The 253865-nt window shown below is 42.0% G+C and overlaps 9 protein-coding genes and 1 non-coding gene across 33 annotated transcripts; 4 read left to right on the top strand and 6 right to left on the bottom strand.

Moving 5' to 3' along the window:
- The first annotated feature begins 3536 nt into the window (after window positions 1–3536).
- On the top strand, window positions 3537–10531 carry LOC129173222 (transcriptional repressor scratch 1-like). Its single transcript, XM_054763936.1, has 2 exons — window positions 3537–4305; window positions 7533–10531. The coding sequence occupies exons 1-2, from the start codon at window positions 4182–4184 to the stop codon at window positions 8306–8308; spliced, it is 900 nt and encodes a 299-aa protein (XP_054619911.1). The 5' UTR covers window positions 3537–4181; the 3' UTR covers window positions 8309–10531.
- Window positions 10532–38473: 27942 nt separating this feature from the next.
- Window positions 38474–49005, bottom strand: zgc:63863 (uncharacterized protein LOC393372 homolog). 9 transcript variants are annotated; one of them, XM_054764226.1, is made up of 10 exons: window positions 48763–48907; window positions 48560–48637; window positions 48247–48377; window positions 48086–48166; window positions 47790–47976; window positions 47625–47726; window positions 46438–46579; window positions 46057–46241; window positions 45908–45953; window positions 38474–45525 (listed from the first exon to the last, which is right to left on the bottom strand). In XM_054764226.1, exons 4-10 carry the CDS (start codon window positions 48120–48122, stop codon window positions 45199–45201), a joined length of 1026 nt encoding a protein of 341 aa, XP_054620201.1. In that variant the 5' UTR covers window positions 48123–48166; window positions 48247–48377; window positions 48560–48637; window positions 48763–48907; the 3' UTR covers window positions 38474–45198. The 9 variants fall into 9 exon arrangements, with proteins under 9 accessions (XP_054620201.1, XP_054620192.1, XP_054620197.1 ...); XM_054764217.1 differs by having other exon boundaries at window positions 38478–45525; window positions 48560–48614; window positions 48763–49005; XM_054764219.1 differs by having other exon boundaries at window positions 38479–45445; window positions 45908–46002; window positions 48560–48614; window positions 48763–49005.
- Window positions 49006–49615: 610 nt separating this feature from the next.
- On the top strand, window positions 49616–57959 carry dgat1a (diacylglycerol O-acyltransferase 1a). Of its 2 annotated transcripts, XM_054764215.1 has the most exons (17): window positions 49617–50092; window positions 50488–50575; window positions 52087–52127; window positions 52210–52295; window positions 52497–52549; window positions 54165–54270; window positions 54357–54485; window positions 54552–54626; window positions 54705–54808; window positions 54872–54910; window positions 54980–55021; window positions 55086–55130; window positions 55486–55598; window positions 55674–55739; window positions 56751–56838; window positions 56905–56967; window positions 57058–57958. In XM_054764215.1, exons 1-17 carry the CDS (start codon window positions 49824–49826, stop codon window positions 57202–57204), a joined length of 1554 nt encoding a protein of 517 aa, XP_054620190.1. In that variant the 5' UTR covers window positions 49617–49823; the 3' UTR covers window positions 57205–57958. The 2 variants fall into 2 exon arrangements, with proteins under 2 accessions (XP_054620191.1, XP_054620190.1); XM_054764216.1 differs by lacking the exon at window positions 55086–55130 and having other exon boundaries at window positions 49616–50092; window positions 57058–57959.
- Window positions 57960–61857: 3898 nt separating this feature from the next.
- LOC129173633 (G-protein coupled receptor 20) lies at window positions 61858–63164 on the top strand. The gene is made up of 4 exons (XM_054764688.1): window positions 61858–62019; window positions 62091–62347; window positions 62409–62541; window positions 62616–63164. Exons 1-4 carry the CDS (start codon window positions 61858–61860, stop codon window positions 63162–63164), a joined length of 1101 nt encoding a protein of 366 aa, XP_054620663.1.
- A 3902-nt stretch (window positions 63165–67066) lies between these two features.
- On the bottom strand, window positions 67067–113105 carry LOC129173001 (solute carrier family 45 member 4). 3 transcript variants are annotated; one of them, XM_054763386.1, is made up of 16 exons: window positions 112959–113105; window positions 111092–111155; window positions 93242–94256; window positions 81645–81833; window positions 79815–79994; window positions 79551–79741; window positions 79290–79476; window positions 77896–78345; window positions 77489–77760; window positions 77258–77419; window positions 76572–76671; window positions 76408–76488; window positions 76196–76326; window positions 74948–75016; window positions 74702–74856; window positions 67067–73589 (listed from the first exon to the last, which is right to left on the bottom strand). In XM_054763386.1, exons 3-16 carry the CDS (start codon window positions 93537–93539, stop codon window positions 73430–73432), a joined length of 2625 nt encoding a protein of 874 aa, XP_054619361.1. In that variant the 5' UTR covers window positions 93540–94256; window positions 111092–111155; window positions 112959–113105; the 3' UTR covers window positions 67067–73429. The 3 variants fall into 3 exon arrangements, with proteins under 3 accessions (XP_054619361.1, XP_054619362.1, XP_054619363.1); XM_054763387.1 differs by lacking the exon at window positions 112959–113105 and adding an exon at window positions 112817–112875; XM_054763388.1 differs by lacking the exons at window positions 111092–111155; window positions 112959–113105 and adding an exon at window positions 109566–110441.
- Window positions 113106–114250: 1145 nt separating this feature from the next.
- Window positions 114251–135207, bottom strand: dennd3a (DENN/MADD domain containing 3a). 2 transcript variants are annotated; one of them, XM_054764578.1, is made up of 30 exons: window positions 135032–135207; window positions 132107–132195; window positions 130750–130905; window positions 130535–130670; window positions 130334–130449; window positions 130132–130262; window positions 128622–128733; window positions 128396–128515; window positions 128150–128248; window positions 127956–128075; window positions 126606–126721; window positions 126375–126530; window positions 125467–125563; window positions 125274–125377; window positions 124741–124946; window positions 124507–124666; window positions 124093–124249; window positions 123386–123608; window positions 122359–122438; window positions 122094–122273; window positions 121846–122016; window positions 121209–121338; window positions 121026–121133; window positions 118474–118571; window positions 117803–117957; window positions 116702–116768; window positions 116100–116172; window positions 115898–116016; window positions 115691–115828; window positions 114251–115148 (listed from the first exon to the last, which is right to left on the bottom strand). In XM_054764578.1, the coding sequence occupies exons 2-30, from the start codon at window positions 132185–132187 to the stop codon at window positions 114954–114956; spliced, it is 3804 nt and encodes a 1267-aa protein (XP_054620553.1). In that variant the 5' UTR covers window positions 132188–132195; window positions 135032–135207; the 3' UTR covers window positions 114251–114953. The 2 variants fall into 2 exon arrangements, 1 of the variants encoding a protein (XP_054620553.1); XR_008567248.1 differs by lacking the exons at window positions 114251–115148; window positions 115691–115828; window positions 118474–118571 and having other exon boundaries at window positions 115944–116016.
- A 1176-nt stretch (window positions 135208–136383) lies between these two features.
- Window positions 136384–175119, top strand: ptk2aa (protein tyrosine kinase 2aa). Of its 11 annotated transcripts, none has more exons than XM_054763372.1 (37): window positions 136384–136602; window positions 144681–146239; window positions 149200–149226; window positions 151537–151778; window positions 152393–152565; window positions 154679–154766; window positions 155009–155088; window positions 155188–155250; window positions 156638–156692; window positions 159596–159736; window positions 159852–159929; window positions 160005–160112; window positions 160324–160441; window positions 161270–161300; window positions 161690–161754; window positions 161955–162044; window positions 164156–164173; window positions 166247–166303; window positions 166555–166575; window positions 167289–167386; window positions 167704–167788; window positions 167860–167960; window positions 168671–168786; window positions 168872–168972; window positions 169333–169422; window positions 169513–169717; window positions 169784–169895; window positions 169972–170046; window positions 170852–170950; window positions 171024–171128; window positions 171929–171991; window positions 172067–172106; window positions 172190–172293; window positions 172980–173135; window positions 173229–173309; window positions 174521–174606; window positions 174692–175119. In XM_054763372.1, the coding sequence occupies exons 2-37, from the start codon at window positions 146221–146223 to the stop codon at window positions 174810–174812; spliced, it is 3312 nt and encodes a 1103-aa protein (XP_054619347.1). In that variant the 5' UTR covers window positions 136384–136602; window positions 144681–146220; the 3' UTR covers window positions 174813–175119. The 11 variants fall into 11 exon arrangements, with proteins under 11 accessions (XP_054619347.1, XP_054619348.1, XP_054619349.1 ...); XM_054763373.1 differs by having other exon boundaries at window positions 171932–171991; XM_054763374.1 differs by lacking the exon at window positions 166555–166575.
- A 621-nt stretch (window positions 175120–175740) lies between these two features.
- Window positions 175741–175813, bottom strand: trnav-cac (transfer RNA valine (anticodon CAC)). Its single transcript has one exon. It is a non-coding gene; the product is annotated as a tRNA-Val (tRNA).
- A 710-nt stretch (window positions 175814–176523) lies between these two features.
- rplp1 (ribosomal protein, large, P1) lies at window positions 176524–177701 on the bottom strand. The gene is made up of 4 exons (XM_054764117.1): window positions 177477–177701; window positions 176978–177052; window positions 176774–176894; window positions 176524–176686 (listed from the first exon to the last, which is right to left on the bottom strand). Exons 1-4 carry the CDS (start codon window positions 177546–177548, stop codon window positions 176604–176606), a joined length of 351 nt encoding a protein of 116 aa, XP_054620092.1. The 5' UTR covers window positions 177549–177701; the 3' UTR covers window positions 176524–176603.
- Window positions 177702–178459: 758 nt separating this feature from the next.
- Window positions 178460–184441, bottom strand: clptm1l (CLPTM1 like). 2 transcript variants are annotated; one of them, XM_054764622.1, is made up of 18 exons: window positions 184166–184441; window positions 183590–183816; window positions 183421–183515; window positions 183156–183345; window positions 182775–182962; window positions 182628–182706; window positions 182417–182534; window positions 182256–182350; window positions 182084–182168; window positions 181339–181442; window positions 181118–181183; window positions 179955–180005; window positions 179794–179876; window positions 179682–179716; window positions 179551–179606; window positions 179429–179473; window positions 178969–179084; window positions 178460–178905 (listed from the first exon to the last, which is right to left on the bottom strand). In XM_054764622.1, exons 2-18 carry the CDS (start codon window positions 183752–183754, stop codon window positions 178821–178823), a joined length of 1656 nt encoding a protein of 551 aa, XP_054620597.1. In that variant the 5' UTR covers window positions 183755–183816; window positions 184166–184441; the 3' UTR covers window positions 178460–178820. The 2 variants fall into 2 exon arrangements, with proteins under 2 accessions (XP_054620597.1, XP_054620598.1); XM_054764623.1 differs by having other exon boundaries at window positions 184315–184414.
- Between the last annotated feature and the right edge of the window lie 69424 nt (window positions 184442–253865).

Raw genomic sequence — 253865 nt, forward strand, 5'->3', positions numbered from 1 at the left:
AGTCGGCCTACCTGTTCATCCAATCAGATGTTGCAATAGTTGGTTATTAACACTTTGGAAAAGCATCATCCATATACGGTGAAGTCCGATTGTGTCACAACAGGGAAGGAACGTGATGAAATACCGACTTTGGTGTCATCAACTTCATGTTGGTATCAGGTGCTTTGTGTGGGGCCCGTCCTAATGAGCCACATGTGACCAGTTAAAGAAGGACCCATCTGATCTTCCCGTTCGCCTCATTACCAGCCAATACATATTAATGTCCAGGGTCACTTCTTATACATGCAACATCCATATTCATAGTGCACACGTGCAGGGTGGTATATGTAGCCTAATGACACAGACAAAAGATGGCGTTACGAGGGGCCCTTTCTTCTTCCTTTTCCTTTATGATGACTATCATGATGCACTGTTCCTACGTTACACTGCTTAAAACAGTGTGGACATGTTTTCTACTCTTCCTTCTTGGGGAATTTGATTTACTGTGAAGTGTACGGTTAACAGCAGTTTGCTTCTAGTCTCTTAAGTGGGAATTCCACCAAACTTTTTGGGAAAACGACGCCTCTAAAGTGGCACAAAACCTCTGTCCGCTGAGCCATTATCCAAGTATCAGCTGTGTGTTGTTCTTTTTCTTTGGCTTTTTAATGACGTTTCAGATGAAATGTCATTAAAAAGCCAAGTATCGGCCTCAATGGCTAACTTCTTTTTACACTTGTGACAACAAAGACTGTTCAGTGAAATGTGTAAATGTGCGCCTCTGTGACGTAAATCACTTCTGTATTACACCTTTGTCATTAAGGGTACGACTGATTGTTCTACTGTTTTGATGTCTTATATTCAGTGCTGAACTTATTTTTACACTTTTACAACAGTTACGAATGTTAAAATGCCCGTGCACTTATCACAGGTGTTAAGGTGGCCACAGTTTGACCCTGGAACTGACTATTTTTATTTGCATGAGTTCCTAAATTCAAGCTAAAACTGAGTGTTTTAATGTTTTTATGTCCTTGCATGGTTAACGACTTTTTACACTTGTGTGACAATTAAGATTAAGTAAGATAGATGGATACTTTATTCATCTCCAAGAGACAAATGCATTACACACACAAAACTTACACCAAATATTCAGATATTCACGGAAAGGACAAGCCGGCGTTTTCCGATCCCGTTTTCAAAAAATGCCGTTTCAGGGCACCCAGAAAGCCGTTTCCATGTGGATAAAAGGTTGAAACAATAACACACTTTGCAGTTTTGACCTGAAAACATTTCCATGTGGATATTTCCATGTGGAGTGTTTTATTGCTTTTATGTGGTGGTTAACTTCTTTTTCCACTTAAAACATTGCCTGCACAACAGTACAGGTGTTCTGATGGCCACAGTTTGACCCTGTTATTACTTTTTTTTTTTATCAGAAAAACTGTTTCAAAATCCGTCCAGTGTCCCAAAATGGACTGACTGAGGTTCAACTGTAGGCTGGACTATATTATTATTACTACATGCAATAGTTCTACTCAGGGATGTTTTTGTAACTATTTGTTAGGTTCAGCATACCGTCAGGTAGTAAATATGTTTATCAAGCCTCCATGACAATTCCAACAGTGCGGACTACCTCCGTCTCTCCTTCCTCAGACCACGCTTGACCTTGTCTTTTGTCCTCCGGAAGTATTCCCGCTGTTTATTTGTGTTTCTCCCTCCTCCCCCCTCGTTCCTCCATCCTGGTCTGCATCACTTGCTCACTTTGCTTTAAAATGGTAAGTCCTTCTATTTGAATTGGGTCTTATTTAAAAGCCTGTCATTTAAATGGGCCTTTAAAGAGAGCGGAATGAAAAGTCAACAAGGACCCTACCGCCTGTCTATTGTGTTTCCTGAGAGCTTTGACAGACACACACACACACACACGCACACACATACGTCTGTGATTTCAAGTCTATTATTATGCTAATAAGTCTCCAGTCTCCACATGTCCCCACAGCCTCTGCACTTTCACTCACACATCCACACACACAGTCAGACGGACGGACACAAAACACTGCTGAGCTCAGCAGTAAAGGCCAGCAGGAAAAAACTAACAAGGAGTGGACAATTTTTACCCTCCCAGAAACAAGCCTTTCCTGCCTGGCGTGTGATCGATCAGCACACAGAGAGAGACAACGGGCACAGCCAGAGGATATCATTCAATATCTCTTTCACTGTGTTGCTCGCCGTCAGGCTCTATTTTTGCAGTGTCAGATCTTTAAAACCTGAAAAGATTTCTGGTGCTGCAGCTGCTAATCTCAGTTTTCCGTCTCCCGTTGTCCTTAGGGGGACGTTCTGGGAGCGAACCTGCTGAAAAAACAGATGCTGAACGTGTGAGAGTGACCAAGAAATACAGCCATTAATCAGCAGCAGCGAGACGCGCTGGTGATTCAATACGCTGCAGCTGACCGTGCACGCACATTCACGCTTCTGCTATAAAAAGAACACAGCGGCAGACGCGCTGTACTGTCGTCCCTCAGATGCTCTCAAACATTTATCAATGAAGTGCAAGAAAGGAGGTTAACGCCAAGGACTTCACTTGAATAAAACTTACATAAAGCGCACACGTCACCGAATTACATCACACACCGTCATCCTGCCGCTCTGCATCAGCATGAATGGGGGTAGGGCTCTCAGTGTGTGTGTTTGTGTGTGTGTGTTGTCCAAGCTGCAGGGAGAAGTCAGTTTCAGTGGGTAAACATCTAAACAATTCATAGCTCCTCCATCTCTTGGACAAATGAACAGTGTGCACAACAATATCATTTCATTTCAACAATAGTTGCCCTCATCTTATTGAAATTGAGCTTGTCCTGCGTTGGTTGGATGGCTGTCGGTCTAAAAGACAGCCTACAATCACGCATTGTGTTTGAGTCACGAGATTATCTCATATTACTGCAATTGCTTATGATTTTCTGACTTTATTTGCCTTGAATAGCATGTATAAATCATACAATTGCATGACTTTGAATGAGAAATATGTTGGTCATATTGGCTGTTTTAAGTGACAGCATTACTCTTTACTTAGTCTTTAACATTAAAAATGATTCAAAAAACATGACAGAACAAAAGAAAATGTAAATTTTCATATTATTATTATATTGTTATGTTCAAAACATTTTCTCAGTGTTAAAAATATTTTTGATCAAAAAATTATTGTTTAAAAAAATAAAACCAAAAAAGTATAATTATCTTATTTTATTTGATATTTTATTTGCCTGCGATCAGCCTGACACTTATTAATTAAGACACACGAATTTAGTAGAATAATGTCCATATTGTGAGGTGAACAACTGGCCCGGTGATGATGACAGATCCCACTTTTGTGAGGCCCTATTCCTTTAACTGCCTTATAAATCAGCCAGCCAGCCAGCCAGCGCTTAAAACTAGCTCATGAAATCCCTCCACCAGGCTGATGCTCCTCTCTCTCTCTCTCTCTCTCTCTCACTCTCTCTCTCTCCTTCACTCTCTCCCTCTATATAAAGGCAACAGCTGGTCTTGTGCACCAGAGAGCCGCCGCAGCTTCGCGTGCGCCGACCAGAGAGGATATTCATCTGAGAAGGAGGAGGAGGAGGAGGAGCGTGACGCAGGAGGGTCGAGCGCTGTGTGGGTCTTCCAAAAAGCATCTTTTGTGGGGAGCACTCTTGTACTTATAAGGAGTTACCATGACAGATCGACACAAATCATCCTAAGGAGGTCTAGCGACCCACTTTCCACGTGTCGAGGGTCATTTGACACAAAAGAGACACTTTTTTTTAATCTAAGCTAAGTGGGAATGCGTCCAACTTTATGTGCTGAATGCTGTCTGGGCTGACTTTGTGGTGCTGAAAGGACAGCAACAGAACTGTGGCAAGAGGAGCTGACCGGTGCTGAAGGCAAGAGCCCGACATGAGGACAGAGAGTTTGGTGTTTCTTTGTTAAAAGGGAAGCGAGGATTTCACGAAACAAGACATTAACGCAGCCAGAAGCTTATTATTTTTAACCATCCACAGCTCTGCAGGACTTCCATCAGCGAAGCTGAACAACAACATAACAAACGCTGCCACTACTCCAGGAATGTTCCCTTTACCATTACGACTGTTTGCTGGGAGCTAAAACTTTTTCATTCACTTAAAGTGAGAGTACGAGTGTGCGTGTGTGTAAAGAGCAAGAGCAACCGCCGTACCAACATGCCTCGCTCTTTCTTGGTGAAGAAAGTCAAGCTGGATGACATTTCGGCTGCTGAGCTGGACAGCTCGTATTGTCACAGCCGAAGAGGAGAACTGAGCTTGCGATTCCATCATCACGATAAAGGTTAGTCGCCTCACCTACACCTACACAGAGACAGGTATATACAGACCTACGTAGACACACACACACAGGCACCATTTTATTAATCCCCCAGATACAAAGCATTAGTCATGACTGCTTCTGAAGGAAGATAGGGAGGGCAAGAAAGATTATAGGTCAAACTCTGGTGACTGAAAAATCCCAACATGCACTGCAAGCCTATTCCTAACTGCAGTGTGCATCTCAAACACACACAATTGCCTCATGCAGCTAACTTGTGGAGTAAAACTGAGCAGAAAACCACAAAACCAAACAACCTATTGTTCATTTCCAGTGAAAATTCAAGTCACACTAGCGCTCCGACATTCATGACTAAAAAACATGAATTAACTCATGTGTATGTACAAATACTGGATTAAATGTATAGTTAATAGTGTTGCCTGTTTGCATACATTCCTCTGATGCGGGCGTGGGCAAATTTCCGCCCCCTAGTGGCCATAAAATGACAGCCGCCAGCAAAAACGACTTGCAAATGGAGAAGTGCTGCTGCAGCATTACAATTCTTTTTTTATATTATAGCAAGGTCAAACACGACTAGAGGAGGAAGAAAAAAGGTCTCAGGTGCTCCCATGATAGAACGAGGAGGGAAACACTGAAGTTGAGCAGCAGCAGCATCAACATGGCAGGCATGTTGCGCAGGCCCAGACTGCTGCCCCATGTTATAAATATAACAAGAGTTTGACTGAAACAAGTGCCGCTTGTTGCACACACACACTGCTGTGTTTCTGTCAAGTCGGCATATTTCCAGGCAGCTTACACGGCTGAGTGCACGGCATCACGCACACACGCACACGCACACACACAGGAAGCACTTTGTGACCTACAAGTGTGCATTGTAGCTTGCTGCTTCACTCGCTCTCTGTCTCCCATATGTCATTTTGTCGTCTATGTAAAGAAATGTTGGAATTTCCATGTGCTACAGTCTGTACTGCAACTAAATACAAAAACTGTGCAATTGAGACTGTTGCTGTGAGAAATAAACAAGTTGACAGTTACACAGCATGACCACAACATTAAATTGGCAGGATTTGTTTTTTTCCATTGTTGAAACATTCCAGTGTGATAGTCATAACATTACGAGAAAAAATAAAATAAGTATTTTGAGAATAAATTTGTGAAACCGTACACAGTCACAACTATATATGTTTGTTTTGCTCTTCAACTCTTCAACCGCTGTGGACAAAGGGGTGAAAATGCATCACAACACGCACTCCTACTGTGTTGCCTGTGCTATTATTACTATTTCTGACAAATACAACACATGATGGCGCTGTTATTGAACCCAAAAGGTCAGATGGACTTGAAATTTCTCACTCTTTTAGAGAGCTTAGCCAAATCACCACGAAATTTGGTAGACACCTTCAAGGGACGGACAAGCACACGTATGTAAAATTTGAGCAGGATTGGCTGAAAAACGTGGCCGCCATCAAGCAAGTCTTACTTACTAAGCAATTAATCGTCCTATAAGTCATTGACCATTTATCTAAAGGTGATAACGCTTTTGAGCATATTTACTGTATATTACATGTGTCCTAGCATGTATTCCACAGCATTTTGACCACAGCCCATAGGGGGCGCCACAAAAGTCACTTCCAGTTTAGGACTCCATGAGGTGTCCGAATTGTTGCCTGTTTTGTAATCATTTTGATCAAATATGTCTTCCCTCTGTGTTAGTGCATGGCCCCATTAAACCTTCCTTTGTTGAATTGGCTTGGAGAAGCGACCTATTATGATTCCCGACCTACAAAGGGCAACTTAATACATTGGATTCATTTTTAATTACATGTGAAAAACGTTTTTCCACATGACTGTATATGCTTCCTTGCCCTATAAACAGCTAGACCTGAGGCTTCCACATAGCAGCACGACAACATGTAGCGGATACCAGTGCAATGTGTTATATGTTGTGTTGATTAATATCTGCTGGGACGACAGCGACCTCCCCCCCCCAAAATGTGTAGTGTCACAGCCAGTGAGCACACAGTCCCTCTTCTGCAGCGATGAGTCAAGCTTCCTGTTTGCTCAGAGCTAAAATGAACACTTGGTCATCGTTCCTCAATTTTACTCATGCTCTATAAAACAACACGCACACCCTCGCAGTCAAGAGTGCAATTATTGAATATTCAAGACGTTTGCCTCCATCTTCGCTCTCATTCTCTGATGTTTAATCCAAAGTGTTCAGCTAGTATCCCACCACCTTGACCTCCACATCACGCTCTCTCTTTCTGGCTGGCGTCCTCATTGCTTGTTATTGACTTAGCCCAGCTTTTCTCAGAAGTGACTGCTGAAATGATATTACCAGCACAAGTATCTCCTCCGCTGCCTCGCGTCTAAAACGCTCAGAGAGTGCTAATTGAAATGGAGAGCTATCGATCTGCATGGATCCTGCAGAGAAAGCTCACAGTCTTGCTGTGTGTGTGTGTGTGTGTGTGTGTGTGTGTGTGTGTGTCTTAGCCAAGTGTTTAGTGTGTGTGTCACTAAACCAAGTAAAACTATTCAGCACACAAGACAGGTCTACCGGAAGATAGTTCTCATATAATCCAATAAGATCCAATAGAAAAGATGCATGACAATAATAAACATATTGCATGAGTCAAAAGTGAACATTATTATCTGAAAGGCTGAATTTGTTGTGCCCCCTAAAGATTCTGGAGTTTCATCGCCCCCCCAAAAGTGTTCATAAATTATATACACAGGCAAAAATTAGGACACCTCATGAGTTGTGCTCAAAATGCTTTGGAGGACATGCTGTCATGCAGATATCCTCAATGTCTTAAAATGATCACACAAACGGTCAATGACTTACGGACAATGAGCTGCTAAGTAGGCCGTTTTGCTCGATGACGGCCATGTTTTTGAACCAACCTTGCTTAAATTGTACACACACGTGCCTGAAGGTGTGTACCAAATTTGGTGGTAATTTGGATAAAAACCAAAAGTAACCGTGCGCCTGTTTTGTAGAGTTGTGTGATAAATTTGGAGTCCATCGGATGTAAGAGGTTCAGGTTCAGGAGTAGAAGAGTGATTCTATACACACAAATACATAGCGTCATTTGGCCTAATGAATAAGTATATAAAGGCTACTTGCATGCGAATGCGGCATAATTATAAATAACTCCAAAGCTATCCGGTGTCTTATTTCCGATCAATGCTCGCTGTGGGTGAACTGACCACTTCCTGTGTCTTCTCAGGTTACGTGCGGGATTATCTGACCCCCTCCCCTTATGACGAGGTGGTGGTCAGCGACTCTTCCGCCATCTCCAAAGTGCCCTCCCCGAGTCACCCGTCCATCATCTACAGCCGCATCGACAACGCCTACAGCGGCATCCATGGCGACATCCACGGTGATTCCGACCAGCCGGACAGCCCCAGGTCAGAGGTGTCCTCGTCAGCCAGTGGCTACATCAACGGGGACGCCGCCGTCAGCGAGGGGTACACGGTAGACGCATTTTTCATAATGGACGGGCGGTCGAGGAGGAAGGGTGCCACCACCCCCAGGGGGGCCCCGCAGAGGCACTCGTGTAGCGAGTGTGGCAAGACCTACGCCACGTCATCCAACCTGAGCCGGCACAAGCAGACGCACCGCAGCATGGACAGCAAGATGGCCAAGAAGTGCCCCACGTGCGGCAAGGTCTACGTCTCCATGCCGGCCATGGCCATGCACCTGCTCACCCACGACCTCAAGCACAAGTGCGACGTGTGCGGCAAGGCCTTCAGCCGCCCGTGGCTGCTGCAGGGCCACATGCGCTCGCACACCGGCGAGAAGCCCTTCGGGTGCGCGCACTGCGGCAAGGCCTTCGCCGACCGCTCGAACCTCCGCGCTCACATGCAAACGCACTCGGCGTTCAAGCACTACAAGTGCAAGCGCTGCGACAAGACGTTTGCTCTCAAGAGCTACCTGAACAAGCACTACGAGTCGGCGTGCTTCAAGGGGGCTTTCTCCCCACTCAGCTCAGTGGGGGAGTGACTTTCATCCTTCCACTTGCTCCCTAATTCACCTCCTTGTCCCAACAGCGGTATGGCTGCGGAGAAAACCAGAACATTGCTTCCAAATGTGGACTCACTCACAACTTCCTGCTCTTCTGAAGCTGCAAAAGATAAATAAAGCACTGAACATCTAACTCATCATTTCCAAGACACCTCCATCTATTTATGGCCACATTCCTCCTCACAGGGGACACAAGCAAGCACAATTCCTCTCCTTGTCGCCTGACAACCCGTCTAAAAGCGCCACCTGCGTCTTCACTCATCATCGTGCAAAAGAGATTATATGGACTTTCAGACATTGTTCAGAATTTAAGGAGCGATTTCACCATCCGGGACTTGAACTCACTCGCAAAAACAGACGACGTAAAACTGCACTGCAGCAATTTGACAGGTGCCAGGAAGGCCACGACGACGTCTTGAAATGGCACGGGTGCTGCTTCTTGAGTTAAGGAGTCAAACAAAAACCACCAGGGTATTTTTTTGTTCCTATAAACAAATGACAACACAATTTTAGCTGCCAATGTAAGTCGAAGCTCCAAGACATTGAAAATGTCCTCCTCTGAAAGGTCAAACCTTTTAGGATAGTTGTAAAATAGCATCGCCACACAGCAGTCAATATCATGTCTATTTATTGCTATTTATTTGATTTATCTTATTTATTTGCACTTTATTTATTTTTGCCTTCTGTTTCAAATATGCCAAAGCATTTGACACTTTGACTTTTTGCTTCACTTCAAAGACAACTGCATGCAAAAAAGGGAACGCCCAGCAAAGGGAAACTATGCCAATTTTATCAATCTTTTGCAGATTAGTTGTTTTTTTTTCATATCCAATAGAGCAGGGGTGTTCAAAGTGTGGCCCAGGGGCGCTTTGAATAGTCTAAAAATCACATGAATGCATTATTAATGGGATATATGATTAGATATTACACTCGTTTGCTTTGTCACCTGTAACACAAAGCTAAAATGTGGATGTTTTGCTCAGATATCAGAGAATACAGTATATTGACCTACACTTAGCATCTTGAATGAACAAAATGCATCAAAGTGGCCCCGTGCATTCAATTTTTCTGTACGCTTGGACACCCCTGTGATAGAGCAATAATGAAATTCATATCTGCATTTGTTTATTCTTCCAAACACCACTATTGTGTGTATGTAGTGATGAGACATGAAATATCAGGGAGTTAGCAAACCATGGAGGCTATATTTATATTTGCTGGGATTCTTTGAGGCCTTCTCCATTGAGGTGAGTCCTTTCGGAAGTTACCATTTTAGGGATTTGGGTAGCTCGTCGACAGTTACGCATGAGTTTAGGCACAACTGCTTCAGACGGAGGGCTGCAGGTGTTCTTTTGTTTTGTTTTTTGTACATGGTTTTTATGCACTGCCTGCCTTGTATTATTCTTAAAGTATTGTAGAAAGTAGAAGGTACGACTGTACTGTAGGCCTCTGGTGCTGTAATATTGACAATGGCCCATGTTTGGGCTGTGACCTTTGCTGTATTGATACTTCAATCAACGGCATTGTTTGATTTACTGTATAGAACAACTTTTTAAGAATGCGTAACATCTGTTGCTGAAGGGGGTCCGGTCCCTAAGAGGAGTCAAAGGAGGTCAAGAGTTGCGTGTCAGAAGGCAAGAAAAGTCAACTTTCCCTCTGCGCATGCTGCGGCAAAGCCTTAGAAAGTCAAAAGAAAAGATGTTTGTTCAATCGTTCAGCACCAGAGAGCACCGACAAACACTTTAGACGACACACTACAAGCTACTGTAGCCTACTATAGCCACAAGCTAGTTTATCTATTCTTATATAAAAGCACTTCCTCTTAACGATTTCTTTTTCCTCTCCAAGTGAGTAAGTAGCACAATGAAAGAAGAGTTTAGATTCAGGTAGACGATGCCTTTGTTTGTAGAAATAATTCTTATAATAATCTGCTTTTTTTTCTATTGTGATGCATCCAGATGTGACATCATGAGAATAAAAATGATGAAGATGTTGAAGATGATGCTCTAAAAGGACGTTTTACGGTGTGAGCAAATCTCGCTCACCTCTTTTTTTTCCCCCCTTTTCTAGAGCAGATGATATTTTGCGGCAAGAGGCCTTGTAAATAAGCACTGAGTGGATTATTTCTACTATTGTACAGAGTGATGGGTGATGATGATGACTTTCAGGAGCTTCCCACTTTGTTTTTCTTCCTCTGGGGTGGGGGGAGGGGTTTATTGGGCCTCCAAATGTAAAGCACAAAAGCAACACTGGGCATTTTCTTTCACTTCCTTAATAATAAAAGATAGTTTCAACAGAAAATATGGTGGTCAAATATTATTTACGTATTATGGATCAACTGGTGGTTGGTGTTGGGGGTAACGTGTTACATCAACACCAGTGCCCCCCACAGGTTTGCAATCTATTTGTGGCAGTTCTTCTACATGACGTCATGGTCGAATTTGCATAATTGGTCCTGACTGGTGCATGCGATTTTAATGGCCGCTGTGCGCAGAAAGGATGAAAAGCAAAACAAATACGTTCCGAAACACAAATTCTAAATTATTTTCTGCCGCTCCTGAGACAAGTTATCATGTCGTACATGAATACATTCAGACATTTGATGTGCAGTCAAGTTTATCTATAAAAAATAGGGGTGTCCCGATACAACTTTTTCACTTCTGACCCGGTTCCGATATTGCAGCCTTGAATATCGGTACTTTATTGCTGTTTGATTATTGCTCCCTCGCTATATCGGGGTTTTGCAGAACTTCAATAGTAAATGATGGCTGTTTTATGCAAGACTATGGCCTATTATTGGTCAAAACGTATTGAAATATGATATGTATTATTCTGGTCACTAGGCGGCAGGAATGACACAAAACAATGATGAGACATTACCTTACATTGCATTACCTTAACACTGCATGCGGTCATCATGTCAGCCATGGCATGTCCCACATGACAAAGTGAAAAAAAGGTTCCTCTCCGATTGACAAATGAGTACGCCTACGCACATTTGTGCAACAGGGAGTTAACACAAAAACAACAAAATGGTCTTCCTAAACTCATTCAGTCCCAGCCTTGCTTCAAAAGACAACCCCTTCAGTCGCGGCCATTTTGACTGATCTTTCAAGGCACACAGAATATTGTGTTCTATGGCTACATAAACATGGTAGCTACCAAAAGAGAGATGAGACTCTTGTCTTTCATCAGGAAAAAAAGTTTGATTCTACCTTTTTCCTTTCACTTTGACACAAATATTCTTTGCTTTTGTGACAGCTCATACATCTAAACAACTATAACAACATAAAAAACACAAAGGGTTGATTTACATCCAAATAAATGTATTTACAAATATAACACAATGAACTATTCACAATTTCCACATTTGGAACTAAACTATGTGTGTGCATGTGTGAAATTTCCCTACAATGTGTAGCCTTCTGCCCGCTGCACTCCTCCACGCTCTCTCACTTCCTCCTTCCTGCCACGAATGTTTTTCATGAGCTCTGCTGAGTTCTTATCAAATGCAATTCTGCCACCTTGTGGCCGTTTTGACGGTTTAAAATTGGCTCTGAAATGAAATCCATGAGTGTGGAGTTGCGTCATCACCTCTTTTTGTCTCTTGCGTGAAAAAAAGAAAACATAAAAGATGTATAAATACGTAGGTTGGGATCGGGCGCTGGGGTTTATAAAAAGGTATAAGTATGTCTTTGGTATTGAACTTTGATGACAAATGGCAATGTGTGTGTTGATGCTAGAGTTTTTCGTAGCAGAGTTAGCTTAAGTCACGCAACCTCCTATGTACCGCACATTGGTCTTCCTTTCTTACGCTGTGGCAGCTCTTGCTCTTGATCTGTCGTAAAATAAAGCCACAAAAAGCCAAAGAAAAAGTAAAAGGTACCCCGAGTCAATCCTTCAATGTTTACTGAACTGAAGATCTGCAAGGTTTTCACCACGCTAGTGATGTTTTCCCTAACATTATGGTCACATTCTGGGTTGTACAACCTTAAGCAGCACTTTCCACTGTGATATGAAACACCGGTGTTATGTTTAATGGTAACATTACGTTAGCAAGATGCATCCATCATGTAGTATTTTCTCATTGGATTCTGGGGGGTGGTCTCATAACCTTAAACACCCACAGAATGCACAAAAGATCCAAAAGGAGCGCCTTATTTCCCAAAGATAAATGACTTTCTATTATAAGGTGATTTATTTGCAGACTTCCTGTTGCTACCAAAATATAGATTCCCCTAGATTTCCTTTGCTCCACTAATGATACAAATTCTAAAACTCACTGGAGCTGAAAGAAAGATTCCTATAGTGTGTGTGCGTGTGTGTGTGTTTGTGTTTGTGTGCAAACATCCACCTGATTCTCCGTGTTATTCTTGACATGGCATTACCTCATCCGGCCCCGAACAATTGCCTTTTATTCAGCATGGGACTAAGAATGAAGCACATACCTGCTCAATCACAACACCATGTAACTTTCACTGAGTCTTATTTGAAATCCCAATGAGGGAAAAAAGAACAATGAACGAGATGGGCTTCATGTGTATACTGTACATTAAGAAGTCAGGAGAAACAAAAAGACCATGAGAAGAAAAGCTACACAAGGACGATATTTTATTTATTGCCCGCAAGCATTTAAATATGCTAATTCCTGTTTCCCACGATGCTTGACCTTCAAGCCCGGAGCAAGCGATGGGTTTAAATTGTTCATACACTGTCCCTGTGCACTCTCACTTAAATCATTCATGCAGCACAAAGCACGAGAAAGTCAAACCTTTCACTGTGAACATCGTCAACTAATATTAGACTCTTATATTTATCTTGTAAGAGAATACCAAGCTAGCAGCTGCCAGCTTGTCCGGGAGAAAATGGATTTGATGCCCGACTACCCTTAATTCTTCATTCAACTGCTTTTTGTGCTTAACCACAGGCTCTAAACGTAATTACAGTGTGAGATAAGTCAACTTTTTGCAATGGTTTTCTTTAGTGAGGCTTTTAAGAATCCCAATCTAGATCAGTACAAAATTGTACCTAATTATTGTCACAGTCGAGCATGATATACTGAAGACATTCGGAAAATGTTCCTCTATACTGTAGACAAGAGGAGAATATTTTAGTTAATTAGCTGAATACTTGGAGTGAGAACTAAAATGACAAAAAAATTCTGTATATAACATCAATTTTTGACAAAATAAGTGACGAGAATAACGTCATAATATCATGAGAATAAAATTAGGACAAATATTATTAATATTACCAAAAATACTTGTAGTTTTATGGGAATAAAAATCAAACATTACATGGAAAAAGTCAAAATGGTACGATCATTACAGTATAGACCAAAGTCATCATGTTATGAGAATAAAGTCATAGTCTTAATGCTATCAGAATGCAATGGTAATGTTATGAGAAAATAAATCAGAACGTTACAAGAACAAAGTCGAAATGAGACTACAACGCTAATGTTATGAGAATAACGTTACGAAAATAAAGACAACATGATTAAAAGCAATAGTTTATGCAAATAAAATCGTAGGAAGAATGTTATGAGAGTACAGTTGTAATGTTACGAGAATAAAATGGTAATTTCATGAGAACGACGTTGTAACGTTATGAGAATGGAGTGAAAAATGTTATGATGAAAAAGTAATAATGTTATGAGAATAAAGCCAAGAGCCATAATGCCTTGAGAGTGCTGTCAATGTTATGACAAAGTAATCATAAGGTTATGAGAATAAACATTGGAACGTTATGAGAAAATTGTCGTTGATGAGAAAACGTAATGTTATGAGGATAAAGTCATAACGTTATGGGACTAAATCTGTAATGTTACGAGCATAAAGTTATAACGTTGTAAGAAAATAGCCGTCACGTCATGAGAATGAAGTCAATAGATTATGATAAAAAAGTAAGTTATGCGGATAAAGTCATAGCTGTCATAACGTTATGAGAAAATGGTGGGAACGTTATGACACAAAAGCTGTAACGTTATGAAAATTAAGTCATCATGTCATGAGAATAAAATCTAAATATTACAATAAAAAAGTAAAGATAAAGAATATACAGTAGTCGTGATGTTATGAGAAAACAGTCGTAAAGAACAAAATTGTAATATCATGCAACCAAAATTAGAACTTACCGAGGCAAAAATTGTAATGTTATGACAATTAGGTCATAATCAAAATAATCTGATAAAAAAGTAATGTTGTGAGAATAAAGTCATAATGATCATTTTATGAGAATATTGTAGTAATGTTGTGAGAAAACAGTCGTAAAGAATCAAATCTGAATATCATGAAGAAAAGGTGTAACGTTATGAGATTTAAAAGGTAATGTTATGGGTATAAAGTCGTAACATTATGAGAATAAATTCAAAATATAACACAAAAGTAATAATGTGGAAATAACATTGTACCGTTGTGAGAAAAGAGTCGTAATGTTGCTTCAATTCAATTCAACTTTATTTATATAGCGGCAAATCACAACCAAAATGATGAGGTAGTTCTATGATCACGCTCCTCATCAATGAGAAGAGCAGGCAAGGAAAAACTCTGACGAAGAAAGCTTCAAGAAAACGCAGGTTTATAAAAATACACAATACACAATTTACGACTGCGTTCGCGTAATATTTAGACTTTATTCTCGTCCTTCTCAATTATTTATTCTTGTAATTCTACGACTTCATTAGTATTAGATTAGATTTGGCAATACATCCAATCAATTCAAATTCCACTTGAATTGAAACACATAGTAAGTCATAAGGTTTATTTGACATTGAGCAACATGCCTGTGTGACAAAAAACAAAACCTTTTTACTAACAAAACAGATGAGGCGGTGCTGGTGTTGAGCAAAGACAGCGTTATCAAATTTGGCACCAGGTGATGAATTGTGTTTCCAACAATGGTTTAACGCATTGAGGCGGTGCAGCGTGCACACAAAAAGAGGAGGACGCACACTTAATGAGACAACGATGGAGGGAAGATGGTGGGAGTCAGGGAGGCAGCGAGGAGGAAAGAAGAGGAAACTCAAACCGAGCTCTAAATGGCTCCTTATCAGGAGGCTGAGGCAGCAAAATGAAATTATACACACACGCTAACACACACACACAGCTGCAGATCTTTTGCGGCACACAAGCTTGTTGACGTGCACGTGCGTTTGATGGCTGCAGACAAGTCGCATGCAAACAGGTACAAGCCCACCTGACACACGCAATAACAGGAGAGGCGTTGATATGCATTACACACACACACACACACACACACTTGTACACCCGCATATATAAAGGCACAATGTGATAGGTTTTTAAAAGGGGTGTTTCACACCTCATCGCATTTCAATTAGTAGGTAAGGCAGACACACGGCGCCGTAACTTGACAGTGTGTCTATTAGATTCATTTGGATTCTCGCCTCCTTTCCAACCACTTCCTTTCTTCATCTGATCTTTCTTTTTCCCTCTCTCGCTCTCGCTCTCGCTCTCTCTCTCTCCCTTTGCATCAATATGAGTGACAGCGGTTTGACCTCCTGGCTTGTCAGGGGAGGCGCTCGCACAGAGGGCCTGAATAGAAAAGACTTTTCCAAGAAAGGAGTCTCGAACAAGAAAAGATCCATGCTTTACACTCCTATTACCCAATATAGTAAACAGAATAAGGGCAAATAAGACATATAAGACAAAAATAAAACTCCTGCTCAAGCAATGTTACAGTTGTGAGGGGTCTTGTGTCTGTCTCACCGAACACCGAAACCTAGTGGCCAATGTAGAATACAGTACTAGGTTCACAGTTACAATGCTTCTTCTGCCTTGTATTTGTACTTTAGCTCATTCAGTTAGTTCATTTAGCCATTTTGATGCTTGAAAATGTTTAATTTAGGCCAATAATAAGCACAATTTGCTTAAATATGCATTGCATGCACAAAACAGTAATCATTTGCTGATCCAACGCAATATAGCGAGGGAGCGAGTGGTAAGTTTCTGGCTTCTTTGTCCTTCCTCACTCCGTTTGAAGCACTCAAGTTTAGAATAAGTACATCAGAGAGGTCTAGCGGTTAGCATGTTGGCCACACAGACACAGTCAGGAGATCGGGAAGATGTGGGTTCGTGGAGTTTGCATGTTGTCCCCGTGAGTGCGTGGGTTTCCTCCCACATTCCAAAAACATGCATGTTAGGTTAACTGGCGACTCTAAATTGTCCATAGGTATGAATGTGAGTGTTTGGCTATATGTGCCCTGCCATTGGCTGGTGACCAGTCCAGGGTGTACCCCGCTTCTCGCCCGAAGTCAGCTGGGATAGGCTCCAGCATACCCCCGCGACCCTAATGAGGATAAGCAGCATAGAAAATGTATGGATGGACATCGGAGAGGCTAACTAGTTAGCTCGTTATGCTAGCAGCGGCCGTCTATTATGTCTCTGCAGTGATCCCGTAGCCTGAGCAATGTGATGTAGAAGAAAAAATAATAGATTATGTAGATAGAGTTGTGTTTTATGTGATTATGTGACCACAAACACAAACACATTAAATAGTACAGGTTTAGGGACATATATTACTATCAATAATATACATACAAAACTACTGACTTTGCACCTACATTTATGCGTGTGTGTGCATGTGTGTGTGCCTGAATGTACAACAAGCATTTGACTAATACAAGCAGCACACACACACACACACACACACACACACACACATAGGAACTGTATATAAGAGAGGAGTCTTGGTGTGCACAAAGCACAGAGCTTTTAAAAAAATGATTAGCTAAAGTTGCCCAGCTGATGGTCGATGTTCTAAAAGCCCTGTGCAATACAACTTTAATAGCATTGGAAACACACACACACACACACACACACACACACAGAGACACACACACACACACACACACCTACACACACGCACACACAGACAGCCATCTTCCTTTGCCCTTATTTGCAATGTCTGGCTTGTGTGTCTCCTCTTTTGTCTCCTATACACGGGGCTGCTATGTGTCGCCCTGCAGAACTAATGGTGAGAAGCAGCCTGTAGCTCATAAAAGCACAACAAACAACACAAGCAGTTATTGTTGTGTCTGAGCAAGTGAATTACAGCTGCATTGCGTGCGTGTTTGATACAAGTTATACAAGTATGCAGCCTACATGCCGTATGGTGTCGCTTGTTAACATTAAGCCTATGTTAGATATGATCAGTATGTTGGACGTTGTTTTTTTATGTGTGTAGTGCCTGGGGCCTTGGTTGTGTAGTGGTGCAATAAAAGACACATTAGAGAAAGAGGAGAGATTACAGCAAAAAATAATAATAATATCAGCCATAAAGGTTATTTTTTCCCTCCATCATGGGAAGAAAACAATAAATATGTGTGTGTGTGGGCGTGAGAAGTCAACAGCGAAGGGGTTCACATGATTGTGTAAATCTACAGCTGAGTGCAATCTTAAAGAAGTGTTTTTATTCAGTATTATGGAGGTCGGGAGCAGTCGAAAGTGAAGAGAAGCTGCAGCGTGTTGTTTTGCAGCGGCAGTTGGGAAGGCTTCCATTTACAGCCAGTCAATCACCTGTCATTCTCCATCGCTTCACTGGCATCCACCCTCACCTTAACCCACCATGCCCTTCACCTTAAACTACCTCACATGTAACCGTCGACATGATGGCGACTCGCCCTCAAACAGGAGGCCAGTTGCTGTCATGTGACCAGATTTATGTGGATCCTCACCACATGAGTAATACCTGCTACATTTAATGAGACAGCTCCCACACTTTTCATTGACCTCTGCGTGTCTCCTCTTACCCATGCACCCTTGCTCTTGACTCATGATGAGGATAGATGACACAGTTTGACCCTGGAACAGATCATTTCTATTTCCATTACTTCCTATGGGAACGATTGAGGGTTGGGCCCACTTTGAGGGACCATAGAAAGTAGTTCCTTCATGTACGTGACTGCAAAAGACATTTGTGGCACCCTCTGTGGGTTGACATGAGGTACACCGGCACTATCTAATGAGATCCAATAGAAAAGCTGCATTACAATAATACGCACACTAATACACATGGTCAAGATGCTTTGGAAGACATGCTAGCTAGCATACAAGTAATACAGATATAGTCAACATAAGGGGGCATGTTTTGATGAATTTTCACCCTTTTGTGTGCAGGAATAGAAGAGTTAAGAGCTTAAAGAAATACATACGATTGAGAAAAATAAGGACATGCCAGCTAAAAACCGTGATTTGTGAGGCTGGATTAAGAGGGAGAAGAGATGGAGTGCGTGAGGGGACAACAACAGAGGACAGACTGAAGTCCTTCAAGCTCTTCTTCCTCCTGAATAATCACAGATTGGCCCAAATGTCGTTGGAGTGGAACATCGAGTCCTTGACGTGAGCCACAAAGTCACGGCAAACTCTGAGTGAATTCCCCCCCCCCCCCCCCCCCATTGAGAGATCGATGCTTCTCTGTTCCTCCACGGAACAAGCCAAAGCTGATTCCGTCCGGCAGCCGCCGATGTACAATTTCAGGGAAATAATACGAGAAGCATGATGGCGTTGGTCAGTATTGATTGGACTCTACTACTGTGTCTTTAGCTGAAACAAGCGCTCACTCTACTCTCTAATGGAAGCAGCAACATGATCTCATAGCCTCATGAGGAAGATGAGGTGACTTCAGTTTCACTATTGGTTTTCCACAACATACTTGCCACACAAATATGCTCATTTGTTATCATTTAAGTTGAACGTTATGACAACAAAGCACATAGTTATTATTGACATTATTGGCTTTGTCTTTGTATATTTAAAAATAATTGAAATTAAATAATTAAAGCACTTACTATACTATTGATAAGAAACTAAGTGTAATAACTACAACAAAAGCACTCAATAGCATAATACTTGCAATAGAACACTTTGGTTCCTGAAACACACCTCTTCAATAGACAATTTATTAGGGACCAGGGGCGGACGTACCATTAGGCAAACACAGGCAAATCTCGGGGCCCCCAAACGTCTCATTAAAAACTGATTATTGATTTTTTTTCTTTGCTTTAAAGTACATATTACTGTTCACGTGTTAATCTACCATGAAAGTTTCAACCACTCCTCCCTCCCTTCTCATGCAATGCACTATTCCATGCTGCTGCGCATGTGCAGATTGATTCAGGAAGACGGTAGTAAAACAAACTTGTTGCCGCGGTTTGGAGAAAAATTAAGCCGAGTTACCCCAGTGGGGCGGAGAAGAGGAGCAGGCAAGAGGAAAACAAACAGTTTTTATCAAAACTATCGAAGGTGTCAATTTGATTTCACAGCCACAACAAACGTGACAGCAGCAGCCCCGCTGTCACCGTGTCAGCCGTGGAGAATGGAGTAGCTCTAAAGATGAAGCTGAGAGTGACGCTTTTCATCACAAAGATGTTAGTATTAAGGCGGTCAACTATATTAAATGTTGCCTAACGTTCTTATCAATTACAGTAAAAGCACTGAGATGATTCACTTGTTAGGTAATAATAAACCCCCGGAGGATTTTAAGGACTTTAGCTGGCTCAGGAAATGAGACAATTTTCTCATATTCACACCTGGTAGTAAACATTCATGATAATGATAAACATTAATATTCAAAATCATTTAAAATCACAACAATAAATAAACAAAATAAAAAATACATTTTAAATAGAGTAAAGCTTTTGTCAGTGAAGTAAAGGGGTGTGGTGGGCCCCAATGACAGGGTTTGCCTTGGACCCCCAAATGACAAAATACGCCCATTACAGACACCTGCAATTTTGCCCCCTACAGATCTGAATAAGAAAACTGCAACCACATTAATAATACCTCTGAGCATTATTAGCTTCGTAGAGTGAGACATGTTGATACAGCCGAGGAGATCGTTCAGGTCCGTCTATTCGAGGACAAAGATTGTCAAAGACACGTTTCATCGCAGCACATCTTACGTCGCTGGATTCCGTGAGGGCAAACACAGCAGGTAGTCGCAGCTCTAATTAGCTAGGAAGTCTCTGGCGGAAGCGAGAAAAAAAGATGCCACAAAAAGGAATGTCTGCTCAGGACATTTTGTATGAGACAGAGAGAGACAATGTACGCGTATGCATTATGCTGCATTTGATTAAACACAACCGGAGTGTAATCAAGCTGATTTCCTTGAAAAATAAAAGATAAAGCACACTGACTGAGCTCATTGTGCTCCTTTTTTAATGGCTTATCTCCCGTGAAACATTTGGGAGAGGTGAAATGTTCAGACACATCGCGTCAACTGAATACTTAAGTAGTTTTTTTTATTGGCCAATAAAAATAAGAGTGCCAGAGAGACTATAAATAATGGTGGAAGGGCCTCACCACCAAATTGGTAAACTAGTTGATCTTGGATTGATCTTGGATACCATGGGAGTATAGAAGACAAAAAAAAAAACTTAGCTACATACGAGTTTGACCATATTCGAGTACAGGGCACATCTGCAAAATCCTGCACCAACGCCCTCTAGAAAACAACCTGTTGCACCACACTGAATTTGTGAGGGTTTGTTAGGATAACGGATGCCACGGGATGCCTATTCAGGCCCTTTCCCCAAAAAATTAAATTAACATTTGGACATTTTTAACTGTGATACAACTTGACTTCACCTACAGAGTAATTTTTGTGCAAAAAAGAAGTCAACCATTGTATGATAGCAACAGCAGCTCAACATTTCATGGGCAAAACTTTGATAATAAGTGACAGTGAATGTGACAATTTTGACATAAAAATTAGATAGCGGTGCAGGTCAGTGGTCAATCTTATTAGGATAAGTGTTGTAAAAAAAAAAAAAAGAGCCTGGAGTAGATCTTCTGATGCTTGTTGAGCTGGCATCCTGCAAGATTTGCATGCCGGCGGACTTTACAAAGGCATGTTTTGTGTATTTCGACGTTTTGAAGAAAACTACCTGTGAAAATGTACTGTGTATCTACACATCACCATTCTTGCTGATAATAGCTAACATTTCCGAGCATGTAAATACTTTAACAGTGTATCAGTGGGGGAACAATGTGGCCATAAATTGTACTCATTGTAATAAAATGGAAATCTCTCCCGCAGTAATATTTCCGAGTTGAAGCAAGCACGTCGCTGATGACTTTTTGCTGAACGCTGAGCATCCCTCACTCATGATGCTGACATTTTGACAGTGTGTTAATAAGATTTTAACATTCACGCAAGAGAGAGAGACAGCGACAGAGCGAAAGGAGGAGGAGAAGACACTGCAGCACCAAAGTGTGAGAAGAAGCGAGTTATGACTGTAGACTAATGAAGATATATGTTGCCAATAAACATCTGAGTGTGTGCACCATCAGGTATTCCTCATGTTGTGGGGACATGATGCGAGGGGACTTTGGAGCAGAACTTCACCGAATTGCTTCTAAAGTAGCTTGATGAATGCGAGCGGAACAAAAAGGGTTACACTTGTCAGATGCAATTTATTCCGACATTAGAGCGTGTACTGTGCGCTATTGTCCGTGTCGTCCCTTGGAGCCTACCTGCCATTACCGCGTCGCACTGCTTTTTAAGTGCGATTGCAAACAAGCGGGGGAATTGACGGTCATGACAAACAGGATGCCAGTCGAAAGATTTTTTATTTTTTATTTATCGCACTAAAAATATTTCTTGCTTGCGAACGCAGCCCAGTTAATCAGGAGACTGTCATAACATCTGAAAGTGGAATAAGAGCCTGGAGGATGGATATGCAGCAAGTAAACAATATTTATACTAGTGTGACTGTGTGAAATAAAGAGCTACCATAAATGCATTTTGGTCGGGGCGTTATCTGGAGAGATTCTGGTATTTCTCATTATAGCCATCCCTTGCTACATCGCGCCCTTACTCTATCGCAGTTTTTCAAATATTAATCAATTAATAACTGATCGCTGTTTCATGGTCAAATATGGCCAATTATTAGTTTAAAAAATGCAATATTTCAGTAAACTAATGTATTCATGGCCTAAATTAACAATTTTCAAGCGTAAAAATGAATGAAAATACAAATACAAGGCATTCAAAAGACGTGATATGAAGTGTAGTACAGTATCTGTGACTTGCTGCGTGCGATTTTAAGAAGTGGGGCCTGGGAAGTAAGGTGTGTGACGTCAGCTGGCTACAGTTGACCGTTAGCTGAGTGCTAGCAGCAGGTTAGCAGTGCAGAGAGTGGCCGACAGCAGCTCCTGTGTGAACGTTCACTGCATGTGTTCTCTGCTTTTTAATAAAGCCCTTGAAGTGCTTCATGAGTCTCTCCTTAACCATAAACAGCCGCAGTAGAGCAGTATCCTAGCTAGTTTCTAGGTGTCAGTAATGTTACATTGATGAGACAATAGCCACCAGGAAGTACGCTGTCAATGCTAACATGTGAGTCTCCCTTGTCTTATTCATGTATGATTATTTTCTATTATTATGTCTCCTCTTTTGGGTAATACACGTGTAAAGGTGACTATAGGGAGTTAGTTCATGTCTAGAGGGCTGTAATAGTGGTAAAATCCATATTAGAAGGTCATAAACAGGTTTTGTAATCTGTAACTAGGAAAATATTCCATTTATTAATATTGAATCCTACATCAGAGAAAGTGACTTATCGCGGTCTGGAACCAATTAACTGCCATAAACGAGGGGCAACTGTATATGAAACTTGCTTTTTTACTTGCAGATTGATGCTGGAATGCATGACAAAGTGGACCACATGGTCATTTATAAGCAAGTATACTGCACAACACAGCAGCAACAGAACCGATGTTGTAATAGTAGTATGGAGAAAACCGCTCCGCCTACATGAATAGCACATTCATTGTAAACAACAGTGCAGCAAGTGCAACACGCATGAGTTTCACAGCACCAGGTTTTTTAAAGCACATGCAGAGGTAGATAAAGCTGCTGGATGCTGAATGCAGATAATGTCAATAAAAACTACATCAGGAGGTTGCCTACAGCCACAGACATTAATGCCCATGCCAATGCAGACCATGCACTTTTTCTTCCTGCATTAAGTCCCTTACAATTGTACTGTTTATATTGCACACAAGCCCTAGAGAGCTGATGTAAGGAAGTGACGAACCTCAACTGTGTTGCTTTCCGTTTGCAATGCCTCCTAAAGACTCAGGTCTGTGTTGCTCTAATGCCACCTAAAAAATAAATAAAGGTGAGTGAATGGGGTAGGAAAAACAACACAGATCCATATTCATAATATTTCTATTCATTTGACATAGAACTCTACAAAAACTCTTGAGCCACTTTGAAGAATTTCTGTGTTCATTTTCAAGCTTTCCTTTGCATAATTACACACGTGCACGCGCACACACATCCTCATGCAAAATTAGAGTCTGAGGGCTTGTTTTTCATTAGCCTTGATCTGTGGGTGTTAAACAGGCTATGCAAATGTGCATCTTAACACACTCTCACACTGTTTATCTTCAGAAAAAACAAATAAGTCTATTTTTATTTTTTTATTGAGCCTTGTTGACCGGATATCGCTGTGTTGTCTGTGTTCAGTCTCCAACAAACAATGATATTGCAAACACGACCACAGACAATAATTACTTGGGAGGGCTAATTTCCCTTAAATCCAATTAAAAGCATGACAGAGCTGCACTTGTCTGAAAATTGCTCTACTTAAACCCTTCCAATTAATACTGCTTTTTCAAATGACACCTCGTGATTATAAGCAAGCCATGCGCACAAAGTTTTAACTTCGGAATTTACTTTTGCTTTACTTTTTCAACATACTCAAAGAGATCATCCACTGTGTTTTGGAGCGATGCGTCTTTAATTAGCAAAAAAAAAAAAAAAAAAAAAGCACTCTCATTATTCTCTCCTGAAGCATGGAGCTAAATAAAATCGAGCTGACTCATCATAAATCAAAGCCACCATCCTGGCCTCCAAAGGACAGCAGCAATAGGAACCTTAGAGACTTTTTTTTTTCTTCTTCCACCCTCCTTTGACCAGATCAATATCACCGTAATGAATTGTAATCAAACACACGCACACACACACACACACACAGGTGTTTTTCATGATTCTCACGCCATTTTGAAGTGTGGCAGCAGAATGGAGCTAATTGAACCACGCTGATAGCGCAGACGAGAAGAGAGCACTTTCAAAAGGTGATCTCTCCTGATTTGACTCTGCAAGGCTACAAGCAGACAGTTGGGAAGGCGGAGGTGCGTGTCGGCGGTGTGTACGCCGTGCAGGTGTGTGTTCTCACAGGTGTGTGTGTGTCAGGCGAGGCTCGAGGGGACGCAGCAGCGGCAGCTTCCCACTTTTCTTCCCCTTCCCTGAAAAATCAATTCAAGCTGCTGTACAGCTTCTCCCTCATCGTCGCGCCCTTTTTGCTTTCACCCTCTGGTCTTTCCTTTCTCGCTTTCATTTCATTTCATTTAAAAAGCATCACGTCTTCATTGATCTGCGGCATAATCAAACTGTTTATATTGATCATGCGTGTATCGGTTATGGCACTGATGCGGATAAAGTGCATTTAGGCTATATTGTCTTTCCGGACTTATTCGTTACATTCAAACCAGCATAACTGTAACGCCTCATTGATAGCCATTCACAATTGCAACCTGAGACAATTGTTATCATTTACAGCCGTCCTTCGCTATATCGCGGTTCCAATATCACTATATTGCTGTTTTTCCAAAAGTAATTAACAAATGATCGCTGTGTTCGTGGTTGACTATGTATGGCATATTATTAGTAAAAAAAGACAAGTTATAATATAACTTATTCCATATTATGTAGTATTCTTGTCCCTAGGCATCAGCAATTTTATGAGACATGACGTTAGATTACGTGACCTTTCACACTGCATGGAGACTGGCGCCAGCAGAGCCGAGCAGACACGCCAAGGCTGAGGCGGCGGACATGCCACGGCTGAGATCAAGTGGGGGAAAAAAACGCTCTCCTCTCACTCCGTGTGGAAGTGGTGAGTTCTTCTTTGTCCTTCTTCCCCACTCTGTTTGAAACACTTCCTTATGTTTACAATAAGTAAATTGGAGAGGCAAACTAATTCGCTCGGTAGCTTGCTATGCTAGCAGCAGCCGTCTGTTAGGTCCCTGCAGAGTTCTCCTAGCCTGCGCAATGTAACGTAAAAAAATAAGGGGAGTGTAGAGGTGACTATATGGGTGTTATTTCATGTCTAGAGGGCTCTAATAATGTTAACACCCATATTTACAAAGTCATACACAGGTTTTCTATGCTCTAACTTCAAAAATATTCCATTTATGAATATTGAATCCTACTTTGTGGAAATTCAGGTCTGGAACAATTTAATCGAGATAAATGAGGAACGTCTGTACTTAGTAAAATTATAGTAATGTAGACCACTGCTACCTTTGTACAGCAATTACCTGTACAGTTGTGAGGAGTAGTCAAAAAATGCTATGAAACTTTGTACAGGTGAGGCGCAGGTAACACTACAATAAGGTACACAAAATTACAATAGTCACCTAACCTACCTAACCCTAACCGTAACCACTATTCATTAGTTACTCATAGGTCCTCAGTAACTAGTCTAAATGTGTGTGCCTTAATTCCTCATTAACTACTCTACTCATTAGTTCCTCATTAACTATAGTCTAAAGCTATGTGCCTTAGTCATTAGTTCCTCATTAGTTCTTCATTAGTTCCTCAGTAACTACTGTATTTTTGTGTACCTTATTGTAAAGTGTGAGCGAGGCGCATAAACCAAGCAAGCAGCCGTGGAATTTTGGTGAGGATCTGGCTCAAGGTGCAAAAACAGGAAGATATTGGGATCAGTTAAAACAAACACCACCCACTTGTTCGCCATCCTCCGTGCAACAGGATGTACCCTGTGAACTAAAAGAGAGGACAACAAAACTGAAATATACGGCGCGCTAGAAATGTTTTTTTAAAATGTTTTTGTTAACTGCCATTAGGTTTTGGCGAGAATCCAGTTCTCAGATCAGATCAATCAGATATGTTGTTGTTATTGTGAAAGCATGACAGCAAACAAGGCAGCTTCTCCTTGTTCTCGGGCTCATTACTGACAACTACAGGACTAAAGGGGAACATTATTATGCTGCACATTTATGATTTGCTATCACGTATTTATAAATTAGTACTGACTTAGAGTGAATGAGATGTGTGTGGAAAAAACTGCCTATTGTCTGAGAGAAAAAAAAAGTAATGCACGCTGAATCACGAATATGCAGGAATCCCTCGTGACCTCATTTAAAGTGCTTGAAGAAAATGGGGAACAAAGTAAGGTAAAGAGCGACAGGACTCAAAGTAAACTTAGGCCTTCCCTTTAAAACCAATTTCCGGTGAAATGATTCTTGCGGCACGTCCCCCTTCCCCCGAGCGCGCCGACAAACGGTCCCCAGGCCGACGACGAGCTGAGTGTAACTGTGGCTTAACGGCCACAAAAGAGCTGACACCACGACACGCACTCAAAACGCAGCAGTATATTAGCGCCCCACAGGGGGAACCAAACTGCTTACAGGACACACTGCTAGGAGCCCTTAATGACCCGCTCTGTGTGTGTGTGTGTGTGTGTGTGTGTATAAATGGAGTACACACACGCACAAAAAAACAGTCTCATATCGGCATTCCCGTGGCTGTGTGTGTGTGTATGTGTGCGTGTGTGTGTGTTTGGAACTTCGTTCCGTGCAGGTGTTGCATGTGTCAGTGCTGATCAATAAAGCCATAGCTGTAATAAGCTTGCTTGGCTGTTTGTGACAGTATTGCCTAACGTCCCCGGAGAACTGATATGAGAAACTGTTGAGTAATTTACCTGGACAGCAGAATTCAGAAGGGTGTCATTACTCAACATCACACACTTGCAACCACACTGCAAAACACCTTTCTAGCGTGGGATAATTGGCTTAAAATGCACATGAGCATCAATAATGTTGACATTAGGGATGATTAAGCTGTGGCTCAGCAACATAACAATATTTCGAAGTGGGATTTTTTTTTGCCTAATTTTGCAACTTTTTTCCTTTTTCACAGCACAGTTCAGTTTATTTGGATTTAAATTTTGTGTTTCTAACTGTGAACATTGTTGAAAATCGTTTATGCTACATACTAGGGCTGGGCGATATGACCTCAAATCAATATCGCCCACCAAGAGTGGCCTCAATTGTTCGACTGTTGCGACCACCATTAGGCTCATGAATGCTAGAGGGGTCATGGATTCTGTGCACTGTTACAAGGCGATGTTAGACAAGCCTGGGACAATATTTGAAGAAGGTAGGACAATGACAGGGATAAAAGTAAGGAGATGTTTCTATGACATTTTGTATTTAGCCTTTTTATATGTCTTTCATTTGCTCTGTGTACAGTATGAGTGACTTGGGAGCTATTTTAAGTGTAATTTAGGTATACGTTCTGACTTACAGTAAAACGTCACAATCTAGGAACGGAACTCGTTCGTAACCCGAGGACCACCTGTACAGTATCATACAACAAGTGGAGGATGCCCTGTGGGATACACTGTGGTCATCTACGGTCATGCATTTTTAGTTTTGGCTCTTTCTGCTCCTTAAAGCAGATGTAAGGACGTGACTAACCTTAACTGTGCTGCTTTCACTGGTCCTAGAGCAGTTTCCCATGCCTCTTAAAGGCTCAGGTCTGTTGCTCCTTGAAAAACATTCCATTAAAAAAAATGCACTAATGAGCATAGAAGTTTTTCCAGAAATTGTACAATCAAATGATGAATATTGTAAACATATTTTCCCATCACTATAGCATTCAGGTTGTGGGATGCTCAATGGGCCGTAATGGAGAGGTAGAATATGTATGCATACAGACAAGCATGCATGTGATTATAAAGTGGTATAAAGACATTTGGACAGAAAAGATGAATGATGTAACGCTTTGAAACGACTCCTCTATTCTATCTCCTCTCCCCCGCCTGTGTTTATCATTGTCAGGTTAATCCCAGCCATGTTTGCGAGTGCAAGCAAGAGCGGAACAACAGCAGTTTATTAGAGGAAAACCATTTGGCGTCAGTCTGCATGTGCGCACACGGACACACTTGCACACACACAACACTCCGCTTTTATCTCTCATGGAAAATACATGATGTTAGCATTACTGCGGGCAGAGGAGAGGTCGAGGCTTTCATTTTGTGTGTGTGTGACAACATTGGACTGTGTGAGTGTCCCGACATCTACTTCAAATGAATTCAATTAGCTCGAATGTGCGGAGGGCGGGCTACACCGTGGAAAGGTCACCTGTCAGTCGTAGCGCTGAAATTGAGTCAGTCACCCATTCAGCACTTTTTAACTACAGGTTCAGTTCAACATTTACACAAACAACATGACAATACATGGCCGACATCAGTGCTATTCGACTAAATTGTCCCACGCATGCAATGCAATATGACAGGGGTGCTGTGCTGTTTTTAGGAATCTACTGCATTAACACTCAGCAAAGATCCTATCGGACACACAGAAAAGGTAAAGACGTGTGCTCATGTCTCACATAAGGATTGTAGTTTTTCTTTAATTTTTGATTGAGCAGCTAGTTGACTATTACAGTCGAAAGTAAGGCTATGATTAGTAACTGCTGATCTAAATTGAGCATGAATTTCTTAGCATTTGTGGTATAGTGTATGATGAGTATACCTAGTGTTGTGTTCAACGGGTTTATGTGCATGCAGGTCGTCTCTCCAGCTTCTATTGTTTGGAGAGTTTCCTGGATAGAGTTGTTGTGTCTCAACGATACTTTGATGTGTGTTTGTGTGTCTTTCTTTACTGTGCTGTTGTTCTTCTGAGATGATGCAACACTTGGTTTTATGGTCCAGTAAACTCGTCCTCGTCCGCCACAGCTTCTTTGTGATCTAATTAGATAGAGACTGGACACACCGTCCAAAGTGCCGTCAGCCCTATTTGTTACACAAGCATAAAATAAATAACCAGGCTCATTTGCCTAATAATCGGCATTTGCATTTTACCACAGGCAACATTATGTGATTGTGTCTGGTTCGTGCGTCGGCTCTTGTTAAAGTTTTTTTCCTCTCTTCCCTCGTCTCCTCATTACGGCTGCTTAAGTCTTTTCCTGTCGTGGAGTGCGGCAACAGCTGGAGTTACTACAAATATTGCCAGACGCCGGAGGAGCGCTCTTGTCAGGGCGTCTGCACCACTGTTCAGTGAGCATGCTTGAGCGTGAGGGTGGAGGCTTGTTAAGAGCATATGAGTGCAAGTGTGTGTTTGAGCGTTTATCGTGTGTGTGTGAGTGCTGACCCACTTTGTCCGCCATGCAGCAGCAGCAACAGAGCAGGATGTGCATTTTTTAATAGCAGCAGTCTCTTTTGCACTACATCCGTGTGTGTGTGTGTGTGTGTGTGTGAGAGCCACCAGTTGGCTCATCATCATAATCTGTATTTCAAATGCTGTGAGGCTATCGTTGTTTGGATTATTGAGGTAACGGCAACGCTGAAAACAAATAATGTACTGTAATCCTTTTTAGGGCAGAAGTCACTGATAATGTTGACTTTTGTCAGGTTCCCACATACATAGCAAAACATGCTTTGAAGCGCATCCTGTCATGTCACGATGTCCGTTACAGTCCGTTTGGGGCAGGTTCACGAATCTGCCGTTATTTCTACAAATCAATGTGTCCTGTTGAGCTAAAACACTATCAGTCTCCTTACAGGTTTTTTTTCAGAAAGCAGACTCAATTCTTGACAAATTAAAAGTAAAAAGTAGTCGGCCGTGGCAGCCCTCACCTCTCAAGTCTGCCATGATTAGTGATAGCAAACTCTCCTGTATGCTGCTGTTGTTGACAGAAGTAGCGTTCATTGATATGGGCTCTGTGAAATCAATACGCCCAGGAAGGAGGTTCGGGTATAATGCTTAAAATGACCAAAAGTATAGCATGTTATGATGAATGTTCCTGTTAATTCATGGTCACAGCATGCATATAAAACAATGAAATCTTGTTAGAATAGGTGAATTCTATTACATTGCTTATTAGCTGCCGGGTGCTCGCACTTTTTCAATATTTAGAACGCACAGAAAAGAGAAAGACGTGGATGACGGGAAAAAAATGGATGAAGCAAAAAAGTGCAGTTTTCCTTTAAGAATTGTGTGGAATTGATTGTTTATTGTGTCTCGAAAAAATGTAAGCAAAACAAAGTACAGTACTTGGCAGCAGCCAGAAGAGGCGCTGTTGCATGTCCTGTTTTTTTGTTGTTTAACTTAAAATATATACGAGTAAATCAATCTATGCAATCCAAAATTAATAGAGAAAATGATTAGATTAATAAATAACTTAATAAAAATATGTGTGGATCAATTAACATTAGTCAAATTTCCATGGTTAGCATGAATTTAACAATACTATGTGTTTGTATGAGGTTTTTCTACTATTTTGCACCAATCATGCAGCTAAATAAGGTATCAAACCCTATCAGACATTATGTATCCACAGTATCTCAATACACCGCTCTGAACAATACACCATCTAAAAAAAAACAACCTGAGACTAATGACATGCTTTGAAGCACTATTTGGACCTTTCCAGTGAAAGCAAAGTGATGAAACGCTTTGAAACTCAGTCGTTAGTCGGAGTTTTAATAACATCTATTCAGAGAATCCACATCTGTTACAAATGGAGGGGAAGCAAATTGTTCATATATGCTGTTTGGTAGTATCTCAAGTCGTTTTTATTGTGATGAGCACATAAAAGAGCATCAATGTCTGGGATGTGAGTAATGCGGGGAGTGCATATCGCTACATCAAGCTACACTGTAGTTTAAAAGGCACATCACTCTGATACAAGCGGCTTGCGTGGCTCGACAAAATCCAACTACTTTCATGTTTTTCTCTCCTGATCTGTTGCTTCATGTGTGAAGTCTCAAATTCCCCAATTAGAAGCCCCAGTCTTCCATCTTTCTGCCCCCGAGTCCTTCCGTCTTAATTCAGTGACTGGTTACATATTCTTTTGTGCCATTTTTGCTTCATTTCCTCTTTTGCTTCTCTTTCTATTCTGTCAAAAGACTCATTTTCCACACTTGTCCATCTGTCCTAGTCTGTCTTTACATTTCCGCTGTCACACTACAATGTCAGTCTGTCTGTCTTCACCTCCACTTGTCATCTGATCAGTGAAATGAATGGCTTTATTTCCATTGTATCGCCATGGCGATGAATTGCAGCATTAATCATCATATCGTCAGGGTGAAAGATCATGTCGTTAATCAGGATTTTTTTTTTCTGGGCAAAAAAAGGCATTATGTAAAAGAAAGCACACATTGGTGATTAGAAATTCACACGCACTCACACACACACACACGCCCGTGGTGGCACCCTGCTGAGTTGAAGCTTTGCCAGGCACTGCCGTTACTTCATCTTTTGGCTTAATCAAGCTGTCACTAGCACACACGGGAAGGGGTGTCTCTACAAGTATGTTTATATTTTACAAATACTACCACATTATCTTTTACAGCTACAGTGATGTGAAAAAAGTGTGCTCTATTACTCCTGAACTGCTGCACACAAAAGGCTGAACATTTGCCAAAACATGCACCCCCTACTGTGTTGCCTGTGCTATTATTATTCTGACACATACACCACGTGGGTGGCCCCCATCAGGACTGACTTGGAATTTCTCACACAGCTCTTCTAAACACCCCCTTGAACTGTAAAATTTGGGCGAGATTGGTTGAAAAACATGGCCGCTACAAAGCAAAACGCCTTACTTGGAAACTACGTGTCCGTAAGTCACTGACCATTTGTCTAATGATTTAACCTTATCTGTATTACTGTACATGTCAACTAGCATGCCTGCCAAAGTATTTTGACCACAACCCACAGGGGGCGCCATAAACGTCATTTACAAATACTGTGTAATAATAATGCATTGTAGCATTAAGAGTTACACAACAGTATGTTGACCTTATGCTTTGTATGCCTTCTCGGGTCGTTACTCACCTCTGTGGTAGGCACAGGACGGCAAAGGTCGCCTAAAACATGAAAATGCTGATTACATTCAACACAAACACACACAAGCACACGGATACTGAGATGAATTTCATCTGAGATCAGCGCTTCATTAGTGCAGCTCTAGTTGTTCAGATTGATTTAATTATCAAATCATCTATGCAGTGTGTTGCGTATGAGTGTGTGTGTGTTTGTCTGAGATTAGGCAGTGATCTTGGCTGACATTGATCAGCCTCGTCTAATTGGGAGCATCTAGCCGTGTAATTGATTCTGCAACACTTGGCCACATGAATTTAACAGCATCAACACTGATTCACGCCGATTACAGAAGAGAGCGACACCGGAGTCTAACTGGAGAAAGAAGCACGTTTAGACCAGACTAAACCAACATATCTGGAGGGAGCTGCTAAAACTGAGCTGAAGAAAGTCACCTAAACTCAAGTTGTCAGCATCTTACTTGCATTAAATATTCTGACTTTTCTGAGTCTTTGGGGTGTTATACCTCTGCGGCCGGAGATTCCATGAACAGCTGGCAGACGCTGACTGAAAAGTTTGAGATGAGAGTAATTGGGTCCTGTTGCATATGTTGAAGATGGCAGACAGGAATGTTTTTTTTTTTTTGACAGCACCCAAGACACTCAAGCTGGTAGGACCAACCTGGGAGACACATCATTAGGTACACCAACCCTGGATTAAGTGGGTTTTCTGATACAGTTCATTAGATTGCTGAAGAAAATGCTAGTGAACACAGTCATTATTATCTAAATAGGTGGCAACACAAGTGCCAGGCATGGTGTTGGTAGCATCATGGTGTGGGGCTGCACGAGTGTCGCCGGCCCTGGAGAGCTGTGGTTTCTTGAGGGGAAACATGAATTCCGGCATGTGCTTTGCCATTGTGAAGCAGAACATGATTCTGTTCCTTAGGAAAGTGGGTCTCACGGCAGTTACACTGCAGTCAAGAATGGTGTTGGTCGCATCATTGATAGTATGGCAATATGGACATGGGACACAATGAGCGGACAGACTACAATATTGATACAATAGTCTGTCCCAGAAAAATTTATGGTGGAGCTTGTGGTGAGATCAGCAGACAGCAAGTGACAAAGGTATTGGTTCACAGCGCACAACTTATACACACAAAACAAAATAGGTGTCTGACAACATTGTCTTGTGGCCAACAATTAATGGAACTTGTGTAAGGAAGTAGCTCCATGTCCAGTTGTCCCTCGTTTATAGCGGTTAATTGGTTCCAGACCCAACTGTGTTAAATGAATTTCCACAATATAGAATTGAGACAACTGAGGATCAAACCGCCCAATTTACCATTTCTGGACAACCTGCTCTACCTCCTGAGCCACTGCTGCCCAACTTAAGAAGCCAAAAACTTACCACTTCCACACGGAATGGGAGAATTTTTTTTTCCCTGAATCATGTGGGACATGCCATGCCTGACTTCATGACTCCATGCAGTGTTAAGGTGATGTAATGTAAGCTAATGTCTCAATGTGTCATTACTGCCGCCTAGTGACCAGAATACTACATAGCACTTGTATTTCAATGGTTTGACTAATAGGCCTTAGAGTACCACAAAACAGCAATTATTTATTCATTTCTGAACAACCATGATATAGTGAGGGAGGGATAATCGAACCACGATATCTGGTATATGTTATCAGACATCAGGTATGGGGCTGCATGAGTGCTGTGGTTCATTGAGGGAAACATCACATTAATGGTTGTAAATCAGTAAATCTATGCTTTCCAATCTTTACACTGACTACTAAGTTATATCTAAGTTTCATTTGCTTTGTATTGCCCCTTTAGAAGATGTAATTCATTTTTTATGTATTTGTTTCATGATTTAGCTCGTAGTAAAGCTATTGGTTTTGATATACTGTACGGAGTTACTATTATGCTCGTGCGTGGAAAGATCTAAAAAATTATAAAAATCTAACGCATTGTGTGCAGATAGGTAAATCTGCACAAAAATTACAAGATATTTTTGGGATTTCAAATGAGTTAAATAAAAACGAAGTATAATGGTAGAGTGAGCAGAGAGGATGCTGGAGGGAGGGAGGAATAAATCTTCCCTTTTCTTTAGCAGCCTGCCTGCCATCTTTTTGCACCTGATCAATTTGAATGACAAATTACCTGGACGCAAGATAACTGCACTGGCAGGTCAGCACACCACACAGAATATGGTGTTTGCGTGAGTGCCAAACTGTGTGTGTGTGTGTGTGTGTGTGTGCACGCTGGGGATTAGTCATGCTCTTCTGCCTCTGCAGCACTGCCTACTTCCTTTCTCAAACACACACACACACACACCTGCATCCATCTGGCCAGTCCCCTCTGATATCATAGGTGTGAAAAGGAGTGAGGGAATGAAGGAAAGGAGGAGACATCAGCGAGTGATGAAGAGGTGGATAAATGAGCGGGATGAGAAAGACAGCAAATGAAGAAGTGGGAGAGTAATATTAAACACTTGGGAGCTAACTGAGCAAATTCACCTGCCCACTCCTCCTATTTACCCCCACCCCCATCCGTTCCCTCTCTTGCCTCCTACTCTCCTAATTAGCTCGGAAGCCTCGCTTAGTTCATCTTCCTCTAGAACAGTCTCCCCACTATCGTCAAAAAAAAAAAAAAACAGGTTGACCTTAATGAACAGATGAAGAGAGGAAGGGAACAGCAGCATCAGGGGAGTCCGGGAAAGGTCTTGATCAGCGCTTTCTGGTCCAGGGTTTGTTTACTCAGGATTCCCCCAAGTCACCAATGTGTTTCTCACTTTTGAAGAAAAACACAATAGTTAATTTAAGCTAATATTTTGATGTCAGACAGGCAAGTGTCATTTGTTATTAAAATGTAATGGCCAAGATTTATTTTCAAACAATACAACTGCATGTACAAATCTGCCATGAACAAGTCAATAAAGTCAACTTTTCATTTTGAGTCCCGATACCACCTTTGGGTAACCATAGAACCCAAAAGGAAACTTAGTGCAACATAGGAAATAGTCATGCAAAAGACCAATACGATTATATAATAAATGTCAATAATACACTTAGCATGTTGGCCACACAGTCTGGACATCTGGAAGATTTGGGTTTGCATCTCCATTTGGGCATCTCTGTGTGGCGTTTGCATGTTCTCGCCGTGCGTACTCCGGTTTCCTCCCACATTCCAAAAACATGCATGTTAGGTTAACTGGTGACTGTGAGTGTGAATGGTTGTTTTTCTATATGTGCCCTGCGATTGCCTGGCGACCTGTCCAGGGTGTACCCCGCCTCTCGCCTAAAGTCAGATGGAATAGGCTCCAGCATACCCCCACGACCCTAATGACGATTAAGCGGCATAGAAAATTAATGAATTGAATGTCAATTATACACAATTTAAAACACACACACACAAAAAAAATCACAATTTAAATAAATGTTTACTTTATTTTCATTGTATTACCCGGTTAACTCCTCTTTATATCTGTATGGCAGTTAAGAATGTTAAAATGTGACTTACTACATGACAAGTACAGTCAATACAGTCGTCCCTCGTTTATCGCGGTTAACTGATTCCAGACCGGACTGCGATAAGTGAATAGGATTCAAGAACACTAAATACAATATTCTTGCAGTTAGAGCATAGAAAACCTGTTTATGGCTTTCTAAATATATAATATATTCTCTAATAAACCATTATTAGAGCCCTGTAGCCATGAAATAACACCCCTATAGTCACCTTTACACTCCTATTATTCTTTGTTTACAGCACATTGTGCAACTCTTATGCACTACTACGGGATCACTGCAGGGACACAAGAGACGATTTATTCTAAACTTAAGTGTATTCTAAACTTAAGTGTTTTAAACAATGTGGGGATGAAGGACAAGGACAAAGAAGCCGAAAACTTTCCACTTCCACACAAAATGGGAGTACATTCCATCATGTCATGTCGGACGTGCCATGGCTGTCTCCATGCAGTGTTAATGTAAGGTAATGTAATGTAATGCAAGGTAATGTCTGATCAATGTAACATTGCTGACGCCTAGTGTCCAGACCAATATATATGATTTGTCTGTCATTATTTTTTGACTAATAACAGGTCATAGTCAACCACAAACCAGCGGCCATTACTTTAGTTTGAAAAACCGTGATCAAGTGAGTGAGTGATGTTCGAACTGTAAAGTGGCGAGGGACAACTATAAAAGGTTTTAAGCGGAGAAAATCGGTTTTGAATCTAGAACTTGAAAGTCACCCAGCCAGACCGTGAGTCCTGGTGGCTTTTGGAATATTGCAGAATAAATGTTAATACTAACAATCATTTTTTAATTGTGTTTTTTGCAGTTTTTCTGTCGAGTCATTCCAAGAAGTGGCTGCATTTTCCAGTCTGAGTCTGCAGAATGACCTTGCAAAAAAAAAAAAAAAACTGTCTGCTGAGATAAGCTTGACTTTCTCACTCTCTCGTCCTGCTTAGGGTTTTCTTGCCCAGTACTATTTCTCACTCAATGTCTGCAGACTTCTAACTCGTCTGTCTTTGGGATAGCTTATATCTTTCTACATAACTTCTATAGCTGTGCATTTTCTTTAATATACCGGGGATGAGTAAAGCTAAACGCACGACCCTCAGCTGTAATTCTTCTGGTGTTTACTTGTGAATTTGTGCAGGGGCTGAAAAATTCATGACCTAACAGAGCTATTCAGGGCCGCCACACATTTATAGACTCACTACTCTTTGTCCAAGCAAAAACTGGACCGATTGGGATGAAAATGTTTCATCTGTGGCAAAATATGGCTTTTTCTTATGTGAATGAGTCAAGAAGGCTCGGGGGGTGTTTTTAAATCAGGCGTACACAAGTCAATAAGCAAGCTTCCATCGGTTGTGGATGATGGGAAACATGTCCGAAAGCCTGCCAGCGGCAGTCAAATTGACATGAAAAAACTAAGTTTTATATAATAAATCAGGGTTATTGTTGATGTTTGCACCCGGCTTGGAGTGGTGTTTTTAGATAAACAAGATTAACAAATGCAAATCCCTCCCTCAGCTGGTCCACTCCACAGCAGCTCAGTGTAGCATGAAAAGACAAAAAAACCTTTTTTTAAAATCTAAATACATTAAAATCCCCCTTTGTCTTGCCGCATGTACACAATCAATAGTCATTACGCTCCGTGGATTGATCCAGATTCTTCACAACAACACAAAATGAATGTGTGGCATTCAAGCAGCGGCAGTCAGGAAGGAATGGAGGTCATTTAAAAAAAAAATAGACACTCCCTGGTGTAACTCTTCTACTCCTGAACTGCTGCACACAAAGGCGTGACAATTTGTCAAAACACCCCTACTGTGTTGCCGGTGCTATTATTTTTCTGACAAATATTAATATTATTAAACCCCTTGAGTCAGATTGACTTGAAATTTCTTACGCAGCTCTACAAAATAGCTACTGCAACTTTAGGGTGGATCACTATGAAATTCGGTACACATCTTCAGAGGACTGACAAGCACACGTGTGTAAAATGTGAAAAAGACTGGTTGTCATCAAACAATACATCTTACTTAGGTTAACTAATTGTCCATAACTCACAGACCAGAATGATTATAAAACTTGACAATATCTATGATATGTATGCTAGTATGCACCTTAAGTATTTTAAACAACCTATAAGGGGTGCTACAAATCATGTCATCAAACATTTAGGAGACTGTATGCTTCCCTTATTTTTCCCTAATGTGTTTACAAGGCAAACAGTGTCACAGTGGACGCAACTATGAGGCAGAACTAAAGATACTTATTTACTCTGTGGTTTGATGCGGATGTGGGAGTGATTGGCGGGTCAAGGCAGATGAGAAATTAGTTAAAAAGTAGATGAAAGGAGGAAAAATATGGAAAATGCAGACATCAAAAGTCATAGCACCACAAACCTCGATCACCGACCGGCAAACCACAACCCTGCTGTGATGAATTTAATGCGGGTGGTTATTCTCCATCTATCACAAACTGCATGGAGACCTGTTTCTAACAATGTGGTTGCCACATTATTAAATGAAGCGGCTCTACGAGGAGATGCATCAAATCAAGTGTGTACATTCCTCCCAAGCACAAGCAGAGTTTTGTCGGTTTTCATTAACAAACGGCAGATATGCATTAAGATAGATGGCGGAAAAGCATCTTAAGCTGATAAGTCAATTCCAACTCGGGCGTGAGACTGAAAATTCCGAGTGATGTCACGTCAGGGATTGTGACAGCGTAATCAAGCGCTTATAGCGCAATTTACGGTCATGTGAGCTTTGCGTCACACAAGCACACAATCCTGTTAATGGAGACTGCTTTGCATTTTTTTCCCCGTTGTGACCATGGATCACAAGGCTGCCGGGTCCTCAAGTCTTGTCAGGAGAGACCGCGACTAAACCAAGACAGATATAACGTGGGAAATCTTTACGTTGTGAAGCAAACATTATTCGTTTTGCACTCTGGCTGAATGCGACTTATAAAGGCAGTGCTGATGAGCCAAGAGGCTTTGCTTGATCACCGGGTGCTTTGACCACCTTTAAACTCTTTGCCAGACGTTGTCTTTGATGAATTTCTACTTGTGCTGTCTCCCATGTCTGGCGGTGCTCCACTGTGGTCAGCCGCTTCATCTTAATGATGTGTGTTGCTCCTTTTTAAGAGTTTTTAAAAGAGCGAGTCTCTCATCTTCACGCCTTTGCCGTCTGTACAGATGGAACATGCTCACCTTTTTTCAGGGAGGAAACTGCATGCAAACGAAGGAGTTGGAAATCTGTGCAGTCCAAGGAAGTTGGGTGGTGCCTGGGGCCGGGGGTATACTTTCAGTTTGTATCCCTGTAGAGGAACGTAGATTCAAACGTACATCAAACACAAATACAAACCCCCTCCAGCTGTCTGGTCTATGGCTCAAACTATTAAATATATGAAGAGCAATACATTTTATTTACCACATTTTCTCATATGCAGGGAGCAACTGGCTACAATCAAACATAAGGTTCGGCTTTACAGATGTCACGGCTTGCATGCAAACGAAGGAGTTGGAAATCTGTGCAGTCCAAGGAAGTTGGGTGGTGCCTGGGGGCGGGGGTATACTTTCAGTTTGTATCCCTGTAGAGGAACGTAGATTCAAACGTACATCAAACACAAATACAAACCCCCTCCAGCTGTCTGGTCTATGGCTCAAACTATTAAATATATGAAGAGCAATACATTTTATTTACCACATTTTCTCATATGCAGGGAGCAACTGGCTACAATCAAACATAAGGTTCGGCTTTACAGATGTCACGGCTTGCGGTAAAGACGTCTTACAGGATATATCAGATGTCAAAGTAAAGGTTAGGAAGGACGACGTAGGGTTTTTGTCTGATGGAAAAAGTTAACATATCAAGCCCAGGTGAAATGTTTTTTTGACAATTTAGGAGGAAGTCATACAAGATTAAAACTGGGCTATTTTCCAGCAACATCAGTGTCATTGTTTCATTGCTAGCCTCTTGCACAGGCACAAAACCACTCTCCAAGCAAGCTGCTGCGACACCCTGCACAAATATGGCGGACATGCTGTGCAGAAAATGAAGCAGCCTGCCACAAACATGCTAGATTTTGTTAAACACTATTGGCGTGCAGTCCATGGGTTAACATGTGGGTAAATTGTTTTAATGGAATGGATGAACAATAAGAGCTTTTCAACCCAGAAATGTGCTACATGGATGATTTTTAGTGGCAAATCCTACCAATTTCTCCTGAGTACATGTTTCGTCAACGTGACAAACGTATAACACACCAGCAAGTCCATTCTGGTTGTAATTAAACTGCAACTGCGTGTCTGCACTGCTTCATTCTCCACACACACACACAATGACAGTTGCATTAGAATGAATGACAATCTCCCAGCCAATCACTTTGTGGCTTTATGGATCATTTGTCAGGCCGACCATTAGACTGCCAACTTCTTGACATTTACCAACAAATTCATATTTCTTACATACACACACACATACCCACGCACGCACACACACATGTGCTCGCAAACACATTCCAAGTATACCCAGGCAAGATACACATGGAACGCTTGTTGACATTTTGCAAACGCGCATTTTTCTGCAAGGTGTTTTTCCAAATGAAGGACACGAGCTGGAGCCCATGTGACTTAAGACAGATTGATGTGTCCCGGCTGTAAAAAAAAAAAAAAAAAAAAAACATCCAAAGATGTGCTTCTCCGCAGAAAGCTCAACACGGACGGATCCAATTGAAGCTTAAAAATGAACTCGCCATCTCAGGCTGGGCGCCATGGGTGTATTAGCGGACGGGGAGATGAGCGAAACACTGACAGCGAGTCAGTGAGAGATTAACAAGACGTCATCACAATGTCGCCGTGACACTTTTTAATATAGTCAGAGCGAGGAAACTTTTGCAGATGTGTGAAATCAGTCAGCAAAATAGTACATATGGAGGCTCTATTTTTGGACTCAACAGCATGTTCCATGTTTTTGTTTTGACATAAATGACACATCGATCAACTCCGGGAGTGTAAATTAGTAGTGTGTGGTGAGGAGGAGGGAAAAAACGTGCAAAATCCTCAGAGCTTGTCAAAAGTCAAGATTGTCTGTTTGGGAGCTGCTGAATTTTTGATGACAGTTGGAGCGACACGTCCAAATTCCTTTGGCGTCCATGGAAACAGAGGTGAGGTCCAGGGTGAGGGTTGGTATCGGTAGGACCCAGGGGGCCAAGAGTACAAGAGGTCACTCCCTCGTGTCCACGTTGCAGAGAAGGCTGCCACACGCTAAAAGCATGAGCAGTAAGTATAAAGGGTATGCGTAGGACAGCATGACCACGACCTTGCTTTCAGCCTAATGAGGCCCGGGGGTTATCAGAGATTCATAATATGACACTGCGCCGGACGCTGGCAAAGTTTAAATGAAAAGTTTCACACCTGCTGCACAGTGACTGTGGATGCCAAAGACTAATTGGAGGTGGGACTCGTGGATGTAAGAGTGCTTTGACATCTCTGTTGTCTCTAACACCAATTACGGGGATATTTCATTGGGAAGACTTAGTCAAACTAGTGTGCTTCCATGGAGAGTCACAAAAATTTTGTTGGATTTTGTTCCAATGTAGTGGAATTTCTCAAAGGAATTTAGTACAAGTCATAACATAGTGCAATTACTCACTATAAAAAAGGAATACTGTGCAATTCCCCCCAAAAAACACAAAGTGTAAAATTGGAGGGGATAACATTTTTGTTGTTTTTAAACAACTATATTATATTTGTTTGGGTCAAATATTACACAACTACACTGGAGTGTGGGGTTTGGGTGTTTGCCAGAAAACGGCAAATTGTGTCTGAACTTCATGTACATTTTGTGAGCAAATTCTCAAGCTGCAGATGAGAAGACAGGAAGGTTTCTGCTTGACGGAGACTCGCTGATCAAGTGCTGGCACGCGCATGCAGATGTTGAGCAGATGCAGAGCACAAGGCAGGCTAGCAAGCCGCAGAGTCGCATCAGCATGCAGGGGCGCGCTGCACACGTGTTGCCTTGCAAAGCACTTTGCGACATGTTCTCTGATCCATGACAGAGTGAAGGGCTGAGTGGGAGGGAAAGCAGAAAAAAAAATTGTGCAGACAATAAAAGCTTGGGTGAAGCCAGGCTTCCTTCAAGAGAGAGAAAAGTTGTAACGTGCTATGATTACGTTTCATCCAAAAGGCTATTGTACCCAGCGGTGGCACATGAGAGCATGAAAGATTATCAAGTGTGCCACACGAAATTATCCACTTTCATTATCCATTTTCACTTAATTGGTCCGAAAATGATTATCTTTGTCAATCTATCTATACAGTGATGAACAGTGGCAGGCTGTTCCACAGGATGACAGAAGTTACATAATTAACCTGTTGTCATTGATACAACAGAAAAAGCCATGACAGGTTTGGTGGTGTGCCGTGAAATTAGTTTCATGTCAAGTATGTGACTTGGCTCAATAAAGGAAACACCAATATTTTGAATGGAAATGACATTTGTGGCGCCCCCTTTTGGTTGTGCTCCAAATGCTTTGGAAGACATGCTAGCATACATTTAATACAGATATGCTTAAAGTTCTATAATCATGAGGCAAATGGCCAATGACTTACTAAGGCATTTTGCTTGGTGGGGGCCATGTTTTTACCGATCTTTCTCAAATTTTACACACGTGCTTGTCAGTCCCCTCGATGTGTGTAACAATTTTGTTGGCAATTCGGCTGAACACCTTTACTTTACAGTGAGTGCTTTTTAGAACCGTGGGGTGTCCTAATTTTTCAAATGACTGTACGCCGTTACACAACAGTGGAGTGGAGTCTAGGTGCTCCTATTGGCGGCATACGAGTTGCGTGAGTTTGTCATGAGAGACAAAAAAAAAAACATACATATGTAAACAGGCAGACCCCTGGAGCAGCTGTTGTTCCTGGCGAGCCCTGTGCCCAAAACACACACACACACACACACACACACACACACACAGCACCTCTACGTGAACTATGAAGTGCACACATGCAACGCAAACACATGCTTGCAGAATTTGTGAGGTAGCTAGAATCAAAGCTAGCATGTGAAATATCAGTGCTGTTTAGGGCGCCAACAAGTAGCCAGTGTGTGTTTGTTTTTGTGTGTGTGTGTGTGTGTGTGTGCGTGTGAGAGAGAACGTCCAGACACCTTGAGGCTGTGCGTTCACGTTGGGGCTACATCTGCTTTCGCCACCTCCTCTCTAGCTCATCTCCATGCAGGAGGGGGGTTGTGCTGTTGGGACGACCTCAGCTACCCCTTGGCCGCCGCAAACACATCCACCTGATGCCTATCTACTAACTTCCTGACATTTTGCCATCCCCCAAACCCCCCTCCAGCCTTGTAGTGCTTGTCGCCGTCAAGGGGGTTGACAGACAGATGCTCCAACCGCCCCCCCCACGCACCAACAACTGACCTAAATTCTCAGGGGGACGTCAGTTGAGTCTACAGAGACAACATCTGTACGATTGCACAAAAAGAGGAGGTTAATTTCGTATTTAATTGTGCACGACTACAGTCGGCCTTCTTTAAATTGCTCCAGCTGCTTTTTTTTGGATTAATCATCACTGACAGTTTGATATTTTAATTTATTTGCAATATAATCATTAAACAGATGTATGATAACAAATGCTGTTGACTATAATGGCTCATACCGCATCAACCTTCTTTGTTAGCAACAACCATAAATAGGATTTTACATATTAAAAACAGAATAGACCAGAATACAATTATTTTAATTGGTTTGATTCACTGTGTGTCAGATAAATAGTGCAGGTGTTTGTTGCAGATGTGTGTGAGGGAGAACGAGGAGTGCGTGCCAAGAGCAGGAATTTAAATCCTCATTAAGATCTGGCATCAGCACCACTTCTTAGTTTAAATCAGGTGTCTTGACAACATGTCCATCTCACATCTAAACTATACTTAAAAGCACTGTGATACATGTAAAGGCTTACTGAGTAGCAAAAAGAGTATTTTTGTAATTGAGAAAGCAGCTGTAGGGCAGACATAATTTACATTTCTGTGACATAAACTAAAAACAAACACCGTTTACATGAACGCCATGCGCATGTCCGTTAAGCTTGTTGACAATTTACTTACCACAGTGACCAAGACATTATTATGGCTCACTGCAACAAGATCCCTTCAATAGCCAGATTGTTGCAATTAAAATAAATACGAGAGCATCGAGGTACACAAAAAAGGTACACACATACACACACACAAACTGGCTAACTGATCACGGACCAGCAAACAGGCACTGATTTATCGACAGTCTAATTAAAAAGTGATGAACAATAAAAGTCTCAGTTCTACTGTGAGCCTCTTAACTAGCCAAGTAATAAGAGTGACAGATCCACTGGATTGTTAATTACTCAGCTCAGCAACCCTGCTCTGATTGCCTCAGGCAGCCCTGGAGACGTGCACGCTGAGGCCAAACTAACCTTTTAACCTTCTCGTTTTGTCCTCTGTCTTTTGTTTTGTTTTTGCTCCCCCTGTGTGTTTGTTTTGATGAGCTGCACTTAAAACACGGTGCAAGTTCACACATTTCACTGCGACTTTAAATCAACGCGGCTTGCAGCTGACACATGCTCGCCATTAGCCTGATGAGAGGGATAAGACGGGGCAGGGCTGCGCTGCACTGCAACTCCAGCAAAGTTGTGCTAACAGATGCAGCTGGGCTGCGAGCTCGTAAAAAGCAGATAAATATTTCACACATGCTGCAGATAGCGCCAACGTAATTCTTTGCCTTGTCTGTATTATTAATAATCCATTCTTAGGTTCTGAAATGCCACAATTATTTTCTAATAATGATTTCCGACAGGTAGAGGACTTGAAGTTTCTTTTTCTACACAAAAAAAATCAATTTCTTCCATTAAATTTGGTAAAAACAGTGAGTTCAACAAATGTTTCTGTGACATGTGAAGCAAAAGGATATTGAATAAATGGGTGCATGTCTGCATAACCCTGCACAGGTGTGCATTTTTCAGCTGAAAAACCTAACTACAGAGGGGCTGTCACACGCGTCCAAGAACTGAATGCTTGTGATTGCTATATGCTTGTACACACCTTGCTAACACCTGTGGAAATACACGGTGCCTACCTTTTCGTCATCTTCTGCTCTCCACCTCTGCCAACAACAGGAAGCTTGGAGCTCTTAAATAATTTCTCTTATCGCTTTGGCCAGCGGCATTTTTTGGCTTCCAGATACAGCTGCAGATATCACAAGTGCACCAGAACAACTAAACTAAAATATGTATTTTTAATACACGCACACGTGCATAACAACAGAAGCCTAAAGCTGAACAATGCCAACGGCAGTGTGACACTGTAACCTGGATGTAAAGCATCCCATGGGTCACGCTTTGTCCCACTGAGCTGCTACTTAAATTAACTTCCTTCCATTTTATTAACTTCCCTCTCAGATACTAGCTTCAAGTCCTAACACGAGAACGTGAGCCTGTGTGCCCTTTAAAGACCCTACGACAAACCCGACGCCGCATCAGAAGAGCTGCAGCAACATGTCGGGTCCCCAGTCCAAGGCGGTCTGAGCCACGGCGAGCACGGCTGCCCCCAGCGTCGCCGACAGCCCCCACACGGCCATCTTCACCATCTTGCTCCCCTTCCCCCAACGCTGGCCTCCGTCCCGGGACAAAGCCACTTCCAGGCCCGAGTGACGAGCTGCTACGAGCACAGAACAAGGGTGGGGAGGAGGAGGAAGGTTGGTAAATGACAATTGGGGTGGGTCGGTCGGATGGGGGCTTTAAGGTTGCAAGATGCATTTTGTGGGGGTGGAGGGAGGTGACAATTATCGAGGGGCCAAGGAATATTTGAAATGGGAAGGAGGAAAGATGACATTTTTTAGCCACTTGGGGACATTCATGAACAGATATCGTTACGTAAGGATGGGGGGGATGCTGCAAAATTTAGATTCCCAGACATTGAAGTACCTAGTGGGAATAATGCACCTTTTTGTTCTTTTATTTAAATTTGCACTTGATGGGAGGTGCTGCAGCTTTTGTTTACTTGTTATTGATTGGCCCAGGGGGGGTTTGTGTGTGAGCCAACAGCGTTTGTTCTAAAATTAAACTCCTGCTTATGCTCTCTGACAATAATTACTGAGACTTGTGTGGCTGTTTTTACCTCGTCTGGAGGACATGGTGAGGCGCTGGAGTACAGAGTCCGGTCTCTGGTGAAGCGTCGAGAGTTGAAACGTCTTGAAGGTACTCATGGACTGGCTGGAGAATAACACATAAAAGGCGGCCTCATGCAGGGGTTCAAACATTCCTCACCTTTTACGAGATCGCAGCTCCGCCCTCCTGGCCAGCAAGGAGGGAGGGAAGCGGTCGAACAGCTCCTGCGACTGGCCGATGATGAGCTCATAAGGGAGGTCCTGGGGGATGTGAGAGAGGAGGAGGTGCACCATGGCCATGTCACATTCAGTCTGCTTCACCTCCTTCTCCCTGTGCAACACAATCTGTTGAATCGGAGGAAGAAGAGGAGGAAGTTTCATCCCTGAAGCTGCTCACTGAGGTCAGACATGAATCACATTCAACATATTAGACATTAGAGTGAGTCAGTCAATGGAGGAAACATAAACTCCATTCTACATATCATTTAACAAACCGCTTTGCTTGTATTCCCACATGCACAAGTCACTTTGATGGGATTACCGTAGCAGCGAGGTAAATGGGCATCATGGGGTGAGAGGCCAAGAAGAAGTCGTAGAGCCTCAGCGTCTGTTTGAACTCTGAGAGGACATGTCCATACCAGGTGATGAGCCAGGACAGCGCAAAGATGGTCCCCACCTCCGCTCTTAAGAGAAAACACTAATTATTTGTGCCGTGGTTGTCTGCAAACACCTAGAGGAAAAACGGTGACACAAATGGTGGATTCCTGTCTAAACCAACAGTACACTGAACTTGTTTTACTGTGCAGCTTCCAGGTCAGCACTTGAACGCCCTCTAGCGGTGATCACGCACACTACGTTGATGGTTTTGGCTAGGACAGGGGTGCTGATATTTTTTCAGTCTATATTTCTAAATATGAGTATTTATCTACGTTGTACATGTATATCAGGGGTGCACACACTTTTTCAGCATGCAAGTTACAAGTAGGTATGCTCTCTTACTAGAAAACAGAGAACATACATATAAACTCTAACCGGTAAACATTGAAACTACGATACTAATGATTATCATTTCACATTCACAGTTTAAAAGTTTCCAGGTAAGTAGTTGATATCATACAATTGGTCACATTTCAATTCGATACGGCCATAAAGATTTAATTACAGATAATTCCTTAATTGTTGTGTATATAACCTGAGTAGTACAGGTATGTCAGGCAAAATAGCTACATAGCATTCATTCGGCATACAGTTTATGTATTACGTCCAGTTAGCATTTGCAATCAAACATTACAGATATACAAGAAATGAAAATTATTATATAAAAAGACAATACAGCCAAAGCCAAGGCAACATATTAAAAAGATTTCAGTGATGGGCACATTCTCCAATTCATCATGAAACAATAGTCGAACAGGCGGCAATGTAGAAAACACATCTCTATATTGGAGTTCAGGACATGAAGCAAAGCCATCAAACAATTCACTTTTTTTTTGTACATAACTAGCCGTTCCACATGAACAGATCAGATAACTTTTGTTATGGATACAGGCATCTTACCGCTGAGTTAGTTTATTCGTAATCACAATAATAAAGATGAAAGTTGAATCTACAAAGTGACATTTATACAATCGACCCACACTAGCGTCACGATCGACCGGTAGCTCGTAATCAACTTCATGGCCACCCCTGGTCTGGAAGTAGTGGGGGGTTTTTTACGAGAACTTGTACCTGATCATGAAGTCATGAAGCTCTTTGTCCACTTCTTCCAATAATGGCATCAGGTAATTTAAAATATGTTTGGTGCTGTCCATTGTAGGATCCATGAAATCCCTAGAAAGACATAGTAATGTAAGGATAAGTGTTAGAAAAAAACACACATAGTAAATCTCATACCTGAGGTGATATTTGGATAAGGTGTGCAGCATTGCGATAGTCATCCGCTCCCCGACGACCAGCAGCAGCGTGACGGCCATGTCGTGGTAGCCCTGGTAGTAGTTGAGCTGCGGGTTGCATCTTAAAACCTCCAGTATGATGCCAATGAGCTGTTCTTGCAGAACGGCTCTTTCTGAAGACAGCATACCTGAGAGATGAAACGAGACTGAAATCAAGATGTTATCTGACGTGGGTAGACATTTCTGGATCGGTCCAATGCTGATTTTTTTTCAGTGAAACATGACAGTAGACAAGACCTTTAGGGAAGCGTTTCATGGATCTCCTGACATCCATGACGACCTGGTTGTAGTCCTTATGGTTCTCCTGTCCATCTCTTCCTACAATGTATTGTTAAGAGAATTCTTGTATTATGCGGGACATTATTTTAAATCTGTCCCTAACTCAGTGAAGTACTAACCAGGCTTATATGGTAGTTCATATACATTGATGTTAAGTAGTTTGGGCCACACTTTTCTCCGCAATTCATCTGTGAGCAGTCCCCCTTTACTGGCAGCGGCCCTCCTAAGGGTCTCAATGTCCACCGGATCACTGTAAAAGGTTTGGAAAGGATACAGTACATTGCTCTTAAGCTGTAGCTAGATATACAAAACTGACAGGTATTTAGGTATGTTTTATAAAGTGGCTTTAACCTTTAACAAGTATAGCTGTATGCGTGTTTTTTGCTAGTTTACAAATGTTGCCTGATGAGCTAACCACATCATAATATTCACCTGCTCAAAGCCTGATGGATCTCAGCCAACTTCTGTTTCCTCCCACAGTTGACATCTGTGGAGGGAAAAGATCAGACACTGCCACGTAGGCAACACTAGCAAACATAAATTACACTTGAATGAGATAAAATGTAGTATTTAACACACAAGGGAATGCAATGGGTTCAATTTAAGCTGAGAAAACACAAAGCTTTGTGTTTTACCTTGCTTGCTAGCTAAACAGTTGGTTGACTTTCCTCTCTCGACAGGTCCATTTACCCCAACTCCTACGCTATTATGTTTCTTCCGTTTGAGCTTTTTCATTCCCTATTAAATATTCTTGTCACACGAAAATGTCTTCCGTTATTTCATGGACAATAAAGCGAATTAAACTTGTAAAATCTTTCATTACAACTAGTTCTAAGTCATTACCAGACAGCTGAGAACGATCATGGGTCAACTTAGCTAACGCCAAGCTACAATGCTACGCTACGATTGGTCAAAAAGTGAACATGACTAAAACGTCGAAGGTGATTGGCTGATAGACAGCGCAGGTCTCAAGCAAACTTGACAGTGACAGTTCTTTTAAGTCTCTTTCAGCGGCTATACAAGATCACAATTATTATAGTACTGACTGACACAAAACATTATTTGCTCACCTAAATTAAAAAAAATGTAAATTTGTAATTCCAGAGACGCTTCATTTACTGAATTATTCACCCACTTTCTATTTAAATTCGCTACTGACATCTAGTGGTGAAGTGAAAATTTACAACCACGTGAAATTGGAAAACAAAAAAATCAAGGCAATTTTAGTAAATTTTAAACGAATGTGCCTCTCTGAGTAATATCTCAGAATAGATATAATTAAAATTGGCGTCTTCAGATTTAACTTATGTAGCATTATATATTTACCTATTTGAACAATGGGGCGTCAGAGGTATTGATAAGGTGGTTAAGTGCAGTTTCCAATAACCGAATGATTCATTTTTTAACGACCATAACAACAAATCATGTTTTTAGTGACCAAGTGACGTAACAGAAAACGAAGGGAACGCCACCCGGAAGATTTCATGCTCTACTGTTTCGCGGGGGGATATCAGATGACATCTGGCAACCCGTCAGATCATAATTGCACCTTGAGCTTAGCAGCCGCGATGAAACGCCTCCTACAAGTTCCGGCAGGGACACGGCGCTTGTAACCGTGTCCCGCATGCCCTCCGGGTACACTGGGAAGCAAAGGACATGTCCAGCCGGTGAACACTGCCTGATCGAATCCGCTTGAATGAGCGACAGAGCCGAGATGAGAGGGCCCACAGCCCGCCAAAGACGGACGACTATTTCTGGGGGCGGTGGTGTGAAGCAGCAAGCCAACGGGGCCAAGTGGCACCATGCTGGTGTGGAGAAACCTCCTCCGTGTCCCACAAAAAAGAAAACGGACGAGGCGTCCAGGCATGTTAACAACGGGAAGGCGGACAAGGAGAAAGGACAGCAGCCCACTGACAACCAGAGGAAATCAAGAAGTCCATTGGACGAAATCAGTGAGGGACTCAGGTAACCTTTGAGGACACCTGTCACGATCGTACATTCCTGTTTACACTTACTCACACTAAGTTCGTTTCCTATACAGAGGACAGTTTTTTCAGATTATATAACTATTTTTAAAAATCTGTGTTTGTAATCTTGTAAATTAATAAAGTCTTTTTACAATACAATTTTACTTGAACGCAGCAGGGAAAATCACTTGCATTGAGAAAAAGTGCCGTACAAGCAAATATCTGAGAGGCAGATTTCTTACAAACATGCACACTTTCACTGTCACAAAATGTATTTACCCCCCCCCCCTTTTTTTAACATGTTTTGTCATGTTGAAGGCCATGTTTGACCCCAATGTTTTGCCATGCCCGTGACTCATGCACTACAATGGCACACGTCTGTTTTTCTTGTAGCTGTCATGTCCTACAGGAGTCTCTTCTGAGCTCAGCCAGTGGCTATAGTAACTACAGAGGAATCCTCAACTGGTGTGTTGTCATGCTGGTAAGTGCAACCCAAAATGTGAGGTCCACTGTGGCCTGTAGTACGGGAGTATTGATAATGTGCTTTTTTTTGTTGTATTAAAAAACATTTGACAGTATACTAGGTCCCCAACTTACGAACACCCGACTAGCGAACATTCGTGGATACGAACACAAGCCGACTGGTCTATATTTTATTTTATTTTGCCTTGTAGTCGCTCAATCAGTATTTATACTGCTACTGTACATGCTTGACCAGTAGAGGGCACTGTGCCACTGCTAATGGGACCAACAGAGGCAGCATTAGAGCTAATGGGACCAACAGAGGAAGAGTTACACGCTGGGGAGATAAAGCTAAATTATACAACCCGGACAGAGCGTGTGATTAAAGTTTATGAAGAGTTAATAGGCCTGCTTAATTCTACACCACCCACAGAACACTACCTCTTTTAGAGGAGTCTAACGACGACGACCATTTGTCCTTTTTTTCAATAACTCCTCCTCCAACTCCACCACGACGTATGCTCGGCCACTCCTCTTCAAAGGTAAATAACATTTATCATTACGTATTATTATATCACTTTTATTATTGTTTTTTTCATTAATTATCCTCTTTTAATATTACTACTGCATCCAAACTCATATTTACATACATACACATATACTGTATATGCATACACGTACATGTAGTACCTATATCATTGGTAATATTACCGTTTCCCCTACTTAAGAACAATTCGACATAAGAACGGTCGTCTGGAACCAATTGTGTTCGTAAGTTGGGGACCTAGTGTACTGTAGAGACACGGTGCATGGACGTGACAATTGTGCTCTCTTTATAGGCATGCATACCAGTCAACCTTGATCCCAAAATAAAACACCCTCGGCCCATAAATAGAATCAAGAGTGCATAAAGTAGTAATCTCACACACTTTCCACACAAGTATTTATTTTTTTTTACATATTTCTATTACTATTGCCATATAATAGGCCTTACGACATGACAAAAAAAGATGTTGGGAGTTATTTCCTTATTGATAGACAGTATAAAATGTGTTTACACAACCCATCTTCTGCGGTAGACACACCTACTTGGCACATACTGTCCACAGATACTATTCTGACTAGAAATGATTTTAAAAAGGGCAAGCAAAAATGCCCGGAATGAATGTTTTTGCTAATCATGGTGGATACCGCGCATTTATATTGTTGTTGCCCACTTGCTAAAGTTTAGTTAAGCATAGGTCACTTAATTTGCACTTAAGTTGCATCACAGCTGATTACTGGACAAGCCTGAAAAATGATCACACACACGCACATGCACACACCCCTGCCTCTTTATCTTAACTCTCAGACCTAATTCATCAGAAACCATAAAGGTTTATCTAAAATATGTTGTTGTCCCACCTACTCCTGGAGGAGCTTCATTACCAATGCTTGCGATGATGCCGCACCTTGACCGTTTTTATTGCGCAACATAACCATTAATATATTTTTTTTAGTATGAAAAGTAATCCTTGCCTCCTTTTTCAGGTGCTTAGTAATGCCCGCCTCTTCCTGGAGAACATTATAAAGTGAGTGTGCATTTTTATTTTACATTTATTTCAATGTACTGTACACCTGAGTTTAAATAGGTCACATTTAATGCTGGTGCAGGTACGGCATCCTTGTAGACCCAATCCAGGTGGTGTCTCTCTTCCTGAAGGACCCTTACAGCTGGCCTGCTGCTTGCCTCATCATTGGTATGACACATTATTGTTTTATTGTATTATATAGTGCTTGAATTTGACTTTGTTTGGCATAACCCCACTTATGTACTATCTATTCAAAGTCAAGAATAGACCTGGTTCAAGTCCAAACAACTATCTGTGTCAAGTAATAAACTCAAGGTATTCCTGTCAAAGTTCACATCTGTTGTTCCCTCTTTGTTCTTGTTGTTTCAGTGTCCAATGTGTTCATATTAGCAGCATTGTACATTGAGAGACGTCTAGCTGTGGTGAGCCCATCCAAATATTATATTATAGCAAAGTAGTAGCTTAAAAAGACTGCGTGTGTCTTATGGGGAAGTTGCATTACAGTAGTCTCGTTTATCCCGGTTAATTGGTTGCAGACCCGAGTGAATTTCTGCAAAGTAGGATTCCTTATTTATAAATGGAATATTTTCATAGTTATGTCATAGAAAACCTGTTTTACGACCTTCTAAATACATTATTTAACACTATTAGAGCCATCCAGACGTGAAATAATACCCATATATTCACCTTTATATTCACATTACCCAATATAGTAGATATAATCAGACAAAATAAGCCTTTAAGACAGTTTACTTGTAGGGGAGGTTACGATTATGATAAATAACTGTCAGTATTTCTGTCTAATAGTAAATATGTTGATAGTTGTTACATACCTGGTGGTATCTCTGGACTTGTGTGATTCCAATCATCCCAGTAGTTTCTTCCATTTTCTACTAAATGTACAATTTCTGTCTGCACAGCTAGTTCATTGAATACACAAAAGTCACAAAGGCGTTGGACGTGATATTTGTGTCGGGGTTATGAGATCAGTTACATCATCGCGTCGTATGAAAGAGTTGAAAGATGTGTATGAGCTTTGTTGGCTAACATTGCTGTCATGTGGCGTTTACATTTTAGCAGCATATTTTCAATTGAGTCTTAACATGTACAGTAAACGTCCACAAGCTCCAAGTACAGAAATGATCCACGGCCAAAAACACCATGAAACAAATTCAACGGGAAAATGCTGCATATGCCAAACGCCAGCCCCAAAAATAATTACATGAGAGTAATGATGCAAGTTCACGGAACATTTGCCAGTTGCAGCGTTTGTTTGATGGGCGTTGTTTTTGGTTTTGGATCCTTTGTCTTGTGTTTGGAATGTTTGGTTGTCGGACACTGTTGTTTTAAAAGATAGAAACACTGTGGAATCCACAGTACAGTATGTCTGTGTTCTACATTTACATCTACAACTAGGGTGGTGTGTCACAAGATCTCACAAGATTAAAATCTGACAAAATCTCGTCTCGTGGGCACTAGGATTGGGTCGATTAATAATTAATCACACAATAAATAACAATGAACTTGATAATTTTGCCGGCCTCAATATATCGCCATGCGAATGTGTGTCCATTTTCCTCGTCTCTCGCCTCCAAACAGGCTGGAAGACTTCCATGTGTTTGTTCCATAGAACAACAGCATGAACGGAGTGAGCACTTTTGTCAGTCATACAGTCTCTTTGTCTCAGTGGGTGGAGGCGGGGCTGCTAGCATACACACAGTGCAAAAGAGTGTAGCTTCATGAGGACCGATGCACGGTAACATAGTTGAATTTAAATTAGTAGATTGCAATATATTGTCTGACCTTTTTTTTTTTTTCATTGTACTTTTCTTAAAAGTAAAGTTAAAATCTCGTCTCGGAGACCCAATCTCGCGTATCATCTCGTCTCGTGACACCCCTAATCTACGGTGTAGTTGTATTGTTCTACTTGTGCCACAGCGCCCCTTGTGGCCACATGTGCACATTAACAACACTGATAGCAACACTACCACTGCAAATGTGTGACATTTTTGTTGCTGTGTTGTGTGTGTCCTGTAGGGAACCGTGTCCGAAACGACCGGATGGATTTTTCACATATTTAACTTGGCCTCGCTGTTGATTTTTCCCTCTGCAACTATTCTCACTGTAACCTCCGTTACCCCTGGTAGGTAGTTAGCTAGCGCATGCAATATATGCATGAAAAACAGATTTTTTTCCCAACTGATGCTTATATATATGTTTGTGCGTCAGTGGGTGGCATCCTGTCCTTGGGAATCTACACCGTGCTGTTCCTGAAGCTGTACTCCTACCAAGACACCAACAGGTGGTGCCGTGAGATCAGACAAGCCAAAGCCAAGAAGCTGACTCGCTCCTACTCCTGTTAGTGTTTTGTAAGCAAGTGCATGCGAGTAAAGTTTGACATTGAAAATGTTTTTGCATTTGCAGGTCCATCTGTGGCGCAGTCCAATGGCTCAGCAGTGCACACTCATGTCTCCTACCCAGGGAACCTCACCCACAGAGGTGCCAAGGCAACGCTCTTCCTTCATTGATAAGAGTTTTATTGATGGTGGAAAATTCCTGGATCTTCTTTTTCCTCAGACATGTACTACTTTGTGTTCGCCCCGACACTCTGCTACCAGCTCAACTTCCCCAGGTCGCCACGGATACGCAAGAGGTTCCTAGTAAGAAGGCTCTTTGAGATGGTGAGAGACAGAATTGATTTGATTCAAAACGTGCAGTTTTAAATGCGCTTCCTCTCCTCGTAGCTCTTCTTCATGCAGCTGCTAGTGGGGTTAATCCAGCAGGTAACGTAATCACAAACATAATATACACAATAATACCCGCCACTAATGCCATGTTCACGTGTCAAACAGTGGATGGTTCCGACCATACAGAACTCCATGAAGCCATTCCAGGTAGCGTAGACGCATGTCTGCCGTTTCATATTACAGCCATGCCAATTGTGTGTCTTTCTGACAGGAAATGGATTTTTCTAGAATGGTGGAACGTCTGCTCAAGCTGGCTGTGGGTGTCACCATGCGTTCAGGGACACGCCGGACATGACGACGCATCTAAACACTTATCTCCTCTGCGCCTTCATCTTTCTCCCCCTTTCCTTCTTGTCTCATCTCCTGCTTCGTCATCCTCATCATTTCTTTGCCTACTTTCTCTTCCTCCCTCCTCCACCGCCTCTTCTCCTCGTTCCTCTGTCTGCCTTTTTCCTTACTTCCCTCCTGCTCTCTCTTCTCTCTTCCTCCTCCTCAACTTTTCATATCTACTTTGTCTCCTCTTGGCTCCTTACCTACCTACTGCTTTTCCTGCCACCCTCCTCCCCTCATTTCCTTGCATTCTTCCTCTTCTCCCTTCCTCCTCCTCTCAGGTTCCCAACCATCTGATCTGGTTGATATTCTTCTACTGGTTTTTCCACTCGTCCATGAACTTTGTGGCTGAGCTGCTGCAGTTTGGGGACAGAGAGTTCTACAGGGACTGGTGGTGAGTTCAGGCGACAAACAGTAGATTGCATTTACTTACATGCAGTAACATGGTGCGTCGTCATCCTTGGTGCAGGAACTCTGAGACCGTCATTTACTTTTGGGCCAACTGGAACATCCCGGTTCACAAGTGGTGTCTGAGGTAAGCAGCCACAGCTGACTTGACTTGATCGCCAAGGACAGGCTTTTATTATTTTAGAATTATTCATCTCACAACAGGCACAATAATAAGTAAATAATAATAATCATCATCATCATCATCATAATAACACGAGTTATTGTTGTGGCCGTACTCCAGCTAAAACTCAACTCTGAATCTTCGATGTCACTTCCTGTCCACAACGTCCCAAATATAGTACATTTATTGAAACACACACGAGCTCGAGTCTTATTTATGTCTTAAATGGCGTATTTTCTCTGATTATATCTACGATGTTGGGTCGTAGGAGTGTAAAGGTGACTATAGGGGTGTTATTTCATGTCTAGAGCGCTCTAATAATGCTAATATTAACATATCTAATAAAATCACATTTAGAAAGTCAAACAGGTGTTCTATGCTCTATGAAAATATTCCGTTTGTTAATATTGAATACTACTTTGCGGACATTCACTTATCGCGGTCGGGCCGCAATAAATGAGGCATTACTGTATGGCAGGGGTGTCCATAGTGTGGCCCGGGGGCCATTTGCGGCCCGCAGCTTTTTTTTTTTTTTTTTTTTATTGGCCCACGGTACATTATAGAAATAAAATTAAACCAAAATAAAGCAGCAAAATGTAAAGAGAAGAAGCTGAAATGTTGATACTACTAACTAATAATGGTCTTTTTGTGGGGGTTTCTTAGCCTTTTTACCAAGTAAAAACCTACAAATATCAACATGGCCCCCCGAATCCTTTGATTTTCAGCATGCAGCTCTCGTTGGAAAAAGTTTGGACATCCTTGCTGTATAGTATATAATGACATGACACTTTCAGAGAAGCATGCATTTAACAATACAGTTCTGTATGTGTGAATCTAATGTTTTTATTTGTTGTATTTTTTAAATTCATGATAATATTAATGAATTATAATAGCACACTTCATTTAAAATAATTGAGTACCTTAAAAAAGTTGTACATAAGGGCAATGTATTGTTTATTATAATGTGTGTTGTAGACATTTCTATAAGCCCATGTTAAGGAGGGGCGTCAACAAGTTTCTGGCTCAAACTGCCGTCTTCCTGGTGTCCGCCTTCTTTCACGAGGTAAGCGTCACGTTAAAAGCCTTTTTATGTTGTGTGTGGATGATTAATGTCCGCTCTGCTCTTCAGTATTTAGTGAGCGTCCCTCTGAAGATGTTCCGCCTGTGGGCCTTCATGGGCATGATGGCTCAGGTAAACCCCTCACATCATGAAACACATTCTCTGCTTTTCTTGCGCACACCACATCTCACCTTCCTTTTCTTTTTTTGCGACCCCCGCCAGGTTCCCCTCGCTTGGTTCGTGGGTCGCTTCCTGAAGGGCATCTACGGCAACGCGGCCGTGTGGATGTCGCTCATCATCGGGCAGCCGGTGGCCGTGTTGATGTACGTGCACGACTACTACGTCATGCATCACGGCAACAGCACGTAGCCCTGCGGAGACATTTCAAAGACAAGTTGAAACGACTCGAACGGAGCCTTGCTCGGACCACGGTTGCTGAGAAGGCTGCAAAATGGCCAAAGATAAGAAAAATGGAGACTGAAGAAGACATCTAATCGGCAAATGAGCTTTTTCCTACCTTCACAACCACAAAACAATGCAATCATGCTATATTATGTGCGTGGTTATGACTTTATTTTGTGTATTTGTTTATGACTACTGCAATAACGTGCCAACCCAATGAACTGAACCCATTTTGCCATTGAATGCTTTTGCACTTTAAAGAGATGCATGCTCTTGAATGTTCTCTTTCGGTTGTGTTTTTGCCATCGAGATATGTCGAGTCTTCTTTTTGCTTCCAAATTGAGACCAACTCTCCTTTAATACCAAACATTTCAGGGAACGTCAGTGCGAAATAAAGCACCATTTGTCACTGAAGCTGTGCTGAAATTCCTTCGTAATTCGAGAAAAAGTGCCTGCTCTTAAAAACAGGCCAAATGCTTTTGATGAAATCATCTGTCCTGAGTAAATTTGGATGTTATCAGTGCACTAATGTAGCCAAATGTGAGTAAAGTTATTTTATAAGCTCTACTGTATATCTATTTGTAAAAAATCAATTTAAAAAAATGTAGCTTAAACTGCCTTTTAACATGTGTTTTAAATGTTTAATGAAGAAATAATGTACTACTCATGCAAATATGTGTGGTTTAATACATTTTATGAAAATTCCGATCTGTTTTTTGGGACTGATGTGCTTTTTTTTCCCCCCTCCCACCTTTGAAAAGGCCACATTTCAATCCAACAAGTGTCTTATTAACAGAAATGTTTCCTTTCCATAAACTAAAGTGGTTGAATAGTCTGCGCGGAATGAAATATGAAACACTTGAAAGGACGGTCCTGGTGTCTTGTGAGTGTAAAATCATACTGTAAGTAAGCGCTTCGTGGGCCTGTCGCTATGGAAACGTGTTTAGAATTCCTCCGCCTGTTTGGCTCTATTATTCCTCGCCGAGTGCTCTGTTTACACCAAGAGGTGGAACACTTGCAGAGGACGGGACCACCCCAGAAGAAACTTCAAATTAACTTGAAGAATTTGACACACCCGTACTGACTAATGTTTATTTTTTCAAACTTTTTTTTAGATTTTATACGCATGTTTTCATTCATTTGGCGTGAAACACACCAAATTATTATTATTTTTAAATTTACATCCATTAATTTTCTATGCTGCTTCAGGGTCACAGAAAAGCTGAAGCCTATCACACCTTAATGCAGGTAAATGGATGTGTTTTATTTGATTGTATTTTTATTGTATTTTCCATCCATTCCTTGTCTATGTTGCTTATGTTGTTTGGGGTCACGACAAAGCTGGAGCCTGTCCCAGCCCACTTCTGGTCAAAAGGCTGCATTTCCATTTTATTTTATTTTGTTTACATTGCAACTTATCCTGTCACCAGCTGGGGTCTGTCCCAGCTGACTGTGGGCTAAAGACTATACAGTCTTCCCTCGTTTATCGCGGTGAATTGGTTCCAGACCCGACAGCACTGAGTGGATTTCCACAAACTAGGATTCAAAGTTAATAAATGGAAATTTGTTGTAGTTACAGCATGGAAAACCTGTTTGTGACTTTTTAAATACAATCTTTACCGTTATCAGAGTCCTGTAGACTTGAAATAACGCCCCTATAGTCACCGTTACACTCCTATTATTCTTTGTTTACAACACATTGATCAACTGTAATGCGCAGGAGACGTGATCACTTCAAGGACACGAGACGGCCGTGGCCGCTAGCCTCCAATTTGTTAACTGTATTCTAAAAAATAAGAAAGGGTTTAAAACTGAGTGGGAAGGGCAAAGAAGCCAAAAACGTACCACTTCCACACTGAACGGGAGGAGAACTTTTCACTCTATCATGTCGGACACGCCATGGCTGAATCCATGCAGTGTGATGATAAGTTAATGTCATGTCTCAGTAATGGAACATTACTGACGCCTAGTGGCCAGAACACTACATATACCTTTGTCTTTCAATATTTTTTGACTAATAGTACGGCAGAGTCATGTCAACCAAGACACCCCCACAGCATCCAGGGCCTTAAGAGATTGGAGAGCCCACCGTGGAGTCCCCAGGCACTGCTTAATCACCGGAATATTCATAAATGGCGTCAACAGTGTACTGCTTGCCCCTCCCGAGACGGCGGATGGTGGTCCAAAGCTAGCTCAAGCTAAAGGCTATGTTTTTGCCAGCGTTTATGTGTTTGCGTTTGTGTTCCAAATGACTTGAAAAGTTGTGACCGGATTTGGATGAAATTTTCTGGAATTGTCGGAAATGGGATATGGAAGAACTGATTACATTTTGGGAGTGATCCAGACCACTGTCTGGATTCAGGAACTTTTTGAAAGGATTCTACAAAATATCAAAGACTGATCCAAAAAATGTAGGATTATTATTTTGGTGCGAATCACAATATGGGATGGGGGGGGACTATGGCGCTTGGCGGAGGCCTGCTCTCTCCGAGTGCTTCTCCAGTTTAATTTAATTGAACTTTTATATCCGGTATTTTCCATCCATCTAATTTATATTCCACTTATTATTATTACTATTATTATTATTATTATTATTATTATTATTGTTATTCCTCTATTTGGGGTCGCGGGGAAGCTAAGCTGGAATCTATCAAAGGCTTGGCTGTATTTGACCTTACCTTCCATTGCCTTAACTACAGCTTGGGAAGGGAAAAGGAGGGAGTGGGAGGTGTGTATGAATATTCCATCTTCACGAGAGCTCAGCAGTGTGACTGCATGCTTCACATCCCATCTGAGTAATCCTTCTCTGTCTTCTGTCAGGTAAGGTACACAAACTGATTTTTTTGCGTGTTTTCTGTACACTTTTGTATATTTTAAGACTAACTGTGCACTCCCTGGCCACCTTATTAGGTGCTGAGGGTTTGCACAATTCATTAAATGCAGAAATAGTAATGCTCAACATGTTAATATGTTTATTACTGTTGTTTGCCTCTCTCGTGCAACTAAATAAGGCAATGAACTGCAGTGCAGGACCAGGTTAGGTACTTTTATTAGTGATAACTTAGGCGAGAGGAAAGCAACTTGTCCTGCTCTTTTTGGCGACAGAAAAACCTTTGACTTTTATTGCCCTATTTATAGTCTGCGGCATTTCAAAGATGCCAAAATCTGAACACATTCGAGACAAAGCAAAGCTCCTACAAACAGGATGTGCCGCTCGGATCATATTTAAGTCATGTCAGCAGTGTGACGGATGGAGGTTCTTATTCCGAGTACTGTACGCGGTGTTTAAAGTAACACACAAGGTACTTGATGTTGTTTAAAGTGTCACATCCTTCCAGACAGCACGTGAAGATTGATGAGCGCCATGTTTATACTTCCCAGAATTCCTCACTCTGGATTATCTCCCGCTGGCACTGACCACCTTTCAAACAACAGAGGTCATTCTTCAGTCACGTACTTTTTGGCATCGTCACAATGATCATGTCGATGTATGAACGGGCGCTCGAGTTGTGCTGTTCTACCATGAACCACTGGGGGCGCTATTGGCACTAAATTGCCGTTTAAATCCAATGAATATTGATTATACAGTATAATTTTAATATAAAGGCAAAGATAAGGGAAGGTTGGTGATTTACATGCATATAAGTAATAAAATTTATAATAATAATAATAATAATAATAATAATAATAATAATAATAATAATAATAATAATAATAAATTGTGACTTATTTGAAAATTATTATTATGCATTATTATTGGTAGTAGTTATTTTAGTATTATTATTATTAGTTGTATTTCTTTCAGTATCATTTTTCTTTTTTCACTTATTTTAATTATTTTTGTAGGGTTTAGGACTATTCTTGCATTTTAAAAGGTACAAATTTTGGTTCCTTGCTCTACATCGTGCTGAAAATTATTTTTAATGCTTTCTTATTATCATCATACAGACATTTTGTGCCCCATTCTACCATTTCTATTAAAAATATCATGCAGAACCAACTTTAGGGGAACTAATTTTGGCCTTGCCCATTAAAGCACTAAAATTCAACTTTTCAGTACTTTTTTTTAGATTTGTGTGATTCTTTTGCGCGATTATCTTATAATTTCTTCATTATTCTTATATATTTTTAAGATTACATTTTTTGTGATTCTCTTATTATTTATTTTGTCATTATCATTATCATATCTATTTTTGGCTCAGAGAAGTGAGCTCCATTCTTAAAATGTACCAAATGCTCGATAAATTGTTTTTTTTAAGTGTTTACATTACATTTGTCACGCTATTATTTTATATATTTATCCATCCATTTTCTATACCGCTTCTTCCTCATTAGGGTCGCGGGATATATTTATTGCTATTATTATTATTATTATTATTATAGCACTGTATGGTTCCTTGCCTGATAAAGTGTTGAAATTGTCCAATACTGTATTTTTTAAAAACTTTTTTAACTTTTATTTTATCATTATAATAAAAAAAGATGATTTGTTATTTTATTTGTCCTTAGTATCATGTACTGTACATATTTGTACTGCAACAAGTGAACTCCATTGTAAAAGGTACTAAATATGGTTCCAAGCCTGCTAGCTAAAGTGTTTGCCTCATCAGTTTCCTCCCTATGGATCTCCTGCTTGATACCGCCGCCACCCCTCCCTCAGAGACCCTTGTGACCTCTGACCCTGCTAACTGCAGCGGGTGGGGGGGGCCCTACCTGCACAAGTTAGCTCACCTGGACGTGCAGCTGTACCACGACTTCTACGCCGTGTGGGTCTCCCTCATGGTGAGGCGATGTAAAAAAAAGGAGCAAAGAAAGACATTTGCATGTATTTGCATAACGATCTGACCTCACAGGCGTGCAACAGCGTGATGCTCGTGCTGGGCGTGGTCCTCAACAGCCTGGCTCTGTACGTCTTCTGCGGCCCCCACCACTCGCAGTCGGCGTCGGTGGTCTACACGGTGAATTTAGCCGTGGCCGACCTGCTGGTGGCGCTGTCGCTGCCCGCCCGCATCGCCCTGTACCACAGCGGCGGACGGTGCGAGGCCTGCGCTTACGTGCACGCCTTCAGCTACTTTGTCAACATGTACTGCAGCATCCTCTTCCTCACCAGGTGGGTGGTGCCTCGCTCCATCTCGCTCATCCATCCTCCTTCATGGTTGTCTTCATGGCAGCATCTGCATTGACCGCTACCTGGCTGTGGTGCACGCTTCAAGCACGCTGCATCCATGGAGGAGCACAGGTGCAGCCAGGTGTGTCAGTGTGGCGGTGTGGACGCTAGCGGTGGTGGTCACCTACTCTTTCCAGGTCAGCACACACACACACACACACACACACACACACACATCAATAAATTACAATAAATGTTAACCCTGTTATAGACAACTGCGCTAGAGTTGAGCACCTCCTGCGTCCTCCTTCCTGCCCTCTTGTACCTCACCATCCTGGAGTTCCTGCTCCCCTTGCTGGCCGTGGTGGGCTTCACCCTGCGTGTGGCCTGCTTCCTCTCATCCAGCGGGGGTTTGATGGCCCACCAGCACAGCAGAGCGAGAAGGGCGCGCGCTGTCAAGCTGCTGACCGCCGTCCTCCTCGTCTTCACCGTCTGCTTCACGCCCTTCCACGTCCGCCAGGTTCTGGTGTACTCCGGCGTCCACGTAGGAGCGGAGGGTCACCCCGGCACGGGTCACGTGCTGGCTTACCACGTCACCGTGACGCTGAGCAGCCTGAACAGCTGCCTGGATCCGGTGGTTTACTGCCTGGTGACGGACAGCTTCAAGAGGGTGTGGAGAACGCGCAGAAGAGGAGGGGAGGCGGGGCTTAACAAGAGCACCGGCACGGCTTTGGCGATGGCTCACAGGGTGGCCACGCTTACGCTGACCAGAGCGCCCACGTCCGCTGCCATCATGGAACAGAAACATGGACACAAGTGATGGAAGGAGAAGATCATCTGTCTGCTGGGAAGCGGCCTCCTGCTGTCTTTGACAAGCTTCTTCCACACCAAACTCATCCGAGCATGTGCAGTGCACTGAAGAATTCATTTAAAGCGGTCTGTCTCAAAATGCCATTCAAACAGAACAAGTTCATCCGCTAGGGGGCAGTGTTATACCTTGCATTACCTTTTACTATGTGGACAAAAGTTTGGGACAGCTGGCTTTTACACCTGCAGGTAGGGGGGCCACCAGGAATTCTAGGTCCCATTAACTAAATCACATTGTGCCCCTCCTTTTTATTTCTTACAAAATTTTTTTGGAATTATCCTCACTTTTCCCCCTATACGGCGCCCCTGCCTACAGGAAGCGCAAAATGAAAGACGTTCATGTTGAGTTGTTGTTTCATGGACTTGCTCTTCCACACCAAACTCATTAAGTCACGTGTCTCAATACTTTTGTCCACGTAGTAGTGTATGTTGTGTATTGGTCAGAAGTAGGAAGACATAATGGCGCATGTTCCAAGTTGATCCACTAGAGGGCAGTGGAGTGTATCTTGTGCTACCATATACTGTAAAGAGAAAAGTATCGGGACACCTGGCCATTGCATTTACAGGAAGTGAAAAACGGGAGAAAATACGTCGAGGCTTGTTCTTCCATCCCAAACTCATCCAAGTGTACCGCTTTGTGCACTAAGCGGTCTGTCTCAATACTTTTGCCCATACAGTCTGCATTCGAGTGGCGCTAATTCCCAGATGGTCCACGAGAGGGCAGTAGTGTATAAAGCAGGGGTCACCAACGTGGTAGCCCCCCACGACCACATGAGGTGCCCGCAAGCCTGCTTTTCATTCAGGTGTTCAGTTAATAATGAAAGAACAGTAGAAAGAAATGCATTCTGAAATACAAAATGTGAGTTGTGGACACCAGCATTTTGTTCATGTTCTGGTAAAACAAGCATATTCGCTTTGTGTGGGCTTAAAATAAGCTCTGAAAATAAATGTTACAAAAATGAGAAGCTCTTGACCATTTTCATTTTGTAAAAGTAGCTCTCACAAGGGAAAACATCGGTGACCCCTGGTATAAAGTACATGAGTCAACGCCACCACACACTTTAAAAGTATTGGGACAGCTGGCTATTACACTAAGGAAGTGAAAAATGGAAAATATGTTGGAGGGATTCTTCTTCCACACCGCACTGCGCACTGCTCTCAAGGAGGCTATAAACCACATGGAAGCCACCTCATGTACTGACCTTAAGGACGCTAAAGGCCCCAGGGAAGAAAATAGAGCATTATGCAATGATATCAACATTCTACAGGATGATATCAAGGCACTATTAAAGGATAATGCTGCCTTTCGCACCTACCTTGAGGAAGTAAAAGAAGCAAAGGAGAATATCAAGGAGCAAATTAAAAACTTCATTGACGAGATGGATCAGATGGCACGAATGAATGTTGTGGTCCTCACAGGGCTCCAAATCACACCCAAGTCAAGAGATGTTCCTTCAATAAAGCACCAGATTGCTAACTTCCTACACTCGAAGGAGGTGGATGTTGATGTCAACAGTATTGACACTTGCGTCCCACTCCACGGCAGGAACACCACCACACCTGTCATCATTAAGTTCACCAACAGGGAATTCAAAGCTGCACTGCTGAAACAGGGAAAGAAGCTAAGAGGCACCAACGTCTACATGAATGAGCATCTCACAAAACGCAATTCCGACATTGCCAAGAAAGCACGAGACCTGAGGAAGCAAGGAAAGATTCAAAACACTTGGAGCACTAACGGGAAAATCTACATCAAACTAAAAGGAAGTCCAGGAGTCGCAAGAGTGCTTGTTGTCCAAGATATCAGTGATCTGGATGCATATTAAACATTATATTACTATGATAATAAGCATAATGGAGGAAACACCCTACAAGACAGACCAATACAACGAGAAGGACTACATTCCATAGCAATAACCTTGACACAGTTAATAAAAGGAACTCTTGTATACAAACCCAGCGTCACTAGCAGGGCAACACTAAACACGATGTGGATATCAACAGGAGAGAAAGGACAGGATAAATAGAAAGGGAAAAGAAAAGGAGAAGGAGGAAAAAATGGAAAAAAACTTTTTTTTTTTAGCATTTGTGTACCTGTATACTGTATATGTAAATATGTGCATACTTGTGTAGGTGCAGATGTAGGTGTATATATATGTATGCACGTGTTTGTATGTACACACATGTATTAGCAATTGATGTGCTACGAAGAGGGGGTAGGATTAAATAAGCTCTGCTTCTTCCTACTCCTTTTCGGACATATGCGTGTTCGAAATAAGTTAAACCAACCAACACCAAACTCATCCAAACACACCTTTACAGACCTTATTTTCCGCACTGTGGAACAGACAAGGGTCTTGTTTCCACTAATAGGAAGCCTGGATTTGTCCAAAATGTCTTGGAATTAATATTATTTGTTTGATTTTAACATATATATTTTAAATTATTAACATATTATTTAATATTAATATAGTAATCACTTCAGTCAGTCGCAGTAATTTTGACTATATGTTCTATATTGGACTCAATGCGGAAATGCTATTCAGCATATAAGCGTGTTCCATGGTGATCCACCAGAGGGCAGTATTGTACTGCCCCCAGCTATTTGGACACTTAGAAGAAGTGCAGATAGGAACTTCCCTTAAGCTTCAAGTCAATTTAGAAGGGTTTTGACAGGATTTACGCATGTGTCTAAACGTATTATAGGATGCGACACCAAAAATATCAATGAATAAACTAGAACTCAGCCAGTACAACTTTCAAGTGTGAGTCATGAGAGGAAGGGCAGTCATTTACGTACGGTCGTACATACGTGAGTGTGCTGGTCTTCGGTTATTAGAGTTCACTGTAACTTCACACACTCAGCAGGCAGGTCACATGGTCACTTCCACACACACACGTACACATTAGTTTCAGGTTCCTTCTCTGGTGTGTTCTCCCAAAGCTTGACTGGCAATCATGAGGCTGCGACCCCTCTCTTGTCTGGTTTGCTCTTTTTTTTATCTTAAAGCCACACAAGTTTTTCTTCTAAATTGCACGTACAGCATAAATAGTTGGGGATAAAAAATGATAAAATATATAACTTGTGTGTTTTTTTAAATCATTTGTATCCAAAAGAAAGAATGTGATGATTAGATTTTTTTCCCCAATTTGACAAATGCATGCTTTATGTTGATAACAACATTAAAATTAAATAAAATAGAAAATAAAATAATTACACTCATATATGCTGAGTATTAGGGCCACATAAAAAAAATCTGAAATTTTGAGAATAAAGTCCTAATATTACGAGAATAGAGTCGTACATTTACGGGAATCAAGTTGTACATTTACGAGAAAAAAAGTCGTAATATTCCGAGAATAAAGTCTTAAATTTACGAGAAAAAAGTGGTACTATTACCAGAATAAAGTCGTAAATTTACAAGAAAATAACGATTAAATAAAGATTACATGTGATTGTGTCAGAGGGAAAATAGAGCACAGCCAGCTTTCTCTTGCCCAGCGACACAAGTTTTGACTTCATTCTCGTAAATGTACGACTTTACAGTACAAGTACAATAGTAAAAAAAATCCTGTTTTTTTAAATCACATAACTTGACCATAAAAATACTTTTGGGAAAAAAAAGACAAATATTGTTTAAAAAATCTAGCTGTTTGACAAAAATTCTCTAACTAAAAATCTCATTCAATTTTTCTCAATTATTGTTTTGCCATTTTTAGGGAATCTTTCCACCTTTTTTGCAACCCTTACTAAAGAAAATCCACATAAAGTGGCAGTTTTGGCTTTTGGAGTCATTTTGTGCATCTGCAAACGCCCTTTTTTAATGACTTCTCCCCCCCCAAAAAAAGAAAAGAAAACAAGACACAGCCGGTTTGTTTCTGAATCATTTTTCAAAGGTGCTTTCCGTACAGTGTTTCATCATCCGGAGTCATTCTGTGTACTGTACAGGTATGTAATGAAGGCTCAAGCATATTTACACAACATTAAGATATATATTTTCATATACTGTATGGATTATATACAGCCTTTATATAGAAAACAACACCACTAACAAAAATAATCATCTTTTTTTTCCATAGCAGCAAAAAAAGAGGAAACTAAAAGTATATTTACACCTGTTTTCAAATGACAAAAGGCATAATAAGGACGTAAAGAGTACACTTCCCATTCTTTAAGTAGTTCATCACCAAGTATATACTGCATATATGTAGATTGACTTAATTCATCGTCATGGTTATTATCGTTATGGTTACACAGCTGACCAGCGGCGGAGGCACACGGGCAACTGATGAGCAAACAAGGGTGCCTCTGCCAACATTCAAATCAAAGAAAAAGTCAAACATCCCAACAGAAAAGAAAGAATCAAGACTTGTATGTAAGTAATCCATCGCAAGGTGTAAACCTTTTTTTTTTTTTTTTAAATTAAACATTTGCTCACACAAACATCCACCCATAACAGAATTGATCCTGCAGAAAGCTACATAAAATAATAATAATAAATATCCACTGTTATTTTTTGTACATTTTCATGTGCAAGATTTGTGCAACGTCAGCCACCCGCGTCACCAACCCAGCATCCAAACATTCATTATGTTGGAATCCAAAGTAAATAAGAAACTCCCAGCATGCCGAGTGAGCGCGGCGGAACATTCCGACAGAAGGCGTGGAACTTTAGAGAATAAATACATGAAAAATAAAATAAAAATCCAAATCATCACACGGAGAAGGCTCTCAAGCTGGTGAAGGAGGAGTGTGTCATCATCCTGCACCTTTGGAAACGCAGCACACCTGCGCTCCGACTCGTAAAAAGTGCGTAACGGTTCTTCTTTTAAAAGATAAAGCTCGTCAAGAGCGTACTTGCACAAACTGAGCACGTCTTATTTGAAAAAAGAAACACGATGTTAACACGATAATATCAGGGAGTATCAGGGCCACGCTAAAAAGAAAAAACAATAATAGTAGAAATGCCAAAATAAACTTAAACTTCGAGAATAATGTTACATTTTAAGATCAGATACAGTCATAAATTTAAGGGAATAACATTAGAATACCAGGAAAAAAGTTTGAAGAGAAGAAAGTCGTAATATTAAAAGGTAAAGTTGTAATATTTTAGAAAAACTCACAATATTTCTATATATTTTTTTCCAGCTGTACTAGCATGAGAAGAGTCATCATTTTAAGAGAATAAAGTCGTAATATTACGAGAATAATGTGCCAATTTTAAGAGAATAAAGTGATTGTCATTTGAAGGTAACACGGTCACCTTTGGAAGGGAATAAAGGTCTAATATTAGAAATGAGCATTCAAAATAAACAAATCTTATGAGGAAAAAAGTCCACGTTTTCTTTAAGCAATTTTTGAACCAGACTAAAGTCGTAATATTACAAGAATAAAGTTGGCATGTGAGAAAGAATAAAGTCATCATTTTAAATGAATGACCTTGTAACACGATGATACATTCACAATTTGAAGATAATATTGTCATCATTTTAAGAGAATCCAAGTTATAATATCACAAAATGATCATTCAAAGCTGCAATAGTACAAGAAAAACAAATCCTACGTTATCATGATGTTAATTCCGCAATTTGGGGTTTTTTTTGTGTTTTTTTTTGTTTTTAAAAAGAGACTAAAGTTGTAATATCGCCAGAATAAAGTTGTAATATCGCCAGAATAAAGTCGGCATTTCAAGAGAAAGTCAAAAAACAAGTACATTTTAAAATACAGTGATGCTTTCAAGGGAATGAAATGAGGATATTGCAAGAATAATGTCGTAATATTGTGATCATTTTAAAAAAATAAGAGGAAAATGAACATATGACAAGAATAAAGTTGTCATATTACGACAGCAAAGCAACATCATACAACATTCCGGTCATAATATGAGGAAATTACAGTCATAATTTGACAAGATTAATCTGTAAGTAATAATATTTAGAGTTGAAAGTAACAAGATGAATGTCACAATAGAAGAACGCTTTGTCTCATCACAATAACGTCGGAGTATCACGAGAGTAATACTTCCAGTAACGAAGAAAAGCTGTAATTTTAGAATAATAACGTCATTCATTCATTTCGTCATTCATTTTAGGGAATTCAAGCCGGAATATTGCAAGAATAATGTAATGTAACAAGGGAAAAAAAATCGGAATATTACAAAAATATTGCTGTGATATGACAAGAAAAGAGCCAAAATTTTAGAATAAATCAAGTCACAATATAAATAATAAAGTAGTTTCATTTCAGGGCATACATTGTGAGAATAATGTAATGTTACAACAGGAAAAATGTCGAAATATTCCAACAATATTGTGGTAATATTACAAGAAAAAAAGCTGTAATTTTAGAAATAACATTCGAGAATTCTTATGAGAATAAAGGAGTTTCATTTTAGGGCATTAAAGTTGGATTATTGTGAGAATAATGTCAGTAATGTTCCAAAGAAAGAAAAAAGAAAAGAAAAAGAGGCATCATCTCAGGAGAATAATGTCGGAATATTACAGTCTGAATAATGTTGTAATATTACAAGAAAAAAAGGTGGACTTTTATGGGAATAAAGTCACAATATCATTTGAGATTTCTGTCATAATATTCAAAGAATAAATGCAAATATGCCTCGTTACCTTCCAGGACATTCAAGTCGGAATATTACGAGAATATTGTGGAAACGTCACAAGAAAAAAAGCTGTAATTCTGCAATAACATTGGAGGTCTCCGATGAGAATAATGTGGCTTCGTTTTAGGGGAATAAAGTTGGCATGTATCAACATTTCAGGAGAATATAGTTGTAATATTACAAGATGGAAGTTGTGACTTTACTGTCAGTAGTAATTAGAGAGTTTTCTTTTCAGTGTGGCCCAAATACTCACTTTTAGTGAGCAAGGATTACAAGAGCTGCAGTGATAACTTTGGTGTCATGCATGCATTCCGTATGCCACATGCACAACTACATCTACACACCATTACCTCCACCAAGGACGTTACTGTCTTTGGTGAATATCTGAAGCGCCCGAGCGGCTACGCAAGCGTCCATCAGACTTTTCTGTCTGGTTCTTGTTGCCAACATTTGTCACTTGAAGCGCCGCAGCAAGAGCAGATGTTTTTTTTATCTTTCTGCTTCTCAAGACCGGTACCGATAACTTTTTTATGTCTAATTTTTGAATTTAGATGTAAGTGTGGCTTGTGCACACACGGAGGTAAGACGGACCGGCCCAGGGTGGTGCACTGTATTCGGGCACACGCTCCGAGCAGCCGGTGTGGCGCTACGGAGGCGCTACGGAGGTCTCTGGCAAACCTTTTGCACTTTTCAAACGCGGCACTGCCATTTCAGGTGGCTGAGAAAGTCTTTTTGTGTGCTCGATGGGATTTATTTTACCCCCTCATTGCGGGGCATTTGGTACAACATCGGCCGCTAACGTCACAGGCAGGAGAAAAGAGGAGCGCTTGATCTCGCCTCATTGGATCGGTTATCTGAGCTATTTTTAACGTTCATCGGTCATAATTCCCTCACATCGGCCCGATAATTATCGTGCACCCCTAGTTTTTTTGTTTTTTTTCTGCTTTGCTGAGCGTAACTGCAGTCACGGAATTACATAAAGGGAACGCCACGGCGAGCGAACAAACACCCTGCCCCCAAACTACCTTTTGACATCAGTAATGAAGTCTTAAAACATTCACAAAGCAAATACTTCTAATGCACTCAAACAACGACCTCATCAAATGCTTTGAAAGTTCAAGTTTGTTTGTCCAGCATCGTCAACTGTGCAGACATTCGTTTAAAAAAAAAACAAAAAAAGGAAAAAAACTCCCCTGACTTTGCAGTTTCGTCTGCTTCCTCAGGGTTGTGAAAGCAGGAGCAACGCAGCACTAAAAATCACCTTGCATGCAACTTTCCTGAGTGCCTTTACAGCTGGATTTCCATTTGCGCTTCCAACAACAACAACAACGACAACAACAACAACAACAAAAGGCATTTCATTTGCTTGAAGTTCAACTGGGTTGTTTTAGGTTTTCCCTTAAGACGCTACTTTCTCTGCTTTTCAAGCACAAGACATCAGGACTGATCCCACCCGCAAGCGAATAAGCACTTCTCTCTTATTGACGGCTTTTGGCCCAGTTCAACAGAACCGCTAATCATCATAGGGCAAATCGGCCAAAACTCAAACATTGCGTGTCTTTCCCAAAAGCTTTCCTGACCACATAATCAGCGTAACGTGTCATGGTCGCAGTAAAAAGGCACGTACTGCTCATTTTTTCGTTGTTTGTGTGTGTTGCTCCCAATAAAAACGTGGAAATATGGTATCACCAGAAAAACAACTATTTTTTTGGGAGTTTGTTTTCCGATAAAAAGACATTTATGATCCACGGCAGGTGTGAAAAGCACGCATCTCCAAATGTTGTGTTCTTTTTATGTTTTGGGGTGTTTTTTCACGATAAAATTGCTTAATTGGATTTTTAAAAAGTGACGAGGGCCAATAAAAACAACAACCACAGGCCGTAAATGGGCCCTCGGGCCACACTTCAGACACCCCTGATGTAATTTCACCTTTTCTGGTGTTTTTTTCCCCCCCAATAAAAACATACATACACGATCATGCTACTGTCCCATGAAAAGTGTGCATTTCCAATTTAGCAAGTTTTCATAAAATAAAAACATTTTTAGGTGGATTGTGTTTTGGATAAAAAGGAGGAAAACCCCACAAAATTGAGCAATACTTTTTTTGTTGTTGGATAGCTAAAAAGAATGTTCCATTAAAAACACTCAATTCAAAAGTTTGGACACAGATCCTCATTCAATAACATGAGAAAGTGTCTCCAAACTTTCGATTGGTGCTGTATAATATACATGTTATGGGTGTCATGTTTTAAAAACAAGCCCGTATCTCTTTTTAAGCAGAAAACTACACCAAAATCTGCTTTTATATATGTACAGTTTACACTTTATCCATTTTTTGTTTTGTTTTAAAAAATTGGAAACATACACACAAAACATTGCATTTTTTCCTGATTAAAACGCAAAAAAAAAAATGGAAATGCAATTGATCCCCGCCTAGTCGCATTTTGTTTGAGTCCTTAATGGCGCTATCTGCAGGGAAAAAAGGCTGCTGCAGCTATGAATCCACCGGAGGGCGATGTCTCACACGTCCATTCGCTCAACATTATCCAGCAGGAAGATGCATTGACAAGACCTGTTTTGTAAGCACAATACCGAACACCGTATGCCTGGAATTGTTTCTTAATGTGTGCAAGGTGAATTTAAAATGTGTTTAACAACTATTAATACCTTCTTATGGGTGCATTCATGGTTTGCGTTAGTAGCGGGGATCTACTGTATCCTGTATGATGTTTTTTTGTTGTTGTTGTTTGTTTGTTTGTTTTTTTTACAGCAGGTATATTCTTTTTAGTGTGTTCCATCCGAGTTCCGGCGACAGACACCCTCCAAATAATCTCCAAAAGACTCATTAAGATTTTTTTTTCCAGCTAATGTGCAGTTATTCAGTAACAGCTTTTGTGCGATTAGCGTTCTGTAAAAGCTAACGAAAGAGAAGCGGAAAAGAGACGACGTCAAGAACAATGTCTCCTCCCTCGTCCGCTCCACTACCCATGCAGCATTTGTCTTATGATTGCACGTCAAGAGGTCATGCAAATCATCATTTGGGATAATAATAATAATAATAATGCCCTGTATAGTCTATATGTTATTTATATACAGTATGTGTGTCTATCTCTTATGGAATTCCACTTTTAAACAAACAAAGACATGGAATATCGGCAGCTCCATGCTCGTTCTCTTCTGTTCTCCTGGAATGACAAGATTTCCTTTGCAGTCCAATCATTTTGGGGCTCAATCTGTGTGTTTTTATGATGATTTCTTCCCCCACAAGCAGGCTTTGGGCTCTTTCTTTTCAAGTGTGAAAGTCTGGAGAGTCTTAAAGCTTCAAAGTGGCATTCAGCAGGCGTCCAAAGTGAGGAAGAACGATGTTTTTAAAACAGCTTTGAGGACGTAAGAGTTTGTCAGTAACGTTCGTGTGTGTGTGTGTGTGTGTGTGTGTGTGTCCCCCTGAGGTTTCCTGAGATCCAGACACCCCCCCCACTCCCCACCTTTTTTTTTTTTCCTGCAAAGTGACTCACGTCTGGACCGGGACGCAGAGGTGTGGATTTTAGGTGGCGGCCAATGAGGATGCAGCAAGATGATGATGATGATGATGGTTGGCCAATCACAGAACTGATTCATTCTCCGTGTGACAGGAAGTGGTGGTAGTGGTGGCCGTTCCAGACTTGTTGAGTTTTAAGAAGCTGGGTTTCTCCTTCAGTGGTGTTTTGCTGCTGGGGGTCGTCAAAGCCTGTTTCTCCGGTGCTTTGGTCGATCCCGCCTCCCTGTCAATCACAATGTTGCAATGTGATCATGCAAAAAACAAACAAACAAAACAAACATGTAAGTCCACATTTTTGGATTTTTGTTTTCCAGTTAAGAACACAATCATAGATTGGAAACTGCATGTCGTGTGTGAAAGGCATGTATCTCCAATTTTTGTGTTTTATTTTATTTTTTAAAATGTTATTATTTTTTATGTTTTGGGATGTTTGACTAAAAATGTTCATAGAGTAGGTAGTTTTTGTTCTGTTTGGCTGAAGATGTTTTGTTTTTTTCCTGATATAAACCTATATATAAACATACACACACACACACACACACACACATACAGTATATATATATACATATATATATATACATATACATATATGTATATATATATATACATATATGTATATATATATATACATATACATATATGTATATATATGTGTATATACTGTATATATATATATATATGTGTGTGTGTATATATATATGTGTGTATATATATACATATATATATATAATATATATACACACACACACACACACACACACACACACACACACACATACATACACATACACATATACATATACATATACACATATATGTATATAATGTATGTAACATTGTAACCAGATGTCAAGCACAAAAAGTATTTAGCTCCAAATTTTGTGTTTTATTTATTTTATTGACATTTTTTGGGGGGATGTTGTGTCCACTAAAAATGTACATATAGTAGTTTTTTTCTTTTCTTTTTAGGTTAAGATGTTTTGTAGAAAAGGCATGTATGTGCACATGTTTGGACTTTTTCTGTTATTGGGGAAAAAAAACAAACAATTTTGGCTTTTGCTTTTCAGGAAGAACACATCCGTATATTGGAAACTGCATGTCATGTGTGAAAAGCATGAACTGAGGCTATCTAATCTTGTTTTTTCCCATAAAAACGTACAGATATCAGAGTCCGAATGTAAAAAAAACAACTCCAAATCTCATGAAAACCACGACTGTCTAACAAAAAGCACGTCTCTTCCAATGTAGTGAAGTTTTGCCTTTTTATGCAAAAAAATCCAACAAGAATAAGCGTTTCTCCTCATCATTTTGCATATAAAAGGTGGAAGTCATTACCCGCTGTGTGGCAAGGGATACATGACCAAGAAGCAGGCGGTGAGGAATCCCAGCAGAGAGCCCCCGGAGGCCACGACGGGAATAACACGCACGCTGCCCACGGCTTCCACCACGGAACCCAAAGCTGAAGCCACCAGGATTTGACTGATGTACACCTGAGAGGATGACGTGAAAGCGCACCGTCAGTATTGCGGAATGTATAGCAAGCATATTCACTCTGGGTGTTTAAAAAGGAAGAAGACGCACTTGGCAGGACAAGATGGCGCAGTCGATGCCAAATCCTCTTCGGGAGTTGCCGGGACTGTGATGGATGTACTGCCAATGTAAAAAAGCCACACTATAACACAATAATATCATACAATACAATACAATACCACAATATAATATAAACACACACCTGTATACAGTATACACCTTTTTCAACAGGAGTCAAAACATTGCGTGAAAAAAGAAGAAAAAAATGTAAAAAAAAAAAATACTGTCACACTAAAAAAAACACTTAAACTAAATTACAACCAAGAAAATAAGAGTGATTAGTTATTAAAAATGGTAAAAAAAAAGGGGGTGGAGGTGGAATTTAAATGTAAAAAAGTGCAATATCGTGTAGAATAAATATAAACAATAATAATGAATGATACATAAATGATTTATAAAATACAATAAAACGCAACATAATATATTCATAATATAACAAAACTAGAGAACCACTCGGAGAATGCAGACCCCCGCCAAGTGCCGTGGTTACCCCCCATATTGTGATTCACGCCAAAATAATAAGCCTACATATTTTTTGGATCAGTCTTTGCAGTTTTGTAGAACCTATATTTTTCCCCCAAGTGCTCTGACCATTTTTGGTGGAGTTATACTGTATGCACAAATGCTTCTCGCAATGTTAAAGAATCCTTTAAAAAAACTCCTGGATGCAGACGGTCATCCGGATCACATCCAAAATGTAATCAATTCTTCCATATCCCATTTCCGACAATTCCTGAAAATTTCATCCAAATAGATAAACGCCGGCAAAAGCCTGACCTCCACGCTGCTGCGCTTGGCGGAGGTTTATGATAGCTTGCATATATGGATTACTGTCAGTTGGTTGCTGCTTCTCCTCATTAGGGTCGCGGGTATGCTGGAGCCTATCCCAGCTGACTCTGAGCGAGAGGCGGGGTACAACCTGGACTGGTCGCCAGCCAATGGCAGGGCACATATAGACAAACAACCAATCACACTCACGTTCACACCTATGGACAATTTAGAGTCGCCGATTAAGCTAACATGCATGTTTTTGGAATGTGGGAGAAAACCTGAGTACCCGGAGAAAATCCACGCACGGAGAGAACATGAAGACTCCACACAGACATGCCCGACGGAGATTCGAACCCAGGTCTTCCTGATCTCCTCACCGTGTGCCCAACATGCTAACCACTTATTACTAGTAGTGGTCCACACCATTTGTGCTGTACACGATACTTAAATAGTGCCATTTAATGTTACCTCTTTCATTTCATGGTATTGTCCCAGCAGGGCGTAGGGGCAGTAGGAAATGCTCATAGACATGATGCCCATGCTGCTGATCATCACCATGGCAACATAAACATTGGGGAATAAGGCCATGACGGCAGTTCCTATGAATGAGTGGGAAGCAGAAGGGATGAAGCGTCTTGGTTTTTATAGCTTAACTTCACATATTAGCGTGTTGTTCTTACCGATGGAGAATCCAAGCGTGCCCAGGATGTATATGACCTTGATGCTCAGGTCAAAGTTATCCAGGTACTTTTGCAGGAGAGCTGGATGGATTGAAATAACACAGAAGGTTCGAGTAAATGCAGAAGTGAAACGCCGCACACAGTTACAGTGTGCATGCCGTTACCTGAGCACGTAGCAGCAGTCATGGCGTAGATAACCAGCCCCCAACATCCCATCTGAACCCCTTGGTGGTAATGACCCAGAGCAGTGGAGTTAGCCGGAGCCTGTGAGAATTACAATTAAAGTCACAAAACACTTAGCCTCCGCTTCATTAAGTACACCCAGGAATGCGTAATGCAAGAGCTTCATTAAAAATTGAAATTTAACTTTGATGTTATTAATTACCAGTGCAGAGCTAAAATGCTAATTTAAATTTCATTTAAAAAAAAAAAAAGAAAGAAAAAAGAATATGTATGTAAAAATAAAAATCAACATGATTAAGTACACCTAATGATACCAAATATAAGTAATTACTATGATTAAAAATTCCTTTAATTGTAATAATAATAATCATAATAATAATAATAATAATAACAATAATGCTGTTTAATTAAATACAAATAAAAATGAAATGAAAACAATTTTAAAATTAATTTTAAATAACATTTAAATTTAAGTTACACTTACAATTACATTAAGTCACACAAATGATTATCTTCGTAAAAAAAAAATCTATGTAAAATAATAACAATAGAATACTACACAGGTACTAGCATTGATATAATGTTGATAAAATGGATAAACAATGCTTCCGTTTATCAATAATATCTTCTATAAATTGAGAGTGCGTGAAGCAGCGTTTGCCCTCACAGTAGGATCTCCATGGTAGATGACTTGTCCCATGAAGTCGGTGAAGAAGACGGCCTCGGCGATGATGGAGAACCATGTGAGCAGGTGACAGGCGCAGAGACGCAGGAGCTCCGGGGGCATCTTCAGCATGGAGAGCCACAGCAGACGCACGGTGGTCTCCACCTGACAAGCAGACGATTCAGTCGCCGTGGCAACAAGCCCATTGCAACAGGAGAATCTTGGCATCCTCACCTCGCCCTCCTCGCTCTCGGCGTCCCCGCTGGAGGAGTTGGTGTTGCTGCTGCGGTGCCGGTCGCGCTGGCGGTTCCTGCGCCTGTGCCGCTCCTCCACCTCGTACAGGTCGTTCATGCTGCGCGACGGCTTGATGAGGAAGGCGGCGTTGGCGCGCCGGCAGCGGTAGCGGCGGCTGCCCACTCGGCCGTAGTAGGAGAACGTGCAAGACGGCTGGCGGTAGAAGGTGTGGTGGTGGTGGGACGGCCGCACGGGGGCGCCGGTGCTGGCAGCTGCAACAAAAGACAAAAAAAAAATATCCATGAGATATTGCATGGATGTTGCTTCTTGAATGTATCACAGCATATCATAACAACAGCAATCAAAATGTGTCAAAGTACGTTTAGCATTAGCATGAGCACAACTACCTTTGACCATTCCGGCACGATGAGCTTGTCCTTTAGCACTCAGCCCGTCACCTCTGTCTGTGGTGTCGACACATGCCAGCAAGCGTCCATTCAGCGTGCGCTGCTCATTCAGCTGGTTGTTGAGCAACGCCTCCTGCCCCTCGTCGTTCTCCATCTCCTGCAAGAACGCCGACAGGCGACAAATCCTACCACCAGCGCTGCTGGCGGTGGTGGCGTTGTGTTTTTGGTGGTTGCCGTTTTGGGGACGGAGCAGGTCTTGGCTCCCTGTGCTGCTGCTGCGTCGCATGCCGTGATTGGCGCGTAGGAAGTGGACGGGCGCCGGGGGTGAGCCGTGATAGGGCGAGAGGCGGTCGGCGAAGATGGACGGCTCGATGTGGCACAGGAACAAGGCCTCGTGGTCCAGGTGGTCCAGGGTGGCGTCTGTCATGGCCAGGACGCTGTCGCTTTTACCTGCAGGGAGAGTTAAAAACAAGATGTCCCATTAGGGGACACAGATCCGGTAGTCGTTATTTTGGAAGCCTTGCTTTGGAGCAGTTGTGCTAGTTGTGTTAGTTCGAATTCTGTTTGCGTTCTTGGCAACTCTCCCTGTCCTTTCAACTTTTTAAGGTAATCCTTTGTTATCCAAATATGACAACTTCATTTTGTTTAAAAAATTACTTTTTTCGTTTTTCAAATCTTTGCTACTAAAATGACATTGTTTGTCATAACATTCTGACTTTATTCTCAACAAATTACAGCTATTTTTTTGGCATTTCTGTTGTTTTTTTATTATTATTTTCCAACTATTTCAACTTTCTTCGAGTAAATGTTCTTCTCATAATTACGACGTTATTCCCTTCATATTTTGACTATATTCTCGAAACATTTATTTAACATAACTTTTCCGCAACCTAATTTGATGACCACTTTAATCGTTGTTTTGTTTGCTTTTGAAAATATCCTGATTTTAAAAGAATTTTTAAAAATAACATTTTTTCTGTATTATTCATTATGCTACTAAAAACGATGTCATTTTCCCATCATAACATCACCATTATTCTCCTAAGATTACATCTTTTTCTTGTTAGACTGCAACTTTTTTCTCTTAATGTTTTTTTTTATTTTTCAATGTTTATTTATTATTGAAAAAAATTAAGAACAATTTTTCTATTTTGTTTTTTTTTAACTTTTCTTGTTAAGCTCTATTTTTAGAATGTGCCGTGGGCCAATTAAAAAACAACCCAGGGGGTATTTTTGGACACCACTGGGTATAGTGTACTTTACTTTGTGTCTTAGTCAAATTTTTGTTTGCCGACTCTTCCTGTCCTTCCTTTGTTGTGTGATGCAGCAGAGCCCTCTTTTCTTTTTTTATTTTTGGGGACAATCAAACATCCAATAACTCTGTCGAAACTCACTTCTAACAAGCTCCACCTCCAGGAAATCCATCTCCAAATCCCCGCGCTCGGACAGATCGTCTCTGTAGACGTTATAAAGGTCGAAGCTGTCCATCGTGTCGTCCTCTCCGATCATTTCCAGCTTAGGAGCCACAAATCCCGCCCTGCTATTGCCTGAAGGTTGAGGGTGGCTTGCATGGGGACTCTCCTACGAGGAAGGCCACACGTGTCACGTTGTGTCGGGTTCAAGTTGCACAAAAACCCTCACACAACAACAGGTACCTGGTCCAGCCTTTCATGTTGAGGTATGTACTGCTGCTCGTCAATGCTGAGCAGATGCAACACCACGGACACAGAGAAGAGGACGGCGGCGAAGAAGAACAAAATCTGCTCCTGAGACTTGAAGACGGCCCCCAGGAAGGTGTTAGTCCAATTGAGACCGCCCAGAGCGTAGCCTACCGCCCCACCGAGACCTGCCAAAACAAACGCAATGAAATATTCACAACACCTACACGGGTGCTGTCAACTGGCATCGGCTCTGCATACCCGCCGAGGCCGCATGGATGTTGAGCGCCATGTCCTGGTCCTCCGTGTCGGCCACATCTAGGAGGTACGCTCTTATTGGTCCTTCCGTCGCGTCGGCGCAGAAGTCCAGCACCACCACTCCCAGCACGGTGAGGACTATTCCTATTGGCTGTCTCCCCGGCACGTCCCCCAGAGACAGTCCTAACATAGGAGAGACAATCATGTTGACTTATTTTCTCTTCTCTTTTTTTATTTAATTTTCCAACTTTATTAGTTCAGTTTGTTTCTCATATTACAACTTAAAAAGACTATATAAATTATGCTACTAAAACAACTTTATTTTTCCTCATATCACCATGTTATTCACATAAAATTATGCATTTTTCTCCTTAGATTATAACTTTTTTTCTCTCAATATTTTGAATTAGTTCTTGTAAAATTACTGCTGATTTTTTCAGTTTTTGCTTTTGTGTTTTTGTTTTTTTTTTTTTTTTTTTATAGTTTTTTGGAACATACGTAGGGCCATTAAAAAAAAAAAAAAAAACAGCCGAAAATGGCCTCTGGGCCGCACTTTGGGCACCCCTTTGCTAGACAGTGTGTGTGATACACAGATAGTTTTTAATTATATTTATTTCATGCAATAGATGTTGTAAATATGATTAAAATACATTACAATGAATACATACATGAAACAATGTATATTTATGACATTGTATTTTAATGTAATAAAATGTTTTTCCAATGATCATATTCTGAAAGATTTAACAGTTTAAAAAAATACATCAGTAAATCAGTAATAGACAGTCAGGACAAGAACAAATACTTGAAATTAAATTTCATTCTTGATATTTTTAATCATGTTCAATTTCATGTTTATTTATAAACACATTTTGTAAAGGTTTAATACAACAACATACAGTAGTACTGACCACAATATTAGGTAATATTAAGATATAATTAGATGTAAGTACAGTACATTTAAAAAAGTGAGTGAATCAGTCAATCAATAAATACTGAAATGTAATATACCTGTTATTGACATGCTTGCGTTGATTAATAATAGTTTTTTCTTTTTATTTGACCATTAAAACAGGCTTTATTAACATTCTCCCATCATGTGTTCCTGCCATGATGTCTGAGGGTCTAAGAAAGGTTATTGTGTGTGTGTGTGTGTGTGTGTGTGTGTGTGTGAGTGTGCGAGAGAGAGACTAACACAGGATGACATGGCAAAGCTTTGTCATGCCGTTATGTGTGTTTGTGTGTGTGTCCTACAATGGAAGTGCCACTACTACCTAGCAGACAGGAAGTGGCGCGTGAGTGGTTGAGAGGGGGAAGCAAACAGGAAGTATTTTCTTGTGAACTGCCTGCTGCTGTGTTCCCATGTCAACACACGCACACTCTCACTCTCACACACACACATACACATACACACACACACTAAATGTGCCAGGGTCTCAGCAGGAGATATGAATGGGAAACGACAACGGAATAGACTACAATGTGTGCCTTGTTTTTTTTGTGTGTGTGTGTGTGTTATCATACTTTGTGCAAATAATAATGGCAACCGTGACTACACTGAACCTCAGCGGTCAATATTTGCGCACAGTCGGTCAAACTGTCAATCAATGGCTTCGACTTGTGTGCGTACAACTTTGAAATGACCTCTCGGTGATGCAATACTAAGCCCAGAGCATAACCTTGGCCCTTTGCATGAGGAAGCGACAGTGCGATGGCGAGTTCCCTCTGGGGGAAAGTCTATTACCACTGTGAGGGACAGAATGCATGCTGGGCAAAGCGACGGCTCGCATGCAGCCACTTTGTTAGGTACATAATATCCTTTACACAGTTTACCCATTTGTGATCCGTTCAGGAAGAGCGCCACTCCGATCAGCGTTCCGATGCACAGTGCCAGGATGAAGGGCCTCCGACGGCCCCAGCGCAGGGAGCAGCGGTCGCTGGCTGAGCCGATCAGCGGCGTGAACATGAGGCCCAGGACAGGACTGAGGAACCATGTCAGGCTGTTGTACTGCTCCGGAAGACCTGGACACACACGCGCACACATACACACACACACACACAAACACACACACACACACACGGTTAGTAGGGGACCACCACTAGAGGGTGTAAGATGTGTCATGTCAGGAGTTACAATCAGCACATATACTGTATGATTTATGTACATTGTAAATAAGGAGACAAAAAATGTCAGCAGTGTAAATCTTCATAAAAATATATTTCAACAACTATTTGCTGATTAGTAGTAGTAGTAGTAGTAGTAGTAGTAGTACTACTACTACTACTACTACTACTACTACTACTACTACTACTACTACTACACACTAAAAAAGGCCTTTGGACAAAATTTCAGCTTCACCAACACTGCTGTAAAAATACAATATATTCATATTTGTTTCCACTTTGAATAAGCCAAACTTTTCAACTCACCTATAAATGGGGGTGGGGGCAGGGGTTGTTAACCCTTTAAATAGGGGTGTCACAAGCTCTCGTGTCACAAGGTCTAACCCTGGACACTAAGCCTGGGACGATAATAAATAAATTAATCACACAATAAACGAAAATGAAGTGGATCATTTTGCCGGCCTCAATATATTGCCATGTGCACGCATGTCTGTTTTCCTCGTCTCTTGCTTCCAAACAGGCAGGGAGAGGTTCGCTCTGTGCATTGGTTTCAGCACCTTTGTTCAATAAAACAGGGGCATGAACAGAGTGAGCCCTGTAGTCAGTCATGCAGTCTCTTTGTGTCGATGGGTGGAGTTTGTTTTCATGTACAGTATTGATTGATTATTAATATATGAATAATCAATTATCGCAAGACAGTTTTTTTTCGGAGCGAGAAATCTTTTCATTTTTTAATCTTGTGAGATCTTGTGATACAATATCTTGTGACATCCCTCGTCGAAAGGCACCCTTGCAGTAAACTTTTGCTGCATGCTTTGAGTGGGAAAAAGTAGCGCCTACGGACGGACAAATATAAAAAAAACAAATTTGCCAGCAGTGCAAACTGAAATCTTAACATAATGGATTGCATTAGTTTATATTAAGACAAACATGTGATCCAAAAGCGCATTTTTAAAAAAGGTGGTTAATGGGAAATTTTGGGCCACAAGGAACAAATGCGCTGCTTTTTTTTCTCGGCCCCTTCATGCTAATTTACAGAACAGAGATAAATAACCTCTGGCAAATGCCACCTACATTCATTCAGCACAGCCAAAACGGCTGGAAAATCAAAACCAAAATTGTTTAGCATCTCTGAAGGGAAGCCTCTTCTGTGGTTATGCTGAATGCGCACAATCTTGCCTGCTTGTCTTTTGTTGGGGCGCTGGATGGATGGGTTAGCCAGCTTTAATACATGAGCAGTCGCTTGTGCGCACAATATTATGAAAGTATAGCAACAATAATGCAACACAAAGCCTTAAAGTGCAGTGGACTCACTCAATGTCAACATTCACGCTATTGCACAGAGGGTGTGTGTGTGTGTGTCTGTGTGTGCCGTGAGAACAACTGAGCGATCAAGTTCCTCAGGCTCTTTGGCTGACAAACACAACAGACGTAGAAGACTGCAATGACTCTTCAGTCAAGCTTAGACTTGAAAAATAACGAGGAGAATGTAACAACAGAAGGGCTCATGTAATAAAATTAGTAGCCAAAACATGCCCCTCTTAGTCAAAATGACGGCGTGTCAGGTGATATGATTACCCTCCAGTCCTATAGGTGGCAGTAAAAAGCACGACAAAGTTACTGCCCTTGGCGCCAATGCAAGTAGTCTTTAACAAGTCTGTGTGCATACAAAATTCAATCACAACATTATTGTGCACAGATTTTATTGTTTATTGCTTGATTTGATTTTTATGGATGTCCTTGTGTGTATCTTCTGCCGTTTAACCCTAGTCTTGCACATGTTAGTTATTTTTATACTGGTCTTGCACTTAAAAGTGTTTTTAAAAGTGCTATACATATGCTCTCTATATCGACGTGCACCCTCCTACTTCAGCAAAAGTTCTGATACTTTGTTGTAAAAGTCTGATCACCTCCTGGTGAGCCTGGGTATATAATCCTCCATCACGGCAGTCAAACTCATGCATTCATTCAGCAGAGTGTAAAAATATCTCACATTTGACTTGTTTGTACATATAGCTCTAGCCGGCAATGCCGTTGGCTTTTTTTCTGTGCAAGGAAATGACCAGCACCTTCACACCCTCACCCCTTCAGGATGCAGCGGTACTGTAAATGCCTCCCGTATGACATTTCTACCTATTTTATTGTCCGATTTGCAAGAATAATGATGTCACACTTACATTAAAGACATTACACAGGCTGTAGAAAGGCATGGTGTATAATAAATGTTTCTGCATATTATTGGCGACATGCTGACATGCGCAAACTTGCAGGTGCCATGAGTCTACTCGGTGTGCACTCAGACGGAAGGCAGGGCTTGTGCACTAAGCAGACAAGCCGCGCTCACAGTGGCCTCATCTTAAAAGGGTCACTGACATGATTGATCAACTTTGCGTAAATATGTTATATATTGTTTGTCGTTATATTCTACATTGTTAGTTTTTTGAAAGAGAACGGCAAATTCGCAAAAATTACATTTATAGTTCATGATGAACTCGTTGTCGCAGCAAAGCGTCATTTCCGGAAGTGACGTCAGCGGAGTAACACCTCTCAGCTCAAGCAGAGTAGACAAACGCTTCGCCATGTAGCGTGTCAACTTCTTTCGATATATATTCCATCAAAATAATAGTCATGCCAAAATATTGTGTTGCTGCTGGATGTTTACAGTATTTGAAATTTGCCTTTTTAAACAAAAGAAGAAGGTTTAAGACAAAAATTGATGACGCAAATGCAGAGAACGAGAGACAGATGGAAGCGCAGAAGTGTACATCCAGTTCTTTTTTTTTTTTTTGGTCATGGCTTTGTCATGTCAGTTTGTCATGGCTGCTGCTGTCAACTATTAATGTAATTTTTTGCAAATTTACTGTTCGCTTTAAAAAAACGAACAATTTTTCTGCCCTGTATTTTAGCAGGAAATGTACAAATTCAGCAATTTTTACTGAAGAAAATGTTAAAAACGATTGGAATCATACAGAAAATAGTTATTATTTAAGGTTATTATTCAGGGATTTAAAACAAAAAAAAGACATCTCTGCCTCACCTACCTGCCTCACCTGGCATCGGAATCCAGGCAAACAAGCCAAACATGAAATTAAAAGCAGTTTTCTGCAGATTGCTGACATTTTCGAGAGCTTTTTTTTGTGGCAGCAGCAGCAGCACAGGAATGCCCCGTCAGCACCGAGCTCTCACTTCAACGTACACTTAAAGACAGTCTTCCTGTTCTTGCGCCTGTGTCTACCTCTGAGCGGAAGAGTCATAAACAGGGCTTGAACCCTGCCACCTTGAGCACCAGGTCTTGGGAACCCCGTCGCCACCCAGACTCCATCATCACCCCGGCCCCTAAGCAAGGTAGCTTGCGTAGTGTTTCCTGTTGTGGGAAACTTTCTCTTGAACACACGCGCGCACACACACACACACACACACACACATCTACTGTAAGCCATCAATACCAAACCGGAGATTATTATTACAAAAGGCAGTATTTTGGATTCAGCTCTTCTTGTTTGACTTGTATACATGTACCTAATGATGTGATGTAAATCATCAGCAAACACACACACACACACACACACACACCCACACACACGCAAAGTAGCAAACAGTGTCCTTGTTCCCACAGCCAGAAATGCAGACAGCGTTCCCACACTTGTAGGTACATACACACACAAAAACCAAACAATACTGTGAGAATTTGCACGGCAGGAAGTTTTTTAGAAAGAGAAAAGGCCAGAGAACAGAGGAGGGGGGCTATGCGAAAGAATTGGGGGTCAAAGACAGGGGAGAAGAGGTGAAGGAGGTGGATTGGGGGAAAAAAAAAAAAAAAGGATGGAGATGGACAGAATGTTCCTGCTCCAAGATGTATGGTGGGAACCAAACAACCCTTGTGTTACTATTCATTAGATTTTGCAGGGGTTGCAATAAATGCGCAATTGTATGCGTCGCCACAGTCACCGTGTCATGTCAGGGACCCTAAGACATGTAGACATTTTGGTGCTCAAAGAGCCTTAATGTTGCTTCAGCACGAGGAAGCAAGACAAAAGTGAAGCACAACTTCCATCTTGCGACAGCAACAGTCAACTCCTTGTTGTCAGAAGACCCTGAACAAGGCTCACTGTATGTCGACACTCTCTCCTCAGGGGATGCCACACAATGAAATGCACCCCTGTGTGCGTGTGTGTGTGTGTGTGTGTTGTTCTAGAACTACAGTGGAGGTGCACAACAAGAGTTTGGATGATTTTGTACAATACCGGTCACTGTGTCACTAAGCCAAAAAAGTAGTTCTTCTGTGTTAGCTCCTACAATAACAATGTCGCTGTAGCTTGGTTAATATGCAGGTCAAGTTATGTAAATGAAACATTGTTGCCGTTTGTTTTTGTTTTTTTTTTTTAAGAGTTTTTTTCTTTTAGAGGGCTTTATAGGCGGAATAGGTGCATCCCATTACGTGCATTGTTAGTCAACCAGTTACCATGCACAGAAAAGGGAAAGACGTGTGTTCACATAAGGAGTGTGGATGATGGCAAAAATCCCCCAAAAAGTGGCGTTTTCCTTGAACAGGAACTTCATGCTAGTTTAGCCTATTGACTGAAGAAAAAAATGATCACATTTAGAACCTCCACATCTGCAGCACTGACTGCTTTCTTTTAAAGCGTGTAGCAAAGCCTGCTTTTCTTTCCTGTCCTTTCTCAGAATGGACCAGGCTGGCTGGTTTTTATTGATGATGTGGTTGGGGCACACAAATCACCAGTGTCTCCTTTAATGGTTAGTTTGCATTGATGTATTTTGTATTTAATACAGAGGAGCAATTCAAACTGCTGCGGACGTCCTGTTCTTGTCAGCCGTCACCGTTGGACTTTTTTTTATTTTTTTATTTTAATTAGCCGACAAATAAATAGTTCTCTCATGAATTGTGCCAAAAAGAATACCAGCAATCTTATTAGATTATTGCTTTTGCTTTTAAAAATAACACAAACTAAATTATTATGCTATTTGCGCTATTTCTAAATAAAGAAACCATATTGCTGGTTTCCCAAATGCAATAAAACGCCCAAAAACGAGTCTCTCTCTTTCAGCAAACGACACATTCTTTCCTTTAGTGCCACCTTCCCCTCATAAAAAAGGAAAAGAAAAAAGGCCATTCATATTCCGCCATGGCGTGAGAAAAGGGCATCATAAAAAGAGAGAGAGCAGCCTTGAGGATCAAGAGGGTGAGAGAAAGGATAGGATGGAAGAAGAGAAACCGAAAACAGCCTCAGGTGTGACAGATGGTGTTTGGAGAGGAGGGGTTATAATATTACTATCAATATTTTATTATTATGGATATGCTTTGGAGGGGTTGATGGCAATATTGAATGCCGCAGACTTTACAACAGGCAGATTGAGGGCATTAAAACACTTTGGCAGCCAACCTGCCGCTTCTGCTAGCCAGCACCTTTTGGCTAAAAGCTGAGAAGACAATTCGACGTCTTGTCAGCCGGCTTACATAAGAGCGCTGCAGTCAAGCGCTGCAGTCAAGCACCTGCAGTGAAGAACTCGACCCCGGGAGGACGGCACAGACAGCAAACATCCTGCAGTAAGACGACCGCACTTTAAAACAGTACCTCAGGAGAACTGGGCTGGCCCGCTGTGCTTGACCTATCACGCACAGGAAGTTCCCAACATCGAGCACCGCAGACATCAATAAAACCAATCAAAGGCAATCGATGTTACGCAACGGCTCGTGCAGTAGGCCAGTGAGTACTCATCCCCACCATGTTCAGGTGACTCATTTATATTTTACACTACCCATGATGCACCAGCCCAGCATCAGCCTGGTTATTCATGATTAAAAGCACCTACATGAATAATTCTTCCATTTGTTTATCTTGGCACACATGACTGTAAATGATGACATTTGTGGGTTGTGGTTAAACAAAGGACACTAGACTTGAACAGGACTGCCGATCGGCGGCAAATGAATGGAACAGACTGTGGTACGCCATGGAACAGAAAGTCCACCATGATGGTAAGCAAGAGAGGTGGGCGGGGCTAGGCGGACAACAATGTACAATGTAGCAAAATAAAGTTATACACTGTGAGCACACATTGATGGAATGGATGAATGTCATTTACTGAACACACTGAATTTAAATCGACAACATTTTTGTGACACATGCCTTCCTTTGTTTTTGGGGAACTTGAAAAATGACAAATCTGGTCTTTTGGACTGTCTGTTACAGTTATTCATGGCTGAGCAGTGCGCCGAGGACATGTTTAAAATGCAATGTTTCTGGATTCTGCTCACCATCATGGCGGCCAAACCAACACAGGGGATGATATGGAAGTGGATGCCGCATTGACAAGTGTCCTTGGTCAAAATGCTTTGGAACCCATGCTAGCATACATGCACCAAAGATATCCTCCCAGCGTTATAGTCATTTGACTTATGGACAACAATTGACGTTTTGCTGGATGGCGTCCGTGTTTTTTTTACCAGTGTTGCTCAAATTTTACACACGTGTGCTTAAGTTACAGTGGACATTTTGCAGAGCTGTTAGAGAAATTTCAAGTCAAGGCTGCTTAATAACAGCGCCACCATGTGGTGTGTTTTTCTGAAAAATAATAGCACAGGCAACAAAATGGGGCTGTGTGTTTTGACCAATTTTCACCCTTTTGTGTGCAGAGGTTGAGGAGTAGAAGCATTAGCTTACACAAACATACATACAAATTAGGACACAGACAGTCAACAATCAGGCAGAGCAGATGGTTTTGCATCCCCCCCCAAATCATACACACATACAAATAATTAAAAAAAAAAAACACGCTGAGGCCATTCATTACAGCTCCTCTGCATATAAAGCGTTCATGCGTGTGAAGGATGTGTACTTAACATTTGACTGGCGCACTGCAGCCTCAATTAGACTGCCTTTAATGAAAAAAAAACAAAAGAATACATTATGAGATGTCAAGAGCGGAGGCTGGGGAGAGGAGTAATCTGGACATATTTGTAGACAGAAAGTGTCGCAACAGCAGATGATTATTTTACCACACACACACACACACACACACACACAGTACAGTTTCGGCAGTACAGTCGCCCCTCACAATATCGCGGTTCAATTATCGCTCAGTCACTACGTCGTGAGTTTTCAAAAATGAATGAATGAATAAACGATGGCAGTTTCGCGGTATCGGCATGGATCCGCACATCGCTAAATAGGAGCAGAACGTTTGAATGAAGGGTTGCGTTCAAAGACGCCACGTAACTTAAGTTGAATTGACATATTTTGAGCGTGGATGTATTTTCTGGGATTTCTGAGCATCAAATGCAGCAAATTGAACTAAGAGTTATGTTCGTAAGAGAAGAAAGAATCCAATGTTTTTGTCTTTTTGTTTATTTAGACCACACATACACTCATAATAACGACCTTCGGAGTGTCCGTTAATGCAACTCGCTGTCATCAAGTGACAACGAGGAAGTGTCGTTCCCAGAGACGTGTTTGGAGTCCAAGATACACATACAGTATGGTGTTGGAATAGCGCTGCTGCTGATGCGTTCAGGTCAGAAGAGTAATAAAAGAGCGGCAGACTCTGTGGGGACGCTATTATGGCTCCGTCTGCCGTCATAAGAGAGGTGTGGCTTGATGTGATGCGCATGCGTTAATGACGCTAAAAATTGTAAGGTAATAAATGAAATAAAATTTGTTGCCACTGCTCATGTGCTATTTTTAAACAGTCCTATTCCTCTTTGTCCTTTGTAAACACCTGATAGCTCAGTTGGTGTTTGTTCTTTATGACTTCACCTCCCTGAGGTGGTGGAGTGGACGGGTAGGAATGCACTGGCGCATGCGCACACACACGCGCACAGTTGAGCATTCCTCACATATCCAACGGTAATAGTGACCGCATAGCTGTTTTGATCACACGGGCTGACATGTGCGTTCATATGAACAACACATAACGTGGCTTTGTCTCGAACACGTCTGTGCTGACTCAACGGATGAACGGAAACGCCACAAACAGCGCCCAGGACAGCGGAACTTTCTCCGTGACCCTTCTGGACCCGCATGCCGGCGTTTGCCGACCCCCTTATAAAAGTGTTTTGAAGAGTTTGAATAATTCTAAGAGTAATGCAAGTAAAGTTAGCACAGTGGTTATGTAAGTGCTATAAATAGGGACAGGCTTTAAATAAACCACCAGACTGGTGCGTGTCTGAGCGCCGCGTGCCAGCGGGGGTGCGAAAGACAAGATTGCGGCCAAAAAGCCTCCAAAGCCGTCACAGGGGGGACAATTCACATAGCCAGCAGCTATCATGTCTCACTCTCAGCCTCACTCCTCTTGCAGCATGCAAAGCAAGACAACATGATTGACTGAGTCAGATTATGGTGATTAGCGGACCGGGTGACATGAAGAAAGTCATTTATGTAACCCTGTGCTGCACCGTCTGCAAGGTCATTTTGATAGATTATCCCAGCTAACATGACAAGATCATCTGGCGGCTACCTGGCATGGAGGACAACAGGACAACTAGCTCCTCTACAGACAACACAGCATGCAATATAGGAAGATATCACCATCATTGTCCTAAAATGCCTCATTTTCTTCAACTGTTACAAGGCTGGTTGTGTTTTTGGCTGTTTGTACAAAAGCAGTGCAGTGTTTTAAACACAATCAACCCTCAGGATGGACAGCTAGGAAGCATCATAAATAAAAGGAGAAAGCCGAGGCTCCATTAACAGCCATGCTTTTTAAGCCGCGGTGCCTGAGTGGATGTAAGAACATTTCCCCTTCCAGTAATCCCCCTTAGTCAAATCCAAGACGGCCTGCAAAAGAGGTGTTGCGGCGCTGCCAGCTCCTGAACATTTTGGGAATGGCAGCTTGTCATTGGAACCTTGGCTTTTGTCATCAATTCCAAAAGGTCAGACGAAAACCACAAGGTACAACATTTTTCCCATATGAAATAAATTAGAGATGCACGATATCTTTTTTATAACTTGTAACTTTCTGCTTCTCAAAAACCAATATGGCACCGATAACCGAAGCACTCAAATTAGGATTTGACCAACTGGAGCTGTTGATTTGTCCTAATCAAATATCATAACATTACTACTATCAGGACAACCAAAGTATAGAGCGGAGGGAGCCACCTGCTGCTGCCCAGCAAAGTGCACTGTATTCAGACACTTTCTCAGAGCAGCTGGTGTGCCGCCACGGAGGTCAGGAGAACCGAAGTGGGAGGAGTCACCTGGCGTGGCCCAGCAAGGTGCACTGTATTCGGGCACACGCTCCGAGCAGCCGGTGTGACCCCACGGAGGTCTCTGGCAAACCTTTTGCCCTTTTCAAACGCCACATCGCTTGCCTTTTAGGTGGCCAATAAGGTTTTTTGCGTGCTCAATGTTTTTTTTTTTTACCACCCTCATTGCAGAGTAATTGCTGCAATAGCACGCAAAAATGTCTTCCTCGGAAAGTGAACATTTGTTTACATGTGAGGTCAGGGGAAGTTACGACGTCACAGGCAGGAGAAAAAAGAAGAAAAAAGAAGCTCTTGATTTGCTCACCTGCACAGTAATGGGTAATCCCGCCTCATTGAAGCATTTTTAAAAATTATCGATTATCAAAGCTATTTTCAATGTTATCGGATTTATCGGTATGACTTCATAATTCCATTTTATCGGCCCGATAATTACCGGTGCCATAATTATCGTGCACCCCTAATGTAAATGCAATCAATCCATTCCAGACACCTACAGGTATTTGCCTGGGACCCTTGGAATTGTCTAACGGCGGCCCTGGCAAATGGCACTCATCATAAATAAACTGAAAGATGTACAGGTAATCCATATAATCGGCATCAGCCACTCATGGATGATAGGTATTGGAATTGGCAGCATAAAACCCTGATCGGGGCATCCCTACTTCATAGTGTTCAAATTACATTCTTGTAGTCAATATTTAGTGTGTTATCTAGCACTTAACCCTCTTGGGCATGGAATTCGCCAGATGTTGCATGTTGTCATCTCGGAGGTATGGTTATCATGTTGGAAAACTGCCATGCGGTTCCAGTTTCCCAAGAGAGGGGGCTCATACATTCTTCACAATGTCACAGCACATGTTGGAATTCATGTTTCCCCCTCAATAAACCGCAGCACCCCAAAGGCCGGCGGCACTCGTGCAGCACCCGAGCATGACGCAGCTACCACCGCCATGCTTGACTTGCCTTGAAGACACAATTCATTGTTATTTAGACAGTAACGGCTGCATATCGACTCATTTTCAGTGGATCATAAATCTATACTGCTACGCAAGCCGTACACAGACTACTCAAAAGCGCAACATTTTCATAGAATTGCCTTGTGAGAAAATGCGTGCTTGAAATGTGAGGGCTGTACTCACTTTTGTCAGATACTGGGAACACTTTCTACAAGATTTTGGAGTGTGTCCATTCACGCAGAAGAGATCAGAACACTTTCTCTGCACATGACCTTGTAAGGTTTCTTAACTTTTGTCCGAGAGTTGTGTAAACATGGGCTTCACTCACATTGACACTCCATTACTGAACCATGAGAGCTAGGGTCACACACACACACACACACACACACACACACACACACACACACACACACACACAGGAAAGCTTACTAGGAGGGCGAGCTGTAGCACCTACACTTGATATTAACTGCACTTGAACTTGGAGGTTTTGGTTTTTTTTTTCCCCTCCCTTTGCTTCCCACCTTGTTTGTCTTGCAAGAACATCCTGTCAGCACATTAGCAACACTGTTACCACTGCTGGGTTTGTTGCATGGGCTCTTAAAGGAACAGTAGGGTTTGTTGGCTGCATTACGCAAAAACCCGCACAAAATAGGCACTTGCAGGTTTGAAGGTATGAAATCTCCAGCTCAGTTATGTAGATTGTGCCAAATTGCTTGTTGATTGAAGGAACTGAAGCAACACACATGTGACACATACATTCTCAAAGTTTTATCATCATTAGACATACAGTCAATGACCTATGGATAAGTAAGACTTTTTGCTTGATGGCAGCCATGTTTTTCACCAATCTCGCTCAAGTTTTATACGCACATGCTTGTGAGTCACCTAAAAGTGTGCACCAAATTTCGTGCTGGTTCGGCCAAACACCTTAAAGTTACAGTGGGTTCTTTGTCGAGTCATGTGAGAAATTTCAAGTCAATCCAAAATGTTGGGGTTTCATAACAGCATAGTTGTCAGAAAACTAATAGCACAGGCAACAAGTTGCAATTCAATTGGAGGCTAATTAACAATTAAAAATAAAAAAAACATGTTCTGACACTTGAGATGCAAGTCAGGTGACTCACCGATCTGCAGCAGCACAGGCGTCACCAGCGCCGTCTCCATGGCGTAGCAGAACTCCCGGCCAAACATGACGGCGCCATGCATCACCCATCTCTTCAGCGGGATGCCCTCGATGGATCCCTCGCTGGCAGACTCTTCCCCACCACCGCTCCCTCGCCCCGATCCATCCGTCTCGCCGCCTCCTCCCTTCTCCTCGTCCGACGTTGTGGAGTGTTTGGCCTCGGCGGCGCCGCCCAACAGAGATCCCACCTGCATGGCGTCTGTGCCCGTATTCTGGGGAGGCATGGCGGGGGGGGGCATGCAGACGAGCGCCCCTTCTGAGCCTTAAAACTGTCCTCGTTAGCTCACCGAAAATTGTTTACTTAATTAACTTAATTACAACTGATTTGGTTTGAGACCTAACAACTCCCAAATTGTAAAAAGGCTGTTTGTTTTATATGATCAAGCATTCTCTACTTAATGGAGTTAGCTACCCCCCCGCAAAAAAAATTATAACTCAACCTCTGCAGCATGAAATCCTAAATCCTCCTCACGCTTCGATGTTTTTCTCCCAAAGGAGGAAAAACAACAAAATCAGCTTTTCCAAGAATTGTCGAAAATCCCCCACTAATAAAAAGGAAGCAGCTGAATTTTCACAGGAAGATAGACATTCAAAAATCTTGTGCAATTTTCTGTGTTTGTGTATACGTGTGGATGAGTGTGTGCATGTGTGTGTGTATGTGTGTGTGTGTGTGTGTGTGTGTGTGTGGGCGTTTATGGCTTCTCGGTCATTGAGGTGTCCCCCTCTGTCTCCCTTACTTTTGTTTTTGTCTATTACAAGGGGTGAAAATCCATATAGAAGACCATTCGGTGAATTCCAGAGTCATTTTGTGTATGGAGGGGGGTTGTATGGAGCGGGCGGGGGCGAAGAAGAGGCCACAGTTGGAGGGGGAGGGGGAAAGGGAGGGAGGCGGGCGGGCGGCGGCTGAGGCGGTGGGCGGAGCTCCTCGTGAAATCCCCATCGATCGGCTGATGAATCTGAAGTCGGCCAGAAACCACGGAGGCGGGTGGCGTTGGGGGAGGGAAGAAGAAAAAGGTGTCAGTGAGTGACAGCAGTTTGAAATACAGCACGTACAACCGGCGTGTCACGTCACGGTTAGAAAGCGCAAGCAAACACGTTTAAATCAGCGCGGTGAAGTAGTTTGGCCTCGTCTGATGATAACGAGCGGCATGTTGAAGGCACAAGTTCTTGCCAGTAACACAGGCGCGTATTCTCTGCCCACTGTATGAAAAGAGGCCATTTACTCATTATTGTTGTCAGTCTGAAAGGGTGTAATCGCTGCGAGCACATGACCCTTCGCTCAGAGACGCTCGGACAGGCAAGGATGAAAGCCGCGTCCCAATGGCCTGGCCGCTCTGCAGCGGACGACAGAAATGAGGAGACGAGACAAGGGACGGCGTGTGCAAATCATTAAAAGATCGGACCACGTGGAGGTGGTTAGTATACATGTGGACAAAAGGCCTTAAAAACATTGTACGTTACCGTACGTAACACTGGATTCCCATGGACATGGCCTCAATACAAATGTTCAGGCAATTCATTCATAACAAATGGACAAAGTATCCTTTCAACCAAGAGGCAGGGCCGCGTGGGCTAACAGAAAAAAAATGTCAGGTCAGAAATATTTGTCACTGTCCCATTCTCGCACTTTCACCGGGTCCTCTCTCCTCGACTGCTCTCAGAGCTCTCGCATGTTGCCATTAACATTCATGAAGCGTTCATTAATATTTCACAAACACGCGCTGATCTGACCTCACAGATTGCAGTCGATTACATAACAGGTCTCTTTCTCCTGTGCGCTCCCGTCCATGCAGAGGATCTTGCAATAGGTCCTTAGAAACTGGAGAGCACTCCCATCATACTCGTATATAAAAAGAGCTTTCACTAGCGTTCGTGCAGTAGATTTCTAAAAACTGCAGCACACTCCTGTCAAATGCATTTTGTCCCAGTACATTCCTAAAAACAGCAGAGCACTGCTATCTGATATAGAGGATCTTTGACTAGCATTTTTGCAGTACATTGCTAAAAGCAGCATTCCTGTCATATAGAGGACCTTTGACTAGTGCTTTTGCTGTAGATCCTCTTGGGGATGAATAATCTATCTATCTATAACAGCAGAGCACCCCTGTTAACTAGCATTTTTGCAGTAGGGTTTGAAAAACAGCAGCACACTCCTGCAATATAGAGGATCTTTGACGTGTTTGCAGTACATTCCTAATGACAGCAGAGCATTCCAGTCATATAGAGAGCCTTTGACCGGCGCTTTTGCAGTTGGTCCTTAAAAACAACCGAGCACTCCTGTTCCATAGACAAATCTTCATTCTTAAAATTCTTAAAAACAGCAGAGCAGTCCCATCATAAATGCTAACAATTTTTTGCAGTATATCCATAAAAACAGCAGAGCGCCCCACTAACTAGCATAGCATCTTTGCAGTCGGTTCTGAAAAACAGCAAAGCACGCCTGTTGTGTAGCGGATCTTAGACTCACGTATTTGCAGTACATTCCTAAAAACAGCACAGCACTTCTATCATACATAGAGGATCTTTGACTACTGCATTTAAAGTAGGTCCTTAAAAACAGCAAGCACACCTGGTAACTCTTTTTTCCCAGTGCAAAAATAGCAGTGCACTCCTGTTCTTTAGACAATCTTAGTCTGGCGTTTTTGCAGTACAGGACATTCCTAAAAACAGGAAAGCACTCCTGTCATACAGTATAGGCTGGCATTTTGTTGCAGTAGATCCATAAAAACTGCACGGCATTACGGTCTTGGACTGGTATTGTATGTGTGTCTTATTAGATTGCTCAGGTGTACCTAATGACGTGCCCTGCAGTGGGTTTATCCAGCAAACATGGCAGAGAAGAAGGTAAACAAAACATGTCAGTGAGTAGGAGTGAAGCTGATGCTATCCTTAGCTGAATCTCAGCATCTCTGACTCTGTCCTCCATCTGGACATCTCGATCTTGCAAAACAGACAAGCACTGTGTTTCTTATCTGATTGTAGCGCTTGTCGTGTCGGTCAGTCCTACCTTTGTGTCAGTGTGAGTTTATGTGTAACATGAGCTCAGCTAATATGGAATTAGACCTCAGATTTTCTGGGCTAAAAGGAGGAGGGGCGACATTAACAATGAACCCTCTCACGTGTGACTACAAGGGGATGGATTACAGAGGAAAGGGTGTCTTAAATGAGGGCTGAGAGGTCGAGAAAAAAAAGGAAAAAAAAAGTAGAGGGCTTTAAAAGTTCAAGGCCAGGGACAAATAAGGATGGAGGGACATCTCCTGTGTCTCACAGGCACACACCAGCTTTCTCCATCTGCAAATAAACACACAGGACACTCAGGAGCCCCCTCACCCGTCGCTCTATTTTGGTGAGTGTTAACTCTTGTGCTGCTGAATAGATTACCTGCGACATCAGGTCGGATTCAGGACAAGCTGGCAAGTGCAGCCAAGGTCCAACAAACCTCACAAGTGTTCACTTCTCCACCGAGGAGGCTGGTTTTTGCCTTGTTGCTTATTAGCTAGCCGGATTACTCAGAAACTTCTTAAGCCATTTACACTTAATATTGCGTGGGGGAACGAATCCATTCCATTCAGGTGTGGATCTGGATTCATTTTGTTCACAATTGTCACCAATGCAGGAATCTTTAGAAATTGGTTAAAAGGTGCCCTATTATGCAAAAGTGGCTTTTAATGATGCAATATGGATCCCTAGATCAGGGGTCACCAACGTGGTGCCCGCGGGCACCAGGTAGCCCCCCACGACCACATGAGGTGCCCGCAAGCCTGCTTTTCATTCAGGTTTTCAGTTAATAATGAAAGAACAGTAGAAAGAAATGCATTCTGAAATACAAAATGTGAGTTGTGGACACCAGCATTTTGTTCATGTTCTGGTAAAACAAGCATATTCGCTTTGTTTGGGTTTAAAATAAGCTCTGAAAATAATTGTTATAAAAATGAGTGGCTCTTGGCCATTTTCATTTTGTAAAAGTAGCTCTCACAAGGAAAAATGTTGGTGACCTCTGCCCTAGATCCTGTTTATGAGCACCAAATGGGAGAAAAATCTCCCTCGCTCCTGACGTTGCGGCTTTTCCTGACGTCATTAAATAATGACCTGTTCCTCACAGACATGGTGGTGTGTTCCAGCATTAATCCAGCATTTCTCATCATGTACACCAGTGGTTCTCAACTGGTTTGGCTGCGGGGCCCACCATCACCCCTCAGTTTGGTGACCCCAAATTGCGGGAACTTTTCAACTCACACAACATGAGCTTCAGCGCTGGGACGCTGGGTCTTTATGGAGCGCATCTGCAGGTGGGTGTCGGCCGGCCAGCACGTTAAGTCTCCACTTGATGTCCTTCCTCTCCCAATCAAGCTTGACAGTCGCCCAGAAACATGGCATCCACCGCAGCAAGCGAATAGTGCAGACAAGAACGTGAGGTGCATTCACTGACATTAGGTCATTACAATATTTTAATTTTTTTTCCCCCAGGCAACTGCACTGCGACCCACTTTTGGGTCCTGACCCACCAGTTCGTAACCACTAATGTACACCATTGCGTGACCTCTGTTGTTGAAAAGTAGTAAAACGTGGAATATAAAATACAAACAGGAAAAAGTTGAGAAGAAAACTCTGGATATGCCATCCAGTCATCCATTTTCCATGTCACTTATCCTCACTCGGGTCACGGGGGTATGCTGGAGCCTATCCCAGCTGACTTAGGACAAGAGGCGGGTTAAACCCTGGACCGGTCGCCAGCCAATTGCAGATCTCTGGATATGCATGTACTGTTATTTTGGATCCGCACAAAAATATTCTGGATTCTTCCTCAGCTCATGAAAGTTTTGTGGCATTTCTTCCTGCTAACAATCGGCACAAAAAACAACCAATAGGACAAAAAGGCAAAAGGATGCGTCCATATAGCAGCAATAAAAGACTGTCCGCGATAGGTGCATCCTGTGTCTTTAGTGACTGCTGTCCTGAATCCCGGAAGAGGTATTCCTACTCTCAGCTCCTCTTGGAATCTATGCGGCAAATTCCTCCCTAATCCAGACTGAAGGTCAAGGCACAGCACAGTTTAAAATGAAACCCTATTGAAGCTACTTTGTGGCGATCTACCTGGACATTCATTGTCGTAAGCAGAGCCGCGAAGCACGTGATCATCTGTCGACGCATAACACAGCTCTGACCCAAATAAAGCTGCGTGTAGATTACAAGGCTGGAGACCTTGGATCAAGTTCACACACCCAGCCGGGGCTCGTGAACGTCTGATGCTGAGAGACAATGGGTAAACAAAGAGGCATCGCGAGCGTTTTAGTGTTCCCGAAGGCCACCGCTGACCACCATCTGCTGCTGACTGACAGTTTCTACTGCGTCTGTTGAGTCAGGTGGAGCACAAAAGTTAGATAAACAAGGGAAAACGATGAGATAATGTGGATTTATAAAACTTCCACTGGGGTGCTATAGGATGTCAGTGTCACATTTCGTGTAGTGATCACGGCTGAGGTGTCCTTTTGGTTCACACACTGTAACGACAACAGGCTGTCTGATGAAAAAGGGGTCAAGACACTCGGACTCTGTTACCAGTACAGTGTGTACCATACCACATTTTTGGCAACCTTACAACACCTTATAACACTCAGTGCAAAAGTGTGTTGCTGAGAAAACCAAACGGCATTGAACACAACTACAACAACAATAACAATACTGGAGGGAAACAAGGGTCCACTCTATTGACATCTCATGATGGTGGCTAAGCACAGAAACTTTATTCAAGGGGAAATTGAGGGCAGCAATAAATTCGACATATTGGACCATTTCTAGAAAGTTCTGTTGGTCAAGAGGCTGCAAAACAACAAAACAATAAAAAGGAGGTGCTTTTCTCAAGAGGTGAATGAGGGCAGTAAGAACTCCGACCATTTCTACAAGGTTCTGTTGATCAAGAGCCCTAAAATACATCTCCACTACTTATTTTGTTTCAACTGATGCTAACAAAACAAAAAAGGAGGCGCTTTACTCAAAAGGAGACTGCGAGCAGCAAGGAATCGGACTGTATTGGACCATTTCTAGAAGGTTATGTTGGTCAAGAGGCCTAAAATACATCTCTATTATTGTTTTAACTGATGCTAACAAAACAAAACAAAAAAAGATGCACTTGATTCAAAAGGAAATCGGACCAAAATGCAGCAAAGTATCCTCAAATGTAGTAGGGACAGTATCGACAGTAGCCTGCATTGTTCCTCTATGTTACAATTTATCGCACTGCGATGATGTCATGTGTACAATTTACGTAACTATCGCCATTCCGGTGGTGGAACCACAACCAAGTTCTGGGGCCGTAAGAGTTCCAAACCGTACCCTTGGCTTGGCCTAAAAGCAGCTGTAGACAGACACTTGTTACCGGGCAAACTGTGTCACACAGACTAAATGTCAATGACATATTTATTACCCTTCGAGTCCTCGTAAGACATCGTGACTCGAGTGCAGAGTGTGTTCGGTCCATACCATCGAGTCCTTAGGATACTTTGAGAACTGAGAGACCAATAAACGCCACAGCTGGCTTTGCCTTGTTGCCCTGCATGCAAAACAACAACATTCCCTTCCCGCTTCTTGGTACTCTCATGGAAAAACATCTACAGTATATTCCCAGCAGTGGGAAGCAGATGGATGGCAGAGAGAAAGAGAGAGGAGGGTGAGATAAGTGAGAGTGATGCATTTGGGTGCAGTGCGTCTGCAGTGCAGTAAGTGGAGAGAGGAGGCACATGCGTTTCAACGTGCGCTCGCGTCAATGACAAATCCCGTACTCGTATAACAGGCGGATTATCACTACACTGCCAGTTAAGAAATATGACATAATGTACCTGCTGTTCATACATCCACTCACAAACCATTACATTGCGAAGAGGACGGGGACACACACACACACACACACACACACATTTAAATATAAACATGCTGATTTAGCATCACCAGCAGCCAAAAACTAGTCTAGGTTTGGTGACTATTGTGAGAATTTAGCTGTAAGCAAGGGTACACTCCCCACCTGAAACTTTTTGATTCGTATTATTTTTCCTATTGTCCTTAAATATATTGCAGTTAAAATAAAATACAATAAAAATTAAATAAAAAAATTAAGTAAAATAAAATAGTAACATTAATATTGCGGTGGAAATAATAAAATCCCCCCCAAATTTCCTAAAAATCCATATTTTTAAAATCATTTAAATACATGTTTGCCAAAACAATGGAGAAAAACAAAGTTGCGATGCATCTGTCAACTATTAAACTACACATGTTTTTTTTAAACACATTTTATTAATTGTTAGTCATTTTTTATGCAATTTTATTGCACCTTAAAGACCATACTTGTGCAATAACCATACAGACATTTTGAATAAAATAACATTCATTTAAAAAATGTGTACTCTTCTACTCCTGAATCGATGCACACAAAAGGGTAAACATTTGTCAAAACATACTCCCCTACAGTGTCCCCTGTGCTATCATTTTTCTGACAAACTGACTCACAAATCAAATTGACTAGAAATTTCTCACACAGCTCTACTAAACACCCACTGTAACTTTAGGATGTTTAGCCGCATCACCACAATATTTGGTACACACCTTTAGACGGACAAGCACATGTATGTGAAATTTGAGGAAGATTGGTTTAAAAACATGGCTGTTATCAAGCAAAATGTGTGCTGGTTATTTTTGATAATCTTGTGTTGTGCTGAAACTAAATGCTTACGGAAGCTAGTGGTGGCTAATGACCTGGATTCTTCTAACTTTAGGCAATTGAGTCAGTGTTACCACCATTTTAATCAATTAGTCATGGCACATCAATTTCAAGAAAATTGCTAGTTTAAGTTGCTTGAAACCACATAGAAACAGTGGAGTTCCTAGTGAACCTCATCATGAATTAGTTAGCAGCAGTTTTCTTGAGCCGGGTGCAAATCTGGCTAGCCGGTGAAAGACGTGTGTAAAAGATTAATTCCTTCACTTGTCAAGCAGCGCCCCAGGCCAACGCCTGCCTGAAGGACCTTATGAATCATGCATATGTGGAAGAAGGACTTCAGAGTGCTCAGAAAAAAGGTCTGACCCTGCATAAGGTTGTATTCATCAGGCACTGAGGCCATTTTTGGTCATTAGGATTCAGCCCTATTGGGAGCAATGCACTACAAAACTAATTCAAGCACATTTATGGCGCTCCCTGCGGGTTGTGGTCAAAATGCTTTGGGAGACATGCTATTTACACATGTACGAAGGAGCATTAGGCCCACATTGAAAAATAATAATTTGAGAATAAAGTTGCAAATTGCAGAGAATAAAAAGTCATACATTTATGAGAATAAAAGTCGTGAATTTCTGAGAAAAAAAGTTGGAAATTTACAAGAGTAAAGTCGTAAATTTTACGAGACAAAAAGTGGTACTATTACGAGAATAAAGTTGTAAATTTACGAGAAAGTTGTAACATGAAGTGTCATACGTGTCAGAGAGGAAAAGGAGCATAGATCTTCAGGAAGGAAGGAAACTTTCCTCCTGCTTCAGACAAGCTTTTATTTTAACGTGGCAGCAAAACAGAGCTGTTGAGCATTCCTTACCTGCCTTACCCCGCCCCCTCCACATGCCTAAAGCCAACGGTCACGTAAGTCACCCCTTTTCATAGCTGTCTCAGGCAATGCCTGTAATAAAGTTACGAGTTTTTTTCCTCGTACATTTGCGACTTTATTCTCATAATTTTATTACTTTATTCTTGAAATCTCAGATTATTTTAATACTACGTCGTAACAGGCATTGACTGTGACAGCTATGAAAAGGGGGGACTTTTGTGACCTTTGGCCTTGGGCAAAGGTGATATTACAACTTGTAAATTCTCTCGTAAATTTATGACTTTATTTTCGAAATCTCAGATTTTTTTTTCCCCAATGTGGCCCTTATACTCTGTCGTACACATGTAATACAGATATCCTCAATGTTTCATCATCTTTACATAAACTGTCAGTGACTTAATGAGAATTGCAGCGGTGGCTAAGCCAGCCCGTTCCCCTGCAAATTCATTTAGTTTGGTGGCAGCCATATTTTTTTAAACAATATTGCACCAACTTTTGTGTTTGTTTAAAAAAAACATTATGTATTTTGTGGTTAGCATTTTCCTCAAAGATGATGACTATGATGATTTAAAAAAAAAAAAAAAGAAAAAAAAGTTGTGACAAACTGATTTTGAAAAGTGGTTGACAGCCATTTTGGCCTAATTTGATGGCAGAGTCACGTTACTGGCTGGTTACCTTCCTACCCACAAAAACCACACACCCACATAAGAGTACCTAAAGCTCGTCTTTGCCTTGGTCTGACTGCACTCCCACACGCGACCGTGGTGTACAAGGTACCCAACTTTTAACCCCGCCCACGTGTTTGGTAATGGAATATTCCACTGAGGAGCTAGTGCTCTCACTCACACACACACACACGCACGCACACGTACACGCACACGCACACGCACACACAGAGGCAAGCTCCCGTCCTGTCTGTCCTCTAACTGGTCTACAAGTGAAATGCTTCTGAAATGAAAGTAGTAAAACTTTTCCAAATGTGGGCAAGAGCTATTAGAAGCTAATTGGCTATAGTTTAAGATGCATGAATAAGTTGTTGACAATAATTGGCAAAGAGGCATTGCTTGAAACCAGTTGTTTGTCCAAGGTTTTACAGTTTCATCAAAAGAATTTAAAAAACGGCTTTGTGCTCATTTGCTACTGTTTTGAAGGAAACGTGCTCAATTTGACAAAAGTGGGTGTCTATTTGACAAAACACCGCATGGCGACTTGTGCAATTCTCAAAATCAAATAACTGGCAAAGATGCCTGTGCCACTACTTCCAGTAGTATTTGTGGAGGAGGTCACCTTTCATCCTAAAAGTTGTAAAGTAGGAGATCTGGACAAGAGCTGTGTGCTACTAGTCTTCGTTGGTGGCTCAACATGAAAAGAAAATCCATGCCTTTTGCAGTTCCCATGCTTGGTGAGAGCCAACATAGCAGCAATTGTTATTTCTCTATGGTTCCTCCGGTTGCCAAAGAAATATCAAGAAAGAAAAAAAATGGACTGTTGATTATCCAAATATCCTATCTGCTCTGCATCCTGTACCAGGATCTACATGCTCCAGATCCACCGGAATACTTCTTGCTTTACGCAGAGAATAATGAGCAAGATCATGATGAGTATGCATCTGGTGCTGATGCATCAACATCAGGTGATCCAGACTCCATGCCAGAATATTCCTTTCCTGAACCACACCTTATGAACTGAATGATCTGGTAAAGGACTTGAAACTGCCTAAAAGCAAAACAGAACTATTGGGTTCTCGACTAGAGCGGTTGTACCTCTTGGAGAGTGACATTAGGATCTGTATATTTCAAAATCACCAAAAGGATCTGGCTCAGTTTTTCCTAGTGGAAGTGGATTTGGTGTACTGCCCAGATGTCAATGGCAAAAGCTGTCAATATCACCAGGATCCCAATGCATGGAGGCTTTTTATTGATTCCTACAAAACTAGTCGAAAAGTTGTTCTTCTGTTGGACACGCGGCCCATATAAAGGAAACACAAAGTGGCTTTTGAACTGCAAAGAGTATGAGCGGTACCAATGGCTTTGAAGGTGGTTGCATTGCTGCTCTGCCTGCAGGCTGGACACACAAATGACTGCTGTTTTCTCTGTGAATGTGATAGCCACAAAGAGTGGCCACTACGGCCGTCGTATGAGCCAGGAAAGAAAAATGTCCAGCATCCACCACTTGGCGATGCCCAGAAAGTCTTGCTACCACCATTACATACCAAGGACTCTATGAAAGCCATAATAGACAAGACAAAAGTATCTCCAGAAGTGAAACTAGGTTCAAGGATGGTGTCTTCACTGGTCCACAGATCCGAGAACTTCTCAGAGATGATACTTGTGTGGCTATTATGCGTGGATTACAGGCACTGAAGCCATTTCTGAACAGAGGTGAAGTCTGCGACACCACCTTTCTCCCAAATACAATGCTGTCCTTTCACCGCTTCCTAAAAGATTCAATCATTTAGCCTGTAACAAATAAACAAGGCATAACCACATTGGTTTCAGGTGGGTCCATGACCATAATTACATCTGAATGGAATGCTTACGAAGGTGATACCACCCAAACAACCATGGTTGGCAGGCAGAGGCCCCACTCCATTGTAACCCAACGGCCGACATGCCTCCTCCTTTAGAGGATAAATACACTGGATCTCGCACCAAGTTCTCAGACTAGAGCTGTCCTATCTAGTTATTCTGACTCGTGTTTGTCCCACCTAGTCTTTCAGCATGAACTGATGAATCCTGCTAGGATGAGAGGCGAAATGTCTAAGACAACCTGAACAGTCCATTTGCGATGGATTCAATGCCCTGAGAATACAATGACTTGGATGAATGAGAATACTCACAGGCACATTCCAGCCAGTGACGACAGACTTTAAGGAACATAAAGGCTGAGAACTATGAGCACCTGGTAGCACATATTCTGGAATGTTAGACTGCTGTGCTGTAATATGCCACTGAAGATACATTTTCTACATCCCCATCTGGAATTCTTTCCACTAAACTACACAGCAGTAATTAATGACCGTGGGCAACGGTTCCATCACAACATTGCAGTTATGGGGAAATACTAGCAGGGAAAATGGAATCCCTCCATGCTTGCTGATTACTGTTGGGGCCTGAAAGGAGAGACACAAGTGAGTGTAGACAGAGAGTGAAGTTGGAACATTCGCACTGGTTTTTGGTACAATCTCAGATCTGAGAAGGTCTCAGAAATGATACCTTTCATTCCCTTCTGTGTGGAAAGGAAAAGGTTGGCCAATCATTTCAAGCACTGGCAACAGAATTTCTAAGGAACAGATAGGCTGGGAAGTATGAGTATAAAGTACCATGTATGATAAGTTTTCTCAAATGTTCGAAAATCAGAGAAAAATGGATTCCCTCCATGCTTGCTGACTACTACTGGCACCTGAGTGCAGACAGGGAGTGATGTTATTGGTGTTAGAATACAATCTTCACAAACCACACATGCAGTACTGAATACGAGTCCATCTTAGAAAACCAAACCAAAAAAAATTCACGTGGTTTCTTATCATGTTTATGCTTTAACACCTTCCATTTTGAAGCAGAAAGTTTCCAGAAATCTACAGCATAGACCTGTGTAATGAGGACAGTTCTGGCCATAACACACAAGCTTTACTGTCAATGTCAAGTGTGGCGCCATAAAGTGGTCATGCATGGAATTCTCTCCGGTTTGTTTTCAACAAAGAGCAGTTTTTAGCCCAGCACGCAACCCTCCGCCTGAATGTGCACATGCTGGGTGCAGATAAGGGCTCCAGGAACAGCGCCCTACTGTTAAGACCTGAAAACAGGTTTGTTTGACAAACAGCAGAATCATAGAACAAGAAGACATCTCTCTGAAATGCAATGAAAATCACATGCATTTCCTTCCTATGGGGACGATCGGCAAAAGCGGGTGCTAGAAGAATAAGAAGCAAAACTGCCAAAGAATATAACGACATCGCTGTGTTATAATAACACACTTTGTCACGACAAAAACTTTTTTGTTATGAAAAATAAATACTTCACTTCATTTCTTATTTCAAAGCAAGTTACCCATCAATTTGTTAGTAAATATATAATAATCAAATGTATGGGCAATTGCGTAATAATGCAAGGTTATATTCATTTACAAGTGGCCCTCTGAGGGCAGGCATGACTGCAATGTGGCTCTCAATGAAAACGAGTTTGACACACTTGTTATAAAGTATTGGTAACAGTGTTAATGGCGCGTGAAGTCCTGCAGGGCCAGAGACGAACATAAAAATAGAAGAAGATGACAGAAAATTAACCAAAAAGGGTAAAAGATATAGAAAGGAGGGATGGGCATTTTGATAAATTTTGACTATGGCAAAAATTGCCAATTGACCAATACATTGGCACATTGTGTGTGTGTATATATATATATATATATATATATATATATATATATATATATATATATATATATATAACACACACACACACACACACACACACACACACACAGGGTGTCCCAAAAAAAAAAACAACAACAAAAAAAAAATGTATACACTTGCGGCAACATTCGGTCATACCACGTATTTGAGAAGACTTCGAAGACGAGGAGTTTTATTTTCAGCAAGATGAAGCACGCCCACACCACTATTGTGATGTTAAATCCTTCCTTGATGAGATCTTGCCAAACAGGTGGATGGACGGAGGGGCTTTGTTAAATACACTCTGCGTTCACCAGACTTCACACTGCTAGACTTTTTTTTAATGGGGATACCTAAACACCAAAGTCTACACTATGAGAGCTGCAACAGTCGCTGCACTGAGAGCAGCCATTGGACGTGAACGCACGCAAAAACTGAGAGAATTGTTTCGTGACGTGTGCAATTTCATTGCTTCGCGTTGTCAGCAGTGGCTGGACCACAACGGAGGGCAGTTTGAGAACAGTCAGTGACAAAACAATAGAATGAAGTTTGTAAATTGTTTTACACTTGGAAAATTGAACTAATTATGATAAACACCTAGTTTTACAATTATTGAAAGTGTATAGGAAAGCATAAAACAGGCTTAAAAGGTGACAGTAGGTGTTACTTCCTGTCTACAGGGCTCTAATAATGTTAAAAAAAAATTGTATTTTGAAAGTCCTAAACAGGGTTTCTATGTTCTAACTACATAAATATTCCATTTACTAACATTGAAACTTATATCACGGTCAGATGCGGAACCAATTACCCGCTGTAAACGAGGGACGACTATTATTTTTTTTTAATTTTTTGTCTATATATTTTTATTTGATATCCATTTTAAGTTGAGACTGAATCAACCTCTCTTGTTTATGTATTTAAAAAAATGATCCATTGTTGATATTCTAATTGTATTTCAAAGTAGTTGACCTTGAATCAACAAGCGCCTCTGCTGGTTGCAGCCAAGTACTGCACTCCATTTTGCCTCCATTGCTTTGGGAGGCCACTATTCAACTCATCAATTCCACACAAGTGACCCAATTTTTACCAATTAATATGCCTCTCCCTCGCTGACAATCGCACTTATTCAACAAAATGTGCACAATGGCCACTTTGAAGGATTGGACCAGTGCGGAAAGATGATTCACTCACTCCATCAAAAAAAGAAAACAAAAAACAGGACATCTTGACAGAGTATCCCGCCACTGCAAAGCACGCAACCACTTGAGATGGCTTGTGGCGTGGGGTGAACCCAAACAAGAGTTCAAAGTGCAAAGTAAAAGCACAAAGCAGCCCACTGATGATGAGCGTTGGCATTCGGCTCCAGGGCAAAAACACCCAAAAGACTCTTGAGCACAAAGTTCAAATGCGTTAAAAACTGACCGTCTACGTGTTGAACACAAACACCGGGTCGGAATGTACCTCAGTTTGTACAAAAAAAATCCAAAACAAACCACTATCTCGATCGGTGTTTCCATAGTTTAAACCGGTTCTCGGTGAGAACTGCATTGTGTTCTTGTGCCAGTTTCTATAAATAAAGATTTGTGGCCCAGGACAATCGAGGTGACAACCACTTGTTGGCTACAATGGAACTATACCAACCGCACCCTGTGGACATTTCACTTGGGGTTGTCCCCACCAGTCTTAGCGGTCTTTGTTGGCACAATGACGCAAAAAGTTTCATGTTTGTTGCATAATCTACAAACAAAAACATTTTTACCAAAAGAGGCGTGTGCTCTCCGTCTCGACACGACTGGCGAGGTTCACGCCATCATTTCCCACACCCTCTGATTGCAGGTGTGTTTCTTTTCTAGTATTAACATTTCATTTTCTCCTTTCATGCAAGTTAAGGATTTTTTTTAAATGTGACTTACAACATTGCCTTTATAGTTTTAAAAAAATGTAATGGCATATTTAATTGCACTTATTCATGGCCTAAATTTAGCATAAAAATGGCTAAATTAACTAAAACACAAATATAAGGCAGAAGAAGGATTCTAATTGTGAATGTAGCATTCTACATTGACCACTAGGTGTCAGTAATTGTTCAGTGAGACAAGCACCAGACGTAATCGACGTAACAGGCATTTTTATTGCAGGTTGAAATTATCTTCAGTCATAATAATAATAATAATAACTCAATCTATTGTTGGGGCCATAGCTCACGAGAAGCTAAAAATCAACTCTGTACCTTCAACGTCACTTCCTGTCCTCCATACATTTGTTCGCCCGCCACTAAAGGTCCTCAAGGGCAGGGGTTATCAAATGGTCTCAACCTGGGACACACGTTTTCCAGGGGTCATTAAGTCGCCACCTACTTTAATTTTATTTATAAGTCATTTTTATTTGTATTCATGATTTCTCTGCACTTTTTATTTTGATTACTTTTTATGATTTTTTTTTCAACTTTAGTAATTTTTTTTATTAATTGCTAATAATTTGATTTATTTGCGTTATTTTTTTTTACACTTTTAAGTCATGTTTAATTGCGATTGTGATACTGTTTTTAAGTAATTTTTATTTGCATATTTTATGTTAAAAGCCATATTTAGAAGATTGTCTGCCATAACAAAAATACTCCATTTATTAATGTTGAATCCTACTTCGCGGAAATTCACTTTGTGGCGGTCGGGCCTGGAGCCAATTTACCGCCATAAACGGGCGACTGTAAACACTAAATATTGGTGAGCATATTTATACACTCATATGACACTTGAAAAGTTCAAATGATGTTTTATGATGGAGCCAGTTTCACTCTGCAGCAGATGAACTGAATTGACATGAATTCCGATGGGAGCAGCTGCTTGTTATGAGCAAATCCGAAACTTTATAGGCTACACAGTACTGTACCAAAAGGTGAACAGTGGAGTCCATAAATGCAGTCATTCTTTACCCAAAATGTTCAATGAATATCAATGTGTGTGTGTGTGTGTGTGTGTGTGTGTGTGTGTGTGTGTGTGTGTGTGTGTGTTTCCTCCAAGCCGTCAGTAACTGACTTTGCTAAAAATACGCCACTAGAAAAGTTCGCATTTCCCATTATCTCTGCAAACATCTCAAGCAATGGCCTACAGACCTACACACACACACACAGACACACACACACACACACTCTGCCCCAACACCAAACTGTAACATCTTTAATTTTTCCCCCACCCTTCTTCCATACAAGCGCTTACAGAGAAAGGATGCTACGGATGTTACAGCCCCACAAATTAAGCAGTGTTCTACTTGTTAAGAGAACGGCTGACCTTGACTTGGATCACATCTTAATTTGTCTGCTCGGTCCAAAAATGAATAATAAAAAACAATTTAAAAAAAATAAACATGTCACGTCAGCTGCTCAGTCCTGTTTTACACCAGCAAGGTTCACACCACTGCATTTATAGCTGCTATGTGTGTGTGTGTGTGTGTGTGTGTGTGTGTGTGATGTGACGAAGATAAGGAGGACTATAGATGGTGCTGATGTAAGTGAGATGACACACTCTGACATTAGATGAACACGCACCCTCTTTCTTTTCTTTACACCCTCACGTTTGTGTACAACAACTTCCCACTGGTAGAAAATGGGTTACCTTGACAAAGGATACACAGTGTGTGTTGTGCGTGAGTGCGTGTTGAGAAAAACTATGCAGATGCTTAAACCGTCGACAGACTACTATCAAAATACATGCTTACTTTTCAGGCAATAATCACAAAAACGACATCCAGGGCTATTCAAAGGGCTATTTCTAAACGACACGAGCACTCTGTCCTGTTTTTAAGGACTTGCTGCAAAAATAGGAGTCAAACATCTTCTGTGCAACAGGACTGCTGTGCTAGTTTTCAGGTCTCACTGCAGAAACGCAAGTCAAAGATCCTCTATATGAGACGACCGCTCTGCTGAACGACTCTAGTCAAAGATCCTCTATGTCAGGGGTTCTCAACTGGTCTCAACCTGGGACCCACATTTTCCAACGGTCATTTCATCTCAAGCCACTTTTATTTAAGTAATTGAAATGTATTATTATTATTAATTTTTTTTTACTTTTATTTAGTTATTTTTTATTATTTGTTTATTTATTTCATTTATTTATACTTTTATTTAAGTCAAACAAGCAAATGTTCTTTAAAAAATAGTCAATGTCATTTGACTCGTTGTCTGCGACCCACCCAGAATGGATCCGCGACCAACTTTTGGGTCCCGACCCACCAGCTGAGGACCACTGCTATGTATGACAGGAGCCCTCTGCTGTTGTCAAAGACAAATTGCAAAATACACAAATACACGACAGACACCGCTGGAAAAACACTGGTCAAAGATCCTCTATATGCTCTGCACAGTGTAACACTATGTTTGCATAGCCATTGTGTTCTCACGTGATCATCTTGAGACGACAGCTAGTGCCAGGATGCATCACTGTGGTTGTCCGTCAGTGTCTGTGTGTGTGTGTGTGTGTGTGTGTGTGTGTGTGTGCGTGCGTGTCTTTGTGCCGACTCAGCACCAGTTGACAGTCAGCAAATTTGTCATCAAGAGGAAGTTGATTGCTCCAGTCTGCACGGCGAAACACGGAACCCAACAGAGAGAATTGCATTCCAGAGTTGCCGTAGTGTGAATGCTATCAAACAGATTTGGGTAGTTTCATCAGCCACAAAGGGGCCTTATTTCTTTTTACCAACACAAACCTCATTTAGCAAAGCTATTTTGCGGTTGGCAAGCAACTTGAATGAACTCTTTATGGTTTTCTGTTAGGGTTTGGGCACACATCACAGGAGTGTCGCTTATGTGCTCACTCACCAAAACAGCTCCGAAAGCTTCATCAATGTCGGCGAGACGTTTGGTCCAGGCTGCAGTCCTGTACCTACACACACACACACACACACACACACACACACACACACACACACACACACACACACACACAAACAGGCGTTAAGACTCCAAGGAATTAATCCTGCCTAGACAAAGCTTATTATGCAGTACATTCAATCAGTCTAATGCAGCACACAAACATCAATCAACAGTTGCCAGCACACACACACAAACAATAGCGTCTTATCGCTGTGAAAATGCTCAAAGGGGATCATTCTTGGAAAAGAAAAACATAGCATCACATCATCAAGGCCCCTTTTTAGAAAAAAAAAAAGGGCCAGGTCCCAAAATGGTTGCTGGCAAAAATCCCCCCAAAATGGCATCTGCAAAGCAAAATGTGCGTGCGTCCCGAATTCCGGTTAAATCAGACTCTACGCTCGTGGACGCTAAGATTCACAACTCTCTGGGGTTGTCCCTCGGTATATCACAGTTCAAATATCGCTACATCACTCTATCGCGGTTTTTCAAAAATTCATTCATTGATAAATGATCGCTGATTTGTGGTTGACTATGTCCCATTATATGTAGCTTTCTGGCCGCTAGGCGTCAGCAATGACATATTTCATTCAGGCTGCATGTAGTCAGCCATGGCATGTCCGACATGATGGAGTAAAAAGTTCTTCTATCCAGTGTGGAAGTGGCAAGGTTTTGGCTTCTTTCTTTGGTCTTTCTTCCCCACTCCTCTTTGAAACTCTTTAAATTTAAAATAAATAAATTAGAGGTTAATGTGTTACCTCGCTAGCATGCTATGCAGCTGTGGCCGTCTCCTGTGTTCCTGTGGTGACCCCGTAGCCTACGCATTAGCAATGTGGTGCAAACAAAGAATAATAGGAGTGTAAAGGTGACTTATTTCATGAGATGACAAGAGATGACTGTATAAGGATTTGGAAAATTGAGAAGAAACAAAGCAATTCCAAGAAGGACCTTGTTTTAAAAAAAAAAAAAAAAACGTACACTTCTTACCCTTAGGTCCCAAAATAGTCCCACTAAAACAATTAACTGTTTCTTTCCCCACTTTCATCCATCTAGTATCATTTATTGATTGATGTTTTGTTTTTAATGTCCTCTTTGTACACACATTTTCAAAGTTAAAAAAAAACAAAAAACTTAGCCTTGGATCCCAAAATAGTCCCTGTAAGCATGCAGTATATACCTGTACACATGCAACTTATAACACAACAACATTGATACTGCTAACAACATTGGTACTTATGCATTATTATTTTTGGAGGAAAAACTTACACTTTTCACCCTTAGGTCCCAAAATAGCCCAAAATGTAACATATTAGCCTTAAAACTGACCAATATATGAGATGCAAAACAAGCGAGCAGACTCAAAACGTTTAGGTCCAAAGGTGGTGGAGGGTTAAAAAAAAAACTTTGATAATTCATGTGATGAATCCATCAATGAACGAAAGAAACGAAGGCAAAGTGGCATAGAGGAAATGAGGCTTATTGCACAGCTAATCCCCTCTGCATTGAGGGCGCAGCCTGCAGTGCAAACATCGCGCAAAAAATAAAGAGCAAAACAACACAGTAAAGATAAAAATACCAGCATAATTAATCAGCTTCAACCCCTCCTCTATTTTTGTTTTTGTCACAGGCCTGCACAAACTACTGTAAATACGACCTCCCTCCCTCCTCCCTTACCGCCTCTCTGCACCAGCAACCTGAGATGCTGGCTGAGTGCAGTCCGCCGGTTCGAGCCTCAACAGCGGCTACAGAAAGCCACATAACAACCGCCCCGGGTCCCTTGGTCGTCAAAGCTGCTACAGCCGGACAGTGGGCTCACCTCGCCGGTCAGTTCGGTATCGTCGTCCGCTGAGCCACTCGGACTGGAGGAGGGGACTGTCGCCGCTTTCGTCGAACAGTCAAGCCGCCGTGACTGCAACTGAAGCCAAGCTTTTAAATACGCCTTTTAAGTCCCGTCGGAAGAAGAGACTCCGCAGTCAGTTCCGCCGACGTCACTCCTCATTTGCATAAACGGGGCGGGGACTTGGCGTGGCTCACGAAGCAAGCAGAGAGATCTTCAATTGAGGGTTTTAACCTTCATCTGATAAAAATGTTGACATATATTTATTTAAAAATTAAAATTCACAATTTCCTGTCACATTTTTTTTCTATAAAACATGTAAGGCACTAAAGACACTTTTACCACTATGGTTTGCTTACTGAATAATCAAAGGATTTAGGGGGACTTTTTAAATTTTGTTTAAAAAGACCAATTCACTATGGTAAGAAGCTAAAAAGTTATATATTTTTCAAATAACAAGGTTTGTGTTACTAGCATCAATATTAATTATTTTTCCTTACATTATGGTTTTTTGCTTATTATTCCCCATTTTTGCTTTTTTTTAGGGATTGTATTTTTAGAATGTACCGTTAATAACATTTTAATAACATTTTAGACTTGTCATCTGTGTTTCTTAAAATGGCAATGCCACACAAAGACCACAATTGTTCTTAATGACAAAAAAAGTCCTACTAAAAATGCCATTTTCGATACCACGGTTATCTTAAAACAAATTCAGCCTTGGACTTTCCAGGCTGACCACCAGATAGCGCCACTTATCCTCATTCAAAGCAGGCAGCAAAAGCAAGGGTGCCTTTCTGATAAGTGTTGGAATGGCATACATAAAAAATATATGTATATGTCCATTCAGAATGAATGAATACATGTCTTATTTTTCATAATAAAAAACATGTCACAATGTAAACATACTGGCCTTGTGTTATGTGAAGTAATGTGAATGAAAGCAACATTTCCCCAAGAAGTGTTGTATGTACACTTCAAATGGATTCCATGACATTCAGAGCGCTTTCTCGAATGCTGTCATCATCGCCACCGATTTGATTTATTCTCCCAACAACGAGGGGTGCTGTAAGGTTGTTCAAAAACATTGCCACTGTGTGTCCAGTGTCCACACTTAAACCTAATGCTCTGTGGATTAAAAGTAAACTGATTTTAAGAGTGGAAAACACTTTCCTCCCTCTGCAAAGTGGGAGGGTTAACAGAAGATGAGGGTTTTTATATAACAAAACAAAGGTAAAGTCTGTATTTTATTCAAAGACACTTTTTAAAAAAATAATGTAATTCATACAGCCACTTAAACACACTGAACAGCGCCCTCCGGTGGCCTGTGGTAGAAAGACTGCACCAAAAAGACAGAACAATGTTTTAAAAAGCATTTACTGTGCACATTGTGCCTTTGCTGTTAAAAATCTCAACAGCCGTGTGCAGTTTCAACAATAGTGTCATACTCATGTAATTACAAAAATACAATGCATACAGAGCAAATGCCCGTGGATCTACAGTACACGGATTAAATAGGGAGCGACATATAAATACGAATAAGGAATTTCTGGCCTTTGTTGCAAAAAATTCAGGCTTCTGGTTTCCTTCATATGTGTAATTGATTAATAAAACACATAAAAACAGGTGAAAACATTCTTGGAAAGCGGAGGCCGTGTGTGAAAGCATTTGGCACGGGTTCAAGTGGGATTTTTTTTTAAATATCTGTAAACAAAACTTTTGAGGGTATAATAATGTTTAATTCAATCATCTTCATTGAGGGTGGCTAAATGATATAATCACAGCTTGTTTGGGTTTTTTTCCAGGTGAATTCAAAGCCTCCACACATAACACACACATTTATTCTGACACTATAAGGGTAGAAGGCTAAGATACATCACTTTCCTGGGTCAGTCTTCCTTTTTTCCTATTGCAAGTGAACGTGCCGCAAGAGGCCGCAGATGTAAACAACAATGGCTGCCACGCTTTGCGCTCCTACTCCACCTTCCAGATGGCCACCTTCCCGTCGTGCTTGGCGGCGCCGCTGAGCACGTAGCGGTCCTCCGCCGAGCACAGCGTGGTCACCTTGTCGGCGTGGCCGTGGAGCTCCTTCAACACCTGGCGCCGGTCCACGTCCAGGATGTAGATCTTCCCTTTGGTAGAGGTGCGGCCGACCGCGCCGACCCACACCTTCAAAGAAATGTGTATTAAAAGTGGCCATATTCTGAGTATTATCATGCATGATCGCTGTTTCGTGGTAGACTGGACTATTATTAGTCAAAATATATTGAAATATAAGTGATATGTAGTATTCTGGACACTATGCGGCAGTAGTGACACAAAACATGGAGACATTACCTTAACACGGCATGAAGTCACAGAGTCAGCCACGGCATGTCCGACATGATTGAGTGAAAACAAATTCTCCACCCATTCCGTGTGGAAGTGGTACGTTTTGGGATTCTTAAGTTAAGTTTGACATTAACCGGTTAGCCCGCTAGCTAGCGGCCGCCTCGAGCCCCTGCAGCATAAGAGTTGTGTGGTGTCAACTTTGAATAATAGGAGTGTAAAGGTGGCTTTAGCGGTGTTATTTCATCACCCAGTGGCGGCAGCACTCGTGTGCACCCTGACACTGACTACTCTATAGTATATTGTATATATATTTATTGCATTGTCCCGTGACGTGTTGCTCAATGTACTGTATGCATTTGCATATAAGTACCGTAAAATACCTGTTTTTTCACTTTAATCATGCAGTGACATCCGTTGCAGTCCTGTAACGCCACACGGTGGTAGGGGGTGGATGTGTCCTTCATGTGCCAAATACACACATCTCCCGAATCTACACACACGCTCCACAGCTCCTCCCTCTGTCATAGAAACAAAATAATCATCACACACCGTAGACTGTAAATGTATCGAGTGTGTGTGATTGGTACCTCGGGTAACAGTAGCACAGAGCTGAACGTTGCCGTGGAGCCTTTGTGTTGCTCGGGCAGGTTCAGACGATGTTTAAGAGAACCGTTCCTCCACACCTCCATGACGCTGTCCCTGGAGCCTGGAAAGAAAGCCAGACTGAAAGATATAACAGGAAGTCTGATGGAGTATTTTCACAGTTTAAAGTCCAAATGAGACACCTACAGCACCACAGCGTCGCACTGCAGCTGTAGACCGACTGCAGGCGGTCGCAAGAGAGACGAAAATTCTTCTTAACCTGAGAAATTGACATAGAAGTTACAGTCAGTAATAAAAATGATATGCTGTAAATGCTCCAATTAACAATTCCATTCTAAAAACCACTGTGGCTGCATTGGCATTAACAGCGGCGGCTGTAGGCAACCTCCCGATGTAGTTGTTTATTCAACCCGCAAGATGGCGGTGGCTGCATTTCAAGTATTATGCATGTTACACTCGCTGTACTGTTGCTTACAATGAGCGACATTAATGCTGGCTGAGCACTTTGCTCCTTGCCACTATTACAGCATTGGTTCTGTTGCTGCTGTATTGTGTAATATACTTGCTCAGAAATGAGCATGTGGTCAAGGAGAACAATGTTTTTCCTTTACACTTTCTCATGCACTCCAAATCATTACTAAAGCTAAAAAAAGAACATGATATATAAAGAGTTTTCTCCCCAATTATCACTTGCTTCCTTATTTATTCCTCACTGATGCAAATTAAAAACATTTAAACATGCAAAAAAAACAAACAACCAAGTTCGTAAAATGTGCCCCAATACTCACCTGCAGTGTTGTGACGTCCCACACCATGATGGTTCCCTCTGCGCTGCAAGAGTACGCCACCTTCTGGCTAAAATGATACATTACACCTTGAGGTCGCCTCATGATTTTGTGCTGAAAATGCATTTGATTACGGCTACACTTGTACAGTCGTCCCTCGTTTATTGCGGTAATTGGTTCCAGACCCGAATGCCATGAATGAATTTCCTCCGTAGGATTCAATATTAATAAATAGAATATTTCGTAGTTAGAACATAGCAAACCTGTTTGACATTCTAAATACTGTTTTTTTTTACACTATAGCCCTGTAGACATGAAATAACACCCCTATAGTCACCTTTACACTTGTATTACTCAATATAGTAGACATAATAATAGAAAATAAGCCATCTTAGACATAAATAAGATACTGTAGACTCACACATTAGCAAGGACAGAGAACTTCCTGAGGTGGCTATTGTCTCATCAATGTAACGTTACTGACACCTAGTGACCAGTGTGGATTACTACTATACTGCTGCTGTTTGTCGTTAAGCAGAGACTCACGATGCACTTCAGTTGCTTTATGAACAAGCCACTCGACCACTCTCCCGCCCCCGCTAACCTGCTGCTAGCACTCAACTCGACTAGCTCGCTGACGTCACACACGCCACCTCTCAGGCCCCGCCTCTTAAAGGCGCACACAACAAGTCACAGATGCTGTATTACTCTTCATGTCTTTTGAGTGCCGTATATTTGTATTTTTGTTCATTTAGCCATTTTTATGCTTGAAAATGCTTAATTTAGGCCAAGAATATGTACAATTTGACTGACAATAGGCCATATTCAACCATTTATGAATACATTTTTGAAAAAACGCAATAGAGTGAGGGAGCAATGGTTGAACCTTGATGTAGTGAAGGACGACTGTAAATGTGCTAAAATATATACATCTGTATGCACTTATAAAAGCAAGTTGAATCTGGATCTGATCTAGATGGGAAGCTGTCTATTAAAACACACAACCGAGATCACAATTTCATTTAACAAGCTCCTGCGTGATACTGCCGCAACAGGAACTTGCACAAGTTGCCACAGATTTTTGCAGTCATCTTCTTTAGTTACCTGTACTTGTCGGTGTCGAGAGCCAGCCCGGTGACCTCCGACCTGTGCTCCGTCAGCTGCCTGTTGCAGACCATGGCCACCATGCTGATGATGTAGATGACGGAATCTTCGGAGCCCATCCACACTTGGTCTTTGTCCACTGCCAGCATGCAGTTCTGGACCAACAGAATGATGGGTATTAATATTAACACAAACATAGTGGGTGATGAATAATGTTATTTCAGGCTTAAAAGGAATAAAAAGTGTCATTGTGCACTATCCACGTGTCTCCGCTAGGTGGCAGAAGCGTTCCATTACGGTACCATAACAAGCTCAAGCACCATTCAATATTACAGAAAGCATACAAAGAAAACACTTAAGTGTTTGTTAGTGGCAGGCAAATATTTACAGTGCCTGCGTGGGAAACCGACGCAGAGCTAACATACTTCATGTGACCGAGATCTGCATGTTTGGGAGCAAAGGTCAGCGAGACGGCGCTGTGTGGAAGGAACGCACACAGTGGACACTCCCCAGGAGGAACCTGAACATAAAACGCATTCTGTTTGACAGGCCCAAGTGGTAAATGCGAGGATAACTCTTTTATGCGTGTCCGATGTCAGTGGCATGCGTGTGCTTGTGCATGTGTTCTACTGCCAGCAGCGCATGCCAGGTGTTTTTATGCATTATTTTACCAGCCGTGCGTTCCCCACTTGACAAGTGTGCGTCAGAGACCAGCTGGAGGCATCGAACACCATCACCTTGCCACCGCTCACAGACACCCACAACTGACCTGAAACACATTTCGGCATAAACACTTGTTTATGACGGAACACTAACTAAAAAGTCATAATCCAAAGAAGCTTTCAGTTTCACGGACCAACGCGAAAAACCTAACGACTTTTGAATGATGCAATGGAAACACTTGCCTCAGCCTGACCCCACCCCCCGTCAGCCAACGGTCATATTTCCTGCAACGTTTATTAAAAAATAATAATAATAAAATAAAAAACTAAGTGAGAAGCGGGGTGGGGGAGAGGCATGAGCAACATAGAAAGCATGAAAAGGCGGCTGACAGCAGACGTGGGAGCGAACTGGACGAGCGCCAGGAAACCATTTGAATGACCTACATTCAACAGGGCCGGCGCGAGAGGCGAGAGGGGAGGCCGGCAGCGAGCGTCTGAATGGACAGATTTGTTCTCACTCACAGAAATACAAAATACATGTCAACGGATCGGCCTTGCTACCAGCCGGCCGACTTAAGTGGCACCAGATGTCCGCTGGAGAACATCCTCCGTCGCGTTTCACCACACATAACCTTTCCTCCTTCATTATGAGGGCCTCATGACGTCATCTACGGAGCAATACACTATTGCTGCATGTGTTTTTATTACAGGCTTCCATCACTCTTTTAAAGTCTCTCACCAAAGTGAGCACACCCCTCACAATTCAGCAACCATTTTCATTACAGCATATCATTGCAGGGGACAACACTATAAAGGTAAACTTGGATATATATTATAGATTTAACATCCACTGAAAATGACTCAACGCACAAGATAAGGAATTGCCTACAGTTAAGCATGGTGGTGGCAGCGTCATGGTGCATGAGTGCCGCGGGAGCTGTGGTTCATCGCGGGGGAACATGAATTCCAACATGTGCTGTGACGTCCTGAAACAGAACTCTTGTTTGCCGACATGATAAGGAGCCCAAACACACCTCCAAGTGTGAGGTGTCTAACACCCACCTGCTCCACCAATGATGCCATCATGGAGAAGTGAAACCCGTGCAGTTCTGGTGAATTCTATGCCCAGGAGGATGAAGGCAGCGCTAGATAACACACTAAATATTCACACCAAGGAGGCAATTTGGATATGTTCCCTGTGAGGTGTACTCGCTTTATAGACAATACTTGACTTGTGTTGATAGTAATCTACACATATACTGCAGTACAAGCTGTACACTTACAAGTCAAAAGCAGTGATTCTCAAGTGGTGGGTGGGGGATCCATCCACAGCTAGTCAAATAAAAGTCATTACAGTATGTAATATACAACTGATGTTTGACTTTGTATTTTTTTTTATAGAATTGAGCAGTACTTTTGGTCATTTTCCTCCTTAGTATACAGTATATGCACTCATTGCACAGTTATAAGTGAAATATCTGCTTTTGTGGTGTTAGCCGGAGGATCCGATTGGCTATCCATCAAGTTACAGGATCATCCTGGGCCCAAGTGAAGGGAGTTAAAGGAGCCGAGTGCAGTCCAATAACCACCAAACGGCATCTGTGAGAGAAGGCTTTTATGAACAAAAAAAGGTCTTCTAAGGCCTCGACTACTTCACCGACACAAAATTGCCTGTTTGGAATTTGCACGAGTACCAGACTTGGGACATTGAAATGTGGAAGAAAACTTCCAACATTAGTGGCACGACGAGATCCCACCTGAGATGTTTTCCACACGACACAGTGGAGGGGGCGCCATCGTGATCCTTCAATGGAACAATGGAGCTTCAGATTGTGCAGGGGCGTCAAACGGCAGCTGGCTATGTGGAGATGTTTCCTGACTGAATGCCCTCGTCTGTGTGGTAATGACTGGCTTTTTCTACAGGACAACGCTGCACTTCACAAAGGACTTCTTCCAGAGGAATAGGCTCACTCTTTTGGACCATCCTGTGTGTTCCCCTGATCTAAATCCAATTGAGAACATTTGGGGATGGATGGCAAGGTAAGTTTACAAAAATAGACATCACTACCAGACAGTGGATGCACTCCATAAAGCCTCCATCTTCACCACCTGCAGCAACATTCCCAGGAGCATCCTGGAAACACCGGCATCAAGCATGCCCAAACCTATTTTTGAGTTGATTAACAAGAATGGTGCTGATCCATATTACGGAGTCCTTTCTTGAACATTGTATTTCTACTTTAGGGGTCTTTTGTCACTTGAATGCTTGTTTGCATTAAATTGCTTTCTCAAAAATATTTCTGTCTCACTCCCACTTTGAAGCTCTACTTAGAACCTCCTTAAAATACAACAGTGCAAAATGTCAGTTCTTGCAATTTTTCAACTGGTCTTAAAAAAAAAAAAAAAAAGAGGAAGTTCTGATGGGAATCTTTAAGACGGAGTCCTCACAGTGACACACTCAGTGGGGGAGGGAGTGGAGATGCGCCATGTGATGACAAAGGTCGACCACATCCTTGCTGTAATAGCTTGGGTGCAACTCCTCAGGAGTTTCATTGTTGTACCTGGTGTGTAGAGGAGAACGTCCACGGCTCTGGGCGCGGCCAGCTCCAGGGAAGGGTTGATTTTGTGCTTGAGCGTCTCGGCGGTCGTCCTGGGAACCATCATGGGTACTGAAGACGCACAAACAAGCATATTAGGAATACGCACAACCTGCAATACATTTTTAATTCAACACTTTTTTTTACCTTCCATCTTGATGCGGTCAAAGTGAGCCAGCTTGGAGGCGGCGTAAATGGCCTTGCTGCTCTGAAGGCTGCCCACCACTGCGTCCATCAACAAGGCGTTGGTGAGGGCTTGCTGCATGTACTGGGGGTCCTGGAAACAAAGGCCCAGTCAAGGCTTTTGTCGCAAAAGGTCAAATATTTATGAGGTATTTCCGGCATCATTGCGTCACAGTGACACAACAACGTTCCACCAAACCTTGCAGAGCTGGTGGCGATCTGGATAAAGGTGCTGCTTTATTTGTTTCTATTTTATTTTTTTACCGATGACCAATCCAATCCAGCTGCATTGACACAACTGTCGCTTTAAAATGTGCATTACCGCCACCCACAGGACTGGAGTGGATCTAATTTGCTACAAAATGAGTATGATTGTTTTAATTGCATCCAGTACCCATTTGGAGACAAGTTTGGAGACACTTTCTTATGATACTGACTGAGAAAGTGTCTCCAAACTTTTGAGAATAAAAGAAAACGAGTATGCCTGTATATCAACTGTTTGACAGAGGAAACAGACGGGAAGCGAGGACCAGCGAACAGGAAAGCCTGAGTCTGTGACTGTTATGATTACAGCAGCAAGGCTTCGCACTAAGATCGTTACCTTGTGCTGGTCGGCCATGTTGCATCCTGCCCACATCTCCTTGACCATCAGGTTCCACAGTTCGGTCTCCGTCTTCAAATTAGCCTCAAAGGCCTCCTTCCTGCCCCGGACGCGCAGCTTCAAGCTGGGGATTCGCAGGAGCAGGAAAGGAGCCGAGGAGACTTTCACCTCCTTTAGAAAAAGTCAACACAGTAAACACGTCCTTTCAATACACACCCGGTAATCTGGTGATTTATTGACTGGTCTACCTCTAAATCTCTGTACTGCGCCACCTCCACGTATCCCGGCCGCCCGTCGGTCAGCAGGAAGAGCCGCCGCTGGGTCATGGCGATCTTCCCCACGCCGCGGCTTGTCTTGACCGAGGAGGACAGCTTGAAGATGCATTCGCTGGCTTCGATGTGCTCCAACACTGACGCAGGTAAGCACACCTGAAGAGAGAGAAAACAACAAAACACACAAAATATCTATCTGCACAACAGAGGTTATTTAACGTTAGGTAACATTGGTACACACCTCCTGTGCTTCAGCCTCTGTTTCCTTCCAGATGGTGTAAAAAACTCGAAACAAGTCTGGTCCAACTTGCTTCTGATGGCCTGGAACAAACACATTTCCCTAATCATCAGGAAGTGAGACAATGACAGTCCTCTAAAACAAGCCACCAACAATTATATTGTGTCCAAATAAACAGGATGGAAATGATAACACTGCTCCAATTAACACCTCTATGTAATAAACCACAGTGTGGTTTATTACATATCTGTAATTACATATCTATTACATATCTATATGTATTACATAGATATCTGGCGCGGTCTAATTTGCGCCAGATCAAAAAGCATTTGCTCCTGATAGCTCCTGATAGTAGTTTTTCTCCTTAAACTTATTGAAGATGGAAACAGCTGCTTTGGAATTATCATGAGTGACCAGCATCCTGCAGCTTTAATCTACCTCTCTATGCAACTCATCTGCACGAGTCGTCTATGTTTTCTTGAAAAAGTACGTAAAATATAGCCTATGGCAGGGCTGCAGCCAAGAATTCTGGGCCCCATGCAAAAAAAAAATCCATGTGATTGTTATCGTCCCATTTCACTCTATGGGTGAACGGAGTCTTTATAATTTAGGGTATATTTTTTGGCTGAGTCATTCCATCTTCAGGTGGAACTAGACAAATATTTTCACCCCCCGACTCTTTCTGTGCTTATCTCTTATTCGTGCCTCCTTGCTAATCAGTCACAGGAATGCTGTCAGGTCACAGCACCACCAGTAGATATCGCGGTTCTTTTTTTTTTAATGAACAAACTTGTGTAATATAAAAGAAATCAAGAAAATGATTCCCTGAAATAGGCCCCTTGGTAAATAGATGACCATTTTCCTCGAATGTGATCACACTGGCATCCATAGGACCTGCATGAAGACTATTTTTCTTCAAGATCGTGGGCAAATAATTAACCTGAGGTGGAAATGTTTGCTAAAATGAGTGTGCACTGAGGCTGAAAAAGGCCTTGGAGTCCGGCGAAAACAAAATACTCAACGCACTTACCAACAGTGAGTGCGTCAAAAAGCCTTTGAATGGTTCCCTGGTCTTTTACCATCCCCGACTCCTGCACACATTTCACAAACTCGTCCAGCTGCATGTACTTTTTCGGCAGCTGGAAGCGTTTTATGGCGCCTTCCTCGTGCCCGCTGCCATGCCGCTCCAGCTCACGCTCTTGGTCCCGCTTGAGACGGCTGATGAGGCGCTTCACTTCTGGCCGTCTGTCCGCCTGAAATGAGCAATGAACATTTGATTACCTCTTCTCAAGGAACAACACTGTAGAAAGTAAACTTGGGTACACTTTATGGTAGTCTCTGTGTCACCTTTACCCTTCACTGAAAAAGACTCAACACGGACATTGCTGTCTATAAAGTGATGTCCAAATTGTGTCCTTGGTGTAACTCTTTAGTTATCGAGCACTGCCCTAATCCTCTTGGGCTTGGAATTCACCAGAGCGGCACAAGAATCCTCTTCCACTCCTCCACAATGACATCACCGGTGGATGTTAGACATCTTTCACTCCCTACGTGCCAGCAGCACTCGTGCACCATGGCACCACCGCCAACACTTACAGTATCTTCACTTTTGTATCCAGCTATTTAGACAATAATGTTTGTGTTTTGGATCGTTATCACTTGATTGCAAATCTATACTGACATGCAAGCTGCACACAGGCTACTCTACAGTGATTATTAGCATCCACGCGCAATGACCTGCACACGTTCAACTTCGGGAAGGGAGTCCACCAGAGACTTGACCATCTGCAAAGGAAAGATGTCCGAGTCGGTCTTGTAAAGACTCTGGAAGTCCTCCAAAGCGTCCAGGCGTCTGTTTGACACCGTGTTGACCAAACCGCGCAGGTAGTGATACCTGGACAGAGAGCATGTGTCAGTCATGTGTTTGTCTATATCCATGCATCCATCCATCCTCTATGCCTCTTATCCTCACTAGGGCTGCGGGTATGCTGGAGCCTATCCCAGCTGACTTCGGGCAAAAGGCGGGGTACACCCTGGACTGGTGGCTAGCCAATGGCAGGGCACATATAGACAAACAACCATTCACACTCACATTCACACCTGTGGACAATTTAGAGTAGCTTTTCTATATCACTCATTTGAATTCAGTACCTGGCCAGGAGAGCAGCTTCATCAGGAGGTGTGGCACTGATAGCCCTGCCGAGGCTCGCCACCATCTCCGAATAATAGTTCTGGACGTAATGATACGCCAAAGGAGGGGGGAACTCTGGGAGGCGGAAAACCTTCACTGCTTTCTGAGGAAACTTTAGCCCTAAAATGAAGGGGGAAAATAAAAAGTTCCAAAATTGGCTTGAAGTGATTATCAAACTGCTGCAGTCCACTCACCGATGTCAGGGGTCATCTTCCTGAGAGAGGCCGGCCTCACGGGGCTGATGGTGGCCATGGTTTCGTGGACCGAATGGTCCAGGTTGGGCATGCTGGCTCCCAGGCGCTTGCTCAGCCTGTTGTCTGGGCTGGTGTAGCTGCTGTAGCCGTTCCTGGATAGCTCAGACATGGGGGGACGCCGAGGCGAATCCGTCACCGCTCGGTTCCTGCAGGAACAGGACGTTTTTTTGCTATTACAAACATGACACTCCGGCATTTTAGCTTAATAAATGCTGCATACAGACACTCGTTTACATGTCATGCTGCTACATTTGTCCATAACCTTTTATTTTCCACAGCGTAAAGAGAGGAAGTAGGCTGACTCCTGCTCAAAAGTGACCACCCCGCTCTCCATTTAAATAAAATATGAAGCTAAATTCAGATTTTCCACAAAGATCCTGCTTCAAGCGGCTGTTTGAGAAGCTCTGATCACCCTACATACGCGCAAACAGCGTGTAATTTTTTGTCACACGGCGATGACATCACAGCATTACCTGTGTGCGAGGCTACGCATGTTCTGCTCCATGCGACTGAAGCCATCCTGTTTCCTGTTGAGCCTGTCTCGCAGGAATGAGTGGAATATGTGAGTTTCTAAAACCTTGAGGGCAGAGAAAAAGAAAAAAAAAGATGGGACAGATGAGGAGGAGAAGGGCATACACACGATCACTTGGTGTTTTATTTGGGCACCTTTGTGTAAAAGAGCTGGTCTGATGGCTCCCTGCTTCTCAAAAACTCCTCGCTGTTAAAAACTCTGTGCTCGTGGTTTAGAAAGTCCTGGACACCTCTAAGAGAAGACATTTGAATTTTTGTTATATATTATGAATTATTATTGTTATCTTTTTTACCTATACCTAAACCGTCAATTTTTATATTTTTATATGCATATTTGTGCAAACAGTTCCAAAAGCACAACATAGACGTACGTATGTGGAAATTAATAAATAACCCATGTAAGCGCATCTGAAATTTGACATTTGCTGAAAAATGCGCCTAAAACCTGGATGTGATCTGGATGCCACTTGATCTCTGACGATGCGTACACATGCGCACACATTTTTCAACACATTTTTTTTGTGCAGTTCGGAACGGAGAAAGATTTTTTTTAACATTGTGTTATTAGTCTTACATTTAATTACATTATTTTTATAGTTTTATTACACAGAAATATAAATTAAATATATACGTAAAATACATGAACTAAAACACAAATAAATAAAAAATATATAAAATATTTATAAATATGTAAATAAATAACATAACATTATTTGAAAAATTATTAAAATAATATATTATTTACTGTATATATAGAGTTAACACTTTTAATGACATTGGTATAAAAAAGTAAAGCTGGGATAAATTTAAAAATATACAGCGTATATAAAATACATAAATATACAAAATATTTATGAATCCATAAATAAATAACAAAGGAATAAACAATATAATTTAAATATTATTGTATATCTATTACTTTTTAATCAATGCGTGGAGGTAATAATAACACTTCCAACAAATGATGCACATGTAAATCCACCCCATCACGGTGGTGGTAAAAAGTATTAATTGTGTTTCCCGCTAGTCCCCCGTATACGTGCCTGAAGATGTTGACCACCAGCTCCAGGCAGATGTTTTGGATCTGCTTGTTGAGCCGTCGCTGCCAGTCTCGCCGCTGACATCGCAGGACGTTGGCGTCCGTGCCGGATCCGAGGTGGCACAGCTCCAAGTCGTAGTGGAACTGGAGCGACTCGGCTCTGACCAGCCGCAAACACGCATTTTAAAAATCACACTCAAGCGGTAACAGGACAGATATAAGAACGCTGTGTTACCTAGAAATAAAACACTCAGCCGCCATCATCGGAATCGTGGGTAGGTCGATGATTTCGGCCCAGGATGACTGAATGAGGCCGTCGTCAATATTGACCAGGATGAGATCCTCTGTCTCCTGCATTTAAAGAGTTACACACCACACCTCAGGCTGGAGAATTGGTCTAAAACAGGAGGGCCGTGCTGTTTTTAGGAGTCTACAGCAAAAACTCCAGTCAAGGATCCTCTATGTCAGTGGAGCACTTTGCTATTTTTTAGGATCTACTGCAAAAACGCTTGTCAAAGTTCCTCAAGATGAACGAGTGCTGCTATTTTTAAAAGGACCTACTCCAAAAGCACTAATCAAAGATCTTCTATATGAAGGAGCACGGTGCTTTTTAAGGATGTACTACAAAATGCTAGTGTGAGACCTTCTACATGGCGGGAATGTTTCGCTGTTTTTTGGAATCTACTGCAAAAAATCTTGTCAAAGACCCTCTTTATGCACAGACACTGCTGTTTTTAAGGCTCTACTGCTGAAATGCTAGTCAAACATCCTCTCCATGTGACAGGGGTATTTTGCTGTTTTTGGGAATCCACTGTAAAAATAGTAACCAAACATCTTCTATACGAAGGAGCACTGCTGTTTTTCAGGAGCTACAACAAAAATGCAAGTGAAAATCTTCTATATGGCAGGAGTGTTGTGCTGTTATTTGGAATCTACTGCTACAACACTCATAAGAGATCCTCTTTATGACTGGACACTGCTGTTTTTTGGAATCAACTGCAAAAATAGTAACCAAAGATCTTCTATATGATGGAGTGCTGCTGCTTTTAAGGATCTACTATAAAAATGATGTGACAAAAATAGTAATCAAAGATCTTCTGTATAAAGAAATGCTAGTGTTTTTAAGGACCTACTACAAAAATGGAAGTTTAATACCTTCTTTATGGCATGAGAGCTTTGCTGTTTTTTGGAATCTACTGCAAAAACACCAGTCGTACAGTGTATCCTCTTTAGGACCGGACACAGCTGTTTTTAGAAATTTATTGCTAAAATGAGAGTCAAAGAGCCTCTATATAACAGGACTGCTTTGCTGTTTTCAGGAATCAGTTGCAAAAATAGTAGTCAAAGGTCTATGAAGGAGCACTGCTGTTTTTAAGGATCTAGAACAAAAACGCAAGTGCAATATCTTCTATATGGCAGGAGTGTTGCGCCGTTATTTGGAATCTACTGCAAAAACACTCATCAGAGATCCTCTTTATGACCGGACACTGCTGTTTTTAAGGATCTACTTCTGAAATACTGGTCAAAGATCCTCTATTTGATAAGAGTGCTTTGCTGTTTTTAGCAATCAAGTGCATGTACTCACTGCAGCCACCTCCTCAAAATGACTAATGTGGCAGCCCATCAGGAAGGCGGTGGGCGCCATAAGGAAGTCCAGCATTCCCCGGGCCAGCACGGGGACGTAGGGCTGCTGCCAAGCGAGAGGCTGGAGAGGACAGGAAAAGACGGTCCGCAGAGATAGGAGGAAGAGTGGCAAGAAAGCTGCTCGGCTGTACCGACCTGCAGATAGAGCCGGAGGCACTCTGCAACCAGGGTGAGTCTGGCCCAGTCACACGAGAAGAGGACCAACCGCTGTTCTTGGAGGAGGCAGGACAAGATCTAAAAGAAGGGAGACAGCGGTGTTTAAACGGCACGACATCATAAGTCCTACGTAAACAAACAGTATGGACTTTTTACACAGGCCTTGCGCAATTTTTTGAGTCAATGAGTCAAACATCCGGGAGTGTAAACCCAGCTTTGTGTTACCTGCAGGAGTGCTGCATGAGAGAAACACAGGAAAGGCAGGTGCAAGTTGATGTCAATAATGGGACTGTCCTGGTCCTCTCTGGATGGAAGGACCACCTGCAGGGGACGCAGGCTGAAAGACTGACACACACACACACACACACACACACACACACACACACACACACGATTGAGTTTGACTGAGAAGATTATAACACCACCATGATGTTATTACAAGCGTTCTGACCACGTGGAGCTGTCCAGAAGGAGGTATAGGAACCAGCGACAACTTGGCGGAAAACTCCTTCATCGTCTCCTCAAAGTCAGCGTGTCTCGCAGGCCGCAACTGGACGAGCAGACTGAAATGAGCAAGATTAAAAAAGAAAAAAAAAGACACAAACAAGCGTGTCAAAAGATGATATTTGTAGCAGTGCTTTGCAACTGGCAGCCTGTTTTTGCAGCAGATCCATAAAAACAGCAACAAAAAAAACCGATGTCATATAGAAGATCTTTGACCAGCATTTTAGCAGTAGCTGCTTAAACACAGCAGGGCTCCTTCACATAGAAGATCTTTGACTACTACTTTTGCAGGTGATTCTTAAAAACAGCAAAATTAGTCCTGTCATGTAGAGAATCTGTGACTAGCATTTTAGCAGTAGGTCCTTAAAAACAGCAGTGTCAAGTCACTAAGAGGATCTGTGGCTAGAGTTTTTGCAATAAATTCCAAAAAAACAGCAAAACCCTCTTGTCATATAGAAGGTACATGTATTAGACTGGCATGTTGTAGTAAATTCCTAAAAACAGCAGTGCTTCTTTATATAGAAGTTCTTTGGTTACTATTTCTGAAGTTAATTCCTAAAAACAGCAAAACAGTAGTGTCATATAGAGGATCTGTGACTAGCATTTTAGCAGTAGCTGCTTAAAAACAGCAGTGCTCCTTCATATAGGAGATCTTTGACTCGTACTTTTGCAGTTGATTCTTAAAAACAGCAAAGCAGCCCTGTCATGTACTGTAGAGCAGTAAAATAAGCTCTGAAAATAAATGTTACAAAAATGAGTAGCTCTTGGCCATTTTCATTTTGTAAAAGTAGCTCTCACAAGGAAAAACGTTGGTGACCCCTGCTGTAGAGGATCTGCGACTTGAATCGCATTTTAGCAGTAGATCCTTCAAATCAGCAGTGTCCGGTCATAAAGAGGATTTTTGATTTGTGTTTTTGCAGTTGACTCCTAAAAACAACACTCCTGTCATACAGAAAATATTGCACATTTTTGTAGTAGAATCTTAAAAACAGCAGTGCTCCTTCATATAGGAGATCTTTGACGACTACTTTTGCAGTTGATTCTTGCAACCAATAAAGCAGTCCTGCCATATAGACAATCTTTGACTTACATTTGAGCAGCAGCTCCTTAAAAACAGCGGTGTCTGGTCATAATGTAGCTCTATGGCTAGCATTTTTTTGTAGTAGATTCCAAAAAAAAATTAGCTAAACATTCCTGCCATGTAGGAGATCTTACACCTGCATTCTTGTAGTGCGCCCTTAAAAAGCGCTGCACTCCTTCATATAGAAGATCTTTGACTAGTGCTTTTGAAGTAGGTCCTTAAAAAAAAAAGCAGCTCTTCTTCATATAGAGGATGTTTGATGAGCATTTTTGCAATAGATTCCTAAAAATAGCAAATCCCTCCTGCTTTATATAGGATCTTTAACTAATGCATTTGTAGTAGGCCCATAAAAAATAAATACGGTATTTAGTATTACCACGACAAGCAGTCCCTCAAGGCGTTGTAGTAAGGGAACTTGGAGATGACGCACACAGCAAAGGGTGTAAAAAGACGGGACTTGGATGGATTCCACCGATGTCCATTCTGGTTGGCGCCATCCTGACAGGACTGACAATGAACACATTGCATTAACAAGTAAAAAAAACAACACAATCCATCTCGGAATATGCAGTATCTACCTGTACAGATCTGTGGTACTGCGCTACAACGCCGTGAGTGCGGTTTCCAAAGAGGTCGGTAAAAACCAGAAAGTGATAAGCATCTTCTCTCTGCTCGCTGGCCAACTGGAGACCACCTGATCGAAACAAATCCACCACAAGCAGACGTCCATCACAACATGACATGCGGGTAGTAATATAGCCACATAAAATTCAGATTACCAGGAAAGCAGAGTTGTGGCAAAGCGATGAGGTCCAGATCCTTCGGGACGCTGATGTCCTCTGTTGCCGAGGTCCCCTCCGAATGATTGGCGGCGTCCCCGTTATGTGCAGGGTCTGGGGCGCGATCTCGCCTCTTCTACAAGACCAAACAAGCTTTCAAAATCTACGAAAAAGCGTCTTAATCATAATAATATGGACACGATAAATAAACATACCTTCTTGATGAAGCTCCTCCTCCTCTGTACACGGCTAAACGCCGGGCCGATGGCCTGACTAGAACTGGTCTCCTTGGAGACAAAAGGCGGGATGTGGACCTGCAGTACTTCTGCGTCCAGCAGGGGCAGTTCCACACATTTTTTTTGCTGATGAAACTGGTCAAAAAAGAGACAAAGAATTAGAAGAATTAGAAGTCATAATATTATGAGACACAAAACAACAAATAAATTTGTCATTTTTGGAAAATTTGATTGGGAGAAAAGTTATATTAATATGGGAATGGAGTCATAATATTGCAAAAAGAACATTTACAAAGATTAAAGAATAAAAAAGCAGAAACAATGGGGGGGGGGGAAGCCAAGACAAAAGTTGATACTAACAATATGCTTTTTCAGCTGAGGTGGACTTTTTTCTTGAAATGTATGTATTCTGCGCATATCTACTTACACAATTTCTAAGTGGCCCTTGCATCCTTTCATTTTTCAGTATGTGGCCCTTGCTGAAAAAAGTCTGGACACCCCTAGGCTAACTCAATGACCATCTGGCAAAACGCAACCCTGACATCGCCAAAAAAGCATGCGACTTCAGAATGCGGGAGAAAATTCAAGGAGCGCCAACGACAAAGCGTACATCAAGCTAAACGGAGGACCAGAGGAAGCCAAAGTACTTGTTATCAAAGACATCAAGGAACTGGACAACTACTGAGGATGACATCATCTCCACTACAAGGAAAATAAAAAATACAACTCACAAAGACTTGAAGCAGTTTAAACAATCAACAGTAACAACTCTACAATAATAATAATAATAATAATAAGAATAATAACTAGAGATCTCCCGATTGGCTGCCAATACGCTGTATTTTGGAGATTGGAAAAAAATCGGCTTCCGCCACGAGATCAGGCCAATCCGGTTGCCGTATAACATTTGTAACTCTGGGCCACACTCCAACATGGTAGGTGTGGTAATGACTCCCATCATCCGCAAGAAGAAGAAAACGCAACACCACCACGCAGACATGTCCGCGGTGTACCGCGGTGACGTTAGTTTCATGTTGGACGTTGGATAATCGGCCCCGTAGCCACAGCGGTAGTTCCCCCCTCACTGTGCCTGGACTGCTGTGTCATGGTGCGGGGAGCTTGTACTGGAAGTGCCGCTCTAACCGCTGGTTGTTTATACTGGGGACCGTCAATAAATTACTAAAACAAAACATTGTAAGTGCCAACATGTAAACTATATGGTGTGAATGAATCAGTACTGTAATATACATGGAGAAGGGGTAGGATGTACCCAAATGTAACCATCTCATGCATGTCTGAAACAAACCATACCATGCCAATGCAAATCCGTTAGTACCTGGTATACATCTCGGAGCTTATCAGTGGAGGCTCCAACCACCACGCATGCCTCCAACAGCCCAGACGGTAGTTCTGCCATTGCACACTCTGAAAACAAAACAATGTGCAGTGAGACAGCGCAACATTTACCGCATCCCAGCATGGACCTTAATGGACCACCCCGGATGGTTCGTGTGATGACACAACGTGACTCACTTGTAAAGTTTCCAGAATTGCGTGGATATGGACAACAAAGAATCGGGGGGAATGTGGGGTGTAAGTTTGCAGCAGCCAACCAATTAAAAGCCAACATGGTCACCACATGATGGTGACACATACACGCTTTGCCTGCCTTTGTGAAACTTCCTGCTCATGAACTCCAAGACGCAGCATATTTTTAGACGAGTTTGGAAGTGCTATGGTTGACTAGCATTTTAGAAACAGCAGCGTTCCGATCATAGATAGGACCTTTGACTAACATTTCTGCACTAAAGCCTTAAAAACAACAGCATTCCTGTCATATAGACGATCTTTGACTCGCATTTTTTGCAGCAGAGCCTGAAAAACAGCAGGGTTCCTGTTCTCTGACTGGCATTTTTTCACTAAAGCCCTCAAAGCAGCCAAGTGTTCCTGTCATAATGAGGATCTTTGACTTGCATTTTTGCAGTAAAGCCTTAAAAACAACTTCATCTCATAAGTATGATATTTGAGTAACATTTGTGCAGTAGAGCCTTAAAAACAGCACAGTGTTCCTGCCATATAGAGGATCTTTGACTTGCATTTTTGTAGTAAAGCCGTAAAAACAACAATGTTCATGTCACATATACAATATTTGACGAGCATTTGTGCAGTAGAGCCCTAAAAACAGCACAATGTTCCTGTCATATAGAGGATCTTAGACTCGCATGTTTGCAGTAGCGTCTCAAAAACAGCAGTGTTCCTTATATACAGGTAGGATCTTTGACTCACATTTTTGCAATGGATTGCTAAAAACAGTAGGCCAAGTGTTCCTGTCATATATAGGACCTGTGACCTCCCTTTTTGCAGTGGAGCCTTAAAACAGGGTCTCTGACTGGCATTTTTGCATTAAATCCCTAAAAACAGCAAAGTGTTCCTGTCATATGGAGGCCATTTGCCTACCATTTGTGCAGTAAATGCTAAAAAAATCCTGAATTCGACCAAAATGTGTCGCACACAATTTTAAAGTTGGAACTAATGAAAGACCACAGCTCAACACACATTAAAAGGACTCTCTCTGGTTGTGTGTGTTGTTTTTTCTTTGACTTTCTGGGGCCTTTTTGCAACAAATACTTAAAAAAAGATGACCCCCGCTGTTAGTGACATCATGTAAGATGTCAGCGTACCTCACGGGATCTCAGTTCAGCAAGCTTCCGCGGGAGTGTTTTGTGTTTTCTTGGCTTTTTGTTTGTATTGCAAGAGAAGGCGCAGCCGTAACAACGTTTAAAGCACCAAGACTCCAGTTGAATACATTTGTCCAGGGTAGAGCAGGAAAGTGTTCTGTTGTTTTCACAGCGGTTAACTTCTTTTCACACTTGCACCCCCATTGGCCTTTGTGATGAAAGTTACGACTTAGCATTTTATGGTCTTTGCAACAGTGGTTAACTTATTTTTACACTTGTATGACAGTTAGGCGCACAAAAATCATACTTTAAAAGCTGTCTGTAAAGTTAATATGCTTTTAATGGCCACAGCTTGACCCTGGAATTTTTGTCCCCATTATTTCCTATTAGGTGCCAGGCAGGAGGCCTTGAGGAAGACCAAAGAGGGGGTTTATGGATGTAGTGAAAGAGGACATGAAGGTAGTTGGTGTGAGAGAAGAGTATGCAGAAGACAGGGTTAGATGGAGGCAATTGATTGGCTGTGGCGACCCCTGAAGGGAAAAGCCGAAAGGAAAAGAAGAAGATTATTTCCTCTGAGGTCCATTCTTTGGAAATACAAACAGAGTGATTCACTGTATCATCTATGACTACTACGCACTGAAGACAGCAAGGCGGGTCCATTTCAGCCAAACATCTGACTTGAATTAGTTGCAGACAGAAGCAAAAGACATTTTAGTGCACACAACCGTCATTTTCACTGCTTTGGTTTCTTCTCCTGTCATTTTACTCAACTCAAACCCTCTACTTTGCCATATTTTCTTCCACTTCCTCCAGTGTTTTGCCATGTCTATCTACTCTGTTCTGCTTTATCCGTCTCCTAACCTTCACATACTCCTTTTCTTCAGGCCATTCCGGCCTCCGACTGACTGTGTCATGGAAACACACTTCAATCACAGGTTTCCCCCTTAAACACAGAACCCCACCCCACCAGATTTGTAAAACTAACAAGATCAAAACACACACCCTTAACAACATGCAGATGTGACACTGAAAGAAAAAGCAATGGAAGATGTTATGTGGGTTTCTATTTCATTAATGCACACATTTGATTACCCCCCCTCCCTCCCAAGGAAAACAACAATAACTGTGCAGGATACCTTTAAACCTCAGTTAAACCAATAACAAACGCTTATTGGGCTTTAAAACTTTAACAAACGGGTTTGTCTTCATATCTTTCAGTCGAGCAGTCAGGGTTTTATAGAACTTGAGATAACACTTTTGCACAGTCTGGAGAGAAGCACATGGATAAGTGAAACTATTTACATTGTTACTTCAACAAGCAAGTATTTTGTATCATAAACATTAAGCCCAAGTAACCAGCGGAAACCTTCAACGTTCACTTTCTGCAAGAGAACCAATTTTGTTAGTTTCAAACACTCGGAAAAATGCCTTACTAACTCATACAAGTTTCGCCTTAACATTAGCGAACTTAGGACTGAAAGTGTATGATTTACCGTGTTCCCCTTTGTTTTTATGCACAGAGACAGAAAAATCAATGATCCTGGCTGAGTGGCGTTTGCTGCATGACAACCAATAAGACTCACCTGAAATTAGTCAAACATCTCCACTGATTGCTGCTAATTCCACTCACGACGACGAGTGAGAAAGACCTTCGGCCATTCAGAAGTCCACACGACTTGGACGACAACCCAAATTTGGAACCGAATAAAAAATGCAGAGTGCGACGCAAAAACTGTCAACAGTTACAGGTTTGCCCGCTCGAATGTCAAACCAACCGCTGTTGTCGCATTGGCAGCTAGTTTTCCGGTTACACTTTCAACATAAGAGAGACTCCCAGGCCTCGTTACCGGAAGTGCCAAGAATAGTGCAATGGCGCTACCTGCTGTACATTCACAGCATTACTAATAAAATAATGCATTTAAAAATACAATAAACTGAATTTTCACACAAGAGCCTTTGGTTTATCTATTTAGCTACCATTACCATACATGTATATTTATGTATGTAATTTATTCTTGCACAGATGTTTACTCTTGAGACACGTCAGCGCATGCATTATAATACAAATATAAATTTTAATTCTCAGAAAAAACCCTATTGGAAGCAATGCGGTCACATTGTTGTCGTCAGCCGTGATCGTATAGTGGTTAGTACTCTGGGTTGTGGCCGCAGCAACCCCGGTTCGAATCCGGGTCACGGCAGTTGTGTTTTATATTTGGATATTTCCTAATTACAATATAATATATTGTTTAGTAAGTTGGAGTCATAGCAGTAGAATATAAGCGGAAAGTACATAAAGTAGTACGGTCCATTAACAAAATAAAAAAAGTCAGAGTACAACTAGATAGAGCCCGCGTACCAGCACGAAAGAGTGATCATGCAACGTCATATTGTGACCACAAGGTGTCACTTTTAAACTTGCATTCAAGAAGGGTGTCAACAATCATGTTGCAATGTCAATCAAGCTTATATCACAAGAAAAGTAAACATTTACAAGGCTGGACTTGTAAAACAATGATTTAGTAATACCAGTATTGTTCTTCTTAACTACTATAAGCACGTATTATTCATTGATAAAAACAGTAAAAAAAATTTTTTAATCCAAATCTGCATCAAAACTTATTGAATTCCTCCTTGACCTTAGCGCCACACCTCTACAAGAGGTTGTGGAAATCGGTTAGGTAGTTTTTTCGCCACAACACAACATAAAGAAACAAAAAGCAGTCGAAAATGAATCCGTGCTGGCTGAGTAAATGAATCGTAGACGTTATTTTTAAAAGATCCCAGAGGTATCCCTTTTATTATCCTATTCATTCATAAAGTGGGCGTGTCTTCTTGAACCCGAGGCTAGGATTCAGGCGCGTGCCAGTGCCTTGTTTGTGCACGCGCCCAGGAGTGTGCGCGTGTGTGTGTGTGTGTCTCCCAGCGGCGGCCATGTTGGAATGTTGGATGTGGACGAGGCGAAGAGGGGAAGCAGGAACAGGCGACTCCGGAGCGAGCGAGAGGGGGGAGAAGACTGAGGAGGCGAGATTGGAGCGATAATACGCCGCCAGCAACTATCATTACTCCGGGATAGCGGATCTTCGAGCTAGTTCTTCCAGTTTTAAAGCCAACAGAAGGTTCAACATAGAACGTCCACGGGAACCAGTCAGCGGTAAGTTGACTTTTTAAGAGGGGGGGATTACTTCAGGAGCTAAAAGGAAATGATGCGTTCATTGCTTTGGTAATATCAACACATTGGCATGATTTGTTGTTACTTTTTTACTGCCTTTCGCTGTTAAACATGAGTTGAAATAGCTTCTAATAGCAACCAAGCAGGGAGGGTGTAAAATAAAGTAAGTCACAAGTCACATGGAGTGAATTTGGAGTAACGTTACCTCCACAGTGGACAACTCGAGTGGATTAACCCACTTTTTGCTTGTAAATCTCCCTCCCAGGTGCTTATTTGTTCAACAGGGCACTGTTTTTCCAAAGCTGGAACTGATTAGAAGTCTTTTTCATCTGACAGAAAACACCTCTGCCTCTATTTGGTCCAGTTATGAAGTGTTTTAGCTTACCTGATGCCCGTAAGGCAGGGATATTCAACTCGCGGCCCATGGGCCAAATCTGACGGACTGGCCTGCAAGCTAAGTTCAAAACATGGGAGCAGTAGGTCTTCAAAAACAGCAGAACACTCATGATATGGACTTCAATTTTTCCAGCAGATTCCTAAAAACAGCAGGGTGCTCCAGACTAATGTGTTTGCATTAGGTTTTTAAAAATGACAGAGCGCTCCTGTCGTATAGCGATGCCTAGCTTTTTTTGTAGTAGGTCATTAAACAGCAAAGCACTCATGTTATATACAGGTATAGAGGATCTTTGACTTACATTTTTGCAGCAGATTCATTAAAACAGCAGGGCGCTCTAATCTAATAGGGTATCTTTGGCATGCTTTTTACATTAGGTGCTTTAAAATGTCAGAGTGGTTCTGTCATTTTGAGGATCTTTTTCAGTAGGTCCTTAAAAACAGCAGACCACTCCTTTTTATATGGAGAATTTAGGAGTATTTTTTGTAATCGGTCCTTTAAAACAGCAGAGTGCTCCTGCAGTATAAAGGATCTGTAAAGTACTTCTTTTCCCTCAAAATAGTGTTGATATTGTCCTACCTGTGACATATGAATGTTTACATCAGGCATAATATAACCCCTAGCTATTAAAAAAAAACTATAAAAATGTAAAAATGAACCGTGGTATGTATTGTGTAAATGTAAATTGACCATCAGTGTTCTGTGGTAGTGCTGCGGGTCGCTGCGTGTATGATTTGCTTCTACTTCACATTCCAGATGCAAGAAAATGCTAATGAACTGCAGCATCCACTAGCGAGTCCCACTGCGCCCTAACAAGAGCGCAGGACTTAGTGTGCAGTCCTCATGTTTGTATCATTTCTACACTGGTGCTGCTGAAGAAGGGCAATGTCATTGAAACATGAGTGGATGTAGTGCTTAGGTCAGGCGTGGTGGTGAATTTTGAACAGTGTAGTCCAATTTGGACATGGTCATGACCACTCAGGTGATGCGCACATGCTTCCTCATATAAGCGGATTTGTAACGCTGCCTTGTTATGTGTTGTTTGCCTGTACGACCCTGCTTTTGTGTGTCACAGGACCAGAGTGAGTGCAGGCTAAGCAAAAACACAATCCATTCCAATATGACGCAGTCATATGCAAGTGTAAAAATAAGTTAACTGCTGTTAATGGTAAACATAAAAACAGTAAAACACGTACATGCCTGGAACGAGAAATCACGCTCTTATAAACATTCAAGTGTAAAAAGAAGCTAGCCGCTGTTGACTTGGTCTGCCACGGCCAGCTGGGTTTGCTTCTTCATGTGGTTGGTTACAGCAGGCTAATACAGGCGTGGCGATGGCGTGTGTGCGTAAATTGCAGAGCAGTGCTTTTATTTATAGAAACACTTGTCCATTCCTGCAGAAAAAAGTCTCAGCTTCAGTTCCTCCCATTTTTTAAATTATTTCTTTAAACTAGCGAAGCGGCTTTCTACCTCTGTTGGACGTGGAAAGCGAGTAAGCGAGAGAAAGGGTGACAAAGGCGGCAGTCTAGTGCCAGTCGACTGCTGCATGACTCCGCTATGATAGCAATCAGTGTGTCAGGAGGAATGCTGAGCTTCTGAATAAGTTTACAAGCGCTGGAATTCTAGCCTGGGCGTTTATTTATCTAAACCGCAAAGAGGATGGGGCGTTAATTGGGAGCAGGCGATAATTGGAGAGAGGTTATTTGGAAACCGTTGTACTTGAAAACTGATTTGATGCACATGAGAAAGTGGAAAAGAAAAAAACATGGCTCTCTTTGACCACATGGTCATTTATGAACAATCAGTATCATACAGTACAGCAGCAACAGAACCAATGTTGTCATTGTGGAAAGGAGCAACAGTGCAGAGAGTGTAACACGCATGAGGAGCAACATTTCCAAGCAAGGGTCTCCAAACGTTTTCCACCAAGGGCCACATACTGAAAAATCTAAAGTTGCAAGGGCCACTTTGATATAGATATGTTCATAAGTTATATATAATTTAAGAATAATAATAATCATTTTCCAACAATTTCAACTTCCTACAACTTTTTTTTGTAATATCGTGACTTTATTCTCATAATATTGACTTTATTCCCATAATATTATAACTTTTCCCCAACTTAATTTCAAACACAAAAGTGTTTTGTTTTGATATATTACTTAAAAAAAAAACATACTTTTCTTTAAAATTTAAATTTAGTGCTACTAAAATGACGTTGTTTTTGCTCACAATATTACAATGTTATTCTCGTAAATTTGAGACTTTGTTAGAGTACGACTTTTCTTGTTATATTTTGACTTTATTCATGTACAATTACTGCAGATTTTTACATTTTTAGCTTTTAAAGAATTTGTCTTAACTGAAATTTTAAGAATGTGGCCAATAATTTAAACAGCTGCGTGCCGGAAATGGCCTCGAGGCTGCACATTGGACACCCCTGGTTTAAAGTGCATGCAGAGGTAGATCAAGCTGCTACTTGAAATACAGTTACCGCTGACTACAGCAACAGCTGTGCTTTTTTTTTTTAAATTGGAAAATTCAGTCAAATTTAGGGTGCAGTAGGGCAGTGACCCACCAGATCCAGCAGATAGAGCTGTGGTGGGAAAAAAAGAAGGCACACAGTGAGTATATTAAATATACATGCCGTTTTCATTATTTTACAATTAATTTTTTTATGCTTATGGGCCAGTAAAGGGGTTTTGCGTGTTGCATCTGATTTTATGGAGATGAAAAATTGTCACTGCGCACACCCTCTGCTTTCCTTTTGATATACTGTACATGCAGGAAGCAAAGCCCACGTTTAATGGCCATATAGTAAACACGCCGTGTCCTCTGGGAATGTCTTCTTCCTCTCTGCACTCTTCTTCCTCTGTGTCGCAATCACATGTATTTTTTTCAGCTCACTATTTCGGTACTTGTGTGGATTACACCCGTTTGCAGGGTAGACTACAGTCTGCTTTACAATGGCAGGAAATGACATCATCATGACTAATGACCTCGTCCCTCCTTGGGGGCTCGCAGATAGCCGGACATTTGCACGAACACAGTACGCATCCCTCATTGCCACAAAACCCAACTTGAAACATCACCGTACCCTTAAACCAGGGGGATCCAAACTTTTTCCACCGAGGGCTGCATACTGAAAAATCACGTTTTAAATTTCATAAGGAAATGCCATACCATGTAGAGAGTCAAGCCTTGGTTTTTGTACAACCAACTTTTGTATGATTTGGTTTCCGTTGGAAAATTTTGCCTCACTTTTTGTGCACTGTCTCGGTTTTGGTACAATCTTGCATGTAACAAACAAGTCACATGTGCCCAAGCAAAGAACACGATGTGTTGCCGACTCACTGCTGGTGCATTATTTACAGAGTGCAAAACAACCGCTAAATAACCTGACATGGGGCCAAAGAAAGTACCGGTAGTAAGTGAGAAACACCATTGAATTCGATCTCACCTTGTTGTCTGCATGTATAAGTAGAATTATTCTCTATAAAATATATATATTTGAGAGAATAATTGTGTGTTGTGTGCATTGTTAATGTCTGTTGACGGTTAAGACGAGCTGGGTGCAAGAGTAAACGTGCCTCTCGTCTTTTTTCACTCCGACCTTGCACGACATCTGCGGTCATTGTAAAACGCTTGTTTACATTAAAGCGGTCAAACACAACAGGGTGAAAACACACTCTTCCAGCCAGAGTTGCACATGCACACACACAGCCGCGCTAGCACGCTCTGCTCAATGAAGCTAACCCAGCTAGCTTCCATTCACGTTTTTTCCGTCAACTTTTGCCAGTGTTTCAGGTCGCCATTTCTAGGGAAATACTTCCACACACGAGCATTCCTTCTCCTCACGATGACAGCGTTTCATTCACATTATGTCACATTCCGCGAGATTCCGGGTTTAACAGTAAGTTCCGATTTTATTGGCCAATTCCGTCCGCGATTCCATCCGCAGGGCCCTATTTAAAGAAAAATGTGTTCTGTGTTGCAGGTGACTATGCATGTGATTATTAGTGTGATTAGGATTTCAACTTTTTCTCATTACATTATGGCTTTTTGCTCTATTTTTCAACTTCACTTGTCGTTTTTTAAAATGTTCTTGTCCAATGGAGTTTCTAGAATGTGCCGCGGACCAACAAAAATGGGCCGCAATTGACCCTCAAGCTGCGCTTAGGACACCCCTGCCTTATGCCGTTTTGCTTTTTTCAACTTTGCTGTTGTTTTTTTTTTCATCTGTCTTCTTTAATTCTATTTTTAAAGTGTGCCACGGGCCAATAAAAAAAGCTGCAGGCTGCAAAAGGCTCCCGGGGCGCACTTTGGACACCCCCGTCTTAAACCAAGCCTTCTTGACCCCCACCAGAAGACAACTTGGAGACTACAGGAATTGGTCCTCTGAATGCACACACACACATACACATACACACACACACACACACACACACACACACACACTGTACACACACACACACATACACACACGCACACAGTTAGAGAGAGCAGCCGTCTTGAAGGTCAGTGGGTGCTGCATGTCAGTTGGAAGAAGAAAACCCCAAGCAGTATAATAGGACATAGAAATCTTGACTGCAGTCTGGCTCTTTTTAGATTTTTTGAGACATTTTTGCTGAATTGCAAAAACAGGGAACGTCACATATTGTAAAGCAGTTGCCCCCTCGCGCCCTCTGTCTGTGTCTCTTATTACATGAGTCAGAGACAAAAAAGAAAGGCATCATTGTCATAAAGTGAAAGGAAAAACAGAAACAGAGGGGAGATGATCCGTGCAAATTCCCTATACAGTATGTATATATATATATATATATATATATATATATATCTGGCTTTTTATGGAGTTGGACTGTTTTTTGACAGGATGTTAGCTCTATTGTTCAATAAATAGATGAGGTTAGGCCCCCCCCGGTGTTGTTAGCCTTTGTCCGCCTGCCTACAAAGGCTAAAATCTCAGGATACGTCTCAGACATGCAGGGATAAACGGATATTTCATAAGTTAAATCCAAAGTTGGAGCTGGAGGGAGGATGACAAACCGAGTTGTGCATCAGTGTCTGCTTGGCCAATCACATGACCTCATCTCTGCTCCTCAACACACACAAACACACACTCATGACATAGAACGTCCTCACAGTTATGACATCACACACACTCGCACGTTTCGACACTGGAAAGGTCAGGCTTGGGTAAAATACCGCTTGGTGTGTCTGTGCGGGCGTGTGTGTGTGTGTGTCTGTGTCTGGTTGTGTGATGAGTCACCCGCAAACGCTGTCCTTTTAAACAAAGCTTCATTCAGCACTCATTCGTCTAGCTGGTTTTAACCCGTTTTTATGGCTTTTTTTTTTTTTACACGCCATACACAAGGCAGGAAATGGGGCCCTTTGAGACCCAGATTGAAAGTGCAGTGCCACTAGAGGGCGATGGTACTACATGAGAGAGGGTGTGCTGCAGACCTCATGGTAATCTACAGTAATGCTATTGCCATGTGCCCTTGTATAAAACACAGAAAAGCAATAATAGCAAATGTGCACAAAACGTCCATTATTTTAGTCATGCTCAGCGCCAAAAATCCAGTCCTAATTGTATGAGAATTGTGGATCGTTCCTTTTAACATTAATCCAAAATAACAGAACAACGACAACAACACACAGGGAATTTGTCACATTAGCACACATGGAAAGCATATTTGAAGGAGCTGCTGTCGTAGTTTTGGTTGAATTTTGCTTTCTTGTTTTTAGCCCCAATCAGAAAGCTTGTTGACGTCATTTGTCTCTTCATGTACGCACTGGCTGACTTTGAAGTCAGAGTACCCTGATTTTATGTTATCACAGTATATCCCCAGCTATTTGTAGGATTTATGTTCCAAGACCCCCCGCGAATGGTGAAAAAAACGTGAATAATGGACACACCCATAAAAACCCTATAAATCAGGGGTGCCCGTTAAATCGATCACGAAGGGTAGTTTGGGTCGATCGCATAAATGTCACTTTAGATGTCATGTGACATCAGTCAGCTGACATTAAGCTCCCCTCCTGATTCGCTCGTGCTCCCCCGCGGCTAACATCAAGTGGTGAACTGATGTTTCAAGCTACATACGGAGATGCAGCTTTCATCCCTATTATTCTGATTACGGCTATAATAACTGAGAGGTAAGATGCTTATATCTTAAACAAAAGTTATGTGTTCACTTGTAGCGGCTGGTTATGTAGAAAAAATGTTTGATGGCTTTGCTTCACGTCATGAACTCCACTATAAAAACATGTTTTCTACACCTCCGCCTGTTAAACTATTATTTCATAATGAATTGGAAAATGGGCCCATTGCTGAAACCTTTTTAGTATGTTGCCTTGATTTTGGCTGCATCGACTTTTGCATAATCATTTTCATTTTCCTCTCAACAAACACATTTTAAATTAAGTTTTAAGCAATTACTGGCAAACAGTATACAGTATCGCAGAGGTGTAGACTCGAGTCACAGTTTTGATGACTTTGGATCGACTTGACAATCTCATCAAAGATTTACAAATTGACTGAGGACCTGACTCAGACTTCAGTCTGATGACTTGAAAATACTTGAGAGTTTCAGTGAACATGTTGAGTAAAACTGCGATTGGCTGGCAACCAGTCCAGGTGTACCCCGCCAGTCGCCCAAAGTCAGCTGGGATAGGCTCCAGCATGCCCCCGCAACCCTAATGAGGACAAGCGGCATAGAAAATGGATGGATGGATGTTGAGTAAAATGTGTCCCCATTCAAACTATTCAACTAACGTGATCGTTATTATGTCATTTCCAGCAAGACAACACGTTTTTCCACACAATCTGTGTCAATGAATGAACAAACCACATGGGTGTGGATTCCATTTCTGTGCACTGACTAAATCCTGGTTGCTATGTCAGCACTCTTTTTCTTCTCTGACTAAGTCTTGTAAGACTAGTCTTATTTTATTTAACAAATAAGCCAATTCAAAATGCATTCTTTGTGTTTGTCAACTTCAATAGATAGTTGCATAGTTAAAATGGAATTTTATTTGGTGAACACTAAACAGTGCTTATGACTTGTAAGGACTGGAAAATTTCAAGCTTCAGTCATTACCATGAAAAAAAAGAAGAATTATTCACAATGTAACGCAGAGTAAATAAGTCCATGAAAAGGCGGGGATCTACTGAATTAAATAAAAGAAACCACATCATTTAATTTGACAGTTATTTACAAAAGTTGTGTTCTTTTTTTTATTGCATCTAAATGTTATTTGCCTTTGTCTTATAGGATGGGTGTGTGTGTGTGTGTGTGTGTGTGTGTGTGTGTGTGTGTGTGTGTGTGTGTGTGTGTGTGAGACGTCTTGGCCTAGTAATCCAATGGCCCATTAATCTGCTTTGCTCTTGAGCAACTCTGGTCTGGTATGTCAGGCTGTTTGCTTGATGTGTGTGTTTAAGAGCTTGAGATTCTGTCCACAAATAACCTGCTAACATGCTGTATATGTCGTCTTATTAGATTGCTGCCATTCTGTTGTTAAATTCTCAATGTGACATTGTGCCACATTTTCTTAATTGAAAAAAAAACAATATACATATAATATACTGTACATCATTTCTAAATGTTATCAATATTGTGATAAAACTAGGCGCTGTGGTCGCTGTCTCTTCTGTCTGTTTTAGATGGGCGGTGAAGTGAACAGCCTGAGCGACAGCCTGTTTCAGTCGGACTGTACTGAGCGTGTCACATTATGACTAATGGAGTAGCCCCCTCGGGGTGGTGTTTGTGTCGGAGAGGCGGAAGGGCTTGAAGGCAACAACACAAGCAGGAACACACACACACACACACACACACACACACACTCATGAGCCTGTTTTTGCAAGGATTTTGTAGTATTTTGGAAAGTAACGTGCTATAAAAAGTAACAATGTAAACATTTGTTGGTTGGTTAGGCAGTTAGCAGCATTATGCAAAACCTTTATAGCGTAAATGCTGTATTTATAGCCAGGGCGTTTATTCATCTAAACTACTAAGAGGATGGGGCGTTATCATTCTATATATAACAACTTAAACTGCTGCTGGAACTGCTGCTAATTAGAAACACTGTTTATTTATTTAGATTTTGTAGACCACGCACCCAGCAACTCTAGGAGACTCAGCGTTCATTAGCAACATTTTGGTGAACAGCTGGAAATTGGTACGGATTTGAGAATTTTATTTTAGCCGTAGCGCCAAGTGTGGCAATGACCCTCCAGGTGCAGCAGATAGAGCTGTGGTGGGGAAAAGATGCCGCCAATTGTTAATTGTAAGTAACAGTACGGCAACGGTAACACACATGAGGGTTACACCAACAGCTGAGTAGCAACATTTTAAAGCGAATGAAGTGGTAGATACAGCTGCTTGTGATACTTCAAATGCTGCTACTGCCATCTTGTGGAGTTAAACAAATACACCAGGAGGTTTCCCACAGCCACAGATGTGAATGCTAATGCAGTTATTTGCTTTTACAGTATATACATTTTATTAGCGACTGGAACTTCTTCGTCAGCAGGTCACCTACAGCCATACCCAATGTTTTTCTGAGCTAGCGCTAATTAGAGACCCCAAAGGGTTATTAGCATTTACACACCACGCACACATAGGAGACGCACACATTAAAAAGATGCAAATTGATAGACGCAAATCCGGAAATGCCGAGTGAAGAGGTTATTTTACCTTATAGTCAAGTCTTTTATGGTCAAGTGGGGCAGTGACCCATCAGATAAAAAAAGAAAAAGCTCACGGTGAGTGGCAGCTGGCACCTGCTTTATATTGCACATTACCACCACCTGCAGGACTTGATTGGAACGGTATGGGTCATATTCATGTTCTCGACTCAGTGTGACTTGTACATCTGGCTGCCACCCCCACCCCCCAGCCCTCTTCTGGTAGACAAAGATTCTCCTTCCCCCTCCTCCGTCCTCCATTCATCTATCCATCCATCCCTCCCTCCCTCTCTCTCGCTCTATCTCTCTCTCTCTCTCTCGCTCTCTCTCTCACTCGCTCTTGCTCATCTCCCTCCCCCTTAGGACGCACTCTATCCTTCCCACTCATGCCACACTCTGTGAGTGTCGTGGTGGGGATTAGGAAGGGGAAGGCCGCGTTGTAAGAGTGACCACAGAAGCCCGGGATTTGGGCTTTCCCAATTTAGCGCTCTTCTTTTTGCACTATTCTGGACTTTAAATGGAAGGATTGTACCATGGTAAGGAGGGACTGCTTTTGAATGCATGTGTTTGTGTTGGATGTTTATTATCAAGGTTGTCACAGTAAGGACAGTCGTGGTGCGCTTGTGCCACTTTGTTGACACTTTTAAGGATTGACACAAGCATGCAGTTTTGATGAAGGTGTGTGTGTGTGTGTGTGTGTGTGTGTGTGAAAATGTACGGTGTTTGTGCGTGCATGTAGGAGGTTTGAAGTGTGTGTGGGAAGTTGCATGTGGGAGAGTGGATATGGATGTTAAATTAGAGGGTTGCGTGGTGCATTCTTAGAGAGTATTTTGTTTTGTGTGTAGGCATGATGTATTTCTGTTTGAGGCCGCGTTTTGGGCATCTGCAGATATGACTATATTGTATCTGTAAGTGTGTAAGTAACTCTTCTGCTCCTGAACCGCTGCACATAAAAAGGGTGACAGTGTGTTAAAACATGCACCCCCACTGAGTTTCCTGTGCTGTTATTTTTCAGATAAATCTAGGGCCCTATGATTTCCGCGTTAACAGAATCGCTGACGGAATTGTGGAATTGGCCAATAAAAACTGTTAAACGTGGAATCTCACGGAAATTGATGTGAATGAAATACACATTATTCAGATTATCCATTCCTGCTTTGAGCGTATCTTAACTGGCAACAGACATTCTTTATTTACTATGACAGCAGTGCACACCCTATACTGGTAAAATAAGTGTAAAAAAACAGACTTAAAAAAAATTTAAACGGAATTTGGAGAAAAAATAAAACAAATTTCATAGGGCCCTATAAATTAATATACCCCATAAACCGGATCGACTTGAAATTTCTCACACATCTCTACAATGCACTGTAACTTTTTGCCATGCAGTTGCTTGAATTTGACATAAATCACATAAATCTGTTTATTTACCATCCAAAAAGGTCCTTTCGTCCTAAATGGATGCTGAATAAAACATAGTATGTCTGCCCTGTGTGCAGCTACCACGTTATCGCTGCACCTTCACACCTCCCCACACTTGAGTGAGCGTGTGTGTGTGTGCGTGTGTGTGTTTGCTCGCTTCTGCAGATAAACGCCAATGAGCACTCATGCGTCAACATGACCTTATTATGTTTCATGCATGCAGGATTTATGCATCATCAGCGTGTTTAATGTAACGGTCCATTCAAGTTTATCCAAACATGGAGCCTACATAGATCAATTTACCTACGTCTTGTAAGTCACAGCTGAACTTTTGCATACAAAGGAGTGATTTCCACGCTTCCCTGCTGTGTTTTTGACTGGCAGGTGTGCCGGTTGCCTCGGGCACGGTGTTGTTGCATACTAGACGGCATGCTCCAGTAACACGTCTTTGTCCGCAGGGTCATGGAGGAGTGACATACTCCTCCTGAGGCTCGCCATCATGGCAGTGAGGCAGACTGCTTGCATCAAATTACGTTAAACTTCCAGGAGGTTTAGTGGCAAGTGCGTTTTGTGGGCTTGTGTTTGCAGCTTTGAGGCGCTTCACTTTCACTGACCTCTTTTGTGAAGCTGTCAATGCAGCATCAGTAGGGCAGATGGTGGTCTTAGGAGTCTATCTAGATGTCATTAAAGTCACATGAGCACATGGACGAGTCCAGATGAGTTATCAGGGTCTTTTTAAGCCACTACAGCCACACTATTTCACTTTCCCTCAGTAAAATGTTTGATTTCCACAAGGCGAGGGGGAAAAAAAGCAAAATTATGAGGCAAAAATTGTAATTTGCAAGAAGAACGTAGAAAGAAATGTCCGAAATGTGATGGTCAAAATTCCTTTTTCTTTTTACTTTATTGCAGTTATGGTAAGACTTTTTTCACTTAAAATAACACCTTTATGCTCATAATATTACTGCTTTCCGCTTGTAATATTACCTCCTTATTCTGGTAATTTTGTTGTATTTGACAGTATTCTTGTATATTACAACTTTTTTCTAATCTCGAATTTCTCAAGTCTTTCTAATAGTACGTTTGTATTTTATTCTTTAAATATAATTCCCCCCCCTCATAAAATTCTGCCATTTTCCACATAATATTACCACTTTATTCATGTAATTTTCTATTTTTATTCTCATAAAATTACGACTTTATTCTTGCTGTATTTTCTTTTGACACAGACATGACTAGAAGTGTTGTGAAATGTGCATTATTGGAAAAATTTATCATAAAAGTGCGGAGCTAGACATCCGCTAAATTGGTATCGGGGATTGTCTGCCCTTCGTGCCTCCACTACCCCCCCCAACACACACACACACACACACACACACGCACGCACACACACACTCTGGTTTCATATTACAGTAGTGTTTGTCGATAAACTATATGACCCAGGTTGCCACTTCCTCTTTGTGGTTTATTTGCATGACATCATCCTCGTTGACGACCTCTTGTGTTGCTGTGTGTGCATGCTTGGGCAGCAATATTGTGTACTGTAGACCTGGGTGTCTAAAGCACTTATCCTCTTGACCTGGATCACCGACACTCCAAATGGCACCCAAAAGGCTTCTCCTGACTTCCTGTGGCATGCATTTTATTAGGTATTTATTGTAAAGTACTGTACCTCTCAGTATATAAAGTGTAGGAGTCTGGTGAGGGTTTTTTATAGACCCCTATTAAAACAAGTCCTATAATCATTCTGCTTGTTTGTCTTTATCTGCAGTACTACATGCAGCATACGTTTATCAAGGAGCAAACTGCTATTTGGTGTTGCTCTAACTTTTAAATGAGCTCTTTCAACCATTTATCTGATGACCTATTGATTTTTCTCAATCAATATCCCGTTGTTGTTTCTCACCATTGCATTGACTTATTCCAAAAAAATCCAATCCAGTCATCAATAATTTGAACACCAGGGGCTCCTGCAAGTAATCCCCTCGTGTAATCTTTGACCACAAACCTAATACGATGACGGCTTTATGCACTTTAACAAGCTTATTAACTCCCCCTTCTGTTTGTCTTTCAGATATCTCCAGGATTGCCTACTACACAGGTGAGTCCCTTTTCATGTTGTAATCATTATCATACAGTTGCTTGTCCACCAGAAGCCCTCCTCACAGGGAACAGAGGTGTTACTCGGATCAGTGCACCGTGAACCCCTCCAAAAAATAATTAGAAAACATTTATTCATTATTCAAGTTCAGAAACAAACTGAATAAAGCAGTGGAGCATATTATTTATGTGGGCTGGCATCAAGTTGATCCATCTGTGCACTTATACCATATTCATCTGTGCTGCCAAGATGATGTATACAACAAATAGAATTGCAGCATGAGGCCATGTTTAAAAGTTGCTATTATAGTATATATATTTTTTTAATTTTCAAATGAGCCTCATAGGTCCATCCACCTATATTCTATACCGCTTGCTCTCACTGCTGGGCATGCTGGAGCCTATCCCAGCTGGTCACCAGCCAGTCGCAGGGCCTCATAGGTTGTATGGCATATATTAGAATATTTGAATGCCAAAATTTAGCCTTGATGCTACAATTGGTGTGTCTGTAGCTGTTTTTTTTCCACGCCTTGTTACCACAGAGTGTCTCTCTCCTAGAAGCGCCAATTTTGTACTTTATCCACTTTTTACATATACACTGTAATTCTGCACTTGTCCAGTGTAATAGATGTCATATATCCCACACAAAAACGTAACATTAAGAGTGGGACAGGTGGACACCAACACTAGCATAGGTATATGTGAGCAGTGCTAACCTTGCAGTAGCATTTTAAAAACAACGTCATGCTGTGTTAGCCTATTTGCTGAAGAGAAGCACAATTATCAAACTTACAGCTTCCACGTCTGTAGCTGACTGACAGATAGTTAGCACAGCCTGTGAATATTCTCATTCATCCAAGTCATTGTATTCTCAGGGCAGTGACTTGATTGTGGGACAAACACTTGTCAGACTAGATAGGACAGCTGTAGTCGAAGAACTTGGTGCAAGATCCAGTGCATTTATCCTCGAAAAGAGGAGGCATGTCCAGACAGGAATGGTTTCGCTCTTTAGTGGTGTCAACAAGTGATATTTTTCTGATGTTTGATGCTCATTCAGAGGCTCTAGGGACATGTTACTGTTAGAACTTTCTTAAAAAGTCCATTTTGTATAACCAAAACACTAATATGAAAAATGTCCAGTAAAATATGAGAGACTGTTTGTGAGAGAAGCACTTAAACATATCATGAATTGGACTTGGAGCAACAGCAAATTTAATGAGTGACCAAAAGGTCTGACGTCACCACACATGGACAAAGGTGGGAGTGGCTTTTCATTGAACACCAGAGTTTAGCAGTGATTAGCATATTCTTAGTTTGAAGCTCCTCCTTCTTCTCTCTTGCTCCCCATTCAACTTTCATTCGCGCTGCGTTTGCCGTCCTCTTCCTCTCATTCTTCCTGAAACAATGTCCGCCTTCCCTCGTGTCCCTGCATCTCTCTGCCTCTCTTCCCCTCTGCTGCTTTTGTCTCTCTCTTTTATCGCACGCCCCTGTTGCTAAACAAGAAGACAACTCTCTACCGGTTGATCACTAATTATCTGTCTTTTTGGCTTGGACCGCCACTGCCTCTGCGCCTCCACTGGCTTGGAAGAGTTTCAGGGGGGACAAGAAGTCCAAATCCTCTGCTGAGGGACGGTCACGATATACTTCCAAGGCAACTGTGTTACTATGGAGCGCAGGCATGGGCCAGGAAAGACCCGATAGCTAACAAACAGCGTGTTGTCGTCAGAGAGAGGCCGCCGGGGAGCAAAAGGGAAAGTGGACGGAAGAAAAGGAGAACTTTCTAAATCACTGTGACTGTGGGTATCTCTGCAAAAGGACTGGAAAGGATGGGATCAAGTAGCATTGTCAGCCAAACTTTTTACGGATGTTCTGCTGCTGGACGCTGCACGGTGAGGTTGGAACTTTGGTTTTTGTAACCCCTGCACGGGAGCAGGTGCAGCGAGGGCGTTGTGCACGTCATGCGTGGTTGTGAGGCCGGCAGCTGCCTGTCGGTGTTCAGCACTGACGGAGGCAGGCGGAGACGGACATGTGTTTCCATGGCGACGAGCAGCTGTAGCCCCTTCCCCATATGTTGGGGCCGAGGTACGCATGGAAGCTCCCTGATAAGAACAAACAGGAGTTGTGTTAACACCCAATACTGCGTACTCATGGCGAGAGGATGCACTTGAGTTTAATTCCAGGAAGTGTGTCACTGTCAGGGCTTTACACAGGAAGAATATCCACCTGAGGTCCATTGTTTTGATTCTGTTGGAGAATGGATGAGGCTTGAGAGTGTTTTTTTGATGCCAACTTTTTTTCCTCGTCCTCCCAGAATATGACAGACACCTAGCAGCGGCGGTATCAGCAGGGAAAACCATGGCCACGCCCTACATGGACCCCAACCTTAACCACTCCCTCCTGGGTGGCGCCCCAAGGCTCAGCACGGGGGGGTCAGATCGGACCATGGCCGGCTCCGTGGACAGGGTCCTGAAAGTCTTCCATCACTTCGAGACCAACACGGAGCTCAGCAGCTGGTCCTCTAACATTCGATATGGGGATGCCACCGATGTCCGGGTATGATACTTTCCTGTACCTGTTGCTGTGTGGGATGATACAAATGTTAGCATAGCTAGCATAGCAATGTGTGGTACAGTCCTGACATTAGTCACATTTTCATTTTAACAACAATGTCATACTCTGTTCATGTTAAATAATCAAACTTACATCTCCCATGTCTGTAGATGACTGAAAGAGCTCTAGGCTTTATTTTAAGATGTGCTGCGAAGCCTGATTTCTTTGATTGCCGTATACACAGCGCAGACTTGTGTCTCTCTCCTTGCCAGTCAAATGCAGAGAATTAAATACATCTCCTCCATTGTTGTTATTCATTTGTGTGTCTCATTCCAACCAATTAATGGGAAGTGTTCTTCAGGATCCACTTTTGTGATGCATAAACTACCAAGTGCCCCTCAAACATTAGTGGAATCCCTTCATATCTGGGTCAAACCCACCCCCCAAGAGTTTGACATGGCAAAACACATGCTCCTGTGAGCATACTCTACATGTGATGTCTGGCAACATGTTTGGGTGTGAACGTCATCTTAAATTTACTGCTTGCGTGGAGTGATGCCCTATACAAGACTCCATAATCCAGCTGTCGTAAATGTCTAATATCACCACATCTGCAGGGAATCATCCAGAAGATCCTGGACATCCACAAAGTGCGCTGGACGTCCTGCTTCGGCCTGCGTCTCAGCAGCAGCGGCCAAACCAGAGACCAAGTCTACTGGCTTCACCCAGACCTGGGCGTGTCTCACGTCCGCGAAAAATACGAACAGACGCGTCCCGGCGAGGAGTGGAGGTGAGAGTCCATGAGACCTTTTGTGTGGTTGTTAATGTGCAAGATGCTTTTAATAGATAATGCATCTTAAAGATTCATCTGTGTGGATGAGGAAAAGATGTCATGCCATTTATATTTTAAACCAAGTAGAGAGAGAAAGAAGCAATAGTCTTCTTCAAGTGACAACATGAGAAAATATAACATGATTAATAGTTCTCTTAAATAAACCAGTTAATTTTGTTACATTTTGGTAGGATTTGTGTTTAAATGTGGCAGTAAATAGGGAACTACCCTTGCAAAATAAGATGTGAGCTTACAGTTGGGCTTGCACAAAGTCACAGCTAGCATCCTTTACCCAGCGTGCTGTAGCGAATGCAAAACCAGCAGTAGTGATTTACTGCTTCATGAAAAAATCCAGCGGGGCCCGTCTGCCGTGCGCTTAATAAGCAGCGCACCGTGGATCACTTTTATTGTGGCGACCTTGCCGTTAATGCCATTTTACGTTTAGGACCTTTTGCACTGCGGACGTGAAAAAAAAAAAAAGAAGAGGAAGCAGATGTCACTTTTTGTGTGACTTAAGTCACGAGATCTTTTTTTTGCTTCAAGGGTGTTGTAACTGCTGTAAATATATGATGTGATATTAGATATAAAATAATGCATTAGTGGGGGTTATGATCCAAGACATTGCGTCTTGTCAAAGCATCTTCCTGCAGGAAAATGTTGAGTGAATTGACTGGTGACAATGTCCCATTGTCGTTCAAACTCTGTACAGTAGATGACGTTGTAACTCTTTTTTTTACAGAAGCATACTTTCACAAAAGGTGTTTGCTTTTGAAAAGTAGTATACTTTGTTTGTTGCCTCAATGTTGGTGTAAGCTATTTATTATGACACCCTTATTTTCTTAACACAGCTTTACAGGATATAGCCCAACGTGCTCTTATTTTGAAGGCGTGTGTTATGTGAGTTGAGAAGGTCCCTTGACTGTTGCTAACGGAGACCTACTGTGCAAATGATAAACCTGCTTAGCCATAGCCGTAGCTAGCATCCTGAAACCCACGTTTACATTGGCCTGAGACAAATGTAATTTATTGTTGGACTTCCCTGATTCTGATTGCTTAGAGGAAGTCCGACGTAGCGTGTCAAAGACGAGGTACCCTGTTATTTCGACACCATGAATGTGTGGACATGAAGCGCCCTCATTTGCGTGATAGCATTGTGTTGCAAATGTTGCACTGAGCCGACTGCTCTTTTTTTATGAAGTTAAGCCAAACATTTTAGCCGCTTCTTCTTCACTGGTGCTCGCCGGCTTCTTCTTCGTTGGTGGTCACGTCTTTTTCTTCCAGTCGGAAACGTGGACATCAAAACTAAGAATCGAAATAAAAACGATCCCAGGAGAATCGTAATGTTAGTCCCGGTTCCCATCGATGCTCGAGACTTGATGCACAACCCTATTCCTTCCTGGGCACATTGATTTCACATAGCATCATAGAAAGGAGCACTACACCTAGCGTTAACTTTTCACACTGAAAAACACATATGTAGCGTTACCTTTCGGTAGTGGCCTGAGGCATCGTGAGCGCGAGTGAGTCTTTGTGGTGAAGCTAGTCACTAGCTGGCTAGTACCGGTGTGGTGTGGGGAGGTGTCACTACGCCAGTAATGTAGTTGTTCAGCGGAACAATCTTCACAACAATGTTAATAACATTGGTTAATATGCAGATAACATTATGTAAATGGAGCATTGTTGGCGGTTTTTGGATGTTTTTTCAGAAGGCTTTATTAGCGGAATATATGCGGCCCATTACGTGCATTCTTAGCCACCTCTTTCTATCTGTTTTTATATAGAACGCACACAAAAGAGAAAGACGTGTGTTCATGTCTGCCATCAGGATTGTGGATGATGAAGCGGTTTCCCTTTAATGTACTCGCAGGCGGCTCCGTCTTGTGACATTAAACAAACACACAAAAAACAAACGACCCAAGAAAGTTGTTTCAATGTGTTTTGATTTTCATGTTTTTCGCTTACTTTTTGACCACAGCGTCTATGAATATGACTTGCACACGCATATTTCTTAAAAATGTGGCCCCCAGAAGTTGAATAGGCATGTTTTAAACATTGGTTCTCTTGTATACAGGTATGAACTGAGGATCCGGTATCTGCCAAAAGGCTTTGTGCAGCAGTTTACAGAAGACAAACCTACACTCAATTACTTCTACCACCAGGTACACACACAAGCACAGAAGCGCACACACACACACACACACACACACACACACACACACACACACACTTCATCTCTCAACACTGAGACATATGGCACTGATTGCCGACTGTGTTTTGCCTGGGAGTCATCTAGGTCAGCGGGCCTGTTTGTGTGTCTGAGATTGTTGCTGGGAGATGTAAATAATTCATTCTCTTTAAATAACAACATATGCTTGTGTTTATTTGCATACATCACATTAAGGTGAAAAATGACTACATGACACAGATTGGGGATCAGTTGGAACAAGATGTCGCCCTCAAACTGGGCTGTCTAGAGATCAGGTGAGACACCGAGCAGGTTATGATAACATGTAATTAATACTAATAATAATGTTGACTTGGATGAATGAGTAACTGACTGTGCTCTGCTGTGATTTCCAGGCGGTTCTTCAAAGAGATGCGAGGCAACGCCCTGGACAAGAAGTCCAACTATGAACTACTGGAGTGAGTACTCGTTTTCTAGTTGGAATATGTTTCAGAAATTCTTCTATCATTGCTCAGTGATGCAGTTTTATACATTCAGTGTTTGTTCAATATGTCAATTACTTGATGTAAGTTTGCTCCGCTGGCTGTTGAATGGCCAGCGCTAACGAACGGGGCTCCTTAACGAGGGTTGGCTCCCATTCTAATGAGCTGCACCATTTCGCTGGAGTCTTTCTTTCAGCCCATTAGCCTAACGAGCTCTCCAGTCAACTGAAAAGATATGTCCAGTCGTTATGTCGCCCACTTCCTATCGCCCGTTTTGTCCCGGCTGTCTGTTTTCCCCCGTCCTTTTATTTTTGTTGTCTTTGTGGTTTTGTCTCAGTCTGTCCCTCACGGGGGCTGCTGCAAGGGTCTGACAGTTGGCCATTAGTGTTTTGTTTTAGAAAATTCTAATTTCGGCTGTAAATTTCCAAGGCTCACTTTCAGATTTTCACCCTGTTGCCCAACAATTTGCCTTCTGCATAGCATCTTCACCAGATTCTATTACCTTTAGCTACTAGACTATATCATGTATTGCCCTAACATCAACAAATATGTGAACTAATAGGGGTGTCACAAGATCTTGCTAAGATTAAAACGTGGCGGTTTCTCGTTCAGAACAAAAATGTCTCGTGGGCACAAGACCTGGGATAAATAAATTAACGAATTAATCACACAATAAATGAAATAAATGAAAATGAATTTGATAATCAATATATTGTCATGTGCATGCTTTTTCATCTCATCTTCATCTCATCTCTTGCCTCCAAACGGGCAGGAAGAGGGTTCACTCTGTTCGTTGTTTTCAGCACCTTGGCGCGTTTGTTCCATAGAACAATGGCATGAGTGGAGTGAGCCCTTTTGTCAGTCACACAGTCTCTTTTTCTTGGTGGTTGGAGACGGGGGGGGGGGGGGCCGCTAGCACACACAACGAGTGCAGAAGAATGTAACGTATTAGAAGTAGTAGATTGCGATAGATTGTCATATTTCTGGAACCAATTAACTGCGATAAACGAGGGATGACTGATGACTTTAAATTGAGGCCAGAGTATAAGTTTAATTTTATACTCTGGCCTCATCTCGTTCTTGTAGACCCAACCTCATATATTGGCTCGTCTCGTGAACTGAGTGTCTCGGGACAACCCATAAAGTAATTGGGTCCTAAACCACAGCGTGGAAACCTGAGCTGAACATCGCTACTATTTGATTCTCATCCCCAGTAATGCAACCAAGCTTTGTTAGTCATTTCCAAGCTGAAGAAAAAACTAATTGATGGTCAGTTAAAGACATAACATTCCTGCCAGTATTTACAACATTTTAAACATTCTACTCCCAATGTTGTCCTATTCATATCTCGGTCTCTCTCCAGGAAGGATGTTGGTTTAAGGCGTTTTTTCCCCAAAGACTTGCTGGATTCAGTCAAGGTGAGGAAGATACACTACCTACAGTATTACTGCATTGGCTTTTCCTGTACCAAATGAAATGTCATTTTATAGGATACTTCAATCATTTTGACACATTGGGCTGGTCGTAATAAGCAGAGTCTGTGCTAAATTTATGGCACGCGTTCATAGGGAGGGTGTGTGTGTGTGTGTGTGTGTGTGTGTGTGTGTGTGTGTGTGTGTGTGTGTGTGTGTGTGTGTGTGTGTGTGTGTGTGTGTGTGTGATCCCAAAAAGGTCCTGATGTCAGCAGGCGGGGAGACAGATGCTCTGCAGAGGGGAGCAGAACCGCTCGTGTGCGACCCCCGGGGTCATGTTAAAGCCCGCATTTCCCTTTCCAACAATGAGGTGGGAAGGGGGGAGGTGCGCGCCTCCTTTTCTTGGGTCCACCCCCTTCTGCCTATCAAACCCAGCTGCCCACCTCCCCACTTCACAAACATGGCAACATAAAGCGCTGCCTTTGAGGCCACCCCCCAACACACACACACACGCAGTCAAACATCCATAAATTGTGTGATCGGACTTGAATGCAGATGTCTGTGTCCCATTTACATCCTTTTCGTGGACAATGAGGGCAAGTGTGGACTTTCATATACTACACAGCTGTTTATCGGATGAAATATACAATAGAGCATTAAAAAATAATCCTTATCTGCACTCACTGAATTGTGCCAATTAGTGTGTGCACATATATTATTGCAAATTACAATCATATACATTTGAGCAAATCTGCTGCTGTTGTGTGTTAGAGTACAGCTGAATGGGAGTCATTTAATGGGATTATTCCCTCTCAATAGACTCCACTTGACACACACTTGCACACACACACACACACACACACACACACACACACAGAGAAAAGAACATATGGCGAAGGTAGTAAAGAGTAACTTATGACCGGTCAAAGCCTTCTAAAGAACAGAGTCTGTTGATTCATGCTGACAGGTCGGGCCAGCAGGTTTGGTAAAAGTGTTTGTTTGTGGATTTGGAGAAGTTTTATCACAATTTTGTGCCTTCAGGGGGCGCTAGTGTAGCTCCGAATGTCCCTCTGCTGGTATAGACAGATGTGGTGTTGTCGTGGTAACGGTCAGCAGCACTGTGATGGCAAGCGCGATAGCTACTTCCTCTCAGGAAGGGTGGACACTTGACAGTGACACTTGTGTGAGTGTTGAAGGCGGGGGGAAACGCAGGAATTGTTGGAAGTGAAATATGTATACTCCCGATCAAAATTTTAAGACCAGTTGAAAAATTGCAAGAATTTACATTTTGCACTGTTTAATTTTAAGGAGGTTCTAAGTTGAGCTTAAAAATACAAAAAGAAGTAATGGCAGTGAGACGAAAAATGGTAAGAAATGTATTGCTGACAGCACACCACTGCTGCTGAGGATGGATGCAGTAAGACATCATTTGAAACTTCTTCAAAGATCCCGACAGTTATGGAACACAACACCTGACACAAAAGTCAGGTGGTAGACACAAAAAAATGTCACTGGCCCTGAGCCGGGGAATCCGATTGGATGTCCGTCAAGATAAAGGACCCTCCTCGGCCCAAATGAAGGTTGTTACTGGTGCCGATAATCCAATAACCATCAGACGGCATCTGCGAGAGAAGGTTTTTAAGAAGAAAAAATTCAATGCCACAAAATTGCCCGTTTGGAATTTGCACGAGAGCACCAAACGTGGGACTTTGAAATGTGGAAGAAAGTTTTTCCTTCAGTGTAACAATGGAGCTTCGAGTTGTGCAGGGGCGTCAAACAGCAGCTATGTGGAAAAGTTGAAGTCAGCATCCCTCATGAGTGAAGGCCCTCGTCTGTGTGGTAATGACTTCTTCTGGACCATCCTGCATGTTCCCCTGATCTAAACCCAACTGAGAACATTTGGGGACGGATGGCAAGTGAAGTTGACAAAAATGGGTATCGGTTCCAGACAGTGGATGCCCTCCATGAAGCCATCTTCACCACCTGGAGCAACATTCCCACTAGCGTCCTGGAAACCCTGGCATCAAGAATGCACAAACCCATTTTTCCAAGTGATTAACAAGAATGGCACAGCTACTCATTACCGAGTTCTTTTTTCAACATTTTATTTCTATTTGTTTGGATGTTGTTTTTTTGTGGTCTAAACTTTTGATCAACAGCCTATTTCACTTTAATGCTTGTTTCCAGTAAATTGCTTACTCACAACCTTTTTTTGCCTGAGTCCAATTTTTCTTTAGCTTTTTGACACTTTAATCAGAACCTCCTTAAGATCCAACAGTGCAAAATGTAAATTCTTGCAATTTTTCAACTGCTCTTAAAATTTTGATCAGGAGAGTGTGGTGCTTATGGACACACATTTCTGTCAGAACATCATTAAAAAGCCAATTATTCTTAATAAGATGATAATACCGCTACAACCATGTCTGTTAGAGCCTGGCAGAATTGTTTAACAGGGCATAAAATGCATGTTTCCCCCCTAGTGGCCTTGGATGGCTGTACTTTGGGAGCTTGTTTTGATATTTATTTAATGCTCCCTTGCAGTCAACTACATGTTCTCTTAAACCTGCTTTGAACCAAACTCAACCTCCAGACTAAATCTCTTTTAGTCTTAATCTATATATGGTGAGCTATTTATAGTTTTGGGGGGGTGGCTACGCCTTTACTGTACTACTACCACATGATGTATGCATGCTTATGTGTGTATTCGGATTACTCTCTGATGCGCAATGGATTAGTAAGGTTGCTCATCAAATGTGTTAGGTTGTGTCAGAAGATTATGTACAGCCTATATGTCATGGTTTATGCATTAAGAGATGACATGTAAAGTTCCTGGACAGATTTTCTACCCATCTGTCATAAAACACACCAACAGGGTGAAAGTATAATGGGTCTCTGGTCAATTCCTTCAGGCTAAGACTCTTCGTAAGCTCATCCAGCAGACCTTCAAGCAAGTGGCCAACCTCAACGACGAGCAGTGCATCCTGAAATTCTTGGAGATCCTCGCTCCCATCTACCGCTATGACAAGGAGTGCTTCAAATGTGCGCTCGGGGTGAGTAGTATCCGCTGAAGGCTTGTGTAAGGTTGACCCCTTGTGGCGGCACTGATTCTTGCATGCATTCAGCTTCCATTTATGCATTTTTTTTCCTTTCTGATTCATCATGCAGTCCAGCTGGGTGATTCAGGTGGAGCTGGCAATCGGGCCAGAGGAGGGGATCAGCTACCTGACAGACAAAGGATCAGCAGTGAGTCCAAGTCCTCACTGCCTGGATTCACACATATACAGTACTGGGTAGTCATATCTATTTTGTTGCTTGCAGCCCACCCATCTGGCTAACTTCACCCAAGTTCAGTCCATCCAGTACTCAGCCATGGAGGAGAAGGACAGGAAGGGAATGCTGCAAGTCAACGTGGCGGGAGCTGCTGAGGTACATACATGGTCAAAGTCACCATCTTGAGCTGCATCTCCCATGATGCACAGCTCAGCTTGTACCTTGTTACCTAATAGCTTTCCTTGGACAGCAACGGTTATTCACGCTGTATGACACTGGTCTCTTTAATGGAGATGCGCTTACACAAACAATAGCACGCCATATATGATATGATTTCTTTGGAGATAATGACCATTTTTGTATGCAGCCTCTCACCGTCACGACAGCCTCCCTGACCATGGCCGAGAACCTGGCCGACTTGATTGATGGCTACTGTCGACTGGTCTCCATGGAAACCCACTCTTTCATCGTCAGAGTGCAGAAAGGTAAGGACGTGCAATCCGCTGCTGACTGTTCAGAACAAAACTCTACACTCTATAAAATAAGATTCCTTGCACAAAAGAGCATTATGACACATCACTGCCGTCACAGAACATACTGTATTTATTGATGCACACATTTGATGAGTTCTTCATTGTCACTTTTATTATTGTATAGTTATAGTTTTGCACCGCATTGTAGATATGCATTGCATCATACCGAGAGACATTTATAACATCATGTAACTGTTTAAGGATTTTCTCCAAGATAAAATGATCAAAGTATTTCTATTTTGCACAGATGTTGGAGTCTTCTATGCATATAAAGGCTGTAAAGTCCATATTGAATAAAAGCTCCCAGCATATACGTGTGTAGCATATATCCAATGGTGCCCCGTAGGTCAAATCCACTTTAGTTCAAAACTTGTGCAAAATACATTTGACTAGCATCTCCTGTCATTAAGAAGATCTTTGACGAGAGTTATCACAATAGGTCCTTAAAAGCTGCAGCCGGCTCCATTCATATACTGCAGAGGATCTTTGACCAGCGTATTTGCAGCAGGCCCTTCAAAAACATCAAATCTCTTAAGTCATGTAGAAGATCTTTCACTAGAGTTTTTACGACAGCATTTTTGCTGTAGTTGCTTAAAAACAGCAGAGTGCTGTAGTTCCGTAGAGGATCTGTGACCAGCGTTTTTGCAGTGGGTCCTTTAAAAAAATCATTCATTCACTGTTTATGCCGCTTGTCCTCACGAGGGTCGCGGGCCTTAGAAAACAGCTTTCCGTAAATAAGTTCATGTTGACATGTTGTGTAATGTGTTTGTCATCCTCCAGAGGGCGAGAGAGCGCTGCCTTCCATTCCAAAGTAAGTACCGTTCTCTCTTGTACTTAAGTTGTGTTCAGTTTCAATAGCGTGTCCAAATCAGTGTCAATCACTTCATTGGTTACTTCAGGGCTTCCATTGTGTCTTCCCCTGCTTCACCACCTTGTCTTTTTGCTCATTTTCACCTCAAATCTGTCTTTACCTCTCTCTCCCTCTCTCTCTCTCTTCCTCTACCTTCCCCCCATGTCTGGTCAAATAAGGAGATAAGTTTGGCAGCCAAATATTTTCCACTTGTGTGAGTCTCCTCCTCTTTGCCTCGGCCTCTCACTCTTCCACCCTTTGCTCGGCCACGACAGAAGGAGGCAGAGATGATTGATGCACTTTTATAGGTGGTAATAATGTGGTGTTAATGCATTTGTTTATATTTGTAGAGTGTCTAATAATGACAAGAAGTTGGAGGCGGTGAAGAGCGGAGTGAGAACTATTTCCATCTCAGGTAGGTCAGAAACTCCCTCTGGTCTGGTTAACCCATTTCCTCCAACATCTGTTTTTTCTCTCATTGTTCCTGTCTGTCCGTGTTTGTTGACTTCCTCCTCTTCACCCTCCTTCACTTTCCTCCTCTCTCCAAATCACGCCGTACAACACCCATCTACCCACCCACCGCACGTCCTCTTTGTGCCCTCTGATTGGCTGAAGACCCGGTGCCATCATCGACTCTTCCCAAGCCAGCCAAGGCGCGGCGTTTTCTCCTCCCCTTTGTCTTCTGTTCAGAATCGCCACCCAATGGTATTAATTGGCTCTGTTGTTGATGGGCAGCTTGTGATGTAGCATAAAAGGCCGAAATGTGCACCATAAACCTGAACATCATTCACCTAACAAAGGGTTGCTTTGGTGCTAAAACAGTACTGGAGTCAGTTTGGGCAATTTTAATGGCAATGTTTCATCACAACCTACCTGCTAAAAAAATCCCTCTTCTCCTCTCTCCTCCGTTAGTTAATATTTTTATTGCTGCACTAATATAACTGCCCTAATATTGTACTAACAACATGCTGACTTCAGCACGTACCTTACTTTGTTTTAAAAGGACAGCCTAAATCGCAACTCTGTCGTGTCCGCCCCATTCACATGCACACAGTTATTATTATTATTAATACAATATTTTTGGTGGAAGCGACAGCCGCAAGCTCAGAGTAGTAAGTCATCAATCTGGACGCAGCTTGGAATGCTGTTGACATTTTCCCAACGTTCTCAGCTGGTGGCTTCCAATTTGACACGCAGACATTGCACATATTCAAGCATTGCTCTTCTCAAGCAATTAGGAGGCAAGAATTTTGCTGGCTGTTGAAGATATTTCAAACCTCTTCGGCCGCGCAATTGCAGCAATGCTATTCAATCAGCGCCCCATGGGCCAAATCCGGCTCTTAAATCACATCGGCCTGCATGTTCATCTCAAAACTTTGGAGAGAGGTTTTTGCAGTTGATTCCTAACAGCATAAAAAAGCCATCCAGTTATTGAAGGTCTTTGACCAGTTTTTGCAGTTGCAGAGCCTTCCCGATTTGCAGCAGATTTCTAAACGCAGCCAAAAAAAAACTTTTGTCACACTGAAGATCTTTGACTAGCATTTATACAGCTGATCCTTAAAAACAGCAAATCTTTCCTGTCATGTCTGGAGGTCCTTAAAAACAGGAAGGACACTTTTTGCAGTACAAAACAACGCAACTTCAACACAGCAGAGCACTCCTGTCTCATACAGGCTCTATAATTATTAGATGCTTAAAAACATAACATTCTTGTCATATTTTGGATCTTTGCTTAGCACTTTTGCTGCACATTCCTAAAAACAGCAGAAAATTGCTGACCTGTCATATACAGTATAGTGTGATTTTTTACTTTTGCAGCAGGTCCTTAAAAACAGAATAACTTTTCAAGATGGGATCTTTGACTTGCATTTTTCCAGATGATTCTTAAAAACAGCAAAGCCCTGTTTCGCACGACAAAACAAAATATCTTTACATCAGCAGAGCACTCCTGTCTCATACAGGATCTTTAGCTAGTATTTCGAAATTGCTGTCCTGTCCTATGAAAAATTAAAAATATAAAATAGAATTTTTTTCCTCAAAAAAAAATAGCAGGCCGTTCCTGTTACAATGTATTACTAAAAACATTCAAGCCCTTCTGTTGTATAGAGGATCTTTGACTAGCTTTTCTGCAGTCGCTCCTTAAAAACAGCAGAGTGCTTTTGCCATATAGGATTTTTTTACTTCTGTTTTTTGCAGTAGATTCCTAAAAACAGCAGAGGACTCCTGTTATATAGAAGATCTTGGACAAGCGTTTTTGCTGTAAATCCTCAAAAACAGCAGAACGCTCCTGTCATACAGAAGATCTTTATCCAGCATTTGCATCGTGTTTCTTTAGAAGTTGATGACTTTATTTTATTTGTGAGGATTTGATCAAGTAAACCTGGTAAGATTTGCATTGACAGTAGACACGAAATAAGAATAATAGTGAAGGGGAAAAAAGGTCCTTTGTGTGTACTTCACAAGAGAATGTGGAGGATCCTACCCCGCTCTCTGTTGAAAGTCCACCACTGGAATTTGTGCTCTCACCTCAAGCTGCATCCACCGCTTGCTCAGAGAAATATTTACAACTGGCCGCAGACTGCACACTGGAAGCCACAGTGGCGTCTAAACACTCTTTTTGCACGCTGTCACCATCCCAAGTTAACTCATTAATCGACTTAACTAACTGCTTGCTTAAGCGTTTTTTCTTTGGCTTTGCAGGTTGTGGTGCAGCGGCGGCCATGTTGTCGTAACCTCTGCTCTCTCTCTCTCTTCCTCTTTTTTTCTCTTTCTTAATCTGCTTTCCTGTCTCTTGCATGCTCCCCTGGACCTCGCAGAAGATCTTAGCGGGGATGGTAACGTTATCAGTCTTTCTTCTTTCATGTTGCCCTAGCTGAGTGCACCCTTCTGGGGGATTATGCATGCATTCCTCCTCCTTTTAATGACAACAACAACGACACTGTGTCTTGTGTCTTTTCAATTCATTTATGCAGCTTAATGTTGTTTCTCATGTTGCAAGTGGTATTTCTCTTTAAGGGAATTTCTCCAAATGCTTCTCTCTCTCTCTCTCTCTCTCTCTCTCTCCCTCCACACACACACACACACACACACACACACACAAACAGTGTACACACACAGACACACAATCATGCACACGTGGCCTGACTGTCATATATTCATGCACAAAGTCATGCAGGCAGAGGTTTGCTGGTTTTAAGCGATGCATTCCATGGCTATAATGGGCAAACTAGAACACATACACACACACACACACTCACTCACACTTAGCCTCCACTTAAGGGAGGCCGGAGTTTGAAAATCTGAAGGTTGTTTTGTTATTTCTACAACTATTGTAACCTCTACTAGTAGGCTAATTTACAAATATGTTTGACTACAGTGGAAAATGCATGTGGAGGCACCAAAAATTGTGCAGTTAAAAATTTGAATACCTCCAAAAGAAGCTTTAACATCGAAACTGTAGTCACAAACTACCGTAAGTCTTCAACTACTGAAATGATTTCAATGGTTTCTGAAGCGAGAGACTGCGCTTCCTAGTGATATACGGGTCATTACGGTAATCATCGGGACACCATCGTCTAGCCTGTGTGACGGAGAGGGTCTGAGAAGCAAGTTTTTCCAGGCAAAGTTCTGCAAAAAGTGATATTTGATATTTTATGGGTTTTTTTTGCCGTTTTGTTTGTGTAAGGGACTGCACTTTCTAGTGACATACAGCAAGCATGGGGACACCAGCCTCAGCCTGTGTGAGGGTCTCAGAAGCAAGCGCTTTTTGGCAAAGTTGTGCCGAATAGTGCTATTTTATGTGTGTTTTTACCATTTGTTTTTGTTTTTCGCGGTGTTTGTTGCTTGATTGCAAAACATGTGGAGCAAACAAGGAGGGATGTTCACCTGCTGTTGATGTTGATGTTGTCAGTGTTTTATAGTTCAAACTGTAAATCCTGCATCCTTCATTTGTGTACATTCTGGGTGTTAAGTTCTGTTGTTTAGGGTGGTCTCGTATACCGTATATCATTTTTAGCATGTACTAATGCAAATCAACCTCACATGTTTAAAGTGCTCCTGCAAAAAGGGCGCCCAGGCACAAACAGCAGATTGCGTAACACTTTTGCAGCTAAAAGTACATAGCACGACCCCACCTCCCCCCCGTGAGATTTTTTTAACCCAATGTGGCACACGAGTCAAAATGTGAGAATTCCATTAATTCACTTTATAGTATTATTATATGGGACACATTGCTTTAGACTATTTAATTGATGTTTTGTTCGCCGCTAAGTGACCCAGTGGCACGTTCCTGTTAACATTTCTTTAGTTAATCAGCCCCCATGCTGCTTTTGGATACGAGATTCCTGATGAACTGTTGTCCAGTGTTCCCACAGCGCCTGGTGAATCCTGTGCAAAGTTGCGCTGGACAGCAGATGTTCTGCGCGTGTTGCTAGCAGCTGCCCTCATGCGCCCTGATTTTATTTTAAACACCGCCATCTGGTTAGGAGAGATTCCGTCCATCCTTCCCGCCCTCTTTTTTTTTTTTTCTTCACTCCCTCCTCCTCTTCTGTCTGTCTTCAACTTGCAAACATCTCTTTGCGTCCCCTGCCTTTTTCTTTTATTCATCTTCTTTTGAACTCTTTCCACCCTCCTTATCCCCCCCATCCCTAATTTCATCTCCTCCATCGCACCGCAACCCAGCTGCTCTCAAACAGGCGGGCGGACACACCGAGCCAAGCGTGTGTGTGTGTGTGTGTGTGTGTGAGTGAGTGAGTGAGAGAGAGAGAGAGAGAGAGAAAGAGAGAGCTGCATGGGTGTCGCTTTGGGCAGGAGTTCTCAAAACAGTGAGACTTTTTACAGTTAGCCGTTGTCCTTGCTGCTTTATTTCTTTTGACGACAAAGTACTTATTTTCGTCCTCACCTTGCAGAGACCGATGACTACGCCGAGATAGTTGACGAAGAGGACACGTACACCATGCCCTCCAGTAAGTCCGTTATAAGTGCATGGCTATCACTGTGCAGCTTAAAACACACTCCCACTGTAAGCTAATCTACTTCTCTGTCAGTGTCTGGATAAATGTCTTTCCTGTCTTCTTTCTGCGACATGTTTTCCAACACTGACCTTGTGTATGCATGCATGTTCATCCCTCCATGGGGATGGACGTGCGCTTTCACGCTTTTCACCTCCCTGTCTTCCTCTTCTTTTTCTTCCCCCTCCTGCCCATCACCAACGCAGTGACCTATGGAATAGTGGAAGGTAAAAACCACAATGAAAACAAGCTTATAATGCTGTTCCTATGGATTTTTCTTTGCCAGACAGAAAGCCAAAAAGCAAATGGATCTCCTTGATGAGTATTTTTATTTTAGCGTTGCTTTGTAGGCAGTATGCACAATCATTAGGCGAGTTGTGGGTTGAATTTTATTACTGAGGAAACGCAGGGCTCTCTGTCAATCCAACATGTTAATAAACCTCAGGAATCACCGAGTCAATATTTAAGAAAGTAAATGTGAGATTTTGGGGTAAACTTGCTCAAATATTATGCAACTACATGAAAAATAAACATTTTCCCATCCCACTTGTTTATTTTCATGTATTACCACATCACATCAGCAGATATGCTGATGTTTAAGCTTAGAGTTGGGAAATGTGCACAAAATGTTGAGATGGTGTGGCTAATAGTTGTCTGGCCAAGAAAAATTTGTTAATACATTTTTTTTTTGTTTTCGACTGGTGCTGGTGTTGTGGGTTTATTTTATTTTATATTGATTTTTCAAATTTGTATAATTTTTCATTGAAATTATTTTTTGTTACGTGTAATGATTTATCATACACATATGGGCTAATACTATGGTATTTTTATATATATACATATATACACTTTGCACATATATAATTGGTAGGTGGTTAGAAAACATAGTGGATGAAATGCTCCTTTTCACCATTCTCATTATTTAATTTGTCATTTTAAGCGCGGGACTACGAGATCCAGAGGGAGAGGATCGAGTTGGGTCGCTGCATAGGAGAGGGCCAGTTTGGAGATGTCCACCAAGGAGTCTACAACATCCCGGTAGGTACCAGACATACACTTACACTGCCGCTGTTAACTGATGAGTCTATGTGCTGTAGGCAGACTCCTGATGCAGCAGCTGGATCTACCTCTGCATGCGCTGTCAATCGTTGCTACTCAGCTGCTGGTGTGAAACCCATGCACTGTTGTTTACAATGAACTCATCAGCCGCTATTAATGCTGGCTGTGTTGTGCGATATAGTTGTTCAGAAACGAGCACGTGGGCAAAGAGCGCTACCTTTTCCTTTCTCCTTTCTCCTGCACTCCAAATCATTCCCAGTGAGTTTGATTGGTGGAATGCCACTCTCGTTGTACAGGACAAGCCGTCCCTCGCCGTCGCCATCAAGACGTGTAAAAACTGCACTTCAGACAGCGTCAGAGAAAAGTTCTTGCAAGAAGCATGTAAGGTCGCACGAACCTGTTTTGGTAACCTCTCATTTCTGAAGCACTGCATCTCTACATGTTTCCCGCAGTGACCATGCGCCAGTTTGACCACCCTCACATTGTCAAATTGATCGGCGTGATAACAGAGAACCCGGTGTGGATCATCATGGAGTTGTGTACGCTCGGAGAGGTGTGTCCAAAGCTACAGTCGTCCCTCGCCATATAGCGTTTTTTACAAAAGTTATGATGTAATAGATGATTGGTGTTTCGTGATTGACTTTGACCTATTAGTCAAAAAATATTGAAAGATAAGGTATATGTAGCATTGTGGTCACTCAGCATCAGTAATGTTATGAGACATGACGTTAAGATGACATGACCATTCACACTGCATGGAGACTGGCTACTGAGCCAGCAGCCTAACCGACATGCCATGGCTGACGACGAAGGAAGTTCATTCTGTGTGGAAGTGGTAAATTTTTGGCTTCTTTGTCCTCCTTCCCCACTCCATTTGAAACACTTTCTTAAGTTTAGACAAAGATTGGAGAGGCTAACTAGCTAGCTTACTAGTGTGCTATGCTAGCCTCTTATGTCCCTTCAGTGATCCCGTAGCCTGCGCAGTGTGATGTAAACAAAGAGTAATAGGAGTATAAAAGTGACTATAGGGGTGTTATTTCATGTCTAGGGGGCTTTAATCATGTTAAAACCCGTATTTAGAAAGTCATAAACAGTTTTTCTATGCTCGAACTACAAAAATATTCGGTTTATTAATATTGAATCCTACTTCACGGAAATTCACCTATCTCTGGTACCAATTAACCGCGATAAACGAGGGATGACTGCATATCTATTTAGATGAGCTGATGTCTGATGCATTGATGGCCTTCTCTCCCCAAACAGCTGCGCTCCTTCCTTCAGGTGAGGAAGTACAGTCTGGACTTGGCCACTCTCATCCTGTTTGCCTACCAGCTCAGCACCGCACTGGCGTATCTGGAGAGCAAACGCTTTGTGCATCGGTAAACTTATGGTGACCTTTCTGCATGGTGCTACAGTATACAGTCTGCTAGCCTCAGGCCCAGCATCATCCTCTGTCTCTTTTAGGGACATAGCGGCACGCAACGTGTTGGTGTCTTCGGTGGACTGCGTGATGTTAGGGGACTTTGGTCTGTCGCGCTACATGGAGGACAGCTCTTACTACAAAGGTGATGAGAAATATTCAAGTTTTGAGTGTTTTTAAAAGATCCCACAATAGAATATTCTGCAGTGTTTTGTCCAAAATGTAGCCTTGATGCTAGAATTCAAGCCCTGCTGCCGTGTTGGCCGTTTGACTGCCTCTTTTCTCAAAAGTGGAGCAAACAAGTGAGGGAGATGATAGGTTTCTCTCACGGTTGCTCATAAACAGGCTTTAGACACATTCTGCTGTTAGGACATCATTCAAAAGTCAGGTTTGCATAATAGGGGACCTTTGAATGCCACCTTGCGTTAGTCTGACTTTACTGCCACCTGTTGGTGACATAAGATTCAGCGGGTAGTTTCAATGCACTTCCTGTGTGTCTCTAAAGCCTCTAAAGGTAAGCTTCCTATCAAGTGGATGGCTCCCGAGTCCATCAACTTCAGAAGGTTCACCTCCGCCAGCGACGTCTGGATGTTTGGTGAGCCAGTCTCTCGTTTGTGTCGATCCGCGTCGTCGCGTGAGGCCGACCGCTGACGTCAGTCCTTGTCGTCTCCTCCTCCTCCTGAAGGCGTGTGCATGTGGGAGATCCTGATGTACGGCATCAAGCCCTTCCAAGGGGTGAAGAACAACGACGTAATCGGCAGGATCGAGAACGGCGAGCGCTTGGCCATGCCCCCGCAGTGCCCCCCCACCCTTTACAGCCTCATGACCAAATGTTGGTCCTACGACCCCAGCAAACGGCCGCGGTTCACAGAACTCAAAACACAACTCAGGTAATCCTTTTGACACATAAAACCACTCTGAAAACATCCATATGACTCGTAGTTCTGGTCCTGCAGCGCCATACTGGAGGAGGAGAAGCTTCAGCAGGAGGAGAGGCTGCGGATGGAGATGAGAAGACAAGTCACAGTGTCTTGGGACTCCGGAGGTTCTGATGAGGCGCCGCCCAAAGTGAGACTTAACTTCCTTTACTTCTGTTTGTTATGGAATTCAACCGATTTTGTGTTTTATTTGTGCTTGTTTGCAGCCTAGTCGGCCAGGTTACCCCAGCCCTCGCTCCAGTGAGGGCTTCTTCTCCAGCCCGCAACACAACCACTTCCCGGTATGTACACATAATATAACGCACCAGATGACATATTTTTGACTCAACTGCAGAGACTGCTTTACTAGAGGAGAGGCCTTTTATTTAGAAGTAAATATGTCATTATTCATTAATAAAACAATATTATTCTAATCAAATGTGTATTACAGAGAATATTATATGTAATAAACAGTGCTGAGCAAATTTATTTGAGACATTTTTTTTGGTTTAAATAACAAATGAACTGAAATAACTCAATAGTCCCTTTTTTCTTATTACAACTAAAAATCTCTATATTTTGCATGGTGTGTCATATCAACATTTTTTTCTGTTCAGGGATTTGTCGCCTTCATCAAGGAATAATGATGCCTTTTTACGATTTTTTTTGTCAGAAAACAGTAGATATTAAAAGTCATGAATAACAACAATAATTATATTTTAACATGAAAAATGAGGTTTTTATTTGAAGGGAATATTTGTATTTATTATACAATAAAAACATGTCAAATATTGGTTCATGATTGCACATCGTCAGTGTTTAAAGCTAAAATGTCCAAAATAGGCCAACGGGGCTGCTGTACTTGTGAGTGATTGCCTTCAGGGTAAATCAGGTTGGATGTTTCCACCCTTAAATCCTCCAGGATGACCTCACATCGCACGCCAGTTGTCTGTCAAACACGCTCTTCTGCCCTTGTACGGAGCGTGACATTGTACAGTATCTACGCCACGCATCTCACTGTTTTGTCAGTAAAAGCGTTTCTCCTAAATGATGCGATGTTGTTTCAGCGTTATTTCACATCTCTTGCTCCCAACTGTCCACCTCCAGCCAACAGCCCACGGCGGCGTGGGAGGCGGCTTCCCTGCCGGTGATTCCTGGAACCAGCACAGGCCCGAACACACAGCACTGTGGAGCCCCAACGTGGAGGTACGGTACACAGTACAGGATGGAAAATGAAACAAAAGCGGCTACGTTCAAAGACATGCGTTTTTTCTTGCAGGACACGGGATGTGTGGGCCAGGCGCTCATGGAGGAGAGGCTGATGATGCAGCAGCAGCAGATGGAGGACGACCAGCGATGGTTGGAGCAGGAGGAAAGCTTCATGGTAACACCTGTGGCGCCCCCTATGGGTGGTGGCTTTGGAAGACATGCTAGCATACAGTACATGTAATCCCGACATCCTCAATGTTTTATGATCATAGCAACCACATGTAATTGTCATTTGTCTATGTAAGTAAGATGTTGTGCTTGATGGTGGCCATGTTTTTCAACCAATCTTGCTCGAATTTGACACACATGTGCTTGCCAGCCCCCGAAACGTGTGTACCAAATTTCGTGTAGCTTCAACTAAACAGTGGGGGTTTTGTGGGGATGTGTGAGGAATGTCAAGGCTTGGTGGGTTTGATAATGGCGCCACCATGTGGTGGATTTATCAGGAAAGACAGCAGCACAGGCAACACAGTAGGTGTGCACGTTGTGACAAATTCTCACCCTGTTGCGTGTGTCGGTTCAGGAGTAGAAGAGCACCTGCGGACGTAAACGAGTTTTGTCAGCTAGTTTGTGATGGGCGGAGCCCGCAGCCAGTTGGATTTGTCCGTTTGGGAGACAGGAAGTGGGGATTGGCAGGAGGCGTGGATGGAAAGAATGAGAGGATGCTAAATGAGGCGTTCTGTCTCCTTGGAGCTGGAAAATAAAGCCTCCTTTTTAGATCCCTTTTCTGTCGCCTGCTTCCTTTCTTGCGGGAATACTTCTTCAAACGGCGTCTTTCTCCCAAAATGCAACTCTTCAAGGCGTGCTTCACCAAGACGGTAGAAAGAGGATATTATAGAGTTTAAATCCACATGCAGCCCGGGTGCATATTGTTTATTAGCTGCCATTTCTCATTAAAGTGTTGTTTTGCTGCAGAAGGCCGAGTCCAGAAACAGCCGAGGAAGCATCGACAGAGAGGACGGCACGCTCCAAGCGCCGGTCAGTGCTTTAGACGCTTTGTTTTCCACCTTCCTTACGTCCGTTGGCGTGATGAGTTGTTTGTGTGTCTTACAGGGTGGAAGTCAGCACATCTACCAGCCTGTGGGGAAACCAGGTGACTGCTCCAGCTCCTCACATCCTCTGCGTGCTCGCCTTCCACATCATTACTCACTGTTTTTAACCTTCTGTCTCTTTAAGAACACGTGGCGCCGCCTAAGAAGCCGCCCCGCCCCGGAGCGCCTGGCCACCTCGGCAACCTGGCCGGCCTCTGCCCCGTGGACAGCTACAATGAAGGCGTGAAGGTACATACTATACAGTACGTCCTGCTAGCAGCCTTTCCATAGCGCTTTGTCACGCTAATGGCTAACATGCTGTCCCTTGCTCTCTTCCCTCCCACCCTCTGCATCCCCACAATAGCCGTGGAGGGTAAGATGACCTGTGCGTCCTGTTGTAGAGATCTAGTTAGCTACGTCGCCGCTAAGTTTGGTTTAGACACCCGCTATAGTAGCCACACAACAGTTAAAGGTCCCCTATTATGTAACAGTGTCTGTATGAGCGCCATGCGTGATAAACGCCTATCATCTCCTTCATTTAGTTGCTCTGCTTTTGAAGTTTTGAAGGGTTTCCCTGACGTCATGAAGCGAGATGAGCCCGCTCCCTTCGCAGAAGACAGCTTTATTTAACAACAACAAAAAAGAAGGCTTTGCTACACATCTTAAAATAAAGCCTCGTGCTGTGTTCCCAAGTAGTAAATTCCAGTGTCAACACACTTCCAATCCAGTAGAAATTGTTGCAAAATACGATAATGGGGGACCTTTAAGAACACTTATCTACTGTCACAGTAGAAAGCAACTGAAGTATCTATCTAGCTGGCTAGCTAGCAATCTACAGTCTCTATCTAGCGCTCTGCTGCCATCCAGTGTACAGTCCGTGTAACTGCAGCCACAGACTATTTTATTAACGCTAATGTCTCTCTCCCTGCGTCCAGTTACAGCCCCAGGAGATCAGCCCGCCCCCCACAGCCAACCTGGACCGCTCCAACGACAAAGTCTACGAGAACGTGACGGCCCTGGTCAAGTCTGTCATCGAGATGTCCAACAGGATCCAGCCCGCAGCCCCCGAGGAGTACGTCCCCATGGTCAAGGTAAGGGAGGGGGCAGTTGTCATTGACAGACAGCATGGTGCATGTCCGTTAAAGACCTACACTGAACAACGGTGTGTGTGTGTGTGTTTGCAGGAAGTGGGTCTGGCGCTGAGGACGCTGCTGGCCACGGTGGATGAGACCATTCCTGTGCTGCCTGCTAGCACCCACAGAGAGGTGAAGTCTACATGAACGTGGTTACACCTGATTACAGACATGCAGCTGACTATCTACACATCAATTAAATATCAGCATTTTAAAACCTCAAACCACTTAAATGGGGGGAAAACAATAAGATGTCACTAATGTGTCACTAATAACACTCATACCGTGGAAAATGTATTCATAAATTCTTCGGAAGTCATGTTTTCATTGTGTTGTGATGTGTTAATCATCCAATGATTAATTACGTTATTTTAAACTTAAAAACGTATTTAATCACTTGAATATTAAATTCTATTTTTTTTTTTTTTTGTAGAAAAATATTTCATGGCTTTAACACTATATATTTTTTTATTTTTATTTCCTGAAATCCAATGTAACAAAAAAAAAAATATATATATATATATTTATAATGAGTATTTAGAAACATTTTTCATATGATTTTAATTGTTTTAAATATATATTATTCTATATATTTGATGTGTTTATTAATATTTGTATGCATAGTTCTATTTTACTTTAAAATGTATTTAATATTTTGTATCTATAATTCTACTTTTGATGTAGAAAAATACTTTATTTGTAGTTACTAATGTATTTGAAGGTACTTGTATGCATTTAATGTTTGTCCATTTATATTTTTTATTGAGGAAAAATATTTGTGTATTTTAAAAATGTCTCCCGTAATTTAAGCAATCATTTTAAAAATGTGACATATATACTGTATATGATGTATTACATTCATATTTGTTTGTATGATTAGATATTTTTTTATGAAAAACATTTTGTGTATAATAATATACGTAATTCATGTGGAAAACTATTTGTATTTACTGTGTGTATTGAAGGATGAATATCTACATATGTGGAGACTTTCATAAAGCTTCTGCCTTGTGTATGCACTATTTGTTCAAACTAGGATGTCACTTTGACAAAGCTCGTTTAAAAATATCTTTAATTTCAAATATACATAGATGTCAAAGTGAAAATAGGTTGTTTTGAAACACATCAACATAAATCTAAACTATCAATGTTTCATATAGTTTGTAAATGTCTGAATATAAATCATGTTCTTATTTTTATTCTATGAAATAAGTGTTAATATAATTAACGCCAGATTGACAAACTTAACACAGAATATCCCAATGAACATGTAGAGGGACTAATATCTCAGTCTAATCAGATCATCTCATAAATTGGGAATAAAAGTTGATTCCTTTTTCCAGATCGAGATGGCCCAGAAGCTGCTGAATTCCGACCTGGCGGAGCTGATCGCCAAGATGAAGCTAGCTCAGCAGTACGTCATGACCAGGTATAAAAGCACCCTGGCGCACCGTGGCGCTCTTTTCCTTCACGTTGGCTTCATCCGTGCTGACATGTCGCTTCTCCTCCCTCAGCTTGCAGAAGGACTACAAGAAGCAGATGCTGATGGCGGCGCACGCCCTCGCCGTCGATGCCAAGAACCTGCTGGACGTCATCGACCAGTCACGGCTCAAGACCATCACGAGGCCGCATTAGCCGCCGGACGGAAGCGGGGAAAGGGTCACCGATGGTGAAACGATGGCCAGCGGACAATCAGATGCCATCGCAACACCTTTTTGTAAAAAAGACAAAAAACTCTTTCCTCGCATGTCCTTTCATTTTTTTGGATTTATTTAACACGTGATGGCTCGTTTGAAGGACTTACCACGTGACGAACTGGAAACCTGAGACAATGGAGGAGGATCATGAAGATATTTTCTTTTTTTTTCATATATATATATATATTAATATTTGCAGCCTTGACTCTTCATAGGATGTTTTTTTTTTTTTAAATCTCACTTTACACTTCTCATTCTTTCTTTTCTCAGGCTTTAAATGAGACACTTGGGAATTTTTAAAAACACTTTTTAATGGAAAAAGACTATAAGACACGCCACAGGCCACTTTTTAAGTTAACCTGGTAAATATACAAGTAGAATCTATATTTTTAAAACCTTTCCCAGGCGTTTGGAGACAGATGAAGGAGGTATAAGGATAACAACAAACAGAAAGCCATAAATACTAGCTTTTCACAATCGTATTGCTTGTTTTTTTATAATATTGTTTTTCCACAATGTTCAATCCACAAAGCACATTGGCAACTTGTGAAAAGTCCACCGATTTCAAAGTACAATCCAATACTGTGAATAGTACAAGATTTATTTATTGGCTGAATGGATGTTTGAACCTGACAAATTCACTTTATTTCACAAGGTTGTTCTTCCATTCCACTGTTCTGTTGTTTACCTCTGCCTGGAGGTGAGAAATTCTCTCAGGAAAGAGTCACATGTACAGTTGCAAATAAAAACACACTGTTATCATTAAAAATAAGGTGTTATCCTGGCCCAAAAAGTTACATGTTTGCATTTAATGTATTTAAGTTAACCAAAATGTATATGCTTGATTATTTCACAAAATGAAATTGTGTTTCCGCCCGGTTTCGAACCGGGGACCTTTCGCGTGTGAGGCGAACGTGATAACCACTACACTACGGAAACAGCCATGGTAGTCTGTATATATTCAATTTATATAAATTAAGTCATGATATACACTCGATGGCTAAAATCTGAGAAAATTATTTGTTAGTATTTGTAGTATTATTTGAAGTATATCAACTTTTTTTTTTTTTATACAAAATGCTTCAGAAGTACAAAATGCAGTCCTCGTAACAGCGGCACTATGCTGCTATGTTGTGGCCACGGTTAGTACTACAAGGGATGACTAAACAGCGGTGCAAGCCCATTGATTGCTACTGTATGTTGTGGCCGAAGTCAGTACTACAACGTAAGACTAAACAGAGCCACAACGGTTTTGACTGACATGTTGTGGCCAAAATCAGTACTACAATGCATGACTAAACAGCGCCACTGTCCCACTGGCTCCTACGTTGTGGCCGAGGCCGGTATAAAAAGCAGAGTGCGACACTTGGCATTTTCTGCTGAAGTCATTTTTGGTCATATACACCAACAGTAGTAATTTGAGTTTAATGATACTAACATGTATATACACACACACAGTTAAATAGCAACAGTAGCACACATTTACCCATTAATACCGGACAGTTATCATTATCAGTTATGTTATATACTTTAAACGGTGTTCTAACACGTATTCACTTTGCGATACCTTCATTCACACTTACAGGATTCAAATATCACTTGTCCTTAACTGAATGACTACTAAACGTTATCGCTCTGCACTTGTGTTTTTATTATAGGGAAAAGAAAGCGCAAGCAGGCAAGGTAACTTTTTTTTATCCTTTTATTGTGTTTTTAGAAAAACAACCAATTAATCAAAGAGACCGAAGCCCATGTCGTCATCGGACTCCTCAGACTCTTCCTTCTTCTCTTCTTTCTTCTCCTCGGCCTTGGCTGCAGGGTCAAAGACAATGGGCGGAATGGTTACATAAAATACAAAAGTGAAAACTATTTTCCTTGCAACTAAATTTGTCCATCCACCTGGGGCATCTCCTCCAGCTGCCGCGGCAGCAGCACCTCCAGCAGCGGGGGCTCCAGCTGGGGCTCCACCTCCAGCGCCGACGTTGCAGATGAGGCTGCCGATGTCGATGCTGGACAGAGCCTAGAAAACATCAGCATATGTTAATTTTGTATTTTTTGGTTGTACGCCATGACAGTTGTGTTGTCCATCTGGTGTTTACTCACTTTGGCAAACAGACTGGGCCAGAAAGGCTCCACTGTCACTCCTGCAGCCTTGATCAGGGCGTTGAGTTTGTCCTCCTGTCGGTGCATAATGGTCAATTTATACATTTAGGAATACTAATAAAGGGCATAACTCGCATTGGAAAGTTGCTCTCACATGGTGCACAGCAGTACTAAATGTTTCGACGTATTCGTGTGTGAGAGGAACACATTTGAGCTGGCTGCAAAAGGTGAGTGATTATAAGGTGGTTACTTCTAAGATAGTTACAATACAAGTGGTCTTACTGTGCAACAATCATGCTAGAGGTTAGCCTAGCCTAGCATTTGGAACTTGAATGGCAGCTTCAACCGCTGTTATGAACGATTTCATAATACAAAACGTAATTTTTTGTCCTTCTGATTAAAATGTTGTGATAGCATTTCGCAACTCATTTACGGTACGTTTTCCTTATTGTTGAACTCTCATAGTAGCTAACGGGTTGGCATCGAGCGGGACACTTACGGTGACAGTGACTTCATCGTCGTGGAGGATGAGAGCGGAGTAAATACAGGCGAGTTCCGACACGGAGGCCATCGTGGATGTTTGTTTTGACGTTTACGGCGTCGGATGCCTAAATTCGAGGGTGCTAGTCGCCGGATTGCGGGCCTTAGCTTCGGGTGAAGAACCGAGCACCTTAGGCACGTAGACTTCCTGTAGTTGAAAAGGGACGGGCGGGGGCGGGCGCTTGAGCTTTATAGTATACGTCAGCCGCGTGGACGTGACGTCACGACGCACAGACGGAACGGACGCGACGTCGCCCACTTAGGGGGCTCGTGTACATGCTTTTTCTCTGATCTTTATTTGAACGAATTTAGTGACAACAGATCAAAACAGTACGACCAAAATATTGAGGTTTTTTTTATATAGAAAAAATACAAAATATTTAACGAAAATGATTGACGATTTTTGTCCATTAATTTATTAAATTGTAAAAATATAATCTTAAATAATTCTACCGAACCATTTCATGAACTTTCATCATTATTGGATAACCACAGTGTGTGATGTACAGTACATAATAATGATAATGTATCCTGAAGTTATTAAGTTCTTATTTTTCATGTTTTCTTCAATGTGCAAGTGAAACCTGATGTTCCTTAATGCAACTTTAAGCATGCTCTCAATAAATTAAACTATTGCAATTACATTATTTAACGTAATTATCATGTAATTATAATGGCGCTTGTATTTATTTAATATATTTATTTAATGGCATTTAAATGACAAAATAACTTATTTGGTCCATTAATGCCCTTTCATGTAATGTAAAAGCACCATGGAATGCATTATATATTAAATAAATCTGCATTTCGAGTATATCTATTTAATTTTGGCACAATACACCCTTCCTAACAAAATACATGTGTAGAATGTTGAATTGTTTTTATCATTTTGGTTTTAGAGAGTGATGCGACAGCCAATAAGAGACGCTTCCAAACCAGTTTACATATTCAGTCAGTTTTATTCCAGCTCGTATCATCAAAAAATCACAGTCAAGTAAAATCATTCAAAAAAAAAAAAAAAAAGTATACCGGAAGAGAAAACCTGCACATAGTTTATTTTATTTTAAAACCAAACAAGTCATTTAAGAAGACTGGAAGATAATCTATTACGTGACAGTTAATACTTCACTTCCTGTGAGTGTGCCTGTTAAAAACATCAGAGCGTAGGTAAGTAAAATCCCTCTCCTGTTTGGCACTGATGCGTTTTCTTGGCTGTGATATGTTAAAAAAAAATACTTGTGCAACATTGAATTAGGTGGCAGAAATGACAAAATTTCAGATCAGTACATACAAAAGTTCCTATTTAGTCCTTGTGAGTTTTCCTTCTGGGTTTGTCGTCGTACGAAACGCCATATTCGTTAACTCTCGTCTTGTCCACTGGGTAGAGCCTGTGGAGGGAGAGATGTTTAAATGCGGTTCGTGTGTGTTATATAGTGTGTTATAGTGTGTACCATCGCTGGTAGAGGTAAATGAGAAACACAACGTCGTCTCTGAAACAGGCCAGTCTGTGAGACGTGGGCATGGTGATGATGAAGGCAAACACGTCATCGATGAAGGTGTTGAATGCCTGGGAAAACACAAACGGCGCTCTAAGAGAATATTCTGACTTTTTTTTAAAAAACGTGGTATAATTATTGTGAGAAATATTTGCAATATATAAACTTTTTTTTACACTTTTTTTCAGAGGTACAAAATGCATTCCTCGTAAACAGCGGCAGTTGGCTGCCATGTTGTGGCCAAAGTCAGTACTACAAGCATGACTAAACAGCGCCGCTGTGGCCAAAGTCAGTACTACAAGTACTACCCAATTTCATAAATATATGGTACCTAACTAATTTAATTTAATTTCATTTCAATAAGGTGGGCAGGTTGTCTCTTTAAAAGCTCTCCGTTAACAAACGTGTGTTTCACCTTGTACATAAAGGCTTTCCAGGGCAGATGGGCCACCGATTTCAGCTGTCGAACAAGAAGAAAATGTGAACGACGAAAAAAACGATTAATTTCCCAAAGAATCCTAAAAACACACGGCAGACCTTGTAGTTGACAAACAGTTGTGGCAGCATGAAGAGGAAGCCAAAGGCGTAGACACCTGCAGCATAATGCATAGGCATTACATCATATATGGAAAGCAATAATGACATTTATGGTTAAAAGGAGGTCTTACCGTTCACTAAGCTGTTGATAAGCCACGAGTACCAACTACAACAGCCACACAAGCAAAGTCAACGCGGATCACGTGATTGGTCAGCCTTGTGTGTGTGTGTGAGTGAACGCACCTCTTGTATCGTAGGAATATGAGCGCGTACAAGGCCCCCCCGAAGCACAGCGGGTAAAGAAGGTACGACAGGTACTTCATAGCCTACCAGAAGGGACACACATGACTGAATGATGAGGCACAGCTTGGTCAAACTGAAAGTAGTACACAACGCTTTCCTACCAGAGTGTCATACTCTTCTGTTCTTCTCTCCGACTCGTCGAGTTTGCCAAACTGTAAAGAAAAAACAGTATAAGAACATTATTGATATATTGTATTGACCCCAGTATATTATTTTTCCCCTAGCGTCGGAAAGACAGGTCGTCTTATATTCTGGGTCGGGAGATTCACACCCGCAGGCGGCGCCAAATGACTTCTTGTCAAGTGGGTCACAGCTTTTCTTCCTGCCGCAAAACAGTATTCCCCCCCCCCACACCCATCGGAAAAAGTTTGGAAAAGACGAGTCGTCTTATATTCGAGCCTACAAAAGTATACATTTAAACCAGCAGTTGGCGCCAAATGACTTTTTCCTAATGGAGTCAGAGGTTTTCTTCCTGTACTGTGTTTTAAGTTTCCCTTTGAAAAAAAAAGTCTGAAAAAGATGGATCGCCTTATATTCGGGGTCTCGAGATTTATACATGCAAACCAGAAGGTGGTGCCAAAAGGCTTCTCCCAAGTCTTCCTGTGGCAAAACTGTATTTTGTTTCCCCCTTCAAAAACAAAAAAAAGTCTGAAAAAGATGGGTCGCCGTATATTTGGGGTCCAGAGATTCATAAATGAAAACCAGACGGTGGTGCCAAAAGACTTCATCCCAAGTCTCCCTGTGGCAAAACTGTATGCTTTTTCCCTTCCAAAATAAAGTCAGAAAAAGGTGGTTCGTCTTATATTCGAGGTCTAGCGATTTATACATGCAAACCAGAAGGTGGTGCCAAAAGACTTCTTCCCAAGTCTTCATGTGGCAAAATTATGTTTTTTTCAGCCTTCAAAAAAGAAAAAAAAGGCTGAAAAAGATGGGTCGTCTTATATTTGGGGTCTAGAGATTCATAAATGAAAACCAAAAGACTTCTTCCCAAGTCTCCCTGAAGCAAAACTATTTTTTTGTTCACCTTCACCTTTTTGTTCACCTATAAATGAAAACCGGACGTTGGTGCCAAAAGACTTCTTCCCAAGTCTCCCTGTGGCAAAACAGATCGACACCAGCAGGTGGCGCCAAACGACTTCTCCCCCCCTGTGAGTCAGAGCTTTTCTTCTCGTCACATTTTTCCACAAATCATCATACTGATATATTCAGCGTTGTCTTACACTATGGTACTTTACTCACAACGTTATGCACGCGCCAAACCTACCAGGAATGCTGGTTTTCCTCCTTTCCAGAACACCTGAATCTTCAAGGCCTTTTTCACTTTCCACACCTGCAACCACGGTCCATTATTCCAAACATCCAACAGTAACATTCTACAGTAGCTCTTTAAGTAGGACACAGCATTACTGAAGAAAAAAAATCAATCACGGTAAAGAGCAGCCGTGCATTGCATGCAGAGAGCCTGGGTGACAAATGTGCGCTCACCTCAATGACGGCGCCGACGCCGGCGGGGATGAGGACCAGCAGGCTGGTTTGCTCGTCAAACAAGTAGAGGAAGATGACGATGGTGCTGAAGCAACGCCACAGCACTTGAAAAAAGACATTAGAATATATAATTAATAATAATAAGAGTGCATTGTTTATAATAACAACAACAACAATAGATTGCATTTTTTGCCAGGTTCTTAAATGCTCAACAAGATGTGAAAAAAATAAGAGTTCGGTATAATTAATACAAATAATAAATGCATGTGTAATGTAAACACTATGTACATAATCCAGTAGTCTCTTTTAGACACATTTTAAGTCTGTCAAACATGAAAATGTATGCATTTGTCAATAATAGTACATTGTTAGATTTTTGTGTTTTTCCTCCTTACACAATATTGAATTGCATTAGGTCTTTTTGGCATCCATTATTTTTTTTTATTTTATTGGAATTTTTTGTGCTTTTCCCAAAAACGCCTTTCTTCCGGTTTTTGTTTGGCTCTCAAGCTTGCACGCTGACAGTGCCACCTGCTGTTTCGGCTTCTTCCTGCCCCTTTTGGAGGCAAGAGACAAGGAAAACAGACACGCACGCACATGGCAATATATGGAGGCCGGCAAAATTCTGGAGTTCATTTTCATATATTGTGCTAATTAATTATTAAGACTTTTTTTTTTTGGAACGAGAAATCTTGTGACATTTCAATCTCGTGAGATCTTGCGACACCCCGACACAAACACCTACCTGCTTTGCTTGACATTCCCACCATGCTTTTCTTCTGTTTCCAGAAGCTGATGTCGTTCTTGAAGGCCAGGAAGTCGAAAAGAAGCTACAGACATAAAAAAAAAAAAAAAGGACACTCACTTTAGCTTTTACTTAATTTCATCCGGAGCATGCATCTTGCAGCCACACTCACGTGGAAGGCGGCCACAAAGAAGGTCAAAGCCAGAAAGTACAGGTTGGTGTCCGTGAAGATCCCTTTAATCTCGTCGGCGTCCTTCTCCGTGAAGCCTGTCGGCCGAGGAAAAGCGTGAGACAAGCGGCATGTACGTGCTCCGAAGAGAGAGCACGACATACCAAACTGCTGCAGGGAGTAGACGGCGTCCTGCATGTGGATCCAGAATCGGAGTCGTCCCAGGGAGATGGCATCATAGGTGATGGTCAGAGGGAGCTCCATGGTGGTTTTATTTATTTCCTACACACACACAAACGGAAATCCCTAATATAAAATACTCAAGACAATTTCAAGGTGTCATGTGCATGCCAAAGCAGCAGGTGGTGCTCTTACCAGGAGGTCCTTGACGCGGTTGCTGAGCTCGTCAACAAACAGCAGAGGTAGATACACCATCTTCTTGCCATTTTGAAACCTGAAACCAACATGCTCAATCTCATCTTAGTCACATTTGATTGATTGATTGTTTTTTTTTGTTTTTACACTCGGAGGTATCGGTGCACGTCACTCGGTAGAGATTCCCTGTCGAACACAAAGTGGTCGCCCACGATGTTGAGCGTCAAACGAGAGCGCCAGTGGGAGACGGGCTGATCTGACATGGAGGCTCCTCCCCCTCCTGCTGTAGGACCACTCTCGCGTGGTTTCGTCTGCTGGGTCTCTTCAGCTGTATGCTGCGCGATTTCAACGAAAAACAGTACAAATCCAGAATTTCAGCCATTTAGGACAGCAACAAGATATTCTGCATGCTTTCACAATAGCCTACAAAATTGCCTAAACGACAAAAAAAAAGATATTTTTGTGAATTTCCCTCACGCGTTTACATTTAACCGCGTCATATTTGCACTACAATGACCTGATGCCTACCTGTGTTTGGTCCTCTCTGGATATGAGGGAGATTTCTGGTGGTTTGGGCACCATGTAGGTGGTGAGCTGGGCCACCAGGTGCACCTGACGCGGATCCTGCCACGGAGTGACGCCAGCCTGATGGACAAACACGAGCGCGTACAGCGTCCCGTTGTTGCGTGTCTTCTTGGGCAGAGAGACGTTTACTATCCTGAAGGGTGCAGTTTACGTTTAATGTTATGCTAGTACGTGATGTATTTTAGGTGTCTTCAGCTGTCCTGCAGACCTCTCAAACTTGTCTTGGACATCAAAAATCTCCTCCTTGTGGATGAGGGTGTGCCCGCCGTCTGCGTTGGGCCGAGGGGCAGCGTAGATGCTCATCTGGCAAACACACACACATAAATAATGATAGCACACACGTCCTTCAATCGCAGATAACGTTACACGTTCCTTACCTCAAGTTTGGGCATTCCCGACAGGTAAGGCGTGATGCAGTTGGCGCCGTTAGGGGGGTTGCAGGGTTTGGTGTACACGATGCCGTACATCACCCAGCAGGTGTGTAGCACGTAGACCACAAACACGCCCACCACCAGGGTGGTGAAGGACGATTTCAGGAACATGGTGCTGCTCCGAATTTGTCGTCGTCGTGTTGCTCGGCTAGCAGGAGGGCGGGGCCATGTGTCTGAGGCGGAGTTAGCTCGATGGTTAACATGCATGTCAATAACAATAGTTAAAACGTTTGGTGAACCTGTTCATCTGGTTTAGCAAAAAAAAAAAAAGTGGTTTGGATGCAGATTGTCAACAACAAGCTTCCAACTAGTGTATTTGAAGTTTTATCTGTGATTTGGACTAAACAGCACAGTATTCAATCGCTGGATGTTACGTAATAGATAAACAAACACGGATCACAACATTAGGTGCAGTTTAAACATGTCACGACTAGAGTGTCCTATGCATACTACGTATATGTTTATAGGCATGTCTGGTGGAATGTTTTAGATACATACATGTCGATAAGTAAGCAAACTAACCGGTTTCGAAAGTGGCAGGCGGTCAGTGACCAGACACTCGCAGCTCTTGAATGAGCAAGCGACCGGTTCAATCACCGCGATGACATCGTCTCTTTCTTTAAATCCCGCCGCAGCGCGTCGGCTGGGGACATAACTGAGACACGAATTACCTACTGCTCCCGTTGCTCCATTCCGGGAAGACAAGCCTGTCCTGTACGGAAAGAAATCGATAGTAAAATGAAAGCGTGAGGTGGATTTACGCTACTTCCGGTATGCGCTTCCTGGTTTGGCTCTTTGGTCTGCTGCTGCTAACGCGAGAAATGTCGAGATTACAAGTGGCGCTAACGTTACAGCAGGTGTTTAGCTATCTTAAAAGCTTCGGTGTTGCAATGGAAGGTAGGCAATTCTACGTTTTAAATCTTTAAATGTATATATGCCAACATATTACGTATTATGTTATACATATACTTGTTAATGCACACGGTGTGTAATTCATTTAATTACGTCGCCCCTTTTTTCATTTAATTGGATTCATTGTATTGTTGTAGTACTCCGTGTGTCGGTTTGGGAATAATTTTACGTTTTTTTGGTTGTCCGCTGAAGTTTATTGGAACGTCAAAATGCCACGACCCGGAATCGAACCGGAGTTGCTGCGGCCACAACGCAGAGTAATAACCACTATACGATCACGGCTTGTTATTTATGAAGTGGAACACTAGTGTCTGTGATGGGGCGTTACGTCATCACCAAGCGACAAATGACAGTCGGCCAATGCCAACTTGACCCAAATATACAATAAAGCGTCATTGAATTTGAGACAAATACTATTAAATGTACTATTACAATATTAAACATACATAATTCAATATAGTTACATAACATTAGGTACACGAGGGATTCTCAACGTGTGTGCTGAGTACCACACGGAGTCCATCTAGTGGTACGCAGAACACCAGACTGTTTAACAAAGCTATAACAAGTTGAGCAAGAAACAGCTCTCGGTGTGATAAAGTGCAGTGTTTGTGCAGACCTTAGCAGCATGCCTGAGAGCAAGGTTGTGAAGAATGAGGTTGACCGCAACACCAGCAGGTAAGGTTGACCTTGCTTCCACAACGATTCGCAGCTACGCAGGTTATCATGTCTTCTTGTCAGCCAACAAGACCGTGTGGGAGGTTCCCCCCACCTACCTGACCAGAAAAGCGCTGTGGAAGCAAGATGAGTTTACTTTATGCTGATCACAGCCACAATTTGTATGGTATCAGGGCTTGGCTGTTGTGCTGTAGCCCTAATTTTTTGTCATTTTGTCGGGTCGACAGAGTTCACGTGCAGATTCTCGCTGTCATTTTTGATACTTTCACCAGCACATTTCCAAGCCTGCTTCAGATCCCCAAAGTAAAAAGCCGTACTCGGTGTGCAACTGAGCCTTTGGGCGGAACAGAATGTCAAGAACAGTGCAAGATTGTAAAAAATGCAAAGAAGAATGGCACCATTTCAAAGATGGGAGCAAAGAGAAGGGCAGAATTCTCCCCGATGCATTCACAGCCCGTCGACTTGTCAGAAGTGATTAAAAGGCTTCAGCCGTTCCCGTCCCGGTGATGTACTTCCTGCCTCCCCCCTCGGGATACCTGAGTCAAATACATTAACCAAATTGCTGAATTTCCGCTCCCCCGTGAGACAGAAAGCAGGTGGAGGTCCTCGGGCAGATTCTCCGTCCTACTTTGAGGCAAAAGGTGACCAGACTTTTGCTGTCAGGCTCACTCGTCTCGGAAAAGTCATGATGGTGGAATCTTAAGACGCCTTCATTTCACATCATACTCATCAAACATCTCGCTTAATGGCCCGTTTGATGAGGTGCGCTCACGGCATTTTAGGGAATATTAATCGCTACGCCACTGCTAACTACTGTTCTTCAACATAGTAATAAAGTCTACTAAAATAGTTCTGTATTACATATGCCGTTTATGCATGGATCAAAGAATTTTCAGACTAATGCAACACCTTTTCTGTTTCCTTTGTAAGCAAACTATTCTACTCCTGAATCGCCACACAAAAAAGGGTGAAAATTTGTCAAAACAGCACTCAGACTGTGGTGCCTGTGCTATTACAAATACACCACATGGCGGAGCCTTCCCGGTATATTCCGCTATCATGCTAGGTGTTAGCATACTCGCATTTTTAGCTATTTTCATGGGTAGACACATATACACACCTACCACTATCATGGTAGTTGTTAGCATGATAATGTTAGCATTGCCAGCATGTTAACATTAGCATGGTAGCATTTTTAGCCATTTTCATAGGTAGGCACTTTATATATAAAGACTTACCACTAACATCCTACATGTTAGCATGCTAACATTAGCATAGTAGCATTTTTAACCATTTTCATAGCTCAACACTTATAAACACTTACCACTATTATGCTAAGTGTTAGCATGCTAAAGTTAACATTGCTAGCATGCTAACATGAGCAATATAAATATATAGATAAAATAAATGTTGGACTAATATTTATGGTGTAAATCACAATATGGGGGGAACTATGGTGCTTGACCAAGTCTTTTCTAGTTTCCCATTTTTTTTTTTTTTTTAATGTTCCAAATATTTCAACTTTCTGCTTAAATAATCTTTGTAAAAATTTTTTTTGTAAAATTATGAGTTTATTCCTATAATATTTTGATCTTTGATCTTCATATCTGCTATACCTGTCTATATCTATTTGAGAAAATAAGAGAATTTATTTTCACCACCTGCAGGTGGCGCAGTAGCTCCATCGCTCCGCCTCCCCCTGGGCAACCAGACACTTTCGATCCCGCCATTGACCATTCCGAGGCAGCAGTCTTTCTCTTTCTCTGGTCTTACACATTGCTCTGCGATGATCCATAATCACCCCGCCGTGTGTCTCCATTAACATCTATCACTCGTGGAGGAGTTTTGCACTCAGGGTCGGCGGGGGTGAGAAATCGACGTTGAGTCGTTTCCAAATGACCTCCCACACAGAGGAAAAAAAATGTCTCCCCATGTGCACATTTGCAAGCATTGGGATATATGGAACAGACGTTTTGGACTTCCGGGCTAGAAGAGTGAAAAGGGCCAAAATATTAGCAATATTAGCAGTGCAGTTGTATGGTAGCAAGAGAAGAAGAAGAAGTTTTGCCATTAAATGCCTGTGGAGTCAAACACTCACGAGCTGCTCCACCTTTGATTAAAGCTTCGCCATTCGAGCATAACTGCAGCAGGACCGGCAAAAAAGTGGAAATTCTCTCCAGAGTGAAGGGCTGCATGCGCACAACGGTAGACTTTCATGTGGAAATTCATCACATTCTACTGCCTCCATATGATGTGATGTTCCACTCCAGTCCTGCAGGTGGCAGTAATGTGCTTCATGAAGTGGGTGCCAACCTCCACACGCAGCACAACTTCATAATATAATGATTGCTGTTTTTTGCTTGAATGCCGCCTTTTATTAGTAAAAAAAAAAGCATATTTAGCCAAATTGTGGCCTAACTCAAGCATTTTCAAGCATAAAAATGGCTAAATGAACTAAAATACAAATAAAAGGCAGAAGAAGCATTGAAATTGTGAATGTAGTACTCTCCATTAGCCACTAGGTGTCATTGTTCGGCGAGGCAGGCACTAGACTCGTCATTAAGGTTCCCTAGGGAACACATTTACTGTGACGCTGCTCGGACAGTATAAATAAGACATAATATAGACTCGCACACGTTAGCATTGGGAGTCCCTTGTTGTTCCTTTTTGACTTCCGGTTTTGTAGTAGTACTTCCTGCGGTGGCTATTGTCTCATCTTGTAACATAATGTAACATTACTGACACCTAGTGACCAGTGTAGAATACTACGTATTCACAGCATCTTCCAACGCGTTCTGTGAATGCCTGATATTTATATTTTAGTTTATTTTGCTATTTTCATGCTTGGAAATGCTTGATTGAAGCCAAAAATCTGTCAAATGTGCTTAAATAAGCCTATTTTTGAGTAATAATAGGCCATATGCAAGCACAAAACAGCGTATTTAGTTACCGAATGGTGCGGGATAGCTATAACTATATAGCATTAGAAAAAAAAATCAAATCAGCACATAAATGAATGAATGAATTGAAAACCAAAATGTTCAATTGAATATTTCCAAAATGTTTTCGTTTGTAATCATTTACTGCAAGTTTCTGGACTTTTGGACTCATTTTGGGACTATTTACCTTCCATGTCCTCCCGAGCTGCCTGTCGTGTATTTTCAATCTCCTTGCTTTACCTTCATTCTCATTCCAGACTTCCCTCCCCTGCTGTCGTATCTGTCACTCTCCTCATCTGCCTTCTCACCATTACTTGTCTCTATGCCCCCCGCCCCCCAGTGTCTTGTTTCCCAATGATTAAACAATGCCTCCACCCTCCCGAGCTCACACTATTCTTCCTAATGTCTCCCGTCTGTCCCTCTTTGCCCCGCTCCCCCGCCCGTCTATCGGAATCTTTAACCTCTCGCCATCCGTCTCGTCGGGGCCGTCATTATTTCTCCCACTCACCGTCCTTCTTCTCTCCGCGGCCTCCCTCGCCGCATCGCCCGGTGATTGAGTGAGTTGAGAAGTTAGTCGGGTGCCCTCCCGCCGTCCTCCAAGGTTACACACACACTTGACCTTCCCGTGCACGTCCGTTCATCGGCTTCTGGGGGCCTTTCTGAACTTTTATTATCGGGGATTTTGTTTGTGTCCCGCTGCGCAGGTGTCTATATGCCAGGCACTTCAACAAGGAAATGACTCATTTCAAACTGGCAGGGACAATTTGCTTGCGAGCGAAGGTCACCGCTTGACGAAATGTCAATCATCCATCTTTCTAAAGGGGGAGGAGGACAGAGACAAGATGGACATTGTCTCATTTGTCTTGACAAAACGCACGCACACATGCAAAGTCACCTTAAAGGCACGCTGCTGCAAGCATCATCCACACGAAGTTAGTGATGCTGTCAATCACTGCCGTTTCCAATTAGCATTATCGACTCATCCTCAGTCATACTTTATGACACCGCACCTTGTTGAAAAGGGTCGCTAAAGTTATGCAAAGGTCACTTTTTCACGATGTGCCGCTAGAGCCTGTTTATGAGCACCAAACGTGAGTCAAATTTCACTTTTGAGAGACGACGCACGCAAACCCTTGCTTTTGAAAAACCTCCTTCCTCGGGCTTCACTACATATCTAAAAAATATGAATCTCTGCCAAATAGCTATACATCAGTTAGTCCCTCTCAAAGATAATACATCAATAATAATACAACTACATTTTAGGTTAATTTCCTGTATACTCATAATAAAAAAACAAACTTAAATTTTAAACAGTGCCAAACAAAATGATTGTGTGTGGACATACACATAAAATATATGATATGCCCATTAGCTCCACAAAGCTTTTCATTCTCAATATTTTCTTGTTTTTTTGAGTGTCTTACAAAGAAAATGGGATTACATGTCGACGTGAAACATATAAAGTAAATTCCATGCACATTAGCTCCACAAAGCTTTGTGTAAATATTTTGTAATTATTGTCAGCATTTAATTATTTTCTATACTTTCATAATTCTCATACATAAAAATAATAAAATATGATATAATATACTGCATGCTCATTCTTTTAAATCATCCACATTATCTTGTTTTTTGAGCATTTGGCTGAAAAATCATGATTGAATGCTGACATGAAAATATAAAGTACATTTTATGCCCATTACCTCCACAAAGATTTGTCTTAATGCTTTTTATCAGTATTCTAATTATTAATTATTTTATACATATATTTTTATTTTTTATTATAAATAATAATAATAATAATAAAACAAATTATGATACTTTTTAAAATAAGCATGTACGTGTTTTTGTGAGTGTTTTACTAACAAAATGTGATTGCATGTTAACATGAAAATCGAAATATAAAGTAGATTTTATGCCCATTACCTCCACAAAGCTTTGTGTACATTTTTTGGCGTATTTCTGCAGACTAATGAGCCAACAAACGGCGATCAATACGCACCTTCCTGCCTCGTGCTTTGCACTTTGCGCACAAGCATACTGTGTGTGTGCGCGTGTGTGTCTCCCGCGGCTGTGTCCTGATAGACCACTACTGGCTGTTGTGGAGATGAAAGGGATGCTGGGAAGTCATCTCACGCTATGAATTCTGGGCAAGTGGCGTGTGATGCGAGCACATCCTCATCACTGGCTGAAAGGAGGCTTTCATCCCTTATCCGTTGGCCTCCATCAACATCCCGTCTTTTTGTCCGCTTGCCCCGAGTTTTCTTTCTCCCCACCCCCGTGGTCTTTTTCATGCCTTTGTTGCCCCGCTTCTTCTTGACTTTAATTTTTTTATACCATTTGGATGCATATTTGCCGCTCGCCACTTCTTTCTGCTGGTCCTCTCACCTGATTTCCACTCAGCTCCTCTTACCTCTTCTCTGGTTTTCATTCCCTACTTTGACTTTTCTTTCTTTTTCTGTAATTTTCTTCTCCCCCTCACGCCCCACCCCACCCTTCCTCTTCCCTCAACTCGTCTCTTCATCCTTCTTTTTTCCTTTGCTCTGAACATGAAATGATCAAAGTGCACATTCTGGCCATGACAGTTCAATTTTGCCAGGGCTCACCATGACCGTGCACACACACACACACACACACACACACACACACACACACACACATGCACATGCACATACAAAAAATATTTGTATTATATGTGTTTTTTAATTTTCTGTGTTTATTTATTTATATTTGATGTGCATATCTGCTCCAAAGTGTGTGTGTTTTTTTTGTGTGTGGATAGAGCTTCTTCACTCCAAATGCCCTCCCAAAAACACTACAAATATGGCGGATGTGCTGCACTAAAAACACTAATTGTGGCCACACTTTGCTGCGTGGAAATGCACAAAAAAATCTATTATTATAAAAAAGATATTGAGTGCCAAAAGTTTGGTGCTGCTGTATGTCACTGATAGGCGGCTGCCTCGAGGGCGCTGACTTATGAACCTACTGCAAGCATTGTATCCCACCCTCTTCTTGCTTTGAGCACGCAAACTACGCCCTACGTAACACACACGTGCATTAATTATGTTTGTTGTCAGCTAATTATAGCTATTTGACAAAGTTTAGCTACTAACGTTTGCTATCATTAAACGTATAATTAAATGTTCAGTGAGTGACCAGCCATCGTATTCGGGCTTGACGACAATTTAAGCCAATTTTTAAGCCAGTTTAATTTGTAATTGTAAAAAATATAGTCACTTTTTGTTCAGTCTGTTATCTTAAACCGCTATTTGTAACATATGCCATCAGGTGACAGTGTTCTTTATTTGGAATCTTGCATACAGTACATTTCCGATGTAAACCAAGCATGCAAATATGCCCCCTAGTGGCTACAAACAACACGATACCGCGTCTCATTGCTTTTCTCAAAGTCAGAAGTGGATGCCAGACTATATATTTTGGTATGAAATCCTACACTTTATGCATCCCGGAGACTTTCTAAATGCATGCAGTGTCCTTCCAATAGACATCAAGCTGTTAGAATTAGTATGCGTGCCCATTCATTCATACTGCAGCACTTTTAAACTCAGCATGTGTGCTTTCTTTAAAAGATGCAGGCTGTGTTTGTCTTTTCCTCTTCTGTTCTCTCCTTCATGAGTTTGCGCTGTCTATTCCCCCATCCACCCATCCTGATGAGACGTGTTAACCTGAAATAAAAGTGAAACAAGTTAATCTGTCCTTATTCTTCTCTTTTTCCTCCCTTTCCTGCCTCTTTCATGAACAAGACTTATCTTTAGCAGTAATTACAGCACACATACTGTAGATAGACGTCATGCACACATTGATCATTTATTTATAAGTGCTGCAGTGCCACAGTTCCATCAGCAAGGGGCACTGTGGTGTTGAGAGGGCAAAGAGTGTTGACATGCATACAAGGTGCGTTTGTGTTACCATGACACAGGTGATGACGTCTTGATGGAACATTTTTTAAAGTCCGTCACAACCCGCTATAGAAAATGTCACTCTGCTTTTAAATTGTGTCGTTTTGTTTGGAGCCTGGTCTCCCATGCTGACTTATTGGCTCACCTAGGTGTGTGTGTGTGATGTTAAAGTCAGACAATAACACAACCTATAGCTTTTAAATGAGCTGGATGTGACGCTAATTTAGGCAGGATTCACACTGTTTTACCGGTGTGTGTGTGTGTGTGTGTGTGTGTGTGTGTGTGTGTGTGTGTGTGTGTGTGTGTGTGTGTGATGTAATCCCTCTAAAGCAAACGTGGCCCCGCCGCTGACAGAGTGTGATTGATGCCGCCTCTGCCTCCATGCGGTGCTCGACATTGACAGAGTGACTGACAGCGAGCTTGACAAAGTGACAAAAGCTCCAAGTCCAGCGTTCATCATTGCCCCGTTTCGTACCGGGGCGGGCGGGGGATAAAGTTTGACAACCCCTCCAAATACCAATGAGACATGTTGTTGTCGTCTTCTTGGACCAACTGGAGGCCAAATGCAGGATTAAAAGACATATGTTAAGACTCAATTGTCTTTGTTTACAAAAGCATATGTTTAAAAAAACAACAGAGGTTGGGTTCATTGAATTCCTTGAAGCCTGAATTGTCTTCACTGTTTACGAAAACGTGCGTTAGGTTCATTGAGTACTCTTGTCTTCATTGCTGAACGTTTCAAAAAACGTATTTGGTTCATTGACAACTTAAGTGTTTTCCATGTTTACCAAAAACGTACGTCGGGTACTTTGATGACTCCAAATTGTCTTTGAGGTTTACAAAATCACATTAACGCACACTACCGTCCATGACACACACACACTCACATAGCACAATCAGAGTTCAACAACACTTACATATGACTGATGGTAAAATACACATGCAACAGATGCATTGTTCTCACTCACACAAGCTTAACTTTCACAAAAACCTAGCCTTTACTTTCGAGAGGGGTGCGGTAACTGCTATATAGACTCTGTGTACATTCCTTTGGGGCTATTTATCACTTTTCCTTGTGGATTCTAGAGTCCAGCGCTGTAACCAAATATACTGCTCTTATTCTTAAACAGTTTGAAAACTGCAAGAAAGGCTAAAGAGAAGCGATAACTTACTGTAAAATACGTAAGGTACTTTGACGACTCATATTTGTTTTAAATGTGTAAATAAATGTGTGAGAGGTTTATTAAGGGCTGAATTGTCATCAGTGTTTACGAAAATGCAGACCTGAAAAAAAGGCTGAAAGGGACCCATCAGAAAAGTGGCGTTTCTTGCCATTTTTGGGGCCCCCCGGGACCTCTGATGAATGTTTGGTCAGTTTCCCCTACCTCCCGGACCATAAAAGTGTAGTTTAAGCAAGTTGAAAAAGTGCGATTTTGCACTCGGGTTCCACCCTCGCAGGGGTGTGACCACTTCCCTCCATGTATCAGTGCTGTGGCTACGTGTCTGCTTCTAACAGGTTCCAGCTCATGTCAGTCTAGGGCAGTGCTTCTCAACTACTGGGGCAGGCCCCCCTGGGGGTGCGCGTTGAACTGTTGGAGAGCGTGAGAGGCAGGGAGGACTTTCAATGTTAGTGCAGACCTGCCAACATGTATGAATTTGTGGTACCCAGCATGCAGTTTGACTCTTGAATACGCTTGTATGCTTCACTGCTCTCCATTTTGTTGCATTTTGCTGGTTTTGAGTTTCGAATTCAGTCTGTACAGTATAGATAAATAAATACATATCATCAGTTTCTCAATAGTATTTCAAATCGGGAGGGTGCAAAAACATTTCGGTTCCCCAGTGGGGGCATGACAGAAAATAATTGAGAGGCACTGGTCTAGGGTGTGTGTGTGTGTGTGTGTGTGTGTGTGTGTGTGTGTGTGTGTGTGTGTGTGTGTGTGTCTAAGTGAAGCAAGCTGCAGCCGGCAGTTAAGGTCGTCATGCAACCTGTCTGTATAAAGTTCAAACAATAGTGCTTCTATTGTTTATCTCTACAATGCTTCTATGGTTTAATACTAACCATCTCTAACAAGAGTCTGGGCGAGGCTTGGCGGCATCAAGTATTGAGGGTGATGCCGGCTCCCAGAATGCTTTGTGGTGCTTGTTTTGTAAAAAGTTGCTGAATGTACATGTTTAGAGTTAGCATAGTTGTTGTTTATTGCTCTGCATAGTAGTAGTTTACTTACCCGTTACATGTTCAACGTTGAAAAACACCCGTAATTCACTGTCGTCCAGTCAACAGACAGCAGTGTGTCTACCCCCTTTTAGGTACGAAGTAACCAAAGGTAATTTAGCACCCTTGGCAAACATGGCTAACAATGAAGCACATCCATGCCCCAATACTACATTTATTTGTATTTAACACCATTACAGCACATTAAAGTCATGTGAGAGCTATGAGAGCCGCACTTTTGTTCCATATGTAATCCATTTATTTCTGGATTTACATGCCAGGGTGCAATAATACTCAGCCCTGAAGTGCAGTTCACATGCACACACATACACACACACACACTCTGTGCAGTGATGTGCACTCAAGCCAGGAGTGTATTATTGTCACCTCAGGCCCCCTAACAGCATTTATGTGGTTTGCACCCACCCACACATAGACAAACACACACACACACACACATAGGCTAACAGGTGTGTATGTGTGAGATATGTGCGGTGGTGTGCAATTGCAGGTGTGTGCCGGCTGATAAAGTTTATCTGCTCAGGGTGCTGCAAAAGGCAAAGGAAAAGTGTTAAGTGCCCCTCCCAGGGGTGCCACAAAGGCCCATGCCTGTCAACACTGGGATTTGAAAATTTTCCGGCAAAGGCCACATGCCGGCCACGGTACACCTGTATAAGCTCTTTCCGAAGATTACAATGCTCCGTAGAAGTACACTGCGTCATACAGAGAAATGTTCCTAATATTTTGGTTCTGGCTACATACACATGCACATTTCGATTCTGCGGTGATGCTGACGTGTGTGTCTTTTCAGGCAGCAGGAGAGCTGTGAATCTTCCTAAAAGGCCCGCATGAAGGAATGCGTACCAGCATCCCCGCACACAAAGCGAGAGGGTCGACTGATGAATGCGCTCACAGCCAGGCTTCCAAGCATCCGCATAACATTTAAATACACTTGTGAGCAGCAGCTGAATGATCACCATCACATACTGTATGTCATGTGACATCATCCACTAGATGGCACTGTTGACGTATGCACACGAGATACACAGAAGTTGGCAACAAATGTTGTTGAGGAGCGTTTTCCATCACATCCTTTCTGCTGCCTTCACACACTTACATTAGCCGTCTGTTCACCCACTGTAATGCGCTCCTCCTATTAGAAAACCAGACGCACCGTGATGCGCACATCTACACCGGGGGTTGGAGGGTGAAAGCCATGGGGGTAAAGTCCCTGTGATGATGCGCAAGCAGGCATTTAGAGGCTGTGGTGTGATTCCATTATTAATCATATAATGCTGCAGGACACTCACAAGCTGTCTGTAGATGCTCTTGTAAAGTCACTCCACTTGATTTTTTTTGTGTGTGCTGCGCTGAAGGGTACTTCAGAAGAGAGGATTACTTCTCGCTGTTGTGGTCATTTTAATGAGGCCAGCATTAGCATGAGTATAAACAATTCTGCCTTTACAAAGATAACAGTACTCATGTTTGGTTGATACAGAGAGGTATTCATTTAACATGTTTATTATAACAATACTGCGTCATACTGAGGGTTGTTTCTAATCGTTTGGTTGCCTCTTTTCTTAAAGGTCCCCTCTGACTTTTCAGTGGTGTTCTAACAGTAAAATGTGTTCCTAGACCCGATTTATGAGCACCAAAGGGGAGAAAAATCTATCATCTCACTTTGAAGTTGCAGATTTTCAGCGGCAAAACCTCCCACCTCTTGGACATGATACCGCCTCTCACCCGCCCCTAGCTAGATGAGCCCGCCCCGTCCGTGTATACATCCACTACTTTGTAAAACAGCAGGCTTTGCTACACATATTTAAAAAACCTATCCGTTAATCACCTTAAAACATGGAAGATGTACGTTTGAGCCGCTACAATAAACAAATCAATCACAAATGAAAATGAAGTGGATAATTTTGCCGGCCTCAATATATTGGCCATGTGCATGTGTATCTGTTTTCCTTGTCTCTCACCTCCAAACGGGCAGGAAAACGGTTCACTCTGCATTGGAGTGAGACCACTTGCCAGTCGCACAGTCGCTTTGTCGATGTGGTGGGGGAGGCGGGGCCGCTAGCATGCGCACAGCAAAAGAATGGACCCTCGCGAGGAGCAATGCAAAGTAACGTAGCACATATTAGAAGGAAAAAAGATGATTGCAAAGCCACAGCTCCCGTGTGGGAATGAACAAGGGCATTAACAGGAACGAGACAGTAGGCCAAATTAGTTTGAAAGTAGTAGCAACATAAAAGGCAACAAAACAAACTTGTCCACCTCAAACATATCCACCTTCCCATCTGTCAAGAAACACACCGACAGTCAATACAGTCAACACTCACTGGGACGTTTGATCGGCAAAGTAAATACCAACGGAACAGCGCTGCATTTCAAAGAATGGTAGACAGTACAGGTTGCCTGTGAGAAAATACATGTCACAAACGGCACTTCCACAACTTTGCAGCGTAAAAGATGACATTTTATGATGTATTATTATTATTATGTATTATCATAACATGAGTGGTTTATTCCTGCGATTGGCTGGCGACCAGTCCAGGGTGGACCCCGCCTCTCGCCCGAAGTCAGCTGGGATAGGCTCCAGCATACCCCCGCAACCCTAATTAGGATAAGCGGCATAGAAAATGGATGGATGGATGGATGGATGGATGGATAGTAGTTCATTTGGTCTGGAAAAAATGTTGACAATAATATCCCAGAAATTGGAAAGAAAAGTACTTTTTAAGTAATCATCCATATTTTTTGATGCGATTTGGCAAACGTAGGTTTTTGTCTTTAACAACTGACTGTTTGGAGAACTACGGCCAGAGTAGAGACTTTCAAAAACTGCGACTTCAGTTTAAAAATACAATGTCATGTTCTAAACCTCATTTAACAACAGAACATGAAGTTACTGACTTCAGGGTGTTGGTGTCACTTCGTGCTGCGCTAGACGCGCATGCATGCGCCTTACAACACAATAAAAAAAGCATTCATGATGTTCTGTGGGCTTTGTTTACGTGAGCACTGATTTTAAAGATAATGTACAGGTCATGGTACATCTAATACGCCAATATATTGATGAACGTCGCCGTTATAATGCACAACCAAGTCAATTGTGGTTGCTTTTTCAGGCTTCTGATTGGACAAAGCGCGTATGACAGCTGGTGAATGTTTTTATGTGGGCAACATTTTTTTCAAACTCCACTCGTGTGGAAAAGTGGGGGAAATTTAAGGTTTTGAAAATATCGTGTGGCACCGTCCTTTTGTAGTAATAAAAAAAATATTCATTTTGAGACCAATTAATTGGAATTGGATCATTTGAAAATGACACAAGGGATAATGTCTTTCTGTACGCTAATGTGCAATGGCACAGTTGTTGGTACTGATACATACAGCGCCTTAAACAACTGAAGGATGCCCAATGGGATACATTGTGGTTTAACAAAGTGTTTATGATGTGGTTATGCAGTGCATCATACCGTGAGATGCTTCTAATGTCTTACCCCTCAAAAATACCCCTCAATACACCTTTTTCAGGACTACTATTATTACATTTCTGAAAGTAGACAGCTGTCATCAGATGGTGCCGTCGACTCATAGTGATCAAGAGTCAAGAGAAAAGAGCCATGTCGATACAAAAGACAGCCTCTCCTGTGCAGACAACCATCAACATAATTCATGGTGAAAAGAAGCATGTTTGCCGCACATTTTCCTGGCCCTGTGGGCTCCCTGCGGTCGAGCCAATAACGAGTGTCCCTCGTCACAAGTCAAAGTGGACGCGGGCGTAAATGTTGTTGTGGCGCCACAAAACCCCAAGGAGAGTCGCTTTGGGAACGGACGGCTGGCAGGGCTGGTGTGGTGTCGTGTATGAATGTGTGTGTGTGTGTGTGTGTGTGTGTGTGTGTGCGTGTGCATACGACGTCAAAACACTGGCGGTATGCATCCTGCTGTCTCCTGAATGTGTGGCGCAGGATCAGAAAAACCTGCGGTTACGCTGGAGGGCGTGTTGCATGCTGAGTAAGATACTCAAAAAAACAACATATCCCTTTGCTGACTCATGGAGTCAAATATAAACAACCAGTGACAACCGCTTTGATAAATGATTAATCCATGAAGCACAGATGCCAGCCTTAAAACTTGCTACCTTTAGCTTTGTTTAGTCACGATGTTGTGCAAAATTGCAAAATGTGCATTTTTAATAATTCTGTAGAATTATATGAGCCTGTTTATATGCACCAAATGTGAGAAAAAGCTATCATAACCCTCGTCCACCTGCTGGTATTCTCATTCATTTAGGTCATTGCATTCTCAGGGCATTGAAGCTATTGTAACTGGACTCTTAGAAGACGTTCTAGTCTAGAGCTGTTCTGCGTAGTCCTATTAGAGCTGTCCTATCTAGTCATTGAGCATCAAATTGGAGTCAAAACGTCTTCTAACGTTTTGTAGTTCCGCGTTTTCATGATGTTACAAAGGAAAAAACACCTTTCCTAAGCTTCACTACACATCTTAAAATTAAGTTCTGTTGACTATCCATCAGTCGGCTGCAGACGTGGTACCTGTAAGTTTGATTATTTTGCTTATTTCGGCCAATAGGCTAAGCTAGCTTGAAGTTGGTGTTGAAGTGTGAGTATAATGTTAGCACTGTAACGCTCATAGCTACGCTCGTGTTGCTAACGTTTGTGTCCTGTGTTCCTTTGATGGTTGATCTGTATTAGCTGCTTTTCTGTCCCATGTCTTTATCTTGGTCGTCTTTGAGTTGTCCCCGTTTTCCCTACCTCTCTAATTTTCTTTTAGCTTGACTTTGCCTTTAGCCTTCGTTTGACGCATGATAAATAAAGAGTTCTTGCTGCAATTCATGACAGAGAGACGCCTATACATCAACGAAATTTCAAGTGTGACCTCTGCCCATCTCTTTCAGTGAGCCACCGCATCAATTTTGCGTTTTTTTGGGGTGCATCTGACAGTTAAAACGCCAAGACGCTTGCTGCCAAGAAACTCAAAATTGCTGCAAGTCACCAGAGCAGCGCAAGCAAATCATAAATTCATGAAGAGTCACAAAGCACTTTAAAAGAAGTTGGGCGGAAAAAGTTGTTGATCTTGGCATATATTTGCAGCGGTCGGTGAGGACTTTCTGACTGACCGCTCACTCCGGTCAGACGCGACGAGGTGGCTGCGGAAGTTTGGATGCCGATGCCGAAGCGGTGACGGCGCAAGCATCACATCTGATTTGCCAGATGGTTGCCTCGTGGCGGCGGTGTCCAATATGGCTGACGCTCACGGTGCTGCCAACTGCTGAGTATCCTCTAATCCTGTTTAAAGGGAGGACATGAATCCTCCAGACTAAAATTTCCTTTAGTGTTAAGTAGCAACCATTTTTTCCTTGTATCTTATGCTGTACCGACATCTGAGCATGATGCTAGAAAATACCTTTTCCACGCAAACACTTCTGATATTATTTTTTAAGGCCTAAAACCCCGGCGCTAAGATCCTTGACATTTTCTTTTGCCCTCTGGTCAAGCACCAAGGATAAAGACTCATTCACAAGGTAAAAAAAATGACATTGTGGGTTCCACAGTGCCAATTTTTCAATGAATGTCATAAAAAACCATTTGGGAGCTATTGGAAAAGGGAAGCCACAGTATGCCTCAGTAGCATAGAAAGTTAGCCACTTGTTAGCATGCTATCTGGACTTTGCTCACTCGGTCACTTGTCAGGATTTAGTGGTATTTGTTTGTGTGAGAAAATCTCACACAGCACAATGCGCTCTACAAAACAACCAACTGTAACTTTTAGGGTGTTTAGCCGAATTTTGACCACAACCCATAAGGGGTGCCAAGAATGTCATTTACAGTCATTTGAAAAAATGTACAGTCGTTCCTTGTTTATCGCGGCTAATTGGTTCCAGACCCGACCGTGATAAGTGAATTTCCACGAGGTGCGATTTAGTATTAGTAAATGCAACATTTTCATAGCAGGAGCATAGAAAACCCGTTTCTGACTTTGTAGATATGATTGTTACCATTATTAAAGCCATGTAGACATGAAAGAACACCCCTATAGTCACCGTTACACTCACATTATTCTTTGTTTGCACACATTGCTCAACTGTAGTGCGCAGGCTACGGGATCACTGCGTCATGTCTCATCAATGTAACATTACTGACACCTAGTGACCAGAATACTACATATAACTTGTCTTTCAATCTTTTTTGGCTAATAAGTCCATAGATAACCAAGAAACAGCGGCCATTTAATCATTCATTAATTTTTGAAAAAATGCGATAGAGTGAGGGAACGATGTTCAAACGGCGATGTAGCGAGAGACGACTGTAATTGCATTCTTTTAGCTGAAATTCTGCAGTTGGGAGACTTTTCAGCTCTTCAAAGTCACCGTCCAAGAAATGTGACCGTTTTCCTTCCAGGCCTTTGTATTATAGTCGAGTACAAAAGCTTACTTAATGGGGCCAATGCCTAGAGAGGGAACATTTATCATAGCGTCTGCACATTGGGGAGCAGGTCCAATGCAAGCACCTGCACAGAGATCGAAACCTGCACGTGTAAGGGAAAAAAAGAAACATTTAAAGACTCCTGTGTTTTCCATCAAGGGAGGCAAACACAGCTACAGTATATGAATTCCTAGCTGTATCTTTTTGACCCTAGAAAAGGTCAGATTCCTGAGAGTGCAGTCTTTTTACCTTCTTGGTATGAGTTGTTTTTTGTGTCATCTAGAGAAAACAGTGCTTGCGGTCGAGCCATGCATGCCTGTGCGTCTTAAACAAGGGCAGGAGCAAATTCCGACGATGGGTATAATTTGACTGAGGAGGTAAAAGGCTGCCGACGCCTCTCAAATTCAGATTGCGGTGTTGGTAGTAAATCCGTAAACGTCATCATCTGGTAATTCGAGCCGTTCTTTTCTTTTTTGAGGATTGGAATGAGCTGTAGAGGCAGCGACATGTCACATTTTACACGGTACACTGTTGCCCGTCAGAACGACAAGCTATTGGTCCCGCTTAGACACATGGCGACGACCACTAGAAGTTGATCATGGAAATTAGGGCGATGACTGTGTACAAGTTTGTGGCGCCTCCTATGGGTTGTGCTGAAAATGGGTTGGAACACATGCTATCTTACATTAAATACAGATCTTTTCAAAGTTGTATAAGCATTACACCGGACCAAAAATGGCCCCCGGACCGCCCCGTGGACAGTGCAGTAGATGACTTCTGGGCAATTTGTCGCGAGGCAAGTAAGACATTCTGCTTGATGGCAGCCATGTTTTTCAACCAATCTTGCTCAATTGTTAAACACATCTGCTTGTCAGTCCCCTAAAGGTGTGTACCAAATTTCATGGTGATTTGACTAAACACCCTAAATTTACAGTGAGTGTTTTGTAGAACAGCACACGGAGTTGTGTGAGAGATTTGAAGTCAGTCTCACTTATGGGCTTCAATAACAGCGGCACCATGTGGTTTATTTCTCACACAAGTAATAGAACAGGCAACACAGTGGAGGTGCGTGTTTTGACAAATTTTCAACCTTTTGTGTGCAGCGGTTCAGGAGGAGCAGACTTGGCTTACACAAGCAAATGCATACAGTCATGTGAACAAATTAGAAGTGTCAAGAAGAAACAACATCGGGTAAAAATTAAAAGCTACTTGTTATTTTTTTGTCAAAGCAAAGGCAGTTTTTGTCTGCAAAGATCTTTGGTGACATGGGTAATATTCATCCAAGGAGCCTCTTCTGATCTTATATTATAGAATAACATTCATGTACCGTATGAAAGCCTATAGGATCACACGACCTTCGACTCATCAAAAGAATCCCCGGATAATATGAAGCCCGCTCTTTGATCCTTCCGCTGCCGTGGTTGCCGAGCCTTCACCGTCCCTCGCCTCGCTAGATTGTCTGGTGTCCCTGCAGAGACGCTTCAATTCATTTCCATATACTGCGCACATCAAACGCAGCCTTGGACAAAAGCAGAAGTCCATCACAGTGGATGGCAGCGGGAGCGCTCAGGTTGCTTCCAAGCTCATCAAGATGCTTAATTGGTGCTAATGTGTCACTGATGCTTGGGAATGAACCTTTTACTTTTGTGACGTGTAGCAAGGGAGCTTCCTCGAGACGCATTTATATCCAAGACCAAATTAGACTTTTTCAAGCTCAGTTTCCAGTTCAGTTCAGCTCACTATGGAATGGTAAATATCTCCATCACTGCATCCATAACGGACAATAATGGAGGGTTGTTTCTTCTTGACATCTTAGTTTTAGGAAAATATGCGTTTAGTCTTCTTCTTGTAGCTCCACTCACTTTTAGTACCGTGCACCCATTGTAAAGAAAATGTACAAGATTCCACCTGGACCTGACGTGGACTGCTTGGTGACAAGGAGTAACTGACCCAAATATAAGTCACTATTGTTTCCCCTGTCAGAGCTTTTCTTCCTGTCACGAGCACACTCCAGTGACTTGAAGACCAAAGACCCGCTGAATGAGACCCGCTCGATGTTTAATTAAGGACATCCTTTGATGGTCATCCGCTCGATAGGAATCTTCCATGGCTACTTGGCCGCCTCCCAGAGAGCAGGTCACCTTCGAGGTTGTTATTCAAGAGAAAACTCGTTGAGGTGTCACAGGAAGTCCATTTTCCACTCCAGGTAGTGCAGCTGATTGGAATTTCGGACTTACCTGACACCAATTAGCAATCGGCGCACAGCCCGTTTGGCCCGTCAATCACTCGGGAGAGCTCGCGGCAGGTCGGGGTCAGGTGCCGGAGCTGGATTCCGTTCCCCCTTGGGAAAGCGCCATCTTCTATCCATGCACAAACCTCTCATCAAGGTCACCCCGCTGGCTCACTTCCTGCACTCTTTTAAATTCCTGACTAAGTAGGGTCATCTCGGATGCGCGTGTCATCCTGCGACTCATTGGTTTCCGCAAAACAAGGAAACTGACTCATGCGGAACAACATGTATTTGTATTCATTTCAAAGGTTTGATTCATAAAAAGCTTGTTCATTAAAGAGCTGTCAGCCTCGTCTTAACATCCTCGGAATTTTAACAGCAACTTTATTCATTTTTTTTTAGCTTGTGGATTTCCACTCAAACCTCAACCCAACACCGAGTAAAATTCCATGTCGAGTCTGGTTGGCACTTACACGTTTTGTTTTTTTTAAAAGTACTGGCATGACAAGGAGATCCTACCTGAGATGTTTTCCACACAGCGTTGTGCAGGGGCGTCAAACGGCATCTGGCTATGTGGAGATGTTGCAGCGGGCATCCCTCATGATTGAACCCCCCCTGTCTGTGTGGTAATGACTTGCTTTTTCTACAGGACAACGCTGCAGTTCACAAGGACTTCTTCCAGAAGAACAACCTCACTCTTTTGGACCATCCTGCATGTTCCCCTGATGCAAATCCAATTGAGAACATTTGCAGATGGATGGCAAGGAAAATTTACAAAAACTGACATCACTTCCAGACAGTGGATGTCCTCCGTGAAGCCATCTTCACCACCGGGAGCAACATTCCCACGAGCCTCCTAAAAACTCGAGCATGCCCAAACCCACTTTTCAGGTGATTAACAGGAATGGCGCAGCTACTCGTTTCTGACATTAACATTTTATTTTTATTTTAGGGGAGTTTTGGGCGTATAGTCTTAAACTTTTGATCAGCTGATGAACAACCCATTTCACTTGAATGACTCTTTACAATAAATTGCTCATCCCCATTTGTTCTTTTTTGCTTTCGGAACTCTGCTGAGAACCTCCTTATGATCCAACAGTGCAAAAATGTGTATTCTTGCAATTTTTCAGCTGGTCTTAAAATTTTGATCAGGAGTGTATAAGACAGTATTTTCCCCCGAGAAAAAAAATGGACTGAGACGGATTGTTTTGCATATGCGGGTTCTCGAGGTTTTCTTCATGCAAACCAACAGGCGGTGAATGACTTTTCCCTGAGGGTTCAGAGCTTTTTTTCCTGTCACTCACATAAATACACACACACGGGTGAAGAGATAATTATACATTGCTTTTTTATGCATGTCCACTCAACACCCCCTCACCTGCTTCCCCCTACCTTACCTCCTTTTTCCTCATCTCGTATCGCCATCCTTTTCCTCCTTCATGGTCTTGGCAGCGCCTCCCGCTTGCCCACCTTGTCCAGCTAGCAGGTCGCTATGTGTGTGCGTGTGTGTGTGTGAGCAGTCTAGACGTGGTTTCCTCTGCAGTGTTTGTCTTTCTCCTCAGGCCAGCTGATCTATTCAGCCAGGAATGTTCCTGCCTTCCTTCGGTGCACGTTCTGTGATGCTGTTTCTTATCTACGCGTGACTTTTTAAAGCTTTTTACCGCCACCTTTCTATGTGGACCTTTTTTCCCTTCCTCTGCTTGCACTCAGTGGGAATTGAATGTGCAATTTATCTTTCTTTTAAATGATCTCAAATGCATCTTTTTCCACATTTTTCCTTTTACACCTCCTTCCTAAGTTCTCTCCTCCTGTCAAGCTCCTGCCGAGTCATCATTCACTGGATGTCTGCTGGCAAAGGAGCAGCAGCACACCTCAGCATGCATGATCAAGTAGATTTCTGCACATCTTAGCATGTGTTTTCTCATTTAATATCAGATGACATGCAGTGGCACTCAGATTCCCCCTCTCCCCTTTTTGTATGGCCTTTCAGGAACAAGAAACCTGATTTATTCATGGTGTTTATCAATATTTGCAAACACCAGTCACTCATCACCGGCAAGAGATCCAAAACGTCTGCAGGGACGCTCTTCTGAGCCTCCCACCATCTGCTTAACTTATCAGCCGCCTCGCTTGCTGTTGCTGCGGCAACCCCGGCAAACAGCGGCCGCCGTGCGGCACAATGGCTCTCTGTTTTCTCTCCATCATCTTTGCCCTCCTTTTTCCTTCAAAATTCTCTCACTTCACGCTCCTCGTCATCTTTTTTTCTCTCGCGACTTTCTCCTACTTTATTTCTCCTCTGTCTGTCCCCTTTCCCTCTTAAAAATGGACTCTTAATGGAAGTCAATGAGGCTTTTTTTTTTTTTTTTGCCACGGGTGTCCAGAGGGAGTTTCTAGCACATAAAAAAATACCAATGGAATCAAATCACTTTTGTTGCTTGCTATTTGACATAACCGAGACTCAAATCACCACCGAAGCCCCATCCCTTTATGTTTCATGTCATGGAAAACCATGATTTTGTCTCTTTTAATAAATAATTCATAAATTTAAAAATGTAAAGGTTAAAAAATCCCACAGATTGTTCGATTGTTTGGTATATTTGAGTAAGTCCAAAGTTTAAGTTTTTTTTTAAGTTTAAGAACAAAAAACTCACCAAAAAATAGTGATGTATGATGATTTAATAGCTGTTTTTTTATGTGCGTTTACATTTTTTGCCACGAAGATGTCCTGAGGGACTATGTGGTACTACATAATGAAATTCTAATCCAATCAAATATATTTTGCTGCTAATCTTTGACATATCAAATCCCATCCCCCTACTATGTATGATATAGAAAAATACATTTTTTTTTGCGTATTTTGTAATATCCATTCATCCATTTTCTATTGTGCGTGGCCTTATTAGAGTCACGGGGAAGCTGGAGCCTAACCCAGCTGATTTTGGGCGATAGGCGGGGTACACCCTGGTCTGGTTGCCAGCCAGTCGCAAGTCTTTTGGAATAAATAATCCATCATTTAAAAAATTAAACCAACATGCTGTTATTCTCGCGGGTAGGCTGGAGCCTATCCCAGCTGACTTCGGATGAGAGGCGGGGTACACCCTGGACTGGTCGGCAGCCAATCGCAGGGCACGTACAGGTATAGACAAACAATTGGCCAATTAACCTAACATGCATGAGTAAACCCACACGTGCACGGGCAGAACATGCAAACTCCACACAGTGATGCCCGACTGAGATTGGAACCCAGATCTTCCCGCTGTCCTGACTGTGTGGCCAACATGCTAACCACTAGTCCACCGTGCGGCCCGATCAATTTATTAATCAATAAAATGTTGTTAAACCCCTTAAATGTGAATTCTTCATCTTATCAAGACACATTTGTGCTTCTGCTAACTCTGTGTAAAGTACTACTAAATGATCATAGCATTGTTGGTATCGTGTATCCCGTGTTTCGTGGAGTTTCACCACATAAGGCGATGATGTGGGAGAGCACAGTGTTATATTTCACTTTGCTGGAAGGTGTCAAGGTCTTTTGATGGATTAAAAATGGATTTTCCAGTGTAGAGCAGTGCTAATTTATTTTTTATTTTTTGCATGATTTGCATGTGCACGCGTGGGCTTGCGTTCCCGTGTCGTCGCTGCCCTTGCCCGGGGCGGCAAACACGTACGTGCCCGTCGAGTGAGTGATGGATGTGTTAGGTGAGCGGGTTAATCTCTTGCTAATGTAGATGAATTGTCCACCATCCAGATTACGCCAAAGTGCAGACACGCACTCACAGACGGCACGGCTGCACACAATGCATTATCGCACGACATCAAGCTGCAGATACACTGTTGCTATTAGCGGAAAAGAGCAGCGCAGAACCAAGTGCTCTTCTCCACTTGAAATTTGCATGAATGTGGGTTTATTTATTCGCGCCGTGCACACAAGTATCGGGACACAAGGCCATTAGAACTGCTGGAAGGGAGAATTGAACAAAATGTTAGTTTGTTGCGTCCTGCTGTGGAATCAAATGGATGTTTTTGCGTTGCAGAGGCAAAGCGCGCACATCAGAGGTGGTTATGGTCGGGCAGATAGCTGTGGAACTATTACTCATCCAATCCACATACCAAGAGAAAACCCAGCTCCACCTCTGGCATAGTTATTTATTTCTTTTACAAATGTAACAGCTTGACAGCGTTCGCTATGTCTCGCGTGTTGCACAATACGCTGGGATGCCAGGGTCAAATGACTCACTGAGAACTCAGCACAGCAGCACCGCCGTCAATTATAGAGCGAACAGGACTGAAACAGCAGGCGCATTCATGGAGCACAATGTGTGCACATACAAAATAAACAACCCGTTATGTTGCTGCCTCTTTGACTTCTGATCGAGTGCAATTCTCTGCGCGACCACGGCAATAACAAACATATTGTTACATTCGAACCGAGCATCGGAGTCTCCCGAACCTTGATGAGCACGCTTAACTTAACAGTCGTGATCAAACTGCAAGACTTTGTGCAGCAAAGCAATTCGGTTTTCCATCTTAATTGGTTCCAGTGAATTTCCACAAAGTGGGATTCCGTCTTTATAAATGGAATATTATGGTAGTTAGAAGATAGAAAACCTGTTTATGACGTTCTATACACAGTTTTTAACATTATTAGAGCCCTCTAGACGTGAAATAACACCCCTAACCCCACCTTTACACTCGTATTACACAATATAGTCGACGTAATAACAGAAAATAAGCCATTTAAGACATAAATAAGACTCGTACTCGTGCGTGTGTGCTTTAGCTTGGTGTGTCTTACGCCCGTGTTAGGGATTATTGTGCCTGTTAAAATAGATAATAGGTTGATCATTTGAACCTGCGATAAAAGTCTTTTTGGTGATAAAGTCTTGTGCTTGTGTGTCTCACTGAACACTACAGTAACATTACTGACACCGAGTACCAGTGTAGGATACTACATATCATTACAACGTCTTTGAATGCGTCTTCTGAATGCCTTATATTTGTATTTTGGTTCATTTAGCCATTTGTATGCTTGGAAATGCTTCTTTTAGGCAAACAGTATGTAACATTTGCTTAAATATGCATATTTTTGACTAATAATAGGCTGTATTCAATCACAAAACAGCAAGATTTATTCATTAAGTCATATATTTTTGAAAAAGCGTGATAGAGTGAAGCACAAAATTCAAAGCGCAAAGTGGCGAGGGACGACTGTACTTGTTAAAACGCCTGCTCTGTCACCCTTAAACTGTCTGAGCATCGTAATGACCTCTTTTTTTCACCATGAACTGACTTAATTACAACTCATTGTTTAGTTCTCTGCGTTATGTGCCAAGTGCTTTCTTCTTCTAGGGCTACATACCGTATATATACTGTATATACTGTATATGGTATATATACTGTATACATACTGTATATATACAGTATGTATACAGTATATATACAGTACATGTATATTCATGCATCAAGCAAACCAAGCCTAGGTTTTATAGCACCTGGACTGAGATCACCTGTTTTGTGGGGGACGAGTTTTCCCGAAAAATAAGGGAAAATGTGTTCTTCCACCAGAATTTCCACCAGCACTTTTGTGAAAGGTGAAACATGAGAAACTATTAAAATTGAGAGCACCGGTCGTTTCCCGGTGAAATCCCGGGGGAGTGGACAGGTACACAAAAGTGATCCAGACTGTGGATCAGAAGAGTTTGGACGGTGTCTTTCACAGCCGCCATATTTGTTTGGGTCACACTACCAACACACAGTGTCTCAAAGTCACAGCGAACCGATAATAATAACAATAATAATATTTGGAGAATAGGCATTAATAGATATAATATTATCTAAACTTATATATGTCTAATCTATTATAATAAATATACATGATAATTGAATATAATCTAATTAATAAAAGTCTATCTATCACAGATTAGATACGCCGCACGCAACACACGCACACGCTCATAACACTATTTATTTATTTATTTATTTGTATTAATGTCTCTTCTGTTGTTGCTTAATTTATTGTTATTAATGTTTCTTCTTTTATTGGTATTAATGTTTCTTCTGTTCTTATTCATTTTCTTGTGTTTTCTTTCTTTTTTGAGAGAATGAACAGAATAAGAATTTCATTGCGTAGTACAACTGCCTGTTTTACTGTGCATATGACAATAAGACGTTTGAATCTTAAATATTATAATACAATTAATAATTGTATTTATTTGGTGCATTGAGGAAATGTAATTTTCATATCAGTTAGGTCTCAGGGCAGCAGCTGAGGGTTTAGGTCCTTGCTCATGAGGGGAACTTGCATCCCCCCCTGCAATTGGCCTCATTTTCCATCATTTTTGGTGTGTGTGCGTGTGTGCGTGTATGTGTGTGTGTGTGTGTGGGTCTCAACGCTGCCAAGCCAAGTCCTTATGGCCTGAGTTACTGCCGCCCCCTATAAAGAACATATTGATTAGCGCTGTGTGGCAACAACACATCTTAATGTCCATCGTAAAATATTCTGTTCCCTCTCTCTTTGTGTTTGTGAGAAGTGTGAGGATAATTTAATGTACACTCGAATGTGTTTGCTGTGTTTGTGTATGCGCGTGCCTTTTGTGTCCTGGCTTCACCTTCCTCCAATCAGCATAAATCCCGCGCGTAACTGACTCCTGCTGTCAAACGCGCGCGCGGCCATAACTATAATTTTTCTCAAACTGCATCGGCCTGTCCGGAACGCCGGGATATTTATACGCGCACGTAGCAAATTAACTGCCCCTAAACACAACATTATCGCTTGTGCTCACGTACACACAAAAGACTGTAGACGGTCGGAGAGGGTGTTTGCTGGTGTTAATGGTAGAAATGCTGGTATAGTTTACTTGTATTGTTTATACGTCAAAGGCAAAGTGTCATTAGGCTAACTTTATCATGGCTTTTCTTACTCCCAACATAGAAATAAGCTGCAGGATTGATTTTTTTATTGATACAAACTCCAGGGAACCAAACTGGTACGGCGGGATCCTGCATGTCTCGTACCCAGTCAGCCTGGTCCCAAGCACGGGCGACCACAGTAGATTTGTCAGATGCACGGCAAAACAGTCATGGAAAAAATGATGAGACCACCCTTGTTTCTTCCGTTTATGGATCCGTTTGAATGCCTGATACAACTAAATGTACCCTTGTTTGGACAAACATAATGATAACAAATATAGCTCATAAGAGCTGATATCTGGCAACTTCCATGGTTTTCTCCATAATAACCAAAATCAAAAGTTCTTACATGAATAGCTCTAGCATTGTACTGCCAAAAATGTACCTCTTATGAGCTATTTTTTGTTGTTGTTATGTTTGTCCAAACAAAAGTACCTTTAGTTGTATCAGGCATTCAAATGAACAAGACACTGAAGAAACAAGGGTGCTCCCATCATTTTTTAATGACTGTAGATGACGAAAATAAACACCCATGCGTTAGCTTACCCTGGACGCTGGAGTATGCACTCCACATTCTCCACCTTGCTGCATTAGTCTCTTGATCTCCACTGCAGATGTGGCATGGTTTCCTGCGGCTGCTTAGGCAGGAGAACGGTAGAGCTGAGTTGGCACTAGGCTTCTCTGAATGTGCACAATTTGGGATTGGTCTGCGACAATGTCAATAAACAATGTCAATAAAAATAATCAATTGTCCAGCTTTGATCTTGCAAGATCACGTAAGAGCTGCGAGTTTAAGGCCACCGTCTCTCATGGAGCTTTGAAAAACATCCGAGCAAGGTTTGTATTTCTTTTACTATTGGGACAGAAATCCTCACGTTGCAAGACAAATCCTTCAGCTGCTGCTTCAGTGGTGGTGAAAGGGAAGTTGAACTTGTGGTCACAGCAGAAGCAGCCAGAGGGATTTGTCAGGGATACCAGGACATTTGGCTGCTTAAGCTCAGTTGATAACAATTTAACTCTGGATGGCCGTGCTATTCTTGTTTTTCGCCAAAGTGAGGTAGAAGAAGGTGGTCATTTTATGAATAAAGCTGCAGTTTTACAGGGAAAATTGCTGTTTTCCCTCCAAAAAATGGCAACATTTTTTGGAGAAAAGCCATAAGTAATTTTTCAGATGAAGAAGTCATTGTTTTAAGTCAAGTCATAATAACACAAGAACAAACTTGTAATTTTATGACAAAAAAGGTCATTTTATTACAGTAAAGTTGTAATTTTAAAATAAAGACGTAATTTTTCTGAAAAAGAAGTCGTTACTTTCCGAGAATAAAGTCAAAATATGACGCAAACTGCTAAGTAACCGTTCTAACCGCACAGCGGCAAGGGACGACTCAAGGCATGCTGGGAAGCTCATGCTCACACTTACCCATGTAAGCACAAAATGCTCGGTTTTCCCACAAATAGAAAGTTATGTTTTCATTAAAAAGAATCTGCAAATTTGCGTGGTGGGTGGGGATGCCACATCAGGAACATGTGGGGATCCACTGCATCGCAAAAGAGTATTTTTTTTCCCAACTTTTTTCCCCACAGACACATTCTTTTCGCTGAGGCCCTACCAATGTACAAATATCTTTTTCTCTGTAGATTTACTGGGGGCAGCTTTTGTATCTTATCGAAATTTTAGTTTGAAATTTGCAGTAAATAAAGAGAATGCCGAGGGCCAATAAAAAAGCGAGCTCACGTGCCGCACTATGGACACCCATGTTTTAACTACTGTATATATAACATCTGTTCTTCTTCTTCTTCTTTTTTTCCCCACATTAAAAATAGCAAATTGGCCGCTGCATCCTTTGACTTTTCAGTAATAAAAAAGATGTGATTAGAAGGTTCTTACAGTCTGCTTTTTGTGCGCCAGTTGTCTGTGTAACAAGAAAGACTTCATTTCATCAGGTCGTCTCCGCACGAAGTACAGACTTTTAACAAGTTCTATTCGTCTACAGTGCAGATGAATAGTCAATAGCCTCAACCAAAGAACATCGCAGAAGAACCTCGTGACCACACTGGCTCCTTGAAATGCACACGTTTCCTTACAAAAGACGTCGCAGAACTTCTTCTAGTTCAGTATTTCTTCGATGAAGTGCACATCTGAATGCATGCTTGAATAGTGTTTTGTTCCACGCTCTTGAACACATTCGAAATAGATTATTCTGCGCTCCTTTCACATGTGTTACTGGAGAAGCCTTCCCCTTAGTTTGCCTTTGTGTCTTTGCTATTATCGGTAGAGTGGCTTTTTAGTGTTCTGTAGTTTCTATGAATTTGGGCTGTGTTGAACATGTTGCACCATGTTTGTGCATCTCCCTCAGCTTCTCCGCTTGTGAATAATTAATTGAGATTGAGGCTGCCGAGCTGAATTCTATTAAGACGTTCAAAGTTTATGCACTCGTTGCCTTTTAATTGATTGTCGATGCACGCTTTTCATTCTCCGGCAGTTTTTGACCTTAACCGTGCACGTCCCTCTTGCCCGTGCCAATGCTGTAAATTCAATGAAAACACTGTAAACACGCATAAAGAGATGACGAGGCGCTGTAAATCAACACACTATTTTAGGGAACTTGAATTATGGGCATCTATCCTCCGCAGGCTTCCCTAAAACTGTTACTCAGCGAGCCCCCGAGGCCAACGCTGCTCACTACCTGCCGATGTCAATAATGCATCATCGCTTTACGTCATCGCTAGCGTTTCTTCTTGGATTTACAGCTTCTGACTTTGAGGCTTCTTTGGCTTGCAGCGTTACAGAAGGAGGTTTCAAAGCAGTCAACACAAGTATTGTATGTATTGCTAACCATGGAAGGGTTGACGTGTGTTTTCAAAGAGTTCGTCTACAGACTTAATGAAAGAATAGTCGGAAAATTATATTATTAAAATGGAGGGTTGGGGCCTCGGCGAAAAGAAAATCGTTAATTTTTTAAAACATGCAAATGTCTGTGGGATAAAAGTTGGGAAAAAATATGCAGGGGATCCCCACATATTCATGATGTTGCATCCCCACGCGCCACTGTTGCCTTGGTTAACGTCCGCCTCGGCTGGGCTGTTATTTGGTTAACATCCAACGGTTTTGCTCAAATTTTGCCTTGGCTTGTTTAGCGTTCGAAATACCGGCCAGTTTGTTCATGCCGCCATCTTGGAAAACGGAATCTCGTGATACTTGCACGTGATCGCGCAGTGCACTGCGGGTGGCGGGCGCCATTTTAGCGCAACAGCGTTTGTTTATATCAGATTTGCTGCGCTAGAGAGACACACCCGACGCAGCAAACACACGGAACAAACAAGAAAGAAAGGCAATGGAGACGAGAAAAAAGCTGGTTTCATCCCTTGTTTGGTGAGAACTGATATTTTCCTGAAACTTAAACACGTTCTGCTGCTGATTACTACAGAACGGAGAAAGGTACAAACAAGTCCAGTCTGTGTTTTGGTAGGTTCCATGTTCGTATAGCCGTAGAACACAATATTCTGTGTGCATTAAAATCGTCTAAAATGGCCGACGCTGGAGGGGATGTCTTTTGAAAAATGTCTGGGAGCGAATGAGTTAAAGAGAAGACCGTTGTCGTTTCAGAGGAATGGCTCAGAGGCGTCTCCGTCACGGGCTGCGGGGCACTCACACATGCATGCATGCGCATCTTCGGTTCCCACGTAACATTGCAACATTCCAACTTCCTGTAGCATGTTCTGTACTGATCGTAGGGCTCTGATCATGCTAAAAAAAATGCATTTAGGAGGTCCTAAACAGGTTTTCTATGTTCTAACTTTGAAACTTATAAACTTATGAGTAAGAAATCCTACTTTGCAGAAATTCACTTATCACGGCCGGGTCTAGAAGCAATTAGCCATGATAAACGAGGGATATCGTTGAGCGGTTGAGATGGCCACTATCGAGCTTCTGGATTTATTCTATACTACACTAATCTGCTTCTTGCAACTTTTGCAATTTGCATCTTTAATGTCCAAAAAGGGTAATAGTAAGGGTAATAGTAAGGTCCAAAAAGATGACCTCACTGGAAAAAGTTTGATTTAAAGACCAAAAAAGTCACCTTTGCGTTAATGGAGGACAACGTGTATTATTATTTCTTATTAGTAACATTTCCACTTGTTGCATGCAGTTACATTACACTTTTTTTTATTCTTTTTTTTTTAAGGCAGTTTTTTGTTTAATTTTATTTCTACTATGTGCCGTAGGCAGCTCATTTTTTATTGGCTGCACTTTGTGTGTGATGATTTCATTTTCATTTGTTTTGGTTTTTCCACTCAGTTCCACAGCGAGGGAGCGTCCATAATCCATCATTTTTCAGGACTAAACTACTCTCTGCGAGGGTGAAAGAATTCAGAGAGAGCGCGAGAGAGAGAAATGAAAGACATTAAAAAAGGAGTTCCATCAGTGTCTGATCTTGTCCCCTCTCGTCAAGCTGCTGCATTCTTCTTGCATATCAACGACATGAGCGCGTCTCTTCACGGATATTCCGCCCGCGTTTTTTTTTTTTTTTTTTGCCAAGCAAATTGCCAAAACTCTTCCAGGAGGTTGGGAGTTGCAAGACTCGCCTTCAATATTTCATAAGCCAATTTGCATAAGTTCAAATAAAAACTCGTCACCTCGACGTTTGCATTTTGATGCGTGCTCTTTGGAAAAGGAGGCAGTAAGGTTGGCTTGCCAGGGAGTTGACAGAATATCACAACAGCAATCAAAACACAAAGATGACACATCATGAGTGTTGTGTTGTTACCCTGCAATTACACTGGATGTACTGTACTGTATCCTCGGCTGTGTTCTTACAACGATTTGCCGAAAATAATGCATGTTCTTCTTTTTTGGCGTTAAAAACACGCAAAAAACAATTGAAATACTATGACAGCATTAAGTTGTTAATAATAATAATAAAAATAATTGTTGTTTCGAAAAAGCTAGCATTTTTCTTAATTTTTTTCAACACAGTATGCAATTTTTCCACCCGACCTTTTTCCACCTTTTGTATGAACAGCACGGTCACAGAATGGTGCTACAAAGTCCACCCTGCATTTTCCCGCCTTTTTTTCTGTGTCTGCACTCACATGGAATGGGGGGCCGGAAGCGAACCTTTTCACATCTGTTTTTCCTGTGTCCTCGTTCTGTAGAAAAGGCACAACCTGAATGATGAGATAAAATCCGCCGCTTGTCCATGACGCTGTTCTGTATAAACGGCACCGACGTAGAAATAAGACCAAGTCGACCCGACATTTTTGCACTTTTTTCCTGTGTTGGCGAGCTGTATAAACAGCACTGACACGGAAATGGATGGACTAAGTCGACCTGGCATTTTACCACCTTTTTTTCCTGTGTTGCTGTTCTGTATGAACGGCACCACCACAGACTGATGAGATGAAGTCGACCCTGCATTTTTACTCCGCTTATTCATGGAATGGGGGGCTCGGGTGCGCAAAGTTGACCTGGTATTTTTCCATCTTTTTTCCCATGTCGCAGTTCTGTGTGAACGGCGCCAGCACTGACTGATGAGATGAAGTCAACCGGGCATTTTTGTCCATGTCAGTGTTCTGTGTAAACAGCACAGACAGAGAATGGTGACACGACGTCGACCCGGCATTTTTCCGCCTGCGTACTCATTCTGTGTGAACAGCAGCAGTGTGAAATGGACAGACGAAGGCATTCTTTAATTGTATTTTTATTTGCTGTTGCTGTTCACTACTGTATGTACGTCACCAGGCCGAAGAAACGTGGCAATTTTCCGCCTTTGGAAGTAGTATCAAAGCCGTAATAGAGGCAGGATGACTCTGTGCGAAAGGGTATTCTGCAATGCCGGGGGCAGGTTTCACCCCCTTGTAGCGCCATGCTGTGTCGAAAGTGGCTGTCAGACAACACGTCCAAACGGTTCATCCCAGGTGTTGCTGTGTGAAAGCTCTAGTAATACGGGCTCTGTGTAAAAGTCACATGCTGGATTATTTGTCATGGCTTGGATGCTGTGTGAAAGAGGCCGCTGTGGTAGCTCGGAGAGGATAAAGAAAGGCGTCAGTGTGTTTACTATTTGTTTAGCGTGACATGTCCTTTCCCTGTCTAACTGAAGCCAATTTAACCTCTGTGTCACAGCGTGGGGGGTGTGCCTGCTTTTAGTGGCGATGATTAACTCACCCACTATCACAGAGATGAGCACCCCGAGGCGAGCGGGGCTCTCGCCTGCCGTGATTGGACCCCAGCCAGCGGCTTCATCAGGGGTGTTGATGATTACTGTTTTTTCTGTTGGGTTTTTTTGGAGGGGGCATCCCGAGCTGCGTAGCACAGTGACTTCTAAATCAGAGGAGCCGGAGGTCTTCGCTCAATGTCCAAATGAGGTCTTAATCCCCTGGCCTGGGACACACTGTCACACGCACACACGATGAGTCGCTCTAAGCCTGAGCGTTTGTTTGTTTGCTCGTTATTTACAAGAAGACAAGGTGACAGCTCGGCCGACAGGAACACAGGACGAGCGCAAGCACTGGCGCACAAGCTTTGATTCATTCAGCTAAATCAGTCACGCGACAAAATGTGGAACAACAAACTCAGCCTTTCATGACGTGACGCAGTCGTAGTGCGGGGGTTCTCAAATGGTCTCGAAATGGGATGCACATTTTCCAATGGTTATTAAGTCCCGCCCCTCTTTTGTTTAAATTTTGTTTGATTTTTTGACATGAAGTTGTAATTTTTTTACCCTTTTAAGTGATTTTTAGTTTTCATTTATTAATAGTATTTCTTACCCTTTTAACTCACTTTTAATTTTCATTTATTAATAGTATGTCTTACCCTTTTAAGTAATTTTTAATTTTCATTTATTAATAGTATTTCTTACCCTTTTAAGTCATTTTTAGTTTTCATTTATTAATAGTATTTTTTACCCTTTTAACTCACTTTTAATTTTCATTTATTAATAGTATGTCTTACCCTTTTAAGTAATTTTTAATTTTCATTTATTAATAGTATTTCTTACCCTTTTAAGTCATTTTTAGTTTTCATTTATTTGGACTATTTTTTGTTTTTATTTATTTGTATTATATTTTACACTTGTTTAAGTCAATTTTGTTTTTTATTATTTTTGTACTTTTATGTACGTCATTTTGTTTATTTTTATGTAGTTTTTTTTAACACTTTATTTAAGTCATTTCTATTTTTATTTATTTGTATTATATTTTACACTTTTGTTGAAGTCAATTTCATTTTTATTATTTTTTAATACTTTTATTTATGTCATTTTGTTTATTTTTATTTAGTTTTTTTAACACTTCATTTTTCTTTTTCTTTATTTTTTTTATTATTTTTTCCACAAATCTTTTTATTTTAATATTTATTCCTTCCTTAATTTATTTATTTATTTAATGTCTATTTTGTTCTGCTTTCATTGAAGTCAAACCAAGCAAATGTGTTTGTTTTTAAACTCACCTGTCATCTTCGACACGTTGATGCACGTAATTACATTACAAAGTGCATGTTAGATCACATGGTCTCTCACAACATTTATTGAACATTTCATCGCATGGCCGCGCGGTGGCCGGGCCGTTAGCATGTTGGCCTCACAGTCCGGAGAACGCGGGTTTGAATCTCTGCTCGGACATTCCTGGGGACAGGCAGCACAGGAAGTGGATGGATGCACGGTGCAAGTCTGGATAAAGGTGCAGTTTCGGGTTGGAAAGCAAAACTTTTGCATGACTCCACATTTGTCCCAAGCTGAGACAAAAGTCTGGCGCGAGGAAAAAGCTGCATTTGCCTTCCATCGGGATGAGTCGAAGTCATTCCGGGAAGAAGAGAGACAAAGAGTCGTTAGCGGACATGACGGCGGATTGAGTGGGCGCTGAGCGATTAAATGGACGGCGATTAATCACCGAATAAAAGCCCCAATGTATGCGCACATCACAGGTTGAAGATGTCGAAAATGGGAGAGAGTGCTCGCGGATGGAATCTTCCATTCATTTTCTGCACTTTGACGAGCGCTGAGTCACTCTGACACATACAGTGGCTAATATGAGGGCCGAGCGTGTGTGTGTGTGTGTGTGGGGGGGGGCGGCACAGACTGGAAACAAGCGGAAACCTCTGAAATATCAACAAGTAGCCACCAGGCCGCAGGTTTTTAGCCGTCGGCCAAATTAATGGTGCCAGTTGAGGACAGCCGCACATTAATTATTCATCGTGGGAACCAAAAAAAAAAGAAAAAAAAGTACCGCAAGTTGCCCTCCACGTTTAATCCATCGCACATGACTGATATCCCCGCTTTAGAACAGCAATCGGTCACCGAGTGTGAATTTATTTTTCATTACGGTGCCTCGCCACCCCCGCGGGTCATCCATTACGCCAAAATGTGGCTTTTAAATGCAAATGGTAAAGAGCGGATGCTCGCATTTATTACATTTGTTCCTGTTGCCTCACTTCATTTGTCTGCTAAGCTTAACGCTGCTCATTAGTCAACGTATACACTTTTTTTTAACATGTCTCATGGCTTTATTTTGATTTTTGTTGCAGCTTTGCTGCACCACATGGAAGCAGAGCAAGCCAATCAGCAAAGAAAGGTGAATTTCATCATTTAATACCATGAATGTTAAGTATATTACTCTAAAGAAAGTATTTGGGATGGAGATGAGCATATAACGAATAAATAGATAGTGTCGTGAAGCAATTGGGGCAACATGGGAGTGCACTACCTACCTTCTGCCAGCAGAGGCGCTGCTGAAGTCGTCTTAAGAATGTGACGTTGAGCTACAACACACTATGGCAACAACTTGGCATATGTCATCGTTATCATCATCATTACTGTGGGGATCCATTCATAGAATAGATCACAGATAAATTATGTAATAACTAAATACATCACCAAAAAACGGTGATCGTACACAAAGAAGTGGTAATATTATGAATTTTAATATTAAAAGGAGAAAGTTTTAAGTTTGTGAAAAACTAATATGAGAAAAAAAGTTTTAACACAAGAAAAACATTTTTTTAGCTATTTGTATGGAATATTTCTTACATTTTTAGTGTAGTGATGCTATTTTTGAGAAATAGTGCGCCTAGTACTCTTTTGTATAGAAATACAAGTATAAAACTTCAAAAAAGTTACTAATGTTCAAAAAAAAGTATGTACGGCAATGTTTTTTGGTGTGTAAAAAAGATGTGATGCGGCATTTTAGTGACTTGTCTTTGAAGAGTTACATGAAAAAGGAGAACTCTGCACTCAGCTAGGAAATGGAATGAGATGAAATGGTTCAAATAAACACTTTGCTCCAATGATAATGTCATTAATATCATCTTGCCGTCACCTTACGGTGTAATCCGATAAATGAGAAATGGAATTTTCAAACAGTGTGATGCTACAAATCCATTTTCCTCATAGACTTCCTGTGTGTCTACGCTTGCATTGACTGTTTATTTCCATAAATATTTCGTTGTATTTGACAGAGGCAGTTCTAACAGTACCTTGCTTGTGTGCCGCTTTAATGGCTTTACCTTGAGTGGGCACAATTGTTGTATCGGTGACTTATTACTGCAGAGACTCACATTCAGAACACACACTTTTTCTACTTCTACTGACACACACACACGCACACGCACACACACACAGGCCTGGATGTATGACAGCTGTGGAAAAGTCTGGGAACTGGCTGTGTTTTTAAAGAACGTGTCAGCTCAGTGGAGCGTTACCATGGCTCTGCATGGCTTTGGCCGCAAGCTCGTGTCCCTTTTCCTGAGCTAACTTAAATAAATACGCCTCTGTGTTCTACACGGGTGTGTGCGCGCTGCCGCATGAACAGCAGGAACGAAGAGCAGCGTTAATAATGATGTTAGGAAGAAAGTCGGAGTGCATTTGTATAGACAAGTGACGCAGATCCTTTGCTCTGGTTTTCTCCTCCTGACCGTAGATTTTGCACGATGTCAGGCGGCAAAGAGGGGTCGTCTCGCACGCAAATAACGTGACATCCTAATGGGAGTAATATTGGGGAAAATACACATTTGAAGTTGCACTAAACTTCAGAATTTCAATCGTAGGGTACCCTCAAAATAACTTGCTTTTTCTTCGGCATTTTGCAACACTTAATTTGAAAAGAAATAGCAGAATATACACAGGAAGTTATGGAAAGCCTCCACAAATACGTCGACATTGCTTGTTATCAAAGTTCCGTTGGAGCGTCTTGCTGTTTTTACTGTGGTTAACTTCTTTTTACAATTACAAAATATGTAAACCCAACATTCAAGTTAAGACCGCGTTATTGTTTCTACACCTAACATTGATGGTGGTCAGCATCTTTTGGTTTGACTGTGGAAAAAGTTGAAATGTGACCAAAAACGCTGCCACATTCAGGATATTTGTTTTCTTATTGCGTCATATTTCTTATTATTATACATATCACACGTGGACCTTAGCTTGGCCTCAGCTCTCATTTTCCTTCAGCGTTAATTGAGCGTTTTCAAACACCCCCTCTAACATCATTCCTGTTTCTGTGCAAGTCCACCCCAAAGCGGGGATTACCGAGCACATTCCTGCTGGACGTGGCGCAAACGTAAACTGAAGCACAATCAAGGTCTGCTTAGTCACTTTTGCACTTCTGGCTGAAGCGGAGGGAACACCAACGTCGACGTGGAACACACACATTGATGGTTAGCCAAGAAAACGATTATACGGAACTGTTACGGTCGTGCTTTGCCGGCCTCGCACAAACACATGATGCTAGCGTGCACTGGAGCGAAGACGGAAAGGCTGGCGTGGGTTTCCGTATTTATGATAGCCTTGTCAAAGCAGCCGCCTCCCTCCAGGGGATCATTTTGCTTTAATTGTACGTGCAGAGCCTGATACACTATTCGCTTTGTGTGTGTGTGTGGTCCTCCACGAAGATGACGCTAGCTATACTGTACTCTGGTTTAGCTATTGTAAACAAAACTACCGTAATGCTATCTTGAAGGTCATATTCACACCTGCAGTATGTGTGCTATTCTTTACCAGACATTTGGGGAACAGCTCAAATGAATTCCTTCAAAGATGGCTTATATTGTGTAAAAGGTGTTAAATATTTGCATCAAAAAGCGTGCAGGCTTGTGATTAAACACGTACTACAAGTACGACTTCAGCAATTAACGTGCTGTAACGTGTTTTATGTTATGGCACCATCACGTGCATATTTTTGTGCTAATTTGAATACATTGAATGGTAATTAAGTCAGTGTGGATAATTGCACATTTTAAAAATAACCCCACAAAAATGTAATAAAAAATAAATACAATTAAAAACATTACCTAACAAGTTTGAAATAAAAGATGAATTTAATATTTTTATTATAGCTCTTACTTAATTTCATTGTCATTGTTCATTTATTATTTATTATTAAATAGAAAGCCAATTAAATTAAATTAAAAGAAATGTATTTAAGATTCATTAATAATATTATTGAATTAAATGTTATTACACTTTATTTATTTTTTTGTTACAAAATATAACCAGCAATTTTAAATTTGATTTGATATTTTAAAAATTATATTCTATAAAAAAATCCCATGAAAACAGGGCCAAGTGTGAGCGACGTTTTTTCTGCAGATGGAAAAATGAAAGAGAAAAAAATCCCAAAATGATGTTTTTCATGACATTATTGATGATGTACTAATGTGGTGTCCCAAATGAAGGCCATGGGCCCAACTTATTCAAATGAAGAACTTCCATATCATAAACTGCAGTACAGTAGGGGGTAGGAGGGAGGGGGTAGGAGGTAAGGGGTAGGAGGCAGGGGGTAGGAGATATTTTCCCATTTGGTTTGTGAGTGTGCCTCCGTTGAGAAAAGGCAGCGTGCACATAAACACCACTTGATATCGGTTACCATGACAATCCCTCTGTGTTTGTGAGCCAAGCAAACAAGAGGCTCATGCGCTCACCTCCCGTTTATTCGTGTCTCCAAAGTTCAGGCGCTGATTTTAGACGTCAGCCATGATTGTACCTGCTGCTAATGATTCACTTGATCCTCTCCTCCAGCGCAAGCAGGCAACATGCTTAACCGCAAATCCCCGGCTCGCTCTCGCAAGCGTCGGTTCAGCGGGTGGAAACGGATTACAGCAAAGGCGCAATTAATGAGCCTCAGTGTGGCACCTTCGCATATTAGCGCATTACAGCACGCCGCTTGTCGCTGGTTTTACCAGTCACGCCGCGCAATTTGTACGGGCTGCTGAAAAGCCTGCTCGGAAACCCGCTGACCCCAAAGTGGTTAATGACGGCGAGTGGAGCTGAACATGGTAACACGGAGACAAGAGATAAGCCCAAAGGAGGATATCTGAATGCTGATTAGTATGGCTGCTTATTTTATTTACCCGCCGGCTGTTTGTCGAGGGTCCGGCCTCTTCATCATAGCTGCTTTGGCTCTCATTAGCGCAGTTCAGTAACTCCTGCACTGTAAAAACTCATTAGAGGAGCTCATTCGCTGCCCCTGAAGAGCAACGCGGTTCGTGCAAACGCTTGACGGCACGCTTCAATATTACATCATCAAACTTCAACTCCCTTGTGGTCGGATTTGGAGCAGGGAATTTTAATCAATTTCATCAATCTACAAAAATGCCTGTTGCTCGCTTAGCGTGACGCAATGAAGGCATCGTTTATCTCCATACCAACAGAGGGCACTGTGGATTCAGGCAACCACTCAGCTGCCTAAATGGGCTGCCACAGTATCGCCTGTACTTGGGCGGGATTGGTCAAAAATTCATGGAGTGAGGTTCCTCTTGGCACATTGAGACGTCTCCATCCCCTCAGGTGCAAAGTTTAGTGTGAGACCATGTTGAAAGTTTGTTTTGACAATGCGGTGTCATCTTTATCGAGAGGAGGACGGGAGTGACTGGAGTGAGGCTCCCCAGGCTTGTGAAGTTAGCATTTTTGCATCCCCCTCAGCTGCAAGGTTTACTGTAAGACCATTTTGAAATGACAGAATAGCAATGTTTGTTGTAAACATTGCAGTATCAGTTCCATATATAGACCAGGTTTGGTAACAAGTGAATGGAGTGAGGTTCCTCAGGTTGGCAAAGTTAGCGCATGAATGGAAGTGGAACTTAAGGGATAGCAAAATTTGTCATTGATATTGTAATACCATCTATATCTGGAATGCGGCTGGCAAAGTTAGCGCATCAGTATGCCTGCATTAGATTTGTGTGTAACCATTTTGAAGTAAATAAAATAGCTGTGTTATTTGCAAATATTGCAATACCACTTTACTGAGAGGTTCCCAAGGTTAAAAAGATGTGCATCAATAAGTAGAATTCAGGAAAAAAACATAAACAAAGTTTATTTTGAACATTTAAATGCCATCTTTACCTAGAACACAGGTAAATGAAGAGAATTTTCCGAGGCTGGCGAACAAAGAAGCTTGTCATCAATATCGCAGTACTATCTATGCCTAAGACACAGACGGTGTAATGTCATTTGAGTGAGGTTCCCAAGGCTGGCGATGTTAGCGCATCAGTACATCTGCATCCCCTCAACAGCAAAGGCTGGTGTTTCATTTTAAAGAAACATTTGTTGTATTTTCTTGCAATTCCATCAAAAACACAGACTGGAGCAGTGTTCCCCGGGTGATAAAGTTAGCGCATCAGTATCTCTGTCATTGTGCCAGTGGTCTGCTTATTTAATGCAGGCAGGAAACGTGCAGTGATTTTTTTTTCCGCACTTGAAAGTGTCTTAAACACATCACAGGGCATTGGCTGGCATTGCACCTGTGTGTGTTGTTGCTGAGCTATTACCACAAAACATTGTTTGACAAAGTTGACTCAGCATTCCCCCCCCACAACACTTTTTTTTCTGCCACAGCATAAATTGCTCCCTCATTCATCTTCCTGCCGGGACGCTCACAGCTTCCGTGGAGGTTTTGACCCGTTGACTCCTCACATCTCCCGTCAGTGTTCCAAGGCAACACCAGCGTGTTGGACCTAATAAGACCACTTGCTCGCTAACGTGCCTTAATAGGAATTCTATGCAAATGACGGCGTAGTCACCCTTCACGCCGTCTGACAGCAAGATGAGTCTGTATGATCTCTGTAGAACACTGCAGGGCTAATTCATTCTGCGCTCAAAGCTCATTATCATACTTTTGGGAGGGAAGTCATTTGCTTTTCTTTCTCGGCTTGATGAGGAAAGTTTATGAGGAGAACGCATACGTTTGCATATTTATAACAGTTTATCAGTTGGTGTGTTGGTCTCTCCATCTGTCAGTCTGTCCATCCATCTGTCTGTCTCCATCTGTCATCTGTTGGTCCTCTCTATCAGTCCTCTCTCTCTTTGGTTGGTCGGTCTGACAGGTCATCCATTGGTCCTCTGTACCCAAGTATCTATATTTCTGTCCGTGACGCTGCCCATCCATCCACCAGTACATTGGTACTGTCTGTCAATCTATTGGTTGGTTGGTCGATCTGACGGGTGATCCATTGGTGCTCTGTATTTGTAGTATCTGTCTGTCAGTTAGTGTGTCCATCAGTTCAACAGTCCATTGGTACTGTCCATCAATCAAGCAGTTGGTCGGCTGATCTGTTGGTTGATCTGTTAATCTGCACGTCCCTTGATTCGATGTATGTCTAACATCTATCTATCTCGCTATGCAGATGTTGGTCCATCTGCCTATCTCTTGATCATTTTGTTGGTCTCGCTGTCCGTCGGTCCTCTCTTATCAATCTACCTCCCGGTTGGTTGGTCGGTTCCTCTTGTGGTCAATCCACTGGTCTGTCCATCTGTCCTGTGTCCTGTCTGTCAATCTATCTCTCTATCTGTTTGTCTGTTGGTCCCTCAGTCTGTCGGTCCTATGTATCTGTAGTCTCTATCTATCTGCAACAGCCATCTGTTTGTGGATCAGTTAGTCCATCTGTCAGTAGGTCTCTAGGCCTGTCAACTAATCGATCTATCTGTCGGTAGTCTATGTGTCGATCCATTTGTCATTCCATTGGTCCTGTCTATCAATCTATTGTTCGGTCTGCCGGTTTCTTGGTCTCTCAGCCTGTGAATCCTATGAATCTGTGTCTATCAATCAATCGGTCAATCAATCTGTATACCTATCTATCTACAGTATCTTTATTTAGTTGTCCGTCGATTTGGGGTCTGTTTGTCTTGTCTGTCAGTCTGTCTACCAATCGGTCGCTCAGTCTGTTGGTCGATACATTGGTGATCAATGTGATCATTCATGCATCAATCTTTTTATTACATTGTTATTTTTGTGAGATTTTATGGTATGGAACAACATTTTGTTATATTTATGTATCCCCGCGTGTTTGTGTGTGTTGCCTGTCAATATGTGTGTGTGTGTGGGTGTGTTTATGGCCAGGTATTTCTCTCGCTGGTGGAACTGCTTGTTAAACCATTTTTCAAAAAACAGGTGCAGTTTGTCTGAATGACTTCTCTGTTTTGTACACCCCCTTAGAAAACCTGCATGTGTGTGTGTGTGTGTGCGCGCATCTAATGAGCACAACCTCAGCCGTCATGTCTGACAGCTAGCTTCCTGACAACACACCTAAGAAAACACACTGATGCAGCACACGTGTGCAGGCTCACACACACACTAACACACGCGCGCACCCACGCACACAAACATGCGCACTTTTAGAGGAGCAGATGTGTTTGTGTACGGGTAAACACTCTCTTTTTGAAAAACAACACACGGCTCACGCCGCTGACAGATGAAAACATGACTTCTCCAAAGTGTCAACATTTTAGTGGCCGCCCTCCTCTGATTGATTGTCGTGTTTGGGAAAATGACGGAATGAGGCGATGGAGCGCCGCGGCTCAAAGCAGCAGATAAAGACCCCTTTCAAGCTTTAAGTTTCCACATGTAAAACAGCTACTGCACTGAGCTCTTGGATGGAACACAGTGTTTTGTCGGGCTTTGCGCTGATTTTAATGGCAGTCCTCGATGAAGAAAGACTGCCTTTTTTTGCAATCAAGTGGATTTGTGATTTCTGCGATTTGCTTTTACACATAGTTGGACGGCAGCTACACATGCTCTACAGTAAAAGTACCAATAAATACTCAAATACGCATTTCAGATAAGTCAACTCTGAAAGAATACTGCTTATGGCATTTTTAAGTCATTTTACCTTCAAAATCACAGAAACACTATTAACGGAAAGGATTATTGTCAATTTCATGCTTTGTTTATCGGGTTCCTTAGTGTGTTAACAATGTGCATTTACCACTTTGTGATTAAATCCAACGAAAAGTACAATAACGCACAGCCCCGAATATAAGACCACCCCTCTTTAAAGCCCCCTTTTTTTGAACATTTTTTCGACATTGCAACAACATTTTCATTTCTTAGCTGCTCGGCAGTTGCTTGATGACTGCTTCATTCATCACCATCATTTTAAAATTAGCATCATAACTCCTCCTTCGTGGTTTGCTATCTAGCAAAGCAGCCTTGAGACACTTTCTTGAAGCGGCTGCATCTCTTTGAGCGCCAAGAAGAAAAGCTCTGACTTGCTGGTTTGCATGTTGAACATCTGCAGACCCCGAATAGAAGAGCTTTTTCAGACTTTTCTAGGGGAAAAAAATACCGTGTCATTGTGGGATATTGGCATGTGCTGTTATGAATATAATGTAATTTAAACTCCCATCAGTGAATTAATTTATACAATTTTAAATTAATTAGTTAATTTAAAAGAAAATAAATGTCTGGTAATGTACCACAAATACGTTTTTTGACCTGAAACTAAACAACTAAATAAATACATACATACATAAAAATAATTACACAATAAATAATACAAATATATAATATAAATATACGACATATAATATAAATATATACACCATAATATAATATTTTGAAGAGTGCAGGACAGTATAAATGTTAAATTGACTCCATGACTGCAGGGGGAGCCCAAGGGCCAAAACCCTGCTTATTAGCATTTAATAAAAAGTGACAAAAGTTTTTCAATGTTATCATAACACATGTTCATATGAATAATAGGCGACTCACAGCATGAAATTAAAACAGGCAGAGAATCCAAACAAAAACTGTTCAGGCGTTTCTCATTATACTGAACTGTCTGAACTGTTTTTGTACAAAAAAAAAAGGTCAAATTAATTTTTCACACAGATGGGAAAAGGCATGGGCCATTTGATTAGAATAGCCCATCTGTTTGGGGCGGTAGAACAAATAAAGGGCAAAACCAAATAAAACAATCCTCCTATTCTGATGTACGTAAAGCTATGTGTGTGCGTGTGTGTGTGTGTGATGGAAGGTGGATTTAAACAGACAGGTAGCCGTCGCTGTATGTGTGAGAGAAAACACACACACACACACACACACGCACACACACACACACACACACACACACACACACACACACACACACATAGCATTCAAATCATAAAAAAGGCAGTCATTTGGGAAAAAAAGCCGTTTAAAAATAATAGACTTGAAGCCCGCAGTACGTAGTCAATGTTGTGCTGAGCTGCAGATGTCCTGATTTACACCGGCTGTGCCGCACTCCAACAATAATTAATAATCAAACAGACACTCGCTCTCCACATCTATTAGGTACACCTCCATAAAACTAATGCAGCATAATACAACAGAGCTGCGGTAAATCCTCCCTAATGGCCTTTATAACGCTCTGTCTCTATTCAGTCCCTTTGAAAAAGACCATTTATTTCAACTGCTGCTTCTTTTTTTTGAGGGGGGGTGGTGATTTACTAAGCAGTTGAGGTGAGTGGAGAGGTTTGCCCCCAGCGCCACCCCCGCCCCCCGGTATTAGCACAATATTATTACACGGAAGAGCACCTGTCAATCAACCATGTGCAATACAACGGGGCGTGCCCATAAAGTGAAACGATGCTGATCAATAACAAACGCCATGCGCTAGCACACCTTACATAAACTATGCTGGACCTCACAGACCTCTTTTTATGCATTGTATAATTAATCATGTATCATTTAATTGCTTCTGACCATAGCCGTTCCCCCCATAGAGGTAATAAAGTTGATGCTGCACTGACAGGCCACTAATGAGGTGAGCTGCATAAACGGATGCCAACAGAGAAGCCATGGACATTTAGGCTGCGTTCGCACCTGTGGTTCAGTACCCAAAATGAGAAAAGACACTTGGTGCGCGCTTTGGTGCGATTGGCTTGGCATTCACACTGGTGTTTTTGTCATGGGTCCAAAGGCTGCGCAGTAAAGAGCAATGCATAAAGTAAATACTTGATTGGACGGCTTTCATGACACATTGCATCATGGAACTCAAATGAGTTCCTGGGTTGAGTACTTGCATTCTGCTAGATTAACCAGCTTAGATGTCACCAAAAGTGGTTCTTACCTGGTTTGGCTGCGGGACCACCATCGCTGCTCAATGGAAAGCGGCGACCCATCCATCCATCCATCCATCCATCCATCCATCCATCCATCCATCTATCCATCCATCATCTATTCATCCATCCATCCATCCATCCATCCATCCATCCATCCATCCATCCATCCATCCATCCATCCATCTATCCATCCATCATCTATTCATCCATCCATCCATCCATCCATCCATCCATCCATCCATCCATCCATCATCCATTCATCCATCCATCCATCATCCATTCATCCATCCATCCATCCATCCATCCATCCATCCATCCATTCATCCATCCATCCATCCATCCATCCATCCATCCATCCATGCATCCATCCACCTTCTTCTGCTTATCCGAGGTCAGGTCGCCAGGGCAGTAGCCTCAGCAGGGAAGCCCAGACTTCCCTCTCCCCGGCTACTTCGTCCAACTCCTCCTGGCGGATCCTGAGGCATTCCCAGGCCAACTGCGAGACATAGTCTCTTCAACGTGTCCTGGGTCTTCCCCGAGGCCTCCTACCGGTCGAAATGCCCTGAACACCTCCCCAGGGAGGCGCCTGGGAGGCATCCTGACGCATGCTCGAGCCACCTCATCTGACACCGCTCAATGTGAGTTTCTCGCGGATGACAGTGCTTCTCATCTTATCTCTGAGGGAGAGCCCAGCCCCCCTACGGAGAAAACTGATTTCGGCCACTTGTACCCGGGATCTTGTGATGCTCGTGACCATAGTGGTGAGATGCTGTCCTCCCTTTATGGCGCACTCCTCTCCAGCAGATATCTGCAGCTGTGTGTCTGACGGACCCACTCGATGTCTTTCCCCTCCTGCTCAAGCTTGACAAGCTCGCCGGCACTCCGTGGCGGCGAATAGCACAGACAAGAATGCGATGTGCATTCACGGACACTGGGTCATTATATTTTTTTTCCTAGGCACAGACTTTGTTGTCTCACACACAAAGGTAGAGAACAGAGCAGAGAGACAGCGCTTCCTACGTCATTTCTGTCATTTCTGCATGCTTTTTGCTGTCATTTTGACACCATGTCCATGTTCTTGGAACATTTGAGCTCAGGTTGAAATGAACAGCACCAGAGTTCACATTCAAGCAGTCCAAGGACTCATCTCTCAAGCCTCTCTTCTGCTAAATTGCATGCGTCACGTTCACAGCAAACAAACTGCTCCGGCAGAGCAAATGCACTCCAGTTGCTTTTAACCAAACCAAACATGACAAGTGTGAACGCACCCTAAAAGCGGACCGGTTCGTCATATTGCACCTCCCTTAAGAGTGTTGAAGGTCAGCTGGGAAATCTCTCCAGGGAAGGATGTATGGGACTTTAACCTAGAATCCACCAGCATCAGTGACCTTTTACGTCAGCGCCGTTCTCTTCACGTATGTGCGTGAAGGTCAGCGTGCGGCATTTGGAACAAGCCGGCAGTTTTTGCGCGTTTGAAGGTTGTATTTTTACGTCGTTTAAAAGCAGCAATCGTTTGTGCTGCCCGCAGACGATGACAGCGGCACGCATTTGGTGGAGATAAGCAAAGAAAAAAAAAAATAATAATTTCCAGATTGTTATCATTGTGTCGCCCAACAGAAAATGTAGAAAATGTGCCACCCAGTCATGCCACCCAGTTGAAGTGCATCTATTGTGCCTTCAATGAAGCGTGCCGTTATTAAACAGGATCTCAAACAGAAAACCAAATTGCAGACAGGTTGCTGCTGTGCAATGTAAGCCCTGTAGGTGTCTGTCTAAGCCAGGGGTGTCCAAACTGAGGCCTATATCAAATCCGGGCGCCACTTTGTGTGGGGCCAGCCGTGCACATATCCACGTATTGTCTTTTATTGCTGAAAATGTTGAATTGCGTCATGCAAACAGTAAAATTGGAGCACTACTTGCAGCAGGTGACACCTGACACGGCGACGAGCGAGGCGAACACGCAAAGCTGTTTATCAAGTGGGGGGAGGGGGGGGACACATTCACAAATGCCAAGAAATGCTCCCTGCGACCATCCATTGCAAAACATGCTGAGCCAAGCAACTTTAGATTCTCGACTGCTGTATTTATACTGTACTCGTGTGTGTGAATATGTGTCTAGTACCTGGTTTGTACTTCACACCTGACCTCAATTTATCTGCTGCTGGAGCCTAAATGCAGCAGCGGCAGCAGCAGGATGCTCGTGGCTTCATTTGTCCTTCACTTGTTTACGCTGGCATCCGGAGATAATCAAAGGACAAAAGGGCAAGGAAAAAAATATGCAGTACATGAGATCCTTTTTTTTTTTAAACAAAACTTTGTCTTCTTACAAAAGTTTAGCATTGTAACTGTCTGCATTTGTACTGTATTGTGGACTCCTTTCCAAAAAAATATAGCATAAAACAAAGAAATGCTGTTACTACACTGTTGCTGCATGGCAACATATCATAGCAATCCCTTGATATTGTTGCAGATATGCAGCACAATGTACAAAGCGTATAAAGCGTACGCCACGTGATAACTGCCATATTGCAATAATAATCAAATATAATAATTTAATACTGATGATAATAATAATACAGTAAAGTGAACAAGTTAGGGCTGGTGGGTTATTGCATTTCTTTTTTATTTTATTTCATTTTTTCAAAATGAATGTAGCTTTGTAGTATAACATTTTAAAACTTTAAATTCAATTAAAATTGTAATTGATCAATATAAAAAAAATAGTTAAAAAAACAATCATAATAATTCTAATTTAATTTAATTATTATTTTATTTTCATAATTTTGTTTTAAAAAGTCTAAGCCAGGGGTCACCAACGTTTTTCCTCGTGAGAGCTACTTTTACAAAATGAAAATGGCCAAGAGCTACTCATTTTTGTAACATTTATTTTCAGAGCTTATTTTAAAGCCAAACAAAGCGAATATGCTTGTTTTACCAGAACATGAACAAAATGCTGGTGTCCACAACTCACATGTTGTATTTCACAATGCATTTCTTTCTACTGTTCTTTCATTATTAACTGAACACCTGAATGAAAAGCAGGCTTGCGGGCACCTCATGTGGTCATGGGGGCTACCTGGTGCCCGCGGGCACCACCGCCTCATGTCCCCACGTTGGTGACCCCTGGTCTAAGCATTATATGAAATAATGGATAGTAAAATAGTACAAAAGTATACTTAGTGTTGGATTAAAAATATCTAATAATAATAATCCTAAATGTGTTATTAAAGTGCGCTTTGAATTTCGTGGCTTCACTTTATCACTGTTTTTATATAAGAATGAATAAATCACACTGTTTTGTAGTTGACTGCAGCCTATTGGTAGTCACAAATATGCAGATTGAAGCAAATTTTACATATTTCTGGCCTAAATTAAGCATTTCCAAGCATAAAAATGGCAAAATAAACTAAAATAGGGCATTCAGAAGACACATTCCAAGATGTGATTATATGTAGTACTCTACACTGGTCACTAGGAGTCAGTAATGTTACATTGATGAGACAATTTCTTAAAACTGTATTTAGAAGGTCTTAAACAGGTTTTCTGTGTTCTAACTCCGAAAATATTCCATTTATAAATAAGGAATCCTACTTTGTGGAAATTCACTTATCACGGTCTGGTCTGGAAGCGATTAGCAGGGATAAACGAGGGATGACTGTATTATTTGTTTTCATTTTAGAAAATAATGCATTCAATTCTTAGCTATGTTGTTTCCCAGCATCGGTGTGCCAGCACTTGGCAAATTCTCCCCCCAGTGGTTGTGGTGAGCCTGATAGGTCATGTGACATCGGTATAATCTGATTGGACGATCAGTAAATATATTGCGCATTGCATTTATTTTTTGAACCAAACAGCTGAGAAAGAGAAAGTAAGCAAGAGAGAAGAGCGCATGGAAACATTTGAATGATTTAGTGACGGCTCGCCGTCCAACTTTTAGTCAAAGTGCAATGACTCAAAGTGTGGAGTGGAGCAGAAAGTGTCTATATATCACCAGGCTGCTTTGGCTGCCAACTCCTGCCTGTGGCACCCAATTTAATCATTGTCCCACTTCAGACGCCCTGCTGCTGACGCCGTGTGTGTGTGCGTGTGCGTGAGTGTGTGTTAGAGAGCAGAGTAATTGTGTTTCCATTGTTTAGATGTCAACAACTCACGCTGGGCTACATGTTTGCATATTGGCAATTTCCGCCTCTTGCTGCCGCCCGTCGTGCATCTCTGCATGCTGCGTGCCAGACGCCGCATTTGACATGATAGCATTTAGCTGCGCGCGTGTACGCATGTGTGTGACGGCGTGTGCATGACAAGGTGTGTGAGGCCCTAGCATTTGTCTGGTAAATGCCAGGAGCTCAGCGCTGACACCAAAGGGCGGTCGGAGAAGGCCAGAGATGGAGTTATGGGATGTTGGGAGAGGGTGGAGCCGTATTGGCGGCCGTTATACTCCAGCGTGTTCACCTCAGGTGACACGAAGCTTGAAATAGTACAGAATCAAACACCTGCAGTGAAAACGTACCGGTGCTTTTCATGTTTGTCAAGGAAGCGTGTCATCGTAAGGAGCTGTCCAAGGTTCTTTTTCAGCTCTTCTACTCGTGAACCGCTGCACACAAAAGGGTGAAAATTTGTCAAAACATGCAGCCCTGCTGGATTTCCTGCGCTATTATTTTTCTGACAAATACACCACAAGGTGGCGCTCTTATTAAACCACATAAGTCGCATTGCCTTGAGATTCGTCACACAGCTTTTATAAAACACCCACTGTAACTTTAGGGTGTTAAGTCGAGTCACCGCTGAATTTGGCACACGCCTTTAAGGGACTGACAAGCACACATATGTCAATTCTGAGCAAGATTGGTTGAAAAACATGGCCGCCGTCAAGCAAAATGTCTTACTTTATTAGCCGTAACTCATTGACCTTTTGTCCAGTGATGAGAAAATTGATTATAAAACCCACTGGGGGGGCCACACATGTCAATTATATGAAAACTAGCTTTTTGGAGAGTCTAATCTTCACCAGTGTTAGGAGTCTCCATCGTTCTCCAGTCTCACCACCACAGTAGGTCGAGCAACTCTGCTCTTATTTGTGCTTTTGCCCACTTGTGTTGGCAACCTTCCATTTCTAGTTAACTTACTTTTTTATTATTTTTTTTTCTTAAGGTGACATTTGGTAAGACCAGACATCGCCACCCACTGGGGAACTTCTTCAAGCTTTCTAGAGAGCCCTGCAACATTTGTATGTATGAGTTTGCGTGCGGCGCTTGGCAAATGTGTTTCATAAAGTTTGTTCATAAACTACATTATTCACGAGAGAGAGAGAGAGAGCGAGGGAGAGAGGCACGCACGCACGCACGCACGCACGCACGCACACACACACACACACACACACACACACACACACACACATAGGAGGCAAGGAGGAAGAGGAAAAATCTTATCTTCAAACACTGTGGCTTCCACTCCTATGAGATTCTTGTGGTGCGTGTGTGTGCGTGTGTGTGTGTGTGTGTGTGTGTGTGTGTGTGTGTGTGTGCCTGTGTTGTGTGTGTTCTTTCTAATGTGGTTTTGTAGAACAGAACAACAAGTCTTTTTAAGTTTTATACAGAAACTCTTCAAATCCCCTAACGGATTGATAATTACAAACAGGACACAAATTATATACTCTGTATGTATATGCATGCGTGCGTGCGTGTGTGTGTGTGTGTGTGTGTGTGTGTGTGTGCGCGTGTGTGTGTTCATCTATGTGTCATGGGGCTGGATCTGAACATGTTTTATGAATTTAAAAGAGAAAAAAATAATTACAAAGGGCCCACAGATAGTCAGATTGGCGTGGTGGGATGAGCAAAAAAAAGCAAACATGAAAGACGGGAGGAAAATATTCTTGGAAAGGGAACAAATCAGCAGCGTAAATATGTTCACAGATTGAAAGCAAAGTACCGAGGGGGTCCTTGGCTTTGAGAGATAGTACGTCGGGGGGGTTCAGTTTACTTTTCTCTATGCGGCCCTCGGCGGAAGAGGTTTGGACAGCCCTTCCCTGGAGCATAAGAAACAAATACATTTTAGATATAAAAATTAGTCAGAAGGGCAGGGGAAAAAATGCCCCTTTTGATACAAGAATAAAATGTTAGTTACACTTTAAAATTGCCAAGGAGGGAGCCAAGGAGCAAAATAATAAGCATAATGATAATAATTTATTAGCACATTTATCTAGAAGGACAGGCAAATATAATAGAAAAACATGACAAAATATATGATTTAAAAATATTTGTATTCAGGTATGATAAGGAAACAGAGAAAAAAGTATCAAAATGTAATTAAATTAGATTCAGCTAAATTCCAGCCATGCGGTCACAATGGATGGGGACCAGTAGGGGGAGCCCTAGAGCAAAAAACTCCCAATAACTACATTTTATATTAAAAAATAAACAAATTCCCCTCATGGCCCTTTGATAAAACTTACAAAGAAATAAAATATAAAATAAAATATTATTCAATAATATTTCCCTTCAGGTATAATTAATGAATCAACTCAAAAGAGGGATTTAAGTTAAATTAAATAAACTTACAAAAAAAATAAAAAATAAAATTACATTAAATCGAATGAAATTACACACGTCACCACAATTAAAAAACAAGCAAACAACTGAAATGTATCAAAAAATGTTTTTAAGAAGGCAAACACTTCAATGAAATGTTAAAAAGAAGAAATATCAAAATAAAAGCCTGTTTACAGACCGTCCTTTGTGCACTGCGGTGTCTCGGCCAACCCCTGACTGATAAATTCATTGATTGGGAAGCGTGTCTTGATGGTTTTATCACATCATGTCAACAAAAATACAAGTTATGGACATCCTTAGTGTGTTACAGACTAAACCGTTACAGTGTAAATCAGCGCTCTCAGCGCTGTCAGCGCCCAGTGGAGGTGGAGTCTGGGCGGCATCGAGTATCGCGAGTGATGCCGGCTCCCAGTGTGCCTTGCGGTACCTGTTTTGGACAATGTTGCTGAAGGGACATGTTTAAAGTGAACACAGCTGTTAATTATTCCCCATCGTAGTCGTTGCCCTACGTGGGTTGCCTTACCTGTTACCTGTTGGGCTGCCATTTTTAATAATTGTCGTGACCCTCCTGCACATTTTACTGTGTGACAAGCTGACTGTGAGTTTAGTTGGCTTGTGCTTGCCCTACAAGAGCTACAAATCTCTGTGATGTCAAGTAGGGGCCACAAAATGAGTTTGAGATCTGCTGGTCTAAATGCCTTGGCAGGAGTGCAGAGGATCTTTTCCACCAGCGGAGGCAGCAGAGAGACACCCACTGCCTCTTGCACACACAAACACACACACAAAGAAGTGTACAAACACATCCATCTAGTGTGCGCCAGGTCCTTAAGGCCTTAACTTGTTAGCTGTGATGGAGTGTTGCACACCTTCTGCGCCTTTCTCTATTTCACTCTCCCTTTCCCTCTCTTTTTTTATGCTCCCGCTCGCCGCCTATCGCTCTCTTAATCTTGCTTCCCCTCGCCCTAAATCTCCACGGCCCACCTCTCTCTCCTTCTCCTTTGTCCTATCGCACACTCTCACACTTCATTCACGCTTCTATCACACCGATGCTGTGCTGGGAACTTGTATATGATGTAAAGTCATGACTTGATTCACTGCAGGAAGTCGAGGTCATGACGTCACGGCCGCTCTGTTCTTGGCGTAGGGAGTAGATGAGAGGGTACATTATTCCAGAACAGGGGTGTAATTACTGTGCCGGCAGTTAGCGTGGCCGCCTCATGTCCCCATTTGCTCGTAATTGAAATTGCTTGGTTTCCAACTGAAAGTCATAATTGGAAAGTTTCTCATATCAGGACAATGTTGACACCTACTTTTGTATTTATTGTTAATGGTGCACATTTGTGGCGTCCCCTGTGAGTTGTGTGCCAAATGCTATGGAAGACATGCAGGCATACATGGAATGCTAAATATCCACAACGTTGTATCATCATTCGATCAACGGTCAATGACTTATGGACGTTTAGTTGCTCGGTAAGTAAGATGTTTTGCTTGATGGAGGCCGTGTTTTTCAACCAATCTTGCTGACATTTTAGACACATGTTCTTGTCAGTCCCCTAAAGGTGTGCACCAAATTTGGCGGCCATTCGACTAAAAACCCTAAAGTTACAGTGGGTGTTTTGTGGAGCTGTGTGAGAAATTTCAAGTCAATCCAACTTATGGGGTTTAATAAAAGCGCCGCCATGTGGTGTATTTGTTGGAAAATGATAGCACAGGCATCACTGTAGGAGGGCATGTTTTGTCAAATTTTCGCCTTTTTGTGTGCAGCGTTTCAGGAATAGAACAAATCCATGCAGTCATGTGAAAACATATTTATTGATCCAAAAGAGGGCCATGCCGATTAACCACCATTAATTGCCATGGCGATTAATGGTGGTTAATTGGCATACGTATGAATGTGAGTGTGAATGGCTGTTTGTCTGTACGTGCCCTGTGATTGGCTGCCGACCAGTCCAGGGTGTACCCTGCCTCTCACCCAAAGCCAGCTGGGATAGGCTCCAGCATACCCCTGCAACCCCAGTGAGGATAAGCGGCAAGGATGGATTTTATTCCCATAACCTCACTTTTTCCGCCACCTACCTTTTACAAAACTGCAACTTCATTTTGTTTGGTTTGTTTCTCATAATAGCATCTTTTTTCTTTGATATTTCAACTTTAAGCTGCTAAGATGATGTTATTTTCCCATCAAAATGTTACGCCATTATTCTCTTAACATTACAATGTTGTCTTGTTAGAGTACAACTTTTTTCTGGTAATATTTTGACTTTATTCTTGTAAAATTACTGCAGATTTTTCCAGTTTTTGTTGTTGTTGTTGTTCTTTTTTAGTTTTCTTGTTCATTTATATTTTTAGAATGTGCAACAAAAAACAGCTGCGGGCCACGAATGGCCCCCGGGCCGCACCTAGGACACCCCTGCTGTACAGTATGTTTGTGAACGAGTGTGTGTAAGCAACAGAATTCAACTCAAGGCCCAGTATAGCCAAACGGTGTGTGTGTTTCTTACATTGCAATAAGTCCAAAAGTATTTTATTTCCTTCCACATTCACTCAAATCTGGGAAAAGTCAATGCACTTACTGTAATTGCCATTTTTTGTGTTTTTCTCGTGCAGTTTTCCAGATGTGTTTGCACTCATGGATGACTATTGGATGTGCTTAAGTTGAAGTCTATTGTGTAAGTAATCAGTCACGGCTCGTTTGACGGCGTCCTATCAGCCCGCCGGCCTCATTTATAAAAACAAACAAGTTTAATCAAAGCACCATGCTTACGGCATGTCACGGGAATTACTTTGGAGGGCTTGAAATCGGCGTGGAGCGACGCGAGCGCCATTCCGGCGCGCCGTTTGCGCCTCCGCTCGGCTTTGTAACGGCGAGAGGGAGGAAGTCTAATTATCACGCTGAGTCAAAGCTGCGCTCTGACAGGCCAAATCTGCCAGCTTACATGACGGGGTGATTACCGAGAAGAGTAATCACTCGTGGAAATAATGATCTGGGCTTTTTTGACTATATGTGCACATTTATCTGGTGTTAATGAGGATGGAGGGCTTCTAGCATGTCTGTGCTCTCTATGGGGTGTTCCGCTTTGGGATTCTTACAATTCAGAAAAGAAAAGAAGGTCAAACATTTTTGGTTTATAGCAACACATTCACACATACTGTACTGTGAGTTGTGTCATGAAGCATCGTGCGTGCAGCATTACTCAACGAGAAGTGAGGTAAAACGTTACCAGTACTTCGTACGACTCATTGCTTGTAAAAGCTGGCTATTTTCCACCTTTGTTCCCGCATGCCGCAACAACACAGACAAAGCCAACGCAGCATTTTTCCACCGTTGGAGGTGGGAAGGCGTCTGTGTGAAAGGAAATAGCAAAACGTTGGGATAGCGGTTTGGTTGTTTTTGTTACATACAGTATGTGCATTGCACAAGACGCTGGTGCAGCCACGCACTGAATTTGTCAATGCCGAGTTGCTCGTGTGAAAGTGCTGGGTTCTGTATAAAAGGTAAAGGAGGATAAACGCCAAACCACCTGTTTCTTCTAGGATCATTTTGGTGGGATCTCTGTGTGAAAGCGCTGGGTTCTGTATAAAATGTAGTCATGGAATGCAGCAGCTGCTGTTACGGCACTGATATGACATTTTTTACAGGATTTCTGTGTAAAAAAAGCGCTGGTTTATGTACAAAATGTAAAGGAGGGTGAATGCCAGATTGCCTGTTTCTGATTCTGTTTCTGACAATTTTGGTGGGATCTCTGTGTGAAAGTGCTGTGCAGTGGGTTATGTGGTAGAGGTAAAGGAGAATACATGTTGGATCTTCTGTTTCTTATTGGTCAATGTTGGCGGGATCTCTGTGTGAAAGCACTGGGTTCTGTATAAAAAGTGAAGGAGGATAAATGCCAGATGTTCTTCTTCTTATTGGATAATGTTGTGTTGTTGGGTTCTGTATAAAATGTAGACGTTACATTCGAGATGACATTTTTCACAGGATATCTGTGAAAAAAAAGCACTGGATTCTGTATAAAAGGTAAAAGAGGGCAAAAGTTGCATCTTTTGTTTCTGATTGGACCATTTTGGTGGGATTTCTGTATAAAAACAAACACTGGCTTCTGCATAAAAGGTAAAAGACGATCAACGTCTGAACTTCTGTTTCTTATAGACTAATTTTGGTGGGATCTCTGTGTGAAAGCACCGGGTTCTGTACGAAAAGGTAATGGAGTTTAAATGTGCATCTTCTGTTATGGCTCTGATACAACATTTTTTGCGGGATTTCTGTGTAAAAACAAACAAACAAACACTGGGTTCTGCATAAAATGGTAAAGGAGGATCAAGGCCGCATCTTGTCGTACGGTTCTCATACAACATTTGTGTAAAAGAAAACCCTGGGTTCTGTGTAAAGGGTAACAGGGTGAATGCTGGATCCCCTGCTGCTCTACTGTACATGTCACAGGTTACTTTAGTGGTCGACAGACTCGTGTCACTTTTCAGTTGATTGGAATGGGAAGAAACAAAACACGACATTTAAGAATTGAGTCGTTTACATTGGAAGGCGTTACTGTTTATCCGTTGAGTGTAGTCCTGTGTGACAGGAGCGGCTATCCAGTAAATGATGCCAAACAACTGCGGTGTCCTGCAGCCTCCTACCAAACGACGATTCCGGGAAGCAATAATGAAATTGTAAGAAGCGTGTCAGCATGACCCAAGTGTGTTTCATGTGAAGATGACGGGGGGGGACAATGGCATGAATGATAATGACACAATTCTGCACGCAAGTATAGCTTTCACGCGTCTAAACACAGACGACGGGAAATGCAGACGTGTAGCAAATTAGATTCATAAATTGGCATCATTGAATCCTTGCCCACGCTTATGGCTGAACTACAGCTCAGCCTGCGGTGGCGAGGTTGCCGGATCTTTCCGTTGAAGGTGATGTGAGCGATAGTATCCGCGTAGCGCCGCAAAAAATAAAAAATAAAACGTTGGGCGAACACACGGGCAGCGAGCCGGCAAAGCCAATTTTGTACATGGCTAAGTTTTCTCTTATACTGTACACCTGACTGCATAGCACGCACGCACACGCACACGCACACATGCACACACACACACACACACACACACACTATGTACAAACTGCAACATGCACACGTCTTCAAATGTGAACATTTTCGTAATCCTCTTTAGCTCTGCGATGATAAACTGCCGTTTAATTTAATGACGAACACAGAAAAAAACGCAACTGCTGCGATACGGTGGTATGAAAAAGTGTTGATTTCTTTTTTTTTGCATATTTGTCACACTTCGATATTTCAGATCATCAAACAAATGTAAATATTAGTCAGTGGCAACACAACTGAACACAAAATGCACTTTGTAAATGAAACGTTTGATTATGAAGGGAGAAAAAACAATGGAAAGCTGCAGTCCATGGCCCTGTGCAAAACAGTTCAACTAGAACTGTTCTCCATAAAATGTCTTTTTGTTCTTATTTGTGGCTGTCTGGAACGGATCAATTGGATGTACAGGATTTCCTGTCTGAAAAGGACCTCAGGTTTTGTACGTTTTGGTTTTCGACAAAACTTTTTCAAAGAAGGAACCACGAAACCCAAGGTAACACCGCACTCACTAACCCGTTTAAATGACACCTAATTAAAAAATGTTTTCAGTCAAGCATGTCGGCCATCTTTGTGGAATGTGTAGCATACCGTAAATGAAATATAAGCCGCACCCCCCAAATTTAAAGAGAAAGCAAATGTATGTACATATATACAGTAATCCCTCGTTTATCACGATTCCAGACCCGAGGTGGAGACTCTGTTAATGCATGGAATGTTTTTGTAGTTAGAGCATAGAAAGCCTGTTTATGATTTTCTACATTATTAGAGCCCTGTCGACATGAAATAACACCCCTATAGTCACCTTTACACTCCTACTAGCCAACGTAGTGGACAGAATCAGAGAAAATAAGCCATTTAAGACAAACGTAAGACTCATGCGCTTGTGTGTTTCAATAAATGTCTTCCGGACGTGTAGACAGGAAGTGACGTCAGGGATTGAGAGCTGGAGTACGACCACAACGGGTAGCCTTTGTTATGATGATGATGATGATGCTGACTGTTATTATTATGATGGTATCATTGTGCCTGTCGTGAGATAAATAATTATACAACTAGAAAATCACTCAGAAAGCACAGACCTTCGCCAAGCGCCATAGTTGCCCCCATATTGTGATTTACAGCAAAAATCCTACAAAAGTCCTACATGTATTTTATCTACACATTTATTTTCCTTGACCATGGAAACATACCATTAGCAATGGGATTCATAATGATATCAATATTAGTTCAGTAGTTATTCACAAAAATCTCCTTTTCCGTAATGGCGGTTTTCTTCTGGCTCTAGATTCCACAGCTTTTGACGAGACAACAAATCCGTTGGCTAACTCCAGATTCCACAGTATCTTGGCTGTGTTTAATGGTGTTTGCATCTTCATAGCTTCATTTGTTTTCTTCCTTGATGACGATTCCAAAGGTCCCCTTTTTGTTCATATTCTGGATCATAGTATGCGGAATGATTCCATTATCCGGATCAGTTTTTGATACTTTGTCGTACCTGTTATAAAAGCCTGTCTTTGCTAGTGACACCTAGTGGCCAGAGTAGACTACAGTTCATCAACGTCTCGGACGAACAGGAGTTTTATTTACGTCTTAAATGGCTTATTTCCTTTTATGTCTTCTATATTGGGTGATACCAGTGTGAAGCCATTTAAAGCCGCTATTACGATACGTTGGCGAAACAACAGCCACCACAGGAAGTACACTGGTACAACAGGAAATGCTAACGTATGAGTCTGTGTTATCTATGTCTTCTTTTCTCTGATTATATCTACTATATTGGGTAATAGGAGTGTAAAGGTGACTATAGGGGTGTTATTTCATGTCTAGAGGGCTCTAATAATGTTAAAAAACAATCATAAACAGGTTTTCTGTGCCATAACTACAAACATATTCTATTTATGAACATGCACTAATCGCGGTCAAGCCTGGAACCAATTACCCGCCATAAACGAGGGACGACCGTAACGTATTGAAATGCAACTAAATTATTTTGCACTGAATTCCCAAGACAAAATGTCCATCTTTTTGCACTCACGATCATTTCATAAGCTTTATCACACAAACTCCTGCAATCATGTTCATATTTTTACTGAATTTTCCAGGAAATGACGACCACTTTTTAGGGTAAAATAAATAATTATCCGCTCGGCACGTCCGCCATTTCCGTGGAATGAGTTGCGACGAAGTGAAAAATACCCTTTTGTACTTTTTGTTGTCAGACGCTGATGGTTTTGGACCGACTGCAAGGACTCAACGCTTCTCCGTCGATTGAGGAAAGTTGGGTCGGCGAGTTTGCGTGATGAGAAGCCGTCACTCGCTGTGCGTTCAGACCACATCACATCAAAGTGTGCGTCGCCATGGACCTCGTTTGCTTTGAACGTCACACGACACAAAGAATATACTGGAGCCTCATACAGTACAGCCTTTAGTCGTAAAGAAACGAGAGTATGTGTGTCATTATCCTCCTACCGGTCCTCACTAAGTGTAGATCAAGTATTGGGTGTGTGTTTGTGTGTGTGTATGAAATGGGCCGCCTGTACTGTACAGTGTGAGCCGTAAATGACACCTGACAATGTAATTGCCCATCAAAATAAAATCAGGGGGGAAAATTAGACTGTAATTGCAAAATGATGTGTGTGTGTTTGTGTGTGTGTGTGTGTGTGTGTGTGTGTGTGTGCGTGTCTGTGCGTGTCTGTGCGTACCCAGCAGCCCTTCCCATTTCCACTCGGGGTGTGGTTGCACTTACAGGAAACATTTGCGTTTAGCTGGGGCCTCGTATGGGACGCCAACACGCCAACACAAGCGCACGAAAAAAATGATGACTGCATTTTTATATTTAGATATTTGCCACCTGCAGTGAAAGACACATTCATGGCATAAACTAATCTCTATTCTTCAACATTTATTTCCCCCCCCCCAGCCCCTCCCGTAGAAATCCATTCATGCCTAACATTGACGGCAACGTAACCCCACACCAGCCGTGTCACCCCCAATTTCTCAGCTCTCCAAAATGGAAAATGTTTGGGTGTACATTCATTTCTTTCTTTTTTTTAATTTCATGTGGAATCCAAACGCTTGCTTCAAACCAGCCACTGTTGCCGTGGGACCATTTCACACGGCAGGCACAACGATACGTACGGAAATATGGGTACAGAATGAAATGCAATCAAATGAAGTCCAGCTCAAGAAACCTCAACTAACAAACAAACGCTTCTGCTCACGTATGCGGGACAAATTGAAATTGTTTTGACATTTGAATAACAATAACATAATCATCATCGTGATAGCTTATTTCTAATAATAGTGGCTTAGCTGATCTTGAACATGCTGAACGAAGTTGCACCGGAGCACAGTAATCCCTCGTTTATCGCGCTTCATCGCTTCCAGACATGACTGTGATGAGTGAATTTCTGCAAAGTAGTGTTCCTTATTTAGAAATGGAACAATTTCATAGTTTGAGCGTAGAAAACCTGCTACAGCCTTGTGGACGCAGTTTTGAACATTATCAGAACCCTGGAGACATGAAATAACGCTGCTATAGTCTCTTTTCTTACACATGAATCATTTATTCATCAACACGTCCGAAAAGGAGTAGGAATAAGCAGGGCTTATTAATAAATATGTTAGTTATCTAAAATAACTTTTTTTTCATATGAATATTTGGGGAAAGCATTTTTTAAAAATCAAAAAATTGAGTAGCAAATAGTAGAAAAAAGTGATATTATTATGATATATATTATCATTATCATGATTGGACTATTCTGTGAACCCAGGGGAAAAAATATCGAGAGATTTTTGCAACAAATGTTGCAATAAATGTCTATATTTTGACATTTTTTGTAAGGTTTTCTACAAATGGGTGACTTTTTGTACGGTATGTAACAAAGCCGGCTCTTGGAGTCTGTGGATGGCTTGTTTTGAGTTTTGTAAGTTTGTTTTTTTTCCAAGTAAACATGTCTCTGCAAATTCTGCATTGTGTGAAAATCTGCTACATTTTGGAATAAATTTGTTGTAGTCTATGGATGTTTTCATATTGTCTGATGATTGGACCTTTCAGGCGTAACAAGCCGCCATGTTTGTTTGCAGACGGAGGTGCCTTCTCGCTGCTAAAGTCATTATTGCCAAGAATACGCACGCTTCGCTATGAAATGTGTTTTAAAGAGCCGTTCAAAGACCCGTGCTAAAAGTTCCTCCTTTCTTTTGTTGTTTTCCCACATTCGTCCCTCCGTCTCATTCTTGTCTTCATAAAACTGCTTTTGTCTCCATTTGGTCGTTAGATGAGGTTTCGGCCGCCACTTTTCCCTCCGTCGTTTGTTTTTCTTTCTTTCCTCTCCGACCTCGCCACGAACCGCGGTGACCCCTACGACCGGGGCCCACTCAAGAGCTGATGTCCGGCCTAAATGGTGTTTTTTGTTGCGCTGCTCCGGTTGAACTCCACGCTCCAAGGTTAGGCAGCGCTGTTAGCGTCCACCCATCAGACCTCTATTTTTGGGTAACAAGAGGTGGAAGTTTGCAAAGTGGCTTTTGAAAATTGTAGATTCACATGAGATGATGAGCAGAGATAATCTTGAATCGCTTTTATCCCCGAAATAATGAACTTCAGGGACTAAAAAGTTCCCATATTATACCATTTTTCAAAGATATTTTGACAGTTTGAAAGTTGCATGCCAGTGTTGCGCAACTCTGATTGTGCTATGTGAGTGTTCGTGTCAAGAAGTGCCTTTTTTGAGAAGCTATTCAAATGAAAATGTACTGAGCTAATAGACTAACTGTAAAGGTGTAGTAACAATTTCTAGCACTAGCGTCGCGATACAGTGCTAACGTTACACTCACGTTTTAACAGCAGCATCATGCTAGGTTGGCCTATTTGCTGAAGAAAAACAAAATAATCAAACGCACAGCTCCCACGTCTGCAGCTGACTGACGGATAGTTGGCATCGCTTGAGTTTACAATGTGAAGCGAAGCCTGGAGTGAGGGGTGGGTATGCACGGGTCAGGCTAATCTAGCTAGGGTGGGTCAGAGGCGGTATCTTGTCCTTGAGGAAGGGGTTAAAAAAAAAAAAGGTTTTCAACTTCAAAAACAACCGTTTGAGTGATTCTTCTGTCACAAGTGAGGCAGATGATCTATTTTTCTCATGTTTGGTGCTCATAAACTGGCTTTCGGGACGTAGGGTTCCTTTCTATGTTGCGATGTGAAATCAATGCACCCAGGAAGGTAGTTCTGCTAATGCTTAACATGAGCGAAATACTGTAAGTGTTGCATGCTATGAATGTGCCTGTTACGAAATGCTCACGGCATGGACAGAAAACCATAACACCTCGTTGGACATTTTTTAATGGCGGGCTCCTTAATTACCTGCCTTGTTTTAGCTGTTTTTATATCTTTAGAACGCACAGAAAAGAGAAAGACGTGTGTGTTCATGTCTCACATGAGATAATAATAATGAAAATGGGCCAAATTCCAAAAAAGTGAAGTTTTCCTTTTCAGAACAAGAACTGACTTTTTATCATCTGAATTTTAAAACGGTGTAATTTAACAAACTGATTTTTTAAAGACACATTTTGCTTATTAATGTTTGTTGTGTTAAATTGTTATCATAATTTGATGTAAAAACCCCAAACAAACACATAAAACACACACCTCAGGTACATCAGTTCAGGGCGTAAAGAAATCCAATTCATACACGAGAGCGTCTCACCGCCAGTCATCGTCAACTTTGTCAACAAACACAGCTTTGTGATGCAACGTCATGTCTGTAGTCCTGAAGTGGGACGCAGCTGCAGTCTATTTAAACCTCTCCTGCTTTTTTTTTCTGACCAGCACCTGCACAGCATCAGTCAGCTTTGTCACCTCGCCACTTTCGCACGGCGTTGCGCTACCCCCAGAAACAAATCAGCTCCTCGCCCGCAATCACGTCCTGCCACCTGTTCCTTGTTAAATCATCGGCGCCATCGTATTGTCATTGATTTGTCATTTTTTCTAGATTTCGGGGGCGAAAGCACAGATGCCTTCTGCGAGCGAGATCAGTGCATTTCCGTCGCAATGATCAGGTATGTCTCATTCATATGTGGATTTTACCCCCGTGATTGAGGCCCGATTCCAACGTGGGGTTGTCTGATTCCACATATTGTTCTCCCATGGGGCATACCCATCCTCATGGGCCGTTATGGGACTGCTTTTAACTAAAAACTGACACAAAATGTCAAAAATGGCACGCTCACTGTATGTCGTGCACGTTTTGGCCAATCAAAAGCCTGAAAGAGCAACCACAACTGACTTGGTTGCGCATTACAACGCCACTGTCTATACTATGAGATGATAGATGTACAGTCGTCCCTCGCCACTTCACGGCTTCATTTCTGGTAATAAATCAATTATCACAGTTTAATGGTTGACTACGGCCTATTATTTGTCAAAAGATACGCATAAATAAGCTAATTTAATGTATTCTTGGCCTATTTTAAATGTTGTCAAGCATAAAAATGTTTAAATAAACAAAAATAAGACTCTAAGGCATTCAGAAGACACATTCAAAGACGTAATATGGTGGCCGTATCTTATGCTTGCCCCCCTTTTGCTCACCGGATGTGCCTCGAGGTCACATGGTTGAAACCCAGCAATACGTTCAGTTAGGTCTGGGCCAAATATGGATTTTTTAAAATATGTGGTGTGCTATTATAAAGAGGTGTCCTATCACATTGCTAAAGATATGGTCCCTGTTGCAACAGAGGAAAAAACCTGCTGGAAACGTTGGACTCGCGGTGTCCAGCGAACTTCGCAATCCCAGTTATTTAGCACGACCAGCTCTACCACAAACGTACAAGTGACCGACACTCAGTTGTGAAGCCTGATGCACTTGACAGGTTGGTGTGCCTGGCACAAAAATGTGTACCTGAAAAATACTACTGTCCAATTGAAAGTATTTTTGAGTTGCTGACATTTTAAAATTTCCTCTTGAACCGGGCACGCCTTTATATTTTGTTCTTTTGTTATCAGCTGAGGATTTGAGCATGGCTAACGGTTTGTTATAAATTATGTATTATTATGTTTGACTTTTTCTATATTTAGAAAAGACAACCGCCAACTTTAGTTCAGTGCCTATTTTCACATAAAATGTTTTTTTATGTGCATCTTGTATGAAGCTTTAAAATTTCAAGAAACATCCTGGTGTTAAGTATTTCTTTCAATAAAACTACTTGACACGCATATTTGGCTTTCATTTTGTCTGAAGTCACTTTGCTAAAAAAGTCTGGGGATATATATTGTAAATCGATGTTTCACCTACGTATATATATGAGGATATGAGTTTTGGTCCGTATCGCGCAGCCCTACGTTCAGTATATGAAGTATCACGCATTGTGGCTGGCAGTAGCAACGTCTGGATCGTCCCTGGTTTTGGTGGGAAAACATTGTGGAGCAAGAAGGCTTTTTTCATCAGAAGCCTCGCCAAAGCCTCCTAAACGTTCCCATAAAACATCTTATTTTCACAGGCTTGGCATCAGCTAAATGGCTTCTTTCTCACACTGGAACAAAAAAAAAATCATTCTGTCCAATGAAGTGCAGAAATCCTGCGAGAGCTAATCATCATCATCATCATCATCATCATCATCATCTTTTCTGCCGCAAGTTTTTTTCCCCACCGTTTTTTTAAATCATTTTTTTTAAACATTCCCCCCTCGCCTGTCTTGTTTTTTGAAAGCGTCTTGGATGCCTGGCAGCGCCCGCCAGGACTTTATTATTATTAGTTTTGAACGACGGTCGATTGGCGTGAAGAGACTGCGAGACCTCAGTGATCACATCAATAACACGCGCTGCTTGAGCGCATTAGCATGCTTGCGCCGTAAATGTTCTTATAGCTTTCCGGGGAGCCATTAACGAAACGAAACGAAACACGCTAGTATTAAATGGTTAAATGAAATGAATGGGACTTGAATTCTTGAGCATTCTTGCAGCATCCTTCGTGGTCTATGGGGGGGTTGTGGTAGCTGATAAAATGAGGTTTCTCTGGTCTCATGAGTGGATGGGTTGATTAGAGGTGCGAAGAGACAACCGAAACCCCTGGTAGAAGTCGTCCTGGTACTTTTGATTTGGTCCAAACCAAACACTCAACAAGAGGGCAAAATAAGTCAAATTTTATGAAAAAGGTGCTCGACGCAAGCACACTTACAACAAAGCAGAGCTCCAGCGCAACACGCTCACTCACAAAAAATATCTTATTGTATGCTAGCAGACTACTTCCTGCTTCACGGATGTTGACGTAAAACGACCAAAATTAATCTAATAAAAGAGAAAAGTGAAAAATGTGTATTTATGTGTCTATCCATGCTTGTTAGCATGCTACTTAGAGGTTCGTGGCGGATGATGTACGATCACAAGGCAACACTATTTTTAATTCGGAAACAAAACTTTTATGTGAAACAAAACTGGCAAAGACAGGCCTCCAAATTTCTGCAGCAAAAGTGGAAAACATTTTTTGCCACATTTGTTTGTCCGTCCAGCTTGTTTGTGAGTTAGCATGCTGCTTCCTGGTTTATGAGCTAAAGTGTTAGCCTGCTGAAAAAACAGCATGGTGGACCATGCTGGCCTATGCTGGTTTAGCTGGGGGGCCAGCTGGTGGACCCCCAGCATACCAGCACGCATAACGTTTGGTGGAAATCGGCCGTGTGTCATTTTTGCTTATTATTCGAGAAACAGTAATCAGAACATTTGAGCGCATTATTTTCCTACAAAATCCGACAACATTGTCATGGGAAATTCTCCATGTGTCTATTTTTTTTTTTTTGCGACAGAAAATTCCAGTGTCGCCGTGTTTGTTTTCAGTCTGTCCTCTGAGTTATGACAGCCCATCGCCGGGCAAACGCCTGGCAAACATTTGGTGTTTACGTGCGTGCACGTCACTGCCCATCCACTGCCATTATGAGCATCAGTCAGGCGAGGAGAGGAGGGAATAGCGATGAGAATGATGAGGGGCAAGACAACACTGGGTGTTGCTCACACACACACACACACACGCACACACACACACGCACACACACACACACACTGACAGACAGCTGCAAACCGTGTTTGTTAAATGAGCGCCTTCAGAGGTCATCATTCATAACAACAAAACCTTCAGCAGCCAACTGAAGAGCGATGTCTCTTTGCTGACATGAACTTATTAATCAGTCAGTCAAGTGTGTGTGTGCGTGTGTGTGCGTGTGTATGTGTGTGTGTGTGTGTGTAGAATTCCAAGTACACACAACTCGACTACTGCGCCTATGACAGCACTCTTTGACGCCATGTTTGTAGTCTGTACCGTAAAGAGGACAGGATGTTATCTGGAATTCACGAGTTTATTTTTGAAACTTGAATCGTGAGAAAGTGGAAAGTGCTGTGGCTCATCTTGACCATATAAGTATATTGCACAACACAGCAGCAACAGAACCAGTGTTGTAATAGTGGCGAGGGGCAGCTTGCTGGGCTAGCGCTGACGGCGCCGACGAGTTCATTGTAAACAACAGTACGGCACATGTATCACGCACCAGCTTCACCCGCACAACACTTTGAACATTTGAAAGTGCATGCAGAGGTAGATAAAGCTGCTGGATGTGGGGCAGTCACGATGCTTGGACTGCAGTTTCTGCCATCTCGTGGAGCAATTAAAAACTACATCAGCAGGTTGCCTACAGCCACAGTGCCAAATTTGAGACCACGCACCCGGCAGCTATTGTTAATTGAATAGAAACCTTCATTGGAATGCCTGCATGGGGTCAACACAAAGGAGAAGACACATGTTAAAAAAGCTTTGTGTGTGTGTCCTTGTCTTTCTATCTTTGTGTGGCACGCTTGACATCCCTCCTTTATTGTGGGCCCATTTGTCTTTGCGGGGACATTTTGGCTCATCCACGGAAGAAGAAGGCCGGGATGAGCTCCTTTCACCCCATTGAACTGTGTGTGTGTGTGTGTTTGTGCACTATAAGAATGCAGAGTGTGTAGTTGATGACGGTGTCTGATCAGCAAGCTGCACCTTGATTGCGGAGGGAGTGTGTGTTGATTGCAAGGTGTGTGTGTGCTGATTGCAGAGTAATGCAGATCAGATGAAGCAAGAAATCGGCTTTTTGGCTCCATCAATCATCTCGCCCCCTTCTTCTCCAGCTCTCCTCCTCCCTCCATCCGGGCTCATTTCTGCTCTTTCAGTTTCTCCGTCTTTTGTTTTTGCTCTTTCTTCCTCCCTTTTGCCGCCGTCGTCTTTTATCTCGGCGCCGCATTCACGGCTTCCCATATTTAACGTGCCATTGAACCACTGGATTTCACACACTTACACGCACGCACACGGCTTATTGTCACAGGTGACATTAACCCCCCCCCGGAAAATCTCTGCTTTCAATGAGAGCGAGAGAGAGTGCGGATTCAAGCCTTTTATTTGTATTCAAAAATCTAAGTTAACATTTTCTCAACTTTTGGCCCTTGAATAAAATGACTATTATTATTAATACAAGTACTAGTATGTTACTTTACTGTACAGTCAGTTATTGAATGGGCAATGTTTTATAACAAAATCCTCGTTACGTTGTTACTCCTTGTTAGACGGTAAGAATATCAAAATAATGTATACTACTCACAAAAAGTCAGGGATATGCACAACCGTTACGTTCGAAAACAGCAAATTGTGCGCTACGTGCGTCATTTGTTTCAGTTTTGACGTGACTATTTCAAAAGGTTGCAGCTTGAAAATGGTTTCGAGAAAAATAAAAAAAGAATCATCAGCATGACCCAAAGTTTGTGATGGGAGTAAATTCACTCATCTAATGTGCGTATCATGACGTCACCAGGCTCAGAATCTGTCAGATCCCTGTCTCCACGATATTCTCAGCGGGATCTTGAGCACCACTGCTGCCTCCTCTGCTATTATTACTGCTACTATGACATACTGTAGCTAGATAGAACGTCTCTGCTGTATCTATCATGCCTGTGAATATTCTCATTCATTGTATTCTCAGGTCATATCTATCTATTAGCAGTGTATTTTTTGCCGAGGTGTGTCCCGCGTAGTACCGCGTATGCCGCTACTTCTGCGTTTTTGTTTTTTTTTTACATTCCAGCTACCCCCCTCGCCATTAATGGTGTTTCGACAACCCACCACATCCCCTTCTGCCATCCCGAACACAGTTTAGCAAAGCATCAGCTCAAGTATGCTGCGTGTGGACCGTCAAGGCGAGTGGACTCGCTGCCGCACGCACAAGGGGCTTCAAAGTCTATAAACTTTGCATAGAAACGCCCACAAATGTTGCACAGATTGAAGTCACGGATGTCCGCCGTCTCCTGGTGTGAAGTATTAACTGCATGCGGCTCCATGTTTTCAGAAATGGCTTGTTAAATGAAGCACTGTTGCTTGTCGCAATAAAAGGGTTAAGTATTGAACATGTTGGACATGTGCATTCAAAATTAGAGAAGCTCAAATTAAGGTCACCTGTCAAGGTCATCGTCCGCAATCCTTATGTGAAACATGACCGCACATGTCTCTCCCTTTTCTGTGCGTTCTGAAGAGATAAAAGCAGCTAGCATGTGGGAGTTAACAAGGCTCGTAACGGGACACACCTATTTTGACTATAAAGCCCTCAAAAAAGCCCTCCCAAAAATGCCAGCAATGTGTTTGGTCACATAACTGACCTGTCTGTAAGCCAAGCTGCGGCGACATTGTTATTGAAGCAGCTAACACGAAGAACTATTTTCCTGGCGTAGTGACGCAGCGCAGGGGTAACGGGCCCACTCCAAAACAATGAGACGGGACACCAATCACCAAAGACCCGTGTGTCCAAAAGTGCAGTTTTCCTTTCACCGTGGGACACATTGTGGCCTTCTACCACCAGCAACCTTAATAGCCTGAATGTTTGTTTTTGTTGCCTGCTCCGGTTCAACTTCCAACCCTTGTTTTCCTTCCTGATAATAAAAGTGAGCTCATCTGTGAGTGCTGTCCAAAAAAAGGTTATCCTTAATGCTCCCCGAGGGGCTTGAATGGGGTCTCTGCTGAAGATAAACAGACACAGCCGAGATAAGAAGGACGGGCGCAGTGGAAACTAAACAAACGGGGTAATAATTAGAAACATGGATGTTTGCTATTTTTTCATGGCGATACGAGCGAGACATATACGCCGCCCGAGGCCCTTCCGCTAGGTTCCGCGAGGTCGTTCCGGTACATATTTTTGACCGCTCTGTCCCCGTCCTAATGGGAATGGCAGATCTGCCAGTGTGGCTGTCAATGCTAACCAACTCCCAGCTTTACTGGGGCCCCCGTGCTGCCACATCAAGACTGCCCTCGCGCCCCTTGGTCTATCTCTTTGCCCCTCCTCCCCTTGCTTTCCACGCTGGCACAATAGCGTGAACAATGTGCCAGCGTGCCACCACATCAAACGCAGATGACAGGGAGACTTAGAGGGACAGACAAAGACGGAGAATTACAGTGCAGCCCCGAATCTGATTGCGCATCAAAGGCAAACTGAGGGGAAAAAAACATCCTCTTAAACTGATTATATATCCATGAGAAGAGAAACCACAATGTCTGCCGCTCGATGTGTTTCTCTGTCGTCTTGTCGGTCCGCTGGTGCCAACTGTCTACACGCCACCACCGCCTCCTTTTACACACTGCTATCAAAGACTGTGGGAATACGATCCAGCTCCGCTGAGTTATTCATTGCAGTGTGTCGGCCCGAGCGACAAGGGGGACGTTCTGTAAACCGACGATCAGATCTGCCGTTCGGGTTAATCCGCCCCAAACTTGGCGCCCTTACGCAACGATAGCGGCGTCACTTTTTCCCCAATTAGAGCTTAACAATAGGATTCAGTTCCCGGAAAAGCTCAAATTGCCTTTTGGTCTTGTCCGCAAAGATGATCTATTTATTTCTAGTGGGATGCTGGCTGGAGACGCTCCTGCGCCCTCATTTTGTCCGATTTCTTCACATTGTGACACTAGTATGTCACCCAGGGCCCGCAGTCCTTGTTTGGATCACAGCCACATTGTAAACCTCCACAGATACTCTTCCTCTTATGATATGTCTTCTTAGACCAGGGATTCTCCAATGGGCGCAACCTCGGAACCGCGTTTTCCAGTGGTCATTCAGTCACCACTGAAGTTATTTTTATTTCTTACATTTCATTTTGATTTGTTTGTTTATTTCATTTCTATTTGTATGCTTGTATTTAAGTCAAACAAAGCAGATGTATTTGGCGTTTTTGTAAATCACCTGTTTGAAACATGAATACACAGAATTGTGCAATTTATTGTTGTATGATTTATTTTATCAAGGAAATGAGGCCAAAGATGATAGCGGAATGCATACAAACGATGGCTAAATTTAAATTAAATATCAAATTTGCACTAAATAAGAACACAAAATCAAATATTTAACTTCTATCTGCGTAACGAACATACAGTAATTCCTTGTTTATCGCGGTCTACGACCTTCTAAATATGTTTTTTGACATTCTTAGAGCACTCTAGACATGAACTAACACCCCTATAGCCACCTTTACACTTCTATTATATAGGAGACATAATCAGAAAAAATAAGCCATTTAAAACATAAATAAGACTCATGCTCATATGTGTTGCCATAAATGTGTTCCGGACACGCGGAGGACAGGAAGTGACCTTTGCGCTTGGACTGAATTACGGCCATGACAGTAGCCTGTGTTATTATTATGATTATTATTATGATGTTATTATTATTGTTGTTGTGAGACACTTCAAACCCGCAATAAAAGCCTGTTGTTCCGCCAATCCAGTCTGGTGCTTGTGTGTCTCACCCAAGATGACAGTAACATTACTGACACCTAGTGAGCAGTGTAGAATACGACACATCATCACAACAAAGAGTTATTATTTATATTGCTTAACAACCTTCTATGTTTTATGTTTATGTAAGTTATACAGGTGTACAGGTGTAATACAGGTGTAATGTCTGTAAATGTGTTTTATCTTTTTATGGTTTTATGTGTGCTGTCATTTGTAAATGATATAATAATAAATCATAAT

Source organism: Dunckerocampus dactyliophorus, chromosome 20, assembly GCF_027744805.1.
Source record: "Dunckerocampus dactyliophorus isolate RoL2022-P2 chromosome 20, RoL_Ddac_1.1, whole genome shotgun sequence".
Lineage (NCBI taxonomy): Eukaryota > Metazoa > Chordata > Actinopteri > Syngnathiformes > Syngnathidae > Dunckerocampus > Dunckerocampus dactyliophorus.

Coding starts and splice junctions, on each gene's coding strand:
- zgc:63863 (XM_054764217.1), bottom strand. CDS start 48,862: ATGAAAAAGCTCAAACGGAAGAAACATAATAGCGTAGGAGTTGGGGTA. Junction 48,167..48,246: donor TGAACTACCATATAAGCCTG/GTTAGTACTTCA, acceptor AATACATTGTAG/GAAGAGATGGACAGGAGAAC. Junction 46,242..46,437: donor CCATTTACCTCGCTGCTACG/GTAATCCCATCA, acceptor CCGATTCAACAG/ATTGTGTTGCACAGGGAGAA.
- dennd3a (XM_054764578.1), bottom strand. CDS start 132,187: ATGGCAGAACTACCGTCTGGGCTGTTGGAGGCATGCGTGGTGGTTGGA. Junction 130,450..130,534: donor GCCACAACTCTGCTTTCCTG/GTAATCTGAATT, acceptor TGTTTCGATCAG/GTGGTCTCCAGTTGGCCAGC. Junction 121,339..121,845: donor ACATGGCCGACCAGCACAAG/GTAACGATCTTA, acceptor CTTTGTTTCCAG/GACCCCCAGTACATGCAGCA.
- dgat1a (XM_054764215.1), top strand. CDS start 49,824: ATGAGCGACAGAGCCGAGATGAGAGGGCCCACAGCCCGCCAAAGACGG. Junction 52,550..54,164: donor TTGAGAGACGTCTAGCTGTG/GTGAGCCCATCC, acceptor TGTGTCCTGTAG/GGAACCGTGTCCGAAACGAC. Junction 54,627..54,704: donor AGGGAACCTCACCCACAGAG/GTGCCAAGGCAA, acceptor CTTTTTCCTCAG/ACATGTACTACTTTGTGTTC.
- clptm1l (XM_054764622.1), bottom strand. CDS start 183,754: ATGTTCCTGAAATCGTCCTTCACCACCCTGGTGGTGGGCGTGTTTGTG. Junction 180,006..181,117: donor GAGGAAAACCAGCATTCCTG/GTAGGTTTGGCG, acceptor TTTTCTTTACAG/TTTGGCAAACTCGACGAGTC. Junction 179,085..179,428: donor GGAAAGCCTTTATGTACAAG/GTGAAACACACG, acceptor GTGTTTTCCCAG/GCATTCAACACCTTCATCGA.
- rplp1 (XM_054764117.1), bottom strand. CDS start 177,548: ATGGCCTCCGTGTCGGAACTCGCCTGTATTTACTCCGCTCTCATCCTC. Junction 177,053..177,476: donor ACGATGAAGTCACTGTCACC/GTAAGTGTCCCG, acceptor ATGCACCGACAG/GAGGACAAACTCAACGCCCT. Junction 176,687..176,773: donor AGCTGGAGGAGATGCCCCAG/GTGGATGGACAA, acceptor TTGACCCTGCAG/CCAAGGCCGAGGAGAAGAAA.
- ptk2aa (XM_054763383.1), top strand. CDS start 151,184: ATGCGTGGTTGTGAGGCCGGCAGCTGCCTGTCGGTGTTCAGCACTGAC. Junction 156,693..159,595: donor ACTTGCTGGATTCAGTCAAG/GTGAGGAAGATA, acceptor CAATTCCTTCAG/GCTAAGACTCTTCGTAAGCT. Junction 168,787..168,871: donor AGCAAACGCTTTGTGCATCG/GTAAACTTATGG, acceptor TGTCTCTTTTAG/GGACATAGCGGCACGCAACG.
- LOC129173001 (XM_054763386.1), bottom strand. CDS start 93,539: ATGCCCCCCCCCGCCATGCCTCCCCAGAATACGGGCACAGACGCCATG. Junction 78,346..79,289: donor GGAGGTGGAGCTTGTTAGAA/GTGAGTTTCGAC, acceptor CTCTCCCTGCAG/GTAAAAGCGACAGCGTCCTG. Junction 76,672..77,257: donor TCTACCATGGAGATCCTACT/GTGAGGGCAAAC, acceptor TAATTCTCACAG/GCTCCGGCTAACTCCACTGC.
- LOC129173222 (XM_054763936.1), top strand. CDS start 4,182: ATGCCTCGCTCTTTCTTGGTGAAGAAAGTCAAGCTGGATGACATTTCG. Junction 4,306..7,532: donor ATTCCATCATCACGATAAAG/GTTAGTCGCCTC, acceptor GTGTCTTCTCAG/GTTACGTGCGGGATTATCTG.
- LOC129173633 (XM_054764688.1), top strand. CDS start 61,858: ATGGATCTCCTGCTTGATACCGCCGCCACCCCTCCCTCAGAGACCCTT. Junction 62,020..62,090: donor CCGTGTGGGTCTCCCTCATG/GTGAGGCGATGT, acceptor CTGACCTCACAG/GCGTGCAACAGCGTGATGCT. Junction 62,542..62,615: donor TGGTCACCTACTCTTTCCAG/GTCAGCACACAC, acceptor ACCCTGTTATAG/ACAACTGCGCTAGAGTTGAG.